Here is a 240,966-nt window from a genome sequence, read left to right as displayed (position 1 = left end):
ACAACAGATCACCTTTGACATGGATAGCCTAGAGCAGTAAGAGGAGAAACAGGCACAAATTAGGTGCATCAGCAAAGATAAGGTCAGGGTAACACACTGAGGAATAACTGGTTTTCTGCATCCTGTGCAATGTCAGCATGCCAGCTTCTAGCGGTAGTTCAGATAAGCTCCACCAATGTCTCATAAATTAAGAATGTTCAAATTAGTATGCAGTTGAGCTGATGATGATAATTTGTTTTTACAGGAATAATCCTGTACCCTTTGTAAATACAGAAGAGCTGCTGGGAGGGAACTTTCGGAGGTGATGCTTGTATTGTATGAGCGTACTGGGATAAAGACTGGTCACCTACTTAACTAGCTCCCCCGGGAAAACAACAGAGCATTTTCCAAAGGAGACCAGAAATTATGTACTGAATGGGATCCAGTCACTGTTGTAGAGGCTCATGACAAAACTTGGCATGGAGAGGGTGAACAAAGAGTGAAAAGGAAAGAATGTGGCCCAGAAAGTGGCTTAGAAGTGCTGGGATCAAAAAGAGACAATTCACACAGACTGAAGAGCTTATTTCCATAGGACACTGAGGGTATTAAAGTGTTGTAGGGGTTCAAGAAACTTTTGAAAAACTACCAGGAAGAAAAGTCCATCCAGACTTAGAACTCACAAACACAGACACACCATCTCTAATTCAGGAAGTCCCTGAGCCACAAACCACTGGGTCTGGTGGAGTATTTAGGAGAAATATGACTGTATACTTGACCTTTTTTTATGCTGTCTGTAAGCTTTTGCAGTTGGCTGCTGTTGGAGGTAGATATCTTCTGCTCGGTGGATCTGTTATCTGACTCATCCAGCTCTTAGAGACATTCTGCAGGAGTCACAATTGTTTTGCTTATCCTGCTTAGCTGATCTCTTCTAATAAATCTAAATTCATCCAGGCAATGCTGAGAAGGTGAAAGAAAATGTTCAAGGAGCAAAAATGCTCTTTGGTGAAACAGGACTGCCCACCCAGACCCTGTTTGCTAGCACAGACATCCAAATTTAGGATACATATGGGCGTGGGCATATTTAGAGTCATTGACTGCAGGCATGACATAGCACTGGTTACTAAAACTGACCTGAAGTTGTTTGCCTTGCAGGATATGGTAAGGAGGCTTGGATTGAATATCATTGACTAAGGTCACAAGAGTTAAGCTTGAAATAGCAGAACTTGAGAACATTTGGGATGTAAACAGGTGACTGGAGGGAGTATGTCACAAGATTTTTGCAAGCGATAATCATTGACCAGAACTGTTGGCATGTAGGACCCAATCTGAGAAAGGCTTTACCTCCTGTGTAACAGTGCTGGCAACAAAAAGAATAGCTCTGTGTTCACTGCAAGTTAATTATTTTCCTAGTGATTTGTAACTCCATCTTGCTTGTCCTCATGGATTAAAAGCATGATGATAAATGCTGCAAGAGAGAGGCTCATCTTAGGGCTCACAAGCCAGAAGAAGAGACAGAGACTCCCTCTCTTGGAGTTTGTGTTTCAAGTTTAGTCATTGTAACTAAAATTGCTGTTACGTTTCCCTTTTAACCTTCTTTCACAGGGTAAGAAAATTTATGCACTCACATTGTCTATATATCTATCATCTTCCCTTTTGAATTAGCAGGCTGAGTTCCCGTAGATTTTATAAAAGCTGTTTTCTAGGTAGAGGGGAAAGATCTGGAGTCATGTCCCTCCTTACAAAAAGAAACAAGAATGTGCTCAGCAATTCCCTACACTGTTTGAAATGTTCTAAGTGATCGGCACAGATATACTGGCCAGCCAGTGCATGCTGCTTATGAGGCACAGGAGGTAGATGGTGTATGGTGGCGGGGGGAATAGGGGAGCTGGCAGCATTATGAGGTCCTCAGGAGGACAAGAGGAGACAGGTTATTGTGGAAGGGAAGGGAAATGGGACACAGTAGGCTAGGAAACTGTACTTTGTTCCACTGTGCAAAGAGCAACTTAAACATGAAGGATCTTCAGTTTCTGTCTGAGGTCCTACTTAAAAAAAAAAGTGCAGGATTTCTGAGAAAAATACAGGCAGCCTGAGCTCTGGTGTGAGAATTTAAGTAACTGGAAAGCAGTGGGGTGCACCCTCTGCATATCAATTTTTCAGTTGGCATTGGACTTAGTGTTCCAGTTCCAAGAACTGCCACTGAAAACAAACTCCTTCTTTTGAAGAGATGGGAACTCAGATATTCCCAGGGAAAAAAAAACGGTCTAGGAGTATAAATACAATATAGGTAAAGTTTGCTTTTGCATGTAAATCACTAATGCTTTCTGCAGTGCTCAGTCATTTTTAACATCTCTGTCCTTAGCTGCTGCTTCAGTCAAGAGAGGTTTGTGTTACAGCTTTGCTGTGCCTTTTACATTAGGAATGTAAAATAAAAAAAAAAAAAAAAAGAAAGAAAAAAAAAAAAAAGAAACCAAAAAAAAAAAGAGATCATAGACTGAGCAATAAGATTATGTTGGGAAAACCCCAGTACAGATATAATTAATAATGAAAAATTAGTCCCTTTGCTAAGGGATCTTACTCCGAGGTAGTAATTCCTCCAAACTAACTAGGAACACTTTTTGGCAGTGTAAGCTGGATCTCTATGTAAATGTTTGTTAACAGGCTTTGAAGGTAAATCAAGTGCTTAAGGAATCATCTCTGCTGAGCAATGGCTCCTGAAATTGGGCAAAGATGGTGATTGGGCTCCTGATCTTCCAGGACCTCCAAGCCTCTCTGCAACTGACTTTCAAACTACCTTGGCTAGATAGCCAAGATTAAATCCAAGACACCTTCTTTGCCAAGAAATGCTATTGCTAAAGCAACCCCTCCTGTCATTCCTGTACAGTTTGAGGGTGATTATACTGAAATCAGCAATCCCATAGAGCATGTCTACCCTAACCAAAGGTCTTGACACTCATGAAGCAGCCAATTTAACTAGCGCAGCTGAACCTCATATTGCCCCATCTGCTCGCCCTTCCGCTGTCATGGGTGGCCAAAGAGGACATGTGGGAGCTGAAATCAGGAGCAGTTAGGATTCCCATAGTAGAATATGTACACTGCTATAGGGGACAGCTAAACTGTGCTCTCTTTCTAAGGAGGAGCCCCTTTTCCCCTGCTGCGCGTTGCTGCCTGTCAGAGGCTTGTTTCACCGTTTAGCCTAGGAGCTGGTTGAGATAGACCCGACATCTGGTTGCAGTGGTCTGAAACTTTCTTGACCTTCTCCAGGCAGCCTTACTGAAGGCAAGTTATGTGTGTACAATGTACACATCAATATTGCTTTAGTTGGAATATGGATCCCTTTTGGCCTCATGTTAAAATACATCGTCACGTGGTGAGAAACACAATTTTGACTGGAAAGATAGGAACACGGAGCCAATATAAATATTCACTGAAAAAAAAAAAAATAGAAATTACTTTCAACATAGCTAAGCTCCCAATTTATTTATTCCTACTTCCTGAAAATTTATCACATTTGCTTAGCTCATGGATTTTTCCTACTTATCTCTGTTTTCTGTCTGCTGATGTATTTCTGAAAGTGCAGCAGATGTGTCTTGCTACATTTCATGGGCTGCAGTAGCTACTTAATTTAAGACCTGCAATTGTGTCTTCAGTGGGATAGTGGGTTAGCCAGTTCCACCCTTAATAAATTTGTAGTGATACAGGGTAACCAAAGATACTTTGGAGTAAGTCAGCATTCCTGCATTCCTCCTTGTGTAAATAAAATGACCAGAGTTGGGGTTTGGGGTTTTCTTTTTTGGTCTGAGCTGCTGGAGAATTCCTCTGCATGTCTACAGAGAATAAAATAATTTTGAAAACTGCCTTAATGCAGCCAACATATTTGTTTCACTTGTCTGTCCACCTTTCTGGACAGTACGCCAACCAGTACGAGAGAGATGAGGACAAAAGTGAGAGTCCAGTGAAGGGCCGCTGCAAGAGTGGTTTTGGTCACCCTGGAGGAGATGACAGAGGGGGACCGAATCACACCTTGTGCTGCTTATGGGGGCTACAAGGACCTTGGAAGGGCAGGAAACCACAGGTAGCAAAAAGTGAGGCTGTGGTTCCCATGCAGCAGCCAGTACCCAGAAAGGTGGTGAGACCTCCATCCTTGGAGATTTTTCAAAGCTCAGCCAGGCAAGGCATGGATAAACTTGCTGTAGCTTTGCAGCCAGCCCTGCTTGGAGCAGGAGGTTGGACTGGAGACCTCCAGAGCTCCTGTTCCACCAAAATCCTTCAGTAATATTTCTGTATGACTTAAGGATCAGGCAGTCCATTGCTGCTGTCAGACATAATCACCACTTTTTCTAACCCAAGGCACACAAATTTGCAGGCTTTTTGTTGCAAAAATCTCAACAATGGTTTCCTTCACGGTTTCACCAAAAAGATAACAGCTTCTCCACCAGCTATATTCATCTTTCACAAGCTGAATGAGTACAGATTTCTTACAAAGAATGCATAAAAAAATCTGCTCATTCTACCCATGGTGGAACTCCAAGAGCAGTTGCTTGTTCCCTGAGGGACTGCTCTAAGCCTTTCTTTGTGAACCTGTTCCTTAAAGGAGGCCTTCCTACCCTCTTTGCCTTACTGCTTTTTGTCCAGCTTCTGAGACAGATGCTGAGACATCCACAGATAAAACCTCCACCTGCCATGACCCTCTATAAGCCACTTTGCCTACAGTCTCATCTCTTGAGATGGCTAAAACCCCAAAATACCATGGAGGAGGTATTTCAGATGTATTTTCCTCTTGGAAGAAATGGCTACAGAGTATGAAAAGATGGGAGAGGACTGGGTCGGCTTAAGAAGGACATGGGAGCGATGAGCAGAGAGGGGCACTGGAGAAATGTTGAATAACTGGGGGGAGTCAGATTTCAGAGTGCCTTTTTTCAGAAACTGTCTGGCCAGATGTCACGTCTCTCCTCAGTATAACAAGGTTTCTCGCCTGTTTTTGCATTAGGAAACAATTGACGTGACATATCACTTATTGACTTGCATCTAAAAGTTCATTAATTTTGTTCTGTCACTACATTTTTATTTCCATAGCATATCCCATATTTGGCCTGCTGATGTGTAGCATTTCTGCAACATCACTTCTCCAGATGTCAGCTTCAAACTGGAGATTGAAACATCTGGGGAAGAAAAAAAAAAGGCAAAGGATTTGCCAGCTGGGGTGGTGTGTGTGATGACAGGTTTGTAGGGGAAGCACAATAGACTGATGTGTTTGCTACAGTGACCTACAGCCAAATAGCTAAGGTGTTATTTACACATGCTATTTACACACCTCACACAGGCATCACTAAATTCATTACAAGCCAGTTCCTATTGGAATTGAGTTTTGGTGTTTTTTTTTTTTGTTTGTTTGTTTGCTTTTTTTTTTTTTTTTTGACTAGGAGAGTTAGAAATTAAATGTTGTGTAATACGTTTCTGGAATCAGTGCTGTCTGTCTGGAGCAGTTTCTGTGGGTTAGAAGAGCCCTCATGAATGCTTTCAACAAGCAGTTAGCTGGACAGTTAGAAGAACTGCCATACTATTTTCCCAGGCTGACTGATTAAAGTTAAAAAAACCCTGTTCTAATCAAAGATAAACTGAGTGATCATGAGAAAGGAAATGCTTCTGTGAGTAACTCCTCTGTCCTGCCCGGTCATCCCAAAGTGTGCTGCTTGCCTGCCCTTTCCCAGCAGAAGACCATGCATGTGGCTGATCCCACTATTTTGGGATAATGTGTATACCCAGGATTCAATGTGATCAAGAACAAGGGACGCTGATCTCCCATGCCAGCATGCTCCCATGGTCTCGTTTGAGAAGAATCGTCTTTCATGGCATGTCAAGGTGCTCCCAGGGTCTAGCTTCATCCTCTGACTTTGGCACCTGGGTCTCTGCTGCCAGGAGAAACTGTTCCCACAAGGGATTTTGAGCCTGTGTGGCCTCTAAAAACAGAAAGAAGTTAAACTATTTTTGGGACTGCTGGGAGGAAGGTCAAGGGAGTTTCAGAGCCGTGGGGAAAGGGAAGGACACCAGCAGAGAGGGGAGTGGGACCAGTGACGTGGGATTGCAGCCACAGACCTGGGATATGGAGATGTTCCACACTGAGAAAGAAATAAGCCACTGGTACTGGCATACTGGGCTACAGTAGCCAAAAAAATGGGGGATTAAAGAAACTGCATGCTGAGCCGCATTTTACCCAGCTAGTGACTGTAAGATTGGTGTTTCCAAAGCTCGGGACAGATACCAAAGTGGCACTGTATTTACAGACCACAGGAAACTAAGCAAAGCAAAAAAAACCCAAAAGCTCCAAACTTTGTCTTTAACCATCCCAGTATTGTCAAATTTGCTTGGTCCTCTCTGTAATGTGTGCAGGAAAATCCCTTATGTCAGAGACCCCTGGCTGGGGACTTTCCAGGTGTGCTCTTGGATTAGCTAGCAGATATTTTATGAGGTGTATGGAAGATGGGCACCACAGGCCAAATGGCTGCACAATCACCTCTCATACAGCCGTGAGATCAAAACCTATCACTCGCTTTGAAAGAGACTGTTACCCTGCACAAGTGAGGGTAACTTGTCTGAACAAAATGGTTTTTAAATTCCCAGTTTTCTGCAGAGAGCTGTGCTTAAGGTGAAGCAAGTTTCAGGCTGGTGAAATGGATGGGACCCTGGAAGCTCACTGCTGTGGGCTTTTGCAGCTGAGCATCTCCAGGGGCTTTCTCAAGGAGCCTCTCTGCCCAAGCAAGACTGGAAACCAGGGTTCAAAGGCTCCCCAGTTCCAGGACGCTGTCCTGGGGGTCCCTGGGAGAGCAGAACAGGCAAGTATCTGCCGCTCTGTCCAGAAAATTAATCTAACGTCACAAACTGGATGCAGGTCTTCAGCTGGTATGGTGCTATCGCTCAGCTGACAGCAGTGAGAGAGCATCTCTGTGCCCACTGGGGAAGACCAGCCCCCATGTGAAAAGGGGCAGGGTGGAGGGCAGCATAAGGGCCTTGGGGGACGGCACATGGGATTTAAACCAAGCAGGAGTTCTACAGCTTTAAAATAAGCTCTAAACTGTGTGTACATTTGGAGCTAAGTTTAACCCCAGTCCTTCCAAACCTGTGCTCATGTAATTGGAGGTCTGCCAGAGTAGCTCACTGTAGAAGACCTGTGATATTTTGGGAACAAGAAGGGATTTTTTTCCCCGGAGCTTTTCCCAGACCTCAGCTTCTGAGTGTGAGGACATAACTTAGGCAGCAGGGTCCTGGTACAGGGTCTGTCTCACTATGTGACCCAGGAAAAATAAACCTGGGTCAAGCCTACCACTGTTGGATTCTTGCAGGCCCATGGCTTTCCCAGGCTTGCTGAGCTGTCCAGCATCATGGCACTGCGGGACTGTGGCCAGGCAGCACTCGGCGCTGCTCCTTCCTGGTCCCAGCACGAGTTGTGAGGGAGCCCAGGATTCCCAAGCTACTCTGGGCACTGAGCCACTGGCCTCCTTCCCATTAGCCATAATCACTGGTTTGCTGGAAAATTTATGAGACCTGCTGTAGTGATATGCATGAATATAGAAGCTGTTGTAATTTGTTACTAGGATTTGACAGTGTTTATCTGAGTGACATCAGCCACCCATCACTCACAGTGGCTATGCCAGTGCTTCTGCTGATGGACTCAGATGGTCATGAGCTTCTGTCAAGGGTTGCAGATTCATCCCTGAGTCTCCTGGTGTTCAGCTTGTGCCAAGAAGCATGGCAGTTTGTCTGGTTTAGTGTTATTGCTGGAAATGTTGTTGTTAGACATTAAATTCACTAACCCTCTTTTTGAGGTTATTACAGTATTTAACTTGGCTCCTCCAATGTGGCTTTAAAGTTGTATTTCCAACATACGATATGAGGTAAAAATAGCCAGTGTCTAATTAGAATAATCCCTGGAGAAACTCAGATTCTTCAGTTTCACAATGAGTTGTTCTCCTCGCAACATGGCAGGCACATTTCAGCTCAGTGACAGTTCTTTCTCCACCAGTGTTCATCAGCTGGAGAGAGTCTGCGATCAGAGAGGCCAGGAGAAAGCTCTGGAGTAAAGCCCTGAGAGCATTACACATCTCAGGAGACAGCAGTTTCTCCAGGATGGATGCTTAAGTAGGGCTTAGATGACCAACAGCAAGAGCTTCTGCATTTGTATTTAGCTTTTCCTTTTCTAAGTTCCTGTGTGGGTGTGTGAGAAAACCTCATTGCTGGAATTTCTGGGAATCGGGCAGACTCCGACTGCAGTGTTACGGTTTGGGGTTTAGGCTGGCGATGGTGCCAGAAATAGTATTTTGCAAGCAGCAGCGCGCAACAGTCCGGCGGGCAGTCAGATTCCACGGGGCTATCATTATCCCATGAAGCATTCCTGGGCTCTGCAGTGGGGCATGGCGGGTAAGGGCCAGCGGTGGCCTTTAGGCTGCCCACCATCCCAGCTCCATCCCGCAGAGGGAGATGAGTCAGGGCCTCGGCTCCACTGCTCTGGTAACTGGAGAGCAGTCCAGGTCCTCCCACTAAACCCGAACAGCAGCCGGGGGCTGTGCTCCGAGGAGCTCCAGTACAGGTGATGAAGTCTGAGAGGGCTGGAAGGGCTGCTGGCAGTGCTGGGCAGCCTCCTGCTCCATGTGTGGCTCTTGAAGTCCTACTAAACGCCCTGTCTGTGTCCTGAGGGGGTCTGGGAACATTTTGTTGGAGAAGATGGGGAGGATGGGGAGTGGCTTGGCTTTTCCTCTCAAAGCCTGCCAAACTGGGCTTACTGTGGCTTTCCCCAGACACACTGAGCAAGTGCTCTTCAGGGTTTGGTCTTGTTTCATTTTTTGTTCGAGAGTGAAAACAAAGGTATACAAACAAAAATGTGAGGCGGATGCTGCCAAATTTCCAGAAAGTTGTTTGGACATCTCCATGTGCTCCCCAGGGCACTGGGACGTGTCCTCAGCTGGCCAGGACCTGCTGTCCTCCAGGCGCATCACGAGGCCGCTGGTGCTCAGAGCTGTGCTGGGGATAGTGCTCTCTGTGGGCCACGTATTGCCTCCCTCCCCCAAACGGATGGAAAGATTTCTGTTTTCCAAAATTACTTTCCAAATGTGTTGGAATTTCCTTTCAGTAGGAATTCTTGAAAATCTGGTCCTCATTGTGAAACTGAATGGCAACTTTTTCCAAACCCCCTTCTCTGGAATTCCTCACAGAAAGCAGACAGTAGATTTCAAGCATTTTTATTCACAGGACAGCTCTCAGGATTACCCTGCTGAGAGGCTGAGGCAGGGGGTCTCTGTTTACTATGTAGTTGACTGGATTTTCATTCTAACAGTGCTTTAGGTGTTACAGCTAAAGAAAATCATGTTGTCAGTTTAGAAGATGCTTCTCATCTCCTCTAGTGATATTGGGCTGCTTGGGGACCTGGCTCTGTTCAACCCCATGGACATATACAACCCTGCACAAGTCCCTCCTGCTTAGCACAACACTCTCTGGTTGCAAAGGACTATAGACCTTAGGTCATGCACCTAAGCTGCACTAATACAATGACAGTACTTTACAGCAAGGCAGAGTGTCAACAATCTTATTTAAGAATCTTATCTTGTATCTTATCTTATATCTTATGTTATATCTTATTTTCCATGTCTTCTGGTACCATCTGGACCTCTGGGGAAATATCTGGAGCAGCCTGGCAAATTCCCAATTGCACATCTGAAAAGAGTTACTTTCAAAAGGCCAGAGAAACTGCTTGTAAGGGCTGATTTCAGAGTGTGACTTCACTTTGAGCAGTGGCTCCTCATCGGTTTGGTTATCAGGGTCATGCTTTTTTAAAACTTATGACAAAACTCAAAGTTCTAGGCAGAAAACACAACTGCCTTTCAATATTAGGATGGACTCTTTAGCCCTAAAAAACAAGGCAGATAATTTTATTTGAAGCCTTGGTTACAGAAGCTCTTTGTTAGAAATTATTCCAGAGAAGCATTATCTCATTGCATCAAACAACCAGCTTCAGCAGGCACCGAGGAAGCATCTATGCCCAGGCCTATTTTGGGAGTCTGATCCCAATGGTTCTTTTGCTCAAAAGTAGGTCACATTGTATTCCTTTTCCAGCAGAATAATGAAGAACAAGCTCAAATACAAGATTTCCAGGAAACCAGAAGAAATTGCTGCTTCTATTTCTAGAAGCCCTGCCAGAGACAAGCTCCTTTGTACTCAGGCTAACTCCTCTCCTAACTTTACCATATGATTGATGACTCAAATTATGAGGTTTTGTTTCCCATTTCTACCTGAGATTTCCTGTTTGGGCTCTTCCCAGATGCAATGAGAAAGGTTACCACAAAGATATTTATGGACATATAACTCTAGCTGCTAAATTTGTAATTGCCCAGCCCTAGGGCGGAACATCCTCTTAGCTGAATCAGTGGCTGTAAGAATACAGCACATACCGTGGAAAACTGGCCTCACTTGCAACACCACTCACCTACTGTGCTGGCTCCTTTGGTGTGATGAGGTGCAACAAAATTATATTAGACTCTGTGATCACTGAGTCTGAGTCAGCAGCACTGGATGCCGCAGGCTCTCTGTCTTCCCTGGTCCCCAGTATGTCCAGTGCTGTGCTGGCACCCTCTTGTCCTTCCAGTGCTTCTCCCGGAGAGATTTAAAGGTTTGGGGTTTATCCTTCTGGGAATCACTGAGAATTTACATTGCCAAAGGCATTTTTCCTTGGAAACGTCCATTTAGCATCAGCATCAGTTTTCCCTGTGCATAGCACAGCCTGTATAGGAGCCAGTGGGTTATAGATGATCAATGTGTAAGACGCTGAAGGCAAATTGCAGCTCAGCACCCAGGCTGAAGAGCTGGTTTATGCTGGAGATGTGTCTGGTCAAGCAGCTCTGTCCTCCCGCACATCCCAGCCATGCCTCTGTTCGACAGCCAGTGGGGCTGCTGCAGCGAGCCCAAAGGATGTGTGCAGACCTGGGATTCGGAGCATTACCCTGTGGATCCACTGAGCAGGATACTGAGTCACCTTTGCCGATCAACTCCAGTTACAGCTAGATCCAAACTTCAACTCAGTAAAGGCACAAAACCATTTGTTCTCTCCTCAGCAACCACATGGAAAGGCTGCTGGTAGGGATAGGCCCATCTCCAGAAAGGAGGGATCCACACTTTCCAACCTAACAAGGCTGGGATGGCTCCCCTCTCCTAGGGCAGGAGGCCTGGTCCAGGAGATGTGAGCACCAACGTGCCTCAGCTCCCTGCCTGCAGCACCCATGTCCTTCGTCTCTGGTGTCTGAGCCGCCAAATCCTTCCACATTCCTGCCTTAATCCACCCTCAGCAGCGCTTGCTGCTCCTGCTAGCGGCATTTCTGACCCTCGTCTCAGGAGCGCACCGCGGCAGGGCGCGATGCAGCCGTGGGGTCGGGCGGCTGTCCCGCTCCCACGGCCGGAGCGGGGAGCACCGGCGCAGGTGGCCGCAGCACCAGGCTCCTCCACCACCGTCGCTGCTGCAATAAGGCAATGTTCGCAGCCCGCAGCCAGGGTCAGGTGTGAACACTTTTCGTGTGCAAATAGCAACAGCTGAAAGAGCAAACGCTCAGTGAACAGGAAGCATCCCCTTGCTGCCAGGAAACCACATCTGAGCTCCTTTACCACCGACCTGCCACAAATGATCATCTGCGCAGTCATTAGGCAGTTTTGGTGGTCACCGTATCAGCACATCGCTGATTAAATAATTCCAGTTGAGGACATTCTGAGTTTACCAGTGTGGTGTGTGCAACTGTGAAAGAGCACGGGACCACTGGAGCGAAATCCTGCTGTCTCGTACGGGAAGGTCCATGAGGACCCGGCTTGCTCAGTTATAATACATGAGTAGAAATGATGGTGGCAATTTGGAAAAAATATTCCTCTATCCATTAGTGCAGGGATCTATAGATTGTGGCATGCTCTTGGGGAGGCTGTCTCTTGTACAAGGCAAGTCGTTTTACTGGAGACATCATGGACATGAAAATGTTCTCGGTTCCTCCCTGTGAGCTGAACAGCAAGCATGGCTTCAGGGATTGCAGATACTTTATGAGTGTTTTCTGGCAAAAGGCCATGTAGGAGGCCGAGAGGAGAAGCCATACTGCTGGCAGCTGCGCTAAAGCTACAGATGGTGAAGAAACCACATAACCAAAGGCTGGCCTTGAGAAAACATTCTGATCGCCTCCCCCTGCAACCAGGAGCCACCACTGACCCACTCACAGCAGACACTGTTTTTTTCTGTGAATTTGTACAGACCCAGGGGCTTCTTCTCCTTTGTAAACCTACAGTGTCCCCAGCAGGGACACCCTGCCACCTCAGACTGCTCCTGGGAGCTCAGCTCCCCGCTGAAGAGCACCTCAACAGTCCTGTGCTCTGGTCTTGCCTACACTTCCCCAAAGCGAGATGAAGCTGAAAGCGTATCAGGAAGGATCTGTGGATGCCAGTATGAAGGTGGCATTGTGTTGAGCAAAGTTCATCTATTTTGCCTGATTTCCCTGCTATAAATGAACCTAAGAGCTGAAGGACAGCTTTGTCCCTGTTCCCCCAATGTCTTCCTGTAGGTTTTTTAGACAAGACATTGAATTTCTTGATCCCAGGGAGGATAATCACTTCCATGGCTGTTGGCAAGGGAAGGAGCTGGCTGCCCTCAGTGCTCAGTAGCTTGAGGCTGAGTATTTGCTCCATTCCCTTGGAGAGAGCAGGAATTATTTACTGGGGAAAAGATCCTCATTACAGCTGGAACGTGTCCCAGGGACCAGCATCCTTGAGAAAAAGCAAATTTTGGTGATGAAACCAAAAGCAGAGGTGAAAAGGCCAGACTGGTGATGGGGTCTTTGCTCAGGCCAAGCCCCATCAGTAGTGGCTGATACACTGCCAGGCTCGGGGACCGCCGGAGGAGCAGGGTCTCCCCGCGGCAACGTGCGTGGTGTCAGGGCTCGTGCCCTGGCTCCAGCCCTGCCGCCCTGCAAACAGGAAGCTGGCAAGCAGCTGCTGAATAAGTCATTTTGGGGAGTTTGTACCAAACTGGCTTTCAACTCCTGAACATGTAGGAAGGAAAAAGCCATGAATACGCCTTTGTGACCAAGTTTGGCACCAGCCGCACTCTGCAAGAAGGACAAGAATGTGGCCATTTAGAGGGGACTCAGCTGCCCTTTAAGAAATGAAATGATCCCTTCCCTTTCCTGCGAGGCTTTATTCAGGGGAGAATAGGAACGAGACAGTGAGCAGCTTCTTTCTCTTGCTGGCACTGAGGGCTGTGATCCCAACCATGGATGTTGGAGTGGAGGAGAGACCCCTCTCCAGGGAAGCTGCGCAGCCCACCAACGAGCCCGGCCGGCCGGTCCCTCTCGCTGCAGCCCGTCTGCACCAGGAGGAATCGGACTGGGGCAGCGAAGCTCCAGATCTGCCCTTTCCCGGATGATCGCGCGCCCTGCAGTGATTTCACTGGGACTCCAGCAAAACATCTGTCCGTCTCCTGCACAGGGCTCAGAGGGGTTTTGGAAGCAAGCAGTTTGGAAGGTTTTGCCCCTTTCTGAAACTATTCCCCACCCAGTTTTTGAGAAGTTTCTGTATGTTACATTAAAAATGGACTGTGTCCAAACATTTGTGGGTTTTTTGTTTTAGTTTTTTTTTGTTTTTTTGGAAAGGCTTAGATATTTTGTACAGATCTTTCCTTTGTGGACAACTTGAAATCCAGGGGCTTTGTAGCAGTCTGGAATGAAGACATGCTCTGTTTTATCAAATCCTTCGGGAGGCTGGCCTTCTGCTTTCTGTCTTGTTGAAGCTTTGACCGTATTCACTGGTGCAATTGTCACGTCCAGTGAAGGAGGGAACAGGTCTCTGGGGCAGACAGTCTGCTTCAGCTGAGGCTCTGAGAGGACAGCCTGGTCACGCGTATACACAAAAGTTTTCCAAAGAGTGACAGAAGTTTTCTGAATGACTGGCTTTGGGACCTCACAAGTCCTGCAGCAGTAGGAAGCTCCAGATGATTTAAAAATGCTTCACGTGCCAGGAAAAAGGAAAAACAAGCAAGGCAGATATTTGTAGGTTGGCTAGTGCTAAATCATATTGCTCCACTGGGATCATTTGCTCCAAGTGTAGACTTTTTGTAAGAAATGCTTGTAATAAAATGTACTACATGCAGGGGTCTTGGGTGGAAGTCAAGATTAACAGTTGCTTTCTTCTTGTGTTTTGTTCCTTTCTTGCCTTCCCCTGGTTTGGCATCTTTTGACAAGCATAAACAGAATATTGGTTAAAAACTTCACTGGCAGCTTCCTCTTTCTGCCATATCCTGCAGAAGGTCTGGAAAGACAGAGACAGCTCCACCAGCATTTCCTCATTTAAAGTCAGCAGCAGCTTCTTTAGTTCCTGCACCAAAAACGCTGCTGGAAAACAGGGAGACTTCACAGCTCAGCATGTTTGGAGGGATGTTTGTAGGCTCGCTGTTGATGGGGCTTAATTACAAATAATCCATCCCTCCGCTCCTGTTTGCATAGTGACAGTGTTTCAGTGTACATGCATTGCAGCATCCTGTTTTGGATCCTCAGCAGAGGGGAGAGGCAGAGAAAGTGGAGAGCCCAGTGAAGGGCCACTGGGATGGCTGGGGCTGGGGAGGAGAGGCTGGGAGAGCTGCTTTGCTCAATCTGGAGGATGAGCTGGAGGGGATTGAAACCCACCTTGTACAGCCCAAGGAGGGCTACAGGGACCCTGCAAGGGCAGGAGGCCACAGCAGTGACAAGGGAAGCCGGCTGCACACAAAGACAGGGCTCTTCCCTGTGAGAGCGGCACGGCCCTGGGACAGGACCCAGAGAGGTGGTGGGACCTCAGATCAGCCTCAGAGGCCTTCAAAACTCAACGGCAAGGCCACACGTTAGCCATGCCAGAGACAGAGCTCATAAAATCTTTGGAAGATGGTATCCCCCCTCCTCTTCCTTGGCTCCTGTTCCAACCGGAAAAATCAGGAATAACACAGAAGGACCAAACCAGCAAAGCAGTGACAGACCCGGAGGAGGAGCCACCTTTCCAGTCATACCTTTCCCATTTACCCGGCAGCCCAGGGGGACCCATACAGTTTAGACCAGAACCTTTGGAATTAGAACGTTTGAAATAGTTTTTACATTAAATGTTATTTTTCCTTAAGTCTAACTAACTACAGTATGACATGGTTAAATTATTTGTTGCTGGAGGGTGGGTCTATGCTACTGAAACAGGGAGAGTGGATTTTACTTTGAAATTTCAGCCTCTTACTTTGTCTTTTACTTGCCCATGCCAAAACTGTTCTTAAAGATTTGTTTAAAGATTTACTGGATTTATACAAAGCCCTGTTATTTTAGCTGAGCAAGTTCTTTACAAGGTTGTTGTCAGTAACTGAATAATTTTTTTTCTCCAATTACTGAGTTTGTATTTTTACATCAAGATAGCATATCTCCACTCTTTCTTCAAAAATGTAGTTTATTTCCGACAGACCAACCAAAATTCCTTGGCTCCTTTATGAACTGCTTCAGTTCATTTATGAGTAACTGAACTGGAAATAATTTTTTTTTTTTTTTAATCAATTCAATTCCTTTATAGTTAATATGGAACTTATGAGATGGTGAACTGCATTGTGGCTAATGCTGGGTTTGTGTCCTTTCTTGTGATACTCTGTTTTCTGAACTGAACCAGATCATTCACTATTTCCAATTTTGAATGTTCTCCTTCAAGGCTTGTCCCCAGCAGCTGGTTAGAAGCCAGCCGGGCTAGCTGGGAGGGATGCACTTACTGGCTGCAGGCTACCAAACCTTGCTTGTCCACCTGACATAATTTCTCACAGTGCTTTGGCGATGGGCTTTTTTGGCATCTGTCAAGCTGATGTGCTGTGTTCCTACCTCTGGTGCACCTCTTCTTCATCAACATGAGTAACTCTTAGTACTCAAAGCAAGTGTGACACAGGTGGCTGCTAACCAGCCCTGGCTGAGGTGCAAGCAAGGACCCCAGACACCACCGTGACGTTCAAGTACTGGCCACAGAGCTCACACTCCTTCCGGCTCATCTTTCCCTTCTGGCATCCATTCCCCATTAGCAGAAGTTGGACATTTAAATGAAAGTCACCGTTCAATACTCAGGCACCCCAGAATTACAAATCACCAACTAAAAGGTAATTTGTGCCATTTGAATTCAGCCTCTTCCATGCCTGCGTTCTGGTAGCAAGGTTTGATCACACGCTTGGCGACTGTGCTCTGTATTTGACTGCTTTATAAGAGTCCTCATGTGCCTCTTGGAAATAAATCTGTTTAGTTTTGAAATTCTGAAGCAATATTATTTCATCTCTTGCCAATAGTGGATTGGAAACTGATAGGAGTCTTTCAGGCTACATAACAGATATTTTGTGAGTTTCATCTTACTCCTTCCATGACATTTTTATTCCTTCCATATGAAACATACATACATGTATATGTTATATATATATATATATATATGTTAAAAGCTCTTTTTTTTTTTTTTTTTGTAGGAGTAAATTGGAGAGAAGGAAGCTATTTTCCTAAGTGACATTTCCTAAGCATTTTGGAAATAATGGCCATCTTTACACATGCTTTTTTTCTTTCTTCTTTTTTTTTTTTTTTTTTTTGGTCAATTCTCCCAATGCGTTGACCAAAATGAAAATTGCCATTTTGATACAAATGGATTTTCTGGGTGAAATACATTTGAAAATAAATATTTCCTAAGGGCTGGCCATGGAATCCTAGTTTTATGTTATTTCCACTCCACCTTCTCCTGGCACCACAAACATACACATTCTCTGCGGCTAGAGCTAGGAATGATCAATTGAGATTAGTCTGGGCAGAAAATGAAGGGGTTGAGTTTTGATGGGATTTCCTCATGCTTTGCTGGGCAGCGGCTCCTGTGGCTGTGAGCGGTCTGGGGTGCCACCACCTTCCCAGATCCTCAGCATTTTGGCTCATCTCCCACCTCATCTCCTGGTTTTGGTCCCCAGCCCCACATGGACTCACTGAACACGCTCGTGAAGTGAATTACTTGTCCTGGTTTGGGGTAAATAAGCTACAGCCTAGGATGGTGGGGCTTGGTTTTATTTTTGGGCCTCTTCTCCTGGCTTTATGTCCTGGCTTAACGCCCCGTCCCTGCTCTGTGTACAGCCCTGCTGCCAGCTCAGCCCGCAGCACATCCAGCGCCTCGTCAGGTGCACAGAATTGCCAGCCTAAAGTCACCTCTGTGTCCCTCCTTGCCACTGTGGGATCCCACATAACAACGTCTGCAATGTCTGCTGGTGCCTGAGGGTGACAGAGGCTTCAAAAGACTTTCTGCCCAGTGTTAGGTTTTTGAACTTAATGTAAATCGAGTGGATTATAAGAAATTCAAGTTGCAACATAGCTGCTTTTTAGTATTTTTTTTTTTTTTTTTGAAAGCAAAGGGTATTTCATTTGAACTCCAAACAATGTCAATATTTTTTTTTTTTTGCAGTTCAGCAGCATGATTCTCATCTTGGCATCTGATCTGGAGAGGAGGCATCTGTACTCCGAGCATTTTGCGCTGACACTTAAGATCGATGGGCACCCACAGTGTAGGAGAAAGGGCACTGCTGGGGCTGGGTGCTCAGAGCAGCCAGTGCTGCTCTTCCTGGCATGGGGCTGGGGCAGAAAGCAGCAATGCCAGCTGTGCACGCAAGAGCTGCAGGGTAACAAGGAGGAACAGGAAACAATTTCTGTAGTAGCTCTGGTGAAAAGATCCCACAGTACCAACCCCATTTCTCCCATCCACAGGACCCCCCCTGCATATGAGGATGGGGATGAAAATCTGACCTGCTGCTGGCACCCAGGAACCTGGTTTGTTCCCCAGTGAGGGGATGCAGGTGATCTCTGATCTGCCCTGGAAATGCATCCCCCAAGGGGAATCCCCGTCCTCTTGCTCCTGGCAGCTCTCTCCTGGCTCTTGGCCAGGCCACCTGCATTTGAAACTCTGTGGGACTTTGCTTGGGTTTCTGTGTTATTAATCCTCCCCAGAAGAAATCCCAGGCCTTTCTGGACCTCTTCCCTGCTTGCTAGGACAGCTTCCAGGGCTGCACCGCTGCTTCATGTCAGCACAGGAGGCACTGCAAAGCCCATGTATTTCCAGAAGGCAAGGGGAGCTCTGCTTTCCCCGCAAAGGCTGCAATCTGATGCTCTCCACTGTGCTTGCTGGATACTGGGATGCTTTCTTGGCCTAAACCCTGAACAGATCAGGTCAAAATCAAATCCTCTGTACAGATAACTGGCAATCCAGATTAAAATAGACCTCTGTGCTCCTGGTGCATCCCAGCTGTCCTCACGTAATTGTTAAGCAACACATACAGGCTGTAAGAAGGTAAGGGAAAAGGGGCTGCACTGGCTTGGAGCATTGCATGGCTCCTCCGTAAGCACATGCCAACACCACCACTTGCCTTCTCAGATGTATAATCAATATACAGTGCAGCCCAATGTAATGTTTGATGGCACAGAACCAGTGCTCCAAGGAGCATTGCATACAAATGTGCACGCAGGAGGGAGAACCGTGAGGTGCTGATGAAGATGAGGTATTGAACAAACATGTGAAGTACCCTCGGGCCATTCTGCACCACTCCGGGCTGGTGCAGACCCACCAGTGCCTGGCTGCAAGTGGGCAGGCGTGTGGCTCACCCGGCTTTGAAGGAGCAGTTAAAGCAAGCTGCAGCAGTAAAAGTGCTGCATTTCTCATGCTGATGGATATCTGTTTCATTGGGTCTTAACCATGTCTTGTGGCAAGATCACAGTTTCTCATGGGTTTCAAGCAGAAGGGAGGAAATTCCAGTTTCCAGCAGAGAAGAACGGAGCAAATTCGTGTAATCACATGTTAACATAACAAGCACCAGAAGAGAGCTCTCCTTCAGCTGGTCCTCAGAGGCCACATTTCAAACAGAAGTACTCCCTGCAAGCATTCATGAGGGAGAGAACAAGGCTGTTGGGCTGGATGACCTGCTCCAATCCAAGACTGGTGCGTCCTCAAAACCAAAATGCTGCCGTGCACCAGCTCGTGCTCGAGAGCAGCAGTCAGAAGCTGGCCTTATATCACCCTATTCTGTGTAGTTTAAACTTATAGGACTTAGGGCACTTGAAGCAGAAATACCCTGGGTAGCGATGGGAGCAAGGAGGGCAGATTTTATCTGCCTAAGTGTGGATGCCTGCATTTGGGTAAAAACTCCACAAACCCAGGGGAGCTGGGTGGGGAATCACTGAGGGAGCGAGAGCTTGTGGGATGGGATTAGCAGTGCTGTCTGCAGGAGTGTTACACAGGAGGGAGAAATCATGTTTCAGTGACAGTGTGCTTTATTTTTCTTGCAAAATGCACGTACTGTTGGCAGGAGGCTAAGAAAGAGCAGGGGTGGGTCAGAGTCACACTCCGGCTCCAGAGCGTTCCTCCTGGGAGATGCTGAATGGCCCTGTGAGTTCACCTCTGCTCTGTTGCGTTACTGGACGCTTCTTGTCCTTGTTTATGTGGTAGAAACAACTGAAAATAATTTGTGCCTGTTAAGCTTTGCGGACGTTCAGGGTTCTGTGTGCAATTTGGTCTCCACCTCGGCCAGGACTAGCTGAGGCTGCTCTGTGTTTGCTCGTTAGCTAACGAGATGCAATGTAGTTATCAGGGTTCTCTGGGGGGGCTGCCTTTGAAGCGTGGTTGCTGCTGCCACGCGTGGGCACACGCAGGGGTGGGAGCGGTGCCGATGAGCTCACCCGTGCAGGGAGCGCCGGCCCCTGCAACGGCAGCTCTCCCGCTCATCTCAATCATGTGCGAGTCGGCGGGGAAGATGGCAAGGAATATGCACCCCCCCAGTTATTACTAATATTAAAAACATCTGCAGCTGTGGGTTGGGGACCTGCTGAAGAGGGATGTGTATGTTGCAGGCCTTGCTGGAGCTCTAGTAAACCTCTGTGTGAGCAATACGTGCTGACCAATGCTCCACAGAGGATGGATGGAGAAATCTTCAGCAACAGTCCCAAAACAAAGGCAAGGATGGATGAGCAATTGAGGTGAGAGGATGCCATCCGGAAGGGGAAAATGTTTAAGCTGGAAAGAAAGAAAGAGCTTAGGGAAGGGAAAGAAAGAGCTTAGGGAAGGGAAAGAAAGAGCTTAGGGAAGGGGTTATACGCTAACCACACGGCTGGAGGAGGAGGTGTGAAGAACTTGATGGGAAACACTGCATTGAGTAGGGTGGGGGAAAATGAGGCAAGGAGCAGGTAAAGGACAGGGAAACAGCAAGAGTGAGGTGATGGGGAGCAACCCAGCGAAGCATCGAGGGCAGGGTGCACACCCTGTGGGAGGCTGGGCGGTGAGGGCTCCCGGTGCGTGGCTGTGGGGCCTGGGAAGGCCTGCCCGGGCCCCGGCAGCTCGGCTGTGCCCGTCCCCTCCGCTGAGCTCGCGGGCTGGCAGTGCCAGGGTGACCCCCGGCCCCGGGGCTCCCCCCACGCCGGGCACAGCCGCTGCCGGGAGCTCCGGGGAAGCGGAGCTTCCCGCGGGCCCGGGAGCCGAACGCTGCCACTGCAGCCCGGCTGAGGGCCGGCGGCTGCACGCCTGGAAGGGCGATGCCCACCCCCGAGGCGGACCCCAAACCGGCGGCCGGGAGGCGGGGGCTCCGGGCCGGTGGCTTCCGCCCGGCGCGGCGCATTCCTGCACCGTGAGTCAGGGCGGCGGGATGCGTCGTCCCGCGGCCGCGGGCAGCTCCCCGGCGGGGCTCACGCCGCCGAACCCGGCTCGGTTCCCGTCTCCCATTTGCATGCCGCGGCTGTGAATGGCGTGCCCGGCCGGCCGGCCCCTGGCACGGGGGAGGAGTCTCCGCGCCCTACGCGGGCCGAGCTCGGCGGCGGCGGCGCCGGTCCCTTAGAGCCGCGCTGGGGGGTGGCCCGACCCGAGCGGCGGCTCGCCGCTGCGCTTCACCCGCCTTCCCGGTGAGTGCGGGGCCGGGGAGGGGTGGGTGTGTGGGGAGGGGGTGCCCCGGGGCACGGCGCACACGTGAGTTGCGGGCTCCGTCCCGCTCCCGTCCCGCGGCCCGGCCGCCTGCGGCGCGGCAGCCCCCTGCTGGGGGCGCGAGGTGGCGGCGCCGACCCCTGTCAGCGGGGAGAAGCCCTCAGAAAATGGCCCCTCACCCGCCCCGCGAGGCGAGGTGAGGCGCGGAGCGGAGCGGGCGGCCTTCGCTCGTGTCCCCGTGCCTGAGGCGGGGAGCCCGGCCCTGTCAGCGTTGGACATGTGCGATCTCATGTCCCCGGAGAGCCGGGGTCCGGCTTGTCCGTGGCTCTGCGGGCGTCGGGAGCGCGGTGATCCTGGTGCTTTCGGCCGCAGGTGACGGTGCGCGTCCGCGGCTCGGTGCCGCCGGTCCAAGTCCACGCTGGATCTGAAAGGCCCCTCCACCCCCATCTCCTGCCGCGCCTTCCCACCCACCCCTCCCCAGATGCTGGCACGGGGGTTTTGGCAGTCACTTGGTGAGCTGATCTGGTGGAAAACATACCGCTTTCTGCATGTAAAGGTTAGTTTTCCTCGGGATTGAGTCCCTGAACTGACTTTTCACGCCGCGCTGCTGGCATGAAGCAGGGGATCACAGCAGCCCAACGTGAGCCTGAGGAAAGCCTTTGCAGCATTGCACCCTTAGTGCTGAGTCCTTTCAGGCTCCTCAGAGCGCAACCTGTCCTTCCTCCGGTCATTACACTCAGCTAGCCCAGCTGTGCCAAAGTGCCCCTTGTCTGCATTTTGACTTGTGCTTTTCTCTCATGTAACTCAGGAGAGGTGAGCGGAGGCACAAATGGCTTTTGCCTGGTGCTTGTCCTTGTGCGTGGCTCGGTTCTGGCTGCTCATTCTCTTGCAGGTTGGCTTTGCGGCGGGGTGCACGGTGTTGGTCAGGGATGTCTCCAGGCTGGGTCTCGGAGCAAGCAGGAAGTTGTTTCCTTTCTTCCTGTTTTTGTCCCCACGGCTGCTGATTTCCTCTGGGAAGAAAGCTGTATGTTCTGCAGTAAAGGAAAAAATAGTCACACGTAATGGGAAGGGACAAGGTAGCAAAGCTGAAGGCGGTTCTGAGCGTGAAGCATGCGACGAGGAAGGAGCGCAGGGTGTTTGCTGCTGACAGAGCAGCAAAGACAAGTAGCTGATTTTGTGCTGTGGCCACAGGGGTAAAAAGGGCCCACTTGGGACAAGCTGGGGAGCAGACCCTTGGATGGAGAATTGGCTTTCCACTCGTGCATGGATAGATGTTGCTCTCTAGCTCTTCTGTCTCAGTGGTGCAGGGTTTTCAAGAGGAGGTGGTAACTCATGTTGGATCAGTTGATGTAGTTGGAAGAAACAGATGAACTTTCAGATACTTCCTTCATTCAAGTTTTGATTGTTGAAAGGACTTTATGAAAGGCCTTGTGTACCTGAAATTGTCTGCCTTTTTTTTTAACAACAGCTATCATCCCTCCCTCCTGCTGCATCCCTCTTGTGTCCTTAGATCCTTGTGGCTACTGCTGGGCAGCCCAGGTCTGCACTGTCTGCGTGCGGGGTCCTGGGGAGCCTGCACCACTCCTGAGCTGGGACCCTGCCAGCCTCCCAAGCAGTGCTGTGGGTTTGGAACAGGGGAACGAGCTTCCTTACAGTCTCTCTGCTCATCAGTCCTGAGGCCCCCGGAAGGCAGCGGCTCTCACGTGTGCTTGTGTGTCGGCGGTGTGCCTGCTCTTCTGTGTGTTCCCATGAAAGGAGGTTAATGCTGTGCAGCGTAAAAGCAACTCCCACAAAACTAGTTCTGCTCTGGGACTTCCCATGACAGGCCTTTTTTTTTTTTTTTTTTTTTTTAAGCAATAGACTTGCAAGAGATCTGCCTACAAACTGGCTTTTCAGGTTCTGGGGAAAGCCAAGGGCTGGCCCCGGTCTCAGGAATGTCTTGCTCTGTTTTGGGTAGGCTTCATCCAGGGTGACGAGCTTTGGATGCGGAGAGCGCTGCTTGTCTGCAGAGCAGAGCAGGCACCTCTGCTCCAGCAAACTCGTCCTTCCTGTGGCTTGGTGCTGAGAGCGCATGGCCCTGACGTGTCACCTCAGTCAGGAGCTAGGTCCCTCGGAGAGGGCCAGCGCTTCGTCACTGGACTTGGCAGATGGCTTGTTTCACTTTCGTGGAGGGGACTGCAATGAGGCTTCAGCTGAGCGAGGTCGGGCAGCAGGAATGGGAATTCCTTTTGGGGTCATCAGTCCTGTTCCTCTGGAATCCAGTCCCAGAGAGCAGCCAGCAAGTCCCAGCATGTTCCCCTGAAAGAGGCAGGGTCTGCTGAGTGTGGCATGATAGGACAGTTTATTCTGGGCACAGAGCCCACATGCTCAGATATAATTAGTAAAGATTTGATTCCATTCAGTGTGTCGGATCTCTCTGCAGTGCAAACAGAGCCTGCTTAGTGCTGAAGGCCTGAGATGGGCAACATGACCGGGAGTCCTGGGTTGTTTTCCACTCAGTGCATCCAGCACCTTTTAGGTTGGCAGAGCACCCTGTGTGCTGCTGGGGATGCTGCTTGCTGAGTGGGACTGGCTGTGAGCTGAAGACCCTGATGTTTCTCTTATCTGTATCTCTAGAGCTTTTATCCAGCAGGACAGTCTGATAAGATTCTTCACTTGTGGTTGCTGCCTTTCTTCCTTCGTTATCTCTGGAGGCTTTGGCATGCTGTGAAGACCATGAGCCCTTCCTGGAGGTTCCAGCATTAATTGTGACCCGACACAATGCTTTTATTAATTGCTGTTCCTGCAGCCACCTGCCTGTCACTGGTATATGACCCATTTCAGTAGAAATACTTAAAAGTTGAGTATGGATTCCTTCCTTAACATTTTCCCTGAGTTCAGATGTGGGTTAGTTTCTTTTCAGCTGAGGAGGTGCTGGGCTCCAAGTCTAACTTTATCATCATCTAGTTGGAATGAAACGGATGTGAAATGTGCAGATCTCACACTCTTATTGTAAGGTTGCCTGCCTGCTGCTGGGTATGTGCTTGTAGTTTTAAGTAACCTGCAGAAGGTATGTGTTGCCTGCCTGCTCAGAGAGCTGTGTTGCATCCTCTCTGCTGAGAGTGTGACAATGTCTCAACGTGTGATGTGGGTGCTGCAACCTGAATTTAGTGGGACTTGTGTCTGGGTCATGGATAATATGTCTCAGCGTCGCTGGAAAGTAGAGTGAAGAGGTTTTCTTTCTTCACAGGAGGGGAAGCCGTGGTGTCCAGGGTCACGCAGGTTAGTTGTCTCCCCAGTGGTGGGATTTTCTTAGGTTTGTGGTTGGTGGTTTAATTTTGTTGTTTGTTTGTTTTTGGTCTTTTTGTTTCTTTATTTTTTGCCTTGTTCAGAACTAGCAGAACCAGTTGAACTGAATGGACATCAGGACCTGTGTCCTTACTCCACTGGTGTCCAGTGACTCCCTTCTGAGGTCAGCACCCACCATGGAAGTAATAGAAAAATATTTCGAAGGGACAGTCATAACCCTGCAGCTCTTAGTCCTGAGAGATTAGGGAGGCAAAAAGCAAGATTTAACCTTGGAAGGAAATGGATCTCTTAGACAGCATTTCCCATGGCCGTGCTGGCAGCTCTGTTTTTGTGTCCTCGAAGAACCCCAAACTCATTTGGAGTGTGATGTGTGCTCTTGCCATCCAGGCCTGATTGCACGGAGTCATAGAGACCCTCGCTCTAATGCCGCATGGGCAGGCGAGTCTTGCCTGCCAACCTCTCTGTTTTCACAGGCAGGCTTGGCTGTGCCACTGGGAAGGTCTAGGGGCAACCCTGAGAGAGGGAGGTTTCCACAGGGAGCGGTGGAAATTGTGTCTGTGCTGAGATTGCCTATTGTGTCCTTGTTAGTTGAACTGCAGGGGTTTCCTATTGCTTGCTCCTTTTCTTGGTCCTGCTCATCTAGCTGCTGTTCAGGACTGGTTGAAGCCCACTTCAGACCACATATTTCATACTTGCTGTTTCAGTCCATGCTGCTGTAGGAATGAGGAAGTGGTTTTTTTTTTAAATGTGTGTTGGGATGATGCCACAACGAGCAAATTAGTAGGTGAGTTTTTGAACAAATCATCCAAACTATGGTCAAATCCCTTTGAATAACAAACAGTGGCTGTTTTCTACGTGATGAAGGCGGAGAACTTATTCTTCATGTTAACCTTAACTGTTAAATGATGTAAAGCTCTAGAATACAAGTGTCATTGCTTGTGTGCTCTGCTGCAGAGATGGCAAATGTCAGATTGACATAAGGCTTGTTCTGGCTGGAATTTCCTTGGGGTGCAGTCTTAAACTATGTAGATAAACCATATATTTCAAATATAATTAAAGATACTTCTTGCATACCATAGAAATGTTAGAACTATTACAATACAGACCTGAGCAGCAGATGCACTCTCAAATTCTGGGGCCTTTAGCAACACACAGACCTCGCCATACCAATCAGAGAATCTCTAAAACACAGTGATTATTAAAGGAAATGTTATTTCTTCTCAGTGAACTAAGAAGTATCATTGCAAAATACTTCCCTGGCACAGTACAGCCTTCCCAGGGGGAGAAGAGATATCAAGACGTGCCTGATCTTGCCTTTTCTGGAAAGCCTACCTTTGCCGCCTCCTCCCCTTCCTGTTTCCACTTTGCTGAGAGACAGCCTCTTGCTTTGCCGGTCAGCAGCAAGACTTGCTTTGAAGGTTTTTTTTTTTTTTCCTTTAGAAAGGAACAATCTGTATGAGGTCATCCTGAAGCTGTGCAGGATGCTGCTTTTACTGTTCTACAGGTCCAGCACTTACGTGGCTTTGACTCCGTGAAAGTTATAACAGCTTGAATTTTAAAATCTTGAGGGCTCAGATAATTGGATTGACGAATACAGCTTCTGTATTTTAGGAGTCACTGCCCTGCAGCAATTAGCACATGGGAGGTACAGTTCTCTGTCACCTGAATTCAAAGCCCAGTGCTTTAAAGTGAACTGTAGAAGGCAGGCTGAGTTGTTTTGTCAAAAAATGTGAGCATACCTTCCTTTTCTCTGTCTGCTCTGGGACTGTAATTTCAGGGAAAACAGTGAGAGAGAATGTGCTGTTCACTCAGATTGGAGAAATATGGTTCACTTAGATTTTAATTTTTTTTTTTGCTAAAACAAGGTTAGAATTATTATTTCTGTTTGCACTATAAATGAATTGGTGCATTGGGCACACATGAACATACATGTGTACACACACCTGCAGAGCTCAAGCTCTTCCTGCAAGTGCTTTCCAATTAGACAAATTAGGAGATGGTGTGTGGCTGGCTGTGGAGCACTGGCAAGAGTAGAAATTAGAGCTTCAGAGTGGCAGGCTGTGTCCCCCTGGCTAAATCAGCTAATGTTTAGGAAGAGCAGCTTCAGCTGAACCAGCTCTGCTCTGAGTCCTTGGCTATTTAATTGTTCCTTTAAAGGATCTCCACTGGGCCTCACTGCTGTGGGCACTGATTCAGGCTTATTCTCCCAGCTGTATCCAGGTGATCAGAACTATGGTTGTGTTGGAGAAAGCAGGTGTGTGATGGTGAGTGAGGATGCCCTGAATTTCAAAGGAGCATGCAAAGAAAGCTGGCCCGAGTGGCTCAGATGCTGTGGCTTCCATCCTTCCTGAATACAAAGTCTGTCTTCTGGTGGCTTCAGTGTTTGTTATTGTTATTTCCTCTAAGATTTTTTTTTTTTTTTTTAGATTGCTATTTAGAGAGGTTTTATGTAACTTTCCGTAGGAAATGTTGTCATTTGCGGCAGTTTTGGTTTTATTTGCCAGTGAGGCGGTTTTATCTAGCACAACAAGCAGTGATTTTTAGCTGCTTTTACCACTAAGAGTCTTTGTCATAGAGGTTGGGTGGCTTTTGGTCCAGTATCATTTTTAGTTTGGGGAACTGTGATTTTTTTTTTTAGGGGAGGTTGCTAGTTTTGGCAGTTGCTTTTCCATCAATTGTTTATTGATGTCATATTTTCTAAATGAACAATGCACTAAGAGGCATTACTTTACCAAGAAAATTGTTCTTGAGCTGGGTGCACGGGCAGCAGCTGTTCCAAAAGCAACCTGAGACAGTGTTTACTGCTGTCTCGAGAGTCATACCAGTGCTGTATTCCTAGCTTTCCTTGTGTCCTGAACCCTGACAGAACTCATGATGAATATGAGAGCTGGTAGAAAGAACTTACAAATGCGGAATTTGAATGAAAAATGATACCTGTGTTAAAACACAAGTGATAGGATTTTGTTGGTTTTGTCTTTTATTTTCTAACGCATGGTCGTGGCTGTGCTGACAAGCACTTTTGTGAATCTTGCTTTGCTATATAACCGAGGCAGTGACTGTGTCCATGGTACTTGTGGATCAGCCAGTACTCTACAGCACATCTGTTTTATTAGTAGTGAGAATAGTTCTGGAACAGGGTCTTCTGGAGCCCCATTGAATTGTTGCAATGACTTAAATGTCTACTAAAATAGTTTCTGTGATCACTCTTTCCTCCTGCTTTGTTAACGAGGAGCTGAAGAACGTTAGACCCAGGCAGAGTACTGAGACAACTGTGGTTAGAGGCTGCTGGGGACCCCAGAGCGATGGACTCTGCGGGCTCAGCGCATGCACTGCCAGCCCAGAAGGCAGCTGTGGTTACCTCTGAATAGGGTATAAGAACAAGGTTTGCATAGATGATCCTTTCTCTGGATACACTTCCAGTGTTGGCAGTCAGTTGTTTATAATTGCAATTGTTAATATTTGAGTTGTTAATGTGATTATGTTAGTTATCCATTCTGGCTACGCTCGTTGTGGCACTGGACCAGCAGTAGTATCCTGGCTTCCTGCATAGGCATGCTGAGATGCATCAGCCATCTGGTACCTGGTAATGGATTTCTAGGTGGAAACAGCTCCTTTTGAGGACTCTACCGGCTTCCCAAAGGATTGGGAGTGCTGGTTAGTGCTGGCTTCTCGTGCCCTGTGCTTGGCGTACTGTCACTGGAGCTGTTAGCAGGTATCATCATCGGTCCGTGCCCAGAAGTAGCCTATAAGTGGTGTGCAGTGACCAGGGTATTAGGATGTGGCTGCTGGAAATGTGGCTGTTGCGTGTGGTGGCAGGCCAGTGTTCTCTGTGCAAAGCTGCAGGGTGTGTTCGTGGAGAAACACAAACAGGATGAAGACACCAAAGTACTGCAGAAGGTTTTCCACTGCTCCCCCCTCTTTGCTGGTTATATTTTATGTTGAGAATGTTCCCCTTGCTGGTATCTGCGTAGGTTGTAGGTGACTGTATTGGGTTTACTTCAGAAGGTGGAGTTGGGTGCTGATTGCTCGTGGGCCCTGGGGTGCAGGCGTGCTGGCCAGTGCTGTGAACCTGCTTCTGTCTCGGGGTCACATGTGCTTAGGAGATGGAAAAGGCAGCCCCTCTGCCCAGTCTGCTCTACTTGGCTCCCATCCACCTAGTCGCTTTGTGGGTGCCACAGGCCATAGGTGGAGAGGGGAAACTCATCCCTTGGGAACCCTGCTTTGGAAGCTGTCCATGGGTGAGGCTTGGCTGTCAGCTCTAGAGAAATCTGTGGGTAGTGTGAGTGTGTTCCCATCTAATGACCCCACCAAAAATTCACTTAGCCTCTGGTGATACAGTAGTATTTTATTCCTGCTGCACTCACCACCTGCAGAGAGCACTTCTCAGAATATTATTTAAGCCTCAGGAGATGCAGAACCCACCACCTCCCTTGTGATAATTGTTAGCTTCCCACAGTGATACAAGTGTGAGTTTTTGGCTGTGTTTTTATGATTGCTTTAGACTGTACTGCCTTCAGAAGCAATCCAGTCGTCTGGCTTCAGCTGCTCTTTTTGTTCCTGCTTCTTCCCCTTTCCTTCTGCTGGCACAAGTGTTTGTGGAGCCATGTGGTGACTTGGATCAGGGAAGCAGCTTGGGCTGGAACAAACCGTTTTTTTTGAGCTAATATGGGTTGGTTCCCACTGTGGATCACCCAACAGCTGCAGGGATGCTGGTGCCAGCATGAGGAGGGGGGTAATGCAGAGGACTGGGAGCACTGCTGCTTCTGTTGATGTGCTTCTCTTTTAAGTGGCTGTGACATCTTTATAGCTTGAATTTTGAGCATTGTTTTTTGTGTTCTTGTTACTATTCTGCTGCAACAAAAGGTCCTCAAAGATCAGAGTGTTGGCTGTGTGAGTGTTTGCAGGTTGCAGTTCAGGGTCATCTTTTAACCTTGGAGAAGTTCAACTACAGATCTGGGGACCAACAGGAATCAGAAGAGCTTTTTGAGCTCTCTGTTTTTCCTCTGTCTTCTATATGAGGGCAGCAGACCTGGATACTCTTCAGGTCCCATGTGAAGCTGCTTTGAAAGCTTTTAATGCTGGTGTTCCAGTAGGAGCTTATTTATGGTTGATTTCCATCATGACCCACACCTTTTTCTGAAAATCAAGAAAATCAGTTGCTCAAAGGGGCATCAGATCTGATTTCCTGATCATGGGATTGGCTCACATACATTCGGACTTCACTGGCAGATGTTTTTGTTATTTATATTTTAAACTCTCTGGCTCTGTATATAGCTGAACCTTCTGCAAGTTTGGTGGGTCCCAGTTGAAGCTCTGCACTCTCGATGTACATCTTGCATACCAGTATTGTTCTACAAGGCTTTGCATGAAATCCAAACCTTGGTTTTTTTTCTAATGTAGTTTCTTGTTCCCTGCTTAGGGGTCTGCTTGGCCTCTCTCAAGCCAGGAAGTTTCCACTGGTATTTCCCAGCTAATTAAGCGGTTCATGGTGAGATCCCTCAGCTCTGCCTTGGTTCCTTGGGTAGCTGCAGAAGTTAAAGACCTTCCCCATAGCACTCACCCCACCTTGATGGGTTCCTGCTGGCATAGCTCGGTGGTGGTGCTTGCGTGCTGGTTTTATGGCTACCTGCTTGAGCGTGTAGCTCCTGTTCTAGCTCTTTCTAGAGCACTAGTTGAAAAGAAAAACTCAGGAGGAAGCTGGTGTGCCTTTTAATTCACTCTCCACAAGAGAAAGGCCTCTTTTTCCGTCGGAGCCTGTGCAAAGGCTTTCACTACCCCAGATCCATTTCTTCCATGTTCTACTCTGACATAAAGTTTAAAAGACAATTTGGGTAGGGACAGGTCTTTCCAGTGTGCCACACTGGCCTGCAGGAAAGCTATGTCTATTAATAAGAGGTTGGCTATTGCCCAGTCCTCCTGTCTGGTCCCTCTCCAGAGGGCTGCATTCATGGTGGCGGGGGCAAATGCGGTTCCCTGTCACTGATCTGCTGGACTGGGGATGGAGGGGTGCTGTTTTACATAGGGACAGGATAAAGGCTCGGGCTGTAGTTTGATGTTTCAACTAAGCTGCTGTCATGCAGGGCTGTCGCTGAATAGGCTGGTCCTTCCTCTCTTAGGTTGCACAGAGCTTGTCTGAAATCGTCTGAGCCTCTTCAGGATGCCAGGTCAACAGGAAATAATTTACTAGGGTTAGTTTTGTGCTGGTAAAACACCTTGAAGTGGCTCACTGGAGTAAGGCAAGACTGCTCTTTGGGCAGCAGCTAGCTGTCAGATTGGTTTGCTTGCAAGTAGAAGGTAGGGCCTTGGGGAGCTGTTGCCTGTGTGATGTGGTGCGGGCTGTTGTAGGCGGCATCAGTCTCCACCAGCACTCCAGCAGAGCTTCTGCATGGCAGAGGGCAGCGAGAGGGGCAGTGGGTGGTGTGTGGGAACGGTAGTCCTGCCAGCTCTCTGCTGTGCAGGGCTGAAAGGACAGTGTGTCTGCCTAGCTCGCTGCCAGGCTTGTGCTCAGAGGTGCCTGGATTGCTCAGACCCCAGCTTCTGCTCGGCAGCCTGTGGTTACAGCATCGCCTCCGAGCTTGGCAGCGAGGGTTGGGAAAGCAGGAGAGAGCCCTGCACGGGGCCACAGGGCAGTGATGATGGCCTTGTTTCATTTCTGAGGTAGTTTCTTTGGGTAGGGACATGGTGGTGGTCTCAGCTGAAGCCTGAGTGTTGCTGTGCCCTCAACAGCTTTCTCCAAGAGTGCAGGGTCACAGGCCTGTTCAACCTTCTACATCCCTCCCTGCCTTCAGCCCCCCCATCTGGCTTGTTTTAAAGGTCTGGCTCGTGCCTGGTATTTGAGATATTATTTGTAATTTGTTGGGTCTGGTCCATGCTAGATGGTTTTATTGGCAGCCATGAGACTGAAACCCCACTGCTCCTCTTCTCCTTGGACTTCCTGCCTTTTCCCTGCTGTGCCAGCAGAAATCCTCATGGAGAGAGAGGCACAGCCAGCAGCCCGCTGTCTCCCCTGGCTTGCTCTGTCTGGAGAACACATTTAGCATCCCGATTTCTTTGCTGTCTCTCCACCCAGATGCCTGCCAGTGTGCCTCAACCAGAATAGCTGCATGGGCAGACCCCCTCCTTCAGGTACATGGGATTTGCCTGGGACTCTGCGTAGCAGGCGCTGCAAATACAGCTGTTGCAGTGATGGGGGTTTGAAAAACGGAGGAAAACAGCCAGATCTGGCCATGGACGTGGTGACCAGTTTGCAGTGGAATAGCTCTGATGCCTGTTACCTTGTGGGGGTTATCTGTAAGAACATGCACACGCTGTGCTGGAGAGCAGCAGTGTTGGTGGAAAGAGACGATGATATGTGCTTGTGTGGTAGGGTTGAATGAAGTTGGGTTGTTTTTTTGTGTGTGTTTGGAATGTTTTGGGGAAGAAAACAGCTTTATTTTAAATGGTAATGCTGGTAAAATGGAAATTTTTGAAGGAAAAAACCAACATGGGAGTAGCTTCAGTTGTCTGTTTAAATGGAATGATGGTCTGTCTCTGAAATGACTGTGCAAATCTTTGAATGTATTTGAGATGCCTGTCAGTTTTAGGAGCATGCTCAGGCTTCTGTATGAGGCTTTTCCTTCTCTGTTTGGGTAGGTGGGTTTCACTAAGCAGCTTTTTTTGATCATGTGCCGACTTTGGAATTTAATACACTCTCCCTCTTTCTTAGCCTAACCCACAGCACACTGGATTTGGCTTTCGTTCTGATACTGTGACCTTGCTTTGGCACAGAGCTTTTGAAGGTGACTTTCCCAGAGTATCTGTAATATACAAGTTTTTTCTTTTGTTTCTTTTAAATGAAATGGACTTTATTAATAATTTTTGTGTTGCTACCACAATTGTACACGCAGCTGATTGATTAGAAGAAGCTAGATTTGCAAATGCTGTGTGTTCAGCCTGAGCACTGGAGAAGAGTTTGTATTTCCGGATTCCTCAACTCTGTGATGCTGAGGGAACAGCTTCTGAGCTGACCGAGCAGTGCAGGTGGTGACACGAGGACTGGGACTCTGCCAGCACTGGGAGGAAAGTCCAGGCAGTTACTGGGCAATTCCACCTCTTCCCAGTCTCTTTGACAGTCTCCTTAAGCACATTTCTCCAATCTTACATGATTTTGGTAATAGTGGAGACTTCTCTCTTGTTGCCACTTGTTGGAACCGCTATCCTGGCAGTTTATAAAAGTTGTGTTTCAAGCCCCAATGACAGTTCTCAAAACCTTGAAAGCATGAACGTTTCCACCTCCTCAGGATGAAGATAATTAGCTGATGCCTGGGTTGGAGGAACATTTTCTGGACTTTGGGAGATGCTGCAGACCACAAGCACAGGTGGGAGATCTGGAACAGCTCCTGTCCAAGGACTGAGCAGCTGGATGTGGATCCCGCTGTGTTTGTGGGAAGAGGGGATGGTAGGAGGGACATGGAAGAGATCTGCAGGGTCAGGATTGGCATGGAGAAAGAGGGTAGGGAAAAGCTGTTCAGTCTCCTAGCCCAAGAACTACAGGTCACCCAGTGAACCCAGGAAGTGGCAGGTTTAGAGTCAAAGTGAAGAAAGCACGTGTTTCAGTTGTGGAGCTCTTTGTCATGTGCAGTTATGAATACTAAAAGTTTGCTTGGATTAAAAAATGAATTGGATATATTCTAAAGGAAAAATCGTCTGATGGATGTAGAACCATTAAATGTAAATACACCTCTGGCACAAGAAACCTCTGGGTTATTCATAGCACATGCAAGGACTCTGCCCTGGGATATGTGACTGTCGAGTGATCCTGTACTCTGTACCCATTGCCAGGCATCCTCTGTTGGAAATGAGATACTGGCTTTAGATGGACACTTGGCCTGCTGTTGCATGGCTGTGCGGTGTATGTTCCTATCTTGCTGCTGTCACTGAGTTCCTGAAAGGACAGTACTGAGCAATTGCAACTGAGGATGTGGGACCATTCAAATGGAATATGTGTCAATGCAGTCAAGTTTGAAACAAGGCCCATTGGCCCAGTCAAATACATGGACACTGTATCCTGAACCCCTAAAAATAACTAAGGGTTAGTGTGAAACTCAGTGTGTGCTGAGACAGAGTTTGGTGACTGCAGCACTCAGTGAGGATCAGGTGTAATAAGGTGTTGTTACCTTCCTTGCAAAGACTACATTCAACCATAGAATCGTAGCATGGGTTGGGTTGGAAGGGATCTTAAAGGTCATCCAGTCCCCCCCTCCCCTGCCACAGGCAGGGACACCTTCCACTAGACCAGGTTGCTCAAAGCCCTGTCCAACCTGGCCTTGAACCCTTTCCATGGGGCCCCAGAGCTGGACCCAGCACAGCAGGGAGGCCTCATGAGAACAGAGTAGAGAGTGGAGAATCCCCTCCCTCGACCTGCTGGCCAAGTTTCTCTTGATGCAGCCCAGGGCACGGGTGGCTTTCGGGCTGTGAGCGCACATTGCTATCTCACAGGCAGTCTTCCATCCACTGCCACCCCCCAGTCCCTTTCCTCGGGGCTGCTCTCCAGCCGCTCCTCACCCAGCCTGGGTTTGTGCTGGGGATTGCCCCGACCCACCGGCAGGACCTTGCACTTGGCCTTGTTGAACTTCACGAGGTTTGCACGGGCTCCCCTCTCCAGCCTGTCCAGGTCCCTCTGGATGCCATCCCTGTTCTTCAGTGTGTCGCTGCACCACACAGCTCGGTGCTGTTGATGAACTTGCTGAGAGTGCATTGATCCCACTGTCCATGTCGCCAACAAAGATGTGAAATGGCACCGGTCCCAACACCAACCCCTGAGGAACGGCACTCATCACTGCTCTCCCCTTGGCCATCGAGCTGCTGACTGCAGCACTTTGAGTGCGACCAACCAGCCAATTCCTTACCCGCCGAGTGGCCCATCCATCAAACCCACGTGTCTCCAATTTAGAGACAAGGATGTTATGGGAGACAGTGTCAAATGCTTTGCACAGTTCTGGGTAGATGACATCAGTTTCTTTTCCCTTATCCACCAGTGCTGTGACCTCATCATAGAAGGTCACCAAATTTGTCAGACATGATTTGCCCTTGGTGAAGCTATGTTGGCTGTCACCAGTCACATCCTTATTTTCCGCGTGCCCTAACAGTTTCCAGGAGGATCCTTTCTGTGATCTTGCTGGGCACAGAGGTGAGACTGACTGGCCTGTAGTTCCCTGGGTCTACTTCTTTTCCCTTTTTAAAAATGAGGGTTATGTTTCCCCATTTCCAGTCAGCAGGAACTTCCCTGAACTGCCACGACTTCTCAAATAGAATGGATAGTGGCTTAGCCACTTCATCCGCCAGTTCCTTCAGGACCTGCATGTGCATCTCATCAGGTCTGATGGATTTGTGCACCTTCAGGTTCCTTAGATGGTCTTGAACCTGATCTTCTCCTACAGTGGGAGGTTTCCCATTTTCCCAGTCCCTGCCTTCTCCTTCTGTCCCTTGGGAAGTGTGGCTGGAGCACTTGCTGGTGAAGACTGAGGCAAAAAAGTTGTCGAGTACCTCAGCCTTCTTCATATCCCAAGCGACCATCTCTCATTTCCTTCCTGAGAGGGCCCACAGTTTCCCTAGCCTTCCTTTTATCACTGATGTATCTATAGAAGCTTCTTTTGTTGCCTGTGACATCCCTGGCCAGATCTATTTCTCAGGGCTTTGGCCTTCCTAACCTGATCCTTGGCTGCTCAGACAATTTCTCTGTATTCCTCCCTGGCTCCCTGTCCTTGCTTCCACCCTCTGTTGGCTTTCTTTTTGTCTTTGAGCATGTCCAGGAGCTCCCTGTTCATCCCTGCAGCCTCCTGGTGTTCTTACCTGACTTTCTCATTGTTGGGATGCATCGCCCCTGAGCTTGGAGGAGATAATCCTTGAACATCAACCAGCTTTCCTGGGCCCCTCTTCCCTCTGGGGTTTTATCCCGCGCTACTCTGCCAAGCAGATCCCTGGAGAGGCCAAAGTCTGCTCTCCTGCAGTCCAGGGTAGTGAGTTTGCTATGTGCCCTCCTCGCTGCCCTAAGGATCTTGAACTCCACCATTTCATGGTCACTGCAGCCAAGGCTGCCCTTGAGCTTCACACTCCCCACCAGCCCCTCCTTGTTGGTGAGAAGAAGGTCCAGCATAGCACCTCTGCTCACTGGCCCCTCTGTCACTTGGAGAAGGCAGTTCTCATCGATGCATTCCAGGAACCTCCTGGATTGCTTATGCACTGCAGCGTTGTCCCACCAACAGATACCAAGGTGGTTGAAGTCCCCCATGTCCTTATCCAGCTGCACATCTATGTACACAGCTATATATCTATGAGCAGCTAGTCTGTATGTCTCTGTACAGATGGATCCACATTCAGTCTCACCGTTAACCTCCTGGAAACCTGCCTCTTGTGTCCATACCCCAGTCTCTTTTATGCCCCGGGCCAGAGGCAGCGGGCTGACCTCTGCTGTATTCCTCGTGTGCAGAGAATCAGGCCCTGCTAGGGCAAGCACTGCAGTTTCATCTTACATGTTTGTAAGGTTTATTCTTGGCCACTCCAAATCCCACATGTAGTTGGGAATGCGGAACAGCTTTGCCTTCACTGCACTCTTCTTTGGGGAAAGGAACATTTTAGTAAGTAAAAAAAGTCAAACTGGTGGAAGAACTTGCTCTTAAGTACTCTGTTTTCAGTCACCCTTGAAACTCACCTCGTTTTAAAATACTGAGTACACTTACACAGTTATTTTATATGCATTTTGATTTTTTGCTATTTAAAGAACTCTTTAACTACTGATGTTGGGAGAAAGCAGTGCATTGCTCAGTCAGCTTCATGAATTTAATCTTGAGATCTTCTTGCCTAAAGTACAAAGTTGAGTCAACTTTGGGGATAATCATAATGCCCTGGGCTTGACCCCATGTGCGTGCATGCTCTGTCTTCTTCTTTGCATGTGGAGTGTGTGCACGTTGCTGGAGATCCCCATGCACTAGTCTGCAAGGACTTCTGCAATGAAGCCAGCGTGATGGGTATGGGGACACCCCTGTCCATGACAATTTAGGAATAGGGACTGAGAACAGATTTAATTGAAAAATCTTTCACAGAGCGCAGCATTGTTGCAGCGGCTTTTGGGCAATATAGGAGTGATTCATTCACTGCCTTCCTGGCTTGGCCTCACTGATAAAGCTGCAAATCTTACACATTTGCAGGCTTTGCACCCAAAGCATCTGCTCACAAAGGCAGCTCTGGAGGTGGACAGGAAGGAAGTTGAGTGATATCTGCTCATTGAAGAGATGCTGGAAAAATAAAAGTTGCTGGTTCAGAGGTTCTGAATTTGCCCTTGAAGGAACAGAAAGGAGACAGAGTTGTGTCATGAGGGGTGTGTGTGAAATAGGTTGTGTTTGGTCATGCCAGAATGGTGGCTCTGTCCTTGGCTGGTCTCTGATTAGAACATCTCAGGAAGACCTGGTTTTTGTGATCCTCCTGGGTAAATGCTGGAGCTCTTTGCATTGCACCAAGGGAGTTTTTCAGGTATAAGAAATCTGCTTTGCTTTCTGACCTCACCATGAAGATGAGTTTGCTCATTTTGTATGTAAGACTGAAAGCTGTCTCATAGTGGATTAACCCTTACAAAGAGCAGGCGGGAGTTCCCCTAATACTCTCACTATTCTCATTTTACAGGAAGTTTAAACAGATGCATTTAGTCACCCCTGCGGCTAGGGGTGGAGGGAGGGAAGGAATTGTGTCCCTCAAATGTACGGCACTGTGTCTGTGCACACAGGACTGTGGTGCATGTACGAAGGGCATGTCTGTACATGCTAGACAGTGAATTCCCAGACTTTTGGGGGCCTGTGGTATTTGCTGAAACCCAACCTTCATCCACCTACAGCTGAGTCCTCCCTTTCTGTCATTCCGGCTCAGCTGAGCGTGGCACTCCTGGCAGCCAGCCCAGCTTGTGTGACTGAGCTAGCAGCTGGTCTTCAGGTCCTTTTAGATGAGATTCTCTTCTAGCCCACACCAGATCATCCCTCACTCCCTTTTATTGACCTATTTCCCCTCCACGCTGTGTATCTTTTGCAAGGGTAAGCTTCACCGTTTGTGCAGCTCCTTTTCCAGAGCACCTGCAGTGAGCTGTGGCAATGCTATGAAAGGCAGCGTATGTTTCAGAGAACCAGTGCCTAATTTGGGTTGGGAGGGACCTTCGCAGGTTGTCTGGCATGGCTGCTGTGCAAGGCAGGGATAATTCAGGCCACTCAGGGGCTCGTTTAGTTGAGTGCTGAGTGTCTCTAAGGATGGAGGTCCCTCTTCCTCTGGTCCTGTCCTGGCACTTGGCCGCTCTCAAGGAAGAATCTTTGCATATTAAACTCCTTGTGCATTTAAAATAAATCAGCTGTGTTAACATTGTAAGAACACTGAGTTTTAACCCAAACAAAGAGCTGTTCTCCTACTCCCTTTCAACTCGTGTGTGCCTGCTAACTGGATGCTTATTCCATCAGTCCACCATGGTGGGGGAAGAGGCTGGGACTCATGATATTTTTTTTTTTTCGTCCTCTATGAGATCAGTGGCCTAGGACAATGCAAGGAGGGATCTGGGAGAGAATTGGATCAGCACATTTCCCACTGCTAACTTGTGGTTGCGTGTGTGGTAGGAGAGGAAGAAATATGGGTTTGTAGATTAACTTAGGTTGGAAGGTGCCTATAGAGGTATCTGATCTGATCTCCTTGCAATTAAATCTATTTTCTTAATTGTTTCTCTGAGCATGCACAGTAAAGTGCACACTTTCTGAAAAAAAAAACCCTTTCTGCAAGCCTGAAAGAGTTGCATGGTTCCTGTTCCACTGCATGCAACCTAAACAGGAGGTTGCAGTATAATAGAGTGGGCAAGATGACAGCAAGTCACTCTGGTTACTTTGGCGTTTTGGTAATACAGCTGTTTTTATTTAAAGACCATATCATTATTATTTATGTATGAAAACCACTCCTAGTTCAGGGTTTGTGCCAGTTCTCTAATGTTTGTGCTATACTTGTATTCCTCTGTGCACTATGTCATGTTTCTAGAAAATGACTACATTTTAAAAGAGATTAGAACCATCAGTGAGAAATGGCCACTTGCTAATTGCTAAGTAGTAGTTGGGTAGGAAAGCGTGGTGCTTGGCTTTGGGTGGGCAAGGGTGCCTGTGTGAATCACAAGCTGTTTTTAGAGGGAGGTCAGTGGCTTTTGGTACTGCAGTTACTTAGCTGGTTGGACTGGATCCAGACCTCATTAAGATTTAATTCGTGACTTGTTCTTAAGGAATCTGAATCTTACAGTAGTCTCAGCAAAAATCTTAGTGAGGTGACTCTCAAACTTTCTAAGGTCCTGCAGGCTTTAGAAAAGCACTGTGTCCTCCGGGTGTCTGCTCCTGGCTGACCAGCCACCAGAGAAGTGGAGATACACAAGCTGTGGCACCCGAACCCTCGTGAGGCACTTTGGGCAGTTGTCTGGTGTGGGATTTGGGTCCCATCAGTCACCGCCTGGATGAGGGTGCTCTGCTCGGCCCTGCTGGCACATACTGTGTCAGGGAGGAGCCTGACCCCTCCTGAATGCGATTTCTCCCCTCTCCTAGGCCTGAGGACAAACGTGGGACGATGTCGGAGACGCGACACGACAGCACGAGCAGTTTACAGCGGAAGAAGCCACCATGGTTAAAACTGGACATCCCGGTGCCGGTGCCCGTGTCGGTGCCCGAAGAGCCCCAGCCTGTGCAGGTACAGAGGCTGGGGGCAGGAGGGAGGGTCTGCGGAGCCGTGGAGAGGGGGTGTGCAGAGCCCCACTGCGCTGAGAGCATGCCTGTGCCCGTGGTCTCCGGCAGTCCTGGCTGAGAGAAAGGCAGCGCGTGATGGCAGGTCACGAGGCCACGTGAGAAGGGGCAGAGCCATTGGGTAAATTTATGATCAGTAATTAACTCCCCCTTGAAGAGGATGCGGGAGGGATGAGGGTGGGTTGCTGATGTGCTCAGATCAGTGGACATGACTGTTTGGATGTGGGGAGTGTGAAAAGTGTGCTGGCTGGGGGATATGGGAGTGAGGTATTCAAACAAGCATTTCTTAAGGGGGCTGGAGGAGTGAAGGGTTCCTAGGCAAACATGGATGCCTGGAAGTGTTGGAGCTCATACTGAAATGAGCAGGGAATGAATCTGACTTATGAATAGCCAAGTTAATGACAGGCTCTTGTCAGTAACAGCAGAGAAAGAACAGTTACTGGCAACACAAGCTGTTACCAGCATGAGGAACATAAGAAAATCATATGGGATGAGAAATAAATAACATTGAAAAGTGGTGAAGTGAGATGGGGTGATAGGTTAATAGAAACTGTGCGAAGTAAGAGAGTAAAACATATGTATTTGTGCTGGGAATAGGAAGAATAACAGGAATTTCTGCTATAAGATGGCAAAACCTCTCACCTGCAGCTGAGACCTGGGTAGGATGATTGCTGGCTGCTTGTGTGACCTTACTGCAGGAGCGGAGACTACCTGCACCAGTGGCAGAGCTGGAGGGTTCCTAGTGCCCAGCTCCATGGGTGGGTGCAGTGCCTGGGTTCATTTGCTTATGTGAAGGAACGGTTTAGCCATCGGAGAAAGGGAGGGTTATACAGCTCCCCTCGAGGGGAGTTGAGGACAATCTTGTCTCAAGAGGGAACTTATGTTGCGTTTGGAATAGCCAGGACTGGCCTCTTCACCATTCCTTGATCCAGGGACTAAAATGCACTTCAGTTACGTGACGGCTTCTGTCAGTTAAATCTTGGTCCCAGTCTTCCCTTGGAAGGAGAGCGATTGGGGTTCAGTATGCAGGGATTAGAAGTGGAATGCAGGGTTTTAACAGTGCAGGTTGAAACCTTCCAAATCACTTAGGCTTTGATGGATATTCTCTTACTTGAAATCTCTAAATCCAGTTGGGCGCATTGTGGAGGGACACTCTGTACTTATGATGGAAGCTGGTGGAGGTGATGTTCTCTGGAGGTCCTGTGTGTACAGCACAGGCTGTCAGAACAAGAGTGCATAATGGGCCCCTTTGTCTTATAACCTGCATGTCTGTGCATTGTTTTCACATAAAACATAACAAAAATGTTAAGGTTAGTGGAAGTTATTTGCTGTCTGGGCTAGAGAGGCTGGAGTAGCAAGTAGTCTTGAGGCACAGACAGTACCTGACCAGAGAAACAGTTGATCAGAGCTTCACTTGCCAGAGGGACAGTCTGCTCTGCCTGTGTTTTACAAATGGGAGATGGTGTCTCTGCCAAGCTGATGAAAAATTAATCCAGAGCAGTCCTGGGGTGGTGGTTGGATGAGTTGGCTGAGAACAGTCTGGTGAGTTGTGTTGTATTTGGTAGGTGACATTCAGCCAAGACATGCCAGGAACTTTCAGACCTGAGTGTGTCCAGACAATTAGGTTATGAACAAAGTCAGTGCAGCTTTCCTAGCTTGCTTAGCCTGCACCAGGCAGCAGCTACAGCACAGACCCACCTACAACTCTCGCAGGCTTTTAATGCAGACCCAGTTTCACTTATGGAGCAAATCTCACTTACTGTGCTTCTCTTCACCTTGTGGAGTGGTCTAGGGGTGTGTGATCTGCATTCCTTCTGACTAGAAAACCAGGAGGATATGTTGCAGGAGCTGATACAGCCCGTCTACAAACGGACATCAGTCCATGGGCCAGGCTAGAGCCAGTCTGAACCGAGACCCACCGCAACAAGCAGGTGCTGCAGAGCCATTCTTGGCTAACACAACCACAGTCCTAGTTAGCCTGATTTTGCTGCCCAACTGCATGCACCCAGCTTGTGGATGGGGTGTTGGGCAGCTGTTGAATTGCCAACTAATGTTTCACAACCCGACCGGCTTTGTAGATCATCACTCTGAGACCACTGACTTCTCTCCTGCTTTTCTTCCCAGCCAACGAGACGTCAGGCCTTTCTGCGAAGTGTGAGCATGCCTGCTGACAACACCCGTGTGCCCTCCCTGCCTAACGAAGTGAGGAGACCCATGCTACAACGACAGACCTCAATCACCCAGACCATCAAGAGGTGAGAGACCGAGTTCATGGACCCTGTGTTAGCAGATTCTGCTGTCGACTGCCATCTTCTATTTGTGGATTTATGGTTCTCTGCTTGTCCTGTTGCCTGGCATTTAAGTGGCATGCTGTCACAGCAGGATTAGGTTGTTTCCCTTGTTATCTATCATGAGGTTGTGGAAGAGAGTGGGTGCAGATAAATCCCCGGTATATAAGCCCAATGGTGCTGTATAGCCCATCTTCAGTAAGTGAGGAGACAGGTCCTGGAAGGAAGATTGTGGTGATCAGGACAGCAAATGGTTCTTGCCACTTAGAAACAAATTTTGACTGCCCCCACACCCCAGGGAGCTGGCTGTTTGAGTAACAGTAGGCCTCAGGCCCTGATGTTTTGCTGAGACTGTATGATGTGGTGTGCTGGGCTTGCTTTGGTGCAGTATCTGAGAGCTCATATGATTGCTGGGGGAGGCAGAAGCCTATCCGGAGCAGGCCAGAGCTCTCAGCAGCTTGGCTCCTAGCACTAGCTCACTGGCAGGTCCTTGAGACGGCTGTGGGGGTGATGGAGAGTAGGGGGAGGCTGCTCTGGTCCTGTCTCCCACGCCTGGACAGAGGGTTATCATTTGTCCCTGCAACTCAGGGGTCTCCCAGACAGGGCCACACAGCTGGATGCTCCTTCCCTCCCCATGGCAAAGGCTTATCCCAGTTTGTCCAAAGGGAGCGGCTCTCCCGGCTGCTCTCCTGAGATGCCTGGCTCGTATCCCTGGCAGTATGTCAGGCCTGCCTGGATCCCAGGAGCAGCCCTGGAGCCCCACAGGTCAGGGGCACTTTCAACCAGCCAGGCTTCGCCCACTCACAAAGGAGCAACTTTCCAGCTATAGGAGAGACTGACCTCCCACGCACTGTTTTCCTTTGCCTCAGACGTTCCCCAGCTGCCTTGGTGGTGAAGCTCTCCCGCAGCAGCTTTCTGTGATCCTGCTTCTTGTGAGGTTGGGAGGGCTGAGCCATGAAGAGGTGTCTGCTCTTTTCAGAGCTGTGGGCAGCCTCTGGGCCTGCCTGAGGCTGTCTTTGCACACCTAGACTGCCTCTTCCCTCACCTCCCTGCCTTCATCCCACTCCTCACCGGGACAGTTAGGCAAGAGCATGTCAAGGATTAGAGGATATCCTGGGAGGGCACTGACAAGAAGCGTTGTGTGGGAGGACCAGGGTAACCTTCTCCCCCAGAGATCCTCACAACATGCAGCTTGTGTGTAGCGTGCAGGGGTTGGGGAACTGCGAACCACTTTGGTGCTGGGGGAGCAAATTTGCCCCCAGTGCTACCACACTGTAAGACAGACAAGGCATGTGGAGCTACAGTGAGCAAGGAAGGAGTGCTGGACAGTGGTGGTGAAGCTCCCACAGACTGAGACAGACGCTAATGTCCTGCCTAGCATTGGAGTGGTGGGCAGACACGTCTGGCTGTTGCACTAACAGACCCTGTGACATGTCTTTCTCTTGCCTGACCAGGCTGTGATGGAACTGCTGGGGCTCAGGTTGGTGGCTGCGTCCCTGCCTGTGCTTAATAGTCTGTGTAGGCGTGTAGTACCCTTTGGAGTGCGTGTGGTCCCACAGGGAGTGGGCCAGAGGTGCACAAATGCTTTTGGAAGTTCTGGGAGACTCCTGCTCAGGGTATGTATGTGGGGGGTTCAGTGCTATTTTGCAGTGCTGAGTTGTCTCACACAGGCTGTTGTACATCACAGGGGGTGGCTAAGTCTCATCTTCCTGGAGGACTCGCAGCTTGTGGGTGACTTCTGCAGAGTGCTGTGGGGTGTGGGTAGGGGAGCAAGTGCAGCAGTGGGAAGGACTTTCCAAGGGGCAGAACTGCAGGAGATGCATGCATGACATGACGCTAGCAATAAAAACATGAAATAAGTGGATCAGAGACAAGGACAGGGAACTGGACAAAGAGAAGCCTAAAAACCTGTGCTCCAATTAGCAGAGCTAGGGATGAAGTGGAGAATTGCAGACTGTGCATCAGTAAAGGTGTCTTGGGGATTTGTTTTGAGTTCAGGGAGGCTGACTGCCAGGTTTTCTGCTTAACACAGTCCCCAGGATGCACAGAATGTGAAACTGTTCTGGCAGTAGGACTCCACACCATCCTGTTCCCTGGGGCTCGGAGGATATGCGTGAGCCCAAGGTCAAGCCTTTGCAGTCTAGAACATGGCATGGGAGTGACTTGTGTGCCTGAGTGTAGGCATCTAACGCCACTTTCAGCCTCCCAGGGTGTCCAAGATGCCCAGGCAAAGCGGCAGATGTGGCACAGATAGACTTGTGCACCAGGCAAGATCCTACCAGGGTCAACCAGAACGGGCCCAGGGCACTTCCAGTGGCATCAGACGCCTGTAGTTAATCAGATGATATCTTGGCCTGTTGACACGTGCATGGTTTCACACTCTGTTGTCCAAAGCCAATGAGTGGGATCTGTAGCTGGGCATCTGGGCAGAAGGCAGATCACACAGGTCTTGGGGGGTTCAGGGGCATTGCAGTACCCTTGATATCTTCAAGAGCAATGGGAGACATCTGTCAGAGGTGCAGATGCACCAAAAGGATTCAGCAGCCTTCTGGGTTCAAAGATGGTGTTGTGTGGCTTGAGTTTGGTTGTTTCTCTCAGGTCATGCTCTCAGCTGGAGGCTGCTGTCACGTGCAGCGTGGCACAACTGCTGCTGATGGTGCTGTGGAAGGAGATGAGGCGGTGTTGGATGCAGGTCGCTGCTCGCCTCCACAGCCCTGCAGGCTCCTTCCCTTCAGCTCTCTTTTCTTTGCAGCAGACAGGTACGGTTTCAAAGGAGTCAGACCCTGCCCGCTCATGGGCACCGGGTGGGCAGGAGTTCCCTGAGAAAGCGGCAGTCCCTGCCCCGATCGTTTTTCAGGTACTGGTAGAACTGAGTGTGAAACCCACCCCTGCATGTGTGTGCAAGAACTGCACAGATTCTGGCTTTTGCTGGGACCACGCTGCCTTCCAAGGCCTGGCCAGGAGGCCTTACAAACAGGCGGGAGTGAGAAAGTTCATGTGTGCTTCTAACAAAAAACATTTGTCACTCCTACTAAATATGTAGGCAGCTGTCAGTAAGTAGCATGGACTAACAAGCTGTCCACCCACCCGCCTCATTCCCTCCTGCCTTTCCTAACAAGTGGTCAACCTCCTGGTGTTCACTGTAGCTCACATATCTCCCCAGGGCGTCCATAGCACAGCCTGCCTTTGCTAGCATCAGTGCAACCTGTGGTGTATGCATATGTTGGCCCCAAAGCCTCCTTGGGGCAGAAGGGGAAGGAGAGGAAGCAGCACCGAACAAATGCTAGTCATGTTGGTCCAGATGGGGTTCAGAAGCTGGTGAATAGAATAGAGCATCCACTCTTTCCCTGTTGACATCATGGCTTTTTCTAATCCAAATGTGACTGTCTTCTTTTTGAGGTGGAGGTCTTCGTTTACTTAGCACGAAGGAGATGAGCTACTCCGGGAGTCCAGGGCACAATGGCTCATCAACCACCACCCCAAGGCTGGAGCTCAGTAAACTTTTAAATCAGACGATGTGACTTTGGGCACGTCAGGGACTGGACCTAATGCACAGTTGTCCATTTCTGTCCTACGTTCCTCACTGCTACCCTTGGCCAGATGCCACTCTGGCACTGTGTTCAACTTTGGCGGCTGCTTGCGTTTGGTCTTGGGCTTTCAGGGCTGGTTAGCTCAATACGATAGAAGAGCAAGAGCTGACCTCTGGTGTTGGTTCATTGCTTGTTATGGTGCTCCAGGGAGTCTGTAGGATGTGATGGGGCTCCCCAGCCGGACAGGGGCGTTCAGCATCTTCCCAAGCCGCTCCAGGTACCCTAAATGCTGTAGTCAGCTCTCCTGGACCGTCTTGTCTATGATCAGAGAGTAGGACAGCTCTTTACCCTGGCCCTGGACCAGTAATTGTCTCTGGCAGTTCAGGAGTGGTCCTCACAGTGCAGAACAGCTCTGGTGGTGCTTGTCCTTCCAGGCTAGCAAGAGCATGGCTTCAGAGGACTCTGAGTCACTGCTGCTGGCACCGTGGGCCACTCACCAACAGGCTCATACGGGCACAAGCAGCCCTCCGTGCTCTCCCTTTGAGGAGCGGCCACATGTACGGGCTTGTCATCCAAGGTCACCTCGGTGTTGAAATATTGGTTATGGCAGTCTGTGAGAAGCCCTCTGAGTTGTGCCTGTGCATCTGCACAGCCAGAGCATTACCTCTGTGCTACAGGCTTGTTTTGGGGCTGTCAGGCCAGGTGCTGACCCTCGGCCCTTCTGCTGGGAACGGAGACCAAGATTGCTCTGACGAGTTGTGGGTCCGCAGGAGCAGAGCGGTGCTCAGAGACATGCACGTAGCCCCGTGTCTGAGGTCTGGCCTGCACTGATTTGCTGGAGGCATTTGGAGACATTTGGGTCAGTGAGGTCAGGGGAGATCTAGCAATGGCCCACATGATCTCATGCCTGCTGAAGGGTCTGTTCTGGATCGTTGGGAGAACGGGGAAGCCTGAGGGCAGCACATGCTGGTTTGCATCTGGAGGTTTTAGCTGGAAAGGCTGTGGGATTCAAATTCATACTTTTTTTACATGGTGACAGAACACCTTCAACTGTTGGTTGATGGTATTTTTGCTCAGTAGGGTACAAAACACAGGACTAGATATCTGTCTCCAGTGCACTGACTCAGTTCCCCTGTGTGACCTAATTCTAGACCTAACCCAGCCTTTACTCCAGTGTATATTTTAATACTTTCTTTGTGATCTGTGAGGTCTTGCTTCTCAGCAGCTGGAAATCCTGCCCCTGAGCAGGGGGTCTGAAGCCAGGGTTTTGGGTTTGGCTTGGAAGGACTTTCAGGTTTTGACACCTGGGCTAGACAACTGTAGACTGACACAGCTTGTTGTGTTCTGGGGGAGGATGAACCACAGTGGGAAAGGCTTGGCAGGGCTATGAAGATCTTTGTAGGTTTAGGGTACCAGCTGTCTTGACATATTTGAAGTAGGTTGTTAGTCTGATTTATCTCAATCCATCTCTGCCTTCCTTGGGACTTTGCTTCTGATCCACTGCTCTTCTGTGACAGCAGCCACTTGGCAGCAAACCTACCTTGTGGCTGCAGCCTCGTGCTCCTGCTTCTTCAACCAGCTGCTTAGAACTGTGTACGTCTGCCTTAGCAGAGATCAGGACCACAGCAAACATTTGCCATTAATGTTACTTTTGAGAAAGACTGAAATCCTGCAGCATGAAATGGAGAAGTTAGGGATATCCTGGGAGAGGGGGGGGAGGCTGGGAGAGAACAGTGAATGAGCCATGAAACAGTACAATCCCACAATGGGGACCTAGACCTGGCCTGAAGATGGTAAGTGTTTTCAATAGATGTTTTTTAAAGAAAAAAATATTTTTCACCAAGTTCTTCTCTGAATTTCTGTTCCATCTCTTTTTCTTTCTTTCTAGAAAAACTCAGAACAAACTGTCCTTTTACACACAGTGAATCTTTCCTGTCATTTTTCTTCTGTCTTAAGAGACAGAAAGCTGCTGATGGTTGAACATTTCTGGCCAGCATCTGTCAGGTTCCTAACACCAGCTGAGGACAGGCTGAGAGATGCTTGTGGGGAAGAGTTCTGCCTGTCTTTGAATCGGGGTGGGCTGGAAATGACCACGAGGGTTTTTGTCTTTTCATGTGCGTAGTCCAAATAAATATAATGCCTCTTTGCATTTGTATGCCGGCATCTTTCAGAGGCACAGCGGACTGGTTTGGGGTGAGCAAAGACAGTGATGCTACGCAGAAATGGCAGAGAAAGAGCCTCCGCCACTGCAGCCTGCGGTATGGGAAGCTGAAACCTCAGGTCATCCGGGAAATGGACTTGCCCAGTCAGGACAATATTTCTCTAACAAGCACAGAGACTCCTCCTCCGCTCTACGTCGGACCCTGCCAGCTGGGCATGCAAAAGGTGAGTAACCTGGGACAGAGTCAAGGCCATTATGAGTTTCCTGCACAGTGTCTTTACCACTTTGACAGCTGTGACCTATCTGTGGGCTTAGTTCTGCCTGAACATGTCTGGGCTCCATGCTCAGACACTTCTCAAGTCTCAGATACAGTTTGGCAGACTCCCTCCTTCAGCAGCTTTTCTCCAGTCTTGCTGGCTGAGATCCCTCAGCTGTTTTGGTGATAGGCTCAGAGCCGTGTTTGTTGTGCTGTGACTGTGGTGGTGATTAGATGTGTGCATCATGTCCAAGAGCTCTCAGCTAGGGCTTTTTGCTGCCATTTTGCAAGAACAAAATCCTTTTGTACACAGAGTGTCTGGTATCCTGGAGCCAAATACACAGTAACAGGCCTGGTATCACTCGGGACACTTGCCTCGTGCATCCTTGTCCCGGTGCAGGCAGCTACTGTCTTCATAGAAACCTGGTTATGTTTTAGGACTTTGAAAAGCGTCTCTTGCATCAACTGTACTACAGCCCTGCACGTGGATCTTCAGAAATGGTTTCAAGTGCCTGCAAAGGGCATCTGGCAGGCCATTACTTGCTACCCTCAGGTGTGACCCCAGGGGACGAGACCTGGTCGAGCACACCCAGTTACCAGCGCTCCAGGACTAACCCCCAATATCCCAGCACTTCCCTTTGCTCCATCCAGTGATAGTAATCGATGTGGTTGATTACGGTGCGTTAGTGAGCGCCACTGCAACCTGGGCAAGTGGGGAAACAAATTCCTTCTAAAGCAGGTTAGTTTGCGACCTGAAGCCTGGCTGCGTCACTGAAGCAGAGAATATTGCACATCTTTCTATCACGTTTCACCTTGCTGTGCTCTTTCCTGTTTTCTTACTAGCTGAAGTGTCTTGCAGTTAGTCTTTGGTCACAGGAGACTTAGAAATATTGTTGGTCTCTATGTGGGCTACGTTAAATCAGAACATGGTGTCAGTCGGTGTAAGCTCATAAAGTTTCCTGTTGGGTGTGCAACTGTGGATTAAAAAAAGCTCATAAAACATTAGGATAAAGCATAGGAGTCTTATGGAAACCACAGCTGTGATGATGTAAGGACAGAGGCAAGGTTTGTAGCTGAAGGCAATATTTTCATTAGGTTGATTTGTACGTTTGGAAGAAGTGAGAGCTTTGGCCTGAAGAGTCCCAAAGAAGGGCTTGCAGCTCCCAGAAACTGGCCTGCTTTTTCCAGCTGTTATAACTTAATTAATGGAAGCAGATGTAAATATACAGTTAAGCTTCAACAGGAGACTGTTTAAGTCCTGGGCTGTCCAGTATCAGAAAGGAAACTAGCTGGAGAAAGAGCATGGCAGTTTTCAGAGATTTCTCAAACTCCTGTTCAGACAGCACATTCTCTGACTGTAGAGCTCACTGGCACAGGAGGTGAATGAAACCAAGAGCTTAGGAAGGGCTGAAGGAGGTTTGGAGGAGTCTTCTGTGAACATCAGGAGCACTCTGGGTGAAAATAGTCAATACCTACAAAAGGGAAAAAAAAAAAAAAAAAAGAGAAAAGAGCAGGGTGAAAGGTTTGAGGACTTAGGTTTGAGGCTTACAACTAGGGCTTAGCTTGCACCCAGTTATTCTGTATCTCCCTATTTCAGAATTGCTTGTTGGTCCATCCAGCCTGGTTCTTGGTCAGTCCAGGGGCCCGGCCAGTGTCACGGTCTCAGGATGCTTGGAGGGAGGAGGGCTTGGTGGGGAGGGGTTTGAGGGTGAGTAGGCTGATGGACTTCTTCTCTCGGCAGATCATAGACCCCTTGGCCCGGGGCCGAGCTTTCCGTATGGCTGACGACAACGATGGCTGCAGCATCCCCCACACACCGATCACGCCGGGCGCCACGTCGCTCTGCTCCTTCACCAGCTCGCGCTCAGGGTTCAACCGCCTCCCACGGCGGCGGAAACGGGAGTCTGTTGCCAAAATGAGTTTCCGAGCAGCTGCAGCTTTGGTGAAGGTACTGTCTGAGGGAGGGCAGGGACCAGTCTGGCAGCAGGATGGGGCTCTGCCCTGAGAGAAGGGCGAGAGGGAAGGAGCTGCTGAGCAGAGAGGATGGGGAGGGCAGTGGTGGAAGGGAAGAAACCAAACCATCTCCTGTCCTGTTTCAGCCATGTGCCTAGGAGGCAGGATTTGCATGAAGCAGGGATGATGGCTAGGTTTTGGTGCAGGTCTTGCCTTTCCCTTTATTGGCCTGGGGGCTTTGATTCCCACAGCCAGCAGCCTCAGAGCGTTCCAGCAGGTCCAGTTCCGCCTGCCTGGACCTCTGGGTGGCCCAGCTGCACCTAGTCAGCAGTCACGGAGGGGCAGAAGTACCCGAGGCTCTTGATATGCAAGTCTCTTTGTCCTGCCACGTGTCTGCTTTGCTGGGCCCAGTGACCTTTTCGCTGCGTCCAGCAGCACCCATCGCTGCGGGTTGGTCAGAGGCATTGTACAAAAGGTGGTAGAGGAGCATGTTGCAAGCCTCACCTGCACGGCAGATGAGCATTGTGGATTGCGAAGCGGGATCATACCTCTGAGTCTCACCAGGAAGGTGTCACGCCTCAGCTGTGCTCCACACACAAGCGCGAAGCAGCTCAGCACTTGGGCTCCCTGCGCGCTGGCTGCGTGGCCCTGCACGTGCTTTGGGTTCAGGTTTCTGGCAGTGACTTGACGGCACTTTCTCTGGTTTCAGGGGCGCTCTGTGAAGGACAGCACCCTGAGGAGAGCTCAGCGGCGCAGCTTCACCCCGGCAAGTTTCCTGGAGGAGGACACGGTGGATTTTCCAGATGAGCTCGACACTTCTTTCTTCGCTCGGGTGAGGGGCAGGGCAGGTGGTGCTGGCCCCAGAGGCAATGCAAGACTCTAGGTCTGGCAGGACTGTGGGTTGCATCTCAAATGGGATGCTGGCTTCTTCTGCTGAGTCTTCTGTTTCTCTGCCCAGGAAGGAGTCCTTCATGAGGAGCTCTCTACTTACCCGGATGAAGTGTTTGAGTCACCATCAGAAGCTGCAATCAAAGATGCTGAGGTGAAGCCTCCGGATCAGACAGATCTCACAGGAGGTGCCTTGGACAAAAATGAGCTTGAACGAAGCCACTTGCTCCTGTGAGTATTTTCCTGGAAGCTGCCAAAGCTGGCCACGTGGGGTGGCCAACCCGTTCAGAGGAGGAAGCCAGGATCTGAGCGCTGTGGGTGGTTGGTGCAGAGCTCAGAGTGGTGCAGTGATGGGTTTTCTTTAAGCCCAGCTTAAGATCTCCTGCCCCAGCTACCCCTGGATGTCAAAGGTGACTCTGAGGCCACCTCTGCTGTCTCTCCAGCAGCTTCCAGCATCACATGATGTGTTTGAGACTGTACCATGCCTTTGGGAAACAAGAGACACTTTAAATCAGCTGTGAGGACACTGGGGCCCAGCCTTCAGCTATGGAGAATGTAGGAAAGATGAGAAGGCTGTTGCCATTGCCACAGTCACCAGGAACTGTTGTCTCGCTCCAGGGAGCCGTGTGAAGCATTGCTGAGTGTCGAGCTCGGCTGCATTCCTCACTTGAAATAAGAGAAAGGTGTGGCACTGATGCTGAGAGCCCTACAAATATGTGGGTGGTACTGTACTGTATGCCTAGATTTTTTCCACCTGAGTAACTGGTACTGAGTAATTGCTCTGTGTCGTTTCCGAGTCAGCTCTAGCTTAGCTGGAGCTCACCCCAGCAGAGAGCTCTGCTGGGTGTGAACATGGAGCAGACAGGGAGGTCCTTGTTGTGGTTCTGCTGCTCACGGCCCATCTTGCTGTGTTGGCGCTTTCCCTTCAAGTGTTTCCAAGAACTTAACTCAGTCTTAACGTAAGTGGAAGCAGCAAATGGTGGGAGTTTGTTGTCAGTCATCTGGAACGGTCTCAGTCTTCTTGGCTCCATTTGGATCTCCTTAAATAGTTTTATTTATTGAGGAAAATAAATTTCTTTCACACTTCAGAGAACTGTTATCAGAATCACAGTCGGATGTCCTTTTAGGTGGCCAGGTGTTTATTTTGGCGTAGGTTACCGGAAATACTGGGAAACAGCATGTCCGTAACAGAAAGCACTTGAACTGTTGGGGCAAGGGCAAGCTGCAGTGGAATCTGCACTTGATGTTGGAGAAGGACTTCCCAAGGGGAAGTTGGGACTTTCAGCTGTATCAAAATGCATCTTCTGCAAGGTGCAATATTGAAAATAGCTGAAGTTTCACAGTAGTGTTTTTGGCTAAAGGGAGTTAGATTTTTCTCTCATCCTGTTGTTTGTCCATACTTCAGAGTTGTCATGATCTCTCCAAGATGCTCTGGTGATTTTTCAGGAAAAAGTTTGTCAGCTGGTTTCTCTGACTGCTTCTGACAACCACTGTTTTTGTGCAGAGTGGGTCATTTAGGAAGACAGGAGAGGTAAACTAGACCAGTGCGCGTCAGGGACATGCCTACTACAGTGCTACACAGTGAGCAAGGGTAAAATGGTAGGTAGTTTTTTTTTGTGATCAGGGTCTGAATGCTGCAGACCTGACCCCCAGACTGCTGTTTAAGAGCAAAGAAATACAAAAACCATCTGAATATGACGGAGACTTACAAAGCAGGTACTATTCACCAGTAGCTCCAGCAACATTCATTGCATACTCTATTTTGGTAAAAAGAGCCTGCCTTTAGACAGTGGTGCTTGGGATTTTTATTGTGGTGTTGAAGCCTTTTTTTGCTTTTCTCCTGAAAAATGCATTCATTGGTGCAAATAAAGGGAGGAATGGGAGACAGATTGTGAGAGGTAACTGGCACAGCTTGCAGCATGTGTCACTTGGTCTGGGAAGCTGCTTGGATTCCTGCTCTTCTCCTTTATCTGCTTTGGTGGGCATGGGGGTTTGACTTCCCAGTCCAAGCACAGTGAAGTGCTTTAACACTTCCATTTCACAGCAAGGAGCAGAGTAGGAGGAAATAGACGTGCATAAGCCTGCAGATGTGCCTGGCTGCAGCCTCCCCATTTCAGCCTGTTGCTGAAACACTTCTTTAAAGCCTTGAGAGCTCCTTGTTGGTGGGGCTTAGTCTGGCACAGCTGCCTTGTGCCACTTTCTGTGTGTAGTCCTGTGCTGTCATCAGCTGGTGCTGCATAACCCTTGGAAATAGAGCTTCCACTCCAGGGCACCTTGTCTGCCATCAGCTGCTGCTCAGCCCAGCTGTGGTGGGATGAGCAGAGGGTCTGCTGCCACCCAAGACCAGGGGAGGGCTGGTCCCCGGTGCTGTGCAATGCAGAAGGAAACCAGTGCTGCCCTCTTTTTTTTTTGATTTCAGCCCACTGGAGCGAGGCTGGAGGAAGCAAAAGGATGGGGCCCTGGCACAGCCCAAGGTCCGCTTGCGGCAGGAGGTGGTGAGTGTGAGCCCACAGAAGCGTGGGCAGCGCATCGCCGTCCCCGTCAGGAAGCTCTTCGCGAAGGAGAAGAGGCCGTATGGCCTGGGCATGGTGGGGAAGCTGACAAACCGCACGTACCGCAAGCGCATCGACAGCTATGTCAAGCGGCAGATCGAGGACATGGATGATCACAGGTGAGAAGGGGACCCAACGAAACTGAGTGAGTGAGTGAGTGCTGTTGCCCCTTGGTGTCTCAGGTCATGGCCTTGGGGTGGTCAGGTGAAACCTGCTGCTAAGCCCCCCCCCAAGTCTTTATCCCCGAAACACAGACTGCAGCAGGCAGCAGCGCGTCGGCATCACCGTGCGCTGGGAGCTCACCCTGCTCCTCTCGTTGCTCTGGGTGTCTGTGTCTGCTGCCTGGAGGGACCGCAGATCTCTGCCGCACCACCGCTGTCCTGTGAGGAACAGGAAGGCTCAGCTATCCCTGCCTCTGATCGTTCCCCTGAAGCCATTATTTCAGACATACAGCACACCTTGGCATCCGGCTTATGCGTTCTCATGGATGTTTTCTTGGGAAAAGATGGCTTGCCCAGTGTGATGGGGGAGTCGGAGTAAACAGGGTCTTTCTGCCAGCAATTTCTGGTCATTGCCTCCAGTCTTGTGCGTCCTCAGGTGATCCTGGCCCTGTACCCCAGATTTTGCCAAGGTCCCTGGGGAAAACCAGCAGCTTTTCTCCTGTGTTCTGTGAGTAGATGTAATACGCTTGGGTTTCTGCTTCTGATCTTTTCCCTTTCTCTCCTTCTAGGCCTTTCTTCACTTACTGGGTCACCTTTGTGCATTCACTCATCACCATCCTTGCTGTGTGCATCTACGGCATCGCCCCTGTGGGGTTCTCACAACATGAAACTGTTGATTCAGTAAGTAAATCCCCCTGACTTGTCTGGAGTGTGATTGTGTCTCAGCCTTCAGCTGCTGGCTCTTGTATTGTAGTCTTCAGCATATTGGCTACTTTTCTGAGGGCCTTGATAGCTGGACGCTGGGTGTCCAGCCTTAGGGGGGGCTCCCTGCAGCATCGCTGTGAGCCCCCACACTGCCTTCCCTCCCTCCTGCAGCCACTTTGCTCTTGACATGAAATTGTATCTGGCACAGAGCATGGTGGGCTCTTTGCAGGCTCTGGTTGTCTGTTCTGGGAGCCCTTTCAGACAACTTGTTCCCCTCCTGGTGGAGACCAGAAGGATGTTTGTAGCAGGGAAACCTGAATATTTGCAACAGTTGCAGGATTTTGCTTCTGCCAGGAGCAAAACTGACCTGTCTGACTTTGAGAGCTGATCTTGAAGCTGTCTGTAGCCTTCTCACATGTTGTTAAAGGTCTCTGGGCTACATAGCTCTACAGCCATATCCCTGATCCATGCAGGGGATTCCCTGGGGAGCTTCTCACCTACGTGTCGTGACAGCTTTCAGAGCACTGGCACCAGCACCTGGGCCTACGCTGCCAGCAGGTGCTGCTTGTGCTTCTGAGCTGTGTGAAGCTTTTTGCAGGCTCTCAAGCCACTACCAGGTCTCCAGGCCCTGGGATTTCTTGACAGTTGAAGTAGCCAGAGATAGATGTTTTAAATGAAATCTTAAGATGAAGGTCCCCACGCCTTGATGGGGGTTGTAATCCTGCAAAAGACCGGTTTGAGAACCACGTGCCCTGTCGTTGGCTGGGGGGGATTTCTGTTCATCCTGGGTTCTGTTTTCATCAGCCCCTGCCGCTCGCCCTGCTGACCCTGTGGGCAGGGGCTCATGGGGCTCTCGCTTTCTCTCTTTGCAGGTCTTGCGAAATAGAGGGGTTTATGAAAATGTCAAATACGTTCAGCAGGAAAACTTCTGGATCGGCCCCAGCTCAGTGAGTGCCGTGGCTGGGACTGCGGGTGGGCTGGTGGGGGGCTGTGTGCTGCCGCTGTGCCACCCCTGGGACCGGAGCCCTCCGCTGTTTGGAGCTTGGAGCGAGCAGCTGCCCCTGGCCGAGCTTCCCGCGGGGCCCTGCTGCCACTGGCAGGGTGCAGTGGTGCCCCTGGCCCAACCACCCTGCAGGATGGGCTACCGGGAGGCTGGGATGGACCTCGGCACTCCTGCTTTGCCTCCTGTTCCTATGAATCCGAGCATGGGGCTAGAGAAAATGCAGGAGTTATATGGTGTATGACAGCTTTCCCGATGCCATTCCGCCTGGGTAAGGCTGTCATGTCCTAAAGTTTCCTGGCCACAGTGTGGCCTTTCTGGGGCCATGGGCTAGAAAATCCCTGAACTTTTTGTTCTGGGCTTGCCTTCTTCAAAGCAAATATCGAGAATGTGCCCAGTGTGCGTTGGGCTTCGTCATGCAGGACTCGTCCCTGGTCAGGGTACCCCTCGCAGTTCCTCTGGCCTGCTCTGCCCCGGGCAATCGTTGCCTGCCCCTTGGCTGAGCTGAGTGTTTCCACCTCTGCCAGGAGGCCCTGATCCACCTTGGGGCCAAGTTCTCACCGTGCATGAGGCAGGACCAGCAAGTGCACAGCTTCATCAGCGCCAAGCGGGAGAAGGAGAAGCACTCGGCTTGCTGCGTGCGGAACGACAAGTCGGGCTGCGTGCAGACCTCGGAGGAGGAGTGCTCGGTGAGTGCGGTGGCCCCTTTCGTGCTGCCTCTTATGTTGCTGCTTCTCCCACTCTGGGCTTCACGGTGACACCTCTCCTCTCTCCTGCAGTCCACGCTGGCCGTGTGGGTGAAGTGGCCCCATCACCCCAGCACACCAATGCTGGCAGGAAGCAAGAGGCAATTTGGGTCTGTTTGTCATCAGGACCCCAGGTAGGCCCTGCCTAGCCCAGCTGCCATCCGGGGGGGGACAGGGCTGCTGTGACAGCAGAGTCAGAGAGGCATGGAGTCCCTCCCAGGCCAGCTGATTGCTGGATGGGACAGCAGCTGCTCTGGAGACCGAGGGACAGCGGGGGGCAACCATGTCCCTGCCTGCCCCGGCGGCTGCCCGAGGCGTGATCACATTTCTGCTCACCCCTAGTCTCCATCGTTGTTGGGTGCCCACCTGCACGGTGGCCTGTTGTGAGCTCTGGGTGCCCTCCCCCTCACCTGCTCCCCGCACAGGATTCTTTCTTGGGGGTGCAGCAGTCACATTCCCAGCACACCTCTGCCCCAGAGCCCTGCCAGCTGCTGGGTGCCACAGCACACCTTTGCCCTCGGTCACCATGGGCTGATGGAGAGCTGAGACCAGCCGAGTGCTCACCTTCCGGCGTTGTGCCCACCCGGAGTTGCTGGGCAGCTGCGTGCTCTCCGACGGCTGCCTTTGTGCTGAAGTCGTGATCTCTGCTCGCTGAAAGGAGGCTGCAGCTTTGATCAGCACAGCCTTGGCTGCTCTGATGTAGCGCGTCGCCAGTCCCTGGCCAGGGACGGGGTCGGGGGGAGCTGTGGGACCGCAGCCTGGGGGCAGGGAGAGTGTGGTGGCTCCCTGGGGGATCCCACCTGGTGCTGGGGAAACTCATTTCTCGGGCTGATCTCTGCTTTCTGTTGCTGCAGGGTGTGTGAGCAGCCAGCCTCGATGGAGCCGCATGAATGGCCAGATGACATCACCAAATGGCCAGTGAGCATCGCCGGTGGCACAGAGCCTGCACGGGCAGCTGGAATAGGGCATTTGCATCCCACTGTGCAGAGCCACAGCTGTGCTGGTGGAAGCGGGGGGATCTCTGGTGCGGCCTCCCGCATGTTGTCACAAACACCAGATCAGGGCAGCTGTGGCTTTGTCTAGCCTAGGCTCAAAGCCCTCTAACAACAAAAGGTCCCCTGTGGCAACTAAAGCCCTGAGCCCTGCCAGGGTAACGTGGTGATGGAGACCGGCTCGGCCTCGGGGCTGTTTCCATCCCTCGCCAGAGAGGAGGTGTTGGTTGAGGCTCAGGCAGATGGGGTGTCAGGCACCATCCCGCTGTCGGAGGGAGGCCTCGGGACGCCCGGGTCTGTGGGGCTGGCTTCTTCCCAAGGGGCTGTTCTGACTTTACGCAGGCAAGTAAGCAAAGCCATGGCTGGCTGACTGCAGCCTGTTGTTGTTTTTCAGATCTGCACAAAAAACAGCGCTGGGAATTACACCAACCACCTTCACATGGACTGCGTGATTACAGGCCGGCCCTGCTGCATTGGGACCAAAGGAAGGTAATGAGCTCTGCCGGTACGGAGAGGGGCTGGGTGTTGGGGTGGGACCCGGGGGGTCCTTTTCAGGTGGTGGACACAGCCATTTGTCCTCCTTGTCCTTCCCACACGTGGCCCAGAGCCCTGCTGGAAAGGGGAGCTGGACAGGGAGCCAGGACAGGCCTCCTAGCCAGAACAGGACTTTGGGATGAGCGGGAGATAACAGCCAGCCTGAGTCTTCGGTGCAGCAGGGTGTCTTGCTGAACTGTTCCTGCAGTTTGGAGGGACTCAGATCCCAAGAGATTAAATATTTCTGTCGGGAGTTCTGCACTTTTCCTTGGGAATGGCCAGCTTGGTCCTGACAGGCTACGTTGGCCTCAGCCTGGAGTCCCTGAGCACTCAAGATGTCAGGAAGTGACCTGCCCTGGGTTTGCCAGGGAGGAAGATGCTGTTCTTCATCATGTTGCTCCTCAGCTTGAGCAGTTACCCAGCGCTTGGGCCTGGCTTTCCCTGCTAGGGGGAAAAAAATCAGTGCTGCCCCAAGGAGTTTCTCTGTCCCTGAAAGTCATGACCAGGATGCTCTTGGCTTAGCCCCCACTTTCCGTCAGCCACAGAGGCACAAGACTTCCCCAGCCTCTGGTGGTTCTGTCTCAGCTGTAAATAGCTCAGCTTTAGCACTTGCTTTGGAGCCTCTGTGTGCAGGGCATTAGTCTGTGGCGGTGACTCAGGCTTGCCTGGGGGAGAGAAGCAAGAGGGATGGATGGAGAGTGGCACTGGGCTCATGTGAGAAGGTGTTAGTGCACCCATTGCAGCGACACTGCAGCACGTCAGGGGAGCGGAAGGCATCAGTTCTCAGAGGCTGACTTGGATGAGACAAGAGGGAGTGGGTGGCCTGGGAGGGCACAGGGTGACCCATCGTGCCTTCCACATGTGACTTGTTTTGATTCCTTGTGCCTCTTCCAGGTGTGAAATAACCTCCCGGGAATATTGTGAATTTATGCGGGGCTATTTCCATGAGGAAGCAACACTCTGCTCTCAGGTAAGTGTGTAGCTGGGGGTTTGCATGGCTGCCCTTCTCCTGCCTGTTCCCCCTAGCAGCTTGGCAAGATATAGGGGTGACTGTGCTGCAGTGTGGGTGGGAGTCCTGTCTCTTGTCCCACCCTGAGCCCAGGGGAAGTTGCCGATCCAGACTGTAGCAGCAGAGCTGGCTGCATCTGTCCCTCTTTGGAGAGCCGTTTAGGACTTGGGCTGGCAGCTGGGGAAGCAGCAGGAGAATGCAACTGTCCTGCTCCATGGGTGAGCAGAAGCAGATGCCTGTTGTGCATGTGTTGGGATGAAGAATGAAGGCACAACGGTGCTGCAGGGAGTGGGTGGGGTCATGTGTAACTTGGCGTTGGAGACAAGGGTTGGGACACGATTGAGCGGGGAGGAGGGAGAGCCCCTCTTTCAGAGCTAACTGCAGTCTCTGCCCCGGCCTTGGCAAAGGGCCGTGCTGGCTGGCACACCTCACACCCCCCTCTGCCCTAGGTGCACTGCATGGATGACGTCTGTGGCCTCCTCCCATTCCTAAATCCAGAAGTCCCTGACCAGTTCTACCGCCTCTGGCTCTCACTTTTCCTCCATGCTGGGTAAGCGTAGGTGTAAAACTGCCACTATCCAGGTGGGGGAACCCTGAACCCTGGGATTGCTGAGGCTTGTTCTGGCAGTCCCTCCCCTGAGGGACACGGGGTGCTGAGCTGTTGTCCCTGCTGAGGTTTACCGTGCCACGTTTGCTGGGAGGGATATTAAGAGGCATGGGAGAGGCCAGACCAGGAGCTCTCAGCAAGGCTCCCCAAAGCACACGAGCACACGGGTGATTTCAGAGGCTGCTGCTTCAGCTCCTGTACTCTGAACTTGGCAGGATCCTGCACTGTCTGGTTTCAGTCTGTTTCCAAATGACGATCCTGCGGGACCTAGAGAAGCTGGCAGGATGGCATCGCATCTCTATCATCTACCTGCTCAGTGGCATCACTGGGAACCTTGCCAGTGCAATATTTCTACCCTACAGAGCAGAGGTGGGTCACCTGCAGACTAGGGTCCTGGTAACTTGCCCTGAACGCAGTCTTCTCTACCAGCCTGTACCTCTCTGGCAGAGGCACCAGAGCTGGGCTCTTCTCTGCAGCACGTGCCTTGGGCAGATCTGTAGCTACAAGACAGCACCACACCATCAGCTAGCTGCTGAGCAGTAACAGCCCCCAGAGTACCCTGGACTTTCCAAGTGACTGGCCTGGCTGCCATTAGGAGGCTGCCTCTCGTAATGAATGGGGGCTTTGTGCAGTCACAGGATAAGAGAGGCCCCTGGCAGGCTGAGAATCGAGAGCTGTAGCTGCTGCCAGTGGCAGGCAGGAGAGGGGCAAAAAGCAGAGCTCACCTTCCCCTGAGACTGTTCAGGACTGTCCCTGCCCACATGCCATTGCTGGAGAAGTCTGATGTGACTGTCGGGCTTCACTTGAGCAGACTGGAGGACCATCTTCCAGGTCCTTCAATAAAGAGAAGTGCACGGTGGGCAGGGGAAGCCAGGAGATTGCCTGCAAGGGCTTCTCCCCTCTGGTGACTTAAACCAGAAGCGCCCTCCTGAAATACAAAGTCTGTTCTGGCGATTGCTGGCCTCACACCTACCTTGATCCTAAATCAAACCAGGCCCCTTTACTGCTTGAACCTCATTCTAAAGATGAATTTGCAGGCTGTGGCATCTCTTTCCCAAGAAACACTCAACAAGTCGTTGAATAACAAATAACTGCAAAGCCTGGAGCTGGCTGCAGTAGCCAGGCAGACGGCCCGTGCCTGATGTTACCTGTAATGCTCTTCTTCTGCAGGTTGGCCCTGCGGGATCCCAGTTTGGGATTCTGGCCTGTCTCTTTGTGGAGCTCTTCCAGAGTTGGCAAATCCTGGCACGCCCATGGAGGGCTTTCTTCAAGCTGCTGGCTGTGGTGCTCTTTCTTTTCGCCTTTGGCCTCCTGCCTTGGATTGATAATTTTGCTCACATTTCAGGATTTATCAGTGGTTTCTTCCTCTCCTTTGCCTTCCTGCCCTACATTAGCTTTGGGAAGTTTGATTTATATAGGAAGCGATGCCAAATTATAGTTTTCCAGCTCATCTTCATTGCACTCTTCTCAGGACTCGTGATTCTGTTCTATTTCTACCCCATCAAGTGCGAGTGGTGCGAGTTCCTTACTTGTATACCATTCACAGACAAATTCTGCGAGAAATACGACCTGGACGCACAGCTCCACTGAAAGGCAAAGACTGGCTTCTCGAGCAGGCACTGGAGATGGACTGTCTTTGCATTTGCTGTGCCAGTTCCGTGTGGACAAAGCCTCTAATCCAATGACACTTCTAACCCTGCCCGTGGTTAATTTAAACTGTCTCCTTAGCACTTGGCAGGCGTGTTTTGCCTTATCTCAGAAGACTCTGAAAACAGAACGTTTGTGCCTTGTTCAATTGTATTGAACCTTTTCTGCTGCCATTATTTTTATTACACTAGTTTCAATACTACATTTTTAACCAGAGTTGTTTACTACTGCTAAGGTGGTGATTAAATGGTAAGGTAGCGTTTTAGCTACTGTTAATTGTTCTGCATAGTCTGTGGCTACGTTTGTTACTTTATCTCACCTAGACAGTAGAATCAATCCTTTTTCTAGCACCCGAAACAGTTGGATGCAGATTTGCAGCTGGAAATAAGGGCCTTAAAAGCCTCAGAAAACTAGAAGGTCCCTTTAATCACTGAAAATGCATTCCACATACAGCTCAGAGGCAGACATTTCAAGTAGCAACTGCAAAAACCCCATGAGAATGGTCATTCAACTGCAGTTTGTTTCTCTTAGAAATGTTACAACCTTTTTTCCTCCAGGAAAGTGCTGAATCCAGAGTCTGGTCTTGGTACAGCTGGATTTTCTGCTCTCTCTGTTAAAGAAAGAAAATATTTGGCAGTGACAAGTTACTGCATGCTGGGCTCTCTTATCACCACACTACCCTGCCAGGCCAGGCCAGGGGGGGGAATCAGCCCCTGCCAGAGGTGACTGCTGTTACGGCACACGTTTTATTACACTGGATGTTGCAAATGTGGCAGCCTTGAAAGAACAAAAAAAAAAGTTACTTGGTCACAAAGCAGCAGTTTCTAACCCAGCTAGCTGGAGTTGCAACACCAAAACCCAAGCGTCTGCAAAAGCTGCTCTTACCACTGCTCTTCAGGCACTGGGATTGTGTTTTTAGATGTAGAGGGGAAGCAAACAAAACTTTAAACTTAATGAGCTTGAGAGTCTTGGCCCCATCTGGTGTTTGTGTGCACAACTTTCTAAAAATAGCAGTCTAATACCAGAATCACATCTACATAGGTTACAAACTGGTAAACACCCATGCTACTAGTGCTTCCTGTGCTGTAAGTGTTTATAAATGCATCAGTTGCACAGACATAGCACCAAAAGTTGTCTAGGGCTGGGTCTTGTCTTCTGAGAACAATTCACTGGTTGAACTCAAGTTTCTATAAACCAGAAAATGGAGAAACAGGGAGTCAAAACCTACAGGATATGCAAGTTCAGATCCTTTTTCCTAACTCCATAGAGCTTGCACTAATTGAGAAAAATGGCACAAAATACACCCACTGTGGAACAGCAACGATCGTGCTGTTTGGTTGTTGCAGTTGCTTATGTGCACCTGTGGGATGTTTCTGTTCCCTGCCATTCCAAGCATGTGCAGCTGAGCATTAGGAGCAGGGTGGGAGAACAATCTCTCAGGTACAAGAGGCCGAAGCACAAATAATCTGGGTGGTGCCAGTCACCTGTAGCAGAGAAACCTGTGTCATCCCTAAGAGTCAGTCAGCACCCAGTCACCTTCCTGAAGGTGACTTCCAGGCATTCAAGCAGCCTAAAAGCAAGCAAGGACCTAGAAGCAATCAACAACAGCAACCAAAGGAGTGCTGCGTTTAACGTGCCTCAAGACATCATGGGAACAGATTCAGAGTCTAAACACAGAGATACACCATTGCCAGCACTGAGCTATCGCTGCTGGTGCCCCTGATGTAGCTGACTTGTCCTTCCCTGCTCTGAGAGAAGCACAGAGACCACAGCCAGGGCACAAGCCTAATGCAGACACAGGCGTTCAGAAACGCTTTGCTACGCGGCAGAGCGCAGCGACACCAGCTCCTGTGAGCCTGAACACTAAGGCCCGGGGCAGAGGGAGATGAAGAAGGGGTAACTCTCAATGGCTATTCAAGGCTTACCTGACAGGTTACTTCCGAAGCTTCTTTATGAAGCTGACCTCATCCCGGTTTCTGATGCCATACCTGCCCAGAGAGTTATGCTGTTACACATGCCAGTTTCCCCAGAACAGCAGCCTCTGAAATCCTACAGCTGCCTCTTTCCCAGGGGAGGATGGGCTCCTACGCTCACTTGCTGTGCTCCAACGCAGGACAAGTTAAAATTCTCAGTTGTGCATGTAGAAGTTTGCCAGCACTGAAGGATCTGATCATCTGCCTTTTTAACTGCAACACCCCCTTAAATGCAACATCTGTTACCTGAGACTCAGTCTTTCTATGACAGCTTCAATCAAAGCTGGCTTGCTAAGTTTTTAATACTTCAGCCAAGCTTTTCTTGCTGGTCTGCGCGCAGGCTGGCACACCCAGCACTGCTGTATGCAACAGCTAGAGTGCTCAGAACCACCTCCTGCCTCCTCGCCCTGATAACGGGCATGGAAACACCGGAGTCATCTGTCAGTGTTGTTACTAGGTTGCCTCTGAGGATAGGTGGCTGAGCAGGCCCAGAGCCCAACACGCTTATCCTTGGTTTGCTCTTGGCATTCTTCCGTCCTCTTTTCTGCCTTTCCACCTCAGCAGCTCTGCCAAGCCCTCTGCGAGGGTGGCCGAGCACTGGAACAGGTCGTCCAGTGAGGTGGTGCAGTCTGTGTTCTGGGAGCTGCTCAAACCCTAACTGGACGCAGCCCCGAGCAACCAGCTGTAGCTGCCCCTGCTTGTGCAGAGGGTCGGACTAGATGACTCCCAGAGGTCCCTTCCACTCTGGATCCCCTCCACCACATAACGTGTCCTGACCCCGTCCTCCTCTGCCTGGCTGCTCCCCAAGATGCTGGGTGGGCTCCAGTGAGGCCTCTGCCACCTCCCCCCCCCCACGGGACTCGATTACTCACTCTCTCAGCTTCTTTCTGTCATCTGACAGTTTCTCTCCGGCGTACGTTAAGTGGTACGTCCTCCATATGTACTTCCTAGAGAAAAAACCACTTAGGGGGAGCAGCGGGAGGTGCTGCCGGCCGGGTGCTGAAGGTGGGGGTGAGCGGGCAGAGCCCCCCCCCCCCCCGGGTCCCACTCACCAGCTGAGGTGCTGGACGCCGCCCTGCCGCGCCTGCCGCAGCTGGATGTGCCGCCGCAGCGCCTTCTTCAGCTCCAGCACCGAGGCGTTCTGCACCACCACCACGGCTGCGGGGGGGGGGGGGGGGGGGAAAGAGCCCCGTCAGCGCCGCGGCCCCGGCCACCCGCCCCCCCGGCCCCGTCCCGTCCCTCCCCCGGGACTCACGCACGGTCTCGCCGTCAGCCTTGCAGACCCGCACCGTCATGGCCTGCCCGTACTCCAGCGCTACCTGCGAGCCGATCTCCTCCGCCGTCACCTGCGGGCGGAGCGGTCGCGACAGCCGAGCGAGGCGGGGCTGAGCCCCCCCCCTCCCCGCCCGCCCCCCCCCGGGCCCCACCTGCGGCGGGAGGTCGCAGAGCAGCGGGTCCTGCACCAGCCGCGCCAGCGCCGCCTGGAACAGCTCCAGCACCTCGGCGTGCGCCAGCTCCTCCTCGGCCTCCGCCGCCATCGCCGGAAGGGGCGGGCGGCGCGGCGGAACCGGCGATGCTGCTCTTCTGCCCGGCCTGCGGCAACGTGCTGGTGGCCGAGGAGGGGCCGCGCTGCCACCGCTTCGCCTGCACCACCTGCCCCTACGTGCGCAACGTCACGCGGAAGGTGCCGGGGGGGGGGGGGGGGGGCGGGCGGGCGGGGGATGGGGGGGGGGCGCGGAGGGGCGGCCCTGACCCAGCGGCGGCCGCCCGCAGGTGACCAGCAGGAAGTACCCGCGGCTGAAGGAGGTGGACGATGTGCTGGGCGGCGCCGCGGCCTGGGAGAACGTGGACTCCACCGCAGGTAGGGCCGGGCCGGGCCGGGCCGGGGGGGGGGGGGAAGGCCGCGGGGGGGAAGCCGGGCCTCCCCTCGCCTCACGCCGCCGCGCCTCGCTCCGCAGAGTCCTGCCCCAAGTGCGAGCACCCCCGCGCCTACTTCATGCAGATCCAGACGCGCTCGGCCGACGAGCCCATGACCACCTTCTACAAGTGCTGCAACGCGCAGTGCGGGCACCGATGGCGGGACTGAGGGGCCCCGGTGTTCCCCCCCCCCCCCACCGCGGGGCCTGAGGGGCCGCCGCCCCAAAGCCGAGGAAAGGGGCTGACCCCGGCCCCGGCCGGGGGAGCGCAGGTCCCGCGGGGATGTGGGAAGGGAATTTTGCAATAAACCTGACACTGAGCGGAGGCAGCCGACTGCTGTGTGGTTGCTTTAAAACGTGCCCGGGGGCAGGGCGGCCAAACACACCTGAGGACAGTCGGAGCCTCTCCGAGGGCGGGCTCGGGCCCTGTGGCACCGCGGGGGGGGGGCCCTCCCCCACAGTGCCGGGGTCCCGCTAGAAGCACACACAGTAAACTAATGCCACGCACAGCAAGAAACCAGTGCTTAAAAGAGAGACAGACCTTAAGGTCACTAAGCTAAAGAATAGTTACCAAACCTCAGCACGGAGCCCGCTGCTGGGCAACAACAGAAGGCAAAGCAAAGGTAACGTGTTACTGCTGTGGCCTTAGCGGGGGAGGAAAAAAAAAGGGTCCTCTGCTACAACCTGTGAAGACCCTGTAAGATAAAGCAAAAACTATGAACTATAATGCTTCACAAGCAAGTATCGGTAAAAAGAGAATATACTTAAAGTGGGATCAAATATTATCATCGAGGTTTATTCTCTAATACATTCAACAGGAAAAAGGATAAATAACAAACGCATGATGGAGCACAAATTGCAACATTTAATCTGCATTATCACTCGCTCCTACTGGCTAAACCAATTTAATACAACTCAGCTTTACCTCTTTTATACAGGGATAATCTGCACCCATTTATTCCAATTTACCTCACAGGGAAACACTCTTCCCAGTCTGAGAGTACAGTCGATCGTAGGCTCGTAGTAGATTGTTGGGGTTTCGCTCAGTTTGGGATTGTTTAGTTCTTCTTCCATAACTGGCTGAGAAAAGAGCGACACCGGGGATGGCTTTTTCATGTAGAATCGTCTGATGCAGCCAAGAGTTTCCAGACCCTACAGAAAAATTCACATACTCGAGCAGTTGTGGCGAAGAAAGGTGTGGCTCACATTTGCTCGAGCAGTTGGGGCAAAGAAAACAAATGCACCAAATGCTGCTCTACCTACAGCGCTCTCAGAAACATTAAGACAATTTATACTGAAAGTGGCTTCGCTTCACCCCCTCAGGAGACCACGGGGATGGCAGGGGTTACAGCGCAACAGAGCAAGTTCACCCAGCTGGATATTTGCTCCTTTGTTACTGTCAGCACAGTGGTTGACATCTGGCTACTCACACAGAACAAGCGTTCAACAACAGGTCTCAGCATTTAGGACCAGTTACAAATAATTTAAGGCTGGTATAGGTGTAAATCCCAGACTTGCAGGTGAGTTCTTACTCACGGGTTAGGATTCGTTCCCACAGCAACACCCAGCAAGGAAATTTATTTATGTGCTCTATTTGCTGAAAACATCTGGCATGTATTCAGTAACCTTACATAGGTATGCTTCTAGATTTACTAATATTTGGTATATTACAGATTTAAGCTCTGCCTGTGGTTTCCAAACCAGTTCTTACCAAATTTCTCGGTAGTGAGATTCAAGTTCTCCAGTCTAAAATGTACAGGTAATTGCTTGGTTTCGTGGATTTGAATTAAAATTGCCTGGGAATCTGTATTGCTCTCCCACACGTGCGTGCCACCGTACACTCGGCACTGCAGTCTGAAACCTGCCCCGAGCCCCGCGACCCCGCCGGCAGTGGTGCTGTGCCGCAGGACACGCGGGCAAGCTGCGCTGGGACCCCCGGGAGCACGCCGGTCACTCAGTGCACGGCTGGTAGCACACACCACTTGCACTGTTACCAAACGTATGAGCCTTTGGACGTACGTACACTGGAATATTGGTTTCCAGCGTTGGTAGGGGAAGTCACGCTTACGGGAAAGACTGCAGTATTGCTGCTATACTTAAGATTTCGAGTCATTACAGGGAAAAAAATAGAAATTCAAGCTTCGTTTGCAAAGTAGCAGTGGTGGCAATCAAACTTCAAGATGTGGGAAAAAAAAAATAATGAGAAACTCAAATTTTCTCGCCATCTATTTTACAATTAAGGATGTACATCTTTAAGCAGGTCTGTCAGGATAGAAGGTTTTGTTTACAGTATTGTCTAGCACAGACACATTTCAGTCTGATTCTTACATCAAAGACCACCCATCCAAAGAGTATATAAGGAAAAAATTAAGATAAACTCCATGGCGATTAACAGTCTAACTTAATATTTCACAGTGGGAAGCCACCACTCTTTAGTAACCAACTCTAATTTCAACCACATGGACACCCATTTCAGAAGCAAGCTCAAATTTTAAAATCACTAATGTGGTAATTTCTAGGACGAGTAAAGCAGGCTTCCTCCCTTCCTCACTGCGAACAGTAACTTGCTCTGGCTTTGCTTAATTTACACTAAAGGGAGAAGGTTATTTTTCATGGTTCTTTCACAGTCCCATTTTTCCTGGGACTTCCAGCAAAGCAGTTGCTGACTCTTCTGTAAGGAAGCTGAGCCAGATTAAAGCACACACAGCTGGTGATTCGCGTACCTGCAATATCTCTAAGACAGCAACAGGCTGCAGCACCCCCACGTAATGCTGCAACAGCACGCCTTCCGTTACGCCTGGTTTTGTCATGATGTGATAGAGCACAGCTTCCATCATCCCCTTACACACAGGTTTGTTCAGATTCCCATCCACGATCCTCCACGGTCTCCCAATGAAGCAGACATTCTCGCAGGCCCTGCAAAAGGCAATTTAAGTTCAGCTCTGTCAGAACTTTCTCTGCTAGCTATCACCACGACTTCTGCGTAATACAGATTCTCACTACATCCACTGCCAGTGCTTACTCACACGCTAGGTGTAAATTCTGTAGCTGCTCTGAGCAGAGACTGGTGCCAATCTACTAGACGCTTCCACAGACCTGAAGTATTCACACTAAGTGTTCACCGCCTGAGAAGCACTTTTTAGCACCATTATACAACCCAACAGTTACCTTGAGTCTCGATGACCAGGAAAGCTTTCTTTGTTACTAGCTTGATTACCCTCTAAAAGTTATCGAACACCTGCTTCAGCCTGCAACGTGCAGCAACGGTGCTCAGGTAGGAAAGAAATTCCTCACTTTTAGCATTTTGGGAATCAGAAGACAGACCCGGCATGGAAATGCCCATTTCCCAGACTGCAGTTTCTCCAGGCCTCTCCTGGGCACGTGGAAGCTTGGCACTGGACTTACTTGTGAAATAAAATTAGTTTTGTTCCTCTGATATTGGGAGCTAGTTGTTTTTTGGGAAAAAACAGGTATCAGAATTTTTTTCAGCACACATTCAAGTAGCATTAACAATAACAGTGGAGGAAAACACGGGGTTTCTCCATCATCAATGCTCACTGTCCATCAGAGCACAAAACTAAGGTTTCCAAATCTTTTACTTCCAGATACTATTTTGCTAGTGCTAAGTGTTTCCTTACTCTGCAGGCATCTGTTACTCACCCGTCCCTGGCTGCCTGGGATACATCTGTTGCAGAACTTCCTGCAAAGAAGAGAACGCGGGGTTTTTAATTAACCCAAACTCTTTATCTAGTGGAAGGAAAGGCGTCTAAGCTGTAAAATGCAACAGTTTATGCTAGAAAAAGGCAAGCAAACTACACTGCATGTTGTTCTCAGTTGCACGAGCAGCTCCAAGCTTCCCCTTTGCCTGCTTTTACCTGTCTGCAGCACACTCGTTCTTCCCACACTTCTCACAACCACGTTTGTCTACTCCAACCACACTTTTTGTGATTCCATTGCCGAATCACAGCAGGAAGTTTTATTCCTAGAAGTCTGATGACACGGCTGAACAACAGGTAATTCTACGGACTGAAAGCACTGTTTCACACAGGCAGCTATGCAGGGTCTCAGCCTGCAAGCACTCCCACAGGTTTGTTTAACTTAATGCTCCTGGTAATCACGTGGAAGTTGAGCAGAAGTCTGATTAGCTGGTGACTTGAGGATGCAAACTCGGGATTTCAGCAGGGTTCAGTTTCAAAGTGAAGGTTGTCTCTGCAACTTCCATTATGCATTATGTCATGGGTTTTAATTTACACAATGACTTAATGTAGGCATTTCTACCACACCCAGAGGCTAAGAGCTTTGGCTTAAGCCCATGTAAACCCTTCAGCTAGCCCTCATCAGTAAGAACTTTATGCTTGATAACGTAACTATTATTTCTTCCCTCCTGTGTTACAAACAAGTAGAGGAAGTTAAATGCAAAACAGGACTTCAGTGGTTTCATATTCAGAACTGCTGGAGTCTCTGCTGTTTAGGCAGTGCTGAGTTTCTTTCCTGCAGGAATTAAACAATACCCGGCTCCAATCAATACCAAGCTCTAAGATGCTACGGCTCCGTCTGCACGGAGTCACGTGGCAGCCTGCTGCTCTAAGCACGGGTAACGGCAGATCTTGGCAAAACACCACACAAGCAGTTAGCTTGTGATTCAATCTGAAATCCGAGCTGATAAAAACAAAAACAAAATAAAATCCTCAACGACCTATTTAATGTAGAGCTTGGCAAGAACTACTAGCTATTAAAAAAGAAAACTGGCAGTAAAAAGGAAATGAAAATGAAGTCAAACTGGGTTACAAACAAGGCTATTAATCTCACTGGCATGTGCTGCTTTCTGATGAATGGTTTAATGACTTTACAACTTTCGGTCATGGACATTCTAATGCACATCTACTGGTGCACTGTGTTTTCTAGGTTTAGAGATGTCTAGCCTTCAGATTGAAGCCAGAGGTGAGAAACTTCAGATCCAAATATGTTTTTGGAGAAAAGTAAGACAAGGAAACAAGCTTCTAAGGAAAACACACTTCTGGACTAGTCACAAACATTCCAGCAACAGACAAGGAGGAACATTCCTCCAAGACCTTCCAGATCAAGTAGCGTTACGCCACTTCATCTGTGAGAAATGGCAACCTCTTTGTAATGGCTTCATAAAGAGTCTAGTATTTGCTTATAAAATGGAGCTACCTGCTTGGGATCAACTGATGGTGAGCTAGTCTCTATTTCTGGGATGTAGAGTTGCCCTACGTACCTTTGGAGACTCCTGGGTTCTCTGGTAAGTAGGAGGGATCCTCATCCTGCTCCCCGGCTGATTGCTCAAGGCTAGCGATCTGCTGCTTGTGCTCAGCGCTGAGCTCAAGTTCTTTGTCCTCGGAACAAGATTCATCTTGTTCCTTGTAAGTGTCCATATTCGCAGCGTCTGGAGCGCATGCTGGGTGTTTGGCTAGGTGCTCTGTCTGCCCTCCCAGGGAGCCTGTTTCTTCATCCACAATTAAAGCTTCCTCTGTTGCAACAGGATCAGTAACACCCGCATCAGTGCTATTTTCATTTGCACTTCTCAAAGCGCTCTGTGAACCCTGGCAGAGTTGAGTGCCATCTTGATTTTGAGTCTTGCATCTCTTCCTTGGGGGTTCTTCATCACTGACGGATTGTGTGTCTTTTCCCTGCTGCTCCTCCTCTCGCAAACTTTCCTCTTCCTTCCTTGAGTCTGACGACAGGCAATCCTGTTGTACATCTGGGAGAGTGGTGTCTGCACCTTGCTGATCAGAATCATCCGGTTTATTCTTCAGACACACTGAATGTAATAGCCATGGCTTGGAAAATATTATTGCAACCAGTCTCACGGCATGGCCTCCTACTTCTAAAACCTGTTGCATTTCAATAAGATCCTATAGAAAAAAAAAAAAAAAAAAAAACAACCAACACAACACAAAAATTGTCTCAGGAGCTTTCACTGGAAAATGTCAGTTTAACCAAATATCATGGAATTGCCATCTTTAACTGTCAGCAAAGAAAGAGGAAGAGCTTAGTAGAATATTCAATTTTCTGTCCTACTGCACTGAAGTTGAAAAGATGTTTTACCCCTTAAACTTTTCTGAAATTACAGCACAAGGTATTTTTGTTCACCTTAAGTTAAAACGTAACTGGGAGAGAGTATTTTGCTTCCAAAGGTGAATGTTGGTACCTCTAGGTTTTTGAAACAGTTCATTCCTATCTCTGAGCAAGTGCTGCTTTAATTTTTGTCCTTCCTAACTGAGGCGAGATTGCTATCAGGTATTGGTATGTGATCTCTTGCCTAATATAAATAGCTTTGTTCAATTTATATTTGCTTCCTACAGCCTGGAAGATTGCCCTATTCAATGGGAATACTAAGCATGCAGAGATTAACGTATGGAAAGCAGCTGACTGTAAAACCACCTGAATGTACTGCTCCAAGCTCCTGGTGCGTTCAGGTTCCACCTCTTCATAGCTGCAGAAATGTTTGCTCAGATCAGTTTTGCAAATTCCAAAGTGGGAAGCTGCCTCTATTGCATTACGGATCTCCAAAACAGCAGCTACATCTCTGGGATTATAGCCATAACGTTCTGTACACTCATGAAGAAAGTGATCAACCTCGTAATTTTCTTCTTGGACTTTTATTAGCCTGGTAAACGTTTCAGGGAGGCAGGAGACTCCCACAGCCATCATATCAAGCAGAGAAGAAACTGCAAAGCAAATAAAACCCAAGTATGTAAGCTGTGAAGCAGTTGTTACTATGCAATACACTACAGAAAGATAAATATTCTGAGACAGATTAGAGGTGTTCTAGACTACTGAACTAAAAACAGAATTCAGTTTTCCATCTTCACTGACGCAGTTTCAGTTTTTCTTTCTGCCTTGCATATTTGTCTGAGAAGACCTGTACAAGAACAAGCTGGTTTACAAGGGCTTACCCTCATACCAAAGTGAAGCATCGCTGAAAGACAGTGTAGACTTACTGGTATTCTCTCTAACACTGGGTCTCCTTAACTCTAAGTTAATGAGGGAATCATCTCCTTTTTTCTTGAAGAAGGTCAAGTGAAAAGTCTAGGGCAAGGAAATGCTATGGAGGACCCCACTAATGAAAAAATTGGAAGCAGCTGATCCATGGCAGAAAGCTTTTGGCCAAATATGGTATAAGTTACAAGCTGACAATGTCTTAGTACAATTACTATATCAAAGCATCCCTGTGTTGGGAGACAGGTCCATTGCTGCACAGAACTGACCCCCAGTGTACGGAGCATTCTGGAGCTGAAGCGGCATAACAGCTTTTTCCAGGCCCGGACGATTAGAGGGTGGCTTTGGCACTGTTCCTACCCCTCCCCACCCTTTTCTCTGCAGGCTGCCTTTGCACCATGCCTTCTGGGACGCTCAAGTGGCAGCCAGGGAAAAATGAGAACAACTGTAACGGGCTGTCAGCTCAGCAGACCTGGAGGGCACGTGTGGCAGCAGAGGTAGGAGAAAGAATTTCTATTTTACCTCTACCACAACAGCAATAGGAATGGGCAAGGACAGCACTAGACCTTCCAACTAAAGAGCTAAACAACTAAAGGCTTTCCTGGATGCACATGCATTACAGCTTAAAGGAAGATGGCTCCTTAAGAAGGGGGAGTGCTGATAAATTGCAAATATTCAAGCTCTAAATCTTATCAAAATTACTGTCGGTAAAAGGTTGGACACCACTATTTCAGACGCTTGCACGAGACAAGTAAATGTGAATTCTCATTGAAGGAGTGCTGAAAGATTTTCTTTTCTCTTTGCAGAAGAGAAAGCTTGGGTGTGACACCATATGGTGTTTTAAGTTGCAGAAGGCACTGAAAAATCTCCTGGAAAAGGGATAACAGAGCAGAGGACAGACTTCCTCTTTGGATTAATGGTTTCCCACTATGTAAAATGCAGGCAAGAAATTGTCACCAACAAAAGGTGTCTCTAAATCAACCACCTGTCTAAGTCAGGAGAGAAAGCATTACAAGGCAAACTGCATGTGTAATGAAAAAGGACGTTCCTATTAAGAATAGTTCATATTGAGAATGTTCATATTAAGAATCATGCTCAAATCAGTTTCTTGGCTGAGGAGTTCATGATCTTTCCTGCTTCAACACACTTCTGTGCAAGTTAGGCCAAACAGGAACTAACCTGGAGAGGTGAGTCTTCCTGGAAGTGGTGTACATCGCAGCTTAACCTTCACCTGGCAGGAATTGACCACAATATTGTCACTGGGACTCAGGTTGCGCGTGCTGACAATTCCAGGGGCATAGTAGCCTCTCATCAGTAAGTAATTGGTATGAGATGCTTGACGAGCTTTTACTTCTATTCTCCGCTTGCCTCCAGAGCTGTCATCTAAGTCATCATCATCATCATCCTCATCCTCAAGTCCTTCTTTTCCCAAACTACGGCAAACAGAGGTGTTTTGTTAGTTTGGTGGGATTTTTTTTCCACATTAAGAAAGTGACTCATTACACTGAGCAGAGCAAGAACACATACTATTCTGCATTCTAGTATTTAGTCATGAACAGCTGTGGGTATGTGCAGAGCAGGCTGATTTAAAGTGCTCAGAACAAGCAACTACAGAAAAGAAAACACACTAAAGGTCCCTGGAAAAGGATCCTCCCTCTTTTTTGCAAACATGTTGAAATGAACCTGTAATATCTCAGCTTGCAGTGCTGAACCTCATTGGTTCAGCAGAGACTTCATCATAAGGGAACATCTGTCAGAGCACAAAGGCTGAGAGCGTAAGTGATACCACAGTATAGGGCAGACTGTGTTTAGTTTTAAGGGAGAAAAGGAGAAGAAAAGAATTACAGACCAAAGACTTCAGGTACTTTAAAAAATAAAACAAACAAAAAACCAGCACAAAACAAACTGCATCCAGTCTCAAAGTAAAGAGAGAATAGTAGTAGCAGCCAGGATAAACTTCCCAGAAAGAAACTTAGTCAGACAAACACTATTTCTTTCCAGGACACGGTAAGAGCCATTATGGATAAAGGTGAAGGCTCTGAACAACTTGATCTAACTCTGAAGTTGCCTCTGTTTTAACCAGGTTATGCTATGCCAAAGACAACTGACAGTTCCTTCCAACTTTATCTGAGTTAGACCTTAAGTACCTTCTTTCTTAAAACATATTTAAAAGCAAAAGGGATCATTTAGAAAAAATAGTGAGAGTACATATCCAGCTGAAAAACTGGACTCAGATGCCTGTACCCTGAAATGGGACTAGTCCAGGGTTCACTGTATTTCTGCTAATGGCCTGGGTGATAAAATAGCTTATTAAGTTTGCAGACGATCACTGAACTGGAGAGACTGCAAGTATATGAGAAGACAGGATTTGCATTCAGTACATTTCCAGTAAACTGAAGAAATAGTCTGGAAAAGAGCAGGGAGCAATTTCATATGGACAAATGCATGTTATTTATATTATAGCACTATGCACCTCTCCCTCCACAATGAAACAATTAAATAGGTAAAGGAAAAGAAACTTGTTAGAGTGAATCATAAGAATAAGCAGTGTATGAATTGGTGCAATGGGAGTTTCTGGCTGTTTTTTGGTTTTTGTTTTTTTTTTTTGGGGGGGGAAGACCATGGCCATTCATCATCTTGGGATGTATTAGCAGGCATATCACCTATATGATGTAATTGGCACAGACCTGCCAGCAAGAGAATGGCATTTGTTTTTTGACATCACAGTTCAGTGCAGAGGAAAATTATGAGACAAACAGAGATCTGGATAACACAAATAACATACCAAAACCACAAGTCAATGAACTGAGGCTACTCATTTTAACAAGTAGCGTATTATGGGAGGAGGACTACAATAACAATCTTCAAATAGGTAATCAGCTACTCTAAAGAGGAAGAAAACAAAGTATTTTCCATGTATATATACAACAGGAAGCAACAGGTTAAACTACAGCAAGAGATTTTAGTTGCCTTCTAAGCAAACACATAATGATTGTAAGGATAACTATTCATAAGGTTTGACTGCCTAGGGAGAGAGTTTCAATTTCAGTGGTAAGCAATTACTGGAGGCTTAAAAAACCCAAACAAAACACCAAACACAATCAAAGAGGAGGCAATACATAGAACCAATATTGTGGAGGCAGGTTTCACTGATAAAGCTGAAACCTTTTTACTAATCCTTCTTAGTCTTTAAAATGGGAAGGTACAATGTTGATGAAAATGCTCATCTGGCAGACACTGCTCTCCTTTCTACCTTAGCTCTGATGGCAGTGAGATGTCTAGCAATTTGAATGGCACGGATGTGAAGACAAATGCAGTCCAAGGCTATGACGACAGGCACTAACTAAAGTGCCATTAAGCCTTCAAAATGCTGTCTCAGAAATAAAAATCTGAACAATATCACAGTAAAACATGCCACAATACAGTGCAGAAAATGCTAATACTTGTCCAATTCCATTCAGTTACCCTCAAACCATATTTACTAATAGAAATAACAGTGTTTACCTTTTTACTACTTCGTTTTCCACCATAGTGCTGTCCACCACAACTATCTGCTCTGGGATTCTCACATTCACAGATATAAGTCCCAGGGAGAATAGGGAAAGCATTGCCACACACTGGCCACCAGGTCCATCCATAGGAAATGCAATCATGCCTTCTGATGCTTTGCTTTCCTGATCTTTAAATGAGAAGTTATCTGGCTGGTCTGATTTTTCAGCATCCTTGAGCTTCTCGAGGAACTGAAAGGACTCCGTACAAATTGTACTGGGAAACCGCCATGTAAAAACTCTGGGCAAAAAGACAAATTCAAAGTAGCACAGACCTTTCACACTCTGTTCTTACTGCATATGAATGTTAGACCCATGGTAGCAGAGAGCAGTCAAACAGCTGAAGTTCCGTGCTAAAGCAGGTGACCAAGTACCTTCCTACATCTGCTTTTACAGTCCTTTCCCCAGTTCCAGAACATTAAGTATTTATGCACCATGTAAAAGTCAGGTACTATAGAACAAATACAAAGCAAAGGTGTCATCTGCCTGAGCACTGAATACACTTACAGTTCAACTCCCCCACACCCAACATCCAGGTACAGTGCAGCACAATAACTAGAGAGGAAAAGCAAGCAACCATCAGAATGACGGGAGTGCTAAAGAAATCCTTCCACCACATCTCCTCTCCTCTGCACATGGCTTTGCAAAGGCTTGCCCAGCAAACTTGGCTCTATCCCCTGTACAGGACTAATTGCTAGCCGAATAAAGGGCTAACGTACATACATGTTACCTTCATCTCTTCAGCTTTAGCTGTGATGGCCAGGTGTTTTGCTCTAGATACTTCACGGGTATTCTTTCCTCCACACCAAGCAAGCCTGGGTAGATTCTTTTATTTGCTCGAACATAAACAGTGACCTTTCTGACACCCACCTGTAGTAACTCTGAGACAGCTGATAGGACATGGGCACAAAAGGCAAAGCCCGACTTTTCTTTGGACCCAGCGTGTGGTTTACTCGACGGCGATTGACCAAACTTCTCTTCTGGCACTCTAGGAAAGCCTTCACAAGAATGTCATCCCGGTACTCGCGGTACAAACGAAACGTCTGCAAAAAACCCCCGTTCAATGTAAAAGGCAGCGTTAGCTCTGAATCCACTGTTAGGCTTGCTTACTTGAGGTTTACATTAACTAAATGAAGCCACAAGCCAGAATGTAAATGATACACATAAATTTACTTAACTACACTATTCTAGTCCTTTTTATGGGCTTCCAGACTTTTCACAGTATATGCCAATTAAATCAACTAAATACTGTAGAACACTTGATATTCAAAATGCAATCAGGCTCCCACTAGAATTAGATATGAAAAAAATGCTCATCTGCAACACATTTTGGTAGAGTCTTCCCATCATTTGACCAGGAACACATGCTTCTATGAGCTTGGCTTTCTAAGCCCCACTCTTGCCTGCTGATGAGATACTAACCTGCTTTTGAAGTTCTAACTTAAAAAAAGTGGCTGACTGATAGATGGTGTATTTTTGTTGCCAAGGAGAGGCTTCCCAACACCAGTGTCAGCTGGATACTAGGACTGTCTTTGTGATATCGCCTCCAGAGCATGATTCCAACTACTCAAGTGGGCACTAAATCATGATACAGTTTGACCCAATGGAAGGCATGTGGAGTTTATTTCATGTGGTTTTTGGGGACTGCTTCAACCTCACATCTTGCAATCTCATCCTGAGAGAAAAGCAATATACTGAGAATCCGCCTAAAAGACACCACTTCCTAAAAGCAGAAAAGAATAATCTCCACAGAATTGATACAAATCTAAGCTCCCGGGTTTCTTTTCTGCCATTTGAAAAAGGCATCTATCAAGGTAGGAAGGAGAAACTCTTTAGGGTTGTACAACCCATAAAGTTTGGTCCAGATACTGTACCTGAAACGACTGGCAAGATTTCATCTGGTTATCCGAGAGTGCCAAAGTGCTCTGAATCAAATTCTGTAGCACTAGAAAATGAATATCATAGACACTGGGGAAAAAAAAAAAAAAAAAAGTTTTATTAACAATGATTTTTGAGCATGAGTTACCTAACTATTAAACTAGCACAAAAATATACAAGCTCAATCACCTGCTTCTGAAATGGATGCATAAAGGCATGAGATCACTACAGATGAGGATCATTCGTGTAAAAGAGCCTGTCACGTTTTCCCTGACCTTCCACCCTGAATTTCTGGATCAGTCCAGACAATCAGACACAAAACATAGTTCTCTCTGTTAACATCTCTTCCTCTTAAGGTATAGCTCCCACACAGAAAATATACACAGTTGTCCTAATGATAACAGACCACCATTTTGAGAATGGGCATCACTGCTGTCATTTTACTCATCAAATCTATAATCCGTCAGAGGTCCCTACAGCCTTGTGAGAGTATTTTGCTATTAATAAATTTATACACAGTAACAAACAGATGAAAAATGCACTGAAGTAGAAGATTATATATACACACAAAACTTTCACAGACGTGAGGGCTGACATGACCTTGGAGTCCTAATGGAAAAAAATGGTTCTACTGCCACTCACCTGCTTAGACTATCCTCTTTTGTGTTTTGATTTGTGTCTTCTCCAATTGCCAAAACTCGAAATCTAGTTAAGAGAAGGGAAAGGAAGACACTGAAACAAAAGCAACATTCTGTGATTTTATATCAACCGTGAAACCCAGAGGCTGACAAGTGCAACTGCTAATGAGGCGAATGTTGGAACAGTGCAGGGGAACTATCTGCTCCAGCAGCCCTCGGCATAAGTGTCAAAAATTAAAAGAACTGTTCAGATCAATCTTCCTCACTCCACTAAGCTCTCTGCTGACAAGGAGATAACACACACGTACAGAAGACAGTACAGAACTGTATGGATTTGCTATTCTCTGAGGTTTTGGACCTCCAGTTACCATCATCAGCACTTCTGCTGTTACATACAGCTCTTCCCAAAGTAAGAAAATTTACAAAGGTGTTAAATTTGTTATCATAAAATAGTTCGAGACCCAAATTTTCACACTTCTCTCCAAGTGTTATTCATCATGAAAGAGCCTGATGATCTGGGGCTAGAGAACACTATAGAAGGTTGAGTGCTCTTCTGCATCAACGGTTTTAGCAGCACTGAGACGATTTAGCTTAGCAGCCAGCTTCAAGTTGTGATATAAAATGGGGCCAGTTAATCTGGAAAATGGCAAAGGTAAGTCTTCTATTCCATTAAAATGCTACACGTGAGTACCAGCATCTCTAACAGCAAAGATGAGAATGTGTCAATTTATGAAAACCTGATATTGTGAATTTCTGGTTTACAAAAAGTCTTACTTAGCAAAATGGGAATGGTTTAAAATAAGCCAGTTTGTGCGAATAACTGAAAATTAATTATATGCATTTAGGAAGTATGAATTTGAAAGAAATGTTGCTTGTTGTATTTACTGAAACTTCTTTTGATACGAAGAATACAAGTAACACAGGGTGTAAATTAGGCGTAACAGAGAAGAGGTCTACTCTTGAAATGCCCTCCTCTCTCACTGTCTCAGCCCACATGCAGGGTCAAAAGCACCATAACTCATACCTGGAAAAGAGTTCCTGCAATGTATCAGGAATCTCAAGTTTCGGATTCCCCAGGGTTGAACTGAATTTCTCTTTCAGTCTTTCCACAAACTCTTTAAACTCCTTTGCACAAACCTTTGAAAATAAGAGACAGAAATGTTACCAACCTCAATTTCTCAGAGTGGGAAAAGACCCTTGACTGTGAAGTGTTTATGGAAAATTCTAGTAGAAATAGCTGGTTTTGAATTATCAAGTCAGAAACAGTATAGCAGACGAGAGAATGCATCAGAAAAGCCCTGTGGAGGTTGTATGCTGAATATTCCTTAACAGCTGCAGATTCTGCCTGTGATCATGCTCACAGCTACATGCAACCCACCATGAACATGTTTTCTAAGAGCAATTACACTGAATTAATAGCATAAGATCTCTTGCTGGAGCTTTGCTTAAGCTTTGGCTTAAGTCTTTTTTTTCTCTTCATACCCTTCACAATCTTTGTCATGTTCTCCATTAAGTCTGTTTGTACAGTCACGGCTTGGAGGACACCTGTTACATGAGAGGAACAGTCCTGTACCTATCCGGAAACAAGTTTTTATTTGTTTCTATAGACAGACTTCTGGGATGGAGACACATGCATTTATTTCAGCAAAGTCTCATCAGTGAACAACTATTCTTCACTGAAACAAAAATGAATCTAAACAGAACTGGTTGGGATTTTCTGACAATAATATGAATTGTCATTCCTGGACAAACCCAAAGAAAATCTTGCCATGACATTGTTCCAGTTGTGAAAATGTTTTGGAATTCAAAATGGAGTTGTTTGCACTGAAAGTATAAACAGCTTTTCAAATTGAAATGTGGTTGATGTAAGCCATAAAAACTCAAAAATGAAATAAAATCTTTTGACTGATCAAATCAAGCCTTCTCTCATGAAATTTGCTTACATTTGTGCACTCATCCACAGCAGCTAAGACAATATTTTGACATGGAACCAGAGCAAAAAATAAGAAATTACAGAGCAAAAATGTTTTCTTGCTCAGATAACAAGGAGGCTTGGAGGATTAAAAAAATATATATATACATATATAAAAATAGTGCATATAGATGCTCAGTCATGGATGTTTATAAACAAGCACACTTGAAACAACAAAATTTTTGTTGCACAGCAGTGCTACTTATGTGCCTTTAGAAGGCTGCCGGCATCCACTTTACTCTCAAAAGAGGAATGATGCTGCATTTTTACAAGGATGCTATTTTTAACACAGCTAAGGGTACAAGGGAGAGATAAGATATGAAATCACAGTAAAAGAGTTCAAGTACTCAGTAATCCAAACAACGTGAAGTACTCTATGACCTTTAGAATACTTCCCTCCTACCTGTGCATCTTCATAATTATTTTCTCTATTCATAAAATCGTCAATGAGAGCTTTATCTTGGTAAACCTCAGCAAGGCAAACTCTGAAAAAGACACAATTGAAGGTCTTTACATATTTGAAATTTTCTCAATTCAATACAGATTTGATAGCACTAGGGTGCAAAAAAGTTGAAATTTATATTCATGTGAAACAAGACAAAAAAAAAAAATAGGAGGAATATATCCCTTCACTCAATGTCAGGAGAATTTAGCCTATACCTAGAACATAGACGGAAACCTTCTTACTTATAATTAAGGTAGGTCTGTGGATTTCTGACAATATAGCGAGCTCTTCGTCCAACAGAATGAGAAGTTTTATCGAGGGACTCCTCAAAGCTGGCATGCATGATATCCCGAACTACTTGCCATGGAACAAAGGGCCCTTTTACCTGGGTAAAGAACAACAGTGTTTGGAGTTAAACTTCAGCTTTTACGTACACAGATGAGGAGCAGAACCAGGGTGAATTCCTAGGACTTATTGAAATGTGTGTTCAGTACAGAGACCCCTTAAATACAGGTCCTACTAAATACCTTTGCATTTAGCACATGACTAGCAATTCGGCACAGCATGAGCAGACTGTCTTCTTGCACTGTCCAGGTGACACGCAGACGCGTCATTCTCTGCAGGGCACTCTGGTCAGCTTCATCATGGTAGCGGAGTCTTTTGCTTTTTTCTACAGAAGTCTCTTCTGACAAATCCAGAAAAAAACCTGGAAGTTATCTCAGCACTACATACTCCGATTAATTCAAACTCCTATCACTGCCAGTATCAACACCAACTGGACTTTGTAAGAATGAAAGACAAAAGCAGAGAAGGAAGTAGCAGTTCAGAATGTAAAATGCATTAATACCTCTCCCTGGAATAAGAAAATAAGCACTTTAGTTAGCAAACTGACTACTTAGAGCATCATACCGTGAAGCTTTAAGCCAGCTATCAAAAGTTGATGGTGGATTGGAGGGAGTTTATCTGGTGCAGACATGACTGGAATTTCTTTAGTTTGTACAGTGCAGTAGTGCCATCATGACTCCCACACAGGTAACAGTTACAGCACGCTGCTGTTTTTCTCCAGAGCTAGTGTACAGCCCCAGGACACCTGAACCTCTTCACTGAGAGAGGCAACCCAAAGAGATGGCCAGTAAGTTTCCATTTCTCACACTAAGCGACAGTCACATCACCTTTTCTAAAGCAACTCACAGCAGGCCTATGCATTAAAAAGAATGCTTCTTTTTCCTGATGTGCTAGTTACTAACCTTTCTTCTTCTTCTTTGCCTTCTTTCCAATGTCTCTCCTAAGCCTCTTCCTCTTTTGGCTTTTCCCACCTCTCACTCGTTTGGTTCGATCCTGGGTTGGTTCTTTACTTATTTCAATACATTCCTCTTTCTGGACAGGTGACTCAGACCGTACCTTTGCTTCTCCCAATACATTAATTTTGTTACCTAAAATGACACATATTTACTGTAGTAGAGCTTTATAGCAATTACATTCTACAATATTAAAATATAAGGAGCAAATGCCAAAGTTCCAATAAAATTAAAAGACAGATGCCCTCTCAGACTTGCCCTTTCTTAGTCACGTCATTTCATGCCACCTTCTCAGCAGCTCACAGAATAAAATTCCACATAAATGAGGAATCATTAAGTAATTACTAAGTCTAGTGCACACTGCACAAACACAAGGGAACTGAATTGAGGCTTTGTATTCAATCTGAAGCATTTCCTCCTCCTTAGCTTAAATGTTAGGCTATGCAATTTTAATAGTGCCTGGTCGTACAAAACATTGATCCTTCTAGACTTTCTGCAAGCTGCATATCAGAAGTTACAAAGGATAAAAATTATAGCTCTATAGGAAAGGAAATTATTTACATATCTATTTTACTGCCCCAGAAGTATCCTAGATCATTGTAAGGAGACAGGAACAACCCATATCATCAATACTGGACAAAAAAAAATTATTGTTCCATATATCCAGAAATAGGGAAGGAAAATATTTATCTATTTTACTGCCCCAGAAACATCCTAGATTACCATAAGGAGACAGGAATAACCCACATCCTCCATACTGGGTTTGACAAAGACAGTAACAGCTGTAATACAGTTACAGACCCCACCACCAGCATCACCATCTTACCTCCAGTACTGAGTGGAAGGGGGTGTTTTGTTAAGAAGGTTTGGAGTCTCACTGTCAGTCCGTTTTCAGAAACTGTACTTTCCTAAGACAACACAGCTTTCAAAAAGGTGATATGCAAAAGGAGTGCACTGGTTTTAACATCACTATACATGATATCCTTTGAATAGTGTCAGAAAAGAATTTTCAGTATAAAGGAAGAGATCCCTGGCTACAATGAAGAATTAATTTATCTTATTACTACCACATATTTGAATGGCTCTAGAGCTTTTCGCAAATCATACTGTAATGACCAGCAGATTATGAATGTTAGAACTTCAGCAAATCTCCTCAAGTTTAAAAGAAGTCATCACTGGAAAAGAAATGTTTGATTATTTCACTGCTACAGAGGGTGAGCAGAATTTTCTGTAAAGTAGTATTTCTTCAGAGCATTTTACATTCCAAAGGAACTTCTAAAGTGCACAAAACCAAAATGCAAACACAAACATCTGAGTAAATGCCTCCTACACCATACTCTATTCATCTTAAATCTGAGCCCAAACTGATTGCAATGTATTAGTTTTGGCATTCTCAGCAAAACTCATTTCTCTTGCATGGAATTCATTGGTGATAGAAGCTGGTCACAGACATAGAGATGGAAGCCAAGACTGAAGAATTACAGGAGGTCCTGTTAATCTGTGAACAACTCTGTGACAGAACAGCAGATGAAATTCAAAGTGAAATGATCCTGCCTGAGGTCAAAACCAAGAAACTCTTACTTTACATTTACACTGATAGGCTCTAATTTGACCGGTACTAAGGTAGGACAATTACAGACAATTGTGTAAAAGTACTTGTTTAATGCCTGGTAATGGTCAAAAAGCAAAGCAAATATAAGAAATTCTTGGAAAAGGAGAGCAACACTATGCAGCTATAAAACCCCATAATTGGCTACAGCCTGAATGCACTATGTGATTCTATTTTCACCTTCAAAAGGATATAGTAGAACTAGAACAAGCTAAAAGAAAGGGAACAAGAATGACTGAAGGCAGAACAGATCCCATGCTGGGAACAGTTATGTAATCTAGTAGATGCCAGTCTTTAAAAAAAAAAAAGAAAACCAAAACCATATGATAATGGGAAACATGAGAGATGTTTACAAAATCAAGTGAAACAGAAAGGGTAATGGAGAATGGTATTTTTTACAGCTGCGCTTAATACTGCAATTATTAGGGACCTTAAACCATCAAAAGGAAGTGGTGACACATAATAGGACTTTGAAACATGTTGCTACATGAGGTTGTAGATACTAAAGATTTACATGTGTCCAAAAAACAATTAGACAAATCAGTGCAGGAAGAAAAAGTTATTAGCAGCTTTGAAACATCACCCTCAAGTTTAGAATGTCCTTGAGCCAAACTTGCAAACATCTGTGAGAATATTCTGAGGAAATATCACTACACATCTACCTTGCTCTTACAACCTTCCCTACAAATCTTTTACTGGCAACCAGCAGAGACAGGACATTAGCCAGAAATGGGATAGCCATCCTTATTTGCCTCTTTTGGGCTTCCTAGTATTTTTTTTTTTTTTTCTGTGTGTATTTCCTTGTTCTGGATGTTTCAGTTTTCATCTGACAACTTCTACATTTCAGAAAGGTAAGAGGCACCACTAAGGAATCTAAATTGCTTGCTTAATCAAATACTTCTCCTTTGGTTGAATGCACTATCAAATTCGGTTCAGATAAAATTTATGTCCAATTCTTTCATTCACTTCAGCACCACGATTTACCACATCTGGCATTCATTTCTTTTCAGTGATGCAAAGCCTTACTGAGACACATGACTGAGAAAGCATGCAAGCAGTAACGTTTTGCTATTAGTATCTCAACCTTAAGAATATTAAAATTTGGAAAGTCATTACAGTATATGAAATACCCACCTTCCTAGTCTTATTGATGATGTAGCTTGTCCAGATCCAATTGCGTTTTAGATGCCCATAAAAGCTGGAATCCAGACCTGCAGCTCCCAACCCATCTCCAGGGATAGTTCCATCATCAACCACCTCTCGACTGCCTCTAAGAGTAACAAAATATACAGTAATCCTTTTGTAGGGAGTGCCTTCTCAACTGCTCCGAAGTGATGTGTGTGCAATGTGCAGAACTTTCCCCTTGCCCTCCCGATTTAGATAGGGCTGGGAAAGACGAGGAAAAAGAGATGCTCCTTCCCCTACCCCTGTAGCATGACAATAATGCCTTTCCATTAAGTTTTAATCCCTGATATTTAATGACTGAGCTTTCAGTTTAAAGATTACACCCAGAACAACTTTATTATTGTTAACTAAGATCCAGTGGCCATATTAAACTCAGTTCTAAGCACTATTCCTACCACAGAACTAGATAAAATACCTGCTCAGATGAAAAACTTTCTCAGGACGAGTGTGGGGAAAATCTTCCACAGGAACTAAAGGCAATCACAACCCTGCATTTTTCACACTGATTATCAAGCACTGATCTCTCTGGTTTTCTAACAAATACATTAAAGCTTGTTTAAATACACATACAAGCCAAAAAACCCCAATGCACTGCAATTCTCTGCCTGGAAAGGAGATGAAACTAACAATGAATTGCATGTAATGACTGAACTGGTACCCTTCATGAATGAGCTATTTAATATTAGTGTGGTGTTACAGTGCAGAATGAAAAAAAGATTTTTTTTCTTCTTTATGACACCTCACAAGAAATCAGAGACAAACTTACTTCCTCAAAAAATAAAAAGGAAAATCTAACTATGAATAAGCTTGGCACAAGCAGTAGCAACGACAGCTCTGACAACCCAGTAACACCAGCACCGAGTATTTAAGTCCTTTTTCACCTTAAGATTTTTTGAAAGCTATCATGAAAAAATTATTTCACTCAAGCTTTCAATAGACAACTCTTCCATTATAGCATTACACCATCATTTAAATCCAAAAACTATTTATTGACCTTAAAGATGCTGTAGTCATCTCCAGCCTAACTGCAAGTCAATACCAGACAGCCAATTTAAAAGATTTCTTACCATACAATAGAGACTATATGCAAAAGCTGACAAGTGGAATGAACAGAATTTTTTTTTCTATCAGCAAGTATCAGTGGAATTAGGTTCCCTCACATCCATTCATTTTTCTAAGATAACTTGATATATCTACCTCTAACACTGAACTAACTGAAAATACTTCTAAGCAGAGAGTTTATTAAAACAGAATAGAATATTGACAAAACTAAACCACAGTGCACAACACTCAGTATAACTGGCATTCTGCATGGTTGTCACAGGTTGTGAGTATGCAATTCTCTCAAGTGTTCTGGTTGTGATCAGGCAGATGAAGTGCTCCGGAGATCACTGCCAGATTTCACCAATACCACATTAGAAATTAATCTGTAAACAATATGCAGCAAATTGCAACACAGAAGGACAAATTTCAGAACGTGACACAGGAGCTACTGAAGCTATAGGGTACTTGAGATACCGTGTGATATAAAGCCCAGGAACAGATAATCTTTAAACTTTTCCCTTGCATTAACTGTACTTAGGAAGCATTCCTTCCCTCTCTACTTTGCTTTCCCCAAGGCTCTTGCAATGTATGTCTGTACTACTTCGGAAGGAAATCTGAATATTTTTCTCATTCCTTTAGTGTGAAAACCTGCTTGGTAGACAAGTTACTTGTAAACGTGATTCATAACTACACGTCTTTTTAATCAGATAGCTTCTGAATTACAACAAAAACCAAAACAACCCCTCAACACCCAACTGAAATGCTAGGGTCTTAACTGTATTTCCTATTGAATAACATCCTCTGAACCAGTTCTTTTTCCCCACTCTATTCAATCAGCAAAACAAGGATGAAGATGACATACGTGGTATATTCCAACATTGCACACTTTCGTTCCAGATTGTGTTTATCCACTGCTGACTCTTGTTCCATTTCTACATCTAGTGCAGTCTCCTCCCCTTGAAGATTACTTCTCTTTGAACGAGGACAGCGGACAACTCCTAGACATACAAATGGTTTTGACTATCAACATGAGAAGTAAGACTTCAACCCATTTTCAGTACACCCTGCTATGGCAAACTACTGCTCCCCAACAGTACTAACAGTTTTTCCACTTCTCAAAACATGCCACCTTCTTACAGAGGCTAATGGTGCTCCAGTTAACTTCCAATACAAGGCACTAAGCTGTCCAAAACTGTATTCAGGGCAGAAGTATCAGGAGGCTGGTGCCTTTCATAAGGAAAAAAATTCAGCAGTCAACTGATATTATTCAAGGCATGGATCACAGCCTTTCAGACACTCAAATATGTCAACAATCCTCAAGAAATGATGAGGTAGGTCATGACTGCTGAAACACAGTGCGAACATTTTGTATGCCTGACACCTTCATGTTGGGGATAATTTAGGATGTAGCAGAGGAGTCATCTGATGGTTTTATAGTAATAGAACTCAAGGGTAGGAAGAAAACCCAATTTCTGGCTTACTCCTGCTTTTTCGCTGCTCATGGTATGAAGACAACAGGGCAAGACTGGATCTCAGGCAGGTATCTGATCTGGAGGCTCAACATAAATTTAAATCCAGTACAGAGCGATTTTCCGCTCAAGGCTCAACATGGAAAATACTTAACTGGAACACAACAAAGCTTCTATAAACATGCAAACTGGTGAAACAATATAATTCCCTTATTTTGGAGGCTAAAAGTAATCATGGTCTGACTAGCCTGCAAAAGCTGCAAAATCACAAACACACTATCATTTGACAAATGTGTAAGGAGCATTTTACACATAACTGCTTCAGTGCAAAAGAGACAAAATTACAAATAGATCCTTTTACCTGGCTGACTAAATTACAGAAACACAGAATAGTGTTGCCTAGGGTTTCAGGAGAAATATCTTACCTCTAGGTATTTATGTGTTTTGGGTTCTGTTTGGTTGGTTGGGGTTTTTTTTTGTGTGTTTTTTTGTTTTTGTTTTGTTTTGTTTTTTTTTTTTCAATAATGTATACTTGTAACTATATCCTATTTAAAAATGTAGAAGAACCAAACGAAAATAAACTCAAAAAGCCTGGGGTGCATAAACTCCTTTAACTTCCACTTCTCATTTAACTTGGGCTATATATTAGAAGTTTTAGCAACGTCCTTCTAAGGAAAAGGGCTCTCTGTTTAAACTAGTAGAGAGCTATGGTGAAAATATACCAGTAGCTTTATTCAAAAAGGCCTCTTCACACCTGGATTAAAATGTAACAGTGCTGTTATCAAATCTGATACTTCTAACAAGACAGCAACAATTTTCCATTAACACTGCTCTGAAAACTTCAAGTGTATAGTTCTGTTTCTTGGATCTCAACTTCACAGAATGATATGGACAGAACTTCTAGCATTTTTTGATGCACAAGGAGACCAGCCAAGAGAACAGAACATCGGAAGTGACAAAACAGAGGCTGCCTCACGTTTTAGGAAAGGAGGAGGAATTGTGGTATGAACAAAATCAACAATAAAGGTGAAAAAAATGTAAAATTATACCATACCCAGTGGTGTATTAAGACAGACACACTGCAAATCAAACCAGAAGTTTTCCACATCCTGCATGGTATTCAGAACATATAAGCGTCTCTCAAATGGGCGGCTACTTTGAGCCAGGTTATAGTGGGGGTCACAGATAGTGGTATCAACAATCACAGCATTTCTCTTCATATACACAAAGACCTGTCAAGTACAGTATGTTTCAGGCTGGTAGGTAAAAATAATTGAAATTGCCTAATCTACAGGACACACAACTTAATCTAGTTTAGGACTGTTTAGCATCTTCTCAGTCTTTGCTATTTTGAGAGAGTACTCTGACAGAGGACACTCCCCTACCCACCCTATTGCACTGTAGTCCCAAACTTCCCTTGCCAGAGATCCAGAAATGTCATTTCTAAATTTAGAACAGTTTATTTTCTCCCTTGTGCACAGGATATTCCAAGTTTCCACAGAGAGTGACCATTTCCTATAAACTCTCATTCAGGATTTGAATAGATGTGTTTAGGGCCTGATTATCTTTCTTATCCTCATAAAATATGTTGGGACTGCCATCTCCTTTGCATGTGATCTCTATTTATAAAAAGATTCATACAAACATCATTATTTTACTTGGATCAGAGACTTGATTTTGTGTCAGACATCCAATGCCTAACACCTTGATGGAACAGAACGTGGCATGCTCATTTTTCATAAAGTCCTGCCAGTCTGAAACCTCCCAGATCATTAGTGCATGCAATGTTCAACGTTACAAATTTCAGTACTGTCTTTCCAGATAAAGAAGGAAAAGTTATCTGCACAACTTGCAGTATGTCACTGGGATCTGGAGGTTTACATATATATATGAAACATCAGTATTTTACTTGATTACTTAAGGTAATTACAAACCCCAGATCTTGCATTTGTTTCACTGGACAAATAACATGAAGAATAATGGCTAAATTCTTAAAAGAATTACCTGGTCTTTGTCTTGGAACTTCTCTGTTGGGCCAAACTGTATCAGTCCCATATAACATAATCTTTGAAGGTTTTCTACCACTGAAAAGATGTACCTCCTACAGCAATATTAGGAGTATTAATAAAAGCAGTAACAATGATACCAGAAAACATGCCATTTCCATACAGCAACCTGAAGTTTCAGGAAACCCTGCTTTTTTGAAATACTGAGTTTTAGAATTTCTGAGGTAGTATTTTGTTTGAATTGTCAGCTTACAGAAAATGTACAATATCTTTTTCTCAAATCATAAACACAATATATTAACCAAACTAAAATTTTGTTAACAAAGAAAAAATTAGCCAGAAATACCATATGAAAAAACGAATCAAACAAAGCCAGAACAGCATCAGATCTGCAGACAATTTTGTGTTATGAAAAGAAGACACGAGTAAGAAAACATGACTGCTAAATATGCGCTGGTAAACCCTCACACGTGTACATATAAAGAACTGGGCAACGATCCTTGCAGTTCAGGTTGTTTACAATTATTGCTCCAAGAAACTGCTTTCAGTTGCTTTGGCAGAGCAAGTGCAACATTTCCCATGCTGTATATCTACTTATATGGCAAAATTTTGGAAGTTTCAGGAAACTTTTTCAAGACCAAGTTTCTGAGAGTTTGTCAAAAAATTCATCTTTGTCCACATTTATCTCAAGAAGAGCTGTGCATTTAAATTGGAATTGTATTTTGGCAGGAGTTTTCTCTGGGGCTCAGAAAGATCATTTGACAGGCCTAGAAACAATGAAGCAAATTTGGCTGAGTTATAAGTTTTAGTGAATGGGGGGGCAAAGAGAAAACTTGGTTATATATCATACTGTTTTGCATGAACCTATCAGATGGAGCTTCACATTTCAGAAAATACCATAAATCCAGTTCCCTAGTTACTAAGGTTTAGCAAGTAATAGGTTCAGCATTGCAAACCTGAGCTGACAACAAGTCCTGACAGCTGATATTGTCTATCACTATTCACTTGCCAATGACACATTTGCAGGTTTGCAAAGTGTTGTATAAGCCTCCAACCATCCACATCCATGCCATTAGCAACGACTTTCTGGGGAAACTAACATGGTGCTGTTGATTCCACATATTCAAATCACTTCCCTTTAATGTTGCTTTCCCTTCCTATCTTCAGTCCAATCTCAATTTTTAAATCTCCTAGATGAGGAATGGCAAACAATGGCAGACATGCCACTGGGAGCATGAGTAGAAATCGAATGGTATGTATAAGAGGCAGGAACTGCAAAGTGTGGCATCTTCTGAAAGATTTACGAAGGACAGCAATATTTAGACTCTATTAAATTCTGAATTTAGCAGCAGTCAGGAGTGTGTTTTATACAGAAGTAACATCCTGCTGATGAGTTATGAAGGACAGAACCTCCCAGCTCTCAAACACTGCCTGACAGCATGCATGAATATTGTTTATTAGTTTCTTATTACCTTCTATTTGGGAGAGAAAAATACGATTTGGCACACTATCCTTAGGAGACTGATGATCCTCGTCTTAAGTAACAAAGTTCTCTGACACAAACCTGAAGTAACTGAGAAAACAGTCAACCATTATTGTTTCCTCCCTAGAGCCATTTACTTTGACTCATCTGCTTACCTTTTGTAGAGAAGCTGCTGTCGGACTGACCTTGGAAGAAATCTTATCAGAGTGTGCTTTTTTAGTGGATCATTTAAAAAATCTTCCAGACCATCCACCTAGAATTATTTTAGAAGCTAATCAAAATCAGAAATGTAACTATCCTTTCAAGTATCGAGCTTTGCAACCAGCACTGTCTACTGAAATTTTCTAAGCAGATGTTAGTGCTTTTGTAAAATGCTTAAACATTATTCTTGTTAATCAACGAGGCAGAAGATTCAGTGAGATTGTAAAAAGCTCTTTGCAAACTATTTGCTTAAGAATTTGCAGTATTACAGGGCTATAGAGGTTTTTTTTCAGTGTAGCTGTAAAAGCAACTAACTTTTCTGTTAAAAAAGCTATCAAGAACTAAAGTGTCTACTCTCTGCTGGCTAGTTTTGTTAAAATAGTCTAAGAGGATATTTGTTACTGCTTATAGGCACAGTTGATGTTATCAGACTTTAAACAAATGTAAAACAAAAAAAAGCACTATACCTTGTAGCTGACTTGTACTATCTGAACGAAGAGTGAGAGAGGCAAGCAGAGAAGAATGTCGCTAACAAGAGCCCATCCAAATCCAAACTCTCTGTGAACTGGGAGCGGAGGGACATAGCGCATCCATGACACATCATCCACATACACTAGGAACAAGAAGACTGGCTTAGATTCAGACAAGACAAACCTAATAGTTATACTAATAGTGTTCTGCTTGAACACTCACAGTAGAACATCTGGCATTTCATTGTCTGGAGATCTGAAAATCTAAAATGACCTGAAAATTATCTAAGCCATTGATTTTCAATCTTTTTTGAAGTGGACTTTTACTGGTTTTTTTTTCAGGGTTGGTGAGGACTCTTGAAAAGCACATTTAAGCCTACTAATAATAAGCCTGCCCTTCCTTCTCAGCTTACACAGACATTTCAGAGGATGCCAGAAAGCAACCAATAAAATGAATTCCCATGTTCTGAAGTATGAAGATGGCACTTAGGTTACCCATATAAGATTCTGTTTTTCACCAAGATACTCTGTTCCAAGACTTAACTATCCTTACAGCATTAAAAAAAAAAAAATCTGAATACCCAATCCTATTATTTCTTTTTCTATACCCAATAGCACAGAGAACAGTTTATCAACTATAACATCCATTTTCACTTTGGAATGCATGTATTCTGTCCCCCTTACAACTCCTTTTTGTAAAAGAAACAGAAGGTGGCAATATTTTCTAAGTTAATTTAAGCAGTAATTATGTAACCATGGCTTCAGTGTAGACCTATCCCTACTAAAATTACCTGAGCCATTTCTCCAAATTTCCTCAAGATTATTCTGAATTCAAATCCTGCTCTCCGAATTACTAACAAACTTTCCAGCTTTTTATCATTCACAATTTGAGTCTACTGTATTTCACTATCCAGAACAGTGTTTCTATACCATATTCCTTTCAATTTGAGAACAAACCATTGATAATGTCTTAGTATTTTTTCAAGCATTTGTGTTCCTACCTTTAAGTGTTTTCATTGACATCATATTGTCAAACAGTTATGGAAATATTACACTGAACCATGGTAAAGTCTAGGAAAGCCAGGATGTGCCATTTCTTACCTGTTTGATTAGGCAATTCTACTTCAGTCTCCTGCACAGAGATTTCAGGATTCACCACAGTTGTAATTTCTAAGGTTCCATCTGGCTGTGCTTCAAGGACAGCTGAATTCACATCCAGCCCTTGTTTGTTGCCTTTTTTCTCACCATCACTACCTCCTTTTTGCTGTGTTCCATTTAAAGGGTGACCATAAACTAAGTACCAGAGGAACACGTGGACCATTCGTAAACGGGGCATTTTGGGAAGAAAGCCAAGAGAACGCCCAAGTCCTGGAACTGGGAAGGAAGATTAAGTACCAAAGAGAAATAAAAACACGATTAGAACAGGAGAAATAGCTACCTCTGCAGAACTGATGTGAAGAAAACTGGAAGGAAAGATGGGCAGCTGAAAGTAAATATAAATTACAAATATTAAGTTACAAGTAGTAAAGAAGTAGTAGTGAATTCAAATACTCCAGTTCAAATTGAAGAAAAAATAAGCAGCTAAGAAAACATTGGATAGCGAGACTGTTTTAATGTAAATCTAATTTTTCTTCTATAAAAGAAAAAAAATCAATTGTACCTTCAGAGAGCCCAACATCTGAAAGTGATTATTAATAATAAATGGGAAAGTGAAAGATGGCAGAAAAAATATAGGTGGCTGTACCTGTAACAGGGTGATAGTTTTTTAGCTGTGTTATGCCCATTTTTTCATCAGTTTTTCTTGCCCGAGTATTATCAGCTTTACACGAGCTTTCCTGCATTTCTCCTGATTCAGGAACTGTCTCTTGCCCCAGGTTTTCTTCCTCAGCATGGTCCTGCGATGTTGGTGTCTGGGGAACTTTAATCCTGTATTAAAACCACACAGCACTTTGGTAAAAATTAAGCAGAGTTCAATTCCTCTTCTTTCCCGACTTCAGGAAATATTCAGCATCTTGCTTCATCTTTGTACCTCCATTTCTCTGTTGCTAAAGAGGTTTTTTCTTTTCTTTTGTTTGCTTTGTGTTTATTTCCTCTGCATAGTTTTGCATGTACTAGATAAACCAATTTCCCCACAAGCCATCCAAACCATCATTGCAACTTGCCTGTTTGCAGTGCTTGAATTGGAGATTCGGAAACGCACCTGCTCGATGGCACTTTTTACAAGGGGGTCATTAGGACTCACTGAAGGATGTACAACAAACTCTACCTGTTCAGAGCAGCAGAAAACAAAGAAAAGCTATTTGTGGAGATATTGGCTCTTAATCAGCTGCATAAATTATCAGATTAACAGTTAGTAACAGTAGTGACAATGGATGAGTGCTATGAACATTTAATAACTCACAGAATATTAACACTTTTGGATAAGAATTCCCATTGCTAGTTTATATTAAGAGGCTAGACTGTATGGCCTCTGTACCAATAAACAGTGACTGTCCTTTCTACAAAACTCAGTTTTTTGGGTTTTTAAACTCTGAAATATTTGGGGAACAAGCACTTCAATTTGCAAATATTAGGCTGAAGGGGATAAATGAAAAGCCATACCTTGTAAGGCCAAACCAATACACACTGTTGCTGAAAGTACACACACAGTTCAGATTAATAAGATTTCATGTGCTCTACAGTAACTGTGCAGCAAGTAATTTTCAACATTCTCACATTTCACACTAGAGTTACAACGACAACTCTCAGCTTTGCAACTACGGATGTTTTATTTCCATAAACCTCAGTAAAAGCAGATTTTTGTTTTTAAAAAATAGATCATGTTCTATAAATTTCAACTCAGAAGCTAACTTGTGATTTCTCATATACTCTTGGCTTTCAAAAGGGGATTAAACAGAATTGTGTTGCAGCTTGACAGTGCAGGGAGAGAACCAGGAATTGCATAACTGATAAGCAGCAGGACCTCTCAGAAGGGCAATTCAGAGACTTTGATCTCTGGACTATTCCTCGGTCTCATAATTATCTGCAGCACAATAATTGAAAGTACTAATCTGGTTTTCACAGTAGCTTAGTTTGGGACATGTAGCTTCTGGGCAGCTTGACTATGGGTTCTGTTACAAAAAGTGAAGTCATCCATGTATTTCAGTAAAAAGGTCCCCAAACATTTTGATAAATCAGAAGGCTGTGAGAAAGATGCTTCTGCTACGAGACTCGGTGCAGTCACCTTCTTACTAATGCCATCCTGAATGACTGTAGTACGATAGACTCTGAGGAGTCCTTCTCGCGCAAGCTTCTGCACCAGTCGTACGATAGACTTTTTGCAACATTTAGTGGAGACACCTTCTTGCTTCTCTTGATCCATGACCATCTTCTGAAGCCTAAAAGATGCAAAAAATACCATGCATTTTAAGCCCAGAAAAGCTCCAAATTACCTAAGCAGTTTCTTAGAACGTGTGGGTTGTATGGTTATTTTCCCACTTCTAGCAATTACTGCTCACTTGCCCCTTTTGCTGTAGATAACTGGTAACTTAGCTTTGAATTTCTGTTGTATTTTCTCTGTGATCAAGCTTTTCCTTTTCAGGTGAGGACTGCTGTTCTCATGACAGCAAATTCTCAATGCCCAATTTCTCTGTGTATGGTTATAGTGCTGTCATGAATCTAACTTCCCTAAGGTCAGGAAAACCCACAGCTGTTGTAAGTGGTGATTAAATATACACAGTTTATATTTCTACTTGTGGGCTCAGTTCAGCTTGGGGCAGAAAGAGTTTACTTAATGGCGTTCAGACCTCAGAAACTACAGATGCATTCACAATGTAGACACATGTATCCCATCACATGAAGCCAGCTCACGTCTTCCCTTGTAGCAGCCTGCAGAAGTGCACTCACACCCTACTCTCCTAATTCTGGTTTTCATGCACTTGTTCAAAAATGCCCCAGGCCCTGCTTTTGACTCTTTCAATTCTGGAGAGTCAAGTCTGAAAAAGCTACAGAAGGGTATTAAGGGAATGAGGCAATAAGTGAACATACATGAGGACTTCAACTTTTTCAAAAAACTACCACATCCTGGTAACTGACGTAATTTGAGTGACAACACCAGCAAATTTCCTTCACAGACTGGGGAGGGCCAGAACTTTTCACCGCTGCTGCGGGAACCTGTGAGCTACCTGTTGGCAGCACTGAAGGGGAGAATAGAGACCCAAAATATCTTCTGGACCTGCACTTGTATGTGACTAGATCACTCAGTGATGAGGCTGGTGCCAGAAGACAAGGCTCTAATTTTACAACACTGCAACTGAACTAGGTGACAGAAAGTTTTGAAATTCTCAAACCAGATGAGAATAAGGCCATGATTTCATACTAAATTCCTATAGCAGGCAGCCCTGTGTGTATTGACATGCCAGGATCTCATGCGCTGACATGTAAGATGGACAGTGCAATCCTATTTGTGACAACAGTCTTGCCAATTTGGAAGCTGGGACTCCAAGAGAGCACCAGGATTTCCATTTCTCTTTAGAGATGACTCTTAAAAGGTTGAAAGATGTTATAAACAATCAGGGAAGTATTTTTAGTCCAGACAAGGCAAGTCAGAAGAAGACCCATAACCACAGAACTATGCAAAGAAATCAAACTGTCAGGACCCTGCTAGAGCAATGGTGACTGACTGACATGAAGATATGAGTCTCTACAGTCCATGACAGAATAAGACATGAACAATTTTTGAAATCATGCAGAAATAAAACTTATGCAGATGAAAGAATCCTCAAGCAGGGAAGTACTGGATCTTATTATGTGGTCCCAAGCACTGGTATACTGTGAACAGAGAAAAAAACGTCCTCTGATCCCTATTTATGAGACATATACCATTTAAAAATTCACTTGTGTAATTATCTGCAGAAAACTATTATTGTTTTCAAACAGCTGAGTAATTTTTAGGGTTCAGTATAACTGCATTCCCCCCCAGCTTCCATGTGCCATTCTCTCCAGCATTATAACATCTAGTGCCATCCGGGATGACACAAGCCAACAATGGAATAAGCACACAGACTGCTTGCTAAAGGAGTGGTTCTACCACCAAAATGCAGCAGGCCCCCAGTACTCTGTTTTCAGATGGACTCACGTGAACAGGCTTTCAATTAGCCGGAGGTTTCGAACAGCTTCCACAATGAGATTTCGGCGTTTCAGCAGCCTGTACGTTTCATGAGATCTCTCCACTGCTGTAGCTTTGGAACGCTTTTCCTTCTTTTGGCCACATATCTTCTAGTGAACAGCACGGACAAAATAAAAACTTTACATGAACTATTCAATGTCTTCAGCCTAATGTTGGTTCCTCACACAGTAGCATCTGAGGAATTCAGAGTTTTGATGTATTTATTTGTAATGAACTACTCAGATGAGGTTTATCTTTTAGCTCACAGGTAGGGAGTCAGACCAGATGACATGTAGCACTTTTGTGCACAGACAGACATTAAACGATGACATGCGTTAAGTCAACACAGGGAATTTGGAGAGCAACAGGGAAGTAACCCAGAACTGTATTTTGGACCTTTGCCTTCTTATATCCTGGAATAATTCTCATTGGTAAGTACAGTGCAGCCAAAATATGAATGTACTTTGAAATTAAACTTTAAAATCTAAACCAATGCCGTAAATGAATACAAAAACTAAAGCTTGAAGTCTTGCTGTAAAAGTATATAACTTAGCTCAGACAGCCATACCAATAAGAAAATACTAAGACACATGATCTTACCTTCGGGTCTTCAAGTCTGACCTCCTCCACCACAGCCACATCCCCATCTTCATCAGTGGAGTGAGCGCAGGTGGAAAGATTGGACTCTTGCTTTAGAGTTTCCAGAGTAGAACTCTCTCCTGAAACCTTGTCTGGGAGTTCATTAGGTTCCTCAAGAACTTGAGGGGAAGGCAGCTTCTTTCCCTGAGACTTCACAGCTGTTGGCTTTGAGCCTGGTTTAAGGGCAAACAGCCTTGTAATTGTTCTGCTCTCAGTTTCCTGTAAATGTTCAGCTTCTCTCTCTATAAAAGGTATTCCCCCATCCACCCAGGTAACTACTGTACTTAAAACCATTCTGCTACATTTTTCACACATTCTTCCACCCTGCTGGAAGCAGTGGTTTGACTGTGAGTGACTGCATTCATCCTCCAACTGTAAAGTTTAAAAAAAAAAAAGGAAACTCCCTGTCATCAAGTAATTCTCTCCATGTGGAAGTCTCTTCATAGGCAGACTTAGAAGACAATGAAGTCCCAGATTAGCTTATCCAGAAACTGCTGTCTGAAAAAAGGAGAGTTTGTCACAAAGATTCTCGAGTTCTGCCAGCAACCTGACTTTTCTGACTCAAAGCAGAATGAGAACAAGAATTTAGTGTTACTCCAAAGATAATCTACATAAGAAACAGAGATCTGTTCTCCTCTCTTCCCTTGGAGTTTATCAGAAAAGTTGTAGAAACATTTAAATAGTTAAAATAAATAAAAAAAAAACCAACCACCATATCCTCTTTAAAATATGTCCCCTAAAGGCTGGTGGCTTTCACATTATGATGTTCCAAATAACTAAAGAAAAAGATGAAGCAACTAGCTTCAGGGCACAAGACGTTTTTGCTACAATATGCGTAGGTCAGTAAGGCCGTGGGTCAAGTCATCACAAGCCTATTGCTGCCTGAAAGCAGTTAGTTACCATCTTACCTGGTCTCAGACAAGAAGTCAGTTATTACTCTACATATACTCATTCCACTTGAAGGTTCGCATCAGTACACGAACGAATACATTTTGCACAGACTCTAAGGCTCAATACCAGACATTTCCAACTAAAAAGAAACACTGCTAAGAGGGGAAGAATTTTTGTATGTTACAATTAAAAAAAAAAAAAAAAGGTTAACTGGCTGATGTGTCAGCTCCTGTGCCATTTACCACACCTTAGATGACATTTACATATCCAATGGAATGAAATGGTGCGTTTTAATGAGAGGCACAGCCCACATTTTTCCTTAGTGAGGAAGAAATACAGCATTTCAAGACAAAGTGTGTTCAAATCCCTTCTGAAGTCTTCAAGAACTTTAAAAGCTAGAGCTCTACCAAGGTGGTGCTCTCCGATGGGCACAGCCTGAGCTATAAGATATTTTGAAAAACAGAGCCCATGACAGATACCTTGTCAGTTGAGCACAGAACATCCAAGGCAGATATAAAATTTACCCAAGGATGCTCTTTCTCTCAGCAGCTTAAGCCAACCTGACTGCTAGCTACCACTGCTTCCCCACAATGCTTGTCTTTAGCCACACAGTCCTGTCTCCCTCCTTGCAACAGTTTCAGAATTTGTCTGATCCTCTGCAGAACCATTTCAGCCCTTCAAGCCGCCAGAAAAATAACTGAAAATCCATGGATCACAGCATGTAAGCCCATTTCACTTGCATGGAGAAAAGGGGAGAAATGACATAAGGGTAACAAGAAATGGATTATCTTGTCAGTGATAATCAGAAACACTATTTGGCACACAGACACCAGAGCACACTTCAGCCCTGAGAATCTCCAGAGATTACCACACTTACAGTATTCTAAAACATAAAAATTTTGGGGGAAAGAGAACTTCAAAAAAGCATAGATATAATCAAATAAGTATAAAAATCAATAGATGACCAAAAACTTTAATGGAAACTAATAGCACATTATTTTTTTCTTTAATAAAAGATCCAGAAGAAAAATGCAGGGTTCTCTCCAAATTACAAAATCATGATCTACCTTTAGCTGATGTTGACTGATGGGTGTCATCCTGCAAACTTAATGTCAACAGAGAATCAGAGTTGGCCTTCTGACCTTTTCCTCTCTTCTTGCCATCTTTCCCTTCTTCTTCATTGTCAGATTCTGAGACCAAAGTATCATCTTCTCCAGGAGACACATCTTCCACAGGTGGCGAATCTTCTGGCACTAGAGCCAAAGTGACCGTAGCTAACTGCTCACTTCTAGCCTTCTCTCTCTCAAACTGACGGTTTAAATCACTCTCCTCGGCAAAAATGTATGAAATATACTTTGTTGTCCTTTGCCGACCTTCATCCTCCATAAAACCCTAAAGAAATAGTTGGAACATTATTTTACCACTTTACTTCTCCATTCTTGCAGTGTTCTCCAGCATCAACACTGGGAAAATTTTCTAACTGTTCTCCCTTCACATCAAAAGATATTATATTATTCTTTTTTTCTAAATAACAAAAATGTTGACTAACCTTAACATATAGAAATCATAAGAAATACTATGCTTGAAAAAGAAATATATCTGCATTACCTGCCTACCAAAATGAAATGCCTGCAGTATGTGGGATGTAGAAAAGTCTAAGAAAGAACAAACTATATGTATTCAGACTGGAAATAATTTTTTTCAGAAAAAAATTTCTGTGAAATAACTGCAATGCAGAAGTTACCAGAGTGAATCACACTTAAGTGGAACTGCTGTTACACTATCTACTATATCAGTTGCTCAGGTATCTAGGAACTCAGTCTATCAATAAGGGAAGATTTCATCTTCACAGTTGACTTAGGAAAAAGTATGCTTAGATATTCCAACGTTTTATATAGTTTAATCCTACAGAACATTTTACCAAATTACAAGATCTTAATAAAAATTTCTCTATTGAGGTAAGATGGCAATACCTTGCCTTTGTGAAAAGGGGCAGGGGGGTGCATGTAGAAAATGACAGCTGAATTGGTTCATCTTGTTGAAATGAAACAAATACTGAAATACCTGGAAATAAGGAGTTTAATCACCGTAACCTCTACAAAAGTAGCTGTTTTTTTCCCTGAATTTGCTGGCATTTTCAAAAGGAAAATAGATTAATGATTTTACAAGTATAAAGGCTCTCCGACAAGATCCTTCAGTACAGCATCTTACAAAACAGAAGTTGTCTTATAGTCAAAAATTAAGCAAAGTGGCTATTTTGAGTTGAGACACATTTATGTTCATCTCCATAAAGTACCAGCCCCCCCGGTCACTTGGGTTACCACTGATTACAGTGAATGACTTCAGTAAGTCATTGAGGCCAGGTGTAGCAGGGTTGAGGCCAGTTACTCTGCCCCGTCCTTTCCTGGAGTGCAGACCTGCACCATGGTGCTGGGGAGAGTGTTTCCCTGGAATTCTGTGAAGCGACATCTGGCAGAATCCCACCAACTGGTGTGGATCACCAGAACATGTGCTCCATACAGACAGAAAATATAGGGCTATGTGCATTTTTCCCCCACAAGCTTTATTACTTAACCACCCAGTCACGAAATAACGTAAAATACCTGATCTGAGTCAGCAAACTATTAAATGTCAAGTCAGCTAACCAGGAAACAATAAAGAAAAGGTATGCTAGAAAAGCAGATATGTTACATTTGAACAACTAGGTCTAGTCCTCAGATTACAGTAGGTTAAAATCTTAGTACTTTTTGAACATGTCTTATATACCTTTTCCTCAATTGAAATCATACTCTTTTCAATCTTACCAGGACCCTTTCACTGTCAACTCTCAAATCACTGCTGTTTAGATTGTTTGAGGTTAACAATGCTATAACGTATCACCACGGCAACCACTACTATATCTCCAGTTTCAGTAAGTATCTAAATTATTTTATTTTGACCTTACCTTGACAACTTTGTATCTCTCCAGAAGACGACAGAGCATCCTTGCTTCTAGTTTCCCCACGTTCATAGCCAAGCGAATTTCTGCCTGAGAAATACCTTTGGTTCCCCTACTTTCAACTGTTTCAGAAAGGAAAACAAAAAATATCTCAGGGAAATAATCTGACCAAATTAAATATACATATATTTGTATATTTGCTCTGAATAACTGTATATGTTAGAATATAAAATCTAACATTCCCCACTAACAACTAAAGACATTTTCACAGGCAGATACAATATACAGTCAAACACTGTCATAAAACACAATTTTATGTGAAGCAGTGCCCCAGCAGAATGAGGTTTGAAGGTGATAGCTTCAAAGCAGGGATGAATTTTTCCCCTGACAGCTTACCACAGTTAGATATTAATTTCTCCATTATGATAGGAAAATAGATAGAAGAAGGAACAGTTTTCTTCATCACTGTTTCTCATCCCACCACAACACCCTATTTCTATGATGCTGTTTTATTTGGGTGGTATTGAACAGCTGATAAGCTTCCAAGGAGGGTTAACAGGGGGCACAGCTCCAGTCTAAACTGAACATAAAGCTCGTATTTTCCATGGAAAATTGACACTTCTTGATAAAGGAAAAGCAGTAAGAACTTAAAACCCCCCACAATGTATACTTTTCTTTTATACATGCAAGGAGTAAGGCAATGCAAAAAGTCTTTAGCATGTCTTACTACATCACCTACTTAGCTGGTAAGCCTGGGTGAGCATATCCCTTTCGCAAACAATATCCACAGGCTGAACTGCTTTTGTGATGATCTCCTCTTCATCATCATCATGATAATCTTCCATTTTCTTCCGAAACTCCTTCAGTAATTTAAGGCAACGGACCATGACATCAGTCCCTGTGAACATGAATGTTAGTAACAACTCAACAAAATGCAGGGTGTGAGCGCATGTTTAAACCGTTTTATTTCTTTCAGCAGCACGAAGCACTAGTAGTGCAATGGGGAACAAATGACCAAAGACAACTGTTTATTTCTAGGAAAGGTTTGCAACAGCTTTTCCCTATATACAAATTTGTCAAAATACTGACTAGCTGAGTTTTTGAGGTGCTCGAAACAATCACCTCTGTGTCAACATTAGGGCTGCCCAATACAGTGATTTACGAGCAGCATGGAGAACACTGTAATAACAAGAGAAATTTCAACAGCACAAACAAATCGATGAAAGGATTAAGTGCTGATCCACAGAATTACATCTTCAGAACGCATACCTGACTCTGAGATCACTCACTGGGTATAAAACCACTCCTTTTTTTCTACAGAATCAAGGCATTTTTCACTTTCTATAAATGTTAGTCACATAATGAAAGAAAACTGTACATTTGAAGATAGAGAACTCATACAATAAGCTACCTGGTTGCAAAACTGTTCCTTAACAGAGGATTGCCTTTCCTCAGCAAGTAATCAAAGTAGATACCAGTTGGTGGGCCCTATCAAGCACTGCTGTGAGTTCCTAATAATTAAAAGTCCCAGGACCTAAAAGAACTGTCAGTTTATTGTATGTCCTAGCACCCCCTATGTACGCCTGCACGCATGCTGGAGGAAGCATACACTGAACTAGCATCCTGAAGAAAAGGATCAAACAGAAGAGTCCTACCCCATCCAGTAAGCTCTTAAAACACAACTAAAGTGTACAGTTATGTTGCAGAGGTCCAACATCACTTTGAGAAGAGGTTCTTCTCAGCCTTTGTCTACCGATTCCACAACACATGATATCAGCTATATTATGGGAGCATTATGTGCAACCACGTATGAGCAGCTGACCGTCTAGATTTCTTGTCCAAAGTCCTCACCTACTCTTTGCACACTGGAAATGGTCAGGTTTGTTAACGCATATAGTATACTATAATTATATGCAATGAAGATGGGGACACAAAATCTAAGGTTGTTGTATACAAGGACAGAACACACTGTGGCCCACCAGCCACAAGAATATCGTACATGATTGAATTCCATCATAACATGTTGTTGTGCACTGGCTGGGCTGTAGTAACTCTTCACCTATTTTACCCTTCTGGGATCTCACAGGAGAGTGAGGACGGGTGACTTCAGAAGAGCTGCATCAATCCTGCTCCCCAATGTAAGATGACCTACTATCATCAGTGCCATCTAGCTCCTGCTGAACAATTTAAGAGACCAGCGGTAAGCGAGAACTAGGTTACTGTACACTGTCAGCTTAGCAAGTTGCAGTGATTCAGCAGCTACTGCAGAAGTAGCCAATTCATCCTGCAGCAGTGGGTGGGACCATCTACAGCCATCCCTACTCCTCTGGTACAGCCCTGATGTGAAAAATGCCAGGTGAAAGCTTTAGTTGAAATCACTAAGGTTTCAGCTGATGAATTTTATCTTATGTATATATACGGTCAGTTACTGAAGCCTAACTGACATGAAGTTAATTCACAGTTACTTAATCATGTAACTGAGCTCCAGGCCAGACAATTCCATCACTTTTCCTCAATCTGAATCCCTTCCCTGCCAGCATCCTGAGATACTGCTTAGGACAGTAATTAAGTGCTGACATTTTGGTAGGGCTGCAGGCACTGTTATCACATTCTCTGTATTTATACAGCCCATTAATTTTCACTCGAAGCAGTATTTGAAAAAAAAAACAAAACAAAACAAAAAAAACCCAAACCAAAACACAACAAAACAAACCCCAAAACAATAAAACCAAACAAAACAACAAAAACAATCCGAACAGAAGTCCACCAATTCCTTTTATTTTAGCTCCTGCTACCCAATAGAGTGCTTCCCATAGCAGATGCTCTGGCTTCATCAGTGTGTCCGAAATAGTTCTCTGTTTTCCTGTATAACTCCAGAGATAACTATCTCAAACTCTGAGGAAATTCAGCTATTATTAATTCATCCTAGTTTAATACCTGGTGGGTTTTAAGACATTTTTGTGGATTTTCATCTTTCAGGTCTGTAAAATGGAATTATAATTTAAGTGAAAGTTTCATCAGGTGGCATTTTTCATGACAAACTTAAGTAGTAAATGCAGCTGCCATTGTGCCAATCGCTGACAAAACATGTAACATCTACTGCCTTGTGGGTTTCCACCAAGTTTATAAATGGACTTGTATTTTCTTGTCTTCAAGTAAATACTTTAATTGGAAATTAGATGGTTTTACTACTGATTATAAACTCTACCTTTTAGCAATACTAAAATGAACTCATTCAATCAATTCAATCAATTCAACCCTTATTTACTGGGTACAAGGTGGGAGATTTCCCCCTGAACTGTGCTAGATGCTGTACCTACTTCTGGCTGTTGCTTCTCTTTGTTCATAATACAATTTCCCTACAGAGAGATTTCCATCCCCCAGACTTAAATGACTTGAAGGAATTTGTTGTCTTATCAAGAGCCTTAATCCAACTCCATGTAACTGGCATTCACTTTTGTCTTCTCAAAGTTCTAGTGTTTTTATTGGATCTTTCACTTCTTCCTTTATGATCACTTCTATTCACAAAGAGCATATAACTTGCAATGTTTAGTTCGTGTCAGATTTAATTATTTTATTTTTTTCACAAAGAGTTCACTATGTCTCTGAAAACACACTGTTCATCCTTTAAAATTATTTTACTTTTAACCCTTGCAAATCTGTCTCTCAGGATTTTCCTTGATTAACTATTTGGTTTAGATTTCCTTAAACAATTACATTAATTCCATTGGTGATACTATCCTTCCTCATACTTTCTATCATTATTTATTGTAGTTTTTTCCCCATGCAAGTTTTATCTTCATCTTTTTCTGAGAGCAGTTGCTTTTTCTTCCCTTTCTTCAGGCAGTTCTGCTCTTTATCTTTCCACTACATGTTTGGAACTTACCAGCAGTTCTTGCAAACCTATTAAATTCAAATTCAAAGCCAGTTATGCATTAAACTATTGCTTTGTAGACTATGGATTTTTTGCATAGTAGTTGTTGGCTATCTTGCTTACTTCAGGAATTCCAAGGTAGTACTGCAGAGGTTTACTTTCATAATTTGATATGAAACTTTCTGGAGAAACTTTGCATTCTCGTGACTTTCAGCAAAAGTCATAACTAAGATGGTATGTTTCTTTACCTTATTTCTAATGGTCTTGTTTTATGTAACTTCTTATATATTTTTTTCAAGTTTATGGGCGCCATTCAACTTTAACCTGAAAGGTTTGGTCTTTGTCCCTGCTCTCTGTTTTGGCTCAAGCAGACTTATTAAGAGTCATAATCCAGTGAAACAGCTTACACTGATATTCAACAAACTTGCCTGCATCCATTTCTCAAAAATCTGGAACAAATGCTTAATTCACGTGGGCTACAATGTCCTATCTTTATTAACACATTTATCCACATAATTGCATGGACAGTTTTTCACTTATGTGTCTCTTAAATTAAGATTTGAAGCTTATAGATAGAGCAGCATCAACGTAATTACATAAAAAGAATGCAAAAATAATGTACTAGCTACCTTTCTTTGTCTTGTAGGGTCCTCCATTGGGGTGGATATCTTGTAATGGGACGGATATTACCTTGGCTAGGCCAGCATTCATCATATATTGGTACAGACGTTTGAAAGTTCTCTCACAGAGACCCTAATGCAAAGAGAAATGGCAAAAGTCACTGTAGACCAAAAGCCTCACCTGTAGGTGGTTGGTAAAGCCATTCATACTACCTGTTCTAAGAAGGATCTTAAAATCCTGCTAGCGCCAACACCAGGCAGACCACAAGATGCTTCTGGAGTGTGTCGTGGCCCTTCAACTCTACCCTTTAAACAAGCAGTAAGAACCAGCAAAAGTATTGTGCAAGTTAAGAACTGCATGATGATATTCATTGACAAAAAAAACCTTTCTGAAACTGTAGATCAAACTCCTTCCTCATAACAAACAGCAGCAGTAACTTGATCGAGTAGGTTTTTAAGATCCTTCTTTTGATATCCTACCCCAAAATGTTGTGCACCTTTACAAACACAGGCAGTATGAATAATTGTCTTTGATACTAATCATTTAAATCCTACATGAGTGAGGATTTGAAAGAGCCATGAATCTCACCAGTTCTTCCCTCAAGTTTCCTAATGTTTCCATCTGGTTTGAACGAGCACTTAGCATACTTGAGAGTTTCTCCATCAGAATATCGTATTTGCTCCTCCTAACCAAGAGAAGGAAGTGATTTTACATGTACGCATGCATAGAACTTCATAAACACAAGTTGTACCTTCACAAAACATCCATCACTAGAGAAAGTATGCTGAAGTGTTCTCAGATTGTTTTATGAATTACAGTTTTGTTTTCCTTCTGTGAATAGCACAGGAGAGAATTTTTCACTAAGAATTGACCCCAACTGAGGAAACAGTGACTAAGTCCAGGTTGTTACTTCACTGGCAATCCACAGAAGCACAAGTTTGAATCATAAACAATATAGGAAAACAGAAAAATCTATTAGAAACGTGTTTGAAGCGAGAACAATCAAAATTAACAGTGATTACTGTCACAATAAGAAAAGTTAGACTTATGTAGGCAGGTGACAGGCACTAGAATATCCTATTGTTTAAAGCTCTGAGGCTAGTTTTAAACTGTTCAATATTTGGGAGAGGAGTTAATAAAGAAATTGAGAAGAGTCAATACCAGAAAACTTTGATGGTTCTGTCACAACAGAGCAAACTTCCATCCTAGTAAAAGGTCACAGACTACCCAGGAGATCTTTAAAACATCTGAGTGGCACATACCTATCAACATGAAAGCGAGTCAGAAGTAGAAGAATTGAGTGTTGCTGTGCTCCACTTGGTAGTCTTATGACATGGGACTGCATTGTTATGAGACCATTTCTGTCCAATACTCTTCGATGATAATGAATTTTTCCAGCATCCACTCTAAAGAAAAGATGGCAAGATATCTATAGGCATAGGAGCTTCTGCAAATAAATTCTAATTATTCAGTATCCCAAAACACCTTAACTAAATTATCTATGGTCTTAGTAACATATGTTAATTTTCAAAGCGACAATCTCAAAATGAGGAAGTGCCAAAATTAAGGTAACTTGTGAAATTAATTTTCATAGTACATCCAATTAAACAAAGAGAACACCTCTGATTTTAACCCTACAGTCTCTATGCACAACCACAGAGCCATGACATGGTTTGATGAGACAGCTGAACCAATACTGTATCCCCATGTCCTCTTTCTCCATCCTCTTTCTAACTCCTGGCTACAGTACAATCACTGGCCCCCTTGTAGCAGCTCTGGTATTCATCTCACTCCTTGGTGAGCTGACTCAGGCCACGGAACTGACAAAAAAGAATCCACAAAAGATTTCTCCTCTGTCCCCATCACCTTATTTACCTAAAAGAGCTTCCTAAGTGGCAAAAAACAATGCCAGAATTGTTTACTATCTTCATAAGCTTTACTTTCTAAAAGCAATGCTAATATTCTCCAGCAGTGCAATACAAAACCACAAGTTCCCCAAGGGGCTGTGTAATGCTCCTCCATCAATGAAACTCATAGTCTAGTTTGGGAGCTGGTAACTTGGCCTCCCATTCAGGTCATATAGAGGAAGCTGTCACACAAGGCAAATGCTGGGGAAAAAAGGTAGAATTTTTTCACCACTTGGGCAGGATGATTACTCAGCAGTTTAAAAAAGGAAATGAAAATCACTGTTCCATCCCAAATTTGAAGAAAAAGTGCTTTAGAGAAAGCAAGAACTTCCACAAATTAGAAACCTGCACAGTGACCCAACAGACAATCTCTGGTTCCATAAGAAAATATCAGGAAGTATAATGAACTCAAGGAAGAGATCAGTATGCTTCTAGCAATACAGGCTCCAAGAACCAAGTACTCCTGGATAGTTAGGATGAGACACTACCCGTACATATATGAATTTAGATCAACACACAGGAATTCTTTAAGTGGACAGATCTTTATAGATAACCAGTGGAAGCTTATTAGCTTTGATTTAATCCATATAGCAAGATATCAACTTACTTGAAAGCCCCACTGTGAAGGTCCCTCTGAAGCTCTCCTTGCCACCTAGCACGACCTAAACGCTCCAATATACAGTAGGAGAAGTCAGGGAGTTTTAAGTCAGGGTCCCCCTCCCAGCCTATTAAAGCTCTGTAACGCTGGTCTTGGGAAGCAACAATGACTAGTTTCTCTCCCCATCTAAGAAACAGAAAGGAAAGTAATAAATTATTATTATTATTAGTTCCATGAAAAAAGAGAGATCAATCTCCCCCCACAAACACCATCCTTGATATAAACTGCACAAACTGAGTGAGGACTAAATTTTAAAACTTAAAATTTTTTTAGTGCCAGATATAAGGATTTCACTCACTTTTCAACAGCTTCTATATAAGTATAACAAGGCTGCAAATCCTTCCTCCTTATTTGATCAGTGATATCTACTCTCTCTTTAAAATACTGGCAGGAACCTTGTATGCCATCTTTATTATCCAAAATCATGTGTACAGGATAAATATCATCTGAAGGAACAGGATCTCTTTTGGTTTCCAGTATTCCTGTTTCAAGGTCTATTTCTTCATATCTGAAATAAAAGCAGAGAGCCAACATTTAACCAAGCAAGGGGAATTGGGAACTGAAATATAAAATTGCCATCAACAACGTTGATACTTATACGAAATATTTTGGAAAGATTAAGTCTTTTGAAAACTCAAAACTGAAAAAACACCAAGAGCAGAGTTGCACTCCATTGAGTACAACCAAACCTTATCAGTATTTGGAGTATATGAGGCAGGAGGAGGGGAATACATTATTTGACCTTCAGGGGTATCAAAGTGGTGGGAATAAAATAAGCATCTATAAACACTAGTTTACAGAAAACAACAGGTACATCCATCCTGATGAACTGGGACATAGAAATCCTACTTGTACCCAAGTGGTAAACAGTCACTGGAACGGAAACCTAGCCAGGACTCCTAGCCAAGTCTCCTCGGTAGAGAGCCACACGCCGCCTCGCCTGCCCTCGGCCAGCTAGTGAAGCAAAACCTGAGCGGCTGCAGGGAGCGAGCAGAGCGCCGGGCCGGCCGGACAACCAGGCCGGAGCGACCCCCGGCAGAGGGGCGAGGGGGGCGAGGAGCGCGGGGAGCGCCCTGAGGGGAGGGCGGCGGCGGCTGCGAGAGGGGCGGCTCGGCTCGGCTCGGCGGAGCCCGGCTCGGCGGAGCTCGGCTCGGCTCGGCGGAGCTCGGCTCGGCCCGGCGGAGCTCGGCTCTGCGCGGGGCGCGAGGCGCCGTCCCCGCCGGCGCTGCCCTCACCGGTCGTGCAGGCGGAGCGGCGGGCGCGCCCGCGGCAGCAGGTAGAAGCGGAGGTCGGGCTGGGCGCTGAGGGCGGCCCAGAGCAGCTGCTGCGTGGCGGGCTCCAGCGGCAGCGGGAAAGGCGGCGAGCGGGCGCCCAGGCGGTGCCACAGCGCGCCCGGCGTGACACCGTCCAGCCCCTCCAGGGCCACCTCGTCCAGCAGCGCCCATAGCGCCTCCATCCCCGCCGCCGCCGCTTCCGCGCGGGGCCTGCGCGCCGGAACGGACGTCACCGCCGCGACGGTAACCACGGAAACCTGCAAACAGGGCGGCCCGGAGCGCGGCCCGGCCCGGCCCGGAGCGCGGCCGGCGGGCGCTCTGCCTCCCGCTTCGTCCCGAGCCCGGCGGCTGCCGGCGCCGCAGAGGCAAAGCGCGGGGGGGGCGGGCCCGAGGCCCAGGTGTCGGGTCAGCCCCAACGCTGCGGGACCTCAGCGAGGCGCGGGAAGGGGCAGTGTTTTAGCTGAGGTACTCTGCAGTCGGTAAGAGACGAAATACGGGGTTCCTTATTTGATGCAGACCTAAAGTAAACGTTTTGCGGCAAGCTTAAACTTCTGAGTGTATGAGAGGGCACCCTACCACAACTTGCAGCAGCAGCTCTGGGATACTTTGTGGGAAAAGTTCATGTTTCCTAAAAGTCAAACAAGGTAAAATCTTTAATTGAGCACTTTAAACGTATGCAGCCTCGGCGGTGAATAGGTTCTAGAATTTACTGACCTCATGAGCAGTAGTACTTCAGGAAAACCACCCTACAGTTGGGCTTTGGGCATGGCCCTTTCAGCTTGTGCTCCAGAATTGACTTGCTTGTCAGTTCTTGGATTATAACCTCATAGTTTATGCCGTCCATTTTTAGTATTTTTAGGCTCTTCAGTAGCTTGTGAAGGGGTCTGAAAAATAAGTCAATCAAGTAACATTTCCTCTGTTCTTCAGGAACTTGGCTTGCTACACTGGCAGTTTCACACTTTGTTGAAGGAGGAACTTTTTTCAGTTTATAGCATTCTTGTCTACTGAGGGTGCAAAACTAGTAGTACTCTATAATAAATCATTTCTATACTTCAGTGTGACAATTATATTCTCATTTCAGCCTTGTATTAAGGACATGGTGACTGACTTTGATGAAAAACATGATGAGTACTTAATATCCCTGCAGCAGAGAAACCGGTATGATACAGAATTATTACTGTCATTGAGTATGTAGTATCTGTTGTGTACCATCTCAGATAGTACCTAGTACCAGCAGTTGTGAATATTAGTTTAAAAACTTGGGTTTTAAACTTGTGATGCAAAGTCTGACTTGCTGTGTCTTAAAGCGTTCAGGTGATTCTCTTTTCTTCCCTTTGTTTGCTAAGTACATCAAAGCTTTTATTTCTAGAGGAGATTATAATATTTCTTCATCATACTTTAAAAGATTCATACATTTATTAATAAAATAGTTATTTTTCCATGGCTGACAGGGAAGACTTTTGTTTATAGGGCAAGAGGTTCTAGATTCAGAAGTAACTGGCAGTTCACACTGTATGAGGATGTTGTTGTGAGGCAAGGTTTTTATGTTGTCAGAAACACAGAAAATTTCATGCAAGAGTTGCTAAAGTTAAATGTGCAAAGTCAGGTTCTGCTAAGATGGGAGATGAGGACATCCAGGTTGTTTTTGCAAACTTCAGTATCTTTCAGACAAGTTTAAAACATTTAATCTTTGTTCATGTGAACCTTCCTGTCATTGTACCACAGACAGATGAATTTCGAAGGTTAATTCAGAAGGGTCTACAGAGCTTTCTTGCTGGATTCCCTCCTTTACACCAAGCTGTAAGATTTTTTTTTCAGTTTATATAACAAACTGAATGGTTTGGTGAAAAGACCCTACAAAAGCCACAATTATGTTAGAGGAACAGCCAGTTTTTGTGAACATGGGTTTCTTTCATATATAGTCTCCTAAAGTGGTTTTAGAAAAGGATAAAACCAAAATATTTAATGGTTGAAACAACTTGTATCCATATTATCAGAACTCTAATTCTGGATTTCGGTGGAAACAAATGGCAGTGAATTACAACACGACAAGCATGTGTTGTAATTGACGGTGGCAGACCATGAAGGGGCATGCTGGGTGCACTCAGGTACTGGACATAACTGGCAGTTTTGGATGTCAAGGGCTGCAGGTCAGGTACTGCCCAGGACCAGTCACAGCTGGTTCCTGCTGGATCCCAATCTAACAGAAACAGCCCGTCATGTGCCAAAACATCACCAGTCTGAGCAGCCTGGGGTGGATTTCAGAGTAGTGGCTGCAGGGGGTGGGGTGCTCCTGCGGAGGCATGCTGCCTAGAGCATGGGCACACAGCTGGGGACACAGACACTCTTGCAAAAGGGTGACTCCTCAGAATGGGCACACCCCTGGGGGACTTAGGCCTCTGGATTGACCCATCCTGGAATCAGAGGGAAACGAGGAAGCAGCATGCAGGGGCATGCACAAATTGTCACCCATGTGACCCCAACCTTCTGGCCTGCATATCACCTCACCGAAGGAATTAGGATGGTCCATACATATAACCCATGGTGAAAGGAGGGAAGATGAGACTTGGAAGAGGGAGGGTAGGTGTTTCACTGAAATTGAGTGTGGGGAAGGGTGTTTTTACAATATTATTTTAACCAGACTTTAATTTTCCGGTATCTCTAACTGCATTGTTGATTTGGGGGCTTTCCTCCTGAACTTTCAAACCACAATTATTTTTTTATTTCTTGAATGGAGCTCAACCATTTTTAAGCTTTTTGAAAATATGAGTAAAACTCTTAAAAATTCTCAAGAAGAAAGGTTAAATATACTAAATGCCAAATGGAAAAAATAATGTGAAATGAGACACAACATGGAAAAAAATCTCTAAAAGGAGAGGCTTGGTCAAACTTCGTATGTCACAGCGTGTGGGTACTCACACAAGCATTACAGAACAGGAACATGTCTTGGAAGCTGTATTCTGAAATCGTTACTTGAACTATGAATGTATATTTCAGCATTGTGACACTGTGTCATTTTGTATTTATTGCTAATCTGACCATCTGTATATGCACTGCATAAGGATGAATTATCACCCCTTCTACTTCAGGCTGCTAGGACGTTTAAAACGGAAGGATCCTATACAAATCAGACTGGAGAAGTTAGAACAAGGGTTTTCTCTGTATCTGAATGGAGCTAATTCAGAGCTGAGAAGACACCGCAGAAAAATCACCTCACATGGCTATCTTAAAAATGAGTCAAAGACCACCAGGACAAATGGTGAGTTACATGAGAATTTTACAGAGATTGCAGTCTAGAACTATTTTAAACATTTACTCATCAGAGCTGTAATTCAGTTGGTGAGGTTACTGGTCAGGCTGTGATAAAGAGACAGCAGCATTTGAGCTTGGTGGAATGAAATTCCATGGGACTCTCTCATCGGAGTACTTAAGCTGGCTGTATGTAAGGAATGGTCTCTGCAACACCTTACCAATTTCTCAGCTGATCGCTGACTAGTTCCAAAGTTTAACTTCCCCGCCTCTCCATTTGTTAAACAATCATAACTAAAACTAGAAGATTATAAATGTATATAAATTGTCAGTGTAAAATAATGGTGTACCTTTGTCTGATACATAACACCATTAATAGGCTTTAAAATCTGATGGACTTCAATGTTACCTAAATCTGGTGTCCTGCACAAATGACATTTGATGACATAGACTATAATCAAATGATGTCCAGTAATAGCTGCATTAAGCTCAAAAATTATATTTAAGCTATAATAGTTGTCCTAAAAAGATGTCTAATCTTTAAATATTTGAAGTAAAGAAAATCTACCGTTTTCTGCCAATGATTAGCTGGCTTTATTGAAAAATGTATATTTTGTTTCTAATTTAAGTCTGTCAGTCATAGCAATGTAGTGACAGGAATAATTTTGCATGTATGAAAGTATAAAGTGTGAGCTTACTGGCCTTCTAATCTATTTAGCATAATGAAAATAAAGTTGATTTCACTAAATCCCAGTGTAAATCAGTTTACCAGCCTTAGTCTGTTATCCTCATGTTTACTATGACTTGTCTATCTTAGAGTGTATTTTTTAAATCTGTTGCTGTGTAGGTAGTGTCTGCTTAAGCCTTATTTTCTCCTAAAAATGGAGGCAAAGAGTTTAAGAAGTTACTTAATGTGATAATTTATTATGATTGAAAGTTTATTAATCTCAACAATACTGGAAACTGACTTTTCTTTCAGTAACTGTTCTAATCATGACTCTAACCTCGATCTCTTTTTTTCACAGTTTTCCTGCTACACTGGATACATACTATTTGCTTTCAAGTTTAAGTGTGTTCAGGCTTAGCTGTCTGCTGTATAATTTCTTGCAGGTTATGAGGGATGGTGATGGGGAATCAGCTAGTCGCCTGGTTTCACTGTTCTGAATGAAAGTAAAAACTTGTGTGTAATGATGCAAAAACATTAATGTTCTTGGATTTTGGAAAACGAAGGAAATTGTGTGCTCTGTCACACTGGGATGATAGACCTTTACGTAGCTAAAGAGGCTGTAAAACAACATCTGTGACTATTTGGCCCCAAAATTGTGCAGGGATATTGTGGCAGCAGCTGTAATAGAACTCTGTGAAGAGAAATTTCCTCTTAAAGTTCTGCTGTGCAGCTGCTATCTCTCAGCTTAACCAAAGTTGTTTATGGTTGCTTAATGCCAATTGATTCAGTTAATATAGAATACTTCAGCTTGTCTCAGGAACCTTTAAAGACCTCAGTGGCAGTTTCCATTCCTTTTCTCAACTCTATCAATTTAGAGACAGTGGCATTATCTCTGCAGAAGAGAACACGGTGTTTTTGCTGTTTCTTAGCTATTCACTGTTGTTATTTTAAACACACGTAGCTGCAGTGAAAGGTATCAACTGAATCATCGTCCTGTCATTTTTCTTCTTCCATTTGATTTTGCCACTAGAGTCCAGAGTGGGAGTCATTGGTGATCTCTGTAAGCTTCTTGCCTGGGGGGTAGTACCTTAGTAATTTTGTGGTCTGTTTCATCTCTAGGCATTTCTGCTCAATGATTGAATATGATTTTACTTACAGAAATGATTTCTAGCTGAGATACAGTACTGAATTTTCTTCCCTATCCATCTCCCGTGAGAGTTATTGCATCATTTATTACTTCTAAAGCATCCATCTATAGGATTAGTCTTCACTGAAAAATTAGGAATGTGTGATACTTAATAATACAGAATGGGCACAAATTCCTCTTTGTGGTTCCTGAAAGTGTCATCATAGATCTATTTGTCTGGACTATTTTCTTTGTCTGTGTTCTCTAGGAGTAATTCATGATAATAGTGATTGATAAACTTTTTACGTGTAGGCTTGGTAAATGAATTAAAGTAAATGATGGACTTATAAGGTAGTGAAGCTGGTCTTTAGGTATGCTGCCATTTCTTTGGGTGTATAACCCAGACATAGTTTCACAACCATGTACATACTTCTAGGGAATTTTGGTGTGGTCACAAAGACATGGCTTAAGGGTAGCATGGGGTCTCCTTTGATTATGACTAATGTTTTGATAATGTACTACTCAGTTCTTGGCTACTAGAATAGGCACTGTCAGCTCAAGTCTCTGAGGGAGTGACACCATTGGACTTATTTTGTGTGCCAAAAGAGGCAGTGGTTGCTATTCACATCCTATCCATCCCATGAGGATGTTTCTGTTCTAAAGTAATATTTGTAGCACAGATGACTAGCTCAGCTGTATCAGCTTATGCCTGGGATTTGAACTACTGTTTTTCCTGGTTTAGAGAGACCTGGTCACATGAATCCATCACAATATACTCAATTCTGAGGACCAAATACTCAGCAGTGGTAGCATGAGTCCTACCCTGTCCCCTTTTCCTACTAACATTTGTAGCATGCATGAGTGGCCTTCTGAGCAGTTGCTTAGAAGAGATGGATTGCTTAGGAAGTGAAAGATGCTTCCAATTCTGTCCCAAAGCAGTGACCGAATCAGACCACACTTCTAGCACTGTAATCTCCGAGCAGTTCACCCTCAGTGCCAGAAGAGCCCCACAGCCATCAGCACCAATGCTAACGACTGCAAAGTATTTCTGGAGTTACTTAGGAATAGCTTAAATGAAGTAGCAGGAGCTCTAGTTAGAAGGGCTGTCTTTCTTCCTTGGAGTAGTCCATTCCTTTTCCCTCTGTTCTTAGTCCTGTTTTGGGCCTAAGAGAGATACTTTGTGCTGAAGCAAAAGAGCAACATCTTGTTCTTCATGCTCTTTAATTTTATGATCACTCTAAATTCACATAAGCATACACGATTCCCCCAAGAACGGTCCTACCCTGTGCCTGTTCTTTCCTATCTGCTTATACCAGCATTTGTGCAATCTCATGGTGAACCAGATTGCACAAAGTGATTACACTTAAAAGTAGTATTTTTTTATGTTTTTCCTCAGTTAAAACTTGCCTATATCAAGTATCTGAACAGTTCATTGCACAGGTACATGTACAGTTGTCCAACCCAAAAAAGAAAATGTGGTATTGAGAGTTGTAATGAGCAACCTGATCTAATTTTGAAGTAAGCCCTGCTTTGAATGGAAAGTTGGACTAAGTGACCTCCGGAGGTTCCTTCCAAACTAAATCTTTCTGTGATTCTGTGACCTTTGTAGGACAACTGCTTCTTTTATTGGTAGTGCCAGTTTCTGCTGGCTTAGGGTGACCATTAAATTATGGCTTAAAGAAAAAAGGTTTTGCATCAGCTATTTTTCTCCACTGAGGAGAAATGGAAGCTGTAAATCTGTCTTGGACGTAGGAAATGAGATGCCTTTATTTAGGATGCTATTGAGAGTGTTGGTGATGTGCTTGCTCCATTGAGGATGCTGATGTGACCTGCAAGATGTTTGTCTCTTTGTCTCAATCAAAGCATCTTCTCAAAAATTGATTGTTCCACTGTAAGTTGGGACCATTTCCAGCACAGGAACCCTTAGTTCTCAACCATACACAGAATTTTTGCAGAAGTTCTGGAACCAACTCTTCCTTGTATTAGAAACGAAGGAAAATGACTGTTTGTCCTTCATTTATGACTTGTACATGAAGAATCCTTCTCTGCACAGTATGTTAAATACCTAATGCATCCTGTTTAATCTGTCAATACTTTATGTTTCCTTATTTTGAGAGTAAATACACACAGTTCCTTTGTAAACCCAGCAAATCACGTGTTGTTCACAGCAACCCTGCCTATCAGTCTGCCTTCAGTAGTACGGGTTCTGGGCTCAGGTGGCTTCCAAAGACAGCTTACCGTCTACTCAGCTAGGAGTTAGAATGATGCACATCCCTATTATAGAACATTTTTCTATACTTTTATATCAGTGAATGAGGAGCTTCATTTGCTGTTAAGCTAATGTATCCTTACACAGTTTATTCTCTTGAATACACATGATGATGATTGTCCCCAAAGAGATTCGAACCTCCTGCTACTTATACACAACTAGTCAGTATCTGAAGTGGAATGCCTTTTCAGTTGTTGATACCATTCACATGTCAAAGACTTACTCTTCTGTCCTCATCTGGGAAAAAAAAAAAAAAAAAAAGCATGCAAACTAAGGTGTATATTGTCAAATACCTTATTTCTATTTTCTGTCTTCTAATTCTTGTCTCTATATTGTGAAAAAGCAGCCCAGCTAGAAGAGGGTGAGTTGCGAGAACACAGCACACAGACTGCACCAAGCAAAATACAACGCAGAGGTTGGCTTCAGGTAAGAAACAGTTTGAAAGAATGCATCTTTGAACTAATTCTTAGATTGTAAATAATTTTCGGGGAAACTGGTTGCAACTAGTAGATAGTGGGCAGTTGGGACTCTTGTAGAAACTGAGTCTTGGTTTGGTCTGGACACTGAGTGACAATGGAAATAATACCCTGACCAGTTTTGTGACTATTTTGAAGCCTAACAAGGCAAATCTAATTGAAGTGGTCTCGTTTCAGTGTCATCCATCACAGAAACTTCTGTAGCCTTGACACAATTGGCTCAGTCTGTCCCCCAGCAGAATAGCTGTTGCTTGACATCTCTGGTGGCAAGCCTAGAGAGCTTATCTAGTGCAAAGGATGGAGAATCTCATTTTGGAGATACATCCCTGCAGTAGTATTAAGGGATACAGAGGTGTAATTTGCATAGCCTAGTTCTAATTTGTGACACATTCTTGTAGACCATAAGAGAGGGAAATGCATATAGATAATAAAAATACCCTGCTTATAAGAAGTTTGGAGCCATTAGCTACATAGGTGGTGGTTCACTGGAGAAACCTCAGTGATCTTTTTTTCTTTTGGCCTAAAGAAGGATCCGACTCAACCTGTCAAGGTGTATGACTTAATTAACAGAACAAATGTGAATTGTGAACAACCAAGAAACACCACCCAAATAATTACCCGCGCTTGATTGGCAATTGTCCCAGCTGGGTGTCCAGTCCGTGCTTGAGTGACTGGGGACCAGAGGTCTGTGTCACTGTGGATCAAGTGTTCATGGCATGCAGGTTTTCTTTTCTTTCAGCAAATATTGCACATTCAAGTTTTAAGACTGCATTACTTTATTTATCACCCCTACTCCTTAGTTAAATGAATTTTCTCAGCTGTCACTTTTCTCACTAGATCATTGCTTACATACTGGTCTGTCAGAACTTGTTTGCTAAATTTGTCAAATGTATGGCTAATCATAACCTACATAATTCTAATCACAAGAGCCAAATGAAGAAGGAGGTATCTCTGCTGACTAGAATGGAAAGTTAGACAAATATAGGTAGCTATACTAAAAACCAGCTTCTACTTGAGACTAGCTTAGAATACCTTAAGTCTTTTATCCAGTTGGATGGGAGGATAGGGGTTATGGTATTTTAATGAACATCTGGAATTATTTAGCTAAGGAAATGTGCAACCACTAAGATGCAGGTTGTGCCAGACAGTGGTTTACTTTCCCAGTAATTTTCCCTGTGAGTTTTTTGAATAGCTAGAGGACCTAGCCGTTCATGTTCAAAACTGTCAAACTTGGGCTATGCTGAGGTGTACTATGAGGTGGGAAGACAGGCTTATTGAAAGAACACGTTGTATCAAAACCTGGGTTATCTTAGGATATTGTCTCTGTGACATCTGTGCTCCTGGCACTTACAAAATGGTAGAGGAGTATATGAACACCAGATAACTAGGTTTAATATAATTGCACAGAATTCTGCATCACATGTTACCTTTAATGAAACAGTCCTCTTCCCATTGTTCACTTATGAGACTTCCCCTTATGGAATATGAGTGCACCAGAGTTCAAAAGTGGGGAAAAAAGGTTACTTACAGATAACTTTGTTCATTGAGAGAGGTATATGTACTTCCTGCTTTCCCTTTTGTCATCTTTTGGAGTACTGAAATTCTGTGGTATGGAAAGATAAGTTTCTCAAACCTTCTACCCCTCTTTAGCCATGCTTGAGTGTGCATGCTTTGATTGCATCCTAATCATAAGCTAAAACAGATTTATTCAAACCACTTATGCAGTCATGTCTGACATTTACAAAGGCAAAGAAATCTTTGTGCTTTAATGCTTATGGCATAACGTTTCCCCCTCGTTATATTATACACAAGAGTAATACATCTTCAAAAAACAATTACTTCAAGTAGTCATTTTCATACATAGACATTGCAGAATGGCAGAATTACTGTGGTTGGAAGGGAACTCCTGAGAACATCTAGTCCAATCCCTGTACTCAGGCAGGGTCAGCTAGAGCAGCTTGTCCAGGACTGTGTCCAGTCAGGTTTTGAATGCTCTAAAGATGGAGACTTCACAACCTCTCCAGGCAACGTGTTCCAGTGTTTGATCACCCTTACATTAAATATTTTTCTTCTGTTCAGATGGAATTTAATGTCCTGTCAATGAGCAGATACCTGTCAGATATTTATACGCATTGATGAGGTCCCCCAGAGCCTTCTCTTCCCCGGGCTGAGGAATCCCAGCTCCAGCAGAGCATCTGTGCTTGTTGATTCCTCAATCCCGTGTGCACACTAGAAATCTCCTAGATTGCTTGAACCCTGCTGTGTTGTCTTTCCAGCAGATACCAAGTTTGTTAAAGTACCCTGTGAGGACAGGGGTCTTTGAACTTGCAGATTCTTCCAGTTTTTTGAGGAAGGCCTTACCTACTTCTTCCTGATCAGGAGGTCTATAGCTGATACCCGCTATAACAGCATCTGTGCTAGTCTGCCTGCTAGTGTTGATTCAGAAGTCCTTGACTGGCTCCTGGCCTGTTCCTTGCAGAGCTCCATTCATTCCACCTCTCTCTCACATAAAGGACATTTACTTCTCATCTTCTCAGCCTGTTTTTCTTAAAGAGCCTGTGCCTATATCCATGCATCACACTACAGTAGTCTTGTGAGCAGTCCCACCATATCTCTGTGACACCAATGATGTCATAGCCCTGTAACCAGATGCAAGCTTCTAACTCCTCCTGTTTGTTCCCAATGTGTTTGCTCTCCATTAATGTAGACGCATTTCAGAGAGGCACCCAAGCATGCCAATTCCCCTTGAGAACTTTTGCCATGAGGTTGTTCTACCAGCACTTCTTTACATGCCTGTGCTTTCAGTTATTCCACTTCAGTTATTTTGTTCATTGCTGTGTCCCTGCTCCTATAGTTTTTTCACTTACCTGGTGAGGTGAGGGGGTGAACCCTGGTGGGTGCTCACTTTGCTGCCAAACGCACAATGTGTTCTGGGCCCGACCCACTCTGGGGAGAGCAGCAGCAGGTGGGGAGTTTGACTAGGGCAGTTAAACCATAATGCAGGGGCCCAAAGGTGAGCTCAGGGAGAACAGAAACCTTCTATGGAACAGAGAGAAAAAGCATTGTTTGATCTAGATATAAATATGTAAAACGTGATGATTATTCTTTTTGTACTGCTGATAACACAAAAGATGTCTAATTTTTTTGAATGCTTCTTTTAACAGAAAACTGTGGAGATTAAAACAGAAAGGGGGGCTAAACTCTGCATTAAACCTCCTCTTGAATATTCTGAGGATTTTGAACCTTATGAAAGCTTGAGCATGGAGACAAATGGTGATGATCCTCTCTGTTACTCCCAGGTACAATTGACAGTTGCCGACTGTTGTTCATGGTAGCGTCAACAAAAATGTGAACGGGCCCAGGTATCAGTCTTGACTAGAACATGCAAACCCAGTGTATAGTGTTTCTTTCACTAGATGATTTTGCATTGATGATGTGACATAAAGAAGGGAAAAAGGAAAGGAAAAAATAGAACTACTTTGAATATCTAATCTCAGTCAGTAACACTATAACATGATAAGTTCTAATTTAAAGAGGTAGAATGTTGTCTCTGTTGGATAGAACCAAGGTATTTCATGCAAGGAGAGTCTTTCAGTTCACTTAATGGTTGTCCATATGAATGTCACTCCTGGCTCTCAGGTTAGAAAAAGCTTAAACAACAACTTTTTCTGGGTTTAGGTTAGTTTTTTAATAATTGTGCTGAAATTGTAGCATGTAATTGTTTTACCGAACAGAAGTCTGACTAAAGTTTTTTAAATACTATAATTAATGAGGTTACTTTCCATCAAGGGTTGTTATTGTATTGACTATGTGACAGTTCAGCCTTCCATTTGGGTACTAGTTGCAGTTTGTTCTAGCACATTTCACAAATGTCCTGTCCTTAAAAAAATTAATAAATGAACAAAAATTTATTAATGTTTTTCTGCCTCACCAATTAATGACATCAATAAAGCTTTTCTGGGTAGTGGAGTAGCATCTATATATGAAACTGTCTACATATCTTACCATTGACATCAGACAAACTTCCCAAGCATATTTTCGTAGCTTGCATCTTTCTACCTTTCCTATATTGCTTTTGAGCTTATGATTTTTTTTTTCTCTACAAACCAGTACCTTGTTTACAGTGATGGATACTTATAATCATTTATGTGTAAATAGTAAGCTAATGATTTTAAACAAAAACCCCACTTTACTTTGTATCCCAGATGGATTTAGTTTTGGTTTTCCGTAAGCTATAATGTGTTTTCTTGAATGTCTTGTTACAATGCAAATGTCATGAGGTTTCAAACTAAAAGAAAGCCTGTACAATTCCCTGGCAAATAGCTAGAAATGTTAGTCTTGATTGTCATAAAGACATGTTCAATATCAAGCCCTAGGTTGCTTATAGACCCTTTTTGGAACTTAAGTTTGCCTGTTCTTTTTAATATGTTTCTGTCAACATGGATTTTCTAACAAGTGTAATCTGTAGCAGGAGAGCAGCTTGAAGCTTTCATTGCAAACTGAATGTACACTGTCACAGTTCATTTGTACCTAAGATAGCTTCATGTTTTCAATTTGCTCATATAGTTGGCTTACCTATACTTATGTCAAAACTCTAATACCAACAAAATAGGAAAAAAAAAGAGGAAAAGGCATTCAAGATATACAAGGTCTTTTACTTTTGCATTCATAAAAACACAAGGCTCTCCAGCATCATCTGTGCTGTTTGTGGCATATGCTAAGAGAGCCAGGGCACTTTTTTCCACAGTAAATTTAAAAATAGATAAAGTTTTGCATAAAATCCTGTTACAGTGTGTCCACTTAAAAAAAAAACCTGTGCAAATTAGAAGCTTAGTCCATTACACCATGTCTCTTTTTTGAAGTACAGATGTGTACAAGACAAGAAAATAATCATCTCTCCAATTACTTATAAAGAAATTGCTATTACATTAGCTTTGCAGTGTTGTGAAGGCACCTGGAACATCCGGATTGCAGCTAGTCTTCAAATAGCAAGCCAAAAGATGCAGTAATCTAACTATGTGAGACTGGAAAAATATATGCCCTTGCCTTCTCCATTACTTACCTTCTGTTTGTAACTTATTCCTAAAAATTGGTTTTGCACGTCAAAATACCTTGTGCTACAGAATTTTCCTGCAAGGATTCTGATGAGAAGGAACAAAGGAGTTGTAGAATGATTTTTCTTTACAAGTCCCTTGTAAAGGGAATGAAAACAGGACATAAGAATGTGAATATTTTTAGCTGCATCATAGCTCTGAAGAGTCAGTCACATTAGTTTATTTAAAAATACATGTTCGAGCTTTTATGACAAATCTGTTTGAATTGTACTAGAAATTGAGAAGAAGCTTACAACTCAGTATAGAAGAGAAAAGAATGGAAGAAGACTCTCTTAGTGATGATTATGACTCTGTGGAAGAGGATGTGTTTGCAGAACCATCTCCCACTGAGGAAACAATTACAAGCTTTGAAGGCCTTCGGCTGCATAGCAGTGGATCACTGCAGAAAGAAGCTTCTGAACCTCCAGATACTGGAAGATGCTCTGGCCTTGATTCTGGTGCCCTTAGTGTGTTGGAGTTCAACCAGGATCAAAGTAGTAAGTCTTTATGAATTATACAGTACTGAGGTACTACAATAATAATGATTCTTTGAGAGTATTACTTTCAAGGGAATTGCTGCTGGTTAATCGTTAATGGTTACTCTATACATTCATGAGTTTTCATGCTCTTCAGGAAACCTGTTGTTTTAATCTCCTGATTTGGGAGACTTGCATCCTCTTACTACTACATTAAGAATTTTTTTGCAAAGGCAAATATAGCCCTGGTTAACACACTTGCATCACCAGGCCTAGACACTTGCACTAAGATTGTCTCAGACTGTCTGTGAGATTTCTCAGAGATTATTATTTTTTTTAATATATTTTTAAACTATTTTTGCAGTAATACAGGCAGACAAATCTTCCCAGTCTCAACTTTCACATCCTAGGTGTTGGGTACTTATCATCATATCATGTACTATTCAGCCCTGATGAAAGCTGTATTAATTGGAGAAAGCAAATCTATCTGGCTATTAGACACATTTTTGTCAGGTCTTCTTCTTTGGAGGTCTCAATGTCCAAACCCCAAACCAGTCACCAGGTACCAAAGATGTTTAGCTTGTTAAAGGTGAAAAGAGTTGAGGCAGAAACCAGACCTTGACCTACATTCGGTATTTCTCAAAATTCCCTCCACACTCATTTCAGGTATATAAATTGTTTTGCTTTGTTTTGTTTTTTCTTACCCACAGTTAGTTGCTTAAGAGGAACAATCTTTGAACAAACTGAGTAAAAGAGTGTTCCTCTCATTGTCATAGAGGTGAGTGGAGAGTGAATGAGGGGAGATGGCGGAAGAAGAGATAGGAACAAGGGATGGAGCAGCAGTGAGAACAAGATCTTTAGGAGAGTACATGATTTTTTTCCGGAGAGAAGTTTCAAAGTTGTGATGCAAACAGTGGAGGCATTAATAATTCTCAAATAAAAAAGTGAAGAAGTACTCTTACAAACTGCTTAAGGCAACGCTTTCCCCCACTGAAACTTCTAAATAAGACAACATTTTAGTCTGTGTTTTAAGAATTTATTTTGGTGTAACGATGTTAATAAGTGACTCAGGACTTCTTTTTTTGTTTTGATTTTCTTGGCTGTAATGCAGATAAATATCTGGTACAGGTGAAATATATTGGTACCTCATAATGATATATTCTATTTTGTTTCACTAAGTCAGTGCAAACCATATGTATGTCCTTCTACATCAATAGAACATTATCAATGAAAGGGAAGGAGGATGGAGGTTATCACTTTAACTATGCCAACATAATTAAAGTGGCAAAATTTTAGCAGTTAAAATCCAGTAAGTTTTCCCTGGCTGGCAGCTCCTGAATATCTCTGAAGTTGATTATTTCTGTTCCCTTATTATCTTGCAGAAGTGAAGCCACTACGAGTTCTCTCAGCAAAAAGAAAAGATAATGCTGAAATGTACATTCCTGTCACACCAATTGTGGTAAAAAATAAAATCACTCGGCCACTCTCTGCTGAGTTCTTGCAGCAAGAAAGACATGAAAGAATTTGTTCTAGTAAGAAATAAGAATATATAATGTCAATATGGAGAGTTTGCTTGCTTTTTTCCCCTCTGGCTCAGATGTCATTTCAGCACACATCTGTCATGTGATTTTTTGTAGCTGTTGTCTTTTTTTTTGTGTGTGTGTGTGTGTGTGTGTGTGTGTTTTTGGTCAGGTTTTTTGTTGTTTTTACCACCTCAAGTGTTTTGACTTAAATAAAATTGTGAGAAAGTCCAGAGCCTTTATACTTTAGTCTTCTGCTACATTTTTGCTACCTTCCTTCTCTTTTTGTTTCTACAGTATCAGACTTTCTTCTCTCCCTTTCAGTCCTTGTGCTTGCTCGGTTTCCCACTTTCCTCAGGGAGATCTGTTCCCTCTGGTATTAAGAGAAGTGCGTCTTCTCAAAATCAGCATTTGATGCTTTGGTGGAAGATTTTAACACAATGCATTTATAGCAAGAAAGGCATAATTTTCCACAGCACAGCAAAACTAGCTCTGTTGCTGCTTGGGCCTGTTCTTGAATTACATCTTGAAGACTGCAGATCCATCTCCAGTGCTGGGTAGAGATGCTGGTATCTAGTACCATACTGGAAAATGCTTTTCCTGTACTGGAGAACACCATTTTGAAGGCACTGCTGCTTATTTTTTAAATCTACTGCTAAGTTGTGGTCTTCGCCTGGGCTGAAAAAAAACCCTAAACCCCAAATCTAGGGGCTGAAATCATGGCTGCAGTTGTTATTTCAGCACAGTCCTTAATTGAACAAGTCTGATGAACTTGGGTTTTGAATGGCCTGAGATAAAATTTTCAGACTTAACATACTCTGTGTTTAAGACACTCTTTTCAAAAAACTAAAATCTAGAGGTGTCCCAAGAAAGCAATAAATCTAACCATTTTGAAAAGTCAAAATATTAGTTTCTTAATTGGCAGAAAACTGAATTGAGGAAAAGAAGCTGATTCTTTTTGGCTTCAGAATAAATCCTCTTTGTAGCTTCTGAGACCCTCACCCACCATCTGTCTAAGCCAATGCTTGTTTTGACTGCTTTCCAAAGATGGGAGTCACATTTTCTCAGGTTATAATAGCGCTCGTTAGAACTGTTTCTCTCCAAATATCACTTTAAACCCTTAAATTAATTTAATTTCAGGGGGATGGTATAGTACAAAAAAATAAAAAGGACTTTATTCTGTCCCTGTATTTGCAGAGATAAATAATGCTTGTTGAAAGTTTTTATGCGTGTAGATGGTATAGGGCTTAGGGTGTGAATGCATGCAAATCTCAGTTAATTTTTAACTTACTGTCTTTCCAAGGTAGACTTCATGTTACTAGCATCCACTGCCATATTTCTTTCCTGCTTAGTAAACCTCACTGCAGCATTATGAGCACACTTGCATATCAGTCTGTTCTTCAGTATTTTCACTTGATATAAATGTCTGTACAACTTCAGTCTCTTTTCTTCCTTTGACTTTTGAAGTCCTTGAATATAACCACTGTGCTTCTCGTTTAGTCCAATCTCAGATCCTCTATTGTTAAATTTTATTTCCTTTCTTTTAAACCTGTTTATAGGCAGTGACATTTCTATTTCTCCCTGATGTTTGGGAAGATTGGGATGCGTGTGGGCATTTTGATGACTACTTAAGTGATAAGGTCATTTATTTTGCCTTGAAAATAGCAACTCCTCACTCCCTTTGTTTTGCTAGAAGACTCTGGGGATTCTTCCAAAATAGCTGAACACCCCAGATACATTGAAATATTCTGGTGTGCTGAAATTACATATACCTCTTTTTCAATGAACTGTTAGAAGGCTTTTCCATTAAATACCAGAACAAAGTAAGTACAAAAAAATCTTAAAGCATAAAAATTATATTTCTCATTTGTCAGTTTTCCTCTTCTTGTGATACTGTTTCCGCTCTTGTCTGAAGTAGATATGACCTGAAATCTTAATGTAAAAGCAAATTGGAGCAGTTCAGCCTCACTTGGGATGGCTACAGACTGCTAGTAAAGCCCTGTGTCAGTAACTGAACTGAGTGTTTCAAATGTATGCTGTTGTAATGTTCCATACTTCTGTGTCTGGACAAATGAATATTCCTTCCTTCTTTTGGTGGCAGGACCATTAAGTCGACCAGAAAGACCACTTTCAGCAACTCGAAAGAATGTGTGTGAGAAGGATCCTGATGTCTCAGTTTCAGCTGTGGTTAAAGCAATGCAAATTGAAAATGAAATCTTGCAGAGAGATCTACAAAGGCAGACAGTTTCCACAAGCCCTCAAAAGGTATGATGAAATGCAGAAGAGGGCTGTTAGATCAAGTAGCAAAACCCCATGAATGACAATCTCTTATACATTAAGATTGTGTATGAATGAATGGTGATGCCTCTTAAGTGCAACTGAATTTGTATTATTCTCCCAGAGGGCGGTTTTCTTTCATCTGCTTCCTGAGGATGGCATCCCATACCTCTCTCTTGATTTCAGGGATCACTGAGCAGCTGATACCCCAGTCACATGATGTGTCTATCCAGTGAAGTGCATAGCTTCAGGCCCAGTTGAGGCATTTTCATTCTGGAAGTTTCTTAAACAGGATAATGTGTGATTTCCATACCAATAAATCCTACCTTCCTATTGGACTCATTAATATGGGCACTGCTCCCTGTTAATACATGCTCTGCTTTTGGAGCAGAGCTGTCACATACACTGCTAGCTCTTAGTGAGGAGGAGCCAGTATGGGTTTTCTGCACCACTGCATGTACATCTCGTAGCTCCAACAACCATGTTTAAAAACAACTAAAAACTCATCTTATAAACAAGGACATCAACAAAAATCTATTCCCTTCTGATTCAGGACAGATGCTATTCCTTGTTAAGTTAAAGAATAAGGAGGCTTGGGTTGACACTCCTAGCTAAACTTTGAGTATTACCAATAACTCAGTTCTCAGAAATAAAGTACATAAAAAAAAATTTATCATAAACTGTAATTTACAAAACTATTTGTTACGGACAGTGTTCATGGATTCAAAGTCTGCTTCCAGTTTGGTGTTTAGAAGACTCATTGTTATAGGAAGGAAAAGAGATAGGCCTAGGCATTATTGGAGTTACTCGTTTGAATTCTGACAGTTTCCAGGACAGCTGACTACTTTAACCTAAGCTGATGCTCCCTGAAGTTATGATTTGGTGCTATGATTAACATATATCCAGTGTCATCACTGAGACAACATTAGGTTTCTGGGGAGTTTTGGTTAGAAGCAAAGGTGAAAATATTCTTTTACTATAGGTAAGTACTTTACATATGATTTCACCATCTACTTTTCAATCATATTCCTCTTGGTTTTGAGATACTTACAGCTTCGTGATTCCATTGAGTATTCTCATATAAAGTATCTTCCTGCTAACATTAGGACTAATTTTAACATTGTTGTGCTTAAATAAAAAATAATGAAATAATACTTGAAATAGATGCAGTTTTACCCTGACACTTGAGATGGAGTTTCAAAAACCCACAGTGAATTCTCAGTGTTAAAGCTGACCTAAATGATCTTCCAGAAGTAATTTCATTTTGCTTACATAATTAAGGGATTGTGGAATTTGGCCTTTGATATCTAAATGTGTAACAGTGCAGAATTTTTATTACTAAAAAAGTAATTAACTTCTAAGCATTTTAAAGTTCTCTTACTCTTCAAAAATTGTAGAAATGGAAGTGACTTGAGAACAGAAGGACTGCCATTCTTCATCTGACTAGTTGTTCACTGTGCTAAGTATTCTGTTTCTGACAGAAGCTACCAACAAATTTTTAGGAAAAATAAGAAAAGGAGTAGGGTGTACTTACAAAATTGGGTACAGGCAGAGAAAGCCCATAGCACTGTAAGAACGGCAGGACTTGCCTCCTGTTTTCTCTTAGATAATTACTACTGATAGCTCAATATTTAAAAAAATAAATCAAGATTTTATTTTAATACAACTGAGCTTTTCTGGGTTTAAAAACCTTTATGATCCTTTTTTTTTTGGAGAAGGAGAAAGTCTGGGCAGACCTGTGCCAAAGCTTTGGCCAACTCTGAGTCCTACCAAATGTATACAATGAGATTTCATCGTAATTTGTTTGTTTATTCATTTATTTATTTATTTTAAATAGTCATCAGAAGATGCTTTTGCATTACTTTTTTTCCACGTAGAAGATCAAGCTCCAAGCTCAAATCTTTCATTGCAAACCAAGACCAATTCTGTTAAATGTGCTTTAACTTAGTGTACAGTTACAGATTAGCTAAGGTTAGCAGAGACCAGAGCTGGGCCCAAACTCATTTATTTCAGTGATGCAAATTGATAATCATTAGTATGTAAAGAACCATGTGAATGAAACATGTTCATCTTCTTCTTACTTAGAAGAAATTTTCTCTTTCATCTGTTGTTTCTGCAATGGCTGAACCTCCAGAAAAAAGGAAGACAAGGACTGCAATCACAAAAGCTGTTGAGAGAATTTGTCCTTTTGGAAACAGGTATATATATTTCTTTTAAGGCTAGCTTCCCTTTTTGAAGAGATATTTTTCAGTATACCACCAGACGTAGTGTAGTACCACTGAGCTTTAGATACCTGAGACATCATGCAAGTAGTAGCAAATCAGGGAGAAGGTTCCAGCCTTGGGCTAGTCTCTGTGGTTCAGAGAACTGCCAACATCTTCTGTTTGTCTTTGTATTACCTATGTATTACTTTCTCAGATTGCCTCAGAACCAGGTGAGAACCAGAGCCCAGTCTTTTACTAGACTCTGTGTATCTAAGGTGGGATGCTGCAGTGGTTGTCATTCAGCATGGGGGGTACATGGGATTTTTCTGTGGGGTGTGTGTTTTCATCCTATCATCTCTTCACCTTTGCACCAAGTAAATTGTCTCTTAAAAATATAATAATTGTAAGTAAATAAAAAGTGAATATGTATGTTTCAGACAACAGAAAAAACTTCTGAAAGTCCTTCCAGAGCCTGAGAGCCATTCTGCCTGTGTTAATGACATATTCCTGTCTGATGACAAATCTGAAGTAGATTCCATGTTGGGAGAGAAGGTTTGTGTATATATGCACCATTACTGATGCTTCCCGGTATTACTGAAATATAAATACACTGAATGATCTGTATGTCACTGATTCTGCCCCACGTCAACTAATAAACCAATGGCAGGGTAAGAGAAGAGAACTTACCACCCTCTTACAAAGCCTAAGGAGAAAACAGCAATCTGTTCTTTGTCTGATTCCTTTGTCATTCTGATAAACAAAGGAATGGTAATAAATTCTCTCCTCTTACCCTGCGGTAGGTTTATTAGTTGATGTGGGGCAGAATTGGTGGAACCCAGAATGATTGAATGTCATGCAGAGAGCCTTGAGTTTGCAAGCTTTCTGCTTCTGACTTGTCAGTATTGTAGTCTTAGCAGTCTATTTTGTTCCACATTTTATTGCTTTGTCACTTATGCTTATACCATATTTCATTTTGGTCTAGATGACAACCAGTATGGAAGTACGTGATGCCATTTATGTGACTATGGAACTTCTTTCTAACTGGGGAAATCCAGTAAACGTGGGCCTGAGCGAAGTGGAATTCTTTGATTTATACAACAAAAAGATATTTGTGTCTCCTCATGATGTGGACATTCGAAATGCTGACAACACAGGGGATTTGAGCTGCTTGGTCAATAAGAATTTAAATGTAAGATAGCTTAGTCCTGATGTGAAAATTTCTCATTATAATATTTCTTTAATATTCTATCACTAGGTTTTTTGTTTAGAAACATAATAACTATATGATAATTTTAAAAAATAGAAATATTGCTTATTATGAACAAATCCAGCTTTCCTGTTCAAGATGTTGGTATTCAGTTATAATTTTGTTTTAGAACAGCATTTGATTAATTTGCCTGCCTTGCTTAACTAAGCAACTGGAAGGAGGCAGCTTTAAGCCTCCTTATATAGTAATTCTGTGGTATTGTCTCAGACAAAAGAACATGTTCAGTTTTTAAAGTATTGTAATAAACATAGTACCTGTAGAATGAGATCACAAAACTTTAAGGATAGGGAATTTCACATTTTTACAGTATGTCCGCTGATAAACTTAAGTAATTCTTGTGATCTGAAGGCATAGGAACTTCACTGCTTACTTCTTCCACATGTTTAATATGAGTTTAAGTAAACTCAAGAAGGTAACATGCATATTTTCTCCTGTCCCCTTCTTATCCTTTTACCTATGGTAGAATCACGGAAGAATAAGAATGTGTAGGTAGATAGTTTTGAATAAGATTAAGAAAGACGTGTGGCATAGTAAAAGTATTTAATCTCTGTTCAGTAAGACAGTGAAATGAAGAGACATGAGGTCTTTACATACTAAAGACAATGGTCAAAAGATGATAACTGGTATGAAATTCTGATGCTACTGAAGAGATTACCAAATGTCCATAGTCCTTCATACAGCCATAATTTCATTTGTGCTGCACATTCACTGTGTGTCCTCTCTGTTCATGGGTCTTCAGAGCTAGTATTCTAGTAACAATCAGTACGATTTTCGTGGATGAGTATACCTTACGACTTAATCTAGACTTAGTCTATTAAAAAATATAGATTCTAGCTCATGTCATGGCAGTGATACTTTTCTGCTTGCAGGGAGAATGAGAATAGAAAAAGAGCAAATATTCAGTATTTTGAAATTTAGTTGAAACTCAGTATGGACTATTGTTTCTAGACAAATATTTTTACTTGAAACATTTTTCTTACTGTCTCCTGAAAATTGTTGTTTGGGTGTCATAAATACCCATTCTCCTTTATAGGCTGTGCTGTCTGGCAGATGACACTCAGTAGTAGTAGTACTAGTAGTAGTTAGTCTCAGATTTTCTCAATAATTATAAATTATGTAGTAATATATTCATTAAGCCATTCTAAACCTGTTATTCTCAGCATTTTTCATATGTTTATTTATCCCATTATTCTTAAGTAATGAGGTTTTATATTTTATTGATTAATATACTCCTATGATTTGTGACACTGTAATCTCTCTTGAAGCTGGAAAGGTATTGCATGAGAGAAGATGCAGTCTTGGCAGGGAATGTGGTCTTAGAATGTGCGTGTGTGATAACTGAACTGCAGACTCCTTCAGAAGTCAACGCAGCATTTCCAGTTTGTGTACATTTCAGATCATATAGGAAAGCTTTTGGGTGCACTAGTAAAAAAAAAAAAATCTCCAAGCAACTAATGCTTTCAACAGAATGAAAACACAAAAATTTACTTTGTGGAAAACTCACTTTACCACAGTTAAAACACTTCTGACTTTGATCATTTAGATGTATGTTTGTCTTTCAGAATAAACATACTCTTATTGAAGATCAGGGATTTTATTTATTTATTAGTTTAGTTATTACCCTTGCAGACTTTTAAGAGGAACAGTTAAATTGCCTTCTCCCTTGCACTTCGTGGTAAGCCGTAAAAGAAAAAAATGCCTGGCAGAACATCAGGTGCTCTCAACTAAGGAAATAGTGCCCAATGGGATATAATGCTTAATAAGACATAGATTAGGTATTTCATTGAAATTGTTTTCTATAAACCCTTTTGATTCTTATATGCATATATATAGGTCTTTTAAACCTCAGAATAACAAGGACAGGTAACTGTAATTCTAGAAGCATCTAACAAAGGTGTTTCTTCATAGTGATGAACCCTCAGTCCCACGTCATTCCTCTTCACATTGCTTGAGCCTTCCTTTATTCTCTATCACAAAACAGTGTGTCAGGCCAGTCTCCCACAGAATCTTAAGACCAAAAGTTCCCCCTCTCACATTTTTCCCTTGATCCAGTTCAAATGCAGTTCCTAATCCTGACATACCAGGGTCACCCTGGTAGTTCAAAGAACTTCTGGGCTAGATTTTTCAGTGCTAGTTGTACAGACAGTAACTCCAGACTCGATTACATCATGTAAAGGCAAAGCCATCACCATCATTCTTAGTGATAAAACAGTAGAGTCCTCCACAGTCTCATGAGTTTTGGCATGGATTCATCAAGGTGCCTTCAATTTCTGGTGTCAGATCTTTGACATGCTGACAGAGACTGTAACACTCATGAGTTTGTGTATCCTCAGTCCTAAGCAGTTACTTCCACTGATAAACAAAATGATCTCTACAGCTTCCTCTCACTCAAGATACAGTACTCATCCTGGCTCTGATATGCCTTTTATTGTTTGGAACATCATGTGCAACTTTACAGAGAAACTAGTGAGAAGTATGAACAGATCTCTCCAGAGTCCATTTTGGTGCTGAAATCTGGTGCCCTCCTGTGAAGGTACCTCTGGCACTATTTCAGTGCATACCAACACTTACTGTTTTCTAGGGCTTCAGGTCCTGACTTGAGAAGTCTGGAGATGGATTTCTCATCAGATGTTGTCTGCTGTTGGGAAATTATTTTTTTTAATCATTTTTGTTCATAGTATGATTTCAGTAATGTGATCTAGCTTTGAAGTTGATCCTGGAATTAGGTTCACAGTGGATTGAGGGCTGCCCTTCATTTCTTTGATGTTAAGAGGCTTCTTTCTTTTTTTTTTATATAGAAAGGATTAAACCTGTCTGGCACTCTCATGGCTGTTTATGCCCAAAACTGACATTCAAAGCAACGGCAGTCTCCCAGAGGTTTTTGAGAGGCCTCTGGGGCAGAGACATTGTGAACCATTAGAGCTTGGAATGTGAAGATGAGCACTCTGAGAAATGCATCTATTCATATCTTTGAACAGACTGGCAGAGCTGTGTCCTTACTATCATTAGGCACATATCTAAAGTACTCAATAGGAAATTTTTGTAGTTACTGCCTTCAGGTAAAATGGAAAGTCAAACTTCAAAGTGAAAGGATATGGAAAAATACCAACTTTGTATACCTGCTGTGTGACTGTATGTACTGTGTATCCTTGAAAATACAAAGGGAGCTAATTTATCTATTTATCTGCTAGTCTTGGATCATTGAACTGTTGTCGGCATGTATATGTACTTTCTGCTCTTATTCTGTTTTGGGGTAACATTTGACATCAAGTATATTAATATTTAACATTTGATTCTGAAACTCTTTACTCCTTGCTTCTTTCTGAGCTGCCACACATCATTTTCCTCCATTTCTGAACATGTAGAGGTACCTGTTCTGAACAATGTCCAGAATTAGACATTCTTTGGTACTTTAAAATGTCTTGATTGTCAGTTGTTTGTAAAATTAATGTTGGTAGTTTCTGTGGTATCTTAGAAAATTTCAACTGTAGAGTCCTATATATAGCACTGGGGAATAGATCTGTAAGTGAAATTAGTTGTCTGCAAAGCCTGATTAAAATAGAGGTTTTGTAATAAAATTCTGTAAGATTCTCTTCTTTAGAGAGCAAAACAGAAGTGTAGGCACTTTAAGAAATTGTAAAATGATTGTACAGTGTCCCTTGTGCTCAGTGATCCCCTCTAGTGCCTGCAAAGCTGATTAATTTGATTAAAATAAACTGGGCTTGCTCTGACCCTGCAGTTACAAAGCATGGCAGGCTGCCTGTCATTTGTGAGCATGCAGATGTCTTACTGGGACAGCAAGCAGCTGACCTTTATCTAATTGTCAGGTTGTTGTGAGCTGTTTTACAGGCAGGAGAGTTGGATTTACTGTTTGGAAATGAGGTTAAGGTTTTGCTTTTAATGTTGTATATTTTATTAAATTATTACTTTTCTAATCAATGTATATTATTTTCTGTGGGGTGGTGAGTTAATTAAAACATCCAGCTTTAGGAGAAAGAGTATTAGTGACAGTCTACTTGTACATGTTTTTAGATCACAAAGGAAAGCTTCCTCTGGATGTGCCCTTTCCATCCACCCATCCAACTTTACTTCGTTATCCGCAATCCCACCCGGTCGTGTGACTTTGGTATATCCAAGATCAAGATTTGGAATTACAACACAACAATTCCCAGTGTAAGTAGTCTTTTCTCAACTCCTCTGTATGTATGCTCTACCTTGCCTAGGGAAACTCAGTTCGATCTTGTTTCCAAAAATATGAAATTAAAGTACATACCATTTTCTCTACTAAAATAGGGAGCTAGGAGGTGTCCATGTCTACTGTGAAATTTGCTTTTGTCTTAATTGTAAGTGGTAGCAATGTAAGTGTTAGTTTTCATAAGCACAATGAGCATTTTCTTACAAAGCTACTAAAGATCTCCAAAGACCTAATAAAAGGCTTGCATATTCTGTCACTTAATCCTTTACTGTGGTGAGAAGTAAAGATACAAAGATAAGTGCATCTTAATATTCTGTACTTTAATTTTTTTATGACAATATAAATTTATGTTAAAATATGTGTTTTCTCATGCATATAAGTATAAATAGGCTGTTGCTCGATTTTGGTTTTGTCTCTTTAATGAGAAAGTATACAAACTGTGTGTTCATAATAAAACAAGTAATCTTGTGTTACAAGAGAGACACCTCATGGCAGATGGTCTCTTGTTTGGGTGTTTGAATGTCACCATGAGAATTATTCTTGTTTGTACACTGCAATGTTAAGAAAAAAATATCCCAGGTACTGCATCAAAGAGGATTTGCTGTGCTGGATTATAAATAAGAGGCTTTAACCCTCTGGTTTTGCTCTCATCCATGTTCTTAGTTTTGCTCTCATCCATGTTCTTATATAAGCACACATGGCAATTTATACGTATGGAAATGGCCATGGAAGGGACAGCTTGAACGAGTTTACTATAACATGATTTATATTTATTTTCTGGAATTTTGATAGCTTTTTCTATTAAAATGCGGACTACAGAATGTTCCATCATCATTAGAGAGTGTGATAAGGGACTGCCATTTTTGGAGGTAATAGTATGATTTGTTACCAAACCTATTGAACGTAATGCAGGAAATACACATAAATGTACTTCTGTGTTTCGAGGCACTGTTTTTTTATTAAGCCCTTACGAGGCAAGCTGTAAAATCTGTTAGGAGTATAATCTCATGGATTTTGGTGGCAGTGCAGCAGTCTACACTGACTAAAGACTAAACTCTCTCATTATCCTGCAGTTGAAAGAGTAATACAAAGCATTTCCGCCTAACTCTGTAATTTTTCATGAGGAAGTTTTGTCTGAGAAGTATGAACGCCCAAAATATAATTAGCTAACATTTTTCTTTCTGCTAATGTAAATCCAGAGACAGATTTCTGTGTGGTTTTTTTGGTAGTCATTTAAGCTTCCTTCTTTCCCTCAAAAACCACGTGAGAGTTTTCGAAGTTCTTCTTCAAAACACAGGCAAAAAATTAATTCAGGCCAGTACTTTTGTATGTTTGAGTTTCAGAACTTGAGTCTAGAAGTAGAAAAAATATGCCTGAAGGAAGCTGTAAAAGTCAAATTACATCATTGTCATAGATTACTTGATTCATTGAATTACAAGGAAGGTCTCAGAAAATGCTTCATCTTGCCTTTATTTACTTCAGATGAGGTCTGTGAAAAAGGAGGTTATTTTTAGTCTGCAAGAAGAGATCAAGTGTAAGTAAGGGCAGCCAGTTCTTTTCAAATGTCTGAAGTATTCAGACATTTTGTAAATACTTGTGCAGCCTTGAAATTGCATCCTTATTTGATGCTATTAAAATTCTTTTCATAAGATCCAATATAATATCTGTTGTCTGTCTTCACAAACCTGAATGGAATTAGTTCTTCAATGCATGAAGGTCTTAGTTGCTCTCCAATTGGATCATTTTCTTCTTCGAGAGATCGCTTATATGTGTGCTCCTCCTGTGTGTATGTTCATCTCTATTCTCTTGAATTTGAGATTTTTTTCAGTGCTGGACTACCACTGGATTGCATTGTCTGTAAGGATGCAGCAGTTTGGCGGAGTTAGGTTTACAGAACTTTTTTCTTCTAGTTCTTGACTACTTCTTTTCTATTGCTCTTTCCCTTTCACACCTCTGTGAGAAGTCAGGCAGCAGCAACTTGAAGTCCTCTGTCCAGGTGTAATTTGCAGAAAAGTGCCTCTGATCTTAAGCTTTGTCCTTGATGCACAAATATCACTGAAATGGCCAGCAGTACCATCCTTGTTTCTCTGAAAAGCAGCATCTCAGCAGGCATTCTTTGAGGGCTGAAGGAGTAAGCTGGGGAGGAACATCAAGGGAAACTGTAGAACTGTTTTCAGAAAATCTTTCATTTTTTCCTCTTTGACATTGATCATATCTACTTGCTTGCTTTGAGACATTGTGCCATTATAATTACTCTTCTGGAAGGAGAAAGACCTGCCTTGGGTCAAGTTTTGAATGTTTGTTTACAGGGTGGCTTTCTGGTGGAATTACTCAAGAGGAAAGTATTTCTCCAACCTCCTCATGCCTGAGGAGAGTTAAGCAGTGATACTAGGGAAGCTAACCATTCTGTCAAATCATTCCCGCCACATCTGATCACTAAGCAACTGGAAGCTCAGAAGAGGGGTGGGAGGGAATGAAAAAGAGCAGTTCTTAGTCTTCTGTCTGCATATGTCTGTTCCTGAGATCTGTTCATAATTTTCTTCCCTGAGCCTCATTCTGCTTAGAATTTTGGTGCAAGAGATATAATTATGTAAAAATGTTGCACTTATCCCAAATTCAACTGTGAATATCCATTATCTCTAGCATTTAAGGAGGACATTAAGAGTCCAGACATACAGAGATTCAAAAAGTAACATTACTTGACCATCCTGATAGTCTTTCTCTTCCCCATCATAACTTCAGGCAAAGCCATGTAGTTAGTTTTTAATATATGTAATTATTAAAGTGGTTTGATCCCCAATTATATTAATCTGGCAGTGTCCTTGCTCAAGGGGAAAAAATATCACATTTTATGGCCAAATGCATCAGTACAGACATATAGCACTTTATGATACTCTAGGAGTAACACAGGCAGCCATGACATAATGGCCAATTAAACTGGGTTTACAGCTGTTCTCTGAGAAGTTAGTGAAGGTTATCTTTTTCTATCAGGAATGTATCAGGACTGTGTCTTGCATTCCTACACCTACTGCCTTCCCTCAGCTGTAGCTTTCTTGTTACGCCTGCATCTTCTGTTTTTCCCGCTCTGTAGGTCCATATTACATTTTTTGCCTTATACATGTTATTATTTGGAAAGCAGCAGAATGGAAGCTGTAATGACCTGTAAGCTGGAAAGAGTGCAGGCAGTAGTGAAGAAGTGGAGACACTTGTACTTGAAGGTGAAGGAGTAACTGGTTTAGATTGGGAGCAGAGGAAAATTTAAATCAGTATTCCAGGAGAACTGACATCCAGGAGATGAGCAAGAGGGATGAAACTGAAACTTCTTACTTTAGTGAAAAGCTTCTCAGTTTCCATGAAAATAAGGAAAGAACAGAGTCTTTAAAGACTCCATGTGATGGACACATTACTGAAATTTAGAGGGCAGAAAGGAGATGTATTTTGTCTCATCTTCTATATTTTCTTTGAAGATACCAGTATTTTTGTCGAGGGAGAAAAGGTTAGGTGGAAATGATAAAGAGAATAGAAAGAGCATTAGTTCCAACGTCAGTAGAATGAAAAAATCAGGTTTTAGTGGGTGCCACAGAAAAGGAGAACGTAGAGATAACATTGTGAGTAGCAGAGTTGTGTCTGAGATAAAGGCCTTCAATTTGAAAGGCTAGTTAAGTGTTGGAATAGGCTATCAAGGCAGATTATTTCAAAACTGATAAAAACAGATTTCTTCACAATGGTATAGGCTATTTTACTTTATTCAGTGGAAAGAGATGGACCAGATGATGTGGTCTGATGTCCTTTCCAGTCCTGTATTTCTATAACTCTTTGTAACTCTCTTTAACTCTAGAGGCTTTGATCAGGGTGGTTGTTCACTGTGCAACATGTCATGGAAGTGGTGAATCTTAAAGACGCTGAAGCAAAATGTACCTCTGGAAATTATATTGTGATCAAATATAATCATACTTAATCTAGGCTCCTTTGCTCAGGCTTTTCTAAATATTTAAGCCTCGTCAGCTGAAATGTTTGATAGGGCTTTTAGTCCTTTTAAATAAAATCTTAAATATTCCACAGTATTTTTCAGTTGTTTGAGCTTTTGATTAAAAAGTAGTCAAAACTATGACACTGATAGGGGGATTCAATTGTTTTCATCTTTTTATTGATTAAGTATTCAAATGTTAGAGTTCCAGAACAGTGTTATCTAATGCTTGAACAGCTTAACTGAAATCGGCATACTTTTATTTTTGTAGAACCTTGATGTTGGAGCAAAGAAAGTGAAGTTATATGTTGATGAGAACCTTGTGTTTGATGGTGAATTAGAGAGAGCCTCTGGAGATCTCCTCACTGACCATAGCACTACAATTGACCTTACAGATCACAAGCAAGATATCTCTGCATATTCTTCAAATGAAAGGAAAGAAGTAAATGCACCTGCAGTTACAGAAAAGAAAGCAGACCTACATTTTAAGTGCTTACAGTCAAACAGTACTTCACTAAACTGGAAATCTCTGCCAGAAGAAAATCTTCTTGAGCATAAGATGAACTCAGTCAGCTTTACAAAGAAAAATTTGTCTGAGTTAGAGGATGGTCTACAAGTGTTACCATCTCAAGTTTGTATGAAAGATGCCAAAGAGAATGCACCAGTACAAGCAGCTATGGAGCATGTTCAATCTGGTGATGAACTCACTTTGTGTGAGCAAATGGAAAAGCTAACAGGAAGAAAATTGTCTGATTCTACAGGAGTGATTCCTTCTTGGTTACAGTCATCTTCCCAAATAACAGAGAAGAATCAAGTTACTTCCAGTAAACAGAAGCCCCCTTGGCTTGTTCCAGAACATTGTTTAGGCTTGAGATTTCAAACACAGTCAGATGTAGTCATGAAAAACTTTTCAGATGTGACTAATGAGGATGTCAAATGTCAGAGAAATGAAGCAGGAAGATCTGGTAGTAGAAATGCAAATGGAGATGAGAGATCACAACTGCTGACCACAAAGGATGGTGATGTAGGCTTGGACATTTCGGAGCAACTTTCTGACAAAAATTGCTGCAGCTTACAGTACCCTGCAAGTGGAAGGAGAAGTGTCAGATGTGTAAAAAAGGCGGGATTAAACACTATAAATCTTGGAGATGATGGTTCCAGTCTCAAAGGTAAGAGCTCACAATAGCAACCTTAGTGCAGGTGCAGACATGGTCTCCATTTTGCAGAAGCACAGAATCATTTAGGTGGGAAGGGACCTCTTGAGGTTCCTGAAGGTATAGACAGGGGAATTTTAGTTTTGCTATTTGCAATATTCAGTTTTTCTCATTCATACTACAGTAGTGCTCAGAGTCTCTCTCCTTGTCCTACACCTGATGTGAAATGCTCTTCTTCTGAAAAATTTACATTCTGAGTTAGTATTTATAAATTTATTTGGAGAAGATTGAAGACTAAATTTCAGTAAATTATATTCTAAAAATTGACAGTCCTGCAGACCACAAATGTTCGCTAATATCAATGAAAAGCTGCAAAAAGATAAAATGTGACCCTTGAGGTAGTGAGTAAATTTAGAGTTTATTTGTGTAATAGGCTTGTGTCTTTCTCAGTAAGAATATATGCTGAATATATTTATTCAGAGTGCATAGAAAACTGTCCTTATTCTCCCTTCTCTGCTCCTACCTCTTTCAAACCTCTCCTATAGACATCTCTGTTTATTAAGAGTTTTCTAGTAAATTTAGGTGTTATCTGCTCCATGCTTTTGAATATCCTTCTCACTCTTCTCCAAACCTTTTTTAGTTTGTCTGGATCCTGTTGTAGGTAGAAGATCCATATTTGTGTAGTTGTGTTCTGCCTCTGGCAGTAGCCAACATTGTGTCCCCAGGGAAAGGTATGAGAATTGCACAAGTTCTCAAATTCCTGCTCTCCCAGCCTCCAGCAATCTATGACTAAGAAATTTTCTGGGCATAGGGTAATATTTTTGTGCTTAGCAAATGTAAATAACACTGAATAGAATTTCTTACCTACAAGTTCTACTTTGTCTCACTTTTAACCAACTATTTTGGATTTCCATTGCTCGGGATATATTTTTAATCTCCCCTTTTTGGTTTTGAGCCATGTGTCTCTGTATCTCTTATTTTTTAGACCCTTCATACCCCTTCTTTGGCATTCTATAATTATTCATCATTCAATAACTTGTCTCAAATGAAGAGAGGCTGGCAGAACAAGGACAACAAGGCCCAGAGAATTGGAAAAAGAAATACAGATTGAAATTTTGTGACTGATTTAGCAGCAGAACAATTTACATGAAAGTGTAGCTTGCTGTGTGTGCTAGCTGTATATTGTATTTGGGTGTTCACATTAAAGTTGTGGTCGTAAGGGACAGGAAATATGCCTAAATGCAGGAGTGCCAGTTCCAGTTCTACAACAGGTACTACATGAATTTTTTGGACAAAGGTGAAGAAAATGATTCTTTCTAAATGTAGAATGTCTGAATTTTTCTTTCTCTGCCCCTCTGTGGAGAAAACAGCACTTTTGTAAGTATATCTGAAATGATACCTCAAAGAAGAAAAAAGCATGGAAGTAGTGGGAATAACTGCCATCTTCCCTTCACCCACCCACTCACCACAGCCCATTTGCCGATTCACACATTTTACAGTATCTCTGTTAGATTAAAATCTTGTCAACATTATGGAAACTGTAAATAAATCTGACTTAGTAATTTCTGTTCAGTTGTAAAAGCTGTAACAATTTAGGAGTTTTAATGTAAACTATAAGATGAGGGTTATCATGATTCTAATTATAATGTCCTCTAAGTTTGCTCAGAGCAAGTTTTGTCATCTGGTGCTTAAAACTCTCAGTATGTGTTTGTCCCTGCGAAAATTGCATGCCATCTAGCAGCTTTTGTGCTCTCTGTACTGTACTGTGTGGGGTAAAGCCATCTTCAAAGTGGAGCTGAGTGAACATTAACAACAGGGAATCGGTTTTAAGTGTTTCCCTAAGAGTGGTGGATTTTAATTAGTATGGGGCTAGGGGAGCTGCAGTTTCTCAGCAGCAGTATGTGGCAAAGGGGAGGCTGCACAAGCTCACATGCAATGTCACAGTGCTTCTTTGGTCACTAAATGAAGAATAACGAGAACAACAGAAATTAGAAATGGCACATATATGCATACTTGGCTCGACATAATGTTGCTATAAAAACATACAATTTTTCTGTGATAACTGGTTTAATGTGCAAAGGAAATGATGGAAGTACACTGATAAAATTTGCAAATAACATATAATTTGGGTTATTATGAGTTAAGAATATTGAAGAACTGCACAGAAAGATGAACTAGAGTAATAGCAGTGGAATGCAATTCAATAGTACTGCTTGCAGGGTCATTTGGGGACTAATAACAAAAAATTAAGTTGTAAGCTGAGAAATCTTCAGTTGCAAATGACCGAGAAAGAGAAGGGTCTTGGTTGAGTAGTTGATACAGACTGACTATGAAGTGCTAGTGTGACGCAGGCATGATTATAGCAATATACTCCAAGGATGTATCAGCAGAGGCATTTCTGTTAGTTAGGGAAATGTTAATATCTCAACACAGGCACTCGTGAGACATCAGTTAGAAAACTGCAGTTCTGATGATCCATTTTCAGGAAAGCTGATTACAAAGTGGAACAGATACAGAAGAGAGCTTTTAGAATGATTTGGGAAATGAAGCGTGTGATTGCAACATGGAAATATGATTGCTATTTATAACTTGCAGGGAGTAAAAGTGAGATTAACACAACAGAGGCAGAGAAGGGTATTTCTTTCAAGCTACTGTTGCCCCAAAATGTAGTTTACTAAAGTTTTGAGAGGAGTTGTATGGTGTGTGTTGCTATCAGAAGCAGGACAAGGGACTTGGTGATTCAAGACACTCCTCCTAAACCCACAGGGGAGTTGCATGTTTGAGTTGTCATTATTTCTGGACTCTGGGATAGGTTCCATCATACAATCCTCTCAGGCATGCAAAGGGAATTCATCTTTAACATCTGCAAATGGGATACTCTTTATTTACATGCAGAATTTATTGTTCACATGGCTCCAATAAAAATAATAAATTTCAGAATCTAAAAAAAATGCCAAACCCCGTAAGCCTTCAGACATTGACCTCTGCTTTTGGGCTATTCTCTGCTTTCCTTTCAGAGCTCCAATTCTGTTGTCACTCCTTAATGTAGATAACAAACCTGTTAACCTCTCATTTAAAATCACTCCTGTTGAACTGCTGTAGAAGTGCTTCAGAGCTGTAATCTCTGTACTGCTTGAAGTACTTAACATTAAAAAAAAAAAATTAAAAGGGAAAAAACCTTCAAAACAAGGAAAGCCAATGGATGTCAAATACACTTCTGTACATGCTCATCCTGAAATTTTCAAGCTTTTACATTTTAAAGTGGTAAATATATATGCAGTAACTTCTTCAGGTAAATTGTGAGGCTCTGGGAAGTACTTTTGGGGATCAACCACCCCATGAATTTCCATATAGACAGTGGTTTGAGCAAGAAAGTGTCTTATAAATGTCTGATGTTCTCTGAAATATGTACCTTTGCTTCCCATCTGTATTTCCCTTGTGAGGTAAAGATGAATGGCCAGGTTGGTCTCCAGCCTTTTATTCTGGAAGGCAACCCTCTTTCAGGTAGTTTCCCATCTGCTTTAAAATCCTTATTTTTATCTCACTTGTCCCCAGTGTAAATGATTATTGTGCATAGATAGATTAGGAACATTGCCTCTTTCCTAGTGTTTCCAAAAACAAAGTTAAAAGTTAGTCTTGAGCAGTCTTTTGGGAAAACATTATTTTGCATTTTACAGCAATTGGCATTTATTCTTGATAACCGTTTGTTTTAGTATCCACTCAAGGACATTGTACAGAAGTAAAATCTAGCCCATGGGCCTGTAATTGTGTATTACTCCACTTGCTTTTCTTCATTTATTTGAAGAAAATACATAAGTGACAGCTTTATTGAAAATCTTTGTTATTATCTGCTCTTAATTGTTTTGAGATGGAAATTAAGCAGCTCCCCAGTGCAGTCACAAGGAAAGCATGCTTTGCTCCCACTGTGCCTCTCTAATTTGCTGTTCCCACTGCATTCCGTTAGATATGTTGCCATTATCCCCCTTTTACATCTCACACTAGCTGAGAAGTTTGGACATTACCTACATAGAATGCAGTGTTCACCTCATTCTCCTTCTATGCTGAACCTACTTCTTTTCTCACCACTTTTCTTCATGTGTACGCGTGGCTGATTTTGACAGGAAGCACTAGCTTTTCTCTGTAATGCTTTAGAAACTTAACCAGTTCAGCCATTTCCAACTGTATGAAAGATCTTCTGCAGAAGTGTGGACAGATGATTTAAACTATTGTGACAGCCACACAATAAGTATTATTGGGAAAAATCCCAATTTTTCTAAGTATTGGGTCAAGAATTTGCAGTCTGGAACTTACCTGCATTTTGCATCTTGGTGTATGCTCTGCTTTTCAGTAGTTAAAAGTGAGTGGTTTTGTTATGTCTAAATGGGGAAAGGCAATTGGGACATGTAGCCTTCGTAATAGGGAGGCAATATAAAAGTGCTACTACAACAGAATTTCACAGTAAGGGATCAGGAAAACGACCAGCATAATTCTGGAAAGTCTGTGTTGTAGTAGTTTGATTCCAGTCCTGTTTATGCATTAAATGTCTCTGTAATGTTGTTTTCAGATGAAGACTTTCCTATCAAGGACATAGCAAGCTCTAGAGCAAAGTGGCACAATGAACAAGAACACACTCTGCAGGAGTCTTGGAACTCCTTGGTAAAGTTTAATTATTCCCATCGCGGCCGAATCTCTAACATGGATTTTCAAGGGGATATCTTTGATGAGTTTCTTCATCAACAGAAAATCAACCGACCTGGAGAATATCAGCAAATGAGAAAAGAGGGACTACAAACACTACCAAGGCAAGAAGAAGGAAATTCTGTGGAGGCACATGATGGAAATGATTTTAAAATTCCTGTTTTGCCTTACGGGCAGCACTTAGTCATAGACATTCAAACAACATGGGGAGACAGACATTATGTTGGTCTTAATGGAATTGAAGTTTTCAGTTCTAAAGGAGAGCCTGTTCAGATTTCAAAAATAACCGCTGAACCACCTGATATAAATATTTTACCAGCTTATGGCAATGATCCCAGAATAATAACCAACCTAATTGATGGGGTAAATCGGACGCAGGATGATATGCATCTCTGGCTAGCACCATTTACCCCTGGAAAACCTCACTTTATCTTTATTGACTTTGCAAATTCCTGTCAAGTAGCTATGATTAGGATTTGGAATTATAACAAATCTCGCATACATTCTTTCAGAGGTGTGAAAGACATTATAATGGTGTTAGATGAACAATGCATCTTTAAAGGAGAAATTGCGAAAGCTTCAGGAACGTTGTCTGGAGGTATGCTATCATTTCTTATTTCCTTTGCGGAAGCAGCAGTACAATACAAACAAATACATTTAGCTTGTTCATTACCACTTTCCACTTCAAAGCAAGCTGGTACTTTGTATAGCATTTAGTCCTTTTAATTTCAAAATGTAATACAAAACCCACTAATTCATTCTTCAATGATACTGTGAATTTTAGCAGCATATAGAGCTAATCCCTGTTCTTAATAATGTCTTGGCAACAAGACCATATTTCAATACCATCAGTCACTAGACATTTAAAAGTTGCAGATTTTTACTTGTTGTCACGCATATGGTCTTTTGGAAAAGGTGATGGATAAACTTTTTTCCCATTTTCTTTTATATGTATTTGAAATTTGACTGAGTTCTCTAGGGTTTTCTGCTGTGCAGTATAAGTTTCATTCTCTACTAATTATATCAGTAGTCAGTATCAATTTACCATATATTATCTTTAAACACTACTGCAAATGAAATGTAGAGAAGGACTGAAAATAGTTTTTATCAGTCTATATATTCTTCTGCATGGTTTCTCCATTTAATTCTGTATGTTGCCTACAGCTCCAGAGCACTTTGGGGATACTATATTGTTCACTACTGATGATGATATTCTTGAAGCCATATACTGCTATGATGAGACATATGATGGTGAAATGGAAAGTGCCAGCTCCTTGAGATATGAGGACGAGCTAAAGAGGCCAACAACGGCTGATAGGGAGGGAGATGAAAGACCTTTTACACAAGCGGGATTAAGGACAGAGGGTCAACAGGTAGGAGCCTCTATGTTCAGAACTCTCTAAATGTCTTTCTGAAACATTACATGGAAGTAGTAGACACTGATTTCCATGGTGGAATAAAGGTCTGCAGAGAAACTAATACAGCTATCTGTCTGTTTTGAAGATTTTTTTTTCACAAGCTCAATAATTTATGCAATTTTTAAAGCCCAAAAGGTCCTCCAAATTTTAGTCTCCATGATTAATTAATAAGACTACAAGAAAGGCTGTACTGGATTGTATATATATTTTTTTCTTTACTTACTTGGACAGAGATTAGAGGGAGTTCTTTTTGATTTAGGTACTCCTGTAGGTTTATGCCACTCTCAGTGATTTTTATCATACAGTTATTCATGTAATGAGTAGCCGTTCTCCCTGTCACTCCAAACCAAAGGTTTTTCCATATTTTCCCCACAGAGTGTACTTTTGCTTGTTTCTTCCTCCACAAGTTAAGTATCTTACATGAGAAGGATCTACCCCTCTCAACCCTCCCCTTATTTTTTCCTCTTTCCTTTCTTGACTAGCATCTCCACGGGTCTGTGTGCATTTTGCAGCATAAGAATACCCCTTTAGTATTCCATGCGGTAGGTACGTTAATGCTTGGAGGAAGGCCATATTTTCAAGCACTGGAGTCTTGCCTCATACCATTCCAGCCCATCAGTCCAGTGTCTGAGCAAAGATCCTGCAAGATTTTCTGCTCAAGATGGTGTGGAGCAGTCTTTGACCTGATTTCCATCAAATCTTCTACCTTCTTAGAATCGTCATGGGCACTTACTTCAGTGAGGTTATCTTTTTCTAGGGGACACACTCTTACTTGTAAGCCTGTGAGGAGTTCTAAAGCTGAATCAATCCAAATTCCAGCTGGTTCAACTAAAGTGCTCCCAGTGATATCTGGTTCCTAATGAGCCTTTTGCTCTCGTCAAGCCTTCCCCTTCTGTCTTGTCCCCTCCTCCTGATGGCTTATAAGACAAAGGGAAATGTCATGACATTGGGATTTGATCTCGCTGTTATGATCTTGAGTCAGTGACTCTAACTCTTTGACTTCTCCACTGCTAGTTACCAACACTGGCAATGGTAATTTTGGTCCCACCTTTGCTTGCAGTATTTTAAAATGTTTAGACACCTTATGCAGTGCAGGATTTCATGAACACAAATGGAAGTTGACCTTTCTTTTCTTGATCGCTTGTTTGTTGTGAGCGTTCACCAGGATCTCTTCCATTGCAAAAGTCTGGACCTGGACTGGCTGGTTCTTACTCAGAGCCTCTGCCTTTTATTTGCTGTTTATCTGTGATGCTCTTCATATTCCTCTTCTAACTCTGAAATGTGCTGTATCAGCAAGGAAATAACAAAAGCTATTGTGACTGAGCCATTGATCACCCTGTCATTCAGTATTTGCTGGTACCATCAAGATTTTGTCGATGGATGCTTATCAGAATAATACAGATCTACTAAATGATTTGTCTTCCCCAGCATAATGTTGTCATTCAGACTCGTACTGGGTTTGAGCAATCTGTACCTATTGATAATTCACCTTTTTTTCCTGTAGCATGTTCAGTGAATGAAATGGTGTTTTAATGCACTGACTACAGAACTTTTCAAAAGATTTTACAGAAGTGTCTTGTCAGTATTATCCATGGTCATGTGTCTGTCCCATCATTTCAGTAATCTTTAACATGTCAACTTTTATAGCAGGTCAGATGTGTAACTAGTGCACTTCACCCAACTCTGACTGTGGCCAACAGCGGGTGCCTAGGGAGAATGTAAGAAAAGAGCAGACATGCAGTGGTGTTCCTCTGAAACACTCATCCAGCCCTTAGAAATTTCTCTCACAAGGCCTTTTTGCCTTAACCTTTGTGTTTAGTATCATGACATGGATTTTTATTGTGTTAATTCATCCCCTAGCTTTTTGAACCCATGTGTACTTTAACAACTTAAAATGCTCTGTGCTGAGTTTCCCAGCTTAACTTGCATAGCACAAAGAACCTCTTCCTGTTTGCCTCTAAGTTAATTTAATGTCCCCTAGTTTTTCTGTTGGAAGAAACTAAACAGTTATCCCATATTCCTTTCTTCAAGCCTCTCAAGATATTTATCCCCTCTGTTACAATCTCTTTTCCAGAATGGTTAGTCCTACTTCAGTTATTCCTCACATGGAAGGTGCTATACAGTATGGTCAGGTGTAGGAGCATGGTAATACTTTCTACTTGTTATTGGTTTTCCAATAACTACTGTACTATGGTCGTATTTTGTTCTAGCTATAAGGATCTAAGAACACAGGTAGGACAATGTTCAGAAGCAGAAGTAGTTGAAATGGCAGAAAATTAGACCATATCTGATAGAAAAGATAGTGGACACCGGTGGAATGAAGGGATCTGAGTACCCAAGAAATGAGGAAGAGGGAGAAAAGAGGTGATAAGCTGGCTTGACACAGATGGTTTACAACCTCTAGGGGAGGGAATTATTCTGCATTCTGTAAAACCAGTAGCTTTATTGCATCCATGTGTTTAGATATTCAGTACAGTTGCAAATTCTAATTCCCAGCTGGTCTTTTAAAGTTGTTCTGAGAAAAAGGCATCAGACATCAAAGGCAGAGTCAGTGATTTGTGAGAAAGGTACCCCCAATAGGAGGAGTTTTCCACCTTCTATAGGTAATATGTGTGTTCATTTCAGTGCACAGTTCTTGTTCAGTTTCACCTACTTAATTACCATAAGCACATTTGCTACTCCGTGAAGTACATTGCAGTCGGGGAGCATAGAAGATCTGGGATGTCAGTGGTTATACTGCAGAGATCTAATATAACAGTAGGAGAAAAGCATTGACAAGTGTATTTTTTTTAGGCACAGTGTACGTCCATTTGATGTATTCTGGATGACAGGAAGTCTACTTCCAGTGATGAATGAAACTATAGAGAAGGAGTCTGGAGTTCTAATTTCCTATTTGGCTTTTTGAATACTAATGAAGATTGAGCTGATGTTTTTGTAGAACTACTTACAATAATGGCAAGATTTCACTCTAATCTGCTATTATTTTGTTTATAGCCCAATACTGTATATGTAAAGTTAGGATTGTTTTTCTCATGTGTAGCATTTTTAAGTTTACCTACAGGGAACATAATTAGCCATTTTATCACGCTCATTCAATGAAATAAGTCTTATCTGCAACCCTCTGCAGTTGTCCTTTGTCTTTACTACCCTAATTACCCCAGTATGGTCAGCAGATTTTGTCATCTGTTTTATTCCTTTTCTGTTTTGCTATGTTGAATAGCATAGGCTATAATTAATTAGTATTGTCAAAAAACAAATGCAAGCTTTTGGACAAGTTTGCTTGTTTTTTATTTCGCCCTTTGACTCTTGAGGAGAAATTGTGGTGGCACTCTCTGAGGTCTTAACTTCCTTTTAGACTTCTTGTCTCTGCAACATATTTACAACATGTTGCAAATACAGTGTATTATCTGCTAGTGGCATTCTGCAGGTAAATAAGAGTGACTTAAGAATTTCAGCCTCTTTGAGAATAGGTAACTCACACTAGGGAGTCTCACATTTAACAATCCTATATGCATGAAAAAACACCCCTGATAGTCTTGACTTTCTAAGGATCCATATAATCTTCTACATTTTGGGATAGGCTTTCCATTATTTGCAGGACAGCCTGTGTAGTGAGGCAAAGGGGAGATTGATTACAAAAGGCTGGATGTGAAAAAAAGAACAGAACAAACCCAAAGAAACATACAAAAAAACCCACCAAAAAAAAAATCCAGTTTATAAACAATATATCTGTAATGTATATATGATATGCATGTTCATCGCACCTCTTGGTTTACTTTTTAGGTTCAAGAGGCAAACCCTCTCTCTGAATGTATATCCAAGGAATCAGGAATATTTACTGGAAAATGTAAGTTCCTACATTCGCTACTTGCTTAACCACCCTCCCTCTTAACATGTTATCAAGGAGGATCTGATTTGTCAGAGCTGTAGAGAACTTTGTGACAGATGTCAGGTCTAGAATAAAGAAGAGTAATTGAATATTTAAGGCTGAAGCTTTGTTTACCATGGCATTTAGAACATTATATTGTAACAGTTGGCTTTTAATCTCAGAAAAATAACACTAGCCATTTGCTTGGTCCCTGAACGGGATTTGTGATAGCTGTATCCCTTACCCAGTAATTCTCTCCCAATCCTATGTATTTATGTAGATAGATTGAATTTCTCAGATCGGATTGACAATATTCACCCTACAGTAAAGCTAGACCAGAATGTTATATCCATACTTAAAGTACCTGATTTCTTTATCCTGTACAAAAACACCTCTCTGTGGGCCTTTAAATTATTGTCCAGAGAGTTTCTGGATGGCCCAGAATTTTCAGTATCAGTTCCTAGTCCTTTGACCAGCACAAGAGAAATTGGGTTGTTGGGCCTGGCCTAAAGGCTTTAGCAACCTGTGATGTGCTCTCTGAAAATACACACAATGCTATGGCTTAGTAAGCCACATATCTGTGAACTGTGATCTATGACCTATGATATGACCTATATCTGCATCTGTGAACTTTATGAACGAGTCTATGATCATTTAATACCTGTGAACTTAAGATTCCTTGCCTTCCTCCTGTTTCTCAAAGTAGGTGAAAAGGATAGTAAGGGTGTGGTTCAGAGCTCAGCAGATGCAGTCTCTCACACTGACAAGATATTGTTAATCAGCTCATTGGACTAACTTGTCTCTACCAGACAAAGAGGTCCTGATTTTCATGAGTTCTTGCAGGGAAAGAGATGGAAAAGCTAGTTGTATTTACGGAAGGCTTTCCAGGTCTTATGTACGCAAAAGGAACTCCAATTTAGTCTGTTACACAGAAAAAAAAATGCCATTAATTGCTACTAGGGGCTATCTTTATAAATGACCTTGCACAAAAGCAAAACGATGACTAGAATCTACAACCTCATTTTTGCCATACCCTGACCTGCCTGCATATATTGTTCCTTGTTCTCCATATTCTGTGAGGACTGGGTTGAGAGGCAGCAGAAACAACAAGGTAGAAGACAAAATTTTCCAACTGGGTATTCGTAAATCTTCTTCACTCTGAGGGCAATCAAACACTGGAACAGGGGTTGAGGGAGGTTTTGAAATCTGCCAGCCTTGGAGACATTGAACCTTCCATTGATTAAGCTCCTGAAAGACCTGATCTAATGGACATGCTCTAAGCTTAGAGTCAGACTAGAGACCTCCAGAGATCCTTTCCATCCTGCATCATTCTGAGATTCTATGAAGGCGTTGTCTTGGTGATGCAAATACTAAACCTTGCGTGGATATCTGCTTCACCCTATCTCTTCCCCTTTGTTTGGAAATATACTCTGGTTTTGCCTGAGAACTCTCACATGCTTGTACACTAATCAAATGTAGTCTTAGCAATGGCCTTGGGAATAGCATCTAATAGCAGTGTAGCCAAAGCTCTAAACTTGTCAGCTAATAGAACTATTTATTTCTTAGTGTCCTTGCAAATGCTAATGAGATCTTACACCCAAGTGAATTTATGTCTATATCAAGACAGTCTCGTGTAAATTGCTACGGCTATTTAGAAGTAATTGGGCTGGATGGCTTAATAGGTTTAGTGCTTGTTTGTTTTACAGGGCATCATGACTACTGGTGCTTCTTTAGACATTATCTAACCTGATTATTTCTGGGATTCTGTAATGTGTGAAATAAAATATATTTTTAATTTACAGTGATGGATTTTTATGGAACCTGATCAGATTGGAATATTACTTGTTATATCTGTATATGGAATTTTTATTTTTTCAGTAAGGCATGAAACAGGTGGATACAAAGATACGCATACAATCTTCTGTGTGCCCAATTTTTCTTTCCCATTTATTTTCTGGAGAGGCAGAGTAATCAACATTGCTGCTTTTCACTAATGCTGTCCTATTAAAATACTTCCATATGTCCAGTTCTGATGTGAAGATAGTAACTTAAACACATTAGTAAATCAAATTTGTTTTTTGGTTTAACTATGAGTTGGTGTTCTCTAACAATTTATGGATTTATGAGAGACTGGATTTATATGACTGTATAGTCATTTAGCTGGCAAAAGATGATAGATAGACTTCAGACTAGTAGGTCTTCTCTATGTCTGCATAATCACAAAATCTGTCATGTAACTGCTAAAATGTACTATTGAATTACTGTCAGTCTATAATCTAAGTAATGAGGCACTTGATAACATGTTTGATCACAAGTTTTATAGTTACATGTGAACAAGATGTTGGTAGCCCACTAAAGGGGTCTAACACAGATTTACAGGCAATACTATGCTATTACATGGAGGTAGGCATGCAGACCAGGAAGTTTCTAAATATAGCATATAAAGTTATTTAATCTAAATAAAATACACATACTGCTATTTGTTGAGGCTCACATGCATGCTTATGCTCCTTACTTCAAAGTAGTAGGTATACAGATACATGTATATTCTTTTATATAGGCCTGCAACTGAATTTTACCATGACCTGGGGAGATTCTCATTACCTTGGACTGACAGGAATTGAAGTAATAGGAAGGAATGGTCAAGCATTAAAATTAAGTGCAGAACAGATTTCTGCTTCACCTCAAGATTTAAATGATCTTCCAGAGTATACAGGAGATTCCAGGACATTAGAAAAGTAAGTAGTGAAAGAGTGGGATTGTCCAAGCAGTTTCTGCAGGGCTCTTTATTTATTTATTTATTTATTTTTGCCTGTATTTTCCACCAACAGTTTTTGAGTTTATGAATTTTAGATGCATTTTACAACAGCCTTTATAAAGTAACATAATTATATAAACTTTTATTATGTTAACACATGTTAATGCAAACATGATTTTCATACCATCATTACTCATTCTTGGATTTCAAAAGCTACCCAGGAACAGCTTGTTGTAGAAACATGAATGAGATGTTTCCAAAAGATGGTGTTTGAGTTAGGAGGTGGTAACATGCCTGGTTGGTATCTATGCTAAAGACTTTCCAGGCAGAAATGTGGGTGTTTTGTAGCATCTGTCTATGCATATGCAGCGATATTTATGCAGGATTTCTGGATAATTTCAAGGAAAATTTTCAAGTTAGCAAATGGTGAGGATGTATTAGGGAATTGCACAAATAGGTGCCATTCTTTTGGCAGTTCTGCAGCTTTTTTTTTTTTTTTTTTTTGTAATTCCAATGAAGTTTTAGTCATTGACAAGTATACTTCCTCAAATTTGCTTGTACTTATAAGCTATAGGTCTGGAGCAGACTTGGTATTTGGTTGTTATTGAAGCTGCATCTTGTTGTTTCAGAGTCACGTCTCCATTTTAAAGGGTATTTTCAGTGGTAATGCTGTCCTCTGGCATGTTTATGGTCTGTGAATAGGTTTACAAATTACAACTTCTCTTTTCAGTGTCTTTGTTGAGTCTTCTTTAGGATGTTGTATTTATTTATCTACATGTATACTAATGCTGTTCTTTGTAGTTTCTGCCAATCTGACTAATACAGATGTCAAGCTTACTTATATAATTCCTTGAGGTTTCTGCTTATTTTTATGAAAATCTCTTCTATAGGCACCAAGATAGAAGAAATCTTCCCATGAGATCTTCTGCAATTAAGAGATTGTGGTGGTGGAGTCTCTTCATACTCCACTGTGATGGACACAAGTGTAAAGAATTCATTTAGCTTTTCTGTTGGATTCATATCTTCTCTGAATATTCCTTTTACACCCTAGTCATCTGTTGATCCTACAGAATTTCTGGCAGGCTTTCTGCTTCTGATGTATTTGAGAAATTTTATTTATGGTACCTTTTTCATGCTAGCCATCAGACTCTTTTTTGGCCTGTTCATACACATTTAGCCTTCCAGAGTTTATGATCCTATCAATTTAAGGTTTTTTGATCATGAATTTTGTTGAAAGATGGCTTGTAATAATTTTCTTTATCCTGCCACTGAGCCAGGCGGGCTTTGATTTTTCAAGTCCTCGCTTTTTCTAACATCTTCCTTAGTAAGTGGGGTGCATTCATTCTGTGCTTGCAGTATGATATCCCTTAATATTCTCTCTGGTGTGTGTAATGATTTTATTTTATTTTGTTGCTCCTTGGTTTCTTTTTGACATACTTCGTTTTTGCTTAAGAACCTTTCTGGGCACAAGAAATAGGGGCTTTTTTGGCTTTTGATATTTCTGCAAGCATGGATGTTGAATTTGAGTACTTTACAGTGCTCTTCAACTGTAGCATCTGGAATAGGTAGTGTACTATTCAGGACCAATTCAAGCATTACATAGAGTCATGGAATGATTTGGGTTGGAAGGGACCTTAAAAATCATCCGGTCCCACCCCCACTGCCCCGGGCAGGACCCCCTTCCCCCAGCCCAGGGGGCTCCCAGCCCCGTCCGACCTGGCCTTGAACCCTTCCAGGGAGGGGGCAGCCACAGCTTTTTTGGGGAACCTGTGCCAGTGCCTCATCACCCGCACAGGGAAGGATTTCTGCCTTATATGTACTCTAACACTAACCTCTTTCTGTTTAAAATTGTTACCCCTCATCCTACCCCCACCCCCTGACCCAGAGTCCCTCCCCACCTCTCCTGCCCCCCCTTTAAGCCCTGGGAGGCCGCTCGAAGGGCTCCCCGGAGCCTCCTCTTCTCCAGGCTGAACCCCCCCAACTCTCTCAGCCCGGCCTCCCAGGGGAGCTGCTCCAGCCCCCCCAGCATCTCCGTGGCCTCCTCTGGCCCCGCTCGAGCAGCTCCGGGTCCTTCTGCTGTTGGGGGCCCCCGAGCTGGCCCCAGCACTGCAGGGGGGTCTCCCCAGAGCGGAGCAGAGGGGGAGAATCCCCTCCCTGGCCCTGCTGCCCCCCCTGCTCTGGCTGCAGCCCAGGGCACGGGTGGGTTCTGGGCTGCGAGCGCACGGGGCTGGCTCACGGGCAGTTTTCCCCCCACCAGCCCCCCCAGTCCCTCTCCTCGGGGCTGTTCTCCAGCCGCTCCTCGAGGGCCCAGCCTGGGTTTGTGCTGGGGATTGCCCCAACCCATGGGCAGGACCTTGCCCTTGGCCTTGTTGAACAACATGATGTTGGCCTTGGACCACCTCTCCAGCCTGTTCAGGTCCCTCTGGATGCCACCCCTGCCCCCAGCGTGTCCCCCACCACACAGCTCGGGGTCGATCCCACTGTCCACGTTGCCAGCAAAGTTATTAGATGTTATCAAGATATGAAAGATGATATCTTCTCTCATGGGCTCCCTGATAAGTTCCTCTGTGAAGGATTCATTATTCAAATCTTTTTCCTTAAGGAACTACTAAATCTGGCAGACATTCTTCCATTAGACTTTTAAATAAATTGTAAGTACATAGGGCAATGTACCAAAGTAATTACAATGGACAATTAGTTCATATTCTTCTTTACTCCATCTTTGTATGATGTAGTTTGCGGTAGAACAATATAAAATCAGGATTCCATAATGAGAAAGTAATGGAATTAACTTTATCTAGTCAGCCTGAAGTCTGTGCTCTTATGAAAAGACATTGTCATGCTGGTAGAAAGCTTTTTAAAAGCATAGGAATGTGCCTAACTGTGTGTATGAAGAAGGATGTGAACAAATTCTGCTTCTCTGGGTTATCCATCTGCCGTCCAGCTCCTTACTGGATCCAGTATGATTGCATTGGCATAGTAACACACTGCAGAGTGCCAGATATACTAGTTTAGACATGGAACTGTGTTAATAAGTTATATTGTGTCTGGGTCTTAGATTTTTGCCTTTGGCCATTTTGGTACAAAGGTAGTTGAGCTTTCCTCTGCCTGCCCCTGTTCACCCAGGAAAAACCTAAGGATTTTTCTGGCTTTCCTCAAATGGACCCAACTAAAGGAAATACTGTTTTTTCTCCCCCCACTGTCATTCATTCAACAATTGCATAGTCTTTTTGACATTTACTGTGTTTTTTAATTGCATGCACATGGGCACAATAAGCCCTAGAAACTGGAATTGTCATCTATAAAAAAATTAGCACCTAAGAAGTACGTGATTTTAATGAGAAAAGCAAGCTTTTCCTTTTTTGCAGCTAATGGATTTTTCTCCTTGTAGGTTAATAGATGGAACTAATATCACAGTAGAGGATGACCATATGTGGCTCATTCCCTTCTCTTTTGGAGAAGATCATCTGCTCACAATTCATTTTGATAAAATTGAAAGTATTGCAGGGCTTCGCTTTTGGAACTATAATAAATCTCCAGAGGATACCTATAGAGGGGTAAGTAAAAGAAAAGGAGCACTGCCAGCAAAAATATACAGCAGTGCATTGGAAAATTGGTACCGTGATGAATGAATATAGCTGCCTTAATGGAACACCATAAATCTTTCTAGATTGTCTGAGTCTGAATTTTGTGGCAGGTATAATGCATTGCTGTCTCCACAAACAGCAAATATTGAAAAAAAGCCAGATATAGTTTAAAGAAATCTTCACAACTGATTTTTCTAAGAGACACATACAATAGCACATATTATATCCAAGATGTATGATTCTGAAGTGGTATCCTCTCAGTATCTAGTATTTAGGCCTACCATATGATTCTTTATTTCCTGGAACACAGGGCATGATAGAACAGGTCCACTTCTCCAACAGAAATTCTGTTTAGGTAAGTTACAGGCCAGTCAATCAATAATACCTTTTCCAAGAGGGAAGAAAAGTCTCTAGAACTCTAATGTTTATTAGGGAAAGTTGACATCTTTAAACACTTTGGCTAAAGTAGTTTAGCTAAAATTGTATAACATACCTCCTCTCTTCTTTTTCCAAGTTGCTTGTTTTATTTTTTTTTTTCCTGTTGAATTCTTGGAATTGACTGGCAATTGACACCCGTTGGAGGTTGTGTTACATCTTGCTGGCACTCTCAGTTTGGCTGTCCCTCATTTCCCTGGTTTTTCTCAGAAGCTATACATACACTTGTAATGATAATAAAGAAGCAGTTGCTGTTCACTGCACAGAAAGTTTATGAATCTATTTGTTTCCAGATCTTCCCCTTCACATATAACTGTTGCATTGTTGATGTCAAAACCCAGTCAATAGATAAGGAGAAAAATGTTGGTATGTATTAAACTAGAGAGAGACGGGACAAAAATGATCAGCAAAGTTCTGGAAAAAATTCTGAAATCAAAGTTGGAGGCATGGGTCTTTCATAGGATTGGGCAAGTTAATGGCAAAAGTTGCAGAACTGCTTCTTTGTGTAAATGTATGTTCCAGGAATTGCTTTAATATGAGCACAACTGAATAAACGTGTGGAGAGGTGTTCTCTCTCCACAACAGAGCCCTAGCATCTTTTAATATCAGTATGGGGTGTTGTTAAGTGCCAAAGACTGGGCAAAGACTGGCAGGGGGCCAGAGCATAAGATCTTTCATTTAAGCCACGGGTGATCTAGAGATATTAACATAGGGCATTTGATTTTGTAATACCCTGCATTAACCCAACATGTTTGACACATGGGAGGGTTCAGGAGTGTGTTGAACTTACCATCTAGAAGTACCCCCTGTAAAACAACTGGGACCTTTTAGTAAAATCTGTTACTTAATTGATATGATTTGACATAAAGAAAGGACTCTTGCCTATGAGAGTGGAACAGCTATGGGGGACAGTATGCAGTAATTTCAAGACTAAAGTTGACAAGGGCCAGAGCAACCTGATTTAGCTCTGCAGGCTTCTCAGCTCTGAGCAGGAGCTGTGGCTGGAGACATGCAGAAGTCCCTTCCAACCTAAATCTGTTGGTGATGATGTGTACGAAGTGCAATATGAAGAACTATCTTTCAGTGGTTATATGGAATAGTTTTTCACTACTATTGTAAGCCCAAGCTTCTTGAAGGCAGAGCAGGGGAGAAAAGTTTGAACATGAATTTTCATACGAAGTCAACTCCCTGTATGCGTGTCTCAATTATTAAAGGAGGGGAACAAAAGAAGGAAGGAAGGAAAATTTCACAGTTTACTTGGCTAGGTATTAAAAAAGAGATGAATCTGATAAAGTATGCATGCATGTGGCACACCTGTAAGTCCCATAACAGTTAGTAGGTGCAATTTAAATGAGAGGTTCATACCTGCAGTCCTAGAAAAGGACGAAATAAATTATTTGGACAACTGAAGATGTAAAGTATCTGCTGAGCCACAGTAAAGAGGCTTTAGACTGTAAACCTAGGGCATCATGACATCTGTCTCTTGAAGTATTGCCTTTCCTTCTAAGAAACAATCCCCCGGTATGAGATATAATGATTTGCTAGGCATCTGTAGACTGGTGGATTCTATTCACAGCTTTAGTATGAGAGGGTAATGGCAGTGAACTGTCAAAGTGAAGGCTTGTGTGCTATTTCCAGCTCTATGAAAAATTACCTTGTGAAAGCTTTGTTATGCGATTTGTAAAATGCTATGTGTGATGGTTGAGTGCCTTCTCAGATGATGAAAATTACTTAGAAATGAGGGCTGTAAAGGGCACATAAATATAAGCAGCTGTGGTATAATAGGTAAGATTTCATCTCTAAGTCTCTAGACTTCCCATTCAATACGTGTTTCCTAAGCTAAAGTGTATTTCAGTGGATTTTTCACTTACTCTCCCTGGCCTGGCAGACAAATTCAGCTGGAAAGTAGCATGCAGAAGAGTTTCTGATATGAAAAGGATTTTTCCTTTCTTTGCTCCCAAGCGTGTTAAAGATGACACCAGAAGTAGTTATTTCGCTATACTTGGTACTAATACAAACTTTCCCTCCTAATTAATCTTCATACTGTTTGGAAATGAACTGAGCATCTCCCTTAGTCTGTACAATACTCAAGGTTTTCAAATGAAGAGATGTTTGTGTAAAAAAAAAAAAAAATCTTCCTGAAAATTATTTGCTTTTGGGATATCACCTGTGTAATTCACTGAAATTGTAATTGAATACAAAATAATTTACAAATGGAAAAAATATGAAAGCTGTTACGAATATCAGGTCCCTGAAAATATACAGGCTTTGCAGAAAACTGGATGTTTTTAAGTTCTTCTTAGACAGACACCTGAAATGGGAATTATAACTATAAATATTATATAATTATTTTTAATAGAAATCCTAATAATTAAAATTAAATATTTGCATACAAAACTAAATTAACCTCAAATTATCATATATACATCAATCAGTATAAAATCCAAATATTAGAAAATTGACTCACATTAACTTTAGACTAAATTAAGTCTTTTTTTACTAAATGAATCTATTTTGGGTCAGTCCATTAATCAGCAGGCTTTAATCATTGTGCCAGTTATAAGGCCATCTGGTTATATTTTACAGATATTTTTCTTCCCTTAACTGGTGAAAAGTGAAAGATTCAGTGCAGTAAATGCTGCTTGTGATTAATGTTGTTATATTTAACATATTTCAGTGCAAGATGCAGTGATAATTGTTGCTGCATGATTGAATTGTTATGTGACTGGGAACATGCATACAACACCAGATGGTGCTAATGGGGGAGGGTGAGGGGCCCAGCACTCCTGCATCATCTGAATAAGTATGCCTGAATTATTTAGTTTAATCTTCAAAGATTGTATAAAATGTGCATGCATCTGTGATGTGGACAAGGCTCAGTTCTTTCTGCCTGGTATGGGGTACCTCTTCTTTATTCATATGCCCTTAGGTTACATGCAGCAGTGATCCTGGAAAAGTCCAAGTGCCACCTGCCACAAAGATAAATAGAACTGGTGAAATACAGGCTTTCTATAAAAGCAAGAGAGACACAAAAGAGTCTGCTCTCAAGAGAGCACCAGGTTATGTGATTTCTTAAAGGCTAGCTTCAGCCAGTGCTGAGCAATCAGGCCTGATCTAGCAGTGCATTCAGGTGCATGATGACTCTAAAGTGTCTCCTCGGATCTCCTTTGTGACACAGGCCAACTTGAAAGCCCAGTCTCTCCATAGCACTGCCAGGTCCACCACTAAACCATGTCCCTAAGTGCCCCATCTACATGTCTTTTCAATACCTCCAGGGATGGTGACTCAACCACTTCCCTGGGCAGCCTGTTCCAGGGCTTACAACCCTTTTGGTGAAGAAAGGAAACTTCATTTTGCTGAGATCTGGTGAGATGCAGTAATCGAAGGATCTCTGCAATACATGTTTTTTCTTTTTTTTCCCCCAAATCCTCACCTCTCCCATCCCCATCAATGTCAGCTGCAATGCTCTGAATTGCACCCTATGGGTTGCAACTGGTATCTGCTGGTTTAGGCTTTCTTTTGCCAAAGTATGTCATACTATAGAGGAATGAAATAAATATAACAAAATTATTGAAATTATTTCAGCCTCTGAAGTGAATGCAGTTGGTTTGGATAATGTCATGTCATGTCATGTAATCTTATGTTATTTTAAACAAGGCTAAGGTAGTCCATGTGTTGCTGGATGGTCGCAGCATCTCCCCACGAGAGGGCTTCCTTATCCGCAAGGGACCAGGCAACTGCCATTTTGACTTTGCCCAAGAAATTCTTTTTATTGACTATCTGCAGCCCCAGCTGATAAATAAAGAACAAAGAAGGTAAAGTAAGATGTTTTTGCTATCTAAACCACGCTAATTTCTCTTAACTGTTTAGTATTCTTTCATATTCTCTATTGAAGTCGATTGTTTGAGGCACCTGGATGAAAATATGAAGCACTTAGAGCAAAATGTTTCATTAGGTTGTAACTTTATACTGTTAACCGTATCTTATTGAGATCAGAGGACAATCTAGTCCATAATCACAAACAAGGGAGTCGGGGCAGAGGGGGTGGTGTTTGTGGAGGCTTAGTTCTTTGGTTTTGTTCTTTTCTGAATTATGAAGGGTACATAAACTATTTTGTCTTGGTTTTTCATCAGGGCTGGTTCAAAGAGAACTGAACAAGCTAGTATGGACTATGAGGCACCGTTAATGCCATGTGGTTGTATCCTTCTCTGTCATATTCTTACTTGTCACACAGAATGTTTTAGAGTTATATACTATGGTTATGAGTCATGGGCTTTTTGAATCCAACAATTTCTGATATTTTAAGAAATTAACAAGATACCAAGAATGTGAGAAAGGCTTCCATTAGGTGTGAACTCAGAATAAATAAATGGAACATAATATATGAATATGTGACCTGTTTTCAGATACTTTTGTAGGTTTTTCTCCTGCCTTTTATAATCAATCCAAGATGGAGCTAGAGGTCCATTAGCACAGTATCCTGCCAGCCTATCAAAGCTAGAAGCAGTCTTTGTGTTTTTGCATATCTTTGAATGTTTATGTCATTTTATATCTTTATTAAGGTTGACCAGAACTATGTAATATCTTTGCTATTTTTCTTAATGTTTGTGGCTTTTTAAGCTTAAGTTTTCCTAGATAAGCACAGCCTTTTGTGATAATACTTGCTATCATGCCATCCATTTATTTCATGGGCCTTTTAAATCCATTAGGTTATTCTAACCAAGTTTGGAGACAATGAGGTCTCCGCAATACTAAGTTCCTGCCAGTTTCATGAAAATCAATGTCTGGATAGAGCAAAGAGATACAAATGAGTGTTCTGTTAGAGAAACGGGCAGCACAGACTCCATCATTACATTTTCTGCTGTTCAGTTTAGGGGCATATTTGCTGTCCAGTTATCATTCATATAATTCAGAACCAGGCAAAGGCATATTTGAGAAACATAGGAAGGCAGTAAAGGCTCCAAATAGGAACTGTGGTGTTAATAAGTTGCAGTGTACAAGAAGGTAAGACACACACTAAAAAAATTCAGTAGTCCTTCATCTGATGGAAGAACATATATGAACATATATATATGTGAATGTGTATATGTATGAACATATAGACTTTTGCCTAGTTGTGCCACTTGCAGATGTTCAATTTCTTTGTGTATTATCAGAGATAGAAAAGGCAGACTTCTTGTCTTGAAAGAAAATAGTTCATTCAGAGAGGTTTAAGACAGAGTGAAGTCAGAATTGAAAAACAGATATTTTTTTTCCCTCTCCTAAACTGCAAATGAGATTGTCTGGCATCAAGATGTGAGCTGCACAGTAATTTTTGAAACTTCAAATTAAATGGTCTGTTAGGACAAAGTATCAATATAAAAATTTTCCTTAATAGCATTTTGCTTTTTAGTTGTTTTCCAGTTTCAGCTTCTGACAAGTTGGGGTGATCCATACTACATAGGTTTGAATGGACTTGAGTTGTTCAATGAACATGGAGACCAAATCTTACTGACTGAAAACAGTATCCTTCTGCAGACCAAGCACCTCTGTCCTTTTCAGATACAGTTTGCTCCCTTTCAAACTATCATATGGCATCACTTGCTCCTTCTTCTGAATTACAAGTTTATCCCATGTGGTTACTCTGCTTCTATTTCTCTATATTTGCGTGATGATACTTGTTTCATAAGTTTCAATGTATTCTATATACTTTCAGAACATTTCTTCTCTGAATGGAATGCACCAACAAAGCAGGACAAGGTTAGAGAAGGAAAGGCTTAAGAAGGATATGGTATTTTTTTCTATCAACGTTTATTTCTTCTGTGGTATGGAAAGACTAGAAAGTTTGATGAGCTATAAACTCATAATAAAAGGCTGAGCTCAGTTCTTTGTTATGGAATCTTTCATTGTGCCACAGGAAGGAAATTTTTCATAACTATTGTTTTGGACCTTTAGGCTATTCCAGACACCCGATCCAGTCGTGAAGATAAGGGCTGAGACTCTGAATTTGATTCAGTGTTCCCTGGGTAACCAACAGAGGGGATGAAGGACATGTTTGAAAGATTCATAGTCATCAAGGTTACACTTCAGTGCTCTGTATCAGCTGAAGTCTCTTAAGCACTGAAACCTCCATACCCCAACATGCATGGAATTCACGTAGTTCAGTCACATGGAAGAAACAGTTTCTTAACCAATTAGGAATGACAAAAAGCAAGGATGCTGCATGAATTGCATGTCTCTAAGGATCCTCATTGCCTAATAAATAGAGGATATAATGAAGAAGGTAGTAAAGGATTCTTCCTGAGTGCTATTTTTATTTGTATCTTGTATGATACATGATGAACTTGAAACATCTGTAATGGAGAAGCAGCATTTTGAAATTGAAAAGTGGTAACAAATTATTTTTAAGAACAAGGGATCTTTAACTTAGCTTTTAGATGGTATGTCTTTGCAGGACAGTACAATGCCAGGTAAAGATACCTCAACTTGTTGTAAATGATCTCCTGTTTCTCCCTGTACAGTAGTGTTGCTTGGATATATTAGAATCCCCAAAAGACCATATTTGTCTTAGTGCAGTACTAAATGTGATAATTCAGTACTGAGTCTGGAGCAAGGTTTTCTTAAACAGTTGAGGCATTGCTGTGTTATTCCTTAAATTCTTTATAAACACTTAAAGACTCAGGCCTTTTAGAAAGCAGGACAAGGCGAAATTATTGTCCCTCAAATTGGATTGCTAGGGATTTATAATTCTGAAGACAGTGCCATCCATTCACATTTCTTTGCATGTCTTTAACATACATATGTTTGTAACATATATGTTCTCTTACAGAGAAAATCTGGTTACCTAGAAAGCCTGGTTTAATCTTTCCCTCTGAAAGAACTGAAAGAAGGACTTGTTAGACAGTTACTGAATTTTATCACAAAAACTGAGGAACTCAAGCAAAACTTAGTCTGACTGATGACTACCTCCTGCAAGTATACTTTTCTTGAGATACATTTCATATGAGGAATTTTCACAAGTTCATGCTAAAAAAATGAGGCTTTGTCACAAAAAAGCTAGAATGTGCCTATTACTGATAAGGGAACTTTATTGCCGAAGTCATAAATACATATTTGAAAATAAACTAAATGCAGCTAGTTCATTTATTCCTATTTTTAAAATAATTTTGAATACTAGAATCTATAAGGGTTGTCCTGCTTTTCAAAATGTGCCCCCAAGTTCCTCAGCTACCTGTGAGAAGTTCTCAGAGTATTTTTAAGTTTTACTGATGTAGTGGCAAATACTCGTGCATGGAATCTCAAAGAGCAAGCATGAACTTTTAAATACAGTATTTCTGAAATATTCTTTTCAGTTATTTACACTTAAAGATTTTTCAGATATTGCTGCTTTTCCAGATAGTGTCAACATTTTAGAAGATGTATCTGGAGACGTCCGAACTCCAGACAAACTAATTGACAGAGTAAATGACACAACCGATGGCAGGCATATGTGGCTTGCACCAATTCTTCCTGGTTTGGTACATTTTCCCTTTTCATTCCATTTTAGTAATGTGCATAGATGTAGCTAGAAGCATAAAGGAAAGGGGAAGCATACATAATTTTTAGGTAACTTTGATATTAGTAAATTATGCTAAATCACTGCCTTTTAGAAAAAGTTCTTTGTATTCCAACTTGTCTTCACTGCACAGATAGCAGCAGTATAGATTTCCCAGGTTTGTAATCTCCTTCTGTCTCCATGGTGCAACAGCAGATGAATTTCCAAGGCTAGTGTAGATGTTCTTTCAGTTACTATGATAAAGATACTGACAAAGGAGTTCAATATGCATGCTTTGTGCAATAAACACCTTTCAAACAGGAGCAGACTGGGATCTTAAATTCTTTTTTACAAAAAGCAATGAATGTTGTTCCAGCAGTGAGAATTTTTTTAATCTCATTATCTGTGTTGAATTCAAATTCATAAATTAGAGATGATGGATTTAGTATTTTCATGTCCTCAGGCCCCAAGTGATCCAGCCCTTTTAGAAGGCCCATGTTTAAAATATGGGGTATCAAATATCTAAGCAGGAAAAGTAGATAAACTTAGATGAGTTCAGACTTTGTTTTGGGACAAGGCATTTTTTATGGGCCTGTTATGGACATAATTAAGATGTATTTATTTCTTAGAAGAAGATGGATTTCAAAAGGAAGAAAATGTAAACCTGATGTTTGGTATGTTGTAGCTTGCAGTATTGGAAAAATCCTTACTCCATATATTACAGTTATTAATTAGAATATTAAGAGCAAAGAATTAAGCCAATTTTGAAAATACTTCATATATCTTTATATGTTGTAATGCAGTGGTTATAATTAAAATAAAGCTTCTAAGTATACTTGGGAATACTGACCACTTGCATTTGTTAGGAAGATGGAATGTCTGTGTGCCTGAGGCTCCTACTGTATTGATCCCACATCTTGAATCCTGATAATTAATTTGATGGGATGCTCAGATATCCATTATAACATTACAAATGATTGATTTGACAACCATCTGAGTTTGCTCATGTCCTTATAAAAGACATGTTTGCAGAGGCTGTTTCATTTTGGCAGAAAGGAAGATAACAGTACCCGGAGTTCTAGCACAGATGCATACACTGGTTTGTGTTGTTTTGTCTGACACCAAACTACTGTAGAAGAACATAAGATATCAGTATTAAAAGGGTGAATTGATAAAGTGTGACATGCAGGAGGGAAGAGTAAGCAATTTAACGGTGCTTTCTGTCCTTAAACTTCAGCAAATTACACCTTTTCAGGATCCACATAGTACTTTTCTCTCTTCCACCTTTCATGGTATGGTTGTACAGCCAGGAGGAGCAAATGGTTTAAGCAGTCAGCCCTATTCATGATCATCCTCTGTAGCTGGGATGCTGAAGCAAAGCTTGTGTGTACTTAAATCCTCATTGCTAGGCTGCTTTGAAACATGCCAGTGGCCTAGAAAGCTGATTTAACTCTGCTATATTGGAAGGTTTGAAAGCTTTAAGGAAATTTTATATTATATCCTTTCTTTTCTTTCTAATTATCTTTTCCTTTCTAATTCTAAAAGTGTTTTTTTTCTTTTGTAAATTTATTGCTAATGTAAGTACAATTTGAATTCTTTGTTTCCCTGTTACTGATTGTCATTTTATTTATTTGTTTGAATGTATTTTCCATCAAATTTCTAATTTTCTGTGAGACTAACAATTGTTATTGGAGACTATGCCAAAATTGTCTTCTGGAGTATCACAGATAGAAACATTTCTATTGGTCACATCTACTTTCCTCAGTAAAAAAAAAAAAAATGTATAATGATTTGATACAACTAACAGTATCTTCTCCAGTGTATCAAAGGATGCTAGAGATGAAGCTTAAAATACGCTCGCCCAAAGTTGATATAGTACCTCATGAAAGAAACAGCACAGTATTAACTCTATCAGGCAAGATTGGTTTCCTACAGCCTAATCTTTGGTCTTAACATCTTGATATTAATGTCACTAAAAGTAAAATGAACAATACCTCAAGCAACAGTTGTTTAGGAAGCATCTGGAGAATTGTCTCTGTGTCCCTGTTAGTGTACCTCACACAAAAATTGCAAAATTTCTGCAAGAGCTTTCAAAGACAGGGGATACAAGAGAAATTTTAGTCTTCAAATAGAAAGGTGGATTCCATTCATATTTGATAGAATAGAGTAGAATAGACATCAGCTTGTCTTATCCTGAAGCAGGTGTCTGTGTTTGGTTGATGAAATACTCATTAAAAGTGTCTCTCTACCCCTCCTCCCAACTGACTAGCAGTCATTTGAGAGGGCAGCTCTGGAGTAGAGACATCTGTGAATTATCAACAAAGATGATAGCTGAAGTTAAATCCTTAGCATCAGTTACTGCCCTTTAGCTATATCCCTTTATATACGGACCTCTTTTGATACAACATGCATGAGAATTTAATTTCTTTGGGGAATTTGTGCTGTTAAATATAAATGAATTCTCTTTTACAGGTGAATAGGGTGTATGTCATTTTTGATATACCTACTACTGTGTCAATGATCAAGTTATGGAATTATGCCAAAACACCTCAGAGAGGTGTGAAAGAATTTGGTGTAAGTAATTTTTGTATGCATTTTATATGTTCTGGTGAGTCAGCTTTCTTGATTTCTTTCTTACTTTCACAGTTTACTGAAGTGTGATTCCATATAATCTCGAAGGATGAGATTCATCTCATTTAGCTCTGCTTTTAGTAATAAAATGACTAATCTATGTCAATCATCTGTCCTCCCTTTCTTGTCCAGGGAAAGAACACATTATCTGATTTTTTTCCTTAGATAATTCTCTTAAGATAGGATAATGCTTTCCTTTTTGCACTGACTATAGAGCAGGCCTGGAAGACTAGTTTAAACTACAAACCCAAGTTTTAGACAGCTGAAGTGAGGTGAGATTCATTAATGCCTAGATTTAAGAGTGATTCACTGTGGTTAATAGGATGGCAATTATGTGAAACATGAAATACATTTTTAATTACCTGCTTAAAAGCTGTATTAGAAACATCATTGAGAAGACAAAAACATAAAACAAAAGAAATCAAAACCCAGCAGTGAATAGAGAGAAATGGAAGTTTTAAGGAACAAAAGCTAAACTAATGACCAGACTTGTGAAACAAATACAGCAAAATGATTTCTTGTTAACTAAGAGAGACAACTGCTGAAAGTGGTGCCTAATTTCTAGATGTTTTGTTTACTTGTTTTTTTCTTAAATATCTTTAGCTTCTGGTGGATGACTTGCTTGTCTACAATGGGATTCTGAATATTGTGAACCATGTAGTATCAGGCATCCTACCAACCTGTGATCCAGTGGTCCCGTACCATACCATTCTTTTTACAGATGATGAGAAGATTTGCCATCAGGAGAAGAGAACTGTTATTAGGTATGTCAGTGGATCTTGATTGAAAGAAAGAATCTTGAAAGAAATAAAATGTTTTTATGTGACTAATGTCAACAATATGTATATTGCTATAGAAAATTCCCTTCCAAAGCATATTCAGCCTCACTTAATGAGAAATAACCAATACTTTTTTAGATATTAGGACCAAATTACCAGCCCAGCTTTATTTGTAAGCATTTTGTATCACTTACAGGGATTTATGATTCATATTTACATATGTTTTCATGGAAGCCTATAGTAATAAACACAAAAGAAAGGAGTTAGGCTTCCTTAGAGAAGAAATAATAAATCTCAATGATATTACATGGAGGGGAAAAAAAAAATAATAAAAAAGAACTAAACAACAAAAGTAAAGAAAATAAATTCCTCTGACTTGGCACAGATACTAATTATGGAACCAGAATTCTACTATTTTATAAACGTTCTAAAATAATGAACTTCTTAAATGAGAAATTAATTACATTCAGAGGAGTGACACTTTGAAACCACTAAGTTGGCAGTTGCATAGAAACTATGATGAAATGCAGTGAAAAATGCACTTATATTTACAAGGTCAGGATTGATAAGGCCTAAAAAACAGTCTCTAGCAAGGAAGAAATAGAGGAAAAAAAAAAAAAGGAAAGAATCATTTACCTTAAATGAGATTGAAAAGTGAAAAATTGAAAGCTTAAAGAAGTAAACACTTCCTTATACATTGCACAGCTAACACGTAGAATGTCTCGCACATACAATACTTGGAAAAAAAGATGACAGTTTTCATTCAAAAAAGGCACATGATTCGTTCAGAAGAATATTCAAATATTTAGAAATAAGTGGAAGGAATGTAAGCAGTCCTGATTAAGAATAGAATTTCACATTTGCCTGCAGGGTTTGTTTTCCTGTGTTTCTCTAAAGCATTGGCTGTTGGCCACTGGTACTGTCAGATGTTGAAATAAATTGTTTAGATGTATGATATTAGGCTCATGCTTTTGTACAAGTGGCTGTGTTGTCATGGTAAAATTTGGAGGTAAGCAATTTTTCAAGTTACTGAAATGAAAATGCTTGAGGAAATACAAGTTTTGAGAAAATTTTCAGTGGGATATAAAAAGGAAAAGAGAAATGAACCTTTACTTTCTTCAGCTTAACGTCTTTCTGTGAGTAAAGTTATTTTATTGGAAGCAGAGAAGGACCAGCTATAATCGCAGATCTTTTTCACATAACTTCCTTTGCACATATTTATAAGACATATATCCTTTGATTTAGTTTTAAGAGGGGTATACTTTTGGGGTCACGCAAACTGCATGATCTGTTTTCCAGTCAAGAACATGCTGAGTCTCTTCTCACCTGGACTTCTGTGCAGAAATTTTGTTGGTCTTTCTTCTTAACCTGTTTTACAGTCTTTTTTCCTTTTTTCCACATACTACCCTACTAAAATATAGGGTGCTTCAGCAATAGAAGACAAATCCCTTACTACATGCTGGATAATACTGCTCCATTTTAAAGATTGTCTTGAGCATTTATATATTGTTACTTCTGAATTTAGCCTATTCTCTTTTCCATGTTGCTGTTCAATATTTTATGAACCCTGAACTTGAGTCCGATATTATCATCAACAGCATAAGTTCTGATTTACTTTGGTATTGGTTCTTTCTTTTCGCTCTGACATTTTGAGAGACATTACATTTTTCTCCCAAAATAGAAACATATTTTGTGCAGCATTTGTAGAGAAAAGAAAAATACACTTCTTTTTTTCCAAAGGCATGGATGTTTTGTTTTTGTCTGTGTGAAAGGAAGATGTTATTAGTGATGTTTTCTGTAACTTTCAATCCAGCTAACACTTTTTTTCTTTATTTTATTTAATTTAACATTGAAGGTGTTACTTCTTTCCCAAAAAGGAATTGTTAAAATTTTGCAGCAGCCTGCAAACAAAACTTGTCACAGTAAATGAATTTTGTTTAGTTCAGAAAATTTTCAAATAATGCTGTATCAACATTACAAAACAGTATTAAGTTTCATATAGGAATTTGTATACCCTCTTTGCACAGCACTGGTTTAAAATCTCACTTTGATTAATGTGGTTCAAGCTGTGTAGGCAGGCAAGAAAATTGTAGAGTGAATATGATATTTATATTTGAATGTGTGCCTGAACGAATGCCACTAATTAAAACTGGCAAGAAATCCTTCAGGTGGATGCAGACAGAATGCCTTGCCTTTCCAGATAGTCTCATGTAATGGGGCCGTGCATCATAGCTTTGTTTCATCTCCAGGACCTAAATAACTTATTTGGTAACCTTTTCCATGACTCTCATAACTTTTGACAATGTTAATTATTTTGGCTATTGTACTGATTTTAATATTTTCAGCAATCATGTGGGAGATCAAGATGTACGAATGATGAATGAAAATGAGATTGTCACAAACAGCAAAAAGAAGCAGGTTGTGGCTGATCCAGGTTAGTTCTGTCTTCTACAATTTTCTTCTGCTCACCTTCTACAGAGACAGTGTGGATAATGAACATTGTTATAGACCTAAACTGGGGAAAGTAGAGAGACTTACACCTCTTACATATTTACTCTACTTTTTCTACCATTGGAAGACAAACCAGGAATGTCATACTTTGGTGGATTTTTATTCTATATCTAAGTCTGAAAGTAGATGATAAAAATCAAAGGTGTATGTGGTGTGTAGTCATAGCTTATTACCAACACACAGACAGAAGTCCTCAGGAAAGAAACTGTCTGAAGATAAAACTGAAAACTGATGTTAATTGTGCAGGTTCACAGATAGCTTTTGAAATAATAGGCTCATTGCATCCCCACTGGCCTTTTAGGGAGCTTCAGAGATGATGCATATCTGTCTCAGAATTAGCTGCTTGTTGCTCCTCAAGCAAATCCAAAATCATGAAAAGTGTAACAAGGGGGAAAACATGTTGACTTTATTCCTCCCACTGTCTTTCTGGTTGGTCTTTTCTCTTACAAAGTGATAATTAAAAAGACAACCTCTTTTTTTCCCCAAGGAGAAAGAGTATATTGTATTTATAGTCTGAAGAGTCCCAGTCATTCATTGTAAATTACTCAGAATAGCTCCCTAAATACATTACAGATTCTCAGCCAAGCTGGTATATTCATGATTGGTTTTCTCTCCTGAGCATGACACTTGCTCCAATTAGTTCCTCTAGAAAGTGTTGCAGAAATTATTTGATGGCTTTTAATAACAGTTCTGTAGGAGAAGGATTTGAAATGCCATTGCCTGTACGAATACAGCTTCAAAGTTATGAGTATATTAGCACTAGCTGCATCAAAAGTATTTTGAACATCTCTGTGCCTGTTGTAATGACATCCTGGGTTCCAGTGCAGGCATACCCTATGTCCAGTCAAGAATAGTTGTCATTGCCTTGGCCATCGCATGTGTTCTCCAAGCATTAAGGACACAGAATGCCTCTGAAGTCATCGGCTAAGGATCTGCCTCATGTCTCCTCTGTAGAACTTACTGGTATCAGCCACAGTGGTTGATAACACAGATTTGTAGAATGATTTGGGTTGGAGGAGATCTCAGGGGCTCCACTCCCGAGGGAGGGTCCAGCCTCCTACTCAGCACAGTGTAAACGTTGAATTCAGACCAGATTCCACAGGAAAACGATTCCATGTAACTGTGACAAAAAATGGCAGCACTCACTGTCAATATAAGAAACATTACTGAGAAGCATAGCGTAGCTTTCATTTTGAGATGGAAAGAGAAATGGGCACGTTTCTTCCTCATTTTAGTCTGCAGCTTCACTGTTAATACAGGTACAGTCTTAAAACAACACTCAATTTTCCTTAACAGCTTTGCGTCCAAAAACCTGCATATGTGAAAAAGGACTGCAGAGGAGGAAAAGATAACAAGGGATTGTGATTGGAAAGTCCTAAATACACCCAGCCCTAAATAACTGCAATCTAGATCTGCAAGATGTGTATCATCCCAGTGGAAGATTTTCCGTGGCTGCTGCTGCTGAACCACCTCCTGTCTTATGAGAGGAAGTTTTATTCACTACAGGAGATTTTCTTCAGTAATGAAATTTAAAGCATTAATTCAGTTTTCTGGTTTTTTTTTAATTGTCATCATATGTCTGATTTTTTTTCTTCCTCTCTTAACTGAAAATCCAGGGAGGAAGTAGCATAAAGGAGTGAGTGAGAATCTTTTTGCTAACTGACAACTGTTCCTGCCAAGTACCAAGAACTTGGGTGAAGCAGGATGGTTATAACAAGATGTCTTTCAGAATATTTCTCAAGCTTCAATTCCTAAATCCTAACTGGATGATCATGAAAGTTCTTCACTAGAAAGAAGTGTCTGCTTTGTTTCTGATGCCTGTAAATAGTTTGTTGGGAAATGCTCTTATTAGAGGAAATATTCTTTACCTCTTTTTCTGAGCTGCCACTGTATGTTTTGATGCCATGGCTCTCTCTAGGGGCTGACACTGTTTCTGACATCTGTAGGGATTCCACTGGGCATGCAGAAGTGTGATGAATGCTTTTAGAAAATGGATATAAGGAAGTGGGTTTATCAAGTGTTAATAAGTAAGTTTCAGCTGTTACTTCTTTCATCCTGAAAAAAGCAAAATAGGTGTTTTGCCGAAGTGCCATTGACAGGCGCTCTACACATTCTTCAGAGTCCTCCTGCTACAGAGCAATGCTCTGCTCCTGTTTTGCCAGCAACATATCATCACTGTTGAGAAATGGTAAATGTGTTTTAACTAGCAGAAGGTAAGGAGTGAACTGCATTTTTAACCACAAAATACCATGCATATGTAGTCATTTAAGCAAAAACACTAACCAAATAATTACGCTGCAGGATTTGTAGCTATGCAAATGGACTTTTCACTGAAAATTTGTCGGTTGTAACAACTTGTAAATCTCTTCCATAGAAGATTCTTCCTTTCTTATTTAGAACTTGCTCATTGTTACCAGAGAGAAGCTTTTAGACATGAAACAGAGATATACTATTGCAGCTCCTGATATAGAATCAAAATATGCTGCTTCCCTTTATGTACTAAGTCAGGAGTGCAATATCTTGTATTTTGCTTATAAAAAGCATACTTCTTAACTGTTGTTGGCTAAGCTGAAAATACACAAGATAGCAATGCATTTCCCAGATTTCTGTGTGTTAATAGAGCAACAAAATGTATTTTGTACTAAATACAAAACACTTTTAAATGCAAAACAGTGTATGTGAGTATATTGTACTTTGTTTAAAGGCTCTTCCCAAACTGCACTGACAAAAGAACCTTCTGTTGTTCTGTCTCCCCTAGTGTGTTTACCAGTGGAGCTCTACCAAGAACCAAGTTTTAATTTTTGCTCCAAGTCAGATAACCATTACATGCAACTCCAAAATGAAAAAATAGAGGAGCTGAAAGGGGTTATTGGTAGGGCTAAGAACAGATATAAATGTATGCATTTGGAAGAGAAGAGGCTATAGCAAAGTTTTTAAGACTTAAGGCACAATCACAGATTTGTCATGTAGGCAAACCCTAAATGAGATGAGGCCTGTCACATTGTTCCTTCTTTTGAGAAAATTGCTTTGAATGTGAAGAGAAATTAAATTGGTTGTGTTTCCTGGCACAGAATAGCATCCTTCTTATTGATCAGAAAAGATATGAGAGGGAGAGGACTTCCTATGCTCATCTGCCTTCTCTGTATCTGTCTAGAGCATCTCAGGTCCTATGTGATGGACTAAGGATCATCCTTTGAGGTAACTCCACGTTTTGTAAATTATTGCAAAATACCTGGTCAAGCTCACATGGGTCACAGTTCTCTCTGTTGTCTGTTTCTCTGCCAGCAACTCTTCCTCACTGGTCGGTTGGTAATTGCAGCCAGTTTTCACACCTTTTGCCTCTGGAAATCTGTATCCACAGCTGATCTGGCACACAGAGTATCGGCTTTGACACATAGAGTGTTGGCTTGTACCTTCTGCCAACCTCTCCTAGCGGCTCCTTTTACCTATTCAAGAGATTCCCCTGAGCTGCCACACTGTGGGAAGACCATGAGTGTTTTTAAGATATTTCCAAAAAATTGTTAAGTTGTGGAACATCATCTCCCGCAGTGTCTCTGAAAGAAGGGTTTTCCAGCCTGATGTCTGCTCTGGGATGACATATGCCACCAAGGCAAGGCCTAATGAAGTCCTTGATTCTAGCCAGTCATAGAAACTATACATAGAAAGCATAATGTTTAGAAAATACTTCATTACTCTCTGTGGGATAGGATAAGTCAGTGTTTGCCCTTCTAATTGGAGATGAGAAGTCATGACCCTTTATATAACCAGAGATAATTAAGTGTCCTAGTCAGCCCTGTATACTCAAACATAGATACTCGACTCATTTCCACAGTGAATCAGGGTTGAAAAAAAAAAACAACTTTATTCCATTTTTCACCTTTTTTTAACTAACTAGTCACAAGTACACTCATGTCAGACTAGCATTTACAGGAGGGAAAAGAGGAAGAGTAAACATGTAATCAAGAAAATCCCCATGGAGCACTTCAGTCAATGTCAGGCACAGTTTCAGCAAGAGTAATTCAGCAAGAATGTGTGCAGTAACATCATTCGACATTGTCAAAAGCACGACAAAGGAAAAGGAGGGATTACTATGAATTCTTGCTGAAGCCTTTGATGTCAATTATTAAACTTTCACCCAGTTCCAGTCTCTGGGCCACTCAAAAACCTTTCTGTGATAGTTGCTCACCTTTACCTGTAGTGACTTGCTTTGAAGGAATTGGATCAAGATAACAGAAATTAGTTTGTTTGTCTCACAATGACACTGAGAAGGGCAGAGGACAAAGCAATAATCTGTGAGGAAGTACATGTCATGCTGCCTACCTTTTGATCTTTAAAAAGGTATTTTTATCTGTGTAATCTGAAAACCAGGATGCCTGGGAAGGCCTGCAACTTCTGTTTTCAATTTCTGCTTTTTTTGTATAGAATTTAAACAGTAGTGAGAAGCACCTGTCTGTGGACAGCGGAGCAAGCAGTGATGCAGGCAGTGTACAAGGCAGCACAGGAAACGTGGAAGCTTGTGTATTACTGAGTCAGGACACACATCCTCATTTTGGAGGATTAACCCAGAAGAGCTACATGAGGAGCTACATACGGCAGCTAAATTAAACTGAGCCATTCTCATGGCTTAGGCTAGACCTGGGCATAAAATTACACCACAGCATCCTGCTTAGGTAATACTGTTTTCTATAAGATTTCCTGGTCCTGCTGGGCTTTCACCATGTTCCTGGTGTGTTGGTCATCCCCCATAGGGGTGTTCAGTCCTGTCATTTCAGGGATGTATGCCAGACTGGTAACATCTGCAAGAGCCTGACAGCGCCAGTGAGTGACTGGATGTTGTGAGATTGAACAGAGGTCTTGTACACCAGGTAACACACTGAAACGACCAGCGATAGGACTCACTGCCAGTGATGATGTGAGGATGAGAGCAATGGGCAAGGGAGAGACCAGTGGGTAAGGGAGGTTGAATGCTGAATCTTAAATTCTCTTTATGTTACCAGGAAAAGCTCCCTTCTCAGCCTGACTCAGGTAAGAGCAAACATGAAGTGCTGTATTGACATCTGAATTCTGGCTCATGCAGGGGATGAAGTCTACTTTCCCTTTAATTGAGTCAGTGGTTTTTACTCTGTAAGACAGAAGCATTTCCCATTCCCTTCTCCTGTCTGCCTCTGCAATGCTCACTGTTGGATGTACATCTGTACTGGCCTGGGGAATATAGTAAGCGATTGGAGCCCAAACAAGCACTGGTGTGAGCAGACTGTTGTGCAGGGATGCCTTAGTCTGGCCTCCATGTTCTGGGGCTGCTGGTCCAGGAGGCTGAGCTCTAATAGGAGCGGCTCTTCTGATAAGAGTCACTGAAGTAGCCAAATCTCTTCCAAAATTCTTCAAAAAATACAAACTCTGGAACACACTGCCTCGTAATGGCTTCACCAGTACTATAGATACTGTAACTATGCACACTGCAGCATTTGATGCACATTCCTGTATTCCCTTTTAGCTTTCTTCATCATGTCTATCTTTCAGCTGCATCGTTATGCTTAGAAGGTCTCTCCTTTTGTCTTCCAAAACAGTCCTGAAGGTTTTGTTTGGAATCGTTCTTCGTTTTGCAGGTGTGACCAACCTGTTTTGCTCTTCAGATGTATGTGCTCAGATGTATTACGACACTGGTTTCATTTCACTTAGTTTCTCATACGTAGGCCACTTGCTATCTGTGACCTGTGGTGCCACCAGCCCCTGTGATCCCAGCACAGTGGCTTCTGTCTGCATGGGGCTCTCATCTCTAGGGGTGTCAGTGCTGCATGTCTGCCTGCTTGATTCCTGTCCATTCAAAAATGCTGCAGAGATAAATGTTCATTTTGGAGATGTACACTGACATGTCTCCTCTAAAGAGCAGAGAGGGAAGCAGGGAGGAGTATAATGTACTGGAGGAATGTTTGCTTCCATTTGAGTGCTGAGGTCCTGGTATTCAGAGCACAAGAAGGAGGGTTCCTGGCTCAGTGGTCTCTTTGCCCATTTCTGTGACTATTTGCTTGTTTGCTGAGAAATGACTTACAGCCCATGTGAGACACAAACATCCCTTTATCACGCAGCTTGTATCACCCTAATGGAATTCTGTCAGCTGAGGATAAAATGTGGACTAAGAAAGCAATTACAGAGTGAATCTCCTAGCTGCAGGAAGAGCTGAGAGATGGGGACAGAGTGCCCAGCTGGAGTAATTTCCTGTCCGACTGGCCTCTAAATCTTGCTAGGAAGAGATCAATTTTCCACCCTTGTCTAATAGCATCAGCTCCAGTCATCCTGGCTCAGGACCCTGTGAAATGCTGCAGTGTTGAGATCTAGGCATGAAAGGAAACATTTGCAATTTGTGACTTCTTTCGTACTGACCTAGAAATTACTGGAAAAGGGGAAAACAAGGCTACAGACCTTCTGCCTGATGACTCTCTAGTGTTCTCTTTCTCACCTCCTGGTTGAAGGAGAGGACTGACCATCCCAGTGATCAGCAGGGTAGGTGTTTCCTAGCCTGGGCTATTGCTTCCAACACTGCATAGACCTTCACCCATAGGTCACTGCTTTGTCTCTAATTAGGAGAGGAAAACCACCACCTCATGATCTGCTAGCAGCCTTCCCCAAGTGTGTGCTGTTTATTTTTGGAAGGTCCCAATTATACAGTGAGACCACAGTGAAATCCTGCCTTTAGCTTTCAACTCGCTTGAGGTCTCTTCGGTGTGACTAAGATCAACTTGACTCACAAATCCTTAGTGTGTGTCTCTGCTCTATTGCTCATGGGACTTCCAAAAATGTCAGCATGCACAGATTTTGTGCAGTTTTCCCAAGAGGATGGGTATTTTGTGGAACCGTAAACCTAAGGAGATATATCAGACAGATACAATTAACTTGTGCTTAACTCTTTCCTTTTACTCATATGTGATCTGTTGTTTCAGAGGTCAGTTGCTTGTGTTCCTTATTGTATCTGGACCTAACTGGCAAAGGAGCTTCTCAGTGATCTTCGAAAGTTCATCATGCTGGGCTCAGCATGTGGAGGTGAATGTCAGAGGAACATAGAGGAACATAAAGGAACTTAGAAATAGCCAATTCTCCATCTTCTCAGCAAAGGCGGCTGTTGATATCTGAAAGTCTTCTGGCCCTGGAGGAAGCAGGGGGTAGGTGCAGCACTGAAGAGAAGTTTTAGATCTGGACACTGCACCTCAGAGCCATTTTAAGGGCTGGGAGAAGCCTGGTGCTCAGCTCCTGCCTCCTGAGAGCGCGAGCCCAGCTGAGTGTTACAGACTGAACTGATCCCCAAACTGTATCCCAGTCAGTACAGCTGAAGCTGCAGCAGATGTTGGTCAGAGGCTCAGATGGAAAGCAAGCGTGGTAGGTGTTGGGGTAGGGAATACAGAAGAGTCTGCTATGGCTGTGAAAGTTTCTCAGGGAAATGACTCTTCACCCAAAGGGAGCATTGTACCTGGGAGAAGAGATGGTCCCTGTGGTAAAGATAATGAACTGGGACCAGTTGAGCCGTCTTATCTTTTTCACTAAGATTTCTCTCCTGCCTGATGGCAGCAGGAGGTAGCTGCCAGAATAGACATTTCTGTCTGTAACAAGCTGGGGAAAGAGCTTTCATCTTGAGTAAGAGAGAGCTTTCATCTTTCATCAAAAAGGGCAAGGACTGAGGCAGCACCGGCACAGCAGCTTTACTGAGTGTACAGAGTGGTTGGCAGGAAAATGAGTCAGCCAGCACAGCGAACTGAGCTGAGACACTGCTGACTGTCAGCTCCGCTTGCTTACAAGTGTGCCTCAGCAAGTGTAAAACACTGATGGTGCTGTTCCTGCCTGTTATTCATGGCTCTCGGCTCCCATTCATCAAAGATTTTCCTGGCTGCTTTCTGCAATTACACACCTTTTTTTTTTTTTTTTTTTTCCCTTACCAAAGTCAGACCAGGTTACACAGGGCTTCATTCAGTTTGGCCTGGAAAACCTCAAGGGATGGAGGGTGCACAGCCTCTCTGGGCAATCTGTTTTAATAGTTGACTGTCTTAATAGGGAAAAAGTTTTTCCTTTGACACAGAATAATCTACACCTTCCCCCACTGATTAAAGGCCTAGATCAGTGTGGATAAGGCTTCTGGCATTGCAGAAAGGTCATCTCTGCTGTCGTCATCTAGCTATATAATAATAAATTTACTCTCCCACTATAATTTCAGATTTACAGATTAGCGGAAGTTTTACAATCTGCCTCTTTCCCAGTCTGCTGGAGGTGCTGCTAAAAATAAAGTAACTAGCAAAGCTACCTGAAATGGTGTAAGCCTAAACAGTGGTAAAAACTAATCTACAATGAATGTTGGTTCTGGCTTGTTTCCAAAGGAATGGTTTTGAATGGCTTGCTATATACTGGAAATTGTTTGGTAAGGACTAGTTGGTGAACAGATGAATCAAACTGACATTTCCATTACCAACAAGAGATCTGTCTGTAGCCAGAGTTCATGGAGAAGGATGTGGGATGATAGTAAGACTTTTCATTATGTTTAATATTGTCAGAGAAATGAAATAGCTCCTATTATTCATCTCTCTGGAATGGTAACATATGCTAATATATGTGAATATTAACACAAAATGGGAGATCTGATCAAAACCCACTGACCCAGAAAGACACTGATAGGTATTTTAATCACTTTCTCTGGGGCATTGAGAAAACGTAGTCTTCAAAATACATCTGCAAGAGGCTAAGATCTGCATTTCTCAGTACAGTACTTGGGTAGATCAGTGCATGTTCTGTCCTTGTGTATTCTATCTCCAGTTCTTTGGGATCCCCCAGTGTCACTCTTTTTCCTGGGGGAGTAGCATTAAGGCCCTAGGGAGATCTGCACCCTGGTCATCTGCTTGTGGTTTGAGAATAAGGGTCGGGAAACGACTTGTTGGAGACTTGTTTGTCTGACAGACTCCAAGGGGAGGAGAGGTCTGTAGGGGAGGGCTCCAGCTCATGGTGGAAAAGTAACATCTCTAGAAGCATCTGGATATAAGAAACGGAAAAGGGTCTCCAGAGGCAGTTTCACCTTGGGAAACAAAGACTGCAAATTTAATGTGGAAATTACTAAAGTCAAGTTGAATTAGAGTGTGCAAGAGGATCTAGGCATATAAATGTACAGAGAACACATCATGAGAAGCAGGCATTCAAGTAGGAAGAATGGAGAAAGTATTAATGGAAGTTGATGGTACCGCCCAAACACTTGTGACTCAGATTTCAGTACAGATGATGCCGATAATTAATGTAAAGATGTTGACAGTTGCCTACAACTAGTTCTGCTATATTTTAAGTCATAAACCAGAAGGGCTGGTGCAGAAAGCATTCACATTATGCAGGGATATTATTATTAACAGTATGAAGAGGTAAGCATGATGTCATAAAATGTATGATTCAGTGGCTGATTTTGACTGCAATTATGCATTAGAGGTATTAATGAGAAGTCTGAAAAATGAATTGTCAATGCATGTAGGTCTAACCCTAGTAAAGGGCCCTCCAAAACAGTGTCACAGAAACTTTGCCATTTATCTTATTTATCCAGTGATGCAGATGTAAATTAAGTTTCTACAGGTTGATTAGCCTGTGGAGAGCTCTCCTGTCTAGATGATCTCCCAGCACACTGCTTCTGGGAGAAGATGACTCCTCAGATTTTCCTATGGTGGATCTGATCTGCAAGTGTTTCCAATGCAGGTTGTTTGTATGGCTTCTCTCTCTTTTTTTTTTTTTTTTTTTTTTTAGGTGCTTGTCAGATGTTTGTTGTATTGCAGTGGTTTAGTTTTTGCAGCAAAGATTTTATTATTCATTTTCTCCTATTAAATTACTGTCTGATCAGAGAGGTTGAGACAGTTGACCTCCAGAGGCTCTTTCCAGCCTAAATTATTCTGTGATTCTATGACCAGTATGGATCAGGACCGTCTGTTTAACATAACTTATCTGCTGTAGGATCTGTTCTGCCAACTGAAGCCTACCAAGCCACAGCATGGTGAATATTAATAGGTTACTTATTCAACGCAGTTAATCAGTACAAACTACAAATCGCCTGGGGATGGAAAAAGTATTCATGTCCTTAGACTTCTGACTAAACATCTGCTCCTAGAGATGACACAGGGGAAGACAACCTGTGCCATGGCTCTTAGGTCCTCAGGTTACGTGCAGGATGAATATATAACAGACAGTACATGTTACTTGATTAAGTGTGATACTAATGAATCTCTGGGTCTGGATATGACTGGAGAACAGCAAATGTAATGCCTGTAGTTAAGAAAGAAAAAAATAATTTGGTCCAGTATTGGGTCTTCAGATTTGAAAGTATGTGTTCAAGGAAAAACATAGTTATAGTTTAGTGGAGAATAGATAGAATGCAACATGGATTTATAGACTAATTTTTCACTGTGTGTCTTGATTGCCTTCTCTGTCTGTCTCTATAGAAGTGAAGGTGATAACATTTTGGAGAGAAGGCTTATTTAGGCTAAGGAGCAATGCACACACAGTCCAAATCAGTAGGGATTGTCCAAGAAGAACAATGACTGAATCTTTTTAACTGTCAGAATAATAGAACTGTGTAATTGCCTTTCTGTCTGAATACCAGGCATCAAGACGTAAAGTCTTAAGACAGAGCACGCATGTAACAGGACACATTTCTGGCAAGTGCAGGATGCTACCAGTGAAAGCAAAAAAATTACTTTCAGGTCCATGTATTTAAGATCTGCTGTCTTACTTCTGTTACGCTGACTCAGTTTTGTTACCCCCCAAGGAGAAGGGCTCTTTCTGCAGGTGTGGGCGTTCAGCCCTCACCCTGCTGTTGTGTTAGGAGTGGGTGACTGTGGAAAAAATAGACTCAACACAGAAAAGCTCTTCAGAATTGTGGGAAGACAGCTGTGTTTCTCTCCCCAGCAAACCTAGGTAAGGAAGGCTAAGGCTTGAAAAGGGTGAAAGGACTTGGTAAGGCACAGGGATACAAACAGCAGGAAGCACTCAGGAAAATTAGTAGAAAATTTGTGGATTTTTCTCCCTGTAGAAAAGTCAGGGAAGGTAACTCAAGTACTGGAGGTGGTCACAAAGGTGCAGATAGTGTAGTAACTGAAGAACAAACCATCTTCACAGAGACAGAGCTGCTGTCAAGGTACAACTGCAGAAGAGGCAAAAAAGAAAGCAACAAGTCTATAAAGGACAAATGTAGAGGGTATGCCCTGTTGCTGATCAGTGGGGTTCCCTGCAGCTGATCAGTGGGGCCGCTGCAGCAGGCAAGGCACTGAGGACAGACTGGAGGCCTCAGAAGTTGCAGATACCAAATAGTAGTTACGGAAGGTCTGGCAAGATTGGCCAACTCTAGTTGGATGCAAATAACCTGGAAGCTCCACTGGAATAGCTAAAAGCCATGCCTCTCAGTGTAAAAGACCTACTGTACGTCTCTCAGATGGGCAGAAGTGATTCATACCACAAATGATCCAGAAGGAAGAGGACACTGAAGCCTGACAGGGACCCAGAACTGACAACATCTGACAGAGCCGGCCTTGGTGATGCAAGGCTAATAAAAATAATTCATAAACCTGTACTGGACCTTGTTACTAGTAGGCATGGGGAGAACAAGGCTAAAAGAGACCTGAGCCTATTGTCTGGCGTCATGAACACAAGAAACCACAGCGCCTGTTCTTATAGGAGCAACTGAATTAAGATTTTACAGACAAAAAGGGCAGGCAATACGACATATGAAGACTGATATTGCTCGTACCTACATTGCGTTTTTCTCAGCTCTGTGTCCACTGGAGATTATGGAAAGCTCTGAAGAAAGACCTCTGAGAGAGAATGGGGCTCTGGTCTCTCATGGAAAAGCAAGTCTGGAGCAGTACCTACGTGAGTTCTGTGAGAGGAGGGCCAGCTTATTCCCACCCATCTGAACCAAAGGGACACATTTTCCTACAAAAAAGCCATAAAAGCAGAACATAAATGCTTGCAGGAAGGGGTGCTTGTATGGGACACAAACATCCCCTCTACGGTGCACAGAGCCTTCCAGACCATTTGTCATAATCCGCCGCGGTGCTCGGCTTTGCTCTGAGGGGATGCTGCATCTCCATCCGCCCCCGTGCCGCCGCCGAGGGGAGCTGGCTGTGCATGGGGACACGTCCTTTCCCCAGCCCCTGGCTTTGGTGCTGCCGGGGGCCGGGGGCTCGCTCTGAGCTCAGCCGTGTGCTCCCCTGGCTGCCTGGTAATCTGCCGGGTGCGGCTGCAGCTCTTGGCTGTAGCGTGGTACAGAGCGGCTACGTGGGCAAAGTGCTGTGCCTGCGTCTGCACATCGGCTTGTAAGGAAAATAAATTGTTAATAACAAGGAGCTTAAAAAAATGTATTTGTAAGCCCAGCAGAGAACAGTATAGATGCATCATGCTGAAAGAGTCAGGATCTCTCATAGAAACATCAGAATGTCGTTATGCAGAAGAGTCCAGAAGATACGGAGTGTGTCCTTGGAGTGTACTTCCCCCTCCCATCTCCAAAGCGGTGGTGACATGAGGAATGACCTGCCTTTTTTTTTTTGTCATTGTATTTTTTTTCCTCCTCCTCATTCCTGTTGGTTTTGGAAAAATTTTAAGAAGGGGATTATATCCCAGCAGAGGGAAAGTTAGGCTGAACTCACAGGTTACCTTTTGCTCATCTTGCCATCTTCAGTGGCGTGACAGGGAGCAGCAGCGGTGTGCAGGCTGGACATGTTCTTTTGATGTATTTGTCACATTGAGGCCAGGGAAGTGACTGTTTCCAAGTGTCAGTGACGCTGTGAAAGGGGGTGGGTGAATTAGGGAAGTAGTATATTCCACTGGTACCGAGCAAAATGGCACAAGGACATCCCTCCACCACTCCACCCTCACCAGATCTTTACAAAGCGGGCTACAAGGCCAGCCCTGTGAGCAGAACCTGATGGACAAGCTGTTGTTCACCCACCGCTCTTCGCTGGGTCCCAGACGGGGAGGAAGGAGCTCCAGGGCCGTTTTCCTCTGTTCCCTCCCTGACCAGCCGCCTCCTTCCCTCGGGGCAGGCCCGGCGGCAGCGGTCGCCTCGTGGGGCCGCCCGCTGAGCCTCGCGGTCACGGGAGGGCACGGCACGGCTGGTAAGGCGTGTGAGCCAGTCTGGCAGCTCAGTCGTCGGAGGTTGGGGGAGAGGCGGGTCACAGGCCTTTACCTGTTTCACTGGTGGGTTGGGGATTTAGGGGCACGTCGCACTCTCTGATGCCCCGGCCCCCAGTTACCTGGCACGGAGACCAGCTTGGGTGCGCAGCAGCTGCGTTGTGACCTGCTCCGTGCCCTGGCTTTCCTCCCAGGTAACCCAGGGTGCAGATGAGCAGAGGAAGGTGGTTTGCTGCCTGCCCAGGTCTCATCCCAGTGTGTGTTCTAGTTACGATTGATGTGCAAAGCAATTTTAGGCAAAAAACAAAAAGGAAAGAACAGGCACAGTTTTCTAACAAGTAATGTCATTTAATGAATGATATACTCTAGAAAATAGAAACTACCCAGATGCTGGTTGGTTGGTGTGTTTGGGGTTGGGAGAAGGCCCTTGCTTGGTCACACAATGCCTTCTCTGGATTATTCGTCACCATTTATAGTTGCTGGAAACAAGGAAACATCTGTATATTGAAAGAGACACTAAGGGGGCAACTTTTTTCTAAAATGTGGGAAGGATACAGAATGCCTTCCCACCCTGTCTCATTGGGCAAGGGGCACGAAGGGCTCAGAGCTCACCAATATCTTTACAGATGATTCATACCTAAAAGGGATAGACTCAACCAACGGTACCTACCAGAGTTCAGTCCTCTAAAATCACTGGAGACTTCTCACTTCACAGAATATCCTGTGGGCTCTGGTGTTATTTCACTTCTTTCTGGGTGCTTTTCTGCACGTGTTGTGTCTGTTCCCTCAAGGTCTGGCCGCTAATTCCAGGGAATATGCTTTTTAAAATGTCACAGTACACCATGTACAGCTCTGGGTCTATTTTGGGCTTGGGCAGAGATTGGGAGTTGTAGGCCTGTTCAGTGACTGAGTGCTGTAGCAAGTAGACATCGCTGAAGAGCGCAGTTAGGATCTTGTGTGCAGCCTTTTAAGGGTCATCTTCAAACTGCACCATTGCCTTGAGCTCCATCAGGGTATACCCGTTGTAATGCTTGCTGTCTTCGGCCAGGGGCTGCACAGTCTCACCAATGTGTCTCACTTTCCACTTCAGGCATTTCAGTTCTTCTTTTACATCTTCTAGTTCTTTCTCCATGGCTTGGAATTCCTTCGTGGTTACAAATCTCCTGCCAAGGAAAGAAGTGGCAGACACAGTGTGGAGTTCAGAGGTTCAGAGGAGTGAAATCAACCCAGCTTGCCTGGAGTTGGACCACAAAGATCCTGAGGTTTGGGAAGGGAGGTACCAGCCACGTCACTGAATACCATCCCCTGCTCTTATCTGTCAGGATTCACGGTAATAGCAGAGTTTCTCTCTGCTAGTATAGGGAGAGATGTGCTTTCTCGTTTGGAAGGAAATGAGGCACCTTAAAACTGTGCCCTGTTGGAGGAGCTGAGGTGAACAGCCTGGCCCAGGGATGGTCTGTAATCAGGTCTGGAGAGCTAAATGAATGTACAGAAAATATGGTATTTTGCTTCTTGGATAAGGGTTTAGTGGGAGCACAGGGTAGTTACTGGAAAACAAACACTGGGAACATCTAAATTATAAAAGAGATTTAATTTTTTTTATGAGAGGCTCTTAATGACCCTATATCACGTTGAGTCATTCGAGGACTTAAACATGTGTATGGTCTGGATACATACCTTTCATGATCAGGATCTTCCAGATCTGATTCAAAACCCTTTCCTGTATTCTTTAATCCAGTTTTAGAATAGCCAGGAGACTGGGAACTATCTTCAGGAGTCATTGTTGCTGGAGGCCTTGTGCTTTTCCTGGTTGGGGGCAGTGTGTGATCTGATGCTGAAGCTTGTACGTTTTGTGCTGTGTGAGGACAAAAGGTATAGAAGGAAGTTGCATTGATCCCTGGACTGACTGCAGAGGAGTCAGAGTATTGCTGTGGCTTGGCTGAGCTGGGTGTTAGACTGAGCCTGGGGCTGGATGGGCAAGATGCTGGAATAGTCCTTGCTCCGAGTGGGCTGGAACACAATATTGCTAATTTTTTAACTCTTTGCTCAAATGGTTGAGGGTTTGGTGATTCTCCTGGGGCCAATCTAGCGATGGAGGCAATGTCCAGCAGGGTTTGATCCTGAACCATGGAGATCTGGCTGGTCGGTTCTGATGAAAGTGAAGAGCTGCTTGATGTGTTGCTGGAAGAGCTTGAAGTAGCAAATGGGGGTATTTTCTGAGCATTATGGTCACTCCTGTTCCTCTGCGTGCTAGTGACATTTAGAGCTGGGTGTTGTGAAGCCCTAAAGAAAGACAAACACACACTTTTTCCTCTGGACTGGGCTAAAGGCTCATAAGACAATTGTAGGACTATTTTGGGAAAATTTTAAGCCTGTCTCCCATAACTGCATTTCCCCATAGGCTGATTTGCTTTGTCTGTATAAAACCCTCTGCTTCTCATGGCAAAGAACAAAGTGTTTGAGAATAAAGCGCATAAACTCAGGACCAGTTCCTCCATGGTGCCAGCTAAGCATTTGTCAGCTATCATCAGTGTGATAATAGCTGGCACATCAGTGTTCCCCCTCCCAGGAATCATACAGCCCTGCGAGAACCAAGGATTTGGTGCTGAGGAAGGACAAGAAGGGAAGAAGGATGCTGGCATATTGACTGTGACAAATTCCAGTAAGGACACAAAAGGATAAAACCTGGCTTGCAGGTTGTCACAGCACCTGCCCTTGACCATCCCTCCAAAGTGTGAAGACCTGCCTTCACCTTGGGCCCACATGCTTTAGTCTCCTGGTAGCTCTGCATGGTTACCCACTGAATTAGGAGATGAATAAACAGGCAAGATAAAACCAGAAGGGCAGCACAGAATGACATCATTGTTCCTGTGGTGACATTATAGGACATTTCTTTTATACAAGTCGGTGTGGTAAGGACTTTTCTTTCCCCCTCTAAGCTGTAGACTGTGTAGAGGTCTGACCAGCAGTTTGAGGTGGCTTAGAAATTCCATTTGCATGGGATGTCAGACTACCCCTCCTGAATATTGTTTCCTCCACTTTTCTCCTGGTTGTTGCCAGGCAGGGGAGATCCTAATTTTTTTTTTTTTTTTTCTATGGCTAAATTTTACTTAGTTTGGCAAGACTGATGGCAAGAGAGGAAGATGTACTCCTGCAGACTGGAATTGTTCTGATGGATAGCAAATGCAGCTAGAAATGCCCTGACATAGAAGAGGAACACAAACATACCCACTGTGCAGATCATGATTCAGGATTTCTAACAGCCAAAGGACATGACAGACTTTTGTAGTAATATCAGTGACCAACTGAGTCTTCTTGTGCATCTGGTATATTCATATTTCTCTTGTGGAAGACAGCAGAAAATCCTGGTCTGGATGGTCTAGTGCATGAAGTCCTGTCCTGTTAGTACTGGTGGCTTGAATTAGCTACATACTCACTTCACCACTTCCCTGCACGTTTCTCAGTGTTGGATGCAACTGAGCTTCTAAAGAGCATGCCTCACGCTTATTGGGCTTCAATAGGGTTAATTAAGGCCTTTGCTAAATCACGGCATAATTATCAGGTTTAAATCAAATCTAGAGTTTTTATAATTGGAAAAGCAGACAGTAACAGAGCTAGTGCATAAAAACGGAGTTTAAAATGAGTTATATAAAAGGCAGGAGAGAAAGCAAAGACGCACACGCCAGAGGGACGCACTTCCCCAGAAGTGCCTTGCTTTCATAAACTGGCTGAACAGGGATGGAAGACAAGAATTGCCAACTAGACATAAGGAAAAACTTTTCCACCCCGAGGGTGTTCAAACACTGGGACAGAGGCCAAGAGAGGTATTGGGATCTCCATCCGTGCAGGTATTCAGAACTCAACTGGGCAAGGAACTAAAGAGCCTGATCCAGCCTGGTCTAATGGACGTGCTGTGAGCAAGGGACTGGAATAGAGACCTCTGGAGGCCCTGTCCACCGTGTTAGTCTTTGATTCAGTGATTCTGCCTAATTATGAAAATAACTTATTTCCCCCCACAGTTTCCTTTCCTCCTTTCACTTTTCTCTGCTCTGAGTCCCATCTCACCATCCTTCCCTACCACTGGAGCCTCTGGGCTGTCCCTTCCCATTCTGATGTTATAGTGCCTGTTGCAGGAGAGTCCCTCATAAAGAAAAAGGTTTTTAAAGGAAAACCAGTGTTACTTGCAGCCCTCTGGCTCAGATGGATTGCTACCCCCCTCTTTGTGTAAGTCAGAGTCAGTAGCTCAGACCTTTGGAAGAGTGGGCTGTGGGAGTGAGGGTAGCCTGGCGCTTGGCATCTTTGTTCTGTGACCTTTGTAAACAGACTTGCTGTTTCTCAGTCTCTCTAGGAAGGAAGGAATGATGGCTTGCAGCATGTGTGGTCATGCTGCGGAGGTGTTCAGAAAGTTGGAACTTGGCACAGGTGAAACTGGTGGTTCATTTCTCGCCAGAGAGACTCAGAAACCTGGTAAACTTGTGTGGATTTAGAGCCAGAGCTTCTGGGCGAAGGCGAGCATCCCCATGCCCTGGGGGGGCAGGTGGGGAGTGACCTGCCTGCTGGTTCATGGGCTGCTCTGGGACCAAGAGCGGGAGTGGAGAAGTGTGATCTTCTGGCACAGAGAACACAAAATTACCGGTTATTTAAGTCAGAGCTGAATGTCAGGCATGCCTTAATCTTCACTACAAAACCCCACATTCAGGAAATACTTTTTGCTATAGCAAAGCATAGGAAACTTACTCGGACAAGAGCAAGCCACATTTTAAGGCAACTAAAATAAAAATGCATGTTGCAACTTTTTTATTAAAAATATATGTATTTGTCCTCAAATATCTTACGTAAAACTAGCTGCACATTAAGTGAGCAAGAATCCCTACCTACATTCTGGGGGGAAAATGTAATTTGCACAGTAACTGAAAGGATATTTTGTTACATATACAATCTGAAATGCTTCATTTCATGTCTTTAGCAGTGTTGGACGGGGTTGGCTTTTCTGTGGTTTTATTTATCTATTTATTTATTTTGCATAAATCCAGGATTAGCTGTAGGAGATGGAGCATTTATTGAAAGATGCAATTTAAAAGACTGACAGAGAACAAGTTTCATAACTAATCTCACTGAAATTTATATAAGAAACGTTTCAAATTCACCTGTGCACTGGAGGAAACAAAAGAAGTATTATAAACTATCATTTTATTTTGCTTTCCTTTTCCATCCTTTAATTTTCACTGGCTGCAGTGTTAAACAGAGGACTGAATTTACTTTTATCAGCATGCTTATCTCAGAAGCAGAGGCGCTGGCTGCTTAAGAAGCAATCTGAAGCTTGTTAAAGTAAAATGTCAGCCTGGATTTTAACAGAGGCAAATGAGGACAGAACGGAGACCTATAACTCTGGAGTTTCCTAGTGGGCAAGGGTTTGCCTGAAGACAGGAATGCAATTCCCATGGCTTTCAGTATAGCAAGTCTGGATCTTAGATCTGTAACCATGGTGCTTTATCAGAGCGGATTTTTTTTCCACCTGTTTTATGTAGTGAATCACTATGAACTGAATAAATTACGGGAAGAATTGCAAGACCTGGAGTTGAAATCAATGCTGACATGAAATAAGAAGGTGATTGCAGCTGTCAGGTATCTCCACAAGGAGAAACCTTGACTCAACTTTGAGCGACACTTCAAATGCGTCAAGCCCTTGTTGTCTGCCTTCTTCCAGCCCTGTGCTGCTCAGCATATAAAGCATGTTCCCCGTTGTCAGAGTGACCTTGTCTGCCGTCTGTGCCTTGCCCTCTCCAGCTGAGTTTGTGCAATAGACTCTTTCTAGCACTGAATATGGAGACATTTGAAAGTTGCCTGCAAATCCAGTACCACTTCCCTTCTGTGGCACTTGCAACCAAGAGAAAACAGTGGATATTCTTTTTTTATGAATCATTTCCACCATGTGTTAAATCTAGAGTTCTTCTGATGATCTTGTTTGAATAGAAAAAAATGACACCATGCTTTACAGTGAAGCACTGAGGGGCTGGTTGCATAAATCTTACTGTAGACAGCCAGGGGTGGGAGGATGGCAGAAGAGCTGTGGGATGGACCCAGGGGAAATGCCTGCAGGGTGATGATATGAGAATAAAATTGGTTTTTTCAAGGCCTCCTCTTTGTCAGGTGACCCTCCTAAAATTCCCACACTTCCAAAACAGTGACTATATTATACTTTTTTAATGCTGAATTAATTTTGAATAGTCTTTCAGTTTTCTATGAGAAAAGCTGGTATCCTGGACCCAGGGTTTATCTGCCTCAAATAACAGCCCAGGCTTTTAGCCACAGACAGTAAGAATATGCCATTTCCTGCTCAGCTCTTGACTCTTCTGAGCTACCTGTCTCATCTTTGGGTTTGCCACCATACCTGTCCCTCCTTGTGCTTTGTGACATATCTCCCACCTCTCTCTTACCCCTTGTTCTACATATATCATCCATACCTCTCCCATCTGCCCTGTAGGTCCCAGGCACGTTGATCTAACCAGCGGGCTCATCATATGTATGCCCAGTGGTAGGAGGAGATGGGAGGATAATGTGGAAGTGGCATGGGCATACAGATGTCTGAAATCAGGTACAGTTGCTGTCTGGAGCCTAATAACAGTGAGCATTTCTTGATAATAAATAACTGTGCAGCAACAAAAAAAATCCTGATGTGAAATTTCTCCTTCTGTTGTTTTTATGTAGCAACTGTGCTCAGCTGGTGCACTGAGATCTCCAAGCCCTGCACATCTGAAAGAAAAAGTTGAGACCTCCAAGGTAAGAAAATGTCAGAAAATAGACTATTAAGAGTGTTTCGAGCTTTGCAGTGGAAATGCTAAATTTGGTATGAACAAAACATTACTGGGGATATTAGACATATAGGGGCCAACGCCATATGTTTGCACAGGAAGGCAGCTTGGTGGGATCAGAGGATGCCAATTTATAACCAGAGCTCCCTGATGCTGTTCTTAGCCCAGCTCAAGCAAGTTTAAACCCTGTTAAAGGAAAATTATAGCTTAGTGATGGACATTAAATGGTTTAATATAGAATTATCAAGACTGAATATTGCATTGTCCCAATCAAGACTCCTCTGGAATCAAGCTTCTGACGAAATGTATAGTTTAAGGCCACTTCCCAAAATGGATAGCTTAGTCTCACCAACAGAGGAGCTTGAGGAACTGTTGCCTCTCAACAAAGACCAGATGCCCTCTTTTGTCTTTGTGGAAGGACAGAAAAAAGCATGATGTCTGGAGGATGAGTGAATATTCCTTATATGCTGTTTGGTTCAAATTAGAACAGCCTCAGAGGATTTCTAAGTGAGGGCAGCTGACAAGTCCTCCAGGGAATTACGTGCTGGTTGAAGTGAGCAGCAGGAGTAACATCTGATGATACATCCTTGTGTGCTACTGGTATAGGACCACCTCTGTGTGTAGAGTTCAAAAAGAGCTGAAAATGATCTGCTGGCATTTACTCTGCTAGTGGAAGGCAGGTGATGAGTTGTCCAAGCAATGGCGAGGACTTGGTCTGTTCTAGGTGATGTGCCCTCTTCTGTCATACAAGCAGGCCCCTGGACAACCAAAGGGCCAGTGTAACTTCTGTGGCTGCTCTGTCTTTAGCAAAGCACTTCTCAGGTCATTGTCTTGCCATTAGCAATTCTCTGCTGGCCATGAACCCGCTGCATGGGTAATGCAACAAAGAAGAATGGGAGCGCATGAAGCTACAAACAGTGTTAAGGAGAATCCTGTGATCAGGTACAGGCCAGTTATGGCTTGATGGGGCTTGTTGCAGGAAGGAGACATTCCTTTGAAGGTTGTGAGGCTTTCTGCCATCCTGAGCAGCAATAACTAATGTTTTTTCCTCCCCAATAAGCATGAATAATGAAGATTCCGAAGCTTAAGTTGGATTCATAAGTAACCTGTGAACTGAGAGCAGAACTCCACTCATGTCACTTTATTAATATTGATCTGATTTCATTACAGTAGGTAACTGATGTGAAGCTGAAACTGATGTCATATTGAAGAATGGCCATTGTTGTTTAACCTGATACCAGACTTCTTGTTTGAAGTTTGCTTTTACAGCACTGTTAGTACACCTATGGAGGTAAGATATGTGTCCTTTGAGTTGAAGTACTGGGGCAGGACTGGGCACAGAACCAATAGAGCCTTGTTTCTATTCCTTGGAACACCTAATGTCAAGAATTGTTATTTGTTCTTTGAAACAAAGACCTTTGGACAGACTTCATAACATAATAAGTAAGTTTGGTCACTAGCCAGTAGCTTGGCAGGTAGGGAATTTTCTTGGGAAATATGACCCAGATCAATTTTGTACTAATAGATATTTTCAGGCCTGTGAAAATGAAGGATGTAGATCTGCCTGTGGAAAGGTCCATAACTGACATGACATTTTCAAGGAGCAGAAGTTACCAAGTGAGCTGATGACAAACCAAGCTGGAGAGCAGTGCTAGCACTAGCATGCCTGTGGGGAGACCACCTGCAGTGACAGGGGACTGGAGAGCTGTTCCAGCAGGTCTGATGAAGGATCAGAACCCTCAATTATTAGGGTTATAGACACCAAGCTTCCATGAAGATGTGGCCAGGATGTGCATCTCAACAAGAGAGAGGCAACAAAGTGCTTTGAGGTTTCCAAATTTTAATAGCGCAGAGTCAGTAAATCACTTTCCCAAGTCTCCCTCCTGCTGAATGAAGAATCACTTGCTTTCTTTGCAAGGAAATAGATGCATGAAACTGCACACATCTTTCCTGGAGAATAAAGGAAAAGAATAATATTCAGAGCAGTGTGGGAGCCATGCTCCAGTATTGCTCCATACATTGAACCACTGATTTCCATGGCTTAAAGTAAGAATTTTTGCAAACGCTGAATAAAAGCATAGCAATTTTCTGAGTAAATGCAAGAAATGGCATTAATTATACTAATGTTATTGTCTACCACAGCTGCTTTCAATCATTTTTATATTCAATAGCATGCATCATCATGAATTGGTGATAAATTTAGATAAAAAAGGTAGTGATAATGAAAGTTATACAGGTGTAAATTAGAGCATATTTTTAAACTACTATGAAGTCACAGCTTCTTGAGATAACATAAAATTATAGGATATGTGCACATCCGAAATTGAATTCTGGAAAATTTTGTACTGTTCATATGCTAGTTGGTTATTGTACGGGCAATGCTGTCTGGGAAAGTTGTAAACCTCTATTTCCATAGCTTCCTACTCCAAACATTAGTCTTAACCCCAAGGAGCCAGTGTGAGGATGGTACAATCCATTGTGTATCAGACATATTCAAGCCATTGTCACTTACTATTTGGGGAGCAGCTATGGAGGCACTGTAACCTCAGGTCCCCAGCCTCAGCCCTCTCCTCCTCAGTCCTGGAAAAGAGAATATAGAAGTAGCACCTTTAACAGAAATGAAGGCTTCTCCCAAATACACAGAAATGGAAGGGTCACAATCGATAAGAGTACAACATACCTGGGCTCCTCCATCTATAGCCAGCCAGGCCCATTACGGAGATCGCAATGGTCTCGGGAGGGACTTGGTTCCATTGGCTTTGCCCCTCTGGGGGGAAAGCTCACGTAAAGAGGCCATGGGGAATAGAAATGAGGGGCTCAGGGCTGCGTCTCCCACTCTTTCACTCTTCAGGATGAATCTATGCATCGGGGACTAACAGCATTGTACAGTACATGTGTGTTGGAAGTGGGTATGTTGCTAGTGCTACACCATTTAAGTGCCAGTCCGTGTAATTTTCCAGAAGGAACAGCTCTGCAGATAAACCTTCCTGTGTTGCAGAATAAAGTACAGAATAAATCCAAGGAAGAACATTATACTCATCCCTGTGTGCTAGTGAAGGGTGAATAGTCAGATTGGAAATTCTTACTGATGTCCACATGAAAAGATACTGACTCTGGAAATGGGAGGAATGGTAAGACAGCAGCTTAAAGCTGGTTGAGATATCTAGGTGACCAAAGAGGAAATCAGAGCAAAAGGTTGGCATGTCTTTGGAAAGCATTGGTATGATCTGCACAACATCTTACATGAGTACAATGGAGTTAAAGCAAGCTGTGAGTAAGATACATTAAATAAATGTACAAAAAAGGAAAAAATAGCATATGCGAATGATGACTTGAAAAGTTCTGATTCTCATAGTGTTGAGAATAGTCTTGATTTATTATCTCTGCAATAGCTTTGGTCCTGCTGTCTGTTTCCAACTGCTCCCAACACTTCAAAACTACATCTTCTATCCCTGCAGAGACATTCTGTCTGCATTGGTCTCAATGGCAGTTCGAACTCAGTTCACCCTAGAATTTCACCAGTAGCATCTGCTTGATGTTGGGTTGGTTTTGCAGATCAGAGTAAGGGCTCAGTCAGCAAGAAAAATGTGAAATCAGCTGCAATGCCACAATGGGTGTTGATGGACAGCTGCAAATTGGGAAATGCTGTGCTATGGATGAGTGAACTGTGCAAGGCTGAATCTTCCAGGTTTACTCGCTAAATTTGCATGTTGGTTTAACAGTACCTAGTAAGTGAGATTTGCTCCACAGGGAGCAGAAGGCTGGCTATCAGACTGGAGACAGGGCTGTGCTGATCTCTAGGGTCCCCTCTCCCACCGATGCCAGCCTGGGCTAACGTCCTTACCCCTGTCTGGAGTGGCTTCAGCTCCAACGGGACTCATCGCCCCTGGCCCCATGCAGCCTGACCAGGCATGGATGCATTTCCAAAAGCTGCTACTCCTCCTCCTCTTGTCAACAGTAAAAGAAAGCAATGGATAATTCAGGTTTTCTCATATCACTTCACTAACCTTTTATTCCTTGCTCAAGGCAGTGACTACCTCTCCACGAGGAGCAGTCCTGGGTTTGATTTCCACCCTTCCAGGCACCCTATCCCTGACCCCAGGCTTTGATCTTCATATATTCTCACCCCAAGCCTCTGCATTTCCTTGCCCCACATCTTCCTCCCTGTAGCTACAACTTTCTGTGTTCCAGCAGCTGTGACTATTGCCTCAGGGTCTCCATCTGCCCCAATAGCACTTTCTGCCTTTCCCCCAGCATACAAAAGACGAAGAGAGGAAAGTTTTTGTTCTTTACCTGAAAGCACAGTCCATCAGAGTTCTGGGAGCTGGGAAAGGTGGTGGGGATTGGCTGAAAGGGGATTTTTTAACATAAAAAAAGGAAGGCAAGAAGCTGGGGCCAAGCTTGGGAAAGACATTCAATGTGAATAATCTACCTGCACCTTGCCTGAACGGATGTGATGATAGTGTTGGTGTAGCCAGTTAGTCTAAGTGAGCACATTTCTTGTGAATTAATTACACAGCCATATGGGCAAAACTGCTAAAACTGCTACATCTGCTACTGCTTTCCATCTTGCCTTCCTCTCATAGCCTTTTTAGAACCCCCAAACTAGATGGTTGCACATTTATTAGATGTTACACTAAGAAAGCTGAAGATTTGATAGTCTGGGTGCACTGAAGTTAGTACTGCATTGGAAGGGTTACCCCAGTCCCCTGCCTGTGGGCCTTATTTTCTCATGGCCTTACAGGTACACTTGTGCAGGGGAGGGTGGAAAGTGTGGGATGTCACGACATGACCCTTCTGTGGAGCAGCTACATCTTTGTGGCAGCAGGCAGTGGCAAAGGGACAGTGGTCCTGGAACTGTTATCTGTGTGCTGCAGGCCACATAGAAGCCAAACAGCTGGGTAGTGGAAGAGGAGAAGGTTCTGACATGTAGACGTTCCTTCATCTGACTGTCACATTTAGTTTATCAGACTGTATAGGAGAGAACAAATAATCCCTGTCCCTTTGACTTATCTGGAAGAATTCTCAGAGCAAAGGAAGCAGAAAGGTGTGTGGAGGGTTCCTCCTCTGCTAGCTGAGGTGAACTGTAGATCATACTCACAACCATATGGGGCAAGAACATTCATATGAAACAGAGCAGAAGGAGAAATTGAGAGACAAGGAAGAGACATACCTATTACGAACTGACACTTCATAAACTAAAAACTTGAAAAAGATGAGCAAAAGTTATAGACACATATTCAGTTAAAAGGAAAACCAGAGAACAAGGAAGGGAAACCAATAAAAGGACAAAGACTGAAAGCTGACATTGCAGATAATTCTACTGATAATTTTATAGAACACTTAATACATGAATAATACCTCCAAGCTTGGATCATTTACCTGATCTGTTTAGAGTTACTCTGAGGCCTGTTGTATCTTTTATATCTGAAGAGCTGAAATTTTTTTTATTTTATGGTGTGAACTACAGAGTCTATTTTGTCAGGACTCTTCAAAGTATTCCAGGCCAGGGAAGGAAATAATTGTTGAATATAACACTATGAATATCTGATTTTTCAGGAGCTGTTTAAATGTTTTCCTAGTGACAAAACCAGTAAGATGCGTAGCTGTTGAGAGACAAAGTCTGCGTTGTGGTTGCACGTAGTCAGAGAATTTGGCTGTTTCTATGTGAGCCATCTCTGTTTGCAAGCTGGTTGTGTTTGTGTGGATTTAGGGCTGGATAACTATATGTGCTGTTTTAGGTGGAGTTAAACCAGGCAGTGGAGAAGCATTTGGGGTGTACACATATATTCATGTGATTGTTTTAAAGGTCTTTCCTATACTATTCACAGCTGAGGCAGTTCTTAGGAGGCAGAAACCTAAGTTAAGAAGCAGCAGCAATGCAGCCTGTGCAAGGCTGACATGCCAGGGGAGGGGATGGGGTGAGCTGATGGAGGGGGTGGTCAGGACAGCAAGGCGTGCGCTGGTGGGGCTCATCCTCTGCACTGGGTGCCGACCATGGTGCACACTTGTTGAATTGGGAGCTCTTTTAATAAGTCTCTAGTAAATCTTCTGTTGTTATATGCAGTTACATGCAATTAATTAAGTGAAACACAATTATATTATGTTTGACAAAGTACTTGCAAGATTAGCAGTATTTTACTGTCTGTATTTTTCATAAAGCAAATTTCTTCTCTGGGAGCAGGGGCCTGTAGAAGAATGTTCCAACAAAAAACTTCATCAGGCAAAATGGGGCTAATGCTTTTCTTCCCTGTCTCCCAGAAGACAATTTGCAGGTGTTGGGAATAATGATAAAGCTTTCATTTTCACTAGAAATATATTGCTCTTAGAAAACTGTCTATTGCACAAAGTCTATTCAACACAGAGGCTAGATGTGTGTGTAGAGTGGGTACTGGATGTGTACTGAGGCAAAAGAACATGCAAAGAGGGTAGTGATATGTACAAAGTAACTGGAAAGGAAGAAAGGCTGGAGGGTTTTATTTATGGGATATGAAAAGGAACATGGAGGTGTAGGAGTAGGAGGGAATGTGAAGTATCCCTGGGTATATGCGCAGGAAAGAATGAGAATTCAAGTTATTTTCTGTTTGTGCAAAGGCAGATTGGAGCCAGGGGAAGTTGTGTGCTTGGTGGGACTGCTGGCACCCACAGCATGTAGCAACACTGTGTTGACAACTGATGATCCCTGGACCTACTGCAGTCTCAAAGTATTCCCAGGTCACAGTACTGAAGCTGATCATGAATAGGCTAACTTTTTTAAAAAAATTGATATAACGCTGCACAGCTTTAAATCTCTGGAATGATCCCATGGTAACCCTGTCTCTGGGCTTCTTATTATGTATTCAGATACAACAATTAAAATAATGTGATACCAAAAAGAAAGTCATAATCATGAAGTTTGGGAACACCACATGCTTGAGCTGTGTTTGCCAAGTGGAAGCGCTTGGAAGATGTGACCAACAAGTGAATTGTTCACACAAATTCAAAATGAGAAAGGAAGCTGGAAGGACGGAACAAAATATACAGTCCAGTCATAAAGCAAGTGGTAGAGACAAAGCATTGTCTCTGGATACTGGACAGGGTGGCGCTGACCTGTCTACAGAGCAGTCACAAGGAACAGGCTGTTCTGTACGCATGGTGACACATATGGAGCTTGTTTTGAAAGACACATATAAAAAAAGAGTTAAAAACCACATTGGTTTGTACTGGCCAAGGTGGGACTTGTCACTTGCCTTGGGCATATATGTGTTAAATACCCTGCTAGTTGTGTTAGGCAAGTTCAAACCTTCCTTACAAGACACCTGAAAAAGCCTTTGATGCTGCATTCGGCTTGTTGTCATTCCTTGGGGCCCTTCACCTGTTTATCTAGTGTGTTGGGGTGAAGGTCTCCTCATGACCACTGATCCAACATGGATTTCATTGTAAAGTGTTATATGATATGGATTTACATGTATGTAAAAATAGGGGTGGGAGAAAGCTGTGTAATATGGCATGTGCAAGAGGGATCAAAATCAAACCACACAATACCTATGTGAGATAGAGGTTTATTGTCCTCTGTGCCATTAATGTTTTTTGCTATTTACTGTTCCAGAAAAGGCAGTAGTGGTACTTTGTCAAGTTTCCTTAGCATTTCCCAATGTAATTCAACATATTCTGTTGCTTACAATTCTGCCTGTCTCTCATCTGTGTTTCTCACTTCAGTAATTCGGCTGACTGTTTTCCCTCACTGAGTGTTGATTTCTGCTGAAGCACATGCTGACCACTTCCTCTTCGCTGTGTTGGGATTTTTTTCTTACACACAGAATTTTTTAGAATTCACTGTCATCTCTAAATGCAAAATTGGGAAAATCATGGTTGGTTGAATAATTACATCCTTCCAGACTGTCTGAAAGGTAGAGTGAAAACTTGTAAGTTGGTAGAGGAGTAGCTGTAACAACAGAGACTGTTAGTTAAGGTTGGGTAACCAAAGCCAAGTAGCAAGCATGGAATTTCTCTTGTTCTTCCTGCTCAGGAGAGCTCCTCACTTTGCTACTGAAATGTCTGAGCATTTAAAACCTTCTGCCTCCTCAGAGCTTCCCAACCATTATCTTGCACCACTGAGAAACTGCCACATTGGTCAGAAGAACAAGAATGAATCCTCCTTATGTTTTCTGTCCCCAAAATATCTTTACATTGCTTCCAACAATAGGCTTTAAGTGAGGATTCTCTGTACTTATCAGCTCCTCATTCCAAAGAGGTACTCCTGTGGAGTCCATCACATTTTCCCTGCTGTGTGAGGTCAATATTTGTGCGTTCTTCACATGCTGCAATCTTAAGCAAAGCCTTAATCTTCTCAAGGGAGAACGAGGGCAGCAAGTATCCCAGTGCAGCCACATGTGCCAGCTAAGAGTGCATGGGGTCGGCAGTCGTGCGGTGACAGGCAGAGTGAAGGAGCGTCTCTGGGCCTTCAGGGCTCAGACAGGACTTAAGTCCATTGAAACCCTGGTAGCAGTGTGGGTGGCACAATGTGGGTGTTTCTGCAGTGCAATATGATTTATGTGCTGTATTTGTATGGAGTAGCTCAGGAGGATGGGTTGCATGGAGGAGCTTAGGATGTGTTGCAGGCATGTGACTATGAAAGAAGGCAACTCCAGAGTGGCCTACTGGTGGCTGGAAAATGTCTCAGCAGCCGTTAGGATTGTTGGGAGGTGCCTATTACACATGCTGAAAAAGGATGGCTGTAACATTTGTTATAAACCCACACTTTTCCCTTTCCAGAGAGGGAAAATCATCTTACATTGGCAGCATAGCTTCTTATGAATTCCTATGAATCAGATGCATACTGTAATGACTTGTCAGTCTTGTGTTTTAATGAGTATATAGGGAAAGGCAGGCACTGGGACATGACAAAATTTAAGAAAAAACAAAACAAGGAGGATCTTTTGTGTTTGTTTTTAACACAGATCTTCTCCAAGTATCTCAGAGACTTCACCCACATGTGCTGAAATGGGTGAGAGCCTGGATTTTCTGAGACTAGCAGAGTCCATGAAAACCTCCACTGATGGAGCAACTGACTGCACTGACCTTTCTCTGAAGTACTTGATGGCTTCCTGGTCTAGGAAGTTCTGCTCTTCTCGAAAGCCCTGCTCAAAGATTTTGCGCTTGTGTCTGAACTCAATGACAGTCTTAGTGTAAGAGTTCAAGGTAGTAACGGAGGCCGCCATGCAGCAGGTGAAAGAGCCCCATGCCAGACTGTGGAGAGAGAAACCAGCAGACAGAGCTGGGTTAAGACAGCAGCTCATGTTATATTTCTGATGCCAAGAGACACACATACACAGGATGCGACTAGCCAGGTAAGTCAGTGGTGACAAACCTGTTCTCCTCATCTTACCTCCAGTGGCACGTGCTCAGGCATGCAGGCAGGATGCTGGGCTAGGGGCTGGGCTCATGGAGAACCGCCTGGCAGAGCGCTAACGTGAACACTCGGTGCCCTCTGACAGAAGAGTTGAACACCTCTTGATTTCCCTTTGAAATGTTTCAGAGCCTTGCAGACAAGTGCTAAAATCTGTAGAGCAGTAATGAACTCCTGGGGGGAGTAATGCCCCAGAGAGCATGCGTTTTGGACCAGTGGAAGTTCTCCAGCAACCATGGGAGACTGACTCTGCACGACACTACTGCAGGGATAGTTTCTGTTCCATTTGTTATGCCTTCATCAGACTACTGTATTTCCTTCTTGCCCGGTTCATGGACATTTCTAGCATTCCTGGCTTATATCTGGTCTCTGAAAGCCTGACCAGACTAGAAGACAGACCTTCCATTTTCTGGAGAGATCCAACCTGAGGGCAGTGTCCCAGAGGTGCAGGCAGTGCTAGCCAATCTTGGTCAGCCAGTGGCAGGACACCTGCAAGTACCAGCCAGGAGCACGGGGAGACAGAGGGAGAAGGAAAGTGGAAGAAAAAAAGTGACTGCCCCAGTGCCAAGTTGGAACAGCAGCAAGTGTTGTCCTGGGTCTCCTGGCAAGGAGAATTCAGCTGGGAGCCGCTCTGCTCCCTGCTCATGGACTGGGTTTCACCTGTGGTTGCTTTCTGCCCTCCCTGTACATCTCTCCTCCAGCCTTTACCTCACTGATCTCAAGTTCAGATGTGGCTGGAGGAAACTCATGGCCCCAAGGAGTTTAGATGCTTTTGAGCATGAAATGAGGCTCCAAAAAAGGCACTGAATCCCTCCTTTTGTCTGCAGAGTTTATCTGCATTCAGGCTTCCATTGACTTCACATTCAGCCAATCAACTCCAGCTACTTATAGTTCACAGTGGCTTCCTAACTAACTTGGATTAATTTAATCATCTGTGGCAGCTACACACTTTACCTGCTCCTTTCTTTCACCTTTTCTATAACCAAATTGAACATTGATATAAATTATGCAGAATAGAAAGAATATAGCCACAGTAGCATTATCTTATAAATACGCATTATCAACAGAGCACTCAGCATGAGCTGTTTTCCCATTCTGCAGAGGATCTGCAGACAAGGAAACAGTTTCTCATTTCAAATTAGACAAACCTTGAAAAAGAACACATATTCATGAACTAAAAAATCTGGGGAAAAAAAAAATCAACATTCAAGTAAGCAGAAGCGGCTCATTTCAATGATTATGATTTCAAAATTCAGTGCATAACAAGTTCTTTAGGGACTCCCATGGCAATGAAGTGTGTGGAGGCAGCCCTTTCCTAGTCTTTTTTTAACCCATTTGCCAGGTGTAATCAAATGAGAAGGGAGTGTAGTGAACCCTGGGGTGATGAAGTTCCCTTAGGCTTCCCATGACTGGGTGGAAAAGTGGAAAGGAAACTTGTGCTATGTGTGAGTGTCCAGGCACAGGGAAGCCTGGCAAGTGTCTTCCTCCTACAAGGAGCGTATGGAAAAGTTCCAACAGCTCTAAGCATTTCCAGCCGAGCTCCTAAACAATATCAAGGAAGAAGCCAGCTGAAATGACATGCTCCACTGTGCCTGGTTGGTGCCTGGGGAATGACATATGGAGGAAAATTTCTCTTGAAAGTTTCTGATAATTTCTAATAATTAACTTAGAAATGCTGAAGGGTTCAGAGAAGGAAATACAGAATGAAGACTCTCAATGTGACCTCAGATTTAGCATTTGGTAAATCATAATAATGGGATAATTATGATTGATATGTTTTAGTTTTTATGGACCTTGGTTAAATCTTACTTATTTTCAAGTGTAAAGAGTGGTTCTCCTACCTGTAAGAGTTACATCCTACCTTAGGTGAAGACTTCTTTAACAGCAGTGCCCCTCCATGCCAGCTCTGCCCCAGATGTGTTGGGACTGTACCTATGGTGCCTCTGATAGCTGAGCTCAGGGCTGTGCTCTCAAGTTCCTCTGTGGCTCAAATACAGTGTTTGTATTTGTTTTCTTTCTAGACAGGCTGAGCTTGAACATCCACTGATCCTCAGAGCCACTGAAAGCCTCTGCCTGGAGAATCCCCTGCCCACTCCTGGTTTGTGCCAGAGCACAGACCAACCTCCGTGCTTTGCCAGTGGTTTGGGAATAAGGTAAGATAACGGGGACCAAGTGGTGTGTTTTATAACCTGGGACACCTGAGCAGATGGCAAGCAGCCCTTCCTCATTCTGAGGAGAGGTATTTTTATCATTCCCTTTTGACAGAGGGCAGAGTCACAGAAAAAGTATTTTTCCCATTGGCACTTGGGGAACAAATGGCAGTCTAGATCTCCATTCATGCCCTTTGGCTCTTGGCCATTGGGGAGGCTGTTCCCTGTCCCCACTTCTCAGTGGTGTTACACTTCTCTCTGCTCTGACAGGTTGCTTAGTAGGATGCTGCAGTGATACTTTTTACAGAAGGATGTAAATGGTGCTGATGTTTGCACTACTGGTTCATGGGTATTTAAAGTCCACACTTCAGGCCATCACCTGAACCCAGATGGAGCAGAAAGAAATTTCTACATGTGCAGAGTTTCCAGACTCCACCAGGCTGGGTAGGCATTGGTTTTTAACCCTTCTTAAAGAAGGTGTGCAAGGCTGGGTGGTGCCAGAGGAGGCTGTAGCTCTCTAGTCTGTACAGCAGTGGTGGTTCAGTGTTAGCTGGAAGGAAGAAGCATTGTTTGTGCTGCATTTGACTTTCAGGCCTACCTTTGCCAGGTCTGCTACCAATCATTGGCATGGCACGAGGAACCCCGTGGCCTTCCTCAGGCTGCTGAGCACCACTGCAGGATGAAAATGCTGCTGCTGCTCACGTCTGTTCCAGGGGAGCTACAGCTGAGCTGATGTTTGCACCTTGCCCAGCGTCCTGCATAGGCAAGCGTGTTGCCTTGGAAGGTACTAGGGGAGTGAGGGAGATTACCAGATCTGAGAAGCTCTTTTGTGACAGCAGTAGCTTGAGCTATTGAACCAACAGTCACTGTATGGCGTGAAGCTGAGGTCCCACGTCAGGACTGAGGGAAGAGCTGAGGTTGCTCCCCCGTTCTTGCCTGCTTGTGGGTATCTCCAGCACCCTCCAGAGTGAGGCCTAGCCCGGGGCCAGTGCTGGCCTTTGAGGCAGAGCCCGCTGCGGCCTGGCTCTGGCTGCTGGGGGATGCCAGGCCGGAGGGGAGCAGAGCTGGAGGGACGGGGGGCTGGGCCCTGAGCAGCTCCCTCGGGGCGCGGGCCCAGGGAGGGCCCATCGTGGCCTGCGGGACCCCCGAGCCTCTGAGGCCCCTCCTGAGGGATTGCGTGTCTTGCACAAGATGAAGGAATAACCTAATGAGTGCTTTATCTTGCTAGACATTTAACAACATTCTGAATTTTGAGTACTGCAGTAAATTATAAAATAGATTCCTGAAGACAAATTAATAGAGAATATGCCTTATTATTTAAATATATTAATAATTATGCAAGTATGACAGAATTGTTATGAATATTTATATAAATATAAATATATGAATGTAGTATATTTATAAGTTCATCATCATATGCAATAAGCATTGCTGATACACAAAATAAGCTGTATTTTAAATATAGTGCAATTTATATTTTATAACGTTACTAAAATGTTAGTAACTCTTCCCATGAAACACAGTGTAGTGAGGGGAGAAGGAAAGACTAATAATTCCCTGCAATGTGGTGCAAAAGAAGTATTTGTATTTATTTATTAGTGTTAGCAAAGGTCTACTTTGAGACGGAATGAAAATAATACACTATATTTAGAAATGAAAAAAGGAAAATATTTTCCCTAGCCATCCAAAGCGGCCGATGTCTCTAGAGGCATGGGAAAGTTGGTTGCAGGCATTTGTATTCTCCACAGTCTCCTATTCTTGTTAAGCTTCTTATAAACTTGCAAGCAATATAACACAGTTGATGTATCTTGGCCAAATTATTTTTATGTGATTTTAGAAGATAAATGGAAAAGGCAAAAAAAACCCAAAACAAGTCAGTCTCCAAAATGTCATGTTCATTTTCCCAAGACTTCTCCCCATGATCCACAGGAAGGTATCATATACCTAAATTAAACCTTAATGAGAGTGCTCAATCTGTGTTGGTAATTGTGGCTGCTGTTTATTTACAAATGCTGTGTACCTGCTGATATGCACAGCTGCTGCTGCACAGCCACTGATACCTGTCTTCTACACCTCCACTGCTATACGGCCACGGTGGGGTTTTGCTCCTAGCATTTTGGCAGCTGGAAATTCACATGCATGTTCCTGGAAATTTGAGATGATACGTACAATTTCCCAACAGACTGATGGAACAAGGAAAAAATTAAAAGATATTAACTGGTGGTGACACTTACCAGAAGGACCATCCATAGTCCCATGAATGTGGTCGCCAGTCCTCTGGCCCAAGGCTGACTGTCACTTGGAAAACTTGAGTATACATCATGTGTGCCACCATCCCCAACAGACCTGAGAAGCAGGGATTATAATAGGAATTTTTGTGCTAATTTTTTTTTATAATTCTTGAGATAGCTACTGCTGGAAGTGCTTTGAAATCTCAGAAAAGTCTTTGTTGTACTTTTATGCCTCCTATTCTACTGTGGAGGAGGGAGCTGCATGGGCAGAGGAAAGGTGTGACTGAAAGCTCATTATTTTACATCATACTGAATTCTCAATTAAGAGAAGAGTTAAAGAAAGAAAATCGTTGAATAAAATGTTGCACAATTAGCATCACCACCAACCTTGCTGCTGCAAAACAAGGGTATGCCACCCACAAGTTATCTCACTTAGCCCATCGCAGACAGGCCTCAGGTAAGAGAATAAAGAGAGAGGCTTCTGTAAGCAATGCAAGATTGAATGTGTTAACGCCAAACAACGATATTTTATCTGAACAGTTGCTAAGATTTATAAATTTGAACAATTATAAAACACTTGCAAGTTACACAAGTTAAGTGAACTCCGTATTCCCGATGTTGTGTGGTGAGGAGACACCATAGGAATACTTTTGATGGTACAATGTTGATGATGCTTGCTTTTGTGACACCATTATGTTTTGCTGAGGTAACTACAACTGGGTGAAGATTCGACAATGTATTAGACACTCTACTCACCGTGATGTTAAAGAACAGAGTTGCAGTTAAATCACAGGGTAGCCTGAGTTTGCTCTGCCACTTAGCTGGCCTGCATGGTTTTTCAGCTTAAGCAGAAAAAAATGCCTGAACTTTACATTTAGACATCTCTCTGAGGAAAATCAAACCCCACTTTTCAAGAAGTTACAATAATTTGGGATGTGTCTGCTTTAGTACCTGGGCAGTGTACAATGATGCTCCCAGCTGAGCTCATGAAAAGCATGGGTCCAGGCCATTAGCTAACGAGTGGGGCAAGATCATCATATCCCAAGTAGACCTTGGACCTACAGATGTCAAAAAGCCCCTTGTGCTGTAATGACAGTTTGAGGCACTTAGAAATACTGATGTTCTTCCAAGGTGGGGTAGGCACCCCATCCCATAGGTTACACTTTGCACCTTAACCAGTCATCATTTACTGTTATCTCTGACCATCTACTTTTTTCCTCAGTTGCTCTTCCTTCATGCAGAAGATCCTAGTTTTCCTTCCCCAGACCCAAATTTTGGCTCTCCTTTCCCGCTTACTTTCAGATCCTAAAGCACTTCATTAGTCTCAACAGACATGTGGATGATTCAGGGCAATTATGGGGGAGGGAAGTCAGGGAATGTCATGTTTGTGTTGTAGGTATGTTAAGGAGGACCTTCAGCAAGACAAATGTCATATTTGATGCAAACAACTGCAGAGGCTGAAAGAAAACATTTTATTACAAGAAGCTGCGGTGATTTGCTCAGCTGCTTTGTGTCAGTGTGACACACTGCAAAGTTAGGAGGTGGAAAGAGCAATTCACATTGTAAGAAATGATATTTTGGCAAGGTGGGCAGCCTAATGGGAGCATAGCAAACTGATACACACCTTGCTTGTTCCTAGCTATATTTAATTTCCAAATTCAATGGGAGCTTGCTGTATTTTTTAAATCAGTGGATTTTTCTCCAGCTAACAGTTATGGTGTTGATCTTAAAGTTTGGAGTTTGCTGTTCCTATACCTACTGTCAGTAATTTTTCAACCTTAATAAAATATTACAGACTGCCCTGAGACATGTCATAGTCACTCAGAGCCATCATGAGGATTGACACAGCCACGACTAGCTTCAGCAAGGCTGATCTGCTCTGTTCTGTCATGCAAAACCTTAATGGGGTTTCAGCATTCAGACTTTTCTCTGTGTGGGAGGCCAGGATGACAGTCTGCTGGTACAGGTGAGTAGGAGGTCATCAGCAAGCCCTGCTGTAACACAGGGACCACAGTGAAATGTGGCATTTATTGCTTGATTTTCCTAATGGCAGGGAGGACTGGGGGCAGACATCTACCAGTGGCATTATGCTGTGTATAAGCTATAGCAAAACAATACGAGTCTTTCTTTCATTGTGCTGCTTCATGCACTTTTGGTTTGGTTTGTTCCTGATGCCACCCATTGGTTTGGTCTATTTAGGTATGTCTTGCCAAGTTCTCCATGGGGATATCCTGTGGTACGTTTTGCTGTATATTTAATGGCCACATTTTGGTTAAAATGAACTACCTGTAACATAAATCAACAAATTCTGTATTTACAAGATCACGTTTTCCTCCAACTGGCTGCTTAAGGCTAGACAGAGAGAACAAAATGCCTACATGCCCGCCCGCCTGGGGTCCAAGGCAACAGATGCTTGAAGATGGAAAATCCTGATAATGTGGTGGACTAGAGTGACTGGAGTAGATAGGAGTGCAGAAACACTGACTATTGATAGTTGACTTGAGATCAGTAGGTTTGCAGGACCAGAGCTGTTTCCAGGTGTCAGTAATGGGAGACCTTAAGAGCTTAGATTTGGAAAAGACTATATATGTGAAATCATTTTCATATACCTTTACTAAAAAAATTATTTATGAAATATATCGCATTAATTAAAATGCTTTATTATAAATATCACATAGGAGACATATGTAAGTTTTTTATTTTGTATAGGGTTAAGAGGGATACCACAATCACGATGTTGTGAGGTTTTTTAATGACTCATAAGAGGTTAAGAAGCATCAATAGGTGGCCACACTGTTAGGAGAATTTTTCCTAACCTTTAGATGTTGAACTATGAGAATATGAGGATACCATTGCACTTTTTAGGAGGGAACTCTAGCATGAATTTAATGAGGCATGTTACTCCGAGGAGAAGTCCTCTTCATTACCTAATTTCTGTTAAGCTGTGTCATTATAAATATTCTAAGATTAAATAAATATGTTTTTCTTCTTTCCTCTGATATCTCTGTCACTGAAAAAAACAGGTACCAGTATTATGGGGTTGTGTTTGGCGGTTGTGGGTTTTTTTGTTTTTTTGTTTTTTTTTTCCTTTTTCCTGGTTTTCTATCCTTTTTCCCTGTAAAATTTTAAAGTTTATATTTGGAACACTGTGGCAATGTACTTATAAAGAGGGAAGGACAAAATAAAAATAGAAAGATGTGTAGGAAAGAAAACTTCATAATTCTTACAGAACTTTAAAACTGCAGTTAATGGTGAAAAGAAACTGTTTGCAAATAATTGATTGAATACTGAATACCACATAGTTTGATTTTGAAAATTTTACTGACTTTTTTTTTTTTTTTAATCCAAATTACATCCAAAGCTGAAGAATATGCTTTGGCAGTTTTTACTGGATTATTTTTGTCCTCTCAGCTCTACTCCTGGTCTAAGTTTTATACCACTAACTGCATTTCACAATTTGAAGCTATCACTGAAGATACAAACTCCTTCACAGAAAGTACACTGCAAGTTATAATCTTTTTCAGCTTGAAATAGAGCAGAATAAAATTCTTCCTGACAGAAGGGTCCATGCAGGGGCACTCACAAAAGCCAGCTGTGGCTGGTTGCTTGTATAAATCCTGGGAAGTGCAGTTTTTAGCCAGCGCAGAAGTGAAGGAGCACTTAATTACATGGTTATATTTGATAACTTCTTTTAGAGAAGTGAATCCCTCAAGTTCATCCACCGAAGGGCTCCAAGTACAGACCAAGGCTGAAACAGTTGTTCTGAGAGATGTACATGTCCCCAAATTACTCTTGGGGTTGCTCCTAAGCGCGATTACTAGAACCCTTTTAATTCTCAATTTTGCTGATGAACAAGATGGTCTGCTTTCTTTGGTTTCAAGCATCAAGCCTTCACCTTTAGGATTGACACGGAAAAAAGAATTGTCAACACTATATGTTTTTCATTTTCTATTGGATAATCAGTGTAATGATGCTGAAAATGAAGGCTCGGGCTATGGCTATGGTAATGGCTGTGCAGGCGGGGGGAAGGCTAATTACTGCATTGCTGTTGTGAAATCAGGAATATGTATTTTCACTTCTCCCTGGCAAGAAGGCAAATTTATCATGCTATCCTTGTTCCAAAGGAACAAAAAATTGCAGTGAAAAATGTGATAGCTAAATGGGGATAAAAGAGTCTTGCATCCCCTGGTTTTTATTCTTTCAAAGTTTTAGAATTTTGTTTTGTTGTGACTCCTCGGGCAGGAGGGAGGGGGAAGGTTCATACCTGAAAGCACAGTGAAGACAGCAGCAAAGGCATTTAACTTGAGCCCATCTATCACACTGCTTGAATGAAAGAGCTCAAGGCACATAAGGCTGAATCCGATGACTAACAGCATGATGTATAACACCTCGGATACTACTGATAACCACAGGACACCTGCAATGCACAAGAGCAGCAACCAGTCACTTATTTGGTAAATACTTTTACGAGGTTATAGTTTGTAAAAATTAACTAGGAAATCATGAATATCTAGGAGTAATTGTGTATTCAGAGAGTTTACTTTTAGCAAACTGCCACCCAAACTTTGAAAAATAGAAAAAGTGGTGAATGAAGATGTGAAGAGTGGCAGGGTAGTAAAGTTACTGCAGAAAGAACAACCTGTGGTCTAAGATCCCAGATTGGCTAAAGAACCTCTGTGGGTATATCTAGAACCTCTTGGCTCCTCTGACCCAAAGCGTAGGACAGAGTCTGTTTTCCCTCCCTCTGTTACGGTTTAGATGAGCAGAATCTAGCATACACAGTGGTGATGGTGCATAATACCTTACAGTATATGGGCTGGTGGGAGATGAACAGGCATGGGTACATCTTTTTCACAAGACTGTTCAAAGAAATTGTTTCAGTCCAGGTTTTAAAATGCTTATCACAGCATAGTGTTGGGGCCTGTTACTAGAAACTCACAGAAACTGGCTGTTCTGACCTGGAATGTTTGAATCCACTGCACAGGTGTCTGTCGTTGGTGCTAATACAAAAACTGCCAGAATACTGGTGGGGTGGGGCCAGTTAATTATAACATACTTAGTTGAAGAGCTCCAGATAGAAAATTTGGACTGCCTTCTGTTTTCTCACCCCCTAGGTACGATCAGAGGAAGGACAGAGTTGACGTGCCCTGTTTGAACCGCATGTTTGGCAGGACTTTGGGGCTGTGCACAGGTAAGAGGGTCTGGCAGCATTTGGTAGTGTCCAGCTGAAACTGATCCATCCACTCTAGATGACACATTTGGAAATTTCAGCACAAAACCTCTAGCAGGATCTGCTGAGTCTTTTAAAGTCACCAGGCCATGGGGTGAATTTAAGAGGATGGTAACAGATGATAATATTGAGTCCCTGCCAAATTTCCAATTGCTGTTTCAGCATGAGAATCTGCTAGAATTCTTCAGTACATTTGCTAACCTGATTGCTAGAGAATTCACCTGGAAACAATGAGCAGTGATGGAAAATTTCAGCCTAAGCAGTTTAAACATGGAAAGTTAAGCATCTGAAGACAATGGCTTATATTAGAAAATGTTAGCTGTAACCATAGAGACTGCTACAGGCTTCACTTATATTAATACATTCTCTCCTCACTATAAGAACGTATGTGTGATAATGCCTATAGTTGAGCTTACGAAACCAGATATGCAGTCTCACTTTTACAAAATATTTGAGTGTCCTTTTAGTGACCAGGTTGATCCCAGCTCACATTTTGTCTGGGGACTTGTCTTTATAATTGCATCTAATTAATATGTGCTATTTGTTGTTGTCACTGTATCTGACCTTTTGAGTTTTTAAACAATACTACAGAGATAGTAATAAATAAACCTTTTAATTTCTCACAGTGACTGTATGTCTAATACTGCATCAATCAACAGCTAACAGCTGTTTATCTCACTCCAATTAGTCAATTTGGTATCAGGGCAACTGGCACACTCTTCCCAAAAGAAATACAAATGAGACACAGCAAGGGTGTTGTGCTGAGATACAACAGGATTAAGGAGTTTTGCCTCATTTTCTCACACACAGGAGTTTCTATGACAAAAGAGTGATTAAATAGTTTGAGTTGGAAAGAATTAGATTATGTAAACCTAAAATATAAACTGAGTCAGCAGAGATTCTAATCTCGATCCCACTGTCCATGTCACCAACAAAGATGTGAAATGGCACCGGTCCCAACACCAACCCCTGAGGAACAGCACTCGTCACTGCTCTCCACTGGGCCATCAAGTTGTTGACCACAACTCTTTGAGTGCGACCATCCAGCCAATTCCTTATCCACCAAGTGATCCATCTGTCAAATCCATGTCTCTCCAATTTAGAGACAAGGATGTTGTGGGAGACAGTGTCAAATGCTTTGCACAATTCTGGGTAGATAACATCAATTGCTCTTCCCTTATCCACCAATGCTCTAACGCCCTCATAGAAGGTCACCAAATTTGTCAAGCATTATGTGCCCTTAGTGAAGCCACAGTGAAAGTCTTTCTTCCTACAGCTACCTGATGGAAAGATAACAGAACCCAACTCTTAGAACTGACCAGGGGTACAATAAGACAAAATTTGCAACATAAGAAATTCCAGACTGAGCAAAGTAAAAAGGTGGTTGAACACTCGAAGAGGGGCCCAGTGAGGCTGTGGGATCTCTGTCCCTGGAGACATTAAAATCTCCACTGGACGCAGCCCTGAGCAGCTGGATCTAATGGACATGCTTTCAGCAGGGGCTTGGACTAAAGGCTCCAGAGGTCCCTTCCACCCTAAATCATCCTATGATTTTTTAGTTGCACAGCTGTGAGGTCTAACATGCTGAAGGAGCAGGTGGAGGGAGGAAGTCAGCTGAGGTAGAAACAGAGTTGAGCTATGTCCCTGATGAACAGCTCAGTAAGACATGAGATTGGTATCTGGTGGAACCTTTTCCCAATGAGACACAAAGACTGTGTTAGTATCCTGTGGAAGGCATAGACAATTTTTTTCTTTTTTGGGCCCTGTTCCTATCTGGAAAGGAACTCTACGTCTAACTCTCATGTCTTATTTCACAGAATCATAGAGTCACAGAACACCAGGTTGGAAGGGACCACAAGGATCGTCTCATCCAACTTTTCTTGACAAAAGCACAGTCTACACAAAGTGGCCCGGCACAATGTCCAGTTGAATCTAAGTGTCCAATATTGGAGAATCCACCAATTACCTGGGGAGATTATTCCAGTGGCTCATTATTCTCACAGTGAAAAATTTTCCTCTTGTGTCCAACTGGAATCTCCCCAGCACTAACTTCTACCAATTACCCCTTGTCTTTTCCATGTGACTCCTTGTAAAACTGGAGTCTCCGTCTTCTTTGTAGCCACCCTGTAAATACTGGAACGTGGTGATAAGGTCTCCCCTAAGCCTTCTCTTCTGGAGGCAGAACAAACCCAGTTCTCTCAGCCTTTCCTCACAGGGCAGGCTGCCAGCCCCTTCATCACCTTTGTGACCCTCCCCTGGACCCTCTCCAGCCTGGCCACAGCTTGTTTGCATAGCAGGGACCAAAACCGAACACAGTGTCCCAGGTGTGGCCTGACAAGCGCGGAGTAGAGAGGGATTGTGACTTCTTTATCTCTGCTGGTGATGCCCGTGCTGATGCAGCCAGCACGCTGTTGGCTTTCTTTGCCGCAGCAGCACCCTGCTCACTCATGTTGAGTTTGTTGTCCCCCAGGACCCCCAGGTCCCTTTCCACAGAGCTGCTCCCAGCGAGGTAGATCCCAGCCTGTGCTGCACTGCTGGATGATGTTTTCCCAGGTGCGAGACCTCACACTTGTCCTTGTTGAGCTTCATAAGGTTCTTGTCAGCCCCCTCTTCCAGCCCAGCCAGGTCTCCCTGCAGGGTGGCTCTCCCTTCCCAAGTGTCCACGTCCCCACTGGGTTTGGTATCGTCAGCAAACTTCATCAGGGTACACTTGATCTCATCATCCAGATCACTTATGAAGATATTAAATAACGTTTGGCCCAATATCAGTATTTCATGGTGTACACTGAGTACCTGCTCTGTGCCTTCTGTAAATGCATTTGATGTGGGAGAATGTAAGTCACACATGTAGTGTTTGCATAGTTCTGAGTATGTCCTGTCCTGCCTGCTTTGATTTTGAATTTTATCTGAAATAATAGCATCCAGAAAATGCAAGCTATATCTGGATTTTGCATTTTCCTGTGGCTGCCAGAAGCAGAACAGTTGATTCAGGTTATTAATTCAGGATACAGTCTTTCTATTCTGTGCTGATGGTGAAGTGATCTCCCACTGCTCTTTTCTCAACATGAGATTCATGAGGCAGTCACTTGGCATTACTTACTTCCACTTACAATCTCTTACAGCCTCCTTCCTGCAGAGAGCTCCTTCTTTTGAGGAGACCTCAGTCATTCCAGGTGACAGGGAAGAAGCTCACCAGAGGATTTTTCTCTCTCCCTATTTTCCCTGATGTCACCTTTTCTGTCTGTCTTTCCTACCAGCCTGTGTCCTCTGCTGCAGGGATCTGTCTGGACTAACTCAGCTGTTGTAAAAAATCTTTCCTTCAGAAGAGTCAGCGCTTGATTCATTTGGAGACTCCTAACTGGATGGCCTGTATCTGAGGGTGTGTATTCTTATAAATCACGAACTTTCTCTCATTTTTTGGCCTTCATCCTGTTTATACTTTTTCCTTACCTGTTCATCAAACTGTCCTTTACATGTGGAGAGAAGGTGCTGTGGGTTTGTGTACACAGCTCATCTGGGATGTGGCTGTTATACCAAGGATGTTTCTTGTTAATGCAGAAGTATTGCAGGTTCTGACCTGCCTCCTCCTCACTATGTGCAGCATTTGACAGGCAGGGTGTCATCCTGGCTCACCTTATAGGAAATAATGTTGCGACATTGTGGCAGCAACATGAGACCTCCAAGGAAAGGAGGATCTTTTACTTTAAAACACAACTAAATCAAACCAGATTTCACTTACTCTCCTGTACACACATTCTCACAAGCATGAGTATGTGCAAGGAGTTCATCCAGCATGCAAGCACCAAGACGCATGCATTCGGTCAAGCTTTCTAGGATTCCCTGAAATAATACAGAGGATGCCAGCTGTCCCCCTTATGTCTTCTGGGCTTTTTGTAGGTTAGCAAAAATATGCTAGGTTTGTCTGTTCCTTTTTGTCCCAGTTAGAAGCTGACAGTGATCCATCTTGCTGTTCTGTCATGTCTCTGTTACACATCATGATTTACTTGTTGTCCTGCATCTCCCAACATGGTGTCTGAGAAGCTGTGAGTAGATGGGCACTAGAAACTTGATGACCCACTAATCTTGGTACCATCAACACCTGCTATTCTAATACACCTTATTGTGCCATTTTTGACTCTGGTGCTTCTACACCAACCAGTTTATCACATCCTCAGCAGCACTGCTGACAATGAGAGTTACTTTTGTGTACTGTGGGCCACTTTGGGTCTTTGCTCCCATCCCACAGATATTATGCTGTATGTTGTGGGTGGGATTGTTCTGACGGTGGACACCACAGACTGGGAAGCTGTTCCCAGAGGTAAAGGGGTCACCTCCTTCAGGACAGCCTCCTTGTGAAACAAAAGCACTAGAAGTACAGGACCTGGGCTGAGCTTCTCACCCAGAACTTGAAATAGCAAAGCTGGGACTCACCAAAAAGTTTCACATAAGTCAACTTACATCATAGGACTCCTACTTCAAAAGGAATCATATCACCTTCATATCATCTGATCTCAAGACAGGTTGCACTCTATACAATCACCAGCTTTGCCTAAAATGAAAACATAGCTCTGCTGAGAGCACATTTTTCGTCTGTGCTTCTGTCATTGTCCAGAGATTGTGATTTCACAAGAATATCAGTAAACTAGCCAGGACATTACTGAACTTCTTCATGACTCGAAGCTATTGTTATTTCCTCAACAATGTGTTAAGAGACTGTATTCTCTGTGGAGTTCATGGTGAAAAGCATCAGTGCCACCTCCTCATGGACTTATCCACTGTATCAGCATTGTTACATGCCAAGGAAATTCATTTTCCAGCAACTCCAAGTGAAGTGAACGTACACTTCATTGTAACCGAAAAGATAACTGTTACCCACATGATGACTGAAATTTTAGCAACTCAAGTACGCAGTGAACCATCTGACAAGATCAGTCCCTTGTATTTCTGTCAGGCAGTGGAGGGCAGCATCAACGTTTTGAAAGACTCATAGATAGTGCATTTCGGGAAAGCTGGTGATCATGTTAAGAGCATCTGCCAGAGACAACGTGTGAATAAAAGGAGGTTGCAGACAGTTCTGAATGAATTAAACAAACTGAATATTTTTTCTGACCATGAGGTAAAGAAGCTTTACCTCAGCCTGCAATGGGTCTCAGGGCTCAAAAGTTCTATGCAAAACTTGAATTTATTTCAAGTCAGCCCTGATCCCCAGGGAAGGCACTGTAAATGAATATGCTGTTACCTCTCACCAAGGAGCTCTCTGAGTCAGGAATCTCCAATGCTGAGTTTTCTTTGAAATAGGAATTCTGAAAAAAGTGACAGAAATTCCTCTTAGAAGAACTCAAGGCATCATACCACATTTCAGTGAATTCCTGATTAAGGAATCCAAAGAACAGTGTGGTTAATGACTTCCAGGAGTTTTGAGCTGAATTTGACTTTTTGGTATCTAAGTTAAGAAATATAAATGTGAAACTGGGGTAACTGCTGCTGTCATCAGAGGTTATTCTGTTGGTATGCATCTGGCCTTTTTCCTTTGGAGTAAGAAACACTAGGGACCGTTCACGCTACCCTGAGCGAAAATACATATCAAAGCATCAAGTATTCTTTGTTCAAATCCACTGCAGTTTCCTGACACAAAAAACCAACAGTTGCTGACTGCAACTTTTCTATGAGAGAGCTCTGATTATACTGACCCCAAGAATGTCAAGAAATTACTGACACGTTCTTCTGTGCTCTTTCCCCACAACATGCAGAGATGATTCTTAGTTGTCTTGTGTTGCATTATTAAAGCCATTATCAGACTTGTTAACAACTTGGACTGAAATACCAAGAACTTGGATACTATCTGAATGGGATTATGTACAGGATGATAGAGAATCACTTGCTGCTGTTTCTGGAACCACGAATTTCTGTAATTTCAATTATTGTTGAGCTTTTGATATTAATACAGCTGACAAACCAGTTCTAGGGAATCTAAATACACATCTATACCTCCTACCACCTACATTCACATGCAGCCATGGAGTTTTATGCACACTTGTTGGCAAATCAGAAAAGTTGATTTTTGGTGCCAGCTCACTATGCCAACAGTTTCTGATGCCAGATTGTGAGGTCCTATCTCCAGATGAAATAATGATATTGAAATCCCCTCCTGGCTGCTTCTCCAGGCTGGTCAGGTCATGAAAATGACTGTCAGAGATCCAATAGTAGTACATGTTATCAAGGCAACACTGAAGAGGTGGCCAACAGAGAAATTGCTGTTAGAGTTCAAAGCATTTTTAATCCATAAACATGAGCTGTTTGCTCGTAAAGGATCTCTTCTGGGAAAATCGTATTGCTATTCCTGAAGGAGATTGCTGAGTCACATCAACTATGTTATATGCAGCATAGGCAGGAATTGTGTGCATGAAAATGTTAGTCATGCATTTTGGCTAGTGGCTTGGAAATTATGCCAACATAAAAACCACCATAAATGAATGTATTACCTGCCAAGCCATGTGACACTGCCTGCTGAAAGCCCCAGAATTCCCTGAGCAATGCCCAAGAAGCAATAGTTCAGAGTCTGTTGATTTCTGAGGGCCCTTGCAGACAGAAAATTAGCTTCCTAAATTGGGGTAAACTCAGATTCAGAAAGCCTCAGTGGGATTACATCCTCCTTAGAAACATCTACTTCCTCAGCCTCTGCTCCCTGCTGAAGATGATCTGTGGTTGCTGCTTACCAGCCCTTCTAATAACAGAACTGCCCTCCTGGCTGATGAGTTCAAGGATCTGACCAAAGCAGCCTCATTTGGACTGTGACACTGTGCCATGCTGTCCCAGAGCAAGTAATCAGACTGGATAATGGTGCAGACAGCCAAAGAGATCTTGAAAAGGTTTCTATTTGCCACATTCCTCATAGCTCAGTGTTACACATCTGCTCTGATAGCTGGAGTCTGTCTGAGGGACAATGAGACATCATCTCAAGTCACTCCTGTCAATTCAACCTTGATCTGTCTGAGAAATTCTGATACAAGCAAGTAGAGGCTATGGGGGTTTTTCTACATCACAGCTCATCATATCACAAAAAACTTCTATATGCTAGAAACAGTGGAGCTGAGCAGTGTGTGCTTCTAAATAACCATTGAGATGATTGCATCTGACTGAGATGAAATCCAGAGCACTGCACTCGAAGGACAAGCTGGGTGCTGCACTGTTGAGCAGCTGAAGAGCCATCAGTGTCCAAGCAACACTGTTCTGGAGAATGTGCATCCTTCTTATCTCCGCATTGGCATTGCTGCTAGCCCCAGACCCTGATGCTGTTACTTGAGGAAGAAAGTGCTCCTGTTAGCCCATGGTTCACAGTCGTTGACCCCAAGATCCCTGAACTGCTGAACAACACAGGGAAACCACAAAAGGCTGTGGCAAGTCAACTAGCTAGATGTCATCCAACTCGGGAGAAGAAGAACCATGTATGAGGGCAAAACTTGGGTTTGGGTGGTGTGAATTTGCATGGAGGAAGCCACTGTGCAGGTGTTGTTCCTTCTTTGTGTAAAAATATTTCACTGTTCTTCTTGGTCTTCGTGAACGCTGCAGCAGACAGGGAGATGGGGTGGGGGAGTTGTTACCTTTGTTCATGTTACCGGCAACAAGATGTTACACTCACTTGCTTTTGACAGCCTCAGGTCTATATGCCCAGCTTATGAACAGAACACTTGCATTGGAGATGGTGGGGAGAGCACCTGTGTGCTAGGTGGGATGGGTCCTTCTTGGTTTGTTTTTTGATGATGAAACTCTAAAGGCCTCTCCGTAAGGTTCTGTGTCTGACCTAAACAGTGTGTGAGGGACCCGGAACTTCTTATTAACTGAAAAATTGGGGGCAGGCCCTTCCTGGGAAAGGAAGCAAAAGGAAGCAGAGATTGATGTGGAAAGACTGGCCCCAAGAGTGCCCTTGCACTTCCTTGTTCCTTATGGAGATCTGGTTCTCAAAAAGATGCTGACCATCCATAGCCTGTGGCACCCACATGGTGGTCTGCCACATCAGAGGAAATATGGTTGTTTCTTTAATACTTAGTTCCGGAGCTAGTAGCATGGTGCTGCGAGCACACTGGCAGCTGCAAAACATGTAGTAGGTGCTGGTTTTTATGGTGAGTGCTCCACAGACCTAATGGGGGTTTGGTTTTCTTGCACTACTGATTTTTAAGATGTTTTGTTTACCTATCTAGAATGGCATTTTCTCTGAATTTTTGGTCCTGTTTGCTTTGTTCTTCCTGGTCTATATATGCTGTCCTGATGTTTCTTGACTCAGGCTGTCGTTGCTCTGCTTTTCCACACTTAGCCACTATGTTGGAACTGACACCTGGATCTCATTTTAATCTCTCCTCTTCATGTTCGGTACAAGAGAGGGGAGAGGAAAAAAATATACAAATGTGTACATATTGAGAAATGTTGTGCATCTTGTTTGGGAAAAGCATTAAAGTAAGCTTGAAAGGGCCATGTAAATCTCACACTTTCTCTTTCAGTTGCATTCTGATGGTTTTGAGTCATTTGCTCATCTCTGCTGCTCCAATACTGGGAATTACAAGCCAGAAATAATGGAGTGATCAATAAAAAATGGTGAAAAGAATAAACATTGAGCATGCTGTTGTGGCTGGCATAGGGACTCAGCTCTGAGCAGTCAGCCCGTCTGTTGGTTAATGTAGTCTCATAATATCAGGCCATCTGCCTGCTCCTCTTGTGCTGCAGTGTAAAAAAACTGGGAGAAGTAGACCACAGAGCTATGAGAGACATTCTTCCAAGACAAAGTAAGCTTTGTGATTGTAAAAGCCATCAGAGATACCTAAAACTACCTGTTACTGTTACACAAATAAGACAGTCAAAATAGGTAAAGGGCCAGCACCCAGACAAGAGACTGCAGTGTGCAAACCAGGAGGCATCATATGATAAATACCTGAAACTGCTTAGGTGAGAGAAGAAATGCCAGGTGGGTTGATTTTGTTTAACTCTGTTAAGTTAAGCTAAGCTTTGTTTAACTTTAGTTCTTCATTAGTTTATTCTGAAAGGTGAGGTGGAGCTGTTAATCATAAAATGATTCTCTTCTGCATGACAATGTGTTTTCTATGACTTTTTATGATTCTGACATTGAGCTTGGTTCTGAATTTAATCCTGTGCATGATACTGAGCAGACTGTGGAAGATCTTTGTACCTATACTAACTTTTTCCTGGTGTAGTAGTAATATAGTGAGTAGAGTATTATAGTGGAAAAGAATATGAAATTTACTCTAAATCAGGACTATCCCATATACCTTAATAAATATATTTGGGTTAAATGTTTCTCTTTGAAGTGTACTTCCACCATGAGCACTGGGCTGAGAAATTAATTATGTTCAGACCTTGTGCCTAGCATTGCCCACAGTAGAGAACCTGTGTTCTCCATGTCTTTGGCATCACTACCATGAAAAGCAAGACTGTTGCTTCCTTTTAGGAATTAGGAATTTAGCTTGAATTCTGGTATTAAGTATGGTTTCATCTTTGTGTATCTAATTAGCTTTTAAAAATAACTTCAGTGATTCATAATAGATGTTTAAGAAAACGGATAAAATATTAGTGACACTCTTTTTTTTCCTGCATAATTAATCATAACTCTCCTAATACAAGTGCACAGGTATTTGTCTGGGTGGGTATGTATATACACTATTGCAAATATATTAAGAATAGTGTAAGCAGAATATGAAATATTCAAGAATACAGTAGAGACTGTTTTGGAAAGTGTATAATTCTTGTGGGAGATTCAGTTACATTTCTTTTCACTGGATGCAGACCCCTAGGCAGTCCTTTTCGAAATTCTATCCTCCTTTTTGCTTCTCAGGAACAGCAGCTCAGTACACAAAAAAGGAGGCTTATTTTTTAACTTGACTCTTACGAGTTTCATTTGTCTCTTTTCCAGTCTGAAATCTGTTCTGTCTTGTCCTTCTCATAGAAAAAAGTATTCTTCATCTTTGACCATAACTGTAAAACTCTTGTCTCTATCTCTTTAGATTTTATCAAAACTTTTTTGACCTAGGGCTGGCTGGGGAGGGATGAGAGGTGCACGCAGGGTGCTGCAGGTGAGTATGTCATGAATACATGTGGTGGCATGGTGACTTTTTGTTTTGTTCTTTATTTCCTACAGTGATCCAAATATTTCTTTTCATCTTTTTTAATCTCTGCAGAGCAGTGAATTAATGTTTCCATAGAAGTGTCTGTCATTGCTCCAAGAACTCCATCCTGAAGGGTAAAAGCTAATTCAGAATCCATCGCTATATATGTAAAGGTAGGATTACCCTTCATGTTCACTGCTTTGCATTTATCAAGACTGAATATTATCTGCCATTTTCTCTCAGTCACACGGTGACTGAGAAGTATTTGTGAGTAGTTTAGATGCCTGTAGTATAACTAGTATCTTTAAGGTTTTCAAGCTCCATTTGTCATTTTAGCTGAACCTTTTAATTTCTTTTAATCAGGTCTTATTTTTCTTGTGTTCCATTCTTCACAGTTTGTTTTTTTTTTTCAACTTTTATTGCTTCTTCAAGGATGCTGAATCTGTTATTCAAGGATACAAGGTATCTCTTACTAACATTTTGAACCAAGTTCCCCACACAGCTCAGGAGTAAGTCAAGAGTTACAAGTTTCCCAATTAATTTCTTCATGTTCATAAAGTTTGTCCAAATTTTAGTCTCTGCATCATACCAAGCATGATGTTTTCTCAGTGTAGCATGGGGTTTTGAAGTCTCCTCCTACTGTTTTTTTTTCTGTCCTTATACTTTCTCTGATATTAAGTTTAACCCTGGTACTGTAAGCCATCCCAATGGGTGATCAGTAATATAATTCTGCAGTTTTTATCTGAGCATGGAATCCATCCATAGAGATTGTGTTGCTCATTAATGACATTACCTTGTTATTCTGATTCAGCTTTAGTACATGACATCTGCTTTGTCTTTCAGTGTAATCAGTACCAAGACATTATTGTCCCACTAATTATCTTTCTCCCATCAAATTTCTGGTACACCTATTATGTCAGTATCCATTAAAATCAGGCATCTAGTTTCTCTTCTCATTAATTGTTGTTGTAGTGCTGGCTTAGAAGCATGTATAGATTTGGCTCAGTTTTCTCTTTTTCTGTGCTGTGTTTAGGTGAGACTATTTGATTATTTGCTGTTTGCCATGTGCTATCTTAGTTTTGCCAGCTACTTTTTAGACAATACAGAATTTTTATTGCTTCATCTCTACAGGATGCATCCTCATGAACTGTGTAGGGGACATGCAGAAGGCAACTCCTACCTCTGCCAGTACAGTCTCTAATTTAAAAAGTCCACTGTAACATTTTGGACTGTTAAGTGCTCGCTAGCAATTAGCATTTTCCTTCTGCAAGGTTTTGCCTTGTCTCAACCTCCACGGTCTCTAAAAGGTCCTGTTTATTTTATGCATGTGAATTTCCCTATAAATAAGTAGAAAGCACTGCAATATAGGCAGCTGCTAATGACCTGCTGCTTTGCCATTCATTGTGGGTATTATTCTATAGATATCACAGCTGAAGCAAGTGAGGTCCCACAGAGCATTAGAGTAACTTAGATCAGGTTGTGCCATGCCTGTAAGGAGTTTGTCCCGTGCAGCCTGTTCTATGTTGGTGGAGCCATCTTTAAATTTTGAGCCATCATTGACCTTTGAGCCTGCCCTGAAGCAGTGTCCCAACAGGACTCCTCAGGCCAGAGCACCTCATTTCAGTGCATGGTGCAGGCACTCCAGGTGCTTGGAAAGTGCCTGAGTCACAGCCCCAGTGGACACCATCCCAAAAACCCTTGGGGCATCACATGTCCTGCAAACCTTTGCTCTTCCTCAGCAAAGTTCTTCTAGCACAAATGCTTCTTCCCACTGATTTCCACTGGATATATCCCAGCCTTCACTTGCACAAGGAGTTCGGCTGGTCATGACTCCTCATCCTCCGGCTCTCGCTGTGTCACTGTGGTTGACAGCTGACATTTGGGCACTTATAGAAGGATGCAGGAGTTTGAATCCCCACACAGTTCTAGGCAGGGGGAGAAACAGGCCTGCATATGTATGTAACTGTGGTGTTATGCTAGTCAGTAAAGTAATTTATCAGATCATTTGCTGGGACATATTGCTACCTTCTGCTTTCTGTTGTGGTACCACAGTTCGCAGACATAATATTTGGCCGTGGTTTCTTCCCTTTGAATGTATCCTCCTTGGCCATTGGATGGCCTCTTGGTCACAGATTTGAAGCAGTGGGAAAGTGGAGATAGGAGGTGCACCCAAAATTTGTGATGAGAGGAGAGTGGTGGAGCGTGTCCCAGCCTGACTGTTCTGGAGGGAGAGGAAAGGCTGCAGGCTGCATCCAACAACAGACCAAGTAGCTGAAAACAGAGTGTACTTTTCAGTAAAAGACACAAGTGTCCCTCATTAAATAGGTTATTCTTTTCTTCTTCAGTCATGAAAATACTCAATAGGAACAAAACTTTGATTAAGTTTTGTGGAGAAGATCCCAGGAGCAATTCAGAACTGAAGGACCAGATTCAGCCTACTGTGGCAGTTTCCTTCCAATTCCTTTTGGAAATACTTGCTCTCTTACTACTCACATCTATAATGAAAATTAGAAAATAGCACACTTCGTGGGACCCAAAAACATCTGCTGTGTGAGAGGCCATTAAAAGTCCTGGCCACAGTAACCAGTGATTATCCTATTGTCCTTTATTCATAGCGAATGGAAACTGCCATAAGAAATACTTGTGGACACAGAAAATGTTTTTTTTTTTTTTTTTCTAGTTATTATCTACCATCACCAAGCTGATTTTGTTAAGCAGATTTGGCACTGACAACCAGCAATAGCTAATAAATTCAATGTTAGGCTTACAAAGTTCTGACAGATTGTTGGCAGCTGCCTTAAATGCAGGGAAGAGCTCTCCTAGTGTGGGTTGCAAATGCTTATTTATACCATACTGTGGGTCTGTTTGCCCCAAATTTTGCTGCCTCCTTTTAGTAGATGTCATTGGTGCGATATATGCAAAGGGTATAATAACTGATCAAAGATATACTCTCCAGCTACACTGGAGATCAGCACAAATGGATTGAAGATAGGAAGCTCAAGCATAAGCTATTACATTTTTACAGTAAGAATAAGAAACATTTTCATTTAGAAATGCAAGATTTGTAGTAAGGATGTAGCTAGGCCTCACCATAGAGGTTTTGTTCTAGTGTGGTTCTGGGTGATTAGATTTCTATGCTAAAAAGGTTTTAAATATTATGGAGTTTTATACTGACTTGCTGTTAATTGGTGATGGACTCTAGAATAGACTGGCTGTACAACTAGATTAAATTTGTTCTTAGGCTTCTTTTTAGCAAGTTTTAAAAGTGGAAGATGATGTGCTCAGAAGTAGGCAACAGCCTACTAGTCCAACCATCTGTATTTAGCTTAGAAGTTGCATAGACAGAGGTCTTCTTTGGATCAGGGAAAACCAACTGAAAAGAAAACTTTGGAAGAGCTGAGTGCTCAGTTGCAGCAATGCAGCATGTACTCATGGAGACATTTTAGATAACTGAAAACTTGAACAACTACTTTTTAGCAGTAAGTGTTGCTAAGAATATGGATAGAAACTGAATAAGCTGAAGTCTCGTTGTGAAGTTTAGTCCAAAAATTCCCAGTTACACAATGGACTGTGAAAACCACAATGTGTATAACTGAACTCAAATTTTGATATCCACTGTGTTTTATCATACCTCATTTACTTGGAAGAAGAATCAAGAGTCTGTCCCAGCACTGGGTGTAACTGAGTAGCTGACAGGCTTCTGATGATTAAAGTTAATGCTGAGTGGGGGGATGAAGAAATTAAAAGGAGTAGGAAGTTCCTTCTAACTGGAAAAGAGCAGATCACGTCAAGAAGTTAAAGAATTCTGCAGTGAAAGTAAGTTGGGCATCATTGACACACGCTTTTCTCTTCACGTGGTGAAAGTATCTCTGGACAGTACACGGCTGATGGTGAAAAGTTCAGATTAACTGTTTTGCAGTGTCCAACTTGCTCTACAGTTGAGTTTATCCTGGTTTTGTTTATGAGTCAGATGGTCAGCACTTTCCATCTCTGACAGAGCATTCCCCGCTCTGACAATATGCCTTACAACTCCATGGAAAGACTTCAGAAATAGATGTAATTTTCTTCATACCACTACACCAAAAGAGCCTTCCTTCCTCAAAAAGGAAAAAAAGAATAGTCTAGAAATATACACTGACACCATGCAGCAACTCTAAAATTCTACTGAAAAAAAAAAAAAAATTGCTGACAGCATTTCACACAACCAAAAGAAATACTTAAAGTAAAACATTAAATGCTGTTTTGGAAAGTGTGTGGGTGATGCAACCGAGCATTATGCACCATAATGAACTTTCACAGAAAATGGATAAAGCACAGAAACATCCCGTTGCCTTTATAACAGACACATCATGCTTGTTTTGAGTCTGTCTCCTGGAGGAGTCATGCAGTGCCCACTAGTCCTTGTACTGGGAAAGGCAGTGAACTACCATTCCCCAGGTTGCCTTTTCAGTTCATCTTACATCTTTATCAATGTCCATCATATCTCCTCTCACATGTCTCTCCTTCAGGGTGAAGAGTCTTAGTCTCGTCCTTGTACAGAACCTTTCAGAACTGTGATTATCCTTGCTGCTGTTCTGTGAGATGGACTAAAAAGAACAAAACACCGTATTCTATTTTATATAAAGGCAAAGCTTTCAGATGTATACAGTCCTCATGTGACAGGATACTCTCTGCTCTGTTCTCAAGTCCTTTGCTAATGCTTTCTAACAGATAGCTTGGGTTTTGACTGCTGCTGAGTATTGAGCCAGTGGTTTCATAAGCACAGTTATGCCCCAAGGTCCCATTTGTGTGTGTAAAATCTAACTCAGAGCCTGTTAGTTGCAGTAATCCCAGGGCTGGTCTTCCCTTATGTGCATAATTTATTTAGATTTGGTTACAATGAATTTCACAGAGACTTTGTCTGTTACCAGGTCTCTCACTGAAATACCCCACCGCTTTATTAATAGTAATTGCCCTTCTCTTTCAATTTGTCCAGCTGATCAGCAATTCAGACAAACGAAGAACATTCGTTCCTTACACCACTTACTGCTTCTGTCAGACCTGATGAAGGTACCATATGCCCAAAAGATTTTGTGATTGTCTCGAGTCATCTGACAAAATATGTCACTTCTTTGTACAAACATGAATTTTCATCTGTCTTTTGGATTCTCCAGAAGCCCCTTGTTAGTGTGAAGGATGCTGTGAGTCTTGTGCACCTCTTCAGCTGTGGGCAGAGTGCTGTGTCTTGAGCAGGGAGCAGGCTGGGCTCAGCCGCCTAGTTTGTTAAGTGAAGTCTACCAATTTTTTTCCTGATAAATACTGTTTTAAAACATGGGTTAAACTGCTATTGAGAATTTACAACTCCAATACCAGTGTAAAGAAAACCTTTACAGCCTGCCACTGTGCATTTGAATTATTTCTTTTTTTCCAAAGGTAAATAAATAAAAAAAAAAAAAACAACAATCAAACAATAATCTAGATGATTCCCTCTCACAAAGAGACACTTGGTACTGTGACTGCAGTTTTCTGACCATAAATGTCTTCATGTCTGTATTACAATAGAAATCTTTATTTTCTTAAAAACAAAAAAAAATCAGCTGAATTAAGGGAAAATGAATCAAAGGAATGACAAATCTGCATAAACTGAGCAAACAGCTGTCTTAAACCCTTGACATTTGTTTCACCTGGCTGTGTGTAATGGGACATGTAGGTCCTTGTGTGCTTAGGAAGTAATGTTTCCCCTGGCACTCAAGTACGACAAGAAATAATACTGAGGCAATTTGTAAAATGGGAAGAAGCCTTGACTGTATTGTCTTACCTTTTTCAGAAGCCGGGGCAAGGTCAATAAAACTTCGACATTTTTCACCTTTAAAAGAAAAGGATTATTTTAGGAGACAGAAGTTGATTGGTTTTGCTCTGCCTCCTCTTTCTGACTGGTGTTTCTGCCATCACTCCCACCTGAGGCTCTACAGGACCACTACATTGTCTCACACGGAGAGCAGACATTTCCCTGTGCCTCCATCCTAGACCAAAACCCCTATGCTCACCAGGCTGGACTCTCCCTTAGCATGACAGTCCCTTCGTCAGGTGTATGAAATACAGCTAGTGAAGAAAAATTCCCCTCTGATGGTTGGGTCCCTGCTGGGCCAGTGATGCTCCTTCTCAAGGCCTGGAACCGTGTTGCGCTCCAGATGGAGTGACACAGTGCAAAACACTGCCGAGGGGTAGTGCTGGGAGGGCACAGGCCTCTTCCACCAACACTTTTGCCTTCCTTCTTCTCATCTGGACAATGCCCGTGCCCAACCAGGGTGTGGCCAAGCCTCCAGTGCCAGGAAGCACTGCCATGGGCACGGGTGTCTCAGTAGATAGATATGACGCATGTGACTAGGACAGACAAAACCTGAAGCAACAAAGCAAGCTAAGCAATTGCATGGCATTTAAGAAAAATTGTTTAAAAAGCAGGCAAAAGCCTTGCTGTGACCATCACAGCGCTGTGCCACTCCCTCTGCTTTGTGGCTGCTGCATCCATTTATCATTGTAAATTAAATTTTCTCTGTTTAGGACTCCGCCTCCGTTTTTGCAGGCATTTTTGAGAAGCTTATTGCTTCTAAGCAGGAAATGTATCTTAAGGGTGGATGTTTTGACCTTTCTTTTTACTTCTTCAGGCAATCAGAGATTATAAAATAATTCCTGGGCTCTAGCTGCCTCCACCCACCAAGTATATGTGTTTCCTTCAATATGATATGTTCCAAGGTGACCAGTTGCCTGCCTGCCTCAAGGAAACAGAGCCCAGCATACCTGCCAGAGGTAATGGAGAATAATCCATTTTGCCTTTTAAAACTTTAACTGATACATAAAACAGCTATAGGAGTAGGTTTTTTTATTAGTTTTGATCAATTTTAATTGCACAGTCAAAAGACTGATTTAGGAAATGTGAGCCATTAAAAAAGAATAAACAGCGAAATGCTGTAGTGATGTTGAAGCCAGTGTGTAATTTTTTCTTACTTAAAAATAATTATATGTACAAACCAATATAAAATGTTAATCTTCCTGGTGTCTCTGTTGGTGGGATTGACATAAAGGTGACAATACAAATGATAGCTCTGCTGAAATAACAACCTATTATTATAATGTTATTATTACCACTTCTTATTTACTTTTTGCAGTTCTAAACCTATGCTAAAAAGTGTTGTGTACATAGTCTGTAGTCTGTTTGTCTATGTATAAGTTGCTATAAAAGAAAATGTTCACTTGACATTGAAATGAGCGTTTCAATATCTCCATGGCAGGGGGAAGGATTTCTACTCTGAATCCAGGCACTGTCAAGATGACAATCAAGAAAAGGAAGTGACACTTGACTTAGTGAAGCACTGTCTCATTTTCCAAAGAGGTAGGTAGAGCAGTCTATAGTTGAGCTGAAAGAATGCCAGATGAGTAAGTTATTAAGTTTTAGGACAGCATCCCAGAGGGTCGTGTTGATGGGACCCTGCAGGGCTCTTGTCCAGCCTCCTGTTCAGAGCAGGACTATTGCTAACACCTGATCCAGTCAAATCTACTTTTCCCAGCCAGATCTTGAAATACTTCAAGGATGGTGATACCCATTATTTAGTGACTCCAAGGATGGAGTTGCTCTCCTGCTCTGGTCCCAGGGCTGCACCACCCTTCTGGAGAGGTGTTTCCTTAGACCCAACCTGAACTCCAGCTGCTTTGTCATCTTTGGAGTCATCCTTTCTCTATTTGTAGGGACATCCTTTCTCTATTTGTAGGGACATGAACAAGCCCAGCTTCCTCAACTTCTTTTCACACTTGGTGTCCTTTAGGCCTCTGACCAAGAAATCCAGAGAAATAGGTGGACTAAAAAAAGATACTGTGCTGTAGGTAGGAATCCTTCTCATCCAGATACTCTCAAGTTTTAGGACATGAGGTGTGTCAAGGAAATACAGGGACAGCGACCGTTAGATTTGGCCTTGATATAAGCAGATTAAGCAGGACATTCTTCATTCTAACCGTATGGATCTGTGGTTTTGGTTTGGTTTTGTGGTGGTATTTTTTGTTTTGTTTTGTTTTTTGTTTGGTTGGGTTTTTTTTTTTTTTTTGTTTTTGTTTTTTTTTTTTTCAGATGTAAGCTATTACTTTTACCACAGTTTTATATTAACCTGACTTCAAGCTAACTGGCTAGCACTGAGACATCTCTCACCTGTGGTTGCAGTGAATATGAAGCCATATGACTAGAAACCCTTAACAAATACCTGACTCTATCATGTTATCCCAAGACAGCTGAAGGGGAATGGCATTTGCTAGTACAGAAACTGCCCGGGCTGTTCTGAGAGTGGGAGATACATGGTGCCTTTCAGATACATGACAAAGTACAAAGCCTTTCTGACATGTGTGGGTACTGAAGAAGCTGATGGTACCATAGTGTGTGGCTGCAGGTGCCTTATCTGCAGGACAGATGTAGAGTGTGACCACAGGCTATTTGAAGGAATGTGCATGCCCATTCTCCCTCAAATCAGCTTGCCCAGAACACCATCTCTCCCAGGAGAGCTGACTGTGGCTGAGACCTCCAGTTTAAATAATATGGATAGAAAATGCTGGAGTGTCCAGAAAAAGTCCTTTTGGAGCCATAGCACAGAGAATGACTGTGGGTTTGAGGCAGAGAAAAGCCTGGGAGGAGGTCACTTCACTTTCAGCGGCTGATACCTGGATTGTGCCAGGCTTACTGCTAAAGGTTGTGGTAGGAACTGCACAAGCAGTTCCTGGTGAAGAACACTTCCCTGGATTGTTCCTGTTGCTGGAGCACTGGAAACCCCATCTCCATTTTCAGTGGTAACCAGTGGTGGTATTTATAGACCACATTCATACTTCAACATGCAGACATGCATCTTACTGAGAACTGAAGATGTCAGCAATGCTTTCACTGCTTCTCTTAGGATTTATTCTAAGTTATTTTTGGGTATCTTGTATAACTGATCTCTTAAGCCCTCTTAAGTTTAATTTTAGACTTGGCAGAGTTTATCCTGCTGTGCTGCCCTTTTCCAGATGCATCTTCTCCTCATAACCAGGCTCCTGGAGAGTCTTCAGAGAATGCAGAAAAGGCTGTTTAGATATGCAACAAGAACAGTGTCTAGGATTCATCCTCCTGATAGCCCTGCCTTCACCCAGTTGTGGCAGTGATTCTGACAGAGGAGAAAGCCAAGGAGTGATCTTTCCCACCCATAACTCACAGACATAGAAAGACGATGTGTGACCTGGCTTGAATGCTCTCTGCTTCCATGCAGGGGCATTGGCCATGTCCAGTGCATGTGAAGATCTCCGGAGCTCAGCACTGTTGGAGCTGCTGGAGGCTGAGGAGAGAGGATTGACCAACCACCTGAACCTCAGTAAGAGCAAAGAACTTGGTTCTGACTTCTTCTATGGCTTCCTGAGTGGGAGGAAACATCATCGATGCAAGTCCTTGCAAATGCATTCCCTCATTACCAGACTGGCCCTGCACAGGCTCAGTCGTGTCTCTGCTGGGCTTCCTGAGAAGGGAACGTGGGTCATAGGCCAGGAGGACTGGGTACCAGCAACAGCCCAAAATTTCTGTGTGTTCTTCTCTAATTAATTAATTTAATCTTGTCTATGTGCATGTCTATGTGTGTTTGTAATTTGCTAGGGTATTTCAAATTGAACCAGCCAGAGAGTGGGAGGAGACATCTGGAAAGACCCAAGGTCTGAGCTGGTGGCTGGGTAAGAGTCTTGAGGTCTTGGTATGGATAACAGACTTAGAGCCCATGATAGTATCTGAGGGACCATTAGTGTGACGTGCTTGTGCATCTACAGAAGGAAGGGGTGTGCATGTTCCAGCAGTGATCTGCAAACCTGCTCAGCAAGAGAGGAGGAAGAGGAGTGAGCTTGCTAATGGCAGGGATGTTGTTGTTTCTGTGGGTGCTGGTAAAGGCACAGCTCCCTCTGGGTTGGTCTGTGTGGCCAGCCACGTTAGTGTCACACATGCTTGCACATGTGTGTGTGTGAGCGTGCACAAGCATGTACATGTGTGCATCTGCATCTTGAATACGTGCCTAGCCTGAACTGGAAAGGACAGGCAAGGGAGGAGAAATTCCCTGGGCCTTACAGTTCCCTGGGCTCAGGCTCCCAGGAGCACACACAGCATTTCCTCAGACAGGCTGAGATTTTTCCCATTGCATGGCTCTGAAGCTCTGGAAGCTCCAGCAGCGATGCAGATCAAATGTTTTCCAGCTCCTCAGTAGTTTCTACTGAAGAAAGCTCAGCTTTGGGTTTCTGCATGTTCTTAGGAAACAGTGTACAGGAAGATGTGGATATCATCACTGTGTCAGTGCCAGGGACACAGAGAGAAAGTTGTGGCAGCATAAGGAGATGATCTCTCTGTCTTGCTTCCAGCATGAGGCCCATACTCTTTCTTCTTCTACTGCTCACAACGTGGTGGAAAGTCCTGAGCTTCCAGCCCTTCCAAATCTGTGGCACATACTTGTCATGAAAATCATCTCATCTCTGCAAAATCAAATCATTTCAAGAAAAAGTAGAAGGCTGTGTGAAAACCAGGCACTGTTCTGGCAGAGCTGCATTCTGCAGAAAGTAAATGAGCTGGTAAGAGTAAGGCTGCTGCAAGGATGGGACAGCAGCACTGCAGGACACTGCTGACAAGCAGTTGCACATGGTGGAGGGGTCACCCACGTGTCCCATCACCTCAGATAGGCAGACCAGTCCCCCAGACACCTCCCGTTCCCTAGCACAGGGAGGCAGTGGGGCTGCTCTCTTACTTTCTTCACTGAAAAGTCCTACTTGAGCATGTCACACACACTTTGGACAGCTGGGACTCTGTGCTGGAGGCAAATGCTTGTTCCTCTTACCTTCCTCAGGCAGAGTTCAGAGACATCTGTACCTCCCTAGCCTGAACAATAATTTGAAAGCAAAAGCTAAGAAAGAGAAGTGACTTTTTCAAATCCCCCAAATTCAATCCTGTCAGAAAATTAAGACAAACAGATCCCGCAGATCCATCAGGTCTCCATGGTAGACTGGCTCCAGGGCTCTGGGCTGCTTTCCCTGTTACGCTCTGCACACCTTGTCGTGGGCACCGTCAAGCTGCATTGCAACAGCTCAGATGTGCCCAGCTGCTGCTTCCAAAGCAGACACAGGCTGACATTCTTCTGTGGCTCTATGGAAGACACGAAAGGGCAGCTGGAAAGGCAGGTCTAGGTGTACATAGATTGGGTCTCAACTATAGTACACAGATGTACTTCCAAGCTCAGTGTGCACACTAGAATCACTCTGACTTTAAGCCTTTGTTAGACCCACGTGTCTTCTGCTGTGTCTTCCACCGGTTGTCTAAACTGTAGGGTTTGTTTGCTACTGTCTTCAGGATCCCACACTGAACAGCAGTGGTTGGATTTGTCCCGAGTGTACCTCAGTAAACTGATGGTTTAGACTGGAAATCAGGTAGAGGGCAGAAAACACCCCCCAGAAAGCGTAGGCTACTAAGTCAATATTCTAAGTTTATAACACAGCTGTTGCAATAGCAAGGACCAGAAGTTGATGTCCTGGATCATACTTATTGCTCCTACATTCCCAAGTTCTTTCCTCCCTGAGCCAGTGATAAATGTCTCATTAATAACCAGGGCAGCAAAATAAAAACAACTCTGAAAAATCCTAGTTTGTATGTCTTCCAACTACATGGTTTCAAAATATTCTAGTTAAATAATTTTACTTAAAAGAAGTCATGCAGTTCTGACTGAAAGAAGAATCTCTGTTTTAACTCTGCTTTTCATCTCGCAAAAAAAAAAGAAAAAGCTGTCTGTATTCGCTTACTCTGCATAAAATTTTACGAGTTCAAAAGTACAGTTCTGATGGAAATTTAAATGATTAAATTTCATTTAAACAGCATTCCCTTTTAGTAACACTCTGGCTCCCAGCCTACGAAAGACAAGGTCCCCTTTTTTCCCAATAGGCCTTAACAAATCTTTATCTCTCCAATTATATCTGGAGTCATGTGATTCTGATGAGATCCCACATCATCTACGGAGAGTAAAATCATTGTATTTGTCTAAAAAAAGATATAATCCTCAAGGGATCTCAGCCTAGACAAGGCTGAGGACTCCAACACAACTTCAGTGTAATGAAGTACTGCATAAGGGAAAATACAGGTTAATGAGCTCACTCAAACTGAGTTGTATCAGGTTAATTAACAAATGAAATATTCCACTTTTGATTAAACTGATCCCAGACAGAGTATTTAATTTATTTTTTTCCTAATGAAAAATTGAGTATTAATCTGCAAAAATCAACATTTTCCAGTTGACCATGTTGATTTTGCTGGAGTGATATTTTCTTCTGGAAAATAAACAAATTCATACACTAGAATATATCTTGAGCTATGAAAACAATTGTTTTCTTTCACTCTAACACTGTCATTCATAGCTGCTGCCCATCAACATTTCTCTTAATGCCAAATAACATGAGAATTTTTTCAATTTCTCAGCCTCTGCTGAGATAACTTGCAATCCTTTTCCCTTTTGGGGTTGTTTTTCAATGTGAATGCTATACTGCCGTTCCCTTTCAGCAAATTCAAACTCTTAAAACTTTCTGTCTTTCGAAGTGGAAAAGCTTAAGACTTTCCACTTTTTCATTTCAGGCATTCATTTTCCCTCAATTCACATATTCACAAAGAAGTGGTAATAATTTTATCAGCGAGGTATCATCCATGCTGTGGAGCTTCCCCGTCGGTCCGTTGGAGCAGCAGGTAGCTGTGCAGGGGGCGAGGGAGCGGGCAGAGCAGGGCATGCCCAGCGCCTTTGTGCTAACTGGGACCATCTGCCATGGCAACCGTGTTCTCTGCGCTGAAACTCTCCCTGATGTGAAAAATCTTGCACAGTATCTGAAAGCAAACATCTCCACAGGCTGCTCTCAAATCACATCTAATTGAAAGACATCCAAGTCACAAGACTCGTCTGATTATCTTGGTAACACCTGATGGATGTGTACACACATCTGTCATTTGGAGAGCTGGAAAATAGTGCAGATTTCTAAATGATTGGGAGAATCAAGGAAACAATGGTGTTGAGAGAGGCTTTCAATGATCCTGATGTCAAATCAGACCTAACTTTGTAATCTGGAAAACATTAAATCGAAGAGTTCTGAGTTCCTTTAAGCTTTTCAAGCCACAGAATGGGAAGAGGAGGGTTTTCACCTCTTCATCCTACAGGTGACCATCTGCCATGCTGTGCATGCTCTGTGCTAATGTAAATATGCCAAAATAAACTGGTCACCAGTGGTCCAGTAGCTGTGGGACTATAAGGTCTCCCCAGAAAACCGTGAAAGGCTAGAAACGGTGCTCTTCACATAAGATGTAGCTGATATAGATACCTCATTATATGAACTATGACATGTCTTCTGCGATCACCCCTGTGACCATTAGCAGTTCCATTCAGGGTGGTGATTAACAAATATCAAAGGAGTATGTAACTGATAAGACACTAAAGCCCTAGTTGTAGAAGGAATGTGGTTCAGTAGCTCCCACTCCTTCCAGTTATTAGCTGTGGATCAATGTGGATTCTCTTTTAACCATACCAGTGTTTCTCTCCAGGTAATGCCCAAAAAGAGTATTTGCACTGGATCTGTGCCTTAGCTCCAGAGATGCATGAGCAGGGCAGGCAGAGATGAAAGTCACTGACAGCAAAGAAGGGAACTCCTTTCACAGCTGGGATTACTCCAGAAAATGAAAACATCAAAAGCTGATGTGTGTCAAAATGGAGGGAAAGACAGGTGTGGGACAGAGCATTACTCTGATAGCATGGCGTGTCGCTGTGAGCGGTGAGCCCTGAGGTTGCAGCTTGAAAGATGTGCAAGTGACTGCAGGTAAGAAGCTAAGGGATTGCTGGAGGGGAGGGGACCTTGAATGTCAGAGTCTGTACTACATCAACCTGTATTTCTTCTCCACAGTTAACACCATAACAATATTTCTTCTCCAGTTTGCCCATCTATCCCCTCTCTGTTCCTCTTAACCATTGCAGTTTAAGCTGCCTGTTTCAAGGTGAACTCCAGAAACTTCTCCCACCTTAGCTACCCAAAGATTTTTCAGTTGCTTTTTGGGTTGAGGTGCCCTCTTTTTCCAGGCAGACACACCTGACTTGGAGTAGGGAAACTGAGATAATATCAACCTTTCAGACACAGACTTTTAAAGGAAGTACACTGCAGTACACTGCAGATGAATATCCAGTTTTTCAAATGAAGTGAAAAAAGTTGTGCTTCCATTTCTTCTTGTGAGCCTTTTTTCCAAGCTTGTACCTAATAACTTTGTGACAGATTCTCATTTAGTGTTTTTTGTCTGGCCAGGTGATGTACAGTGAAATCAGGCTGAATGACAGCATGATGTGTTTTTTGGTCTCTCCAAATCTAGTGAGTCTAGACATGGTAGAATGGCTCTGCTTCTCAATAAATTTCCCACATTGTAAGCATGGTTTCTGTCCCTTTTCCCCACCAAACGCAGCCAAATGCAAGGTGCAACACCTTAAAGTGAATTTTGTTTGCCTGTGACTATTCTACAAGCCATGTCACTCCACAGTAATAACATCTGCTTCTTATTTACTGTCTTCTGTAGTCATTTGTAAGCTAGATGAGCTAAGATTTATATTACCATTTTGTTTACCAACAAGAATACTGAATAGCGTTACACAGCTTACCAGAGGATCATGCTAGAAGCACCCGTATTCCCTGATAAGTGCCCATTTTGAGCTCTGTCAGTAAGCCAGTTCTGTTAATTCCATATAAGGAGAGTTTTAAAATCAGAATTGAGTCTGGTGTAATTTAAAAACCATGGGCATACCTTGATGATTGATATTCCATCCCATACCTATTTCTGTAGCCCTGAATGCTTCTGCTCATATTTTGCACTAACTGACACTGGGGTAAGCATCTAAGTTCTCTTTGAAATATGGGACCTATGTGTTAGTCTTCCAGCACTTAGAATTTTATTCTGTTTATAAGGAACTACCAGAACACCTCAGGTGCCTCCTTTAAGGCTGCTGGGTTAAATGGATGAGGACAGACACAGCCAAAGAGAAGGCCACACAGTTTTTGCTCATGAGGTAGAGAGTAACTTACCAAATAGGGAGTGGTTCAGTGCCTATTCCCTTTCTTTACTTTGTTATGAGTCTTAGCCTGCGGGGACTTTATATCCACATTTTATGTATGATAGATGTTCATACAGCTAGTCTGTCTAGCAGGATCAAGAGGACCTAAAAACCAAATTCCCAGTGCACTGCAGACACAAAATATCCCCAACATCCTATAAAAAACTGAATGTCTATAATAAAGCAATCACCACCACAGAAAACACAGCTATCATGTATCTCAGGGAGAGAGCAAGAGTCATCGTGAGGAACATGAACGGATCTGAAGACTCTTATCATATAGCTTTAATTCCTATGGCCAGGCCTATCTTATCTTGTAAGCAAAAAACAGGGATTTGTTAGGAATTCACAAGTGCTTTTCTGAAATGGACCCTTCCCCACTTTGTAAAGGAAGGCAAAAATTTGTTCCTATCCCTGTTATCTAGCCTGAGGGAGATTTCCCTTCTGATCCCAAATTAGATCATCAGTTTAATGTTCAGTGCATGAGCAGACATATCAATTAGATACTGAGAAGCTGTAATAATGTCAACAGCAGCAAAACAACCTCCTCACATACTGTCTCCACCTGTAGCCAATTTTTGATGCTTTAGAGAAGGCATAAAGCCCTCCAGAAAATATGATAGGCATCAAGCCAACAACTTTTTTTTCTTGGCTCCCACTGGTGACCAGTGGCAATCCTGAAGCATGGATGTCATGCAATAGAATATGGACATGGCATGAGCAAGGCAGTCAGACCACGAGGGCTCCTTTCAGACCTCCTTAAGATACCAACAAATCAGCTACGCAGGGCTCACTCCAAGCTTCTGCATGCCAGAGACATTGCTCTTCCCTCATACAGTTCTTTCTGTGACTGTAAGAATTATCCATTTCAGCCCATGGATTTCCTTTGCTCACACTGCCCTCTGTGGAGGTGAAGGCCAGAGATGCACTTTCTGGAAACCCCTCCTTGGATTTTCACTATTTTTCTCAATTAAATGTTACTCAAATCATATTATTTTCTTTATATTTATCCATATATATAAGGTACCATCACACTCCCTCTAGATCTTCAATTTGCTATACTAAAGATGACCAGTTTTTCTTTTTTCCTGAAGGAGATTCTCTTTCCTTTAACTACCTTGGAAATCCCGTTCTGCATCTGTTCCACCTCCCCCTTTTTCTTACCATAATGATGCACAAGGGCATTAACGAAATGTACCGGTGTCACCTGAGCCTTCCACAGTGGTTCTGTTTTTTCCCTGGAATAACACCTTTCCTTTATATTGCAGCACTCTACAGCTCCCAGTCAGCCCACAGTCAAATACTGTCCCACAAGTTTTTTCTCATCTTTTGCCTGAAATTGATAACTACCCATGACCTCACAGAATTTTATACCTTAGAGTTTAGTGCTTTTAACCATTTTTAAATTTAATATTAGTCTCCCATTTCTATCATAACGGCTCACAGTTTTAGTTATGCAGAAAAATTTCTCCTCTGTAATGCCAATATTCCCAGACTTTGTGTCACAGCATATGTAAGCGGTGCATTTGAAGTAGGATTAGTCTCTTCAAATTAAGACTTCTGTGTTAGAAATGGCAACTTCTTAGGTTCCTTTTTGGCCAGTGAGTTAAAAATGTAATCCCAGGGCTCAGATCATCCCATATGAAGAGGAATTTAATCGCCCCAAGTACTCACTGCTCTCTACTGACTGTAATGATGATGTTGATCCATTTAGGCACAGACATCTACATTTGCTAATGTCCACAGGTTTGCTGTAGGATTCATCTTGGGGTTTTTTTTTGTTTGTTTGTTGGGGGTTTTTTTGGTTTCTTTGTTTTGTTTTTTTGTTTGTTTGTTTTTTTTAACAGATTCAGTGACACGACTTGTATCCCTAGTTCTTTTTCCTAGATAGCTAATCTCAGCAATAACAGAATCAGTCCCAAAACCAAATTGAGGACAACTAGAAATATCTAATTGCCATTGTGATAATTTCCCTTTTTATATTCCTTGACACAGCCTCTTTGTTAGACCGTTCTTTAGTCAGGTTACAATCTCTCTTTATCCCCATCATAATAAATAAAATAAAGTAAAATCTACACCACAGATTCAAGCAAAAGTTTCACCTACTTCACTATCTTTGTATCTCACCCAATGATAGATATTCAGGGAGGAGCAAAGAGGTGGGTACAGGGTGATTCTGCTCATGTTCTACCCTTGTGATGACAGTACTGCATCAGCAGTTCAGGAACCTCCTGGTCAGAGGTTGCCTTCAAATCATCATGTTAAAAACACAAATGGATGTTTCCTCCCTGGATCCATGCAATCCCACTTCTGGCCTTCACAACCCTCCCTGGCAGGGAGCTCTGTAGGAACAAGTATTTCTTTTTGTCTGTTATGACTTACTGTTCTTAAATCAGGGAAGCAGTCAACAATATTTCTTCTCTGATCTCTGTCATTCCCAGTTGATCCCCACCAATATCATAGTTTTCTGCACACTGTGCCTGCCTTCCAGTTTGAAGAGGCTCAGGCTGTTTAGCATTCCCCAGTGTGGACGCGTGCCTACATCTATCACCACATTGTTACCATTCTCTCCGTGCTCTGTAGTTCTTCTGTAAAGAATTTTCAGTGGGACATTCCATCAAATGCTTTTTTGTAAATCCATAGAGTCTAGGTCTTAAAGCATTACCCTTGTCTAAGAAGTGATTTATCTTGTTAAAAGATTTACCTTTAGTAAAACCCTACCTTTGATAAAACCCATTTGTTGCCATGTACTGAGTGCTTTCCCTGAAAACTGTCCTAAGGTTGCTGTGTCAGGTGGCCTGTATAATTTTTCTCCAGTCTTCTTTGAATACAGCAGTGTGCAGATTCTTGCTACTAAACCTGCATTTTCATGTGCCAATTATTTCAACATCCTCAGATGGAGATTATCCAGGCACCCTGGGTTCAGTTCCTCTATCGCTGGAAATTTTATCTTTAATATAGAGCTCTACCTCCTCAATTCCTTTTACCACTCTTTCCTTCCTAAACAATTTATAACTAGCAATTTTTACATTCCAGTCATGCGAATAGACCCACCAGGTTTCAGTCATGCCAATTATACTGTATTTCTCATAATCCAGCAAGAATTCCCAACTCCTCTTGCTTTTAATTATATACTCACAAGGTGCTTCTCCCTAGTCTCTCTCTCTGGACAGCCGCCTATGGTGAATCACACATGCTTATTATCACACGGTGGTGGGGGAGAAGGGTGATGCAGTACTGCTCTGGATCTGTGAAAGTGTATGGCAGGTTCTTGTCTTTATATGTTACAGATTTATTCATTTCTGCAGGATATACCTCTCTTTTTCTCTGGCTCCTTCTCAAATGTGCATTTAATGTCCATATTTATGGCCCATTTTGATGCACATTTACATACCATGTAGGTTCTGCTCTACCATTTACTCTTTAAAGACTGCTAAGAAATAATGTGGTACAGAGCACACAAAGAGCTACAGACCCCTTGCCCTCAAAATATCATTCCAAGAATAGAAAACAAGCCTATTCATACCCATTCCTGATGTCCTTGACTTCCATAGAGCATGGTGAACAACATCGAAAGGCTCGTTGTCTGTTTAATGGGACAGTACTTTTGAAAGGTACCTAGGCAGCCACTTGTCCCTCTGAATGTGGATGTTATTACTGAGATTGTTTGTTCATTAGCAGCTAAAACAAGACCTGAGTGCATATTTTTTTTTCTATTAAAATCAAAACAAACACAATATTGAGCAAAATTGGCTAACTTGTTATTGCTACCCTGCGCTCAAGCTCCTCTACCTGTTAAGATAATATATGCCACCTTAACTACTTCATGTGTTAATTTTTTCTTGGCATGTATGTTCTTGAGTCACGTAATCTATCAGCTAGTTTACCACTGCTACTATTAACACATCGCTACTCTGGTATCTTGTGAGGTGTCCAGTACTGACACAAGCACAGACCTAGGCTGCAGGTGTGAAATAAGATATGCACTTAGAGACATACTCAAAAAGAAATGAAATGATAGAGAGCTCAGCTTTGAGATGCCCAGCCATAGCCAAGGAATTCACGGTATGGGAGGAGGCACCCAGTGCCCTGTGCAGTATGTGAGTGCAGGACAGGCCTCATGACCAGCACAATCTGCAGAGCTTGTGGGGTGTGTTTTAGCTTCATCCCTTTCAGGAGATTAGGTGCATTGCTCTTATAGAAGGTACCCCCACCTGCGTGGGAACCAAAGCACTGAACCCTCTCTGAAAGGGAGAGCCTTCATTCTCTTTTTGGTAGCCTGGGATTCATCATACTTTTGAGTCAGAAATTGTGCTAAATAATTACAGGACTCACCGGCCAATGAAATACATATGTGCCAGTCCCTCTATTTCCACAGGGGATTCACAGTTATATTTCTCAGGTGCTAAATGCTTTTTGGACTCGTTAGCCATTCGAGACATGGTGGATAAAAATAAACTCTAGGTTCACAAATTATTTCAATAATCACAGCATTCAATCTCTGTTAGAGATGTCAGTGAAAACTAGAAACTTGCAACGAGATGAAGGCCCGCTTCACTAGTCTCTGCACAGAGAGTGGATGGCATGCCTTTTGCACCTCAACTTTGGGAATCTAAATGGACATTTCAGGTAAACAGTGGGAGGAAAAGACACTCAAAAATTTGTTTGATTGCAACCTAAATGTCATTTTAAGGTGTGAAGGAGTTTGTTGAAGGAGTCTTGGCTCCTCCAACCAACTGGAAGCCCTGCAATCCTGTCCCTTGCAGCATCAACCTTCTGAGAACTGGCCCTGTTGTATCTGCATGACAAAATCTGCTGCACCAGTGCAGAGAGCAGAAAGTTTTGACAGTACTGGGAGAGAGAAATCAAAAGCCTGGTGGCTAGATGAAGAATTTGGCCCACAGCTGGGAATGTTGGGAGTCGCTGAAAGGTTTTGACAGCATCACACCAGAGAATGTTACTGGCATTCATGTATGCCTGGTGGGACTCATGTTGCTTAACCTCAGGCATCGGCACTGAGGAATCAGGGATGGGTCAGGAGCTGTAGAAATAGTGCTGACCATAGATTGTGGCCATATGTTCTGCTGACAGAGGTGTGAGGCTATGCAGTGGCTACTGAAAGGATTTTGCCTGGAGGAAGGCTGTTGTTGCAGTCATTTACAGTATGCTCTTGGTAAAGCTTTAAGAAAGATATTATTGAAAGTATGGAGTGCATTCAAACTAGGGATTTTGACTACTTTAATACACTACTATCTGTGTGCTTTGTGGTATTTTCTGGATGTTCTCCTGGCACTCTAGGGTGTTTATTAACAACATGGTGACTGTATGATTTGTGATACCTACAGGACTGTGGTCAGTAAGTGTGCTGTGGATGGTGTGATGAGCCTATGGGATGCATTACTCACAGATATATTGAGCGTTGGGGGTGTACACGTCAGCGTGATCACAGTGCTGTTAGATTGGGGCTGGCTGGTGCCTCACTGCCCTGGAGCTCAGATAAAATGATCACCAGTCACGCTGCAAAAGGCCATGACAAATTACTGACAGTCTGGTAGTACAAATCTGTAAGTCTGAAGGAAGACCTTTCATGGTTGTTTTATGGTGACACTCTTAGTGACAAATTTAGACCTGTGTCCATTACACTGTTCCTGTCCTTACCAGAAAAAACCTATGGTAAATCCTGAATGAGGCGGCTGTCTGTCTAAGCCAATATATCCTGTACCTGGCTGGATTCTTTCCAAAGGTTGGTCACCCCTGGTCTGCTAACTGAAGAGTACTTTTCGCCAAGTTAGTGTTTCAAATAAGAGGAAACACACATGTGGCTGCGGTGGCGGTGTGGGGAAGGAGAAACAGCCCCTCCTCTCCTGATTTCACCGTAACTTTCTAAAGCTGGCTTCCAGCTTTCTCCTGAAATCACCCACTACAGCACAGCTTTGTTTACCCAGTACAGAATAGAACACTGTATTTCTCTTCTCCCACAGATAACTCAGTTTTCTGAGTGGGCTAGAGTCACACAGTTACAACTTATCTCACACATAAATCTTGGCTTGGAAAGCTTTCCATATCTGCCAGAAATTTGGGCATGTTTGATCGTCCCAATCCCAGCTAAGACGCTTAAAAAGTCAGAGAGTCTTAAGCTGCTCACTCAGGCTGCTGTGGCCTAAGTTTATTTCCAAATCAGTAAGGAAAATAATATTTTTTGATATGTTTTTTCTAACATCAGGAGGGTTACTTTGATGCCCTCATTTCAGCATGGAGCTGTTTACTGACAGTCCCAAGGCTGGAGTTCATGAACTTTTCTTTTTGTATATTAACTTGAGCTTTAGTGACCAACTAATTCTTGAAGCACTGTCCTCAAAAATACCAGTAAGTGTGCATAGCACCTTGTGATGAAATGGACTGTGAGCTGCTCCCCAAGTTTGCCCCACTTTATAGTGCATCCTGACAGAGCAGTTTTACCAGAATCTCATTAACTTCCCATTATAAGGGAGGTTGTGTCCTCAGAGATACAACACGCAGGGTGATTAACTGTTCCTCCCAACAGTGGTGAAGGACCAACTCCCCAGCCTGCTCCCTGGGCAATGGCAGGACAGAATGGAAACAGCTTAGCAAGAAGGAACCAGTATCCATGAGCTATCACCATCCCATACTGTGTCACATTTGTAAACTTTATTTTCCAGTCACATAATCTGGAAAAAAAAGCTCTTTCAAAAGCAGAGTTTGGATGTTAGCTCTATCAGACAGCTCTGGGAGTAGGGACTGTTAGTTTGCATCTTTTGAGACTTAAATCAGTCCCATGGCTGCTACCTTCCATCCACCCTCAAGTCTTTTATTTCTTGGGAAGTGCCAGGGTATAGCAGAGGAAATGAATGCACTGTTAAGCTGGAGAGATGTCTTCTCGAGTGGTTCTCAGCAAGTAAATGGCTGAGCAGGGAACAGAAATGAGCTTTCTTGTGCCCAGTTATGCCCTTTAACTGACATTTCTCTACGCTACTTCAACAAACACACAATCCAGCCACCAGGAAGGGTTTGTGGGTGGTCTTTTCTTAAGGGATATCAGAAAAGAGGCAGTCTAAGCTACAGCGTGATCAAAACTGTGACCTTTGTGCTTTCCCTGTCATTCAGGCCACTGCCCTAGGGGTTATTTCAGGGGCAATTACAATTAGATGTCAGCACCCCCTTCACAACTCCCATCAGCTGCCTTTTGTGCGCTCTGGGGACCCAGCACTGACCAGTCTCCGGCTGCAGTGCCCATGAGGGTAGCACATACTGCTTATCGGAGGTTCTGCCGGCTTTGGAGCACAGACCCTGCACCAGCCAGCAGGTAAACAAGCAAATCCTTGCTCTCGCTGGAAACAGGTTGCTTTTCAACAAAGAACTGTTAAAATCCTGCCTCTCTCTGCAGGGTGAATCTGCTTTAAGATACAACACAGAACAGCTTGCCGGTGTGTTTATCACACTGAGCCAAACACAAAGCAACACAAGCTGGAAGGAAGTTGTTTTATACTTACCAGCAGCATTGATATTTTCCTCACAGGAGTACCAGATCCCAGTGTGGAAATACCTGAAAAGGAAGCGGTCATCTCCCGTCTCCCAGCTGTAATGAACCACATGCTGGTTTGTCTCATTTGCAGTCTCATTCCCGCTGTAGTTGAGGCAGTTTGTCTTCTTGTCTTTCCCACAGCTCGGCTTGGGGACCCTCTGTGTGCCCTCACACCAGTGGGTCGTGATAAAAGCTGTTGTAGAGAAGAGGAGAGCCATCAGATTCAGACTCACTGCTAGCAGGGCTCTGCATCTTCGATTTGTCTTCATGGTAAATCCGCCCTCCCTCCCCCTCCTGCTGAGAGAAGAAGTCAAAGGGGTTTGTTTTATTTGGGGGGGGGGGGGGGTGGGTTCAAAGCCTCTCACGATTCAGAATCCAGTTTTCCAGGCATCCAAACTCTCAGCTCCTTCCAATCTGTTGTTGTGGCAGTGAAGGAAACGCTGCAGCCAGACTCCCATTCTTCTCTTCACTTGAAATCCTGCCTTTGTACGTTAAAGGAGCAGCTGCAGGCGCGGGAGTGCGGCCGTCCCCTTGTAGTCGGTGTGCTTCAGCGCGCTGACAGGATCAGAGAGGGTCTGCCTCGCAGGGAGCACCGAGAGCAAGCCAACATCTGCTCGGGTACCACACATGGTCCCGGGGGCTCCGCAGCCGCCTCCGCTGGGAGACACCACCAGGCTGCGGGACCGGCTGTCCTCTGCTCCCATAGGATGAGGCAGGAGAAGCTCAGCGGGAGGCAGGCGGCAGGGACAGCTGCTGCCCGCTCCCACCGTCCTCGTCCTCGGCGGACCTCGGGGACCACTGCAGCGCGCTGACGGCCGAGCGGGACTGGGGGGAGGCGTCACATCTTAGTCCCCAAAAGAATCATTGTTTGGAGCTGCGAAATACATTTTTTATATACCAGAGGATGGAGATTAGTCCAGGAAGGGGGAGGGATGAAGCGGTACTTTAGCTTTTCTGCTCTGAGCTAGTGAGTAGTAAACCAAGGGTTTAATTCTGCTCCCAGCATGCCGGTGTAATTCTCTGTCT

The 240,966-nt window shown here is 43.1% G+C and overlaps 6 protein-coding genes across 15 annotated transcripts; 3 read left to right on the top strand and 3 right to left on the bottom strand.

Moving 5' to 3' along the window:
• The first annotated feature begins 20,633 nt into the window (after positions 1-20,633).
• Positions 20,634-60,315, top strand: RHBDF1 (rhomboid 5 homolog 1). Of its 2 annotated transcripts, XM_042798535.1 has the most exons (18): positions 20,634-20,921; positions 38,811-38,952; positions 41,130-41,260; positions 46,995-47,208; positions 48,982-49,188; positions 49,903-50,025; positions 50,152-50,312; positions 52,501-52,752; positions 53,364-53,475; positions 54,372-54,446; positions 55,027-55,188; positions 55,279-55,379; positions 56,100-56,163; positions 56,632-56,726; positions 57,666-57,741; positions 58,230-58,330; positions 58,603-58,756; positions 59,558-60,315. In XM_042798535.1, exons 2-18 carry the CDS (start codon positions 38,833-38,835, stop codon positions 59,975-59,977), a joined length of 2,568 nt encoding a protein of 855 aa, XP_042654469.1. In that variant the 5' UTR covers positions 20,634-20,921; positions 38,811-38,832; the 3' UTR covers positions 59,978-60,315. The 2 variants fall into 2 exon arrangements, with proteins under 2 accessions (XP_042654469.1, XP_032839455.1); XM_032983564.2 differs by lacking the exons at positions 20,634-20,921; positions 38,811-38,952 and adding an exon at positions 38,978-39,126.
• Positions 60,316-60,441: 126 nt separating this feature from the next.
• SNRNP25 (small nuclear ribonucleoprotein U11/U12 subunit 25) lies at positions 60,442-63,545 on the bottom strand. Its single transcript, XM_042798536.1, has 6 exons — positions 63,435-63,545; positions 63,263-63,353; positions 63,060-63,165; positions 62,880-62,954; positions 61,960-62,022; positions 60,442-60,644 (listed from the first exon to the last, which is right to left on the bottom strand). Exons 1-5 carry the CDS (start codon positions 63,543-63,545, stop codon positions 61,968-61,970), a joined length of 438 nt encoding a protein of 145 aa, XP_042654470.1. The 3' UTR covers positions 60,442-60,644; positions 61,960-61,967.
• Positions 63,546-63,580: 35 nt separating this feature from the next.
• Positions 63,581-64,249, top strand: POLR3K (RNA polymerase III subunit K). The gene is made up of 3 exons (XM_042798537.1): positions 63,581-63,691; positions 63,781-63,868; positions 63,966-64,249. Exons 1-3 carry the CDS (start codon positions 63,581-63,583, stop codon positions 64,091-64,093), a joined length of 327 nt encoding a protein of 108 aa, XP_042654471.1. The 3' UTR covers positions 64,094-64,249.
• A 444-nt stretch (positions 64,250-64,693) lies between these two features.
• Positions 64,694-108,271, bottom strand: GTF3C1 (general transcription factor IIIC subunit 1). Of its 3 annotated transcripts, none has more exons than XM_032983565.2 (37): positions 108,042-108,271; positions 107,105-107,314; positions 106,756-106,932; positions 105,504-105,647; positions 104,830-104,926; positions 104,250-104,373; positions 100,486-100,644; positions 99,753-99,868; positions 97,876-98,200; positions 95,879-96,090; positions 95,249-95,388; positions 93,356-93,509; positions 92,295-92,398; positions 91,877-92,058; positions 91,234-91,506; positions 90,130-90,275; positions 89,617-89,714; positions 87,977-88,073; positions 87,027-87,204; positions 85,366-85,501; positions 83,409-83,544; positions 81,492-81,573; positions 80,615-80,800; positions 79,895-80,052; positions 79,610-79,752; positions 79,326-79,407; positions 77,975-78,087; positions 76,955-77,017; positions 76,309-76,402; positions 75,305-75,477; positions 74,391-74,675; positions 72,066-72,319; positions 70,329-70,615; positions 69,163-69,799; positions 67,584-67,623; positions 66,647-66,839; positions 64,694-65,075 (listed from the first exon to the last, which is right to left on the bottom strand). In XM_032983565.2, exons 1-37 carry the CDS (start codon positions 108,260-108,262, stop codon positions 64,854-64,856), a joined length of 6,441 nt encoding a protein of 2,146 aa, XP_032839456.2. In that variant the 5' UTR covers positions 108,263-108,271; the 3' UTR covers positions 64,694-64,853. The 3 variants fall into 3 exon arrangements, with proteins under 3 accessions (XP_032839456.2, XP_042654467.1, XP_042654468.1); XM_042798533.1 differs by having other exon boundaries at positions 95,249-95,385; XM_042798534.1 differs by having other exon boundaries at positions 97,951-98,200.
• A 68-nt stretch (positions 108,272-108,339) lies between these two features.
• On the top strand, positions 108,340-170,888 carry KATNIP (katanin interacting protein). Of its 5 annotated transcripts, none has more exons than XM_032983570.2 (26): positions 108,340-108,545; positions 109,162-109,238; positions 111,170-111,339; positions 115,735-115,817; positions 119,032-119,166; positions 121,196-121,457; positions 122,819-122,968; positions 125,058-125,221; positions 127,319-127,431; positions 127,875-127,989; positions 128,420-128,626; positions 132,737-132,877; positions 137,138-138,035; positions 142,585-143,316; positions 143,883-144,091; positions 147,920-147,983; positions 150,565-150,742; positions 154,154-154,319; positions 158,442-158,599; positions 158,918-158,982; positions 160,177-160,287; positions 162,141-162,280; positions 164,770-164,871; positions 165,532-165,692; positions 168,053-168,141; positions 169,515-170,888. In XM_032983570.2, exons 2-26 carry the CDS (start codon positions 109,177-109,179, stop codon positions 169,568-169,570), a joined length of 4,731 nt encoding a protein of 1,576 aa, XP_032839461.2. In that variant the 5' UTR covers positions 108,340-108,545; positions 109,162-109,176; the 3' UTR covers positions 169,571-170,888. The 5 variants fall into 5 exon arrangements, with proteins under 5 accessions (XP_032839461.2, XP_032839459.2, XP_032839460.2 ...); XM_032983568.2 differs by having other exon boundaries at positions 108,428-108,559; XM_032983569.2 differs by having other exon boundaries at positions 108,428-108,724; positions 115,738-115,817.
• A 10,788-nt stretch (positions 170,889-181,676) lies between these two features.
• GSG1L (GSG1 like) lies at positions 181,677-240,726 on the bottom strand. 3 transcript variants are annotated; one of them, XR_004405805.2, is made up of 8 exons: positions 239,909-240,726; positions 223,070-223,117; positions 206,195-206,347; positions 201,934-202,045; positions 197,222-197,389; positions 190,674-190,741; positions 183,027-183,632; positions 181,677-182,512 (listed from the first exon to the last, which is right to left on the bottom strand). XR_004405805.2 is itself a non-coding variant. In XM_032983721.2 (7 exons), the coding sequence occupies exons 1-7, from the start codon at positions 240,207-240,209 to the stop codon at positions 190,002-190,004; spliced, it is 960 nt and encodes a 319-aa protein (XP_032839612.2). In that variant the 5' UTR covers positions 240,210-240,726; the 3' UTR covers positions 189,985-190,001. The 3 variants fall into 3 exon arrangements, 2 of the variants coding, with proteins under 2 accessions (XP_032839612.2, XP_032839613.2); XM_032983721.2 differs by lacking the exons at positions 181,677-182,512; positions 183,027-183,632 and adding an exon at positions 189,985-190,111; XM_032983722.2 differs by lacking the exons at positions 181,677-182,512; positions 183,027-183,632; positions 197,222-197,389 and adding an exon at positions 189,985-190,111.
• Between the last annotated feature and the right edge of the window lie 240 nt (positions 240,727-240,966).

This window comes from Tyto alba, unplaced genomic scaffold (assembly GCF_018691265.1).
Source record: "Tyto alba isolate M040663 unplaced genomic scaffold, T.alba_DEE_v4.0 Super-Scaffold_28, whole genome shotgun sequence".
NCBI classification, from domain to species: domain Eukaryota; kingdom Metazoa; phylum Chordata; class Aves; order Strigiformes; family Tytonidae; genus Tyto; species Tyto alba.
Note: the sequence above shows the minus strand (reverse complement) of the source record. Positions and strands in the feature narration are given on the sequence as shown.

Coding starts and splice junctions, on each gene's coding strand:
- POLR3K (XM_042798537.1), top strand. CDS start 63,581: ATGCTGCTCTTCTGCCCGGCCTGCGGCAACGTGCTGGTGGCCGAGGAG. Junction 63,692..63,780: donor TGCGCAACGTCACGCGGAAG/GTGCCGGGGGGG, acceptor GGCCGCCCGCAG/GTGACCAGCAGGAAGTACCC. Junction 63,869..63,965: donor GAACGTGGACTCCACCGCAG/GTAGGGCCGGGC, acceptor CTCGCTCCGCAG/AGTCCTGCCCCAAGTGCGAG.
- RHBDF1 (XM_042798535.1), top strand. CDS start 38,833: ATGTCGGAGACGCGACACGACAGCACGAGCAGTTTACAGCGGAAGAAG. Junction 49,189..49,902: donor CAGCTGCAGCTTTGGTGAAG/GTACTGTCTGAG, acceptor CTCTGGTTTCAG/GGGCGCTCTGTGAAGGACAG. Junction 53,476..54,371: donor AACATGAAACTGTTGATTCA/GTAAGTAAATCC, acceptor CTCTCTTTGCAG/GTCTTGCGAAATAGAGGGGT.
- GSG1L (XM_032983721.2), bottom strand. CDS start 240,209: ATGAAGACAAATCGAAGATGCAGAGCCCTGCTAGCAGTGAGTCTGAAT. Junction 223,118..239,908: donor GGAAAATATCAATGCTGCTG/GTAAGTATAAAA, acceptor TTTCTTTTAAAG/GTGAAAAATGTCGAAGTTTT. Junction 197,390..201,933: donor GACTATGGATGGTCCTTCTG/GTAAGTGTCACC, acceptor CTCTCTCCACAG/TCTGGCATGGGGCTCTTTCA.
- SNRNP25 (XM_042798536.1), bottom strand. CDS start 63,545: ATGGCGGCGGAGGCCGAGGAGGAGCTGGCGCACGCCGAGGTGCTGGAG. Junction 63,166..63,262: donor GGCTGACGGCGAGACCGTGC/GTGAGTCCCGGG, acceptor CCCCCCCCGCAG/CCGTGGTGGTGGTGCAGAAC. Junction 62,023..62,879: donor GACAGAAAGAAGCTGAGAGA/GTGAGTAATCGA, acceptor CTCTCTGGGCAG/GTATGGCATCAGAAACCGGG.
- GTF3C1 (XM_032983565.2), bottom strand. CDS start 108,262: ATGGAGGCGCTATGGGCGCTGCTGGACGAGGTGGCCCTGGAGGGGCTG. Junction 92,399..93,355: donor AGGATGGCATTAGTAAGAAG/GTGACTGCACCG, acceptor TGCTCTGAACAG/GTAGAGTTTGTTGTACATCC. Junction 67,624..69,162: donor GAACCCAGGAGTCTCCAAAG/GTACGTAGGGCA, acceptor TCTTCTTTGCAG/GAAGTTCTGCAACAGATGTA.
- KATNIP (XM_032983570.2), top strand. CDS start 109,177: ATGGTGACTGACTTTGATGAAAAACATGATGAGTACTTAATATCCCTG. Junction 121,458..122,818: donor GTTCAACCAGGATCAAAGTA/GTAAGTCTTTAT, acceptor ATTATCTTGCAG/AAGTGAAGCCACTACGAGTT. Junction 144,092..147,919: donor TAAGGACAGAGGGTCAACAG/GTAGGAGCCTCT, acceptor TTTACTTTTTAG/GTTCAAGAGGCAAACCCTCT.